This window comes from Spinacia oleracea, chromosome 3 (genome assembly GCF_020520425.1).
Source record: "Spinacia oleracea cultivar Varoflay chromosome 3, BTI_SOV_V1, whole genome shotgun sequence".
Classification (NCBI taxonomy): Eukaryota; Viridiplantae; Streptophyta; class Magnoliopsida; order Caryophyllales; family Amaranthaceae; genus Spinacia; species Spinacia oleracea.
Window position 1 is genome coordinate 157348146 of NC_079489.1, and position 286070 is coordinate 157634215.

The window sequence follows — 286070 nt, forward strand, 5'->3', positions numbered from 1 at the left end:
CTTTTTAGTAATAATAATTATTATTATTTGATAAAAGTTATTTCTCAAAAGCACTCATAATGAATAAATTTAAGCATGTAACACTTTAAAAAATTATCCATTACTCCATCCGTATTTATTTAAGGGATACACTTGGTCGGGCACGGGTATTATGAAGAAGCATTTAATGAAATAAAATAATAAAACAAGTGGGTTGGGTAGATATTTTAATAAGTAACAAGTAGGGACCATGTCACTTTGGGGGGTAAGAGATGGGGTGGGTTTCTGAAATTATTTGTTTAATAGGATGGTGGATCATAGGGTAAATTAGATGTATTATTTAATTAGATGGTGGGGTTGATAAGTTACTAAATATGACAAGTAGGGGTGTAAACACGTCCAAAACCGGACCGGAACCGGTTGGACCAGTGGAACGGAATTTTCAGAATTCGCGGACCGAGGATCGGAAAATTCAGGTCCGGTCCGATTTTGGACCGGCTTGGACCGGTTTTTTTAATTTTTGCGATTTACAATCTTAAACTCAATTTGTTTTTACGATTTTATCTTTTTACGACCCATATTTCTCTTTAGGTATAGCATACTCCCTCCGTATTTTTTTAAGAGATACACTTGGTCGGGCACGGGTATTAAGAAGAATAATTGAATGAAATAAAATAATAAAGCAAGTAGGGTTGGATAAATATTTTAATAATTAAATATGTGGGGACCATGTCATTTTGGTGGGTGGAGGGTGGGGTGGGTTTATGAAAATATTTGTTTAATAGGATGGTGGGTGATATGGTATATTAGATGTATTATTTAATTAGATGGTGGAATTGATAAGTTACTAAAAATGGCAAGTGTATCTCTTAAATAAATACGGCCGGAAAAGGCAAGTGTATCTCTTAAAAAAATACGGAGGGAGTACATCACATCATAAGTTTAATTTAAAGGGGATAAAGGCCACTGATATACAAAAATTCTCAAAGTCTTTTTTTTTTGCGGGAGGAGATTAATGTATGTGGGCTATAAATTGGGCTATTCTATCTAAAATTTATATTTTTAATATTATATTCCGGGTTTTGACCGGACCGGACCGGAAAACCGGAATCGTGTATTTTCAAGGACCGAAGACCGGACCGGAATCTATTGGTCCGGTCCGGTCCAATTCCGGTCCGGTTCCGGTCCAGGTCCAATTTCCGTTCCGGACCGGACCGTGCACACCCCTAATGACAAGTGTATCTCTTAAATAAATACGACCGGAAAAAAGCAAGTGTGTCCCTTAAATAAATACGGAGGGAGTATAAATTATTTCATAATATAAAAATTTAATCAAAATATGTTACTCCGTGAAAGTTATTTAAAGTAGATAAAAGTTGCCCCAATGTACAATAAATTCAGGGTAAAAATTACTCTTTTTATATATTTTAATATGTTTTGATAACTTTAATTTAATGTTATAAAAACAATTGATGATAAATATTTTTTAAAGATTAGATGATTACCTTATTAGTGAATTAAAACATTTTAAACGGTTAAAATCGTTAAAATGATGGATAAAAATTTTAAAGGGTTAAAAGGTTACCTTATTGGTGATTTTAAAAATTGATAATGAATTAAATATTATTAGTAATTTTAAAAGAATAATTTTAATTTTTAAATTACATCATGATAACTTTTATATATAATGAGTTAATTTTTAAAATAATTTTAGTGGGACTTGCTAAAATGTCATTCAATTGTTATTAATGCCTAATTTCTGATTTGATACAATTTTGGAATAGCCGGTGTAGTAATTAGAGACCACTTAGGAAATAATATAGTTAGCCGAACCTTCAATCTTGGAAACTCCTCTCCACTTCTTGCTGAAGCAACAACTCTTCGTAATAGTCTTTTTTTAGCCATCGAAAAAAATATACGACATGTTTTCATTGAGGGTGATAATTTATTAATCATAAATATTTTACAGGGAAAAACTGAATGCCCGTGGAAGATACAGGTATTAATGAATGATATCAAGCAGCTTTTGAATAATTTTGATAGTATTTCTTCTCGCCACATGTACAGGGAAACCAATCGCGCAGCAGATTATGTTGTTGTTTTAGGTAATCGCATACAAACGCACCAAGAAATTGACCCATACATAGATAGTAAATTTTCTTATTTTATACCTTTAGATAAGTTAGGATATAGTCTTGAGAGAAGACTATCCTAACTTTTGTTGTATCTTTCTTTTCTTTTTTTTTAAAAAAACAGAAAAAATTTGATTTGATTTTGTTCGACTACAAGTTTGAAATCTAAATACATGCAAGGTTGTCAATTTAACTTATTCCTTTCGTTATCACATTAGTTTTTATATTTTTTTTCCGTCTTCATATTAGTTTTTACATTATAAGTTCACAATACATATGTAACACTTCAAAGTAGGAGTCTTCAAAATCTAACACAGACCGGAAAATATAGTGAAATTGGACTGGCTTTTGTCCGGACTAGACAAGTCCGTTTGACTTTGGTCATGTCTTCAATCATTTAAATTTTTATTTTTGGGTTACAGGTCCGGTCTAAATCCAGATTTTCTCGGTCCGGGCCGATTGATCTGGTGTAAATTAAATGAATCGTTATTCTTTAAAATTTTAACGCCCTAAAACCAAACGTGTTGTTTTCTATTGTTTTCTTACTCTTTAGTCTTCTAAGTCCATCTCTAATGCTTTCAAAATGGAGAATTAAAGTTTGTAAGATTCTCTAACTATAATTTTGTTGGGGAATAAATAACCTAGAAAATTGTATGAAGGCATATTCTATAATTTACGTCCAATCCGGTATGAACTCGTACAAAATCGGGGAAAACAAAAAACAAAAAAAGGCCCAAATTGAAAACGTTACTGTCCGTTCATCAATTCATATATTCTTGATTCTGGTTCCTATCCGGTCAGATTTTGGACCGGTAAACAGTCCTTAGGGCTCGTTCGATTTTTCATTTTCAGTACCAAAATACGAAAACCATAAAATACAATTTTCTAATTTTTTGTTGTATGACTATTTTTGCTTCATAATTCAATCTAAAACACCTGACTTTTAAAATCAAAAGCCAAAAGTTAGAATGTCGAACGAGCCATTAAAGTTATATGGAGTACGTTTTAAGTTTCATAATCGTTATTGCCAAAAATCATCAGATCGTCCTTATATCTAAAACTTCGTACAAAGAAAAAGTTTAGTTCCAATAAAGGTAGTTTTACCTCTTTTTTTACGGGAAAGTTGAGATACGATTATCAGGGGGGAAAGGGGGTACACAATGATAGGAATTTTTTTTGTCTACACACCGGGTAAACCACCCATCCACATCAGCTTTATTAATTATTTTTTTAATATTATATTAGTAGTGGGTTGTCTACCCAGTGAGTTGTCTACCCAGTGGGTAGATGTCCCACAATGACATGGGGTTAAAATCAAGAATGATATCTAGGTGGTATGATTTGGAACTTAATTCATGAGAATACGGTTATCAAATTGTTACGAACCCAGTTCAAAACACATTATCAATGTGATTACGAGTATTATTTTTGGATTCATGGATTATCTTCTCGTAGTTTAAATAAGGAGTAGAGTATTAATTTAAGTTGCATATTAATTTATTTTTTCTTTATTATAACGCCGGTGATTCACTAACAATGTATTAGCTAAGTCTACATGCAGAGGAGACGATAATTTTATTGATCTTGAGGAATAAAAATTATAGAATTGCAGCAAGGGGCCACTCTTCTTTGTGATTATTGACGCTACTGATTATAGTCTAAGACTTTCTCTTCTTTATAGCGGCCCTTGACTCAGGACACTACAATAACATATTATTTTTGCACTCCTACAACTGTCAAATCAGGTATGCGGATTGATTTTGGCTCGGGTCTATTCGGGTTTCGGTCATTGCAGGGCTAGTGAGGTCAATGCGGACCGAGTCAATTAATTTATACCTGATTTTCTTCGGATTGGGTCAGTTTTTGACATCTCTAAATACGCCCTATAAAAAGGGATCCCTTGAAGGACAACAATTAGTTCGATCAATCAATTTTCGAAGCAATAAAATCAATTAATCAAAAAATCAAAAACCAAAAAGGAATCAACAAAAATGCAGATGCTTTTAATTAGTCCAACATTATAAGTTAATTACAGGAAAGAAAGAGAGACACACTTTCATATAAAATATTATGAGATATAATTAAGTAAATACCAGTAATCCGTTGTAGTCTAGTTGGTCAGGATACTCGGCTCTCACCCGAGAGACCCGGGTTCAAGTCCCGGCAACGGAATTTTTTTACCAAGAAAGGAATACATTTTACAAGTCAGACGGTCGAGCCTCATCAGCTACGTTTACTTGGTCAACCTTTATTTTATCTGAACTTAACTGAATTTATTTTTCTGAAATAAGTGGAAATAAGGTGAACAAAACAGAGCATTACTTACAATTGTTAGTTTAAATTAGCATGTTTATCAAACAAAATAATGTCTTTATAGTTAAGATATGATTTCATATTTGATTTTGAGATTTGCATGTGTATGATAGGTCTCAGGTTCCAATGCTATGTCCCCACCCCCATTTGTAATTTGTTTTTATCGCCCCTTTATGGCTCATTCGTGCAAAAAAAAAAAAAAAAATCTTGACCTATTAGTTAAAATTGAGACATTTCTACACCCTGCGCATTATTAAGTATTGCACTTATTGTGAAACGGATAGAGTACTCTCATTATATTTGAGGTTTAACTTGAGATTCATTCGAGTTATTTATGTAGGGGAAATTGAAATCAATATTTCTGAAATGGTACCCACCTTTAACAAGTGAGACTATTTTCTTTTCATCTTATTCTTATTGATTATTATATCAGACGAGTAAAAGCAAACCATATTAAAAACAATAAAAAGAAAAGCACTCACAGAAAACATTCAAACGGTCAAACCGCTTCAGATCAGACAAGACCAAACCAAAAACTAAAAAACCCAGACCAAACAGGTGAAAAGAACAAAGCGTGAGTCGAGTTATTTATGTAACTTTGAGAATCGTATAGTTTAATGAGCAAACGCCTTTTAAATTGAGGGCGGCGAGCCCCATATCAGAGATGTACTTAGCAAATACATTTCACCCCACTAAACGACAAAATAGTGATAAGACAAGCATTAAAGCAGGTGCCATTTTTCAAAGAACAAATGCCTAAATAGGGATAAGACAAGCATTAAAGCAGGTGCCATTTTTCAAAAACAGATGCCATTTTTCAAAAACAGATGTCATTTTCCAAAAAAAATAATTCTGTCCTTTGACATTTGTCCTTAACCTATTTTATCGTTTAGTGGGGTTGTAAAAACATATCTGGGATAGATTTATACTTCCTCTTTTAAATTAGCCTCCCAAAAAACACAGAAATAAATTCACATTTATTACCTACACCGTAAAAAGTGATGGTTAGGTTGTAGTTGTACATCTATTAAATAAATTAGGTACACTTTTAGGAAGATCGAATGAAGAAGTAAGAAATCTAGCTAAATAGTCATGGCAAGTGATGGGAGTTCAGGTTGTCCTTGTTTCTTCAAACTCATACTTGAACTTCGACTTGATCTCCATAAATTGGTATTTTTCTTTTCCTTTTTTAATCCCTTCTTAATTATTTCGATTACATACTCCTTTTAATTTCGTACATGTATTAATTATTTGTGTTTAAATTTCGGTCATGTATAGATTTACTCTACCTGTTCCAGTTTAATTGTCGCATGATAACTTAACTCGATCACATCCAGTCCGAGTTTATTTACACTAGCAACATGACTATTGTGTACAGATACTTCATATTTTTGTAGTTTAAAAGCACTCTTTACTAGGAGATATATCTACGTTGAAATATTGTTAATTTAACCCTATTAAAAAATATTACTCTCTCCGTTTCTCTATGTTTTTCTTGTTTGAAATTTTGCAACTATTTAGAATTTGAGAGAAGTTATTACCAATATATAAGAAAGAAAAAACATAGTCTTGTGATGTTTTATTTGATTCGTCTCAATGAATTTTCATCATATTAAATTTTTATTTTATTTTTGTAATATTTACTAATATGAAATTAAAAATAATATGGGCAAAGACAATACATTAACAAATGCGCATAATTAAACAGGAAGATTAATAAGAAATGGAGAGTAACATATGGAAATGGTGGAGGGGTTGTTAAAACATAAAGTAATTTGTTCTTCTTTCTTAAAGTTAACTAGCTCTTGAGCCGTTAAAGAATTGGCGGTTACATAATGGTTATCGAGTACTTGTGATTTTAGTGGTAATGTAGCTAGAAGTGGAATAATACATATTAGAGGGTGAATAATATTTAGTGTGAAAATGTTGAATGAAAATATAAATTAAATGGCGAATATGTTGAATGAGTAAGTTGAAGGTGAGGATGCATTAGATCGAGCTTTTAAAAAAACATATTAGAAAACAACAAAAGCATAAATTGAAAATAAAAATAAAAATAATTGATGGATAAATGGAAGGAATGACACATGGCGCAACTAATCATACTTCGTCTATGGTTTTGCTTTTAAAATACTTCGTACTAGCCTACTAGGTGTATATATGTTCCTCAGCTTTCGATTGCAATCATAATTGTTTCGACTAATTAATGATTGTTCAATTCCTTAGGAAATTCCAAGGAAATTCATGAGAACTCATGGAAGTAATCTTTCAAATGTCATATACCTAAACATTCCATCCGGTAAAGTATGGGAATTCGACTTGGTCAGAGAAAATGGCAAGACTTTCTTGCAAAAGGGTTGGCCAGAATTTGTCAAGTTCTACTCATTGAATGATGGACATTGCTTATTGTTCAAGTATGAAGGGGAGTCTCGTTTCGACGTCGTAATTTTCGACACGAGCACTTCCGAGATCGAGTACCCGCTCGGTCCCAAAGCATGCCCAAAATTGACATCATGTGACATCATGTGATATCGTGGTTTGAATTGTTAACTAATATGTCAACTAAATTGGGATGGAGCTGAAAAAGTTACGTGAACATCCTTTTACAACTACTGGTCCCAAAGCATGTCGGGAATTGATATCATGTGATATCGACATATCGTAGTTTGAATTATTAATATGACAACTAAATTGGGATGGTAGGATTTATGTAACATCTTTTTTGAACTACCGGTATGTGTACTCCGTACTCCGTAGTAGTGAACTTAACTCAATAGGTTCTAATTAAGATTAGTATTATCATATTTGTGATGTTGTGATCCATCTTAATTTGCACTTCAAGAAAACCATGTCTTGTAATATGGTAATTGTAGTAGCAAATAAGTTAAGTTTAATTGTCATGCCTAGGAGATATGGTAATTGTAGTAGCAATTGCAATTATTTTCTCTCTTGTGGCGATGAGCCTTTTTCTAATATCATATCTCATAGTCGTGTGTGATATTTTTTGATATATGTCAAGATTATATTAAGAACATCAGATTTTATTGGTGATAGACTGATAGGACCCCCGCGGGACCCATATCCAATCAGGAATTACCAAAATATCCCGTAGAATAAAATTACCAAAATATCCCCAATAACAATCTCTAGTTAGGCCTTCTCCACAATTTCGGGGTCCAAACACCGACCTTTCAAAGGCTTAGGGATTTACACCCCTACAAATGCATTTATTTACTTTTGATGCCACCCCTCAGATCCCTATAAATGGTGATTCATCACATCATTATTAAGGCGCAATTTAGAAGGTGAACCATGGTGCACATAGAGCATGGTGCACCTTAAGAACATTAGTACATAATTAAAAGAACATCTGGTTACGTGAAAAGAACATGGACATATTTTTTTTTTTTTTTTTAATAAATTGTGATTTTTTATAACAAAAAAAGTAAAACATTATATTGCATGTTCTTTTGTCGTAATCTCATGTTCTTTTGTTTATGCACATGTGTTCTTTTGGTGCACGTGGTGCACCATGCTCTATGTGCACCATGGTCCATAGTCTACGGATTGTTATTAAGGTAATCAATTCTACTGACACAAACTTTCTCTCTGGCTATGTCCTTTCTTTAACTTGTAACACACGACTGACTTAAGCGCCGGAGATGATTTTCTCAGAAACACCCTTGAGGTAGCTCACTTTGTTGATTTTGTAGATCACGAGTCGCCCAAGGATATGATAAACCGTCGGTCTCTCACTCGTACGAGTTCTCTACTCATTTTATACTTAGATTTTTTTTCTTTTATGTAGAATCAATTGGCAGATATATCAAAAGAAAATAGAAAGAACTTCTAGGATCGAAGGGGTACGTAAATTTCAATTAAAACTTATTTATGCCCTTTGTTAAAAGTTTGCAAACAAGATCGAACCAGTCCAATCTAGATAGCAAATAAATGGAGTTCAAACAAAGATAATGAAAGCTAAACTAAAATATTGCGCAATTCAAATATGTTATTAAAATTAACAATTGAACTTAAATACTCCGATAGATAATACTCTTTAACTTATTTCTAACTTTATTGGTACATCAATTCTAATATTCCATCTCTTGATCCAAATCCTACGAATTAAACGGCGAATTTCGGCCAAAAGCTTACCAGAAAACGGAGGAAGTACAAGTTTACTAATAAACACGAGAAAATAATATCATACATAGTAATTTCAATTTACCCTACCAACTACGTATAACTAATACGGAGTAATTCATACCAAACCCCGACGGCCAGGTGGATGATCAACATTCATACCAAACCCTGACGGTCGAGTGGATGATCATCATTCGTACCTTTCCTTAAACATCCAACATCGATCCAGCACATTAAAAAAATAAAAATAAAAATAAAAATAAAAAACAAAGTTGAAAATAAAAATAAAGGAGAATCAAAAGTGACCAAACTGGTCTCGTATAAGCGAAACCCACCCACGAAATCCTATAAGACTATTTGGTTATTTATTATGAGTATTAAAGTCTTTTAAGGATATATAATTAACTGTGATTAAATAGAACACAACAGCTGGTTTGCCCGAGTGGTTAAGGGGGCAGTCTTAAGAACTGCTGCACATAAGTGCGCGTGGGTTCGAACCCCACAGCCAGCAATTTTTTAGTTTTTTTTTTGAAAACTTATCCACTTATTTTATTTCACCAAAATTCATTTTTCAAAAAAAAAAGCTCGTAATCCTTTTTTGTTAATTTTTTTTATTTGATTGCATGTGTTTAATTATACTTGTACTATTGATCTGAACCAATGTGTACTTGACAAAATGGTTATGACTAAGCATGAGAGCATGTATACGACAGGTCTTAGTTTCAAAATTCTCCTCCTGATTAATTCGCACCCAAAAAAAAAGGAGTGGTCTGAAATGTTAAAATTAGAGAGTAAATGAGGCAATAAACTTTCTTTATAGGTCCAAAGAAAGGACATTATGAGTGTATTATACAATCAATAACAGTAATCTGAACCAATGAGATCTTGGCCTTATGAGTTGTGACCTTGTGGGTAACACTGATCTTGATTAATACTGGCGGATCTTGAATTTTTTTTACAAAGGTGCCAGATTGCCAGTACATCGAAAAATTAAGCAATATAATATGCAATTATATACTCCCTCCGTCCCTTAATACTCGCACCGGTTTGACCGGTGCGGAGTTTAAGGCATTTGAATTGACTTATTAATTTAATACAAACTTTTAGGAAAGACGGTCTAACGGTTAGACCACTTTTATATACTGGAACAACTGATTAGTTAACCACTGAAACCAATTAGTTAATTAAGTCTAAAATTCAATTAGTTAAGCAACAAAACCAATTAGTTACGCAACCGAACTAATTAGTTAAGCACTAAACCAATTAGTTAAACAATGAAACTGATTAGTTAAGCAATGAGATCAATTAGTTAAAATTTTATGAGTTTAGTTAATAATAAGTTTGTTTACAAATAATAACTATTCGACTCATAATTTAAACTATTTGTCTTTATACCTTAACTATTTTGCTATTCAATTAGTTATGATTTTATTACTTTTAGTTATGTTTTACACTGGTTTAGTTAGTACCAAAAAAGTGGTCTAACCGTTAGACGGTCCTACACAAAAGTTTCTGTTAAAATAATGGGTGGTAGTTAGTGGGGTATTTTTTAATATAATTAGTGGGAAATGTGTAAAGGGGTGGGGAGGGGTGAGTGAGGAATGTGAATTTTTAAATGATTTTTTTTAGGGAGTAGGGGTGTAGGTGGGGTAGTTGATAAGTGTGAAAAATAATATAATATTGGTAAAGATTTCCATTTATAGAAGTGGTGCAAGTATTAAGGGACGCCCCGAAAAGAAAAGCGGTGCGAGTATTAAGGGACGGAGGGAGTACAAATTTAGGGGAGTAACTAAAAACGCGCTACGGATTTTTCCACCCAGGAGGTTAGTCCCATCCAACCCACAAGGAGGATACGCCACTGAGCCGGATAACATGTGGTCGGTTTTCTACTTTAGTAGTCGGTATAGTTTAAAAAACAATCGTTAAATTAACGACTACTAATTTGAGGGCGTAATTCTTTTTATTTTAACGACTACTCTAAAAACAGCCGGTATTTTATCAAGTTTACCGACTATTATTGTGGCAGCTGGTAAATTTAGTCAGAGAAACTCCGTTTTCTCGTTCGTACCACATGTCTAAATTCTCCTCCCGATTAATTCGCACCCAAAAAAAACACTATATATAATAATTTGTATCTTTAATGACAACCTAATTACGACGGGTCAGAAATCCTGTCGCAAAAGGCTTTTGCGACGGGGCAAACAACCAAACAATGAAGGGAATTACCGTCGCAAATGTCTTTTACGACGGGTTTACGCCGGGATTTCTATTAACGACGGCCCCCTTTTATGACGGGTTCGTGACAGGAAATCTCGTCGTTAATCAACGATTATTGGCCTTTCGCGACGGGATTTCCCATCGTTAATAGTACAATTTCTTGTAGTGAAAAAAGTGTAATCCGAAATGTTTAATTACGGAGTATTTGAAAAGTTTATACTTGTATTAATTACATGTAGGCCTGGTTATCGGGCGGGGCGGGTCAGGGTCGGTGCGGGTCAAAAGAGGGTCGGGTATTGAAAGGGTCATTTTTAGAGGGTCGATAATGGGCGGGTCAAAAGCGGGTCGCGGGTCAATAGCGGGTCATTATTGGGCGGGTCAATAAACGAGCAATGAAAAATGAAAAACAAAAGAGCCATGTGCAAGTACAAGTAAATACGAAGCTATGCATGTAATTTTTTGTATCATTACTATTTTTATTTTCAAAATAATTGTAGTATAAGTTTGACCCTATAATGACCCTGTCCAATAAAGGCCCTGTCCAATAAAGGCCCTGTCCAATAAAAGCCCTATTAACTTGACCCTAACCCTATATCCATTGGACTACCCTGTCCAATAACCAGGTCTAATTACATGGTATATATATGGTACGTACTACATTCTAGGGGAGTTTTAATTAATTAATGAGCTAATTAAAAAGGAGGGTAGGTAGTTTAGTATTCATTTATTTATTTGGCAATTTTGATTTTGTGTTCAACACTCTAAATTCTTGAATTCACTCTTCAATCTTCATGAGCATGGAAGGTGATAGGTTTTCTGCAGGATTGCTTCAATCTAGGTTCTTCAAGATCTTACTCAAACCTCGACTCGACCTCCAAATTTTCGTAATTCTTCTTATATCCCTAACTTATTTTAATTCATGCTTTATTAATTTGTTTTTATTAATTTGTTTTTTAATTCATGCTTTATTAATTTGTTTAATTTGAACAAGCTAAAATGTTGATCGATCATACATGCATGCAATTGTACTTTCACAATTAAGTATGGAGTACATTGTAAAATAAAGGGGACGTATGTTCTTTTAACTTGATTTTAGCAATTAAGTATGGAGTACATTGTAAATAAGGGGGACGTATGTTCTATTAACTTGATTTTCGTAACTCTTCTTATATCCCTGGCTTATTTTAATTCGTGCGTTATTAATTTGTTTTTTTCATTAATTTCTCGATCCTTTTATCATTTTAACAAGGTAAAATGATGATCGATCATACATGCATTCGATTATACTTTCATAATTAAGTATGGAGTACATTGTAAAATAAGGGGAAGTGTGTTCAATTAACTTGATTTTTGCTTATAACTAAACAATTAAATAAACAAATATGAACATATAACTTATTTAAGTTGTAGATTATACTTTATTTTCCCCTTTTTGAAGGAAAAGTAAGACACATATTTTATTACTTAAAGTTGTAAATTTTACCTTGCGTAGTCTTTATTAATTTTATTCCGAACTTATTGTAATTATTTAATTTGAATTGTTATGAACATAAATCAACTTTTTCTTTTATCACAAGAAAACAACTTATTTTTCCTAAAATAATAAGTGAATCAATTTCTACATTGCGCAATTATTATGATGTAAATACACCTTTGTTGGTAGTTGTTGTAGGGAAAAAAATCGGTGCTAAGGAGTTAAGGATAGTCACAGAGACGTTCATTGTGTAATTTTGGATTTATGTTATTTAATTACTAAAGTGGGGTTCAAAATAAAATAAAATCTCAAATTTGTATTCGTGTTTTTATCGAATTTAAACGGGTTGGAAAACTTGAACACTAACTCAATAATGTATATCAAATTGAGCTTTGATGATTTGAAGTTTATCATATACTTATATTTTTTATTTTATTTTTTGACAAGAAGTTTATCATATATTCATTTGTATTATTTACCATTTTTCAGGAAATTCCAAAGGAATTTATGAAAACCCATGGAGATGTTCTCCCTAATGTCATCTACCTACACATTCCAACTGGTAAAAAATGGCAATTTAATTTGGTAAGAGAAAATGGGAAGGCTTTTTTGCAAAAAGGTTGGCCAGAATTTGTAGAGTTTTACTCATTGTTCCATGGCCATTGCTTAATGTTCAAATATAGAGGAGATTCTCGTTTTGACGTCGTCATTTTCGACATGAGCGCTTCTGAGATCGATTATCCTCCATTCGGTCCCGAAACATGTAGGGAAAACCCTCCAAAAAGAAGGAAAACTTTTGATCTCACTAAACTTAGTACTTCAAAGAAAGGTATTCCGTACACGATTGTTATTATTTGTCCTTTTTCTGTTTCTTTTTTTCCATTTGAATAATTTGGATATTTTTTCATATTTACCATTTTTTTGGGGAAATGGCTAAAGCCACTAACTTTTATTATGAATCAAGTAAAAATCCGAAACAATTACATCATCTAAAATATTAGAACACCAATTTACCCACACCTGTGTAGAGAACTCCAGTGGACTAAGATAAACCATAGTATGGGCCACTAAATTGATATATCTCTAAAAATGTGAGTAAACTTAATATAACCAAACAAAAATAGATTGAGGTCATTTCTCTAGCCAATAATTCCTAGATGAGAAGTTGAGAACCATCACCATGCTTCCCATTGATTAGATTAACCACCTGTTGATTATCTCATTCTACCTCCACAATCCTTGCACTACTTTGTATAACCAGCATTTAGCACTTTATAAAATGTATTTTTTCTCCTTTTTCATTAGGTTTTTAATTAAAAATGTTACTCCCTCCGTCACTTTTTGTTCTTTACCTTTTTCTTTTTGGGTGTCCTGAAATGTTCTTTACATTTCCTTTTATATTATCACATAAGTGATTTAATATTCTATCAAAATTTGTGTCTAATTATTATTTTAACCAATTAATTAATTGAGTCATTTTATCTCTCACACTTTTCCAATGGTACATTAATTTTTTTTTTTCCCATTTTTCCAATATCAGAATTTTGATAAACGTGAAAACATTATAAATAAACGTATTTTGTCTTGTTTAAATAAAAAATATAGAGGAATCTCAATGCACATTAATTAGTCGTTAAAACGCGTGCAAAATGCCAAACGTAAAGAACAAAAATAGACGGAGGGAGTAGTTAAGTAGGGTCCACATGGACTGAAACTTGCAAGTTAGTAAATATTAAAACGGTCTATATATTAAGATGGTAAATATAAAATTATGTTTTAGTAGGTGATAAATACAAAACCTGAAACTTAAAAGATGGTAAGTGTCAAAATATCCTTATTATTTGTCATTATTTTTCCCTTTCATTCGAATAATTTCATATACTCATCTTTTATATACTTTTCCCATGTCTAGGCAAAGAAGGGATACAAACAATTGTGAATGATAAGCTTATAATAGCAAAAGGTAGTCGTTTAAGTCCCGAGGAAAATAAGAGTGTTCAAGCTTATGCTGACCAATGTGAAAATCCCTTATTTGCAATCAAGATGCAACCATCCTTTGTTGAGCACCATTATAGTGTGGTGAGTAATTGTTTTTAATTTTGAACTAGTGTGTAGCCCGGGCGTTGCCCCGGGTTTTGACTTTTATTCGGGTTTTTTTTTTATAATTATGTTCACGTAGAGATGGGGTCATCATCAAATTACGATGGTGACATAAGATTAGTGGCCGATCAACAACCTCCCAGATCTAAAACCCCACATCTAAAAATCTAAACAAATCCGCATCCTTTTCTTCAAAGTAATAATTGTACATTTATAAATTAAATAATCATTTCCTTTTTTGCATTCACTTTTATTCAATGTATTGTTTATTGTAAAAAGAATATATTTGTTTATATAGAAAGATATTACATAAGTTGTAGTTGGTTAAGATGGTAAGAAGTGTAACTTTTAACAAAGAGGTCTTGTGTTCGATCCTTGTTAGATGTTTTTTTGTTGTAATGACATGTCATGATGCTAATTAGTGGTGACGTGGCGTAATAAGGAGAGGTCTACGTGACACGTATACGTTTTTCAAAACGTCTTTTAATATATTAGTATAGATATATATCTCCACATTTTGTTTCACTATTGTCACATGGAATATTTATGGCCAACCTTCTTAGTATATTATGATACAACTTTTTGAAAAAACTAATTTATAGAGGTTTTTTTTTTAAGAAAAAAAAAACAACTACCTTAAAACTACTTCCTCCGTTTCTTTTTTTTTTTTGTTACATTTGGACTTTTGCACGTTTATTAACGTATAATAAAGATTCTTTTTCTTTTTTATTAAAAAATAAAGTCAAGTAAAACCTCAATCCACTAATCACTACAACAACCAATAAAATTGTTTTATTTATCAAAATGAACCAATAATGGAAAAACACAAAGATTGCTAACTTAACATTCTTGGGAAATTACAAAGATATTTAATGAGTTGAAAAAATTGGACCAATTAAAATTAAAAGATGACACAAAAAATGATAGTATAATAAGTTTATTAAAGGAAATATTCTCCCACGTAACAAACATTGTAAAACACCCTAAAAAGAATACGTAACATAAAAAGAAACGAAGGGAGTAGTACACTACCTTAAGTCCTTCACAAATTTCGTTAAGTTTATTTCTTGACATTTGAAGTGATTAAAGTGCCCCCTTATCAATTTTTCAACCCACTAAATTCATTTTCTTCTTTCAATTCTCACTAGCGGAAACTAAGTCCGTTATAAAGAAAAAGTTATACTTTTTCTGTTTCATAAATATCACACCATTCACACTTATCTTGTTTCTTTTACACTATTCACACAAGATGCACTACAAGAATATGTATCTTTAACGACAACCTATTTACGACGGGTCAAAAATTCCGTCGCAAAAGCCTTTTGCGACGGGGCTAACAACCAAACAAGGACGGGAATAACCGTCGCAAATGTCTTTTACCACGGGCTTACGACGGATTTACGACGGGATTCCTATTTACGACGGCCCCGTTTTATGACGGGTTCGCGACAGGAAATCCCGTCGTTAATCAACGATTATTGGCCTTTCGCGACGGGATTTCCCGTCGTTAATAGTACAATTTCTTGTAGTGATGTTTTGTCATCTTTTGTGACTCATAATTAAGAAAAATTATAGTCATGTGAGATATGATCTTGTTAGATTCGTGTCCATAATATATTTTCTAAATATCAACTTCTTATAGTTTTTAGTTATACATAACTCGAGATATTAAAAGTTAAAATATGTGTTGGAAAATATAAAGTCAATCATAACGCAATGTTTAAGGAACGAAGGAAGTATACCAAATTATTTTTTATTTTTTTTTAAAAAGACACAATAGTTTTTTCGAAAAAGTGCATCATATAAGGTAGTTCCGTTCCGCATTAAATTATAAATTAATTGATGAATACCATGTACTCCCTCCGTCCCTGAATCTTCGCTCCGCTTTTCTTATAAATTCTTGCAACGTTTCTATAAATGACATACTTTTTTTAATGTTATATTGTTTATCTCACTTAACTAAGTTCGCACTTGTATTAATTGATAAATACGATGTACTACTTATTTTGGTAAATTGAATAATTAACCAGACTATACCAAACGAATACGTAGAGAAATACTTGGATAAGGAACGACTTTTCAACCACGAGTTCAACCTCCAAACTGTTGATACCGGAAAAACTTGGCCGGTGAAGATGGTTGCTGATAAAAAAAATGTGAAATTGAGATCAGGATGGAAATGTTTTGTGTTATATAACAAGTTAAAAGTGGATGATGTATGTCTTTTCGAGTTGATCAACAAACACGAGTTTAGAGTACGGGTATTCGTATTTGGTGGTGTTAAAGATATGGGAAAAGCTGAAGCTAATGAAGCCAAAGGGGCGCCGACAAAAGTTAGTACTACTTTCATTTTAAAATGATATTTATACTTTTCGTTTTCGTCTGTTTCATAATGTTCTTTATACTTTTTTTTTGAGGGAATCATAATGTTCTTTATACTTTGTTTTATTCTAATTTTAACCATGAATATTTAATGTCTTACCTTTCTTACCCTAAATATTTACAATTTTCCACCAACTTTCACTTACTTTATTCATTTGTTTCTTACAACTTCCTTCTTTTTTTTACACATTTTTCTTACTTTATCTATATTTTAAGGAAGGTTTTTGAGTGGCCACAATAAAATGGTAGCCACCACAATGCATTAAATCTAAGCCCTTCATTATTGTTGACTTATCTGGACCATTGATTCTGTTGACTTTATATTACTAATAATTTATAGATAAAATAAAAATAATTAATAAAAAAATCTACTTTTTGTTCTCCACGTCAATTTATTTTAGTATTTTCTGTCTTCATCAGGTTTTTTTTCCTGGTAAAAACAAAAAAATAAAATAAAAAGTCATCTACTGTTCTTCCTAATTCGATTATGATACAATTAAATTTTTCTAATTTGATTCCAACGTTCAAACTTTATTTTTGGTATTTTATCTCTCTTCATCAATTTTTCGGTATGATTCTGCCAAGAACATTTAGAATGAAACCCAAGAATTTCAGAAATTTGTTCAAACGAACCCATCCAAATTTGTAATTCACAATTGTAACATCATTTTTTTCCTCCAATTTGATTCGCGCAAGACAATCAAGAATGGAGTTGAAGATTATCTCTAAGAAACAAAAATGGAGTTCAAGAGTTCCGTAAATTTTGTTCACTTTTTTAAAACTGTAATTGTAGATCGTGCATTTTATTTATTTTTATTTTGAAAAAGTTATTTTATTATAAAATTATTTATATTAAACTAAAAAGACAGCAAAATCAATGGTTTAGATTAGTCAATTTTATTTAATGGTTAAGATTTATTGTATTGTGGTGGCTCCCATTTTATTGTGGCTATTGCAAAATCATCCATATTTTAATTAGGTGATGATAAAGGTCACAAGTTGCGACAACATTTAGTTGCCACAATCTTACGTGTCGGAGTTTAATTGGTATATATATAGGCGTCACGTAGGGTATGTGTCATCAAAATATTTTTACTATAAACTATGTAAATAAGATAGTCGATATGTCGAAGGCAACAAATTAGAATATTAAGATTTTCATACCTGTTTTTGAAACATGTATGATAGGTTATATAAGTTAAATATTTTAGTTTCTAATTTAAATCACGACACATAAGCATGTCATGTGAAATGTGACATGGCTTAAAGATCGCATGTTCAACCAACTTTTCTGCTTTTGTTTAAAATATTTGTACAAATAATAATTGCAAACATCTTTATGAAAACAAAAGTAGTACTTATTAATAAAAAGGCTATTTAGATAATGCGACATATACGAAGTATACGACATTACAATATTAACACAATATTCTTATCGTAACAGGAGCAAACAAGTATGGATAACAAGGTTATATTAGCTCGAGGGTGTAGTTTTACTATCGAGGAAATCAAGAGGGTTCGTGCTTATGCGTCCCAATGTAAGAAGTCTAAGCATCCGTTGTTTGTAACGAAGATGCAACCATCCTTTGTTGAGTACCACTTTACATTGGTGAGTATTGTTTTTTGCAATTTGAATCTCCATTATATGTTTCTTAGAATTGGTCATATTGAGTCTAATCCGTTCGCCTGAAAAATAGCGGGTTTTGGGGAGAATTTTTAGACCTGTTTTGAAAGTCCGCACGATTTTTAAATTTTTTGGGTGGGTAGGGGAAACTCAAAAATGGAATTTTAGTTATAAAATTGGCTCGGCATGGAAATATCGCGAAAAGCCCGTTATTTTTGGTCCGAAACTCCGAAATAGCTGGTTTTGGGCAGATTAAATGAACTTGACGCAATTGAAAGTTTATGCACACGATGGGTGCTTGTAATATAAAAACGTAAACACAATAATACTTATTTGGTTAATTACATTTTGCTCTTTTTATTCTATTTTTTTTCTTAGTTTTAATATTTGGTGATTTTAGTAAATATCTTTTAAATTAATCAATTTATATTGTAATACGAAGTATACTTTTTTTTTTTGTGTGTGTTTAATTTATTTTTATTTTTCTAACTTTAGTAAGGGGTAAAATAGACGATCATTATTTATGTCGCCTCAGGTGTTCCGTCATATAATAGAGATATTATTATTATTATTATTATTATTATTATTATTATTATTATATTAGTTGTTGAAGTTCAAATTTGTGAATTTATTTATGCAGAGTATACCAAAGGAATTTGAAAAGAAATACTTGCACACAAAAAACGGACATTTGATCGGTTGGAAGTTCAGCCTCAAAACGAATACTGGTCGGAAAATTTGGCCAGTGACAATATCTAATACTTGTAACCAAACGAGGTTGAAAGCGGGTTGGAAAACGTTCGCAATAGATAACAAGTTGAAAGTGGATGATATATGTGCCTTTGAGTTGATCAACAAACAAGAGTTTCAAGTTGGCATACTTCGTGTTGGTAATGCTAAGGAAAATCGTCGAGAATCCGACAATTAGATTATCAAAACCGAATTGATGGATGGTTAGGGATGACACTGGGATCGGATAAGTAGTAGTTAGTTTCACATTTTGTTGTTACAATCCTAGCTATTTGAACTAGTATAAAAGTACGTTGAACATTGTAATTTTTTTTTTTTTTTTTTTTTTGCGCGAATCAGCCATGATTATTCTTACCGGCAAGTCTTCAAATATTACTTCGTACCTAAATTAAAATTGACAAAAGCAGGATATAATAGATAACAGTAATCTGAATCAATGAGGTCTTGACCTAGTAGGTAACACTGAATTTGGGGGAATGCCGCATATGTACGAGATGTGTCAGGTTCGAAATTCTCCCTCCCGCTTAATTCGCACACAAAAAAAGCAGTTATCTGAAATGTTAAATTTAGAGAGTAATCGACGCAATAAATTTTCTTTTATAGGTTCAAAGAAAGGAAGTCAAGAGAATATTAACTGAATTAAAATTGACACAAGGAGGAAACTTTTGTATAAGACCGCCTAATAGTTAGACTATTTTTTGGTACTAACTAAGCCAGTGTAAAAGTGTAAAACATAACTAAAAGTAATAAAATCATAACTAATTGAATAATAAAAAAGTTAATGTATAAAGAAAAATAGTTAAATTTATGAGTCGAATAATTATATTTGAACAAACTTATTATCCACTAAAACTCATAAAATCTTAACTAATTGATCTCATTGCTTAACTAATCAGTTTCATTGTTTAACTAATTGGTTCGGTGCTTAACTAATTGTTCGGTGCTTAACTAATTGGTTCGTTTGCATAACTAATTGGTTTCGTTGCTTAACTAATTGAATTTCAGACTTAACTAATTGATTTCAGTGTTTAACTAATTAGTTAAAGTGCATAACTAATTGGTTCTAGTGCATAAAAGTGGTCTAACCGTTAGACCGTCTTTCCTAAAAATTTGCATATATACAATCAATAACAATAATCCGAACAGTTTGAGATCTTAGCCTATTAGTTAAGACGACTGAGGCTAAATACCTGTGTACGATAAATTTCAGGTTCGAAATTCTCCTGAAAAGTAATCCGAAATGTTTTAATAAAAGAGTATTTAAAATCTTACATTAATTATATGGTATACTATATGGTACATACTCCATTCTAGGGGAGTGTTGATTTAATGAGAGAATTAATTAAAAGGAGGGTAGGTGGTTTAATTTAGTAGGCATTTATTTGGCAATTTTTATTCATTATTCTAACACTCATAAACTCTTAAATTCACTCTTCAAGTCTTCATGAACATGGAAGAAGGTGATGGGTTTTCTGCTAGATGGCCTCAAGCTAGCTTCTTCAAGTTCTTACTCCAACCTCGTTTCGACCTCCAATTTTTTGTAACTCTTTCTAATCCTAATCCTACCTTGTTAATTAATTTCTCTTCATGCTTTATTAATTAATTTGTTTAATTTATTTTCCCATTTCTTGGTCTTTTTGTCATTTCAACAAGCTAAAATGATTTTTTTTTTTTTGGATTTTTTTTGTTCATCCAATGAGTAAAATCCAAATAAAGAAAAGCAACTAAAATGACGATCATATCATATATGCATGCAATTGTAATTTCGCAAGTACGGAGTACATTATAAGGAGGAGGAGGTGTGTTCTATTAACTTGATTTTCGATTACATAATTAAACAAATATGAACCTATTAGATATCACACCTTATTATTATAACTTATTTTAATTGTAAAATATAAACTTTTTGTTGTTGAAGGAAACATAAGACGTTCACTTTTTTTTTTTGACATAGATAAGACGTTCATTTTATTGCTTCTATATAAGTGGTAAATTTTATTTGTGTATTAGTCTTTATTAAATTTATTCCGAACTTATTGTAATTATTTACTTTGAGTTGATATTAACATAAATAAACTTTTTTTTTTTTTAAGAAAGTAAATCTATTTTTGCATTGCGGAATTATGATGTTAATGCACCTTTGTTGGTAATTGTTGTATGGGAGAAAATCGGTGGTAAAGAATAAGGATAGTCATAGAGAAGGGCATTGTGTCATATGATTATGGTTTGGTGTAATTTTGGATTTATTTAACTAGAATGGGGTTTAAAATAAAATAAAATCTAAATTCAAAAGATAATTCTCATTATTGTGTCTCGTGTCAACATAGGCTTGAACCAGTCAAGATTAGGCCTATATGGCTATATGTCTTAATTAATGGTTGAAATAGTGAAATATGTTGTTTGCACAACTTCTTATACCAATGTGTTCAAGTAGAGTTGTTAAAAGTGTCGTGTCGGATCGTATTCTTGTTCATTTTTGTATTGAATATAAATGGGTTGGGAAATCTCAACACTAGTATAAATTAAATTGGCTTTAAATTATTGTGATACTAGGTTAGGTTCCGTGCAACGTACGGATGAGACTAAATGCATTTTGTTTGTTCTAAATAATTTATTTAAACGAAGTTTTTAATGATAAAATCATTTTTTATCAACGGATGTTGGAAAAATCAGAGAAAAATATTATTTTATTTGGATTGTAAAGTGATTAGTGCGATTTTAGGAGTTTAGCGTTTCGACAAAATTACTTAAGTTGGGAAAATATAAGAAAAAAACTTATTGGACAATTATTATATATCATTTTCTTTTAGAATTGAATAATATCCGTAACGTACTGTAACCATACCCGTACCCTCGATCTATCCAACTTTTTGGCTATGGTATTGATTTGATAACCATATCAGTTATAATACCCTATTTTCTACCAGGCTTTCAAGTTTATAAGTAATTTTGTTGGACCCACTTTTTAACACTTGTTTTACATAAAATAAAAATTAAATAATTATTTTTGTTTGGGTATGGTCGTATAATAACACATTTCACTGTAATTTGATTATTTATTTATTAACTATTGTAGGTTAAGTGTATAATGCATTTTTTTGAAAATTTTATATGAAAATTAAAAAAATATTTTGCAATTTTGATTTTACGGAGTTTCCGTAATAGCTTATTACGTATATTATAGAAACAACAATATCAAAAAAACTGGGATTTTTTTCCATTCCTAACATATATGTTATTCAAATCAGTAATAATATATATTTTTTTATCCTTGTCGTAATACATGACATCATAATTTATTTATTTCATATATAATTTATACTTCTATTATATTATATTAAGTAGAAGGAAAGAATAAGAAAAAAAAAAATCAAGAAATCAGATATTTTAAAAGATTCTTAAATTAAAAGGTTTTTTAAAAAAAGAAAAAAATACCAAGGACTCACCAGGACGTGACACATGTCATTCCTGGTGTGTCTTTTAGTATATAGTAATAGATAGATAGATAGATGGGGTTCAAAATAAAATTAAAATCTCAATTTAGTGTCAAAAAATAATTCTCGTTATGGGTTGTCTACATAAGCTTGAACCGGTCAAGGTTAGGCCTATATGTCTTAATGATTGAAATATGTTGTTTGTACAACTTTTTATACCAATATGTCCAAAAAGAGTTGGGTAAAAATGTCGTGTCAGATCAGGTCGTGTCCATATTCGTGTTGAATATATGGCGTTCTTAGCTTCTTATGATATGTAATACTTGCATATTTTTCAGGAAATTCCGAAGGGGTTTATGAAAACTCATGGAAATATTCTATCTAATGTCATCTGCCTAAACATTCCTCCAACTGGTAAAAAATGGAAATGTAATTTGGTAAGAGAAAATGGCAAGGCTTTTTTGCAAAAAGGTTGGGCAGAATTTGTGGAGTTTTACTCATTGTCCCATGGCCATTGCTTAATGTTCAAATATAGAGGAGATTCTCGTTTCGACGTTGTTATTTTCGACATGAGCGCTTCCGAGATCGAGTATCCTCCATTCGGTCCCGAAAAATATAGGGAAGAAAACCCTCCAGAAAGGAGGAAAAAAACTATTGATCTCACTACTAAACCTAGTACTACAAAGAAAGGTATATACTATGTACATGATTGTTATTATTTGTCATTTTCATATTTACCGTCTTTTTAAGTTTCAGTTTTTGTATTTACCGCTTTATAAAAATATTTTTTCACATTTACTACCTCAAATTTATGAAATGTTTTGTATTCACCACTTTTAACAGGTTCCATCCAATTTTCTGTCGGTGTGGGTCCCTTTAACTAACTTCTTTGAATTTCCCTTGATCTTACATTATGTTTTCTACGGAGTATTAAAAAAGTTAGTTAAGTAGTGCCCACATGGACTAAAAGTGGACGAAATTCATTAAGAGATGGTAAATATAAAACAATGTATAAAATCAAAGTGATAAATATGAAATTACATTTTATAAGGTGGTAAATACAAAAACCAGAAATATAAAAAGGCGTTAAATATTAAAAAAAAAAAATGAACTAAATTTGATATATTCATCTTTTAAATCTTTTATCTATTTTTTCCCGTGTCTAGGCAAAGAAGGGATACAAACAATTGTGAATGATAAGCTTATAATAGCAAAAGGTAGTCGTTTAAGTCCCGAGGAAAATAATAGAGTTCATGCTTATGCTTACCAATGTAAGAATCCCTTATTTGCAATCAAGATGCAACCGTCCTTTGTTGAGCACAATTATAGTCTGGTGAGTGACTGGTTTTAATTTTTGAATATCGATCTCCACATTTTGTTGCATGTATCTATAATTGATATGTACCACGTACTTAATTATTTCGGTGAACTGATTAACCAGGGTATACCGAAAGAATATGTAAAAAGGTACCTGAATAAGGAACGACCTTTTAACCACGCGTTCAACCTCCAAACCGATGACACCAGAAAAACTTGGGAGGTGGTAATTGTTGCTAATAGTACACATGTGAAGTTGAGAGAAGGATGGAAATGTTTTGCGTTAGATAACAAGTTAAACGTGGGTGATGTATGTGTCTTCGAGTTGATCAACAAACACGAGTTTAAAGTACGTGTTTTTGGTGTTGTTAATGACATGGGAAAAGTTGAAGCTGATGAAGTCAAAGGGGTGCTGACAAATGTTACTCAAGCTCGGGTATGTATTCTCATTTATTCTCAATAAGAAGGCTATTTAGGTAATTCAACATATCTAGGACCAGGGGTGTGCAAAAATTGGTCTGGTTCGAAAAATGGACCGGGCCGACCTAGATCGGACTGAACCGAAGGCAATCAGTCCGGTCTCCGGGTCGAGAAATAGCAATTTCCGGTCTTCAAATGGTCCAAACCGATCCGGTCCGGGTCCACTCCTATCATAATCGGTCCAATCTTCGAATCTTGAATTTTCAAATTTTCGATCTTTGTCCGGTCCGATCCGATCCGAATTTGGACTGATGAGCACCCCTATCTACTATCTAGGACATTATAATATTAACACAATATTCTTATCGTAACAGGTGCAAACAAGTATGGATGATAAGGTTATATTAGCTCGAGGGTGTAGTCTTACTCCCGAGGAAGACAAGAGGGTTCGTGCTTATGCATCCCAATGTAAGAAGTCTAAGAATCCGTTGTTTGTAACGAAGATGCAACCATCCTTTGTTGAGTACCACTTTAGAGTGGTAAGTGTTAGTTTTTGAAATTTGAATCTCCATTATTATATGTTGCTTAGTCCTGATCTTGAGTCCAGCCCACTGACCCGGCCCGCAAATAGAATGTTTTGGACAGAATTTAATGTTACCTCCGTTTTTAAATGATTGCCAAAATAGAAAAATTGTGTACTAGTAGGTGAATGTAATAAAATTTGAATAAGATAAGGTAGATGTGTAAAAAGGTGGGTGGGTGTATGTAAGAAAAAAAATATAAAGTAAAAATAAATGAGTGAAAAGTTGTAAATATTGTGGGTAAGAGGGGTATGATAGTAAATTTATGGCCAAAAATAGAATAACACACATTATGAAGAACATTATGAAGCAAACTAGAACAAAAAGTGTAAATATCATTTTGAAACGGAGGTAATACATGTTTTCGAACCCGGCTTGATTTAAAAAAAAAAAATAGGTGGATTTTGGATAGCTCGAAAATGGAATTTTAGTTATAAAATTGGTCTGGTCCAAAATAGCGGGTTTTGGACTGGAAAAATGGCCCGAAGTTTGGCCATGTTCGACATAATAGGCAGAATTTTCGGTCATGGTCCGGTCCGCCTTTTGATCAAATCTACATTATTAGTTGTTAAAGTTCAAGTTTGTGATTTTATTTTCGCAGAGTATACCGAAGGAGTTTGGAAAGAAATACTTGCACAAGAAAAATGGACATTTGATCGATCGAAAGTTCAGCCTCAAAACGAATACCGGCCGGAAAACTTGGCCAGTGACGATAGGTGGTATTGATCAGCGAGCGAGGTTGAAAGTAGGTTGGAAAAAGTTCGCAATAGAAAACAAGTTAAAAGTGGATGATATATGTGTCTTTGAGTTGATCAACAAACAGGAATTTCAAGTTGGTATACTCCGTGTTGGTAATGCTAAGGAAAATCGTCGAGAATCCGACAATCATATTATCAAAACCGAACTGATGAATAGCTAAGTAGTCGATGAAGAGAGAAGAGGGCGTCAAAATCGCAACCAGGCATGTATTATGAAATACATGCCATGGGCTTGTTTGTAATTTCCCAGCCATTTTGAAATTGTTGAATAGTCAACCCCGTTTGGCAACTTGGATCCCGTTACTGCCAATTTTGTAATATGAATACCATTTTAAAATATTTAGCACCATTTTTGTGATATTAATACCACTTTATAAAATTTAGTACAAAACGAGTACCATTTAAGGAAAATGAATTTCATTTAGAAAAAGTTTAGTACCATTTTTGTAATACCAATACCATTTTTCTAATGAATTGCCAACTCAGCAATGCCAAGTCAGCACCCCGTTTTACAAGTGTACAATACCGTTTTACATTTCCCCCCAAAAATATTTACCATTTAGATTTACCTTTTTATTTGGAGTTGGTATGTTTTTGCAAATGCATGCCTGGCATGTATTTGGACTTCCTCGAAGAGAGAATGTGAAGGAGGCTTTACTAATGACATGCTGCACCCATAGGTGTTGTTTTTGGCTGCTAATCAAAGTTTGTGGTGCTGGGTGCACCCAAGTCATATTTGGTGTTGTTTAAGCCAATTTCACCTAAGTTAATATTTCAACATGTAAAAAAAAATAAAAAATAAAAAAATTCAACAAACCGAAATTGATTTGATTTAGATGAACTCGACATTACTCGTACGGTCGTACTCGATCCAAAGAAACCGTTTGTCACCTCTAGCCGCTAACCTCAATTTTCATGTATGGGCGTGTTCGGCGGTAGCGTTTGAGGTAGCGGGGTAACGTTTTGACCGAGTCAAGACGCTACTTGTAAAATTTGTAAGTGTTTGGCGCGGTAGCGCTTTAGTTAGCGATAGAGGTAGCAGTTGAATAGGTTTTATCAAACGTTAAAATTAATAGCGTTTAAGGTAGCGGGTGACGTTTGATAAATATATATTAAAGTTTTAAATAATATTTCAGCTTTTATTTTATTTTATAATATCAACCACTACTTTTACAGAACACTCTTATTAGTTACCCGCCATTTTGACAGCTAACCATTACCCACTACTATTCACCGCTACCGGCTACTCCAACCAGTACACGCTACTCAACCGTTAACTACTACCCGCTACCGCTACTTTTGACGAACAGGGCCTATGTCGTCTTGAGATACGAAAGTACGAAAACGCCCCTGAGAGGTTGAGGAGGATAGAATTCCTCAATTTATCAGTGCTCGGTGGAAGAACGTTGAGAGCAAAAGGGGTCTGTAAAAATGACATCTGTGGTAGCGATTACTCTTTCACTACCGCCGGCAAAATACTCGCCGGAAAATACATCGACGTTTACTTCTGCCAAATTCGGCGCTTCATCCTCATTCTCCCACCGCTGTTCCCCTTTCTACCCTCTCTCCTTCCGCCGCCTTGCCATTCAACACACTGACGCCGTCGTCCGCCGTCGCTCCTCTTCTTCCTTTCGCTGTTTCTCCGGTAAGTCTATTTCCGTCATAATCCTTTTCAATCGTTCTTCAATGAATTCGTTAATTTCTTGTAGTTTGCGTCGATTTTGCTTTTTTTGTAACTATTATTCTGATTTCATGCTGAAATCCTTTGCCTGTTCTGTGATTTCTTGACTTTTGGCCCTTTAATTTAGTGAAAATCGATATGGATTGACCAATTTGGATGCCTCGTCTATCTTACAGTATGGTAGAACTGTTGTCAATTATCATTACTGTTCTGTGTTTTAACGGCCTACTGTTTGGTGTTGATTAGCCTAAGGAGTAAGGACATGGTTAAAAGTTGGAAATTCGAATTAATATGCACAAATTTCAACATTTGATTCTATTTTTGCTGATTTCAAGCTATGTACTTCAAAACATTCTGGTAGTTGGGGTTTGGGAATGGGTTATTGCCTACTTGGTGATCCTAATCGCGAATAACTGAACTGTTTTTAGCTAAATTTCCTTGGGAAATCAGAATTAATTTGATCAATGGCTACCTAAATCATGTTCTCCATGTATTCATAATGTATATGTATATCTTTATAGAAGAAGATAATGGGTTATGAGCCAATAAATTGTACAGGAGAGTAGATGGAATCCCTATTCACATGGGAGAACAGATAGAGGATAATTCCGACCATGAACGATTTCCCCTTGATTCTTGTCAAAAGATTTAGAGGAAAATTACACAAATTAAACTCTATGACAGCATTACTAATTGCTTATTATCTCCATGAGAAAGATCTTTATCCTCGAGGGTAAAAATTATCTGAGGGATCCCTTGGAATGCGGTAAATGTTGAGAATTAGAAGTCTATTTTTGAAGGGTTTGGTCCATGAACAAATCCCTAGTGATTCTACGGAAGTCGTGACAATACTCTTCTTTAGAATGTTATGGCTAAATTGTAGTGTATTCTACCATGAGATATTCCTGTCCTATACTATCAACTGTTGAGAAGGCTTCTGCAACAAGGATAAGATTATAGGATTAATGATAGTTGATTCTGTTGGGAATTAGTGATTGCTAACTTACCTCTCAATCTCACACTCTCTCACCTAAACCCTAAGTCTTTGAGATTACATTGAGGTTACATCTTTGCTCATTCTCTTACACATTTGCATAACCTTATTACAAGGTTTACATGAGTACATATAGTGTAAGATGACAAGATCTAAAGACAAAGAAACGATGAGGATTGAGCCACGTAGAAGTAGAAGCTCGAATTATAACTCCTCTCTTTATACCAATGTATAAAAAGGCTCAAGGCGCAACAAGGCGATTTGGAGTTCCCAGCACCTTAGGCGCGCCTCGTTGCGCCTCGGTGCGCCTCATTGAAGTGAGGCGCCCTAATAAAAAGTAAAAAAAAAAAGTGAAAAAATGGTCTGTGCCTTGGTAAGTGCGCCTTTTTTGCGCCTTTTTGCGCCTCAAAGTGCGTCTTTTTGCGCCTTGGTGCGCCTTTTTGCGCCTTAGGTGCGCCTCATCGAAATCGCCTCGCCTAGACAATAAAAGGCGCTGGCTCCAATCGCCTTGCGCCTCAGAGCCTAGGCGCGCCTTTTTATACACTGCTTTATACTAGCGCTCTCAAGCTAAAGTAGGTGGATCGGTGGATCCCACTCGTTCAAAGTTGCCGAAGAAGCGAAGCTGAGGCAATAAAGTTTCGTCCGAACGTTGAGTCAGTACCAGGAGTTTTTCTTGCTCAGGTTTGTCCGAACCAATCCCGGTTTGTCCGAACCAATGCCTTAGTCCTCCACCTTAGTTTTCCTTGAACCCATTCTCTACACTTTTCAAAACCCAACAGTAAGCATCATGCATGTTCTTCTAGTCTTTCTGATTTCATCTTTTAAGCCCGTGTTAAACCAACTGATTGCATAAGATTAAAAAAATTCTGTTATAATTATTAGCCTATCGAATTCTTCATGAATTGTCTCAGTTTTGCTTAAGATTCTTCATTCTGCTACTGGACCATTGATGTATTTGGGATCAGCTACCACCACGAGCTGAGAATCGAACGGCTTTGATACCAACCTTTTGGAAAAATTAACTGCCAATTTATCATGTTTAAGAAAGGAACATGTGTCAGTGGATAAGGGGACAGATGTCAGAGTGTCAGTGTCGTTGAGTTGATTACTTGCATGATATGAAGAAAAGAAGTGAAAGATATCAAGGAGAGGAATTAATACATTTCTCATTCATACGGCTGCAATGAGCCTACAAGCTTACATATAGAAAGCTAACCCCCGTACTGAGTAGTTTTCTCCTTAATTACTGCAGAAAATAATAAAGAAAAATAACATAAAGCAGTCTCCCAATCATGTGCTCCTGTAATGATCTAGCAGTTTTGACTGAAGTATAAGCTAGTAATACCCTGCTGTGTAATTTATGCAGCTATCTCCCCCGAATTGAAAACTACAATCGACAAAGTTGTGAGTTCACACAAAGTGATTCTGTTTATGAAGGGAACCAGGGATTTTCCTCAATGTGGATTTTCCAATACTGTTGTACAGATATTGAAGTCTCTCAATGTGCCTTTTGAAACTATCAACATTCTTGAAAATGAGTTTCTGCGTCAAGGGTTGAAGGAGTACTCAAGTTGGCCGACCTTTCCGCAGCTTTATATTGATGGTGAATTCTTTGGTGGCTGTGACATCACGATCGGTGAGTTTTTTTCTGGAACTCTTTAGAATCAGTTGACTTGTCTTCATTTTGTTGCTTTTCTGAATTAGCTTCATTATGACATAATGGCTTCATGTGAGTTGAAGTTTTTCTGTGATCTTAGCTGTAGTAGAAACAAAGCTTCACCCAACTCTGCTTCTTGTTGGATGAAAAGTTATTAGCACAATTGGAAGCTTAATTAACTGAAACTGTTACTACAACTTGACTACATGTTAGAATACTATGTGAAGGATTGTCTATTTCCTATTAATAGAATACTTTTGCCCTCAACATAACTCTTTCAGCTTCTTTCACAAGAATTTATACTAAAAGGTAGACTGGGACTAACTACATTTTAAAGTTGCAAGTCTTGGTAATTTAATCTACTAAAGTTAGACTAGGACTACCTTTTGAAGTAGTCACTAACAAATCCTTAGTTTTTTAGATTAATATCACTCCCTATGTCCCGTTGTATTTGGCCAAACGGCCAACTTCCGTAATTTGAAATGTCCCAAATAAAAAGGTGCTCCACTTTGATTCATTATAAACTTAGCTTCTCACATCTCATATCAAAAGGTCTATTTTGGTTGTTCAATGTTAGTTCATCTTATCAACTTCTTCCACTTCGACTGAATAAGATGTATGTTGATCTGTTGGTTAAATATCGCTCGTCAATAATACTTTTTAGTATTTCTTGAGAAGCGCCTGAGACTTGGATTAGCTTAGCTTCTGCTTGAATAAAGGTTACATTTTCTTATTTTGTAAATACAAGTTAGGAAATATTGTTGTGTTTGCCTATAAATACCTCTAGGCTGTAAAATTTTTGACTTATGCTTTGGACATATCTTGAACTTTTAAGAATTCCCTCTGTCCCTATTTGTTTTTGCCCCATATTCTATTTTGGTCAGTCCCTTAAAATTGCCCCGTTTCCTTATATTGTAACATTTCCCCACCATTTTACCCCACTTGCATAGACTCATAAAGTTGTAAAAGACAAAGATGCCCCCTCTTCCTTACACATTTTGGCCAAAGTCTAAATAAAGCACATTTTGTCTATGGAGCAAACAATTAGGGACATAGGAAGTATAGGGTAGGTAGTTTTACTTTCCAGCTCTGTAATTTACATTAGTTAGTGCTACTTAAGGTTCACTGACCTAAAGTATTGTTTTTTTGTTACTGCTTCTTAAAGTTCACCGATAAAAGTAAATTCGAGTTATGTTGTTGCTTTGAGCTCGTTTCTAGGTAAAGAAAACGCGTAAAAAACATAATGAAACTTTTGGTGAAAACCCCAGAAAACTAGAATCATTGTTGCGTTATATTTGTTGTTGATTGAAAATCTTTTCTGAATCCATGTTTTCCTTTTACAGAAGCGCTCAAAAGTGGGGAGTTGCAAGAAACGGTGGAGAAGGCTATGTGCTCGTGATGCGAAATGAACGATTTGTAAAGCCTTTTTCGATACAAATTTATAATTTGGTTGACTGATACACGTTAATAATTATCATCTGTTACATTTTTAGTTTTGTATTAGAAGCAGTAAATGTTTATAGTATTTGCAAGGATTCTAATTACATTTATGGACAGTACCAATGGTTTGTTATATAGAAGCCGGCCCTTTATTGGCTAAGAAACCCTTTAACAGTTTAACTGATGCATTTGCTTGCTCTACTGCTCTACTAGTACTATCCACTTATCAAGGCAAAACTACTTTTGTTAGGAACTATTTCTGATCATGTGCTCATATTACCATGTTTGTTAAGTCTTGAATATTTGAGGTAAGTTTTCGCAATTTAGGTGGTGGATGATGGTGCACAATGAGTATTAGGGGTGAGCAAAAAGTCAGGGTACCTTGAATCGGAACCAGAACCTGTTAGGAACAATGAGCATTAGGGGTTGTACCTTGGATGATGGTGCACAATGAGCATTAGGGGTTGTGCAGGTTCTGGTTCCGGTTCCGGATAATAAATGTGGGAACCTGTTGCAACAGTTACGGTTCTGGTTCTCAATTTTTTTGAAACGGGTACCCTATTGGGTACCCTTTACACACTAATTCTAACATGGAGTGCCAAAAAATAAGGTATCGGGCCATATAAAAATATTTTATATGCCCAAAATATAAAACAATCAAAGCTAATTTTTGGAAAACATAAATATAGAATTACAATTTAAGCCCAGACTATAAAACAATCAAAGCCCAAACCATAAAGTAGATCATTTTTCAATAAAATATTAATAATTTATTTTAAATTTTAAATTTACAGGGTACCCTGAATCGAAATCTGTTACGTACAACAGGTTCCGGTTCTCATTTTCAGGAATCTATTGCTACAAGTTCCTATTCCCATTTTAAAGAACTTGTTGCAACACGTTTCGGTTCCTGAAATTTTAAAAGGGTACTATGCTGTGCTCACCTCTAAAGAATATGGTGCATAAGTGCGTAGCTAAATGAACATTGCATAAAGTAAAAAGAACATGAATAACTGATCTACTATCTGTCTATCTTTATTTACATGAGACTATGAGGTGAATTTTCGGAATGCACCTAATAATTGATGGTAAAATCGCTTTGCTATATTCATTGTACAACCAAAATTTTTATTGCACGTACAACTGGTTTAGCATATGCATGATACTGATGAAATATGGGGGGATAATTCCTCCCTCAAAGACTGCTGCACACCATTGTCTGATTGGTGGCCTTCACTCACCTACTTTTGTCCTGTTGTGGTGAAGGCTAAATGTAAATAACACCTAGTTGTCCTAGGTAACAATCCCTAGGTTTTAGCAAGTATATATACCTTGTACATCATTGTAAACAATTAAGTTTTCTAAATCAAAAGAATCAGCCGCATAAAACACCATCACAAACTTCTCTTATTCATTGCTTGTTTGTAATATTAAAGAATCATAGAATTCTTCATGGTATCAGAGCAAGGTTGCTCATAATCAAGCAACTGATTGAGAATTACTGTGAGCAAGATCAAACCCTTCTAAGCCAAACACTTTTCCCTTATGTTCTTCTCTTTTTAATCAGCCAAAGTTTGAATCTTGGAACATTTCTGCAAGAATGTCTAAGATTACCTTAACTGATATGCAAGATCCTCTTTATTTGCACCCTTCTGATGGCCAACACTCGGTGGTGGTGGACAAACTCACTGGAGCCAACAACTATAGGGAATGGTGCAGATCCATGGAGGTTATTTTGGCCTCCAAGAGAAAACTGGGGTTTGTCACTGGCTTGACAAAGAAGGACACCACTGACAATGCCAAGAAGGAGCAGTGGAAAACTTGCAACAACATGGTGATAGCTTGGTTGACTGGCTCCATGACTCCTGAAGCCAAGAAATCTATGATGTTTCTGAACTCTACTAGTGAAATATGGAAGCAGTTAGGGAAGAGATACCTGCAGACAAGTGGAGCAAGAAAATACAGACTCAATAGAGAGGTGTATGAGATTAAGCAAAAAGGTCAACCTATATATATCTGAGTACTACACTCGGATTGGATCTCTGTGGGGAGAGATTGAGAGCCTAAACCTCTACCCTCCTATTACTGAAAATGACCCCTGAAGTCAATGCTTTTGTTCAAGCCTTGAACAAACAACAGGAAGAACAACACCTGTTTCAGTTCCTGAATGGACTGGATGAAGACTATGCTGCAACAAGAAGAATCCCAGAGAGAAACTCCCCTTGAGGTCAAAAGTGAGGGGGAGTCATCTGCTATGTATGGCAAGGGCCAAGAGAATGGTTGCACTGTGTGTGGAGGCAAAACTCACTCCTCTGAGAAGTGCTGGAAGGTCATTGGATACCCCAAGTGGCACCCCCAATACAAGAAACAACAAAGAGGAAAGGAGAAGGAAGGTGGAACTGGCCACAAGTGGAACCACAAAACTGGACAAGGTCACAAGATGGCTGCAAATGTCCAATCTGTGCAGGACAGTGGAGCCTTTACTGCAGAGAATTTGGAATAGTTGATCAAGCTCCTACCCTCAATGTCAATGAGCCATAAGAAACCAGTTATGACATAGATGAGGAAGTGGACACTAGCTTTGCAGGTATGATATCATGTTCTAATGCTTTTAGTATTCTGAAAGGTTGGATCATAGACTCAGGGGCATCAGATCACATGATTGGAGATCACAACATATTAGAACATGTTGTAAAAGTTCATGGGAGTCCAAAAATTAACTTACCCAATGGAAACACAGCTAGCATAACCCACATAGGGACAGTCACCCTAGGAAATGATCTAAAGTTGAAAAATGTATTGTGTGTGCCTGAGTTTAAACACAACCTGATCTCTATGGGGAAGTTAATACAAGATAATAAGTGTGAAGTTAAATTCCATGCTGAATTGTGTGAGATTCAGGACTGTGCAATACTGTATTGAAGGGAGTCACACCTTTTGAAAAATTATTTGGCAAGAAACCAGACTACTCAGTCATGAGAGTATTTGGGTGCTTGGCAATGGCTTATAATCCTAGTGTAGGAAAAGACAAATTTGCTGCAAGAGCAGTGCCTTGTGTGTTTCTAGGATACCCTACCACTCAGAAAGGTTACAAACTCCTAAACCTAAGCACTCAACAAAGCTTTGTCTCCAGGGATGTAAAGTTCCATGAGACATTGTTCCCCTACAACAAAAACACCTCATCTCTCCCTTACAGAGAACCTTTGCCCATACCTATGCCCACTGTGGATGATGTAGATGAATCTGAACAGGATGATAAAAGTGAAAGTACATCCAGTGCATCACCACCAAACTCACCTCAATTGACACCAAGTTCACCTGAACACTTACCTTCCCAAACACAAGCCCCTGTCATACCCCAAACCACTCCAGAAGCTCCAAGAAGGACATCTAGACCCAAGAAACCCCCTTCCTGGTTGATTGATTATGATCACAACATACCAGATTCCACCACAGACAGTGAAGCCAACTATGTAGCCAACCTGGTTTTTACCACAATGCAACCTCTATTTGCTAGTTTCCTTGCTGCACTCATTAGTGTGGATGATCCCATACAATTCAAAGAAGCAGTTAAACTGGAAAAGTGGAGAAAGGCCATGAATGAGGAGATAGAAGCCTTAGAAAGCAGTGGCATGTGGGAAATCACTAACCTTCCCCCAGGGAAGAAAGCCATAGGGAACAAATGGTTGTATAAAACCAAGAGAGACAGAGATGGAGCCTTGGACAGATACAAAGCTAGATTGGTGGTATTGGGATGCAAACATAAATATGGGGTAGATTATGGGGAGACATTTGCACCTGTGGCCAAAATGACCACAGTGAGAGCACTTCTAGTTGTGGCTGCAATGGGGAATTGGATAGTGGTTCAAATGGATGTCAAGAATGCATTCCTACATGGAGAATTAGAAGAAGAGGTCTACATGACTCTTCCTGCTAGATACACACGGTGGAACAGTAAGGTAACAGAGAAACCTCACACCAGAACAACACAAGTATACAAACTCAAAAAGTCTCTCTATGGGTTAAAACAAGCCCCTAGGCAGTGGTTTGCAAAACTCTCATTAGCTCTAAAACAATTCAGCTTTGTACTATCTAAAACTGATTATTCTTTGTTCACTCAAGTGGTGGGGAAGTCCTTTGTTGCTGTGTTTGTCTATGTTGATGACCTTCTTATAGCTGGAAATGATGAATCCCTAATACAACAAGTGAAAGAATTTCTCTCCTCTCAATTCCACATGAAGGACTTAGGTGCCTTGAGGTACTTTCTAGGAATTGAGGTAGACAGGAGCAATCAGGGATTTTTTCTGTCCCAAAGGAAGTATACACTGGATCTAATCAAGGAGTATGGCATGCAAAAAGCCAAACCTGTGAGGGTACCTATTGAGGCTCATCTCAAACTCACACCAGAATTGGGAGATGTACTTCACAACCCTACAGAATACCAAAGATTGATAGGGAGATTGATTTATCTCACCATCACTAGACCTGATATCTCCTATGCAGTCCACACACTGAGCCAATTCATGCACACACCCACAACCACTCACATGCAGGCTGCAAAAAGACTTCTGAGATACCTCAACTACTGCCCTGGTCAAGGAATATTGCTAACATCTCAATCTGCAGCCACCCTGACTGCTTACTCAGACAGTGATTGGGCTGGTTGTCCCATATCTAGGAAATCTACTACTGGTTTCTGTGTTCTGCTGGGATCCTCACCTGTCTCTTGGAAATCCAAAAAACAACAAGTGGTGGCAAGATCATCAGCTGAAGCTGAGTATAGAGCCATGGCTCTAGCTGCTTGTGAAGTCACTTGGTTATCTCAACTTCTGAAGGACCTAGGACTTAAACACTTAGGTCCTACTGTTCTCAAATGTGACAACAAAGCAGCCCTATCCATTGCTGCCAACCCAGTTCACCATGAGAGAACAAAACATGTTGAACTAGACTGCCATTTCATCAGAGAAAAGGTAGCTGATGGGTGCATCAGTACATCCTATGTTCCATCTAAAGACCAGGTTGCTGATCTGTTTACCAAACCTATGTCCATGGCTCAACATGATCACCTACTTCCTAAACTTGGAGTTCTTTCCTCCTACGACTCCAAGTTTGAGGGGGAGTGATGAAATATGGGGGGATAATTCCTCCCTCAAAGACTGCTGCACACCATTGTCTGATTGGTGGCCTTCACTCACCTACTTTTGTCCTGTTGTGGTGAAGGCTAAATGTAAATAACACCTAGTTGTCGTAGGTAATAATCCCTAGGTTTTAGCAAGTATATATACCTTGTACATCATTGTAAACAATTAAGTTTTCTGAATCAAAAGAATCAGCCGCATAAAACACCATCACAAACTTCTCTTATTCATTGCTTGTTTGGAATATTAAAGAATCATAGAATTCTTCAGATACAATTAAAATTAGTGTGCAATAAAAAGAGGGATCGTACCATCTCTTGTAATAATGGGGGTAGTAGAGGCAAATAAGTATTAGAGGTTATTTAGGATGTGTTTTATTCACCTGATTTTCACTTATTTTTTTTTAAATTTAACTTAACTTAACTTAACTTAGCTTATTACTCCGTAGAATTTATGAGAACGTAGTTTATGGTCAACCTTATTTTTCCGAACTTATCTTAACTGTACTTTTACAAATTCATTTTTTATGAAATAAATGAAAATAAGATGAATAAAACACGGCAGTAAACCATGTCAATGTCAGTATTAGTAATTTATGCCTTGGACATAGTTAAGTGAGTTAGCCCAGTATATTGATCAAGCCTATAATAACAGGGCTTTATGGTGGCATCGGCCAGCGACAATTGTGCTTTATGGTGGCATCGGAAAACGACAATGGGGCTTTATCACATATGTCGATGCAATATCTATACTAATATATTAAAAAACGTTGATAAGCAAGTTTATGTGCCACATGACACTCATACTAACCTCAATCCAACATTTCTTGCCATATACGGAGTACATTAATTTAAAAATGATAAATATGTGTTGTATAAGTCTCAAACCCGTAACCAAATAACTTACCACTTATCCAGATCAAACTGTATGTCATCATTTCATAACAAAATATAATAAATGACAATTTAATAAATGTTGAATTTATTTGAAATTGTTATTCATGTATTATCTTGGGGCATCTCCCGAGCCTGAATACTAATTTCAATCATTAAATATGGGTAAAACTATTCAGTAAAAAGTAGATATTGTAAATTTATACAATGGGACGATTATAACAATACTCCAAATCTCCAATTATACATACTCCGTAATTGATAGTCAAAATATATTAAGGAGTACTATATAAATATTAGACTTGATCAAAAGGCGGGCCGGGCCGAGGACATAAAAATTTGCCCACTATGTCTGGCGGGCCAGGCTCGGGCCAATTTTGTATGCCCAAAACCCGGTATTTCGGGCCAAAAATAACGGACTTTTCGGGCCAATTTCGGGCCGGGCCAAATTTATAACTAAAATTGTTGTTTTACGTTGCCCAAAGCCCGCAATTTTTAAAAAAAGTTCGGGCCGGAATCTTCTGCCCAAAACCTGATTATTTTCGGGCCGGGTCGGGCCAGCGGACCGAGCCCATGTTGATCTACTCTAATTTGAATATTGTCAAAAAAATCAAATTGTAAAAAAAAAACGAAGTAAGACTAAATTTCTATCCTCAGGTCAAGTGGTCAACGAGTGGCTCAAAAGTCTTGTTATCTGAAATTCCTGAAACTTCCTTCAAAAAAAAAAAAAAATTCCTGAAACTGAGCTTAAACCCTAAACCCTCTGCAACCAACAAATAACTAATTTTTTTGTCTGAAAATCCCCATTAATCCATCTCCGTTTCTTCTTATGCAATCATCCACAACAATCCCTTCAAATTCTCAATCTCTTCGATTCTCATGGAACCCTTCAATCCCCAGAACTTTTTCTCCCCAAATCCTCAATTCCAATCCCATTAGTAACAGTAGTAGTACTAGAGGAGGCAATCGGGTCATTCCATTCGGGTTCGGTTCGGGTCAATTCTCTTTCAAAGCATTATCTCTCTCCGATGATCAAAAACCCTTTATAAAAAAGGATCAATTTCTGTTTAAAACTGACCTCCCTGTTGTGATTAGGAGAAATGGGAGGGATTATAGGTATTTTTGGGATGGGGATTTTCTGGAGCTTGTTTGTGTTGAAGATGGGGACCCATTAACATTTGTTCAAAGTTTTGAAGAGTGTATTAGAAAGTTTGTGAGGGTGGTGAGAGATTTTTTCATACCAAAACAGGTTACTGAGAATTACATTGATTATGTCAAATGGAAGTTCTTGCATCGAGTCTTTAGTTCTTCCCTTCAAGTTCTTGCAACACAGGTAAAATTCTTTGGATTCCCATACAAAAAACTGTAATTTAATTTGAATTTTTGGGTGTTATTGTTAATCATGTGAAGCTAATTATAGGATTTGTTATCATAAAATATAGTGAATTGTGATAGGGTGTTGTTTGTATGACTTGCATTGTGATGAGTTACTTGGTGATTTGGTGAAATTAGGCGATGTTTCGGGCAATTGGAGTTGGGTATGCTCAGTCTCTTCCTTCGGCTGCGGCTATGAACTGGGTGCTCAAAGATGGACTTGGTAGACTGAGTAGGTGCATTTATACAGCTTGTGTAGGTTCTGCTTTTGATACGAATTTGAAGGTATGCCAAGTTTGTTAAACGTTCTTCAACTTGTTATTTGAGCATTAAGTTTGTCACCATTTGATAAGCTTCAATCATTATTTGTAGCTCTATTAATGGATTCTTATACCTATATGATGTGTGCAATTTGGATTATAAACCTGGGTGTGCAATGCTCATTTTGCCCCCGATGAACATTTGTTTAATACCTAATGAACATGGAGAATGATGTCAATATACGCGTACAAGTGAAACATTTTATTATATGTTCTTTGGATTTAACTATATGTTCATTTACTATATGTTCTTTGCGTATGAACGATATTTTTTTGAATTTGAACTATATGTTCATTTACTATATGTTCTTTGCGTATGAACGATATTTTTTTGAATTTGAACTATATGTTCATTTAAAAACAGGGTGCACAATGAGCATTGTGCATCCGGGTGCATAAATCACATTTTGTATGATGTGTGATTGAGAAAGGCAAAAAAGAGAGATTTGGTAATATGGTGGTCTGGCATGTGTGATACCGAAATCTTAATAAATAAATATTCTAAGTGAATGAAGTGTATTCTCTTTCACTTCCATCTGCAGATAATTTATTTATTGATCTTTTGACTGTTTTGTTGAAGAGAGTTAGGTTCGCGACTTCAGTTATGTTCAGCTTAAGTATTGGAGTCGAGTTGATGACCCCTGCGTTTCCACATTGCTTCCTGCTGCTTGCTTCTGTGGCCAACATTGCTAAACAGATAAGCCTAGCATGCTACTTGGCAACTGGTGTAAGGTTCTGCCCTTAACATATGCTTCACTTCATTCTGTCTTTGTTGGAATCAGTACTTCTTTTGAGCTTGATGATCAAGCCTTAGGCTTGATGTATGTATTGCTGCAATTGAAAGATTGCCCTTTAGATTTCAGCTCTAAATACAGGGGGGCGGGGACATAGACATTTAGCCTCTAGGTGCCCTTGGCTCAGCTTAATTACTGGGGTAGAAGTGCTGCTATTAACTAATCCCTCCGTCCCTAAAAGATTTCCCCAAGTGCTTCTGTTCACTTTATTAAGAATTGGGTATACTCAAAAGCAAATTGGTAGGTAGATTTGTCTTTTAGTTAGATTAAATAATAGTTTGTGAGGAGAGACATGTAGGGACCAAACAAAATAAGGTATGGGGCAAACAATGAGGGACATCTATTTATAGTGTATGGCGCAATCTTTGAGGGACGGAGGGAGTAACTAGCTACCTCCTCTTCCATGTCATTGGTCATGGGATCAAACCCTATGAAGGGGGGTTGATGAGTAAGTTGAAGTGTTATACTAGGGCTATCTGATGGGGCATTAATGAAATTTACTCTGACAAATGTTTAAGTGCTACTATTTCTCTAGGCATACTCATTTTATTCTAATTCATCCCATGGAAACATAATTCCATTTATTGCATTGCAGACGGCCGTACATCGGAGTTTTGCATTAGCTGATAACTTGGGTGAGGTTTCTGCAAAAGCCCAGGTTGGTTGTGATATGAGATAATGCCTTTTTATTTTATATATTTCCTAATTCATATGCTGATTTTGACTTATGGATTACAGATCCAAACTGTGTGTTTTGATAACTTGGGTCTTCTGTTGGCTGCTTCATTAAATATTATGTTCAAGAACAATGAAAGGTTTGATTCTCCATCTTAAAGATGTCAAATTTCTATCTGTTTGAAGAACTTTGACTTATAATTCTCTTCTGTGATTCACTAAAACTCAAAAAAGAAGCCCTTATTTCAATGAGTTCGGCCTCTATAAAGGTGCAAGCCCTTATCTCCTTCCCGACTAGGGATTTGTGTGACTCTATGTCCTAATCTTGTTGTGGAACATTTTGACTGCTCTTCAAACATGTGTATTCATCTGTTGTCTTCTAGGATAGGGTAACAAATGTGGCCAGCAAATCCGTCAAAATAGAAAGTGATGCTGAATTACGCATTTCTTCAGGACTTACAATTTTTCGTATTGTGACTTGTTTTGTTGTTTGTTGTGACTGCTTGATTCCTTTTTCATCATCTTTGTTCGTCTAGTTTAAATGTGAAGAACTTACAAGTTCTTTCTTCAATTTGTCACACACTCACACAAAAATATAGAAAAGAAGAAGCTTTCGATTAGCACCAAACAGTATGGATACAAATAGGCAGTAGCTTGAGGCTACAAATCTCCAAAAGAGTGACTTTAGGTCACAAGTCTTCACAATTCACTACGCATTTCCTACTTCTCTCTCTTCCTCTAATTCTATTTATAGTAACATTCTCTGCTGACTGCTCTACTGTCCTCTACTGTCCTTAGTCCTTACTGTTTGCTGTTGTGGCTGTTGTGTTGCTATTGTTGTTGGCTGCTCTTCTTGGGCCTCATTAGTTGGGTTCATTACATTAAAGTCCATGTATCTTTTGGTCCATTTTTTTTTTTCTTTCGAGATTCTACTTTGGCATATTGAGTCGTATTCTCAGTTCATATAGCATATCCTTTGTTTTTTCACTTTTTATTAATCTTTAATATCTCTCTCTTACCAAATTTAAGTGATGCTACTCAAGATTGCAAGCAGGTTTGCCATTTGTGGTATACCCAATATTCTCAGCAATTGACCTGTGTGGAATTTACCAATCACTGAAGCATGTGCATCTCCAGACTTTAACCAAGGTCGGTCTATGGCTCTGTCCCCCCCACCCCCACCCAACCCAACACAAGTTCTCGTTTGCTTTTATGCATGAAATTGGGTTTTCAGAATTCGTGGATCTTTTTTGAAGTATTAGTCATCATGGCATGTTGAGGAATGGGAGAAGTAAGTGTAAGGTGAGTCGGGCCAGGGGGTTGAGGAATGGGAGAAGTAAGTGCAAGGTGAGTCGGGCCAAGGGGTTGAGGAATGGGAGAAGTAAGTGTAAGGTGAGTCGGGCTAGGGGTTGAGGAATGGGAGAAGTAAGTGTAAGGTCAGTCGGGCCAAGGGGTAGAGGAATAGGAGAAGTAAGTGTAGGGGTGAGTCGGGCCTGAGGTTGAGGAATGGGAGAAGTGTAAGATGAGTCGGGCCAAGGGGTTGAGGAATGGGAGAAGTAGTGTAGGGTGAGTCGGGCTAGAGGGTTGAGGAATGGGAGAAGTGTAGGGTTAATCGGGCCAGGGGGTTGAGGAATGGGAGAAGTGTAGGGTAAATCGGTCCAGGGGGTCGAGGAATGGGAGAAGTAAGTTATAGGGTGACTTTAGAAACTTTGTTTTCTTGGAAGCAAGTTTTCATTTATCATTGTCAGAGTGGTAGGATCCAGTATACATACGGACATACCCTACGAGTACGCGTATTATTGTGGTTTCAGATAAATGACTTCCTCGCCTTTCGTAGGAGATAAAGAAAATGTCTAACTTGAGAATTATCTTTCAGGAAAGGCTTGAGCTGATTCTCGACATATGGATTCAGTGTGGACGTGTCCCAACACCAGCTGAAGTAAGCAAGCTAGAAGGAATTAATCTTCTGGAGAACGCTGGTGAATTTAATTCTTATTAGTTATTAGCCTCATTGGTTAAATTATAGCAAAAGACACAAAATACAGCGCAATTTGGATTATACAGGGTGCACAATGCTCACTAAGCACCCTAATGAACATTCATTTAGCACCTAAATACTTAATGAACATGGAGAATGATTTCAATGTATGCGTACAGATGAAATATTTAAATATATGTTCTTTGGATTTGAACTATATGTTCATTTACTATATTTTTTTGGGTATAAACTATGTGTTCTTTATATTTGAACTAAATGTTGAGTTAAAAACAGGGTGCACGGTGAGCATTGTGCACCCGGGTGCATAAACCACATTTATCAAAATATAACTACAAATGTCTAAAGTTCATGATGTTGAAACAGGAAGAAAGAAAGAAGATTGGCCAATTAGAATTGGTTGCTTGGATACCAAGAGACAGATACCTCGATTAACAATGTTGACAATGAATTCACTGAGCAGGGAGGACTTTTATTTCATTTGCTTAGAAACTTGTGGTGGACTAAGATCTGGAAAAGTGAGTTTGCATTAGGAGTTCTTCCTTCATTTTCATTTCTCATGTCGTCGTCCTAGATACTTTGACTTGTCTAACCTTTATTTTTTGTGATGCATTTTAGGAAGGAATTCTTCTTTCTCTAAGAGAAGGTGCAAGAACAGAGGATATCATTATGGGACTATTGCAGGTAAACCTTTTAAAGCTTTTTCTCTTCTCCCCATCCCTTCTTGACTAGTTCTAAAGGTGGCAGTGGGCTGTGCATATAAGCGGGCCAGTCGGCATAGAAAGAGGCCCATATGTGGGTTGTCTTGGCCACAATTTACAAAGACCATCATGGTACAAGTACTAAGAAAGGAAAATGCTTTACAGTAGAACATGGCCCGGCACAGCCTGGCACACTCGTCCTGTGGGACTAGCTTTTGGGATAGCCCACCCTGCATGATCAAGTAGACCGGTCAAACGGGTCGGTCGGGTTGGGGTGTAATAGATTACTTTCGGGTTCGGGTTAATTCGGATCGGTCAATTACGGGTTCGGTTTTGCAAATGCTTGTTCATGACCCATAACTTTTGGGTTCGGGTCAACACAATAGGTAGAGAGATTTTAAAATGCGTATGATATTTTAATTCATTTGCGTAATAAATAACCATTAACCATATATTAATAATATATCAAAATATACGCAACAAATTAACAAATTATCACACTTTTATATATAGTCACATGACTCACATTCAATCATAAAACGACGTATAATTCAAATCAAAATCATATTACACCTATTAATAATAACAACGTGTTTATTTTGCTTAGAGTTCCTCGTAATCTCATTTATTACCATAATCATACTGATTTTCAATTGGTCGTGTCAAAACGGGTTCAGTCGGGTTTTAACCCATTACTTCTTATGTTGTTCGGGTTCGGGTTCGGATAAAATCAGGTTACGAGTCAACACAATTTTGTTCAAGACCCAATACTTTCGGGTCAGTTTCGGGTTGAGTCGGTTTTTGATAGGTCTATGACCAAGGGTTGAGGAACTTGATCTTGTTTCTTATATGCTGTTTGCTATTGCAGGCATGCTACATTCGTCAAACTCTTCATTCAAACAGCAGCAAGTGGAAGAACATCATAGAAGATTGCATTATATCAGACTCAGATGCCATGAAGTGGTTCGAGTTGACTCAAGAAAGCAAGAGTTTTGCTCAGTCAAAGCTAATCACATTGAATGAACAGATGGTCAAATTAAGTTGGGCTACCAAGAATATTTTGTTAGGCACACAAGAACAAACTCGATATCATTTTTTTGTTGACAATAATGAGTTCTAGTATTTTATATATTTAATTAATTTTCCCAGGGGCTAGGGTTACGTGATTTGCTATGTATAAAGTAGACGTGATCAAATAGTGGCCCGGGCTGAGGCATAAAAAATCAGCCTGTTATGCCGGGCCAATTTTTTGTTCCCAAACCCGCTATTCAGGCCTTAAATAGCGGGGTTTTCGGGCCATTTTCGGGTTGGACCCAATTTATAACCAAAAAGTGTAGTTTTATGTTTCCCAAACCTGCCCAAAACATTTAAAATTTCGGGCAGGGCGGCTCGGAAACTAGGCTGGAAAATTCTGCACAAACCCGCAAAAGTTCGAGCCAGGCCGGTCTCATCTTGATTAGGTCTAGTACAAAGTAGTCTATTTGGGGGTAAATTTGTAAAACAGAGAAATTGCTTGCATGTTTCTGTATGTTCAGAAATCATATATGTACTTGTATTGTATACAAAGATATGCATCTCTACTCTACCAGAAAGGGTGCTTCAGGTTGTCTGCTTGGTTTTCTTACCTAATAAAAAAAATGTCATGGATTGCGCTTATGGCGTTATGGGTAACGAATTTCAAGTGCAAAGAGTTTTATTTTTATTTTCCGTTTTAGCGTAGCTCACATGTGTTTTCTTATTCCATTTATTATATATTACGGAGTGATACTTACTACATATTAAAATTGTCGAGGCTTGCCCTCCTTTTGCACCAGAAAAAAGAGATTAATTTTGCGATTTGTATTACTTTGTCATTTTTCTTATTCCATTCATAATAATATGGGATTAGTATTTTACTAAGTATAATAAAAATCTTGTACTCCCTCTGTTTCTTTTAAATGTCGCTTTTAGATTATCGATATAACTTCCACATTAAAATTGCTCATCAGTACTATGAAATTGTATGGAAACTATAAAAATATGCACAAGAAAATGTGAAATCAGAGTATTCACGAGAAAAATTTACGAGGAATAACATTTCCAAGAGAATTTCAACAATTACGATGCATTCGAATCCATGTTTTTAATTAATGATTTTAGTTAAAAGACAATGTAAACATCTCATTCTCCTCTCCCTAAATTAGCGTACAATTACTAAAACGACAATTCTTTTGAAACGGAGGGAGTACAACTCCGTTGATTTGGTTTAGAAACGTGTTTGAGGTTGAGGTAAAATGACAAGAAAGGTTTACATAGGAAGCAAAACTTGACTGAATCCAAAACTTTTAGATTAGTATTGTCTTTGAATTTGGTCAAAAATGTGAACCAAGAGTCACCTTTGTATAATTGTAAATGATCTCATTTTACACTTGAGATAAGTCCATCTTGGATAGAGCCAAAATTACCTCTTTACTCACTTGAAGCTTCTCTTATGAAAAGATCATCAAAAACCAAAATATAGACCATAATCTTCAATGCAATGAAGTCAAAACCAAAATATGGACCATAATCTTCAATGCAATGAAGTCAAAACCTTAGCTTTTGCTAAACTTACGACCAGACAGCCTTTCTGACTCATACAATATGTGATTTATAAGTCCCCTTGCCGCACTGCATAAAAACAGAAATAAACAATCAAAAGTCTGTGACCTGATTGTATAAATAAAGTAAATTTAGGGCATATTACAAGGAATATAACGCAAACTATACATGCCATATTTGGTATTTAGGATCATTTTACAAATATGTATACTTTAAGATGTTTAAATTGAATTCTCAGACATCACCCCAAAATCCAATATTAGAAGTAAATACAGGTACAGTATAACTGTGTAAGCAACATCAAGGGGTCTTATTTTAAGACTTTTCTCATATGCCATGTCAGCTTTCCACTAATATTTAATTAATTAAATTTTGTTAAGACTTCTTAAAACTCATTCAAATTTAGCTCTTCACCCCTCAAACTCATTTAAAACATCTCAAGTAATATAACATTTTATTTTATTTATTTATTTAACTCACATATTAAGTCTTAAGTTGAGTCTTAATTTTTCAAGACTCGATTTAAGACTTTGTTAAGACAAACCCACTTCAATGCTAAAAATTGATATATCTGATCTTAAGACTAGCTGAGTCATATGCCATGTCAGCAAAATTCAAGTCTTAAGACTTGGCACTGATGTTGCTCTAAGACTCGGTGATCAAATGTGCTGAAGTTCATCACAAAAGTGAGACACTTGAAAGTTTATTGTGTTGGTGCCAATGATTAGGAGAGGAAAACTGAAACTTACTCATCCTTTAACTTCTGAATCTTCTCTGGATCTGTCTCATGCATGTGACTTCTGAACTGTTGCCTCACCATGCCAACCACAAGTTCTGTGTTATAATTCTGCATATTCATGACAAAGTCCATACGTCAAATAACACATTCGCTATTTACCTTACTCATCATTTATGTAACAAAGGTCAAACACCTTAAAAGTCAAAAGAAAACAAGAGCAGCCTGAAATCCTGAAGGTCAAATGGCGAAACTTACTTATCCTTTAACTTCTGAGTATTCTATAACGGTTTATTTAAACTAAAGAAGTAGTCTAAAAGTCAAACTCTAATACGCATGCAATTATTATCATTATTTTTACACAAGTATATATCCTTCTCTACAACCGAAGTCGAGAAATATCAAATACCATAGACGTAGACAAGAGTGGCTAAAATATCCACAAAAGAATATGCATCAACAGCAGAAACGCTAAACACTAAACTGACAATGCTTACAGAAGAGTAGTCAAGGGGGGAAAAAAAGAACTAAAACAGTTGAACACTGATGTCCAGGTACATATCAAGTTTGTTAAATGAAAATCTCATAGCAATTAGCAAAGCCCAATTACATTAATGCCTCAAAATTCAAGTAGTCTAAAACGATATTAGTTACAAGCACAAGCTACTCGGTGACTGTTGATCAAGAAGCCTTTTTGACTTGGCTCTGCACTAAAAAAGGAATAGCTTAAACGTAATCTCTCATAAGAGAAGCTTCAAGTGTGTAAAGAGGTAATTTTGGTTTTAATTTATCCAAGATGGACTCATTTCAAGTGTAAAACGAGATCATTTACAATAATACAAAGGTGACTCTTGGTTCACATTTTTTGCCAAATTCAAAGACAATACCAATCTAAAAGTTTTGGATTCAGTCAAGTTTCGCTTCCTATGTAAATCTTTCTTGTCATTTTACCTCAACCTCAAACACGTTTCTAAACCAAATCAAACAGCAAAGACATTGCTCAACAACTGAGCTACTGCAATACTGACAAATAATTGAGCCACAATTTTGCTGGTCAACAAACAAAATTTCTAATTATCATTTTCTGAATGGGGATATAAAAGGGGATCCGAAGATAGAGGAGGGCTAAGCAGCAATTGCACCAACAAATTGAATGAAACGTGAGCCACATCCTATTTCCCTGCCACTGTTTCAAATTGCGTTAGAATAGCGGTGACGTCTTGGTACTGGATCCTCTTTTATGTTAGCATGAGCATGAATTAAACCATTTGAATGTCTTTTTTATTTGTAAGAGAACCTCCTACCTAAAGGCCAACGTCATGCATTACTTAAGCGTAATTTTTTTGCTGTGTCGTGTAAATTGGAGCGTATTCCGTAACATAGTAAGCAGAAAATTGGTGGCATTAGTTGCATTTTCGAATCTCCAATTTTTTTCCCAGGTTCCCTTTTGTACAAGACAGGTATAAAAACTGCTTTCTATTTTCAAAAAACCATGTACCTCATTATAGACAAATGCTAGCACAACTCTGTTTATAGCAACAAATTGGTGGAAGTTATAATATTTTCCAATTTCCTAATTTTTGGCATGAACTGAGCTTGTCTTATTATGACAACAATGTACAAGTATTTTATGAATGTCTCGCCTCGCAATCAATTACAAATCTTTTTACACCTCCACAAATTTCCTATTTTTAACCATGAATTGAGCTAGTCCAATAAGTAAGGTTGGCAAATATATACTTCAACAATTAAAATTAGGGATTTTTCATGAAATGCCCCTGAGGTTTGACTTAATGCACCAAATACCCCTAAACTTTTCAGAATGCACCAAATACCTCCGAGGTTTAAAATAATAACACAAAATGCCCTTAATGAGCATTTTCCGTCCATTCCGTTAAATCTCCGTTAGCGTGAATTTACTTTTTTGTCCTTACTCAACCATTTTCTCTACTAATCCTAATATTAACCCTTAATTATATTAATTAAACCAAAAAAATTAATTAACTATTATTATTAAAAAAAATCCAAAACTTTAGTTGGCTTTTCTTCTTCCCTTCACGCCATTAATCGTCATCATCTCCTTCTTTTTGTTCTTCTTCCACCATCATCATCCCCAATTAAAACCTATCATTTTGCCCTTGGTCGGTCCTTTCTCTCCCTCACCGTCACTTTCCTTCAATTCCTTCATCCCACCCGAATTAAAACCCACCATTTTCTCTCTCCTCAAGCTGCAACAATGGTGGATTTACAACTCATTACAATTATGGCTGGTAGTTGATCAGAAGGTAGACATTGAAGACGAAGACTAACACCGTTAAGATTATTGCGACGAGCAGCAATGCTAGATTGAAATCCCCTAATTAATTTTGTAATTTTTTTTTAAAAAAAAAGAAAACTCTTTCTTTTCCTTTTCTTTTCTACCTCTTCTTTACTTCCCCGCAGGAACCCACTAGCCCCATTAAACTCTCCTACCCAAATCTAGAAACAAGAACTTTAGAGAAGAAAGTGCAAAGGTATTGAAGATTTGAAGGCTCCATCGCATCCATGAACGATGTATCACTCTCAATTCTTGATTTTCTCTTTCTCTCTCATCTCATTCTGTTTTCTCTCCCCTCAATCTCCACTTTCTCTCCCTAAAGTCGGGGAAATCGAAGAAATTGAAGTAATTGGTGACAAAGTGAGATTTTGGGTTACATTGTGAATTGATTTTCTGGTTAAATTCTGATTTATATTTTGAAGAAATTGGGGATTGAAGATTTTTGGTAAATTACTTTGCCCCAGTGGTTTGTGTTGGGTGGTGATTGAAGAGGTGGTGTTCAGCTGGGAGATTAAAATGGTTGAACCCCGGAGATTGACTGAGAAGAATTAGAAAGGGTTTGAGGAGTTGGAGAAAGAAACTGACATCAGGGATTCAATAATTCAAGGCAGTAGATGTAGTTTGATCGGGAGAGGCATTGGGGGTGGGGATTTTAAAAAAAGCTCAAGGATTATGAAGGTGAAATAATGGGGTTAACAATGAAGATTGAAAAAGGAAAGAGAAAGAGACTGAGAAAGATAAAGGGAAAAAAGGGGGAATAAAAAAAATGTTAACAGAAAAGTTAACAGAATGGACGGAAAATGCTCATCAAGGGCATTTTGTGTTATTGTTTTAAACCTCGGGGGTATTTGGTGCATTCTGGAAAGTTTAGGGGTATTTGGTACATTAAGGCAAACCTCGGGGGCATTTCATGAAAAATCCCTTAAAATTACGCTCAAACTAAGACACATTAAGTTATTCAATGAGCAAATTAGCGAAAAACAGAGACGAACAACACACCTTACTGCCAATATATTTAGCCCGTCGGAGGCATTCACGATAAAGCTGTGAATACACAAACAACCAAAATAAATCAAAATCTACCGACTTCGTACCAATTTCCTTGAAAAATAAATAAAAAGCTTCATCGACCAATATTAAAGGTGAACGAAGAACAGATACTAACTCTGATGACATTGTTGGCGAGTTCTGGAGGTAATGCGGTTTGCAACGACGGCATTTTTGTGATTTTTGTAAAATTTGTATGAACTTCCCGCAAATTATTTCAATCTGAAATCAACAAAAAATTTCACGAGCTATAAATTGAATCGAATTACATAAAATTTGCTCAAAATTATAACAAGAAAAATAGAACTCTTCTTGATCAACAGTCACCGAGTAACTTGTGCTTGTAACTAATATCGTTTTAGACTACTTGAATTTTGAGGCATTAAAGTAATTGGGCTTTGCTAATTGCTATGAGATTTTAATTTAACAAACGTAATATGTACCTGGACACATCAGTGTTCAACTGTTTTACTTCTTTTTTCCCCCCTTCAGGTTGACTACTCTTCTGTTAGCATTGTCAGTTTAGTGTTTAGCGTTTCAGCTGTTGATGCATATTCTTTTGTGGATATTTTAGCCACTCTTGTCTACACCTATGGTATTTGATATTTCTCGACTTCGGTTGTAGAGAAGAATATATACTTGTGTAAAAATAAAGATAATAATTGCATGCGTGTTACAGTTTGACTTTTAGACTACTCCCTCCGTCCCGGAATACTCGACCCGGTTTGACCGGCACAGAGTTTAAGGGACTTGAATTGACTTATTTAATTTAATAGGTAGTAGTTGATAGTGGGGTATTATTTTAATGTAGTTAGTGGGAAATGTGTAAAGGGGTGGGGTTGGGGAAGAGTAGGGGTTGAATTTTTAATTATTTTTTGTATGGAGTAGGGGGTAGGTGGGTTAATAGGGGTGGAGTGAGAAATAATATAATATTGTTAGAATATTTCCATTTTTAGAAACAGGTCAAGTATTAAGGGACGGCCCGATAAGGAAAACAGGTCAAGTATTCCGGGACGGAGGGAGTACTTCTTTAGTTTAAATAAACCGTTATAGAATACTCAGGAGTTAAAGGATAAGTAAGTTTTGCCATTTGACCTTCAGGATTTCAGGTTGCTCTTGTTTTCTTTTGACTTTTAAGGTGTTTGACCTTTGTTACATAAATGACGAGTAAGGTAAATAGTGAATGTGTCATTTGACGTATAGACTTTGTCATGAATATGCAGAATTATAACACAGAACTTGTGGTTGGCATGGTGAGGCAACAGTCCATAAACCACATGCATGAGACAGATCCGGAGAAGATTCAGAAGTTAAAGGATGAGTAAGTTTCAGTTCTTCTCTCCTAATCATTTGCACCAACACAATAAACTTTTAGTATTTCACTTTTGTGATGAACTTCAGCACATTTGATCACCGAGTCTTATATTGTATGTCTGTACCTGTGATTACTTCTAATATGGGATTGTGGGGTGATGTCTGAGAATTCAATTTAAACATCTTAAAGTATACATATTAGTAAAATGAACCTAAATACCAAATATGGCATGTATAGTTTGCGTTATATTCCTTGTAATTTGCCCTAAATTTACTTTATTTATACAATCAGGTCACAGACTTTTGATTGTTTCTTTCTGTTTTTATGCAGTGCGGCAAGGGGACTTATAAATCACATATTGTATGAGTCAGAAAGGTTGTTTGGTTGTAAGTTTAGCAAAAGCTAAGGTTTTGACTTCATTGCATTGAATATTATGGTCCATATGTTGGTTTTGATGATCTTTCCATTAGTACGTTGTAATAACAGAATTTGGTCTGTTTACGGGTAAATTAGGTGTGTATTTTGGTGATATAATAGATTTTGGAAATGTATTGGACAATTGCAGTTGTTCTGAACCATAGTAGAAGAGTAGCCGGTTGAATAAGCTTTCAAGATTATGCTATGATGTGCCTTTCAACTTGGTGTTGTAGAAGTTTGAATAATTGGTGTAATTTAGATGAAATCTTTGGTGTCACCACTCTGGTGGAAATAATAAATCTATTGTTCTAAATTTTGGAAGTGATTTCAAAATGAGTATAGAGCAAAATAATGTTATCTGTACCCAAGTTTGGGTCTCTATCAGTTTCAACTCAGCGACCATGATTAACTCGTCTAGTACATTTGTAAACTTTTTTTGCTTTAGTGTCAATGGAACAAAACATGCTATTTGGTCTGACAAGCATGGTGGGTCTCTATCACTTTCAACTCGGCGACCATGATTAACTCGTCTACTACATTTGTGAACTTTTTTGCTTTAGTGTCAATGGAACAAAACATGCTATTTAGTCTGACAAGCATGGTGGCAACTGTGGTACCAGGACTGATCACGTAAATAGTCACATACCTCCATAGTTACCTTCTGATATAGCTTTTTGTTTAATTTAACAAAAATGCCACTTAGAGCCTTGTGATATTTCTCCATGATATAGTTTCAAACAATGTAAGTGAAACTATCTCGTATTATTCATGGCTTCCAAAATAATAACACCAAAAAGATATAAGGAATATAAGATGATGGTTATTTCAAAATTCATGTTACTTATAATATGGTTTAATTCTACTATGGTTGTGGAGATCAAGCTTGACTACCTTACACAATTCCTAATCTCAATTAGTGGATACTATGGTTCTATAACAGAAGGTGGCTCAGTGATTGTTCCATCACTTTTCTTGGAAACAAACATGAAAATATTTGGACCTTTTGGCATTGAACAAGGAGCTCCTTTCTCGTTGCCTGGTGAGATGTTAGTGGGTTTTCATGGATGGAGCAGCAAATACCTTGATTCAATTGGGGTTTATGTTAGTCTCACCACCAAACGGTCCAAACAAAACTTTAGGAGATACAAAGGGTATGGACGGAATTGTCATTTCTTTTTAGAAACGTTTTGGTAAAATATTTATTTTGGACCAACTCTTAAGTTTCACATATTCTTGACATTTTTTGTAATTTCTTCAATAGATGATCCGTACTACCCATGTTAGTAGAGTTCTTGGGATTAGCAAGAAATTCCTTTCATTTGGACCTTGGGGAGGGGATGGTGGAATGATATTCGATGATGGGAATTATACAGGGGTACGAGAAGTGGATTTAACGCGATCAGGAGGGTTGGTATCAATTCGAGTTTGTTATGAACAAAATGTGAATATGATTTGGGAGAACAAGCATGGTGGATCTGGAGGACTCAAGCATCATAAGGTTGTATTTCTTATATCTTTTTTTATTGATTCAATGATTTTTTTGAGCACTTTGCAGATTGTTTTCAACTATCCCTACGAAATGCTAACTCATATAACAGGATATTATGGACCCATGATCTTACGAGGACCTACAGTCCTTAAAACAATTACTTTCCACACCAACAAAAGGAGTTATGGACCATTTGGGGATCCACAGGCTGGGTTAGGGGTGCTTATGAGGTCACCGAACTCGCGAGCTACTCGAACCCGACTCGGTCAAAGCTCGAGCTTGACTATGAGTTTTCAAGTTCGAGTCGAGCTTAGCTAAACTCGATCTCGACTCGGCTCATTAGCATCCCTAGGCTGGGTTTAACAGCAAAAACGGATACTTTGTCCATTTCATCATCGGAGTCCATGTTCTCGAAAACATATCAATCCTCCCTCAGTCTTATACTGATCCTTATAACATGCCTATCCTAAAAGATTCTGAGGCATTATCTTGCTATGCAATATACTTGCTTGCTTCGAAAATCATATCATATAGTTATGTCCAATGTTACCTAATTCTCTAATTACCCCACAAACTGCGAACCGAAAAGGCGAATTATAACATGAAAATGGTACAATTTTGGTCTAACTTAGCAATGTAGGTTGCGAATTGTGATCCCGTACCCAGTCTCATACTAGCGAATCAGGTAACAGTGGTTATGTCATATTGTCATGCGCGTAACACTTTAACAGATTGTTTTTATAATAAAAATCATCTCATTGGTTCTTCATTCTGAATAATTATAGGTGGTTTGGACTTTGGGGAGTGCCGAGGCAACAAACATTCACCAAAAATCAAGCAATATTCAAAAAAATATTCCAACAAATATCAAGCAATAATCAACTGAATTCCAACCAAATTTTGGAACAAACATTCACCAAAATCAAGCAATATTCAAACAAATAATCGCACAAATATTCACCTAAATTCCAACAAAAAATCGAACAAACATTCATCTAAATTCCAACAAATTTTCGAAAAAAAAATCACCAAAAATTGAACAACTAAATCAATGAAAATTAAACAAACAAATGATGAATTAAACAAAAATTAAGAGTAAAACATCATTAGTACCTTTGTTGAAGTCGGGAAGGAGAATAGGAGAAGGAGACACCAAGAGATCGACACTCGGCAAACGGAGTGAGAGATTCCGGTACTTGAATCAGGTGATCCGTACGCCGGACGGTGACCGGAAAATGAGAGAGTGAGTAAGTGAGATCGGTGAGCAAGAATGAGAGAGATTCAGAGCTGAAGGAAATCGCTACAGTGGAAAATAAATTTGAGAAATTTCAAAACAATCCCTTGATGGGTGACATATCAAATGGCATTCTAGTGACTATAATGCACAAATATACAATCTAAAAATTGCAATGTATAGTTCATTTGATACATTTTAAAAAAAAGTTTAATATAAAAAGATATTGTATATGAAGTATTTAATATTTAAATTGTATATTTTGACAATTTATTTACAAAAATACCCTTGCTTTGCTCGTCAATCATGGAGATTGACTGGGCGGAGCTCAAATAAATTATAATGTGGCGTATTCTGGGAATTAATGCATCTTCCAACAATATTGAAGGAAATAGCTTCCTTTTGCACAGGAAAAAAGAGATTAATTTTGCGATTTGTACTACTTTGCTATTTTTTAAGTGATAATTCTAAGCAATGTCTTGACCTAGTGGAAAGGATTCCACATTTCCACCTTCCAACCAAAAGGTTTGGGGTTCGATCCCCACTAGGGGCACTTTAAAGATTGGTTCCCCTTATCATCCCCCGACTCTCAAAGTGTCTAGCCTGTTAACCCGGGCGGATTAACCTGTGTAGGGTTCTGACCCGGTAGGGCACTTCATTTTACCTTCAAAAAAAAACAATTAATTCAAGCGATAATACTAAATATGGGATTAGTATTGTGCGGAGTATAATACAAAGTCTTGTACTCCCTTGTTCATTTCTAATTGTCGTTTTAACTACCTTTTTCTTTTCCTTTTCCTTTTTAATTGTCGCATTTGTATTATCGATATAACTTCCACAATAAATTGCACGGAGTATAAAACTATTCAAGGAAAAGGTGAAATCACAGTATTTCCCTGAGAAAGTTACGAGGAATAACATCTCCAAGAGAATTTCAACAATTACAATGCATTGGAATCCATGTTTTTAAATTAATGATTTTAGTTATTAGACAAAGTAAACATCTCATTTTCCTTCCTTAAATTACCTTGCAATTACTAAAACGACAATTCTTTTGAAACGGATAAAGTACAGCTCCATTGATGAATTCTTTCGCAATAAAATAAAAAAACACAAAAAAGTTACAACAAAATGACTATTGTTCAGTGGAACCAAATAAGTTACACTAGAACCACTTTCTGCTTACATTTTATAGAGATTAATTAGTAGTAAAAAAAAATATATGGACATTGTCTGTTCATTCATACATTACAACCCTATTCAATTCTTGTATGTAATTTTCACTCAGCATATTTACATCAGCTAATCACTAAACAAATTGGGAAACAACAACACTAATCTTCTTTACAAAGAAATCATTTTCCAAACCTAAAATCAGATTTTTTTATTTTTTTATTAGTGAGATGAAAAGCTAGCCTCTGCTGTACTGTTGTAAATCGCGTACTCGCTCAAACTAAAATGATTATTTCTTTCATCTTCCCACTTTACAACCTCTCTTGCATACTTCAATGCAGCATCAACGCTTTCGGGCTCAAGGCCCGTCACAGATGACACGAACAGCTTCCGGCCCGTTAGTTCGAAGTAAAGTTTCTTGAACTTCAAAGCAATATAGTGAAAACCCAACTGCCCAAGTGAAGGGTTATGGTTGATGCTTCTGCTTCTGCTACTGCTGAAGCTTTTGCTGTTTTGGCTGATCACGGGTTGGAAATCTTCAAACCATTCGCATTCAGAAAGTGGGATTTGTTCGATCTTTTCATCGAATTTGTCGAATTTGTTCAGAATTAAATGGAAGTCCATTTGTTCAAAGGTTGGGTGAGTAACAATGGTTTCGAAGAGTTTTTTGTTCAGCAACATTTTGTTGTTTACAGGAGCAGTACTATCAGTGTTGTTGTAGGAGAACTGGTCATAGTCTGTTAGTGAAACACAGAATATTACTAGTCTTGCATCTTCTAACATTTCTAACCATTTGCAGTTTTCTGCAAAGCCTCTTGCTTGTACTCTGATTAGCTGGTACCTAGTTTCATAACCATAATTAAGAGAATCAAACATTGATAAAACACACACAATGATAACATGAAAGCAATCAGTAACAAAATCTGACAAACTGAAGGAGGAAATAGAAAGACTAAACCGATACGATAAATAGTTTAGGTTATGTTTTGTTCACCTTATTTCCACTTATTTCAGGAAAAATAAGTTCAGATAAGTTCAGTTAAGTTCAGATAAGATAAGTCAGGAAAAATAAGGGTTGACCAAGTATAATTTATAACTAAAATAAGTTCAAGAAAAATAAAGTGAAAATCAGGTGAATAAAACGCACTCTTAGTTGAATAATCTAGTAGACAGAGGGATTGTGGCATTATACTTGGAAGGCAAATTTTGCATCCACTCTTTTACATGTACTATGTGGGATACCGAACACGGCTACTTATCCCATGAGCTATGTGACCCGGACTCGGATACCCATGTCAGACTCGAGTATGTGTCTTAGTGTTCGGCAAGGCTATTATGTGAAAAGTTGCATGATTTTGGTCCAAACTGAAGTGTCGAAGTGTCCATACCCATGTCTGGGTGTCGGGTATTTGAGGTAAAATGAATAGTCCGGGTAACAGAGCCATGAGGTAACGTAAAATTGATACTAATCCTGGGAAAGTTTATCCGGGTAGTTACTATGTGAGCAATCCAGGGTAAAAATGGAGAAAAATACGTCAGTGGGTGAACATGACTTAGTACATACTCCCTCCGTCCCTAAAAGATTGTCCCAAATACTTTTGTGCACTTTATTAAGAATTGGTTGTATTCAAAAGTAAATGGTAGGTAAATTTTTCTTTTAGTTAGACTAAATAATGGTGTGTGAGGAAAGACATTGTGGGGACCACAAACCAAATAAGGTATGGAGCAAAGTAGCAAACAAATAGGGACGCCTATAAATAGGGACGACTATTTATAGTATATGGAGCAATCTTTTAGGGACGGAGGGAGTAGTTACTATTGGTTCCTCATTTCTCAATCAGATGCAATTATTAATTACCATTTTGGCAGTTGTCTCAATGACACCCTAAAGACAGAATTTTGACATGTGAATCTTTTTGGACAAGTCTCGGGATCATATTGCATTGCAAAATAAGTGAGTGGGGGAGAAGGATTATACGAACGGAAAAATGGGATGACATCTTGGGACGTATCATAGAACTTTTCTGTAAGAGTAGTAGTCAACTGGCAAAAGAACTTAGCAACTTCCAACTTCAACCCAAAACTAGCAACAGTTCGTTACTTATAATCCCCACCTCAAAACCTTGAATGTACATATGAGGGAACCTACCTCGGCAAAGAACCATGTAAGTCAGCAGAGTCAATGTCATCATCATCTGATTGCGGAAATGAGAACTCCACGCAAGCTAAGCCATTCGATGATGTCACTCCTTCAGCATAAAGGATATCCAAATCTGATGGCTGATAATCTGGTTGCAGGATATCAACAACCTAAAAGAAGAGACGTCACAACATTAGTTAGGATTTAAGCATAACATACAACTGGACTAAAAAATATTCAATGTAATTATTGGGATAAAGGGTTGGCCATCAATGTAACTATTGGGATAAAGGGTTGGCCATCTTTGTTAGACTGTAGAAGGATGGAAAAAACTTCTACTCCCTCCGTCCCATTTTATTCTTTACGTTTGGTATCATGTACGCGACTTAACAACTAGTTAATGTTGATAAAGATTCTTCATTTTTTTAATTTAAACAATGCAATTTACGTTTTACCGATAATGTTTTCACTTTTATCCAAAATATTACATTGGGAAAGTGTGAGAGATTTAATATATCTCAATGAGAAAGTGTGAAAGGTTTAGTGTCCCAATGATTTAATTAATTAAAATAATCACTTGCACGATTTTTGACAGAATATTAAGGACATTTTTGATACAATATAAAAGGAAAGATTCTAAATGTAAAGATTAAAATGGGACACTAGAAATGGAAAGCGTAAAGAATAAAAAGGGACGGAGGGAGTAACAGTTAACGTATTAATAAGCTACTCGTGCTTGTCCAATAAAAGGCTCTAAACAGTAACAACAGTTATTAGAAGCTAATCTCCCAGGATTTTCTTGCCTTTTTATACTCGGCTTCTCTATTGCACCGGCTAACCCAAATACGGTAGCAGGGACCGTCCAGTAACACTCTGAACTTATAAAACCTCCTCATTCAAAGGTAATCTTCACAACATAAAATTACCAATTACCAACAGTGCAATACAATTTCTCCAGCTCTCGTAAAATAATAGGTTAAGCCAAGTCAATTAGACAACTAGATGTAATTCATATTCTGGAGTTTACCTATTTACCAGCTAAATCAATGGAAAATCCATAGCATCGCTGGTAGAAAAAGGAGAAAGTTTTCATTCGTATCATATGCTTTGTACACCTGCACTCCTTCAATAACTCTTTCTATCAGCAAACTTTCTGGGAATACTAGGGAATGAAAAGGAGAATCAACAAGGGGGTTAGTCTATTGTTCTTTTCGCTGATGGTCAAAACAATGTTCAAAAGTCATGGAGGCAAGATGGTGACAGTGATATAAATTGAGATATTCATCCACAGCAGCAGGTTTGAGCAAGACCAGGGTTACTTGATTCGTGGTTCGCTTCGGTACAGGGTACAGATTCAGGTTCGTGATTCGCGGGTTGGCTGGTTTTAGGTTTGCAAGAGGGGTTTGGAACTTTTTTTCGGATTTTTTGAAAAATTATTCAAAATATCAGGTTTTATAAAGATTTTATTTTAATACTCAATAGTCAATACTCATATAACATGTATTTCCTTCTCAAATAAAAGCCCCAACATATTTTTTTTCTCTCGCCTTCCCTGGCCTTCAATCGCTAAAACTAGGGTTTCACATTCGGCACAACAATGCCACGATTTGGTTCGTGAACCACAACTAATTGGGTCACCGGAGAACCCGATTCAGTACGGGTGGACCGATTCGAGGTTCGCGGCGGGTACCCGCGGATCTGGGGTAACGCTTAGCAAGACGTATGAATATACTCCTACAAGTGTTATTTAAATCACAGAACAACATCACCACATAAACTTACCCGCTCCAAAAAATAACTAGCAACACCAGGTAACATTTCAAGTTCACTTCTTCGATTATATGTGACTTGAATGGCTGAAGTGCTCCACAATTCCTCAACCAACGGTGCATATTCACGAGTTGCAGCTGGAAAAATTGCTTCCAAGTTGCCAGATGCCATTGTTTTAAGAAGCCAATCAGAGAATTCTTTCAGCCTTGGGTTAATGGAATAGATAGCCGTCTCATCATCCCCTTGAATACTCCTCTCTGAAAAGCATAAGCCATTATTTAGCAAGTACTTACTAGTGAGGAAATAATCTCGTTTTTAATTAAAAGATACACTTTGACCTGCACGATATTTTAGGAGAGTGAGTTGAAGTTATTAAAATAAGATGAAAGTGGGATAGTAAGTGAATTATTTATTGTAGTAAAAAGAGGATGTGAGTAAATGTGGGGACCACAAGAATGAGAGAAATATTAATGTAATAATTGGAAGCGGGGACCATAACATGCCAAAAAAGGAAACTGTATCTTTTAATTAAATACAGGCGATTATAGAAAGTGTATCTTTTAATTAAATACGGAGGGAGTACTTGGACTTTAGATCCCCGCAAGTCCCTGATTCAACCTCCTCTACCAAATCAGAAAACAGACAGGGTGGAGGAAATATGTGGTCCATCACAGAAAACAATACCTTGATCAGAAGACTGCTCAATCAAGTTTGTCAAACTTTCTTCTTCAAAACGCTCCCGGCCTTCCAGGAGCATCCCAAGGTAACCATACACATTGCCCTGGATCATCAGCTTGATTTTCTCTCTCTCGTCCTCAGAAAAAGGTGAGGTTTTATAAAGAATTTTGGCCTGAAACAATTATAAAGAACAGTTAACAAGGAAAAATACTCTTACAAATCATAATACAGACAGAACTCAGAAGAGTAATCTTAAGTTTCATAAAACACCGGAAAATGGTGGAAAGTAAATTAAACAGATAGCTGATCAAAACGTGAGGGAATATATCTTATCACTCAGCATTCAGCAGTCACTCCCTCTTCCCCGCTCTCCCTGGCCCCCTTCACTCTCTCTCTCTACAAAAATCCAGAAAAGGAAGGTCCTTGTTATAAGATAAGAGTCTTCTATTTTTTGTGGAACAGAAGGATTATTAGATAAAACTTAACACTTATTTCATTGAATAACTCAATGGCACTTGACAGCCGAACCTGAATATATTATAAAAGTCAGATAGCCATCAAACTTTTTTGATAATACTGCAGTCCTCAGTTTTTTTAGGCTCATGCTATTGTTCCTAGCAGTGTTACCTAATCCTCATATCAGCCCACGAACCGCGAACCGAAAAAGCGAATTACAACATCAAAATGGTATACTTTTGGTCTAACTTAGCAAATTAGGTAGCGAATTGCGAACCCGTACCCAATCTCATACTAGCGAACCAGCGAGGTTCCTAGTATAGAGTACTTATATCGTCAGATCATTGTAATAGAATGCATAAACAGAAACTTAGAAACAAGGATGGAAAAGAGAATATAGGGAAAATGATGGTTGATTGTAAGTATCGCGAGTAAATCTTCAATTAGAGCATCGAATCCCAGCTTCAGGTGACTGGACAATCTCACTAAAAAGGTTAACGAAAGTAAAATAAAACTTTTCATCCAATTTCTCCTTGCTTTCCCTCTCACTCATCTCCTTTATATATAGCCATCTTACATCCTTTCCCTCTAACAAAGTCTCTACCCCCTTCACCAAGCTAACAATAACTAATTAATTTGCATTACCTAAACTCTTAAAGTTCCCCTTCCACTATAATTGATTCATTACACTCACTCATGGAGTCAGTTTGACAAGTCTCTACTTTTCTTATTTGCAAACATAGTGCATACTTAATAAAGACAGATAAGCTAGATAGGTGCAGTATTATGATTAAGGTTTTCAAAGTCAATAGTCAAAACCATTGAACAGATTATGCGATAAACAGAAAACCCACCGACTGATCTTCTGTATCCTTCTATAGTTCTATACTTCTATGTCTTCAAGTTATCTAGCTAGATGTGCATAAATTTTAATGCAACTGAATAACTGTTGGATGGAAAATTTTGCTCAGATTTATCCTTGTAATCTAACATCTTCCCTTGAATTAGGCTCCACTTAATTTTTGAAGGGGCAACATCCGAGAATAGAAACTTGCATACAAAGCACGAAAATAGCATGAGAAAGATGGCAGCTACTTGGTAAACCCTAAAATAGAACTGATGATAAAACTTTGGTGAAGTGACAAAAAGGGAAACCGTATTTCACTAAATTTACACCCTCGGCTCATTTCTTTCATTACTTAGACCTGAGACATTTATTAATATAACTAATCAGAACCCTCTAGATTTGAAGATTTTGCAATACATGTATTCTGAGCAACAATTTCCTCGGCTACAAACTGAACATTTAAATATAGATTTTATAAGCAAGATAGAAGCACAATTCGTGGCAAACAAATACCTGCTTAAATATTGTACTAGTCCCTGCACCGTTATTTCCTACCAAAAGAAGCTTCTGGAGTGTTCTCTCCATGTAATCAGGAATTGGTCTGTCAACATCATATCGCACTTCTTCTGCGCAAAGATTCTTAGATCTTGAGGGAACAGGCAGTGACAGGAAAGCACAAACCAGGTTCATTCCAGCCTAAAAAAGGGGGAAATATATTAATAACAGTAAAATGGTAAATTGCAAAAACTAAGAAGATAACAATAACATACACAAGATGTCCTTATACCTTGCCCCAGATGTAGCCTTTGGTATTCTTTTGTCCCTCTTCTTGGTATGAACCATCATCATTCACCCAAAAGTGTGGATTACCAGCACACTGGACTCCTGCCATCTGCAATTTTCCACAAATTTCACTAAAAAAATTATTTTATCTATGTTAACTGGCTGTGACTAGATATTAACAGCAATAAATTTACTAAACCTGCAGCATCCGAAGCTCCGGTTTCGTAATTTCTCGACCATTTATGAAAACATGGGTGTTTCCGTTACTAGCATCTGGTTTAATGGGATCCCCGACATTCAGATGCGGACTAATAATCTGCAAAGGTTTTTCTCCTTCCTGCAAATTGCATAGCGCATAACAACTCACGGATAAGAAAAAGATGAGAGAGTCCACTACAAAATAAACATTTTTTAGAGACGAGGAATTCCGTCCCTAAATAGTCCAAATCCGTCTCAAAATGATGATTAGAGACAAATTTGAGACGGAAATAGGCCGTCTCTATAGAGGGTGTCTCAAAAAAAATTGAGACGGTATTTTGGCAAATCCATTACAAATTTGAGACGGAATTTTCGAAATTCCATATACAATTTCATCTCAATTTTAATTTAGAGATGAAATTAATAATTTGTCTCTAATAATGCATAATTTTGTAGTGGTCGTAGAAAATAAAACACAACCAACCGTAAGACAAAAATATTCACCTTTCCCCAAAGACCGGATACTTTGTCATACCAATAGTTTCCTGGTTTGATGTTCTTAGGCGGGTTCGAACACGTCTGTAACAACAACAGCTCTTCATGACATAGAGGCTTTCCATTTACACATATGTACTCGGGTGGAAGCTGATTCACATCACAAAGCTTCTCAGCCTTCAATATTTGTTGAATCTCCAAATCATTTAGCAGTCTTTTGAGTAACTTGGTGCATTTTCCCAAACTCTCTCTTTTGGACTCATCAATGGAATATCCAATACATGCAACACATTTCCTTCCTTCTGGCATTGACCCCATAGCCTTGAGAACACAATTGCTACAATACTTTGCATTGCAAACAACACAAGCCTCTTTTTCCGTGAATCGGTTTCCTTTTAGACACCGATAGCACGCACCCTTCTTGGATTTAGGTAAAGGTTCCTTCTTCAGTCTAACTCTTACAGCCTCACGGTAAGCAAACTCCTCATCAACATCATCATCGTCATATGAGTCAGAATCACGAAAAGTTACAGCACCCCTTTTGATGACATCATTAGTATGTGGCATGCTTTTGCATTCCCCGGTCCTAAAAGAGGAAAGTGAGGAAGACAGATACTCCTGAGAAGGAACAGAAGCCAAGGAAGCCTCTGAAACTGCTGAAAGTTCTCTCAATTTCTCAAAACTCTCACAAGATTCCGATATGCATGAACGTGAACTTCCACCTCTACCTACCAAATCACGCGAATGTTCATGGCTAATCGAAGAAGAAGCCAACTCCTCTGAGCTATTTATCAAACCTGACCAATCATCTAATGTGCCCGAGCTACAAACCCCATCACCAATCCCCATACAATCCTGTTCCTGACCAGTTTTGACCCTTTCTTCAAACGCAGCAACTGAAGTTGGCGAAAAGGTCACTTCTGTGGCTAATTCGACATCTCTGTCACCCTCACAGACACTCATAAGCCTCTCGAAATCTATCACCGAGGTCGGGGACACATTAGTAATACCAGACCCTACTTTACTTAGCTCTCTAGAAAACTTCTTGTTCATACCATCAGGAGCAAGAACAGGTTGGATGACGGGCAACGCGTTGTTCTTTTCTGGGAAATTCAATTGAGTAACAACAGAAGCAAGGGGTATACTCTCTACATTAATCGGAACCGCTTTAGGAATATCAAAACTCAAAGGAGGTCCATGATATTCCATAGCAAATGCATACTCCATAATACTATCATCTTCCATAACAGGACTAGATCCCACCTCCGGTGACATTTCCGGCGACATTTCACCTGAATCTACAAACCCTAAAACCCCAAATTGAAGCTCAATTTACAACATACATTCACTAGTACTATACCCCTAGCTTACTTCCATGCCCACCTCATAATTCCACAATTAAATCACCCCAGAAAACAAACCCTTATCATAATCAAGTAATTCCAACCCTAGTACAGTGTATCTGAATCACAACAAACAGCTAGACCTGGAAATTAAAGATGGGCAGAAACATACAAAATAAATCTCAAAATAATTAATAAAAAAATAATAATAAACCAAGGGCATAAAGATTAAAACTTTAACCATAAAAATTACTTAAAAAACCAAGAAAATAATTACAGGAGAATTAAAATGGGTACCTGGAAAAAGAGGAGAGAGAAAATAAGACAAACATTGAGAAGGCCAAAGAGGGTGTCTTGGAAGTGGAGTTGGTGGTGGTGTAGGGTTGTGTGGGGATGGAGAAGAGGGAAATGTGTTTGGGAAAATGTGGGAAACCCAAAAAAGATGAAAAAGACAGTATTTTTTTTATTTTTTTATTTTTAATTTTTTTGGGGGGCAGCAAAAAGAGGGAATATTAGGGGGGAACTAGGATGAACAGAACTACAGAAGATGGGGTTTTTATTTTTATTTTTTCACCCTCTTTTTTGTTTTTTTAATTAAATTAAAAAAAGAAAGGGAAAATGGGTTCCTCTCGTCTTGTTAGTTAAAAGATGATTGGAATCTTTCATCTTCACTTTTTTGATTTTTTGTTTGTTGTCCTGTTTTTGAAATTTTGGAGGTTTGCTAAGGTTGAAGATGATGGGAAAGAAGAAGGTGACGTGTCCACTGTCTAACATGTGAATCGGAAGTGGTGCTATTTTATTTTGTCTCTTTTATTGTTGTTGGGCTATTGTTATGGCCTATGGGAGGGGAGTTTCTATTTAATTATAAACTTGTATTTTTGTTAATTTTACCACTTAACTTTACTAAACTACCTAATCTGTATTCAATAATCTACTTTTTCTCCTAAATATATCTGAAAAATGAGGTATTGATGTAATTTACTACCTATCCACATGCATTCCTTATTCATACTCCGTATTCAATAACTTACATTTTCCCCTAAATAAATCTGAAAAATGGGGTACGAATGTAATTTACTATCTATCCGTTTGTGTTGCAAAAATTGGTGAATAGTAGATTGCAACTAAAACAAAACATAGAAATTAGAAAGTATGAGCAGCAATGGGGTCTTGGCGTAGTGGTAAAGGCTAAGTGTATGTGTACGATATGTTACAAATTTGAATCTCCTATTGTAATTTATAATGCTATTATGGTTCATTTGCACACCAAAAAGTATAGAAAGTTGATATGATTAAAATATTTATTGATATAATACTTTTTTTGTTTTTGTTATGTAATCGTAATGCTTTGAGCTTTATGCTATTCACATTTTATGGTTTGACTTGCACTTGAGGGAAGTATAGTCATTCAGGGTGTTATTAGATTTGCCTCAATGTATTTTTTAAAACTACCAACTTTTAAAAATATATAGGAGTAGCAATTTCGTAAGTAAATTGTATTCGGCATTTTATTTCAGTTAATAAAAGTTAGAACTGGTCATCATGGACCTGACTCAACCAAACAATGCTGAAAGTTTAAACATGAATTTTGGGCCTAGATTTTCTGAAATTTTGGGATTTGGGCATCCCGTAATTGTATACGTAGGTTAAAGTTTGGCCCAATTAAAAAAAAAAATGCTCTAACACAATCCAAATAGGGGATCTGGGTGAAAATTTTGGTCTACCACCTTGGCAGACAGTTTTCTAGGTATATCTAAGACCTTTTTTGTTTTGCTCATTTAGAGAATCAAAGCTTCCAAATTAGCAGTGAACAAAAAAATTACCTTGGTTGTACCTTGTCGGTTATATGGTTACAGCCATCTTAGCATGAGAATTTATAGGCAATGAAAATAAATCATAATATAGGTAATATGTGATCCGACCAACTAAAGTATATCATTATATAATAACTCATGACATTTATCCTTTCACATGTAGCTTATTTACAAAATGCATTATGCCTTCAAATTTCCCGGTATACATGGACATGTTATCTAATGACTTATGGTTTCATAGTCATGCATGAGCAAAAATATTACAATTGTTGGAAAAAAAAATTATGGAAGCTGATGTTGCCAAATTAGGATCACTAACGTGGACTAATCAGTAGTTGACACGTGCCACTCTTTTTGATATGTGTCTCCAATTACGTCTCGCGTGATTTTCATCCTATTAACATACTAAACTATTGTCCTGATTCAAGTTGGATTAATACTAAGATTACACGTGTTATAGAAGGGACCTATTTCCTCGCTTAACACTTGTCTCTATGTGCATCATAAGTATGCCTTCATAAAGCATTACTTATAGAATGTTGGTTTTCATTCTTTTGTAAGGTCTAATGCCTTAACTCATTCAAATACTACTTTCAAACATGAAAAGGTTACCCTTGGATGTGGCACATATCCCTCACTTAAAAGTTAGGCAATGATATGCCTCAAAATGAGGGTAAGATGTGACAATATCATGATTTTTTAGGACTATAAATACTCCTTTCACTACAAAAAAAGGGTATGTGCATGTTCCCATATAATTTATAATAGTATTCGTTATACCTTATCTCTACCTTTTCTCTTTAAAACACTTTCTTACGTAAGTATTAGATGAGGGTTTCCGATAGAAAATCTCTTGTTTTGCAGGGTCAAAGGCGGTTCGTTGTACCGGAAACTGACTATTGCACTAAAACCCTTCACATCAACCTCATGAAACCCCCCACAATAGAAGCCCCAACCTATATTTGTAGTGATAATATATATCTCTCGCGTGCAATATATAAGTCGGTACTTAAAAGTTACAAAGATGAATTCATATCATAAAGCTAACAAAACAACATGATGTCTATTTAGTAAATAAGTACATATTACAAATTTAAAACTAATTGAAACCAATAATACTTTTTAATACTCATACCAATAATAACTTAGACAAAACATTCATCATATTTTATATGCACTTATCCAATATCTAATTTCCAATATAACAGTTAAATGAGTAATGGACTGAAAAATCAAATTATCACAAAATTTTCATTTGATGCTAAGTCAACTTATGGTACACCAAATGCTAGTATAGTTCATAAACTATTAAAGAGAGACACAAAAATCACATCAAAGAGATAGTATATACATGCGTTTTACGCATAGTTAAAAGGATGAAAATTTTTGTTTCATATCTTTTTCACCCATCATCGAAAAGTAAATGATAGATCATTTTGTCGGGTGTTGTTCCTAGAGTAGGAGACAACTTGACTTGGGACATCTTCTGATATTCTCCAAATCTTAATTGACTTATCCAAACTTCCACTATATAAAACCCACCTTGAATCAAATATTGATGTTGTTTCTCCACTCGCCACAACTGCTAGGCACTTAACTGGGCCATTATGCCCCGTTAAAACTGATAGGCAAATATGATCATCAATATTCATGTCATCGTTAGTAACCCTTCTCCATACGCAAATATTCATATCCGCAGATCCACTAAATACCATGCTCCCTGCAGTAGCTAAGCATAACACTGCAAGCTTATGCCCATTCAGGGTACCACATGGGAAATCAAAGTTTTGTTTTTCCCAATAGTTCACTTGACCATTCGATGAACCACAATATAAAATTGTGGATGTTGGATTAATCGCTAAAGCTGTTACAGCACATTCTTGTTTTAACAAAGATTGTGAAAAAAAATGCTTAGTTCCCTTTCCTTGCACCTCACGGCGCCAAACTTTAATTGTACCATCAGCCGATCCTGTAAAGACAAGCCCGCCAAACCCAGAAACAACCGCATTTACAGCATCATCATGAGCCGGAATAGATTCTAAACACTTGAAGTTTGATGTACGCCACACTTTGACAGTCTTGTCCCATGAAGCAGAGTATAAATAGTTGCGGTCTTCACTTAAGCTAAGTGATGATATGGCATCATAATGTCGTATCCATAATGCATTACGATGTCTTCCCATCTCTATATAATTACTTGGTTTGAAAGACTTTTTCATGCATGACTTAAATGTTGGTAACGTTCCAACCCTTTTGTGGACACTTGGGTTTTTGGAAGACATTTTCCAAACTCGAATTTTTCCATCTTGGTGGCCGGTAAATATCTTATCTTCTGATATTACAATTGATTTGACAAGACCACTATTTGATTTGAACCCGGAATATTCTCTTTGGTTTCTCCAAACACGTATGTTCTTACTATCAGTTCCTGTATATAATAAATCTCCTGATGTTGCCAAGGAATAAATATGTCCTTCTTCTCGTATTAAAGAACCCATCAAACAATTGTAAGCACCTCCATTATTTGATACACCATCTTCGAACAAGGGGGTTGACAACGCCATATGGGCTGACCAAGGGGATTTGGAATACGGTGAGGTGCAACCGGTGTTATCTGATGGTGAAGAGCTTGTGGAATCCATGTTGCTTGAACGTGTTTCATATTGATGATGATCGAAGCTATTATCTTTGTTCAGGTGTGGTTGTTGTTGTGAACTATCCGACCTTAAAAACATTGTACAGACTTTGATAAAACTAACTAAAATTTAGCTGTATATATGAAGGGGATGCATTTGAAACGGTAAAAAAAAAAGGCAAGTTAACGCATAAAGGTTGCTTTATTATATATGAATCATATCGTGGAAGGAAATGGAAGAATCAAAGAGTAAAGTATGCGAATATAATCATAAGTAGTGGTAAAATTTGTCAAGACACTTTGTTTATAGTGGTTTTTGCCGTAACATGCTTGCGATGTATATAAATGAACAACAAGATAAGTAAAAAAATACAATGTTTAAGATTTTGTTAATAAATATTGTAAACTTGTAAGAGAATAGATAATGACAAAAGGTAACTAGCATCCATGAAAAAACACATGATTATTGGATGTTTTTTCGGAAAATGCTCCAATTATTAGGTACTTAGTGTAGAAATAAGATTAACCACAACATAATGTTAGTTTCATTTACCTAGAATTTTTCTCAACCTCATTTATTTTAGAATATAAGAAAAGATGCATTGTCACAAGCATGTCATTAAAGTAAGATTGACAACCCATGTCAAAATATTAAAAAATATAAAGGTTTAAATTACCCATTTTTTTGCTATTTTTATAGATTACTTATTCAACATCTATATAAAGAATGAATACGCGTACGATGAAATGTTAGAAAATTGAATGGTAAAAGTACTTATATTGGCGCTATATTCCAAATGGATTAGTTGTTAGCATTAAAAAACTTTAAAAATGTCCCCGTGAGGATTTCTTGTTAGCATTTACCAAATTCCCTTTTTATATGGAAAATAATTATTTCATAATTTTTAATCTTAGTTATATGTTTCAGATTTTTGTGTTGAGTACTTTTAATTTAATGGTTTTTTGTATAAACTAATGAATATAGAGAAAGTCACACGTGCAAATTTTACATTATTTATATGTTTACGGTAACTTGTCGAAACAATCTTTAAAATTTACATTCAACCACCTTGTATTAATATGTGTGTAGAGTCACCTTTAAAAAAAAAAACTAAGATGAACGGGTGTAGCTTAGCGACCTCCTCATTTCTCCACCTCATCACCATTATCAAGGACTCGCATGAGGAAAGATGAGTTAAAATAGAAAGCTCTCACCAAGTCAGGTCAGAGGGATAAAGAGCTAGTGTATCTATGCAAAGGACAAGAGAAGAAAAGAAGTGGAGTAATTAGGGTCCCGATTATGGCACGGATCGTGCAACCCTTTGTACCCCTTATGCCGGCAACGACTTTGGAGAGCATTGACACAGATCGTGCAAAGTTGGCACGTATCATGCAACTCACTTGCATGGTGAGCAGCATGGACCATGCAGCTTATGCTCTGCCACCATACGCAAATTAAAGCAACACGCCTCGCCCACACGGACCGTGCATACCTATTGGGAACCATGCATACTTGACGGTTACCCCCACTTCTTTGGCACATGTTCCCCCTTAATTATTTAAATAGAAAGTTACCCTAAAGCTAACTTGTGTAGAGTGTAGTTATAATTTCTTAACTTAATATCTTTACTGTTGTCATTTATTGCTTACTCTATATTTTCTGAATGTGTAGTTCATAATTTGAGGTTGAGTTTCTTTACCCAATTTGGTATGTTATTGGTGTTCATCCTCAAGTTCATCTTTTAGTTTGAATTTCTTTACCCAAAATAGAAAGTTGCGTTTTCATGTATGTTTTTCTTAGGTTTTCTAGGTTTAAGCAGTACTACCATATACGAGTAGTTCCCTTAGGCCTAAGGGTTGGGTGACCCCTAGTAGAATTATGGCATGAAAACTCCTCCCGTTACTTGTATGTAACTAGTTGTTGGACTGTGCGCTAGCGCGCACAGTCCCCCAAGGTATTGTAAAAATATTATGTAAAATATGAGCACTTACAAATTTTTGATAAATGCTAGAAATCTGGTAAATGTTACGCTAAAGTTGGATTAACATATATATAATAGTAAATACACAACCATAAATGGTACGTTATGTTTTCTATACTTGTTCAATTTTGTAATGAATAATACAAATTAAATCGCCAGATCATTGCATATTGGTATGAGATCTTACGCTTTGGTCATCTGGATAATAGTTTAAAAGCACTTGGACTCAAAATATATTTACTAAGATCATCCATCTTTTTTAAAAATAAAGTAATTGCACCAAAAAGTATTTTTTAAGATAAAGGATGATTACCCTCCCAAAATACAATGCCCATCATAGGCTAAAAAACAAGCCAATACCAATTACATAACACTGATATAGGCAAGAAATAAAAACATAATATTGCATCTTCCACCCAACCACAACACCTAATCTTTGCTGACTTGAATACAAGACTTTTCCTCGAATCAGATCGCAAGCAGACGCTAAACACTCAGAAGCTGCTTCTTTGAATACATATGCCTACATTTTGAGAAAACACCAAAGTCTTTCAACTCTGCTCAATCAAACAATAGCAAGGAACGACTTTGAAAGTCCTAACTCTGAAAAAAATCGCAAATTACACTAAAAAATAACTGCTACAATTGAACCGAACTTTTACAGCAACAACAAACCGGCAATGGAACCTCATCAGATTAGATACATAAATACAACATGAAGTTTTTGATGAACTGGGAAAATAAAAGAAAACCAACACTGGCCATATGCCATTCAACCAACACTGATGAGACTACAACAGGTCTGCAGACCCTCGGAAACTACTGCAACACTATTTCTCAAACCAACAACACAAACTACCAACCTGCTGCCATTATATATTTATTTTTGAGACCAGCAAACCAGAATACATCAGCATCCTTTCAAGAAAGTTTATGACTAAAAGATATCAACGTTTAAAATCCTTAGTTCTATTGAAATTTCTTTTGTTTTTTTGTTGAAAAATGTGCTATTGGAATTTCTAATTTAGCCACTAAGAGCCTTAGTTCTTCTTCAACACCTATTACAACACATGCAACAATTTTGGAACTCAGAGCCTCGGTTCTTCTAATTTTGGAAAAATCACGGGTAATCCAGGCCAATATATTTAAATCTTCAAATAGGAATTGAATACAAAATCCAAATTTAGTTTTCTTTTACCTTGTCTTGAGTTCAAACTTCAAATATGTATAAACTGATCAATATGCAATCCTTTATATTCTAATGAAATACACGTAACTAACCAAAACAATGATCTGAACTAAAAAAAAAAAGGAAAAACTATTTAACATTTTCCTTTGTAGTGAGAAATTTTCTTCCTCATATGAACCCTGGGAAGATAGTCTTGGATTCTTAAACTTCCAATGCAGTATCTTACTCCTCTATATCCCTCAAAATAAATTTTACTCTATATCTTGTGTTACAAGAAATAGCAAAAATCAATCAAATATGAGGGAAATAGAAGAGATGCTGTAAAGAAGCGAATTAAAATGTACACTTTTCTCACCTGGAGAATAGTTCGGTTTCCCGCCTTCTTCCCATCTTAAGTAGATTGAATCGATACAGGATCATTTGGGATTTTCTTTTCAGATTTTGAAGGGGGTTGTTCTTTAACTTCACTTGCATTACTTCATTTTCTTAACCTTTCTTGAAGTTCCTGCGTAGAAGAACCTCTGGCTATCTCATCCAATAATTCAGCACAAGTTGTTTCATATTCCACATATAAGACAGATAGTAGTTATATGGTTAACTTTTAGGAATCAACAAAAAAAATGCAAAACTCAGATAAATTAAAAGATCGTATTTGGTAAAGAAGAACACCATCAAGAATTCATCATTTTCTCAAAGGTCAATTTTACTTCACACCACCACCCAACATGGATCCCCCAACATCGAGGATCTGAGGAATTTCATTCGTAAGTGCACAAGAAAAAAAAAAATTACACCAGACAGGGGGAAGACAAATGCACTCTTACTTCCCCATATATATGGATTTCACTGTATGATACTATGATAGTGATTTTGGGCTCGAGCATCCCTACACTTATGATGTGCAAATTCATGGAATATGGGATTTTGATCAATTTAAAGTCAAAAATTAAGTATTGATCCTAGTTTTGTTAATTTTTTTGATGAGAGACATCAAGAAGCATTCATCAAAGCACACTAACCATGTTGCCACCTTTATAATGAGATCACACAAGTGATTGTGGTGCTAATGTCGCTATATTCTTGAAAAAATATCATGCAAATGGAAAGAACGAAAAGAAGGCAGAAGGTTGAGGCATATTACAAAAAAGGTCAACCTACTCTCAATCCCCACAACATGATGATCTATATCCCATAAAAATTCTACATGCTTCACATATAAATATAAACTTCTTACCTTTTCCCGCACAGGGGTATACATTTGTTTACCTTTCTTTCCCATCCGAGATAAGCTTAAACCTGCACAAGATCTTCAGGAACCTTGAGCTTGCTCATGTTTCCTATGAAACTTTACATGAACGTTTTGCCCATTATTTTTAAACCTACCAATGTGACAATAGATTTTGAGAAACATATATCAGAAGAGTTTATTGGTTATATAATGAAACTATTATATACACTCGATAAAATAAACAGAAAAATTAATAGACATAGAGACAACAATGTTAACTCACCATATATTCGGGGCTTCATTTTAAATAAGGAACTCATCAGCTTCATTACTGGATCATCAATCTCTATTGTCAAGGAAGAACCAAAACCTGACTGTAAAAACACAAAGTCACAAATATACATTAGGATCATACGTAACATAAGACACAATGAAAGAGCAGTTTCAGATTGACCCAAAGCAACTCTGTATCATATAAAAGGGATATGTTAAATGAAATGGCTAGCATTTTTCTATAATGCACCAAACTTACCGAAAAAACTAACGTGCAAAAAGAAACAAGGAAAAGCAGATGAACCTGATGTGACCACGTAAGCTTTGTGATGATACTTTTATAGTCAGACTAAAGAAGCTATGTGAAGTCTAACAGGGAGTAATGTTACCTATATAACAAGTGAAACATCGGGATAATCAACTCCATGCGCTGACACATCAGACGTGACAAGAACAACACCCTATGACTTGCAAAACTCATCTGAACTCTGGTCCAGTTACTACGTGGTTTCCTATATATAGTGAAAAAAAACAAATGATCAAAATAAAAACAGAGAGTTATGGTGTACAGGTGAATGCAAAAGCCCAACCTATTTCATTTGGCACGGAGAAAGATTGCAGCTCTTTCTCAATCAAGTCAGCCATGGATTTCACATAACCTTCTCGTTGTTTGATATTGATGGCCTGATGGGTACTCGTGATTTTGCTCTATATTGCAGGGAAAAATAAACTTTTTACATTGAAAAATAACATTGATAATTAGAGAAAATTCTAATGATAAAACAGAAATGGATAACAAACAATCTAGAAAGAGAGAAAGTCTGAACTAAGACCTACTATATCAATACAATTTTGTCTAGTAAGTATGACAAAATCTAAATTTATCTCTAAAAGGGAGCTGCAACTTAAAATCTCCACAAAATAACAGTGTTCTTTGCCGCGAAAATGTCGGAGGTGTACATTGTCAACCAATGATGACAAAAGGTCATGCACAATCTATAAATAAAATATAAAAAAGGAAAACTTCCAAACCATGAAAACATTAAGCTAAGAGGAAGTAAGGTGAACACGACCAACTCACCAAGCTTTTCACTAATATAAATATTTAATGGTTTTGGCATTATACATACTTTACTTCAACAATATGATGTGAAATTGATGCAAAATAGCATAGTAAAGCTTATAGACAAATTGAATGAAACCCATTAGAAAAGATACTCAAATCGACAAAATCAACAAAATCATCCATCAAAATTCAACGAAAATGCATAAAAAGCTAATAAAACAAGAAAAAACCCACTTCACAAAACCAACAAATTCAGACCCCAAAACAACAAAACAACATTTAATCATACCAAATTAGGCAAATCGTTGAAATTTCCATCAAACAACATAAACCCATTTCAACAGAAAAAAAATGAAATGTGGTGCTCAAAACTTAGGACCTTTTTCGTCCATGGCAACTCAAATGTCTCACTATGAACAATTTCAATAGGTTGTGACTCTTGTGATACAACAGGAAGGGTGGTAGATGCAAAACAAACAGTAAGAAATAGGGGTTTTGAAGGTCCATAGCTAACAAAAATACAATCAGATGTAAGAAGAAGAAGAAGAAGAAGAAGAAGAAGAAGAAGAAGTTACCTTATGTGGAGTTCCCTCCTGTGAGATGAGATGGTGAGGAGTAAACCCTAATAAAAAATACACTAAAACCCCCCAAAAAAATAACATTTAAATACATAGACCTAGAAAATTCTAAAAATTTATAAATTGAGGGAAGATAAGAAGAAAAATACCTGAAATTTCTTTGAAGTCGAACGATTAAGCTTGTATAGGATTTAACAGATTATCATAATTGCCGAAGAGGAGAGATAGAGACCTAGAGTTCAAAAATGGAATTGAAGGGGGAGAATGCAAGCGTGAGATCCAGGTTGCCAACGAGATTTGGTGATGTCGGAGGACATTGAAAGGAGAGAGAAAAATCAAGAGGGTGGAGGAGAGATGAGAGCTAGGGATTGAATCGAAGGTGGAGGAAAATCTCAGAGAAAGAGATTCATGAAGAAAGTAACCAGGGTGCAAGGAGATTTCCGTCCACGCACTGTTTATAAGAATAAGACAAAAAAAAATTAAGGCATAAAATGGGGATACAATGGGAAAATCACTATTGTAGGAATAGTAACCAATGTTTGTGCCTTTATAAGTGTTAAGATTAAGATATTGGTGTATGGTAGCCTTTACTAGTTATTTTGATGTTATGTCCTTACCTGAGATGGGTTTATGAACGTGTTAGATGGATTTAGGTTGGTCTTGCTTGTTTGCTTCCTTGTACCATACCTCAGGGAAAAGTGTGATACATGGGCTATAGTTAAATTGTTCTCCGAGATAGGTATTGAGCATAGAGCCGTTGACATCCAAAACGCTTCATTTAACACGGAAAATCACTTGTTCTTTGTGTTGACCCTAGGAGAGTGGCTATAGTGTGTGTTAAGTTCCACTTCTATTTATCTTTGTGTCGTTGACAGGCTAAAGTTGTATCGCCTAATAAAAAATAAGCCTAAGTCCACTAACAAGATAGTAAGGGAAGTAGGGATCAGATCCACACGGAAACATGCGTTCTTTCTATTATTAAATCTAAGGTCTAGACTACTGGGAACAAGATTCTAGTTGGTTTGGATATTAAACTACGACGATAATAAAGCGGAAGAATTCAGATATTAAAAGTTCTAGGGCATAGGTGACAGGCTAAATCTCACTCCTATCAAAGATAAACCTAACGTTCACCAACTAAAAATATAGCAAGGGAAGTAGGGATCGTATCCACAGGGAAACAATGTTCTTTCTACTACTAATCAACAAGTCTAGACTATTGGTAACAAGGAAATAGGTTTGGTTTGTAAATTAAAACTAAGGCAATAATTAAATCGGAAAATAACAGTATTAAGAGAATCTAGGGTAATGGTCCACCACAAATGCAGACTAGGATTGGACAACGGACCACAACAATCAATCAATAATCATAACTAGGAAAACATGCATCTCTCGAATCTTATGAATTCCGTAGGAAAAGCTAGCAACTCTCGCTATGTACTAGAAACAATCCCTATCTAATAGCCACAAATCAAGAACATCAGATTTATACATCTCGGCGCAATAATCTAAGATTCATCAAACTCAATCAAAATAGTCCGCCCGAACATTAATGACGAACAATCAAAACAAGCTATAGAAATCATAATCAAAAATCAATCATTTAATCCAATCCAATCTCAATCATACATTCATGGATCCCCTAAACCCTAGAATAATAAACTACTCACACATGCTAAACATAAAACAAATAATTGAATTGATAATAATGAAAACATAATTCTAAGAAATTAACAAAACAATTAAGATAATTGGAATTAATTAATAAAGTTGAGAATGAAACAATACATAAATGAAGAACAAGGGAAGAACTAAAAGGTTCGAACTTTGAATTCAATATAAAAGTAAGTAATTGCAATATTTGAGAGAATAAAATAAGATAAGTGTTTAAACTAAGAAAATTAGATGCTGAAAATAAGATGACTACTAAAAATATAAGGCTTAGTATTTATAGTTTGCCCAAAATACAAACGAAAATCGGAAATAAAAATCGCGAAAAAACGCTGGAGGTTGGCGTCGCCCGATCGGGCATTCTGCTCGATAAACAGGTCGATCAGGCGAATTTCCTTCCGATCACCCGATCGGGAAGATGAGAATTGCTCCATACAACCTTCAGGATGGCCGCCCGATTGGCACCGGGCGAAGCCCGCCCGATCGGACACGCGTTGAAACTGGCAATTATCTTTTTCTTCGCCCGATTTTCACATTTCGCCCTCCAATCATAGGGCAATTAGCAAAATGCATCGTCCTTCACTCATAGCACCAAGTCTAACTCTCGGGGCTCGAACATAGACATCATGGGCTCCCAAGGGTCGACCATAATCACCCCGAACCTACTCGGGAACCGTGTAGTGGCCTATATCATCGCGAAACGAGCCTAAAAAGGCTAATTTCTCATCAAAATTTCCTGAAACTCAAAGCACACTTACAACACACATTAGTACTAAAATTGGCTCCTAAGAGCTCATTTGACGCAGAAAAGTACTAAGGGACGGGGGTAAAAACTCTATATAAAATACACATATCAATGGGTTCACCAATGAACAACAATCCAGGATGATAAACAATCAATAATAATCAATAAAGAAGTTAATTAGACTAGCATGCTCTCTCGAATCGATACTAATCATAGACTTAGAATTAACGGGCTCTCGCTACGTATTAATTCCAATTCTACCTATTGAAACAAGCCTAAACATCAAATTGCATATCTCGAACCTTAACTTGTTATTGCTAGACTAATAGACCTGCACAAATCCAATTGCATAGTAAATGGAAGCAATCAATAGGAATTAACAGCTAATACCAATAATCAACAATAATTAATCATCCCTTCATATTGGTTCATGGATTCCTAAAAACCCTAGAATGGAACTACTCACACATGATTGAAATAACTAAGACAATATTAATCAATGAAAACATAATTAGAACAAAATAATAAAGCAAAGTAAGAAATAATACCTAAGGAATTGAACAATGAATAATGAAAGCTTGAATTTTTGATTGAAAATAAAACTAAGTGTTTTGCAACAATTGAGAGAATAAACTAAGTAATGAGGATAAACTAAGTGTTTAAAACTAAGGAATAAGATCTTTGAAACAAATAACTAAGGGCTATATTCATAGTCTCGCCCAAAACAAAACGAAAAGCCGGAAATAATTAAGTAAAAACTCGCCCCTGGTTGTCGTTGCCCGATCAGGCAAGCTCTCGCCCGATCGGGCATCCTGCTCGTAAATAGGTCGATCGGGCAGCCATTCGCCCGATCGGGCGCGCGTACAAACTGCACGATCCCCTATCTTCAAAACGCCATATCTCCTTCGTTATTCGTCGAAATTAGGCGAGTGACCACTTGTTGGAAATCTATTGAAGTCTAGAATCCAACCCAAATGCATGGAATTACTTCATTTGAAGTTGTATAACTTGAGTTATGATTAAAATAGTGGACTGCAATTATTTTTCTACTTCTTTCGTTATTTGCTTTGCTTCAAAACTCTTCAAACTCAATGTTTGTGCTCTCGAAAGCACATAATCTATTGTATTGATTTAAATGAGTAGGAAATGCACATAAATATGCAAATTCCTACAATGATGAACCTGAAACTATAAACACACTACAAGGAGCACATTAGTACTAAAAATCACTCCAAAGAGCTCATTTGAGATCAAAAAGTACTAAGGGACGGGGGTAAAAACACTATAAAATATGAACATATCAGTCGTTGTGGCCATCGAGAATCTAGGTAGAAAATAAGAAAAACAACTTTTGATTAATTACCGTGACCTTCTGGTGGGAATGGTTTGTGCTAGTGCACAATAACTCATATATTAGTAAGTAAATCACGTGTTCATGTATGAGTGGAGAAAGAGAAACTTTCATTTTCTATAGATATACTACGTGGAATCCCTCTTTCCTTGACCTGTCTCCTAGAATATATTAATTACAACGTTCGTGCGATTAGTGACAAGTTGAGCGAACAACCCCCATATTTAATCCAACAATTGTTTATTTGAAGTGAATTATACTAGTAGTTGCATGTTTGTATCTAGTATAGAAAACATTTGATTCCCGAGAGTTTGACCCTTTACTTACCCCTTATTTATTACTCCGTATAGTGTAATAAGATTGAGTCAAGTGGAATTACCTTTTCAAGTTTTTTCTCTCGATGTGTGTTGCCCTTCTTTAGTTTGTAATGTTTTCCTTGTTTAGGATCTTTGCCCCTCTTTCTCACCAAATGAAAATAAATAAATAAAATCAAGTTCTTGCATGGGTGCATGACATTATGACATACCAAGCGAACTTTCCTTCTAAAAAGTACTCCGTATATTGTACAGAAGTATTTGATCGCGGTCAATGAAATAATAAATTCTACTCCGTAATTAGATTCTTGTTTAATCAATCTTTGTTATATATGTTGTTAATTGCATATTAAATTATGATTGAGTTGTAAACCGGAAGACACAGAAACAATCATACATGAAAAAAATGGTTTCTTTATGGAAAATATGATATTATGGAACAAGGTGATGTTAGCTTTGACATAAAAACAACGGAAATTTCATGAAATGCCCTCGAGTTTTTCCATAATTCACCAAACGCCCATCAAGTTTCAATAATTCATAAAATACCCCTCACAATTCGTACAAATACCCAACATACCCTTACTAATAACGGACCGTTAGTCTGCCGTTAGCCAAGTTTTCAATTCACCCAAATGCCCCTATTCTGAAACTTATTTCACCAAATGCCCCTATTGTGAAACTTATTTCACCAAATGCCCCAAACTTAACTATAGCTATTTTGATGTTTCAGCGACTAGTTTTTGTGTTTGAAAGGTAGCTGTTGGTCACGGTTGGCTATAAAAGCCCCTTTGCTGAATGGTTCTTGTAAGTTAGATGTTATTTTGATTTGCTTTGCTAATTTCATAAGATTTTTGTCATGAGTTTTCTTTCAAAATCATCATCTACACCCAATGAGTCCACATATATTAGAGTACCTACCAAATTTTGTTATTGTGCTAGGAAATTTGTCATTCGAAGCTCTGATACAACACTCAATCCACAAAGGTTGTACTACAAGTGTGATCCTTGAAACAATCTGAGATGGTGAAAGGGAGTAGTTGAGCAAAAAAACAAGGGGCAACAACACGAAGGACAATGCGGGGGAAGCTTAGACGAAGGAGAAAGCATTGAAAACAGGCGAAACAGTAAGATGCAAGAAGAATTGAAGCAAATGAAGAAGAAGCTAAAACAACAACAAAAAGTAGTCAAAGTTGTAATACAAATTGGGATATTGATGTTTGTAATTTTACTGTTTGTAATCATGAAGTAAACACAAGTAATGAGAAATAAATTCACATTTCATAAATAATTGATGTTGCATAATCTGCACAAAATACCAAACTGGGAAGCATTTCTGTTTTTAGCTTCACTTACAAAACATCTTTGCACCAACTACATTTAATGTTATTTTGTACTCAATGAATATGTGCAAGATCAAAACAGATGTGCAAAAAACTACCCCAAAATGTTAGGTACCCTAAAATATGTGGACTCATTGGGTGTGGAAGATGATTTTGAAAGAAAACTCATGACACAAATCTTATGAAATTAGCAAAGTAAAGTAAAATAACATCTAAAATACAAGAACCATTCAGCAAAGGGGTTTTTATAGCCAACCATGACCAAGAACCACTTTTCAAACACAAAAACTAGCCGCCGGAACATCAGAATAGCTATATTTAAATTTGGGGCATTTGGTGAAATAAGTTTCCTAATAGGGGCATTTGGTGAAATAAGTTTCAGAATAGGGGCATTTGGGTGAATTGGAAACTTGGCTAACGGCGGACTAACGGCCCGTTATTCGTAAGGGTATGTTGGGTATTTGTACGAATTGTGAGGGGTATTTTATGAATTATTGAAACTTGATGGGCGTTTGGTGAATTATGGCAAAACTCGAGGGCATTTCATGAAATTTCCGTAAAAACAAATTATAAGTTGCTTTTAAAAAACAACTACCTCATATCAAGATTTTTTCTTCAAAAACACTACCTTATATCTAGTTTTTTCTTCTTCTAAACCACTACCTTGTACATATTTTGTCCATTATTCCGTTTGTGGGACCCACCTCTATTGACTTTTCGCCTAACTTTTGATATAAAATGACAAAAATGCACCCCTAGTACATACTACACCATTACAACTAACACCATTAACATCAAAACCAAATTCTTCTTTCTTATACCATTAATTTCTTACCTAAAAGATTTTGCCAATTGTCCCTCTAGCTTTACATTCTCTGCTAGCAACCTTGCTTCGTTTTTTTTGTCATTTCATATCAAAAGTTCGGAGAAAGTTAATTTAAGCAGGTCCCATAAACGTAATAATGGACGAAATTTGTATAAGACAATGTTTCAGAAGAATAAAAGTTGATATAAGGTAGTTGTTTTGGAAAAGAGTGTCATAATAAGTAATTTCCAAAAAAAAAAGAACTCAGATTATTTTAAAACTTAGTAGTTTTTTCCTTTAAAAGTGATGAGTTTTCCCTTCAAGACCATCGTAAAATATAGCTAGAGCATTTAAAAGATCTTACATTTTTCTTGGTTCAACTCAAATTTCTAAAGAGAATAAGAGAAAAGAAGAGTGGCAAATGGGTTTTACGGAAGAATAAGGTGAACGAAAAATCAATAAGGAATAAAACCGGACGCCATGAGGTCGGGATGTGAATTGGAAGAAATGAGTTGCGTGGTTGTGGTTGTATCAAGGGTAGAGAACGAGGGAGGAAAAGAAAGGGGGAAGGCAAGGAACGTATTGATCATTAGTAGCACCTCAATCTTGTAATCATGTATACCTATTTCTATAGGTGTACCCAAATGTTAATTTTCCTCATTTGATCAATATATTTTTCTCATTTTGATAATTTAAAATAAGCAAAAATAAGAATCTCTAAGCACACAAACTCTCGTTTCTCGATGTAATCATACACAACAAGATACTCCGAAATAAAAATCAGGTTTTCAACCTGGATCGAAAAATTATGATTTTAGCGTCTATTTGTTTGAACTTATTATAACTTATTTTAACTAGAAAAAGTAAGTTTAGATAAGTTAATATAAGTTCAGATAAGTTTTTTGGTAATACGACGAGGAGCTCCCACCACCTTCAGCGAGTGAACTGATCTCCTGCGAGAGTATGCATGTGTACCCTGGTGGAAGTATCCTTCACAACTGAGTTTTTCCATAGTCAAGGCTCGATCTCGAGACCATGGTTAAAGAGAAATAGACCCTTAATCACTCACGCCAACTCCAGTTGATTTCAGATAAGTTCAATTCAACAATTTTTTTCCAGACAATTTGCACATAGAAAATAAGTTATCGTCAATAAAACAAATTCATACTCCATATGTTCAGATAAATTAATTTAAGTCAGATTCATTTGAACCAAGCATAACCATTAACTCGTACCGGGCCTAGCAAAAGACAATTCTGTATGGACCGAAGGCAAGCCCGAAATTTACCTATCCGGCCCGCTTACCCGGTTTTCAATTCACAAAACGACAAAATCAATCCTCGTGTTAAAATATCGGGGCAAAACATGACAAAGGTGGTGGTCGTACGCCAAGTGGCTCCGGATTCTACCCAGAAAATACTCTCTTTTCCAACTTCCAGGGATTGAACCACTGGATAATTTCTGCTCAATTTTATCCCCTTCAATGGCGGGAACAAGATCACACACCTAAAATCAACAACCGACAACAAATCAAACTTCATCAATTTTCCTATCAAAGATGTTCTTCAGTGGCGTAATTCAAAGAAAATTGACCTCTCTACTACGACAATGGCTTGCGCAACCGCCAGAATTGGAGGTCAAATTAGGGTTCTTCCGCTCGGTTATCGTTGCGAAGGACCTGAAATTCGACACCTCCGCGTTGAACAACCTAATCGACGGCGGTGGCGGAGCGGAGTTCAGCGTGTTGTTCAGAGGCGTAACGATCGACGAGGTCATCGTTCGAGTTGCGCATTGGTCTGCTCCTGCGTTCACTGTCGAATTTAATGGAGTAGATGTTACTCTATTTCTCGAGTGCGTATTTTCTCTCTCCTCCCTACCGTTTCTGTTCATTCCATTTTTGTTTGTGTATTTTCGGTTGATGAATTTTTGTTTTTCTTTGATTAACGAAGGAAATGTATAGCTAAAAGAGTGGAACAACCAGTTGATGATTACTTAGAGGAGAGAAAGAGGAAGATTCTTGCTGAAATTGATCCTTCTGTAAGTTTTGTTGATTTTCTAATGTCATTGTTTATTACTTCGTTTTAGGCTTATCCAAAAGTTTCTCTGAGGTGTTAGTTGTTACTGTATACTTGCATTACTATTGAGAATGAAAACTCATTAGTGAACGCCACTGAACGGGTGTTAGGGCTCTGTTCACCTCATTTCCGCTTATTGCATGAAAAACAATCCACTTATTCCATGAAAAACAAGTTCAGTAAAGGTCAGATTACAACTTAAATAAGCTTTGATAAGTTCAGATAAATTTAGGAAAAATAAATAAAAATCATGTGAATAAAATGCACCTTTAGGTGTATTCTCTTCGGACTTATATGACCTTATTCAAACAAGTTTCTGGTCCTATAAGTTTATATAAGTTTTAATAATGTCCTACTCCGTATAAGTTAAATAAGGTCCCGTAAGGTCTTATAAGTTAAATAATGTCCCATAAGGTCTTATAAGTTTAACAAGGTCCTATTTTAAGTTCAATAGGTCCTATAAGTTCCAATAAGGTCTATCATGTTCTAATAAGTTCCAATGAATAGAGTAGGTAATATTATGGTTATTAGTACCATTGTTATATATTTGACTATTACTTACGTTGTTATATTAAATAAATCATATTTATATTTTTATATAAAAGTAATTTATGGACCATGGTTACTAATTTACGGTTAATAATTATCAATGATATGTAAGTATAAATCATATTTATAATGTTCTTTTAAAAATAAAGTATTATTTGTACGGAGTAATAATTTATAGTTAGTTATTAATAATAACATAAAAATGTAATTACTAATATAAGAAGTAAGTAATAATTGCTACGTACTTTATTAATTTATAGTTATTAATATTTGCAATTAACTATTATAAATATTTTAATGGATACAAGTTTAGAAATAATCTAATAAACTATAAATAAGGTTCAATAAGTTAAATAAGGTCCAATAAGTTAAACAGGTGCCTATAAGGTGCTATAAGTTCAATTCACATAAGTTCAGTTAATTTCAGGTCCTATCACACTTAGGAATTTGGTTGCTTCGATGGTGACTTACATATTCAGTGTTGTTAGTTTTGAGAGAATATTGGAATTGGGTTTGGGGTGCTCATGAAGTAGGAAGAGTTGCTAGTTGGTTACTAAAATATAGTCATGGAAACTGATGGGAGGCTTTAAGCCCTCAAGCTCGTAGGTTGGTTATTTTCTCCCCTCTTTTTCTGTATGGGGAAACTCATATGCAAATATCAGTCCATCTCACATGTCAACATGTGAGTTGCCCTAATATCTTTTCAGCAAGTCAAGAGTCTCATACTCTCACCAACTTGTGCTTGCTATAATTAAATGTTTAGAATCTTAAAGAGCCACAGTTTTAGAGAATGGTACTGTGTATTTCCCCATTCTTAGTGTTGGAGTGTTGGCAGCTGAATTATATACTATGTCTCTCTTCTTTTTTGTCATTAATTGATATGAAATTGGAGTTATTATACATCTTTTTCCTGGGTTAATCCAAGGCAAATCGCAGGGGAGCACGTTGCATGAGAATATGAAGAACATGATAATAACTGCTTCTTGGAAAAGCCAACTTAAGGATTCCATAACAAATCTTTTGTTGATGAATTGCTGTTTACGTCTGCGTGATGCAAGAATACGGGTGGAATATCCTGTTTCAGACGACACATTTTCATGGTTATACTATTCAAGCGAACTTAATGCACAACCTTCACATAGGAATCTGGGGTGTCTTTTGGGTGGGTTTATTAGTTTAATATTTTTACCTTTAAGAGAAACTTCTTTCATTGTCAAAGCCTCTAAGATGGAATTAGGAGCTGAGAAGAAAGGTCAAAATAGCTGTATCCTCTCTTGTGTAAATCCTTATTTTGGCATTGGAATGAAAGATCTTCATCTTGTAAACTCTTTTCTTTCTGTTCCAGAAATGGACTTTTCATTTTCTCCTACCCGAATTCAAATGATTGGTGCATTTAACAACCTACTTAACATAGAATGTAAACATGTTAGAAGCGGAAGACTGCTCTGGGGAATAGCCAGGTCGAAATTTCGCCGTTCCTTGCTGCCTCCTGGATTTATGTTTTATAGCGCGGTCCTTATTGCAGTACTTTGGCTACGCCTAGTCGAGGATTATCTCTCTTTTCTTTTGTTAGTTGGATACTCTGAACATGGGGTGAAGATGCCGAATAGACGTAGCTTTCCCCGGCTAGCTGAGAAGCAAATGAAGACAATATCGCAAATAATTGAGAAGGAACTTCCAGCTGAAGCCATAGCTAGTGCGAGGCGGGTTGCTCGTTGTAAAGCAGCCTTGAAAGTATCTCATGCCGGAAATAATGCTGCGTCATCTGTGAGCAGTGGTTACAACAGCTTCTGGGGTATCATCTTGCCGCTGGCTTTCATATGGCACTCAATATTGAAAGTACTTGAAATCATCATGTCTGTTTTCCGCCAGCATAAGAAATCTCCAAAAGTTGGCCAATTCAGTATGAAATCTGAAGTTGATGATCCAAGGAGTTGCTTCCATGTCAGCCTTGGGAAGATATCCGCTGTAGTTTCTTCTATAGATGCTACTAGTCCTCCTGTTATTAAAAATTCAAACCGGAGGAAAAAAACTTCATACACTGATGTATCTCCGTTCTTTTTGTTAGTAAAAGGAATTCTCTTTATCTATGAAGAGGGAATTTCTGAGCAGTATATTTCCTTCACTCTGGGATATCTTGAAGTTACTTCTGCACCTGGTCTCCATGATTTAGAAAACGAAGCTACACCAAAAAATGCTGGGGATGCTCTTAGAGGACGCTTGAAAGAGAGACATGATGGTTCAGAAATCATTGTTTTGGGGGAACCTGCTCTAACATGTTGCCATTCAGAAGAAGGGGAGATTGATCATGGAGATGTTCCCATTTTAGAACAAATATCAGAGGAGATGGAGCTGATTTGGAAAAAAATACAGTTAAATTTTGAAGAGTGTGAGGGTGACTATGACGGAAATCCATGGGCTATTTGCGCCTTTCACACATTCTGGGTGTATCCAGGCCTTAGATGTCCAGATTCTGGGTTCTCAAAATGCATCCTAATGACAGGGAAGTTAAATATTACATTAGGATATGCATCAGTATTATCTATTGCCACCCTCAGAGAGCAAATGCATAATGCTCTTTGCCAGAGTGGTGGTCTCGAGAGTGCCGCAGTTCAATTGCATTCCTTGAGTACTTCTGAGGAATTACAGGAAAATCATTGTTCTGGTGGGTTGAAGTCCAGTATAAAGGCAATGAATACGAGGATTCTAAAATTGCTTCCTGACAAACATGTCGAAGTGAAAGCTGTAATTGCTGGTCCTCGAGTCCAGTTATCTCTGAGAAAGGAGGAGCTATCTAGTAGCAATTCAGAGCCGAATGGTACGAATGGGGTTAATCTTACAATAGATGTCCACGACATTGAATTTTCTGTTTGGCCAACTTCAAAGTCTGGAGTTTTGCCACGGGAGGAATCTCAGAGACCAGGTAACTTTGAATCAGAGTTTTTCAAGTTAGAGAAACCTGTGGTGGAGGGGTTTTCTGGATCAGTCAACATAGAGTATGCTTCAAAAGGACAGATTACACACTTCTATTTTCTAAGACTCGGTGGTTTAAGTTTGTACTTTGAGGATTTGATGGATAATCATCTGATGCAAGTTCTATTGTTGAAGCCAATGACAGTTAAATTATCATCATTGAGGTTGGGGCTTTTCTCCTCAACTGTTCTTTCATTTTTTCCATGCCTTAAAATCTGTGTAATACTCCCTCGATGTCACTGTTTTATATTAGCATATGATATCACTATTTGACGAAGAAATAATCACCTTTCTTGCATATGAACTAAATTTTGGAAGTGCATGTCTTGGTTTTTGAATGTCAAAGTTGGTATTCTCTCATATTTTTAAGGTGTAAAATTAGCTCATTATCCATGCATGGAGCAATGCAGGTTTGAAGGGTTTCTTTAAGTGAAACTGTGAAATTACTTGATCAATGCTGTAACTAGTATTTCTTTTTTTCGTGCTGCTAAATAAATGGCAGTTATTATATGATCTGTGTGATCAGAAGTAAAGATTATATTTTTTTGACAATCATCAGAAGTAAAGACTATAATTTCTTCTGTTCTAAAGTAAGCTGATGAGCATTAATACAATTATCTTTTATCAATTTGTATATTGTCATAGGAGGAAGTATATTTTTCCCATAAAAATAAAACAAAAAAGTTATATGTTTACCTGGGTTTGCAATCATTAAGTCAGCAATCAGAAATCTGGTAGTTGTTCTACCCCAGTAGGAGAAAATCTTTTAGGACACTTGTCTTGATTATGTCATAATGAAGAGTCATGGAAGCATCAGTGATTATATAATATGATATCAGATTCGTCTACATTCAAATAGTATATGGCTAGATGATCTGGCATTTTATCTGAATAGATTATATTCTTTGGGACGTTTAAATTGGTATTTAGATGGCACAACATGCACGTATACACTTGCGGATTTTTTTAACGAAACTGGGTAGAAAATTGTTCCTTTACTCATTTCACGAAACATAATGTACCGCGTTTCAATTAACACGGGTGGAGGATGTCATGATTATTTTTGGCTTGTCTTGGCAGTTTCTGCACTTCCACTCGTATTGACATTAACTGTTATTTTTTTGGGTGAAAACATTAATAATTATGCTGATACAATTTATGCTTATGATCATAATGCTGTTATATCCTAGTTCAAACACATAGTTGCTTTTAGGGTGAAGGTGAATTTACTATATTTTTACGTCATTGATAACTTCAGCTTCCCTCCTCCTGTGCTGAAATGCCCGTCTCACTTTTCCATATAAAGTTTTTGTGCCATTTTGCCGTTATACTGATGTATGATGTGTATATTTCAGGGATCATCTATACTCATTTGCAAGATCTGATATTGCATCTTCGTTGTCCTTACATTATGCGATGTTGGGAGTGACTGGTTCTTTTTATATGGATGAATTGTCTGTGATTTTCCAGGTAATCCCTTTGTTTTATCACCCGGTTATAGATATGTGCTATTGGTCTAGCGGACACGATAGTCTTCTGCCTTTCTCTTTTTAGTCTTCTTTTACTACAAGTTTGACTTCAATGCGATTATAAGTGTATTGTTCCACTCTTGTGGAAACTAAAATGTTTTTTTTTTCTTTAACTATGCTCTGTACTATGGACCTATAGAGATTTTCCAAATTTTGGCAGGTAGTTGAAAGATTCTTTTCTGCAGCATCAACATCCGCCCCTGGAAGCTCTGGCCTACGTGCAGTCCAAAATCATCCGTTTATTGAAAATCGATTTCCACAGATAGAACCCATGAATGAGGAAATGCTGATTGGAGTTAACAAGGAGACAAGTTTGAGCTTTGAAAGTGCTTTCTGTTTTGTTAGAGCCAGTTTTGAACTTTCCCCATTTGATGTTATCCTTCATAACTCCCGTAACAGAACTGACAGAAGAAGTTCCATGCTCTTTGATGCTGACAATATTCAGAACATGGGCTTGGCAGAATTGCCCAAAAGTGGAATTTGGCTTTCAATTCAGAAGACATGTATAGATGTCTCTGTTGGGGAAGCCAAGGCTGAGGCAAATGCTAGTTTCCATGAAATCCGAGCTGTTGTTTTCAAATACAAAATTCAGAATGGAAATGTTGATATATCTGAAGTTGAGAATGAAGTTATACATTCTGTTGATTACATGCATGAAGTTTCACTTTCCAGTTGCACATTTAATGTATCTCTGGATTGCTTGAATGATTCAGGAGTACGGAGTGGAGCTGGTAGTGAAACATCTAGTAGCAGTGGCCTACGTAGTTCTTCTCCAATGATTATTGATAGTTTGATTTTGAAGCAGATTCAAGATGAAGGTTCCGTGTCCAATGTATCAGCTCCAACGCCAAGTTCTATGCTGCTAATAAACATCATTATTGATAAGTTTTTCATAGGAGCATGTTCAATTAAGAATGGACTTTCTAGGCTTCATCCGGAAGATAAACTTTATCTATCACTATCTGTTGGAGGAGACTTTCAGAGTATTATCTTTGGAATTCAGGTTTGAATCTTGTGATTACAATTATATTCACATCTTAGTTTGATGTCTACCTTTTATTCTGAATGTCTGTGACATAGTCATTGTTCTTCTCTTTTGAAGCTTGCTCACAATTCAAAATATGTTGACTGTAGTCGTTCACCGGTTCACCCTATCTTGATCAACATTGCTTTAGAGAATTATAAACTAGTTTCTAGTCAAATCAGTCCATCCTAAAGTCGTAGACCTGTTTTCGTCCATTCTCTTGTTGTGTTCACTATTCACTATTTGTCTTGTGAAGTCTTAAGTAAGGAACACTCTTCTCTTTCTCTAATGAGGAGATCTGTTTGAAGGATTTTGCCAAATTATAAGCAGAGTTGAGTCTTTTTTTTTTCTAAAATAAAATAAAAAATGCAGTGGGTAAGTCTCTCTCTCGAAAGTAGCATTACAATTCTGTAGCTTGGAAAAGATCCAATTTAGATATAGCTTCTTGATATATATATTTCTGCGAGTGAGGAGGGTGATTGTGTGTTGCACGAAGGACCTTGACTTTTTAGTCATGACTCATGAGGGTTCCAACTATAGTTCTCAGACACGTTAAATAGTTTGATCCTTTGACTATATTTCAGGATGAAAAACTAGAAATGGATGCTATGTCTGATCATATCCTTCTATATTGTCTGGATGTCTGACATGGCTAATAAGGAATTGTGAACCTATGCAACCTTTTCAGTCATATCATTTTTAACTTTATTCTCGTATGATATATGTGGATTCGAAATGAAGAGATGGTTTGAGTTTTATTGAGTGCTTGGTGTTCTGCTCTTGTTACGGTCTTTTATAATTTTATTTCGGATATAAAGGTAGTAATCTGAGAGAATCATGTTCTATGTTTTAAGGGTTGCTACACTCCGCACTAAATTCTTTAACCTACACAAACCTGGCGAAAATTATGGTGTATAAGAGTATTATGTGAAGGTCGAAACTTTGGTTGGACAATCAGAATATCAGATGAATGTTTATGTGCAGGGATGCCTTGAGAGGTATTCTTTCTGATATTAGTTTCCAATCTATCCCTGATAAGTTGGTGCAGAAGCTGTGCATATTTCAGCAGACATCCCAACCTTGGTAGTAGTCTTACCTTGAAGTTATATGTAGGTTACTTAAGATATCCATTTCCTGTTCCTTCATCAAGTTCTTCCTAATTCAGTTTTTCATGTTGTCTGAGATCCAGTACGAATTTGTTTTACATTTACTGTCATCAATCTGTATGCGAATGTCCTTAGTTTGTTTTTTTGTGCTTAAATATTGAATCTCTGATGTCAAGAGTTCTTAACAGGGTGGTTGTATTTTCATCGAAACGACAGTTATGGCGAAGTTTGCGGGCTGTGTCACTTCATATCTTCAATTCATTAGGAGTCTCATTATGCATTACCCACGTAAAAAGTCCACGGAGACAGCTGAAGGTGTCTCATATGGGTTGGGTAGAGAGCATATCGAGGAGTCTGCTCAAACAATAACTTCCCAAACTTCTTTTGCCAAGCAAGAACTCTTGGAGGCATTTAGTGTTAAGGTGTCACAATTATCGTTTGTACTACTGATGACTGATGGAACTAGTATGTGATATATTCCTATGTATTCTTGTTTCACCTGGTACAATGTTCTTCTTTTTTGGGGTAAAAAGACTAAAAGCGAAATAGCTTATAAACTTATCACTTATGGAGTGATTTTGATGTTTTCTTCCAGGAGTGGTCAAGGAAATCATAGTTAGGGTTGATTCGAACTTGAAACTGTGGTTGGAGAACAGAAAGAAGAAGTTCTCATTTAATCTTTCTCATCTGGGTATCCTTTCTCTGATCCTTAGCGAGGCCATGTGGCAATCAGAAGAAAACATTCAAATGCCATGGTTTTCTTCTGCAGGATCAAGCGATGATTCCTTGTGGTTCAATAATGAAGATTCTACTGTGCCTGTTTCGCACAGTGAGAAGACATCTGTGTTGTCTGAAGATGCAAGTTTCTCAAGTCCACTCGCTTCTGTGAATAGCTCTTTTGCTAATGGTTCTGCATCTCCAGCTGTCCAATCAAGTGAAAGATATGGAAATTATATCTTGGAGAAATTGGCAACTTCTATATCAGCTGAAAGACCTATCTTAGGGGATGGCAGTGGTCTAAATTGTCCAACTCAGGGATGGGTTGGCCAAGGTTCTGTTTCAGGTTTAAATCTGATGATATCTCTGTCGGAGATACAGGTGAAATTCATACCTTTTTGCCCGGTTTCTTTAATTCAATTGATGCACTGAATCTGTGATATGTTATAACAATATTCAATCTCCAAGTTTCCCATTTACTTATAATTGTTATTAGCCTCTTACTTTGTTACATTATACTTTAAATGTATGGCTTCCAATTGACATGGTTTACCGTACAGATGCTTCTGGATACTGTTGAGTCCTTGTCTGAGGTTTCTGGGAATGGTGCTACTACTGATGTAGAAGAAAGGAGTGGGATGACAAGGTACCAGAAACCTGAGATAGAATTGGAAGCAGCACTTCCTGATGGTAATTAGCACAAGTGGTAGCATTTCTTGTTATGTTGAACAGATCGCTATTTGAGGATGTTTGGACCAAATATGCTGTTGTATTTTGTTTAGGTGCTATTGTCGCAATCCAAGATGTCCACCAACACTTGTTCGTAACTGTTGAAAGTGCGGAAAATAAATATAAATTAGGTGGTGCAGTTCACTATTCTCTTGCTGGCAAAAGGGCTCTTTTTAGGGTAAGAATGTCAATACTATGTTCTCATTTGGTTCTTGAATTCTGGTTTGGTTTAAATTTCTGTTTTTGGCATTTATGATTTCTGAATCTTCTGCTGGAGTACCATGTTACTGTAGACGTCTGATCCAAGAAGGACATTGGTGGCTGTAAAGACCTTATTTTAACTATTTAACCCCTCATAGCTTTTTGGGCCCTTTTGATGACTTGGCTATTTTATGCATCATTCATTTTATCATTTTTATCCTGAGTGAGTAGAGACTGCTGAATGAGATCCCAGTCCCACTATCCCTAGATTTGTAACGCAGATATCTACACCCTTGGCCCGGCCAGATCCTGTTGCACATCATCTTCGTAGTTCGTATGGCCTGACCAAATAAAGTGATTCAGAACTCAGAAGCGAACAGCTGAAACTTTGTCCTGTCACCATCAAGGCCATATTGCCAAACCTAATTAGTCAAATTCAATGCCACTGAAAGAAAGAAGCCTCATCGTTCTGTTGTGAAGCTAAGCAACCAACCCACTCTATCGTACTTCTGGAAAAAAAATGAAATCCAGAAAAAAGTTGAAATTTAAAGTAATTCATCTGCTTCGTTATGTACTTTATTTACATTATATTGTTAAAATTTATGAATTGATGTATGCCTATTGTGCAAGATTTTTTTTTCCAGATAGATCCTAGTATGATCTTTATCAAATTTTGGCTGTTCAAGTCAACAGTTACCAGTTGAATAGAAAAGCTCAAAATATTGTAGGTGAAGAAAACATATGCTGGATAACTGTGTGTCTGGGGTGAATTACTATGGCTACAATTAGGAATCGTCATCAATCAGGTTTATTTCATCCTGTCCAAGCTTGTCTGAAACCTGAGGAATGAACCTATCAAAATAATATAAAACTAATGCACAGAGGCTGAGAGTGCTGTTATAACACAGAGTTTTTGTTACTGTCAGAAAACTATAACAAATCCAACTGTCTGTTTCCCTAGTCAGAGGAATTGAGGATGATTAATCTTGAGCTTCATTCTTCTTGTGGTTCGCAAAAACGGTGAGTTAGACATGAGGAGAGTACACAATAGAAATCGCTGAATTCTGGAGAAGCAGTGGACACTTAAAGCTAACATATTTTTGTTTTATATTTCGTATTAAAGAGATAAGGATTGGGACAAATATGAAGCCCTTGATTTTTGTATTGGATTCTTAGATGAAGGAATATGACTTTTTGGGACATGTAACCAGGTTAAATGGCATAAGCGAGGATATTGGAAATTTTCAGCATCGTGGTTCTCCTTGATGTCACTGTATGCTAAGAGTGATTCGGGGGTACCATTGCGTCTAAATTATTCAGGATCATCTGGTTTTGTTGACATCTCCAGCAATGATGACACTGCAGGTTCACTTTGGAAGATTGCTTCTTGTAAGCATGAAAATTATGAGGATGATGTTGATCTGGAACCTTTAAATCACACGTGGCAAAATACTTTTTATCTTATCAATAAGAAGAGTGATTGTGGTGCTGCTTTTGTTCATGGTGCTATGGAGTTTGTGAAAAAGCCTGGAAATCCATTCAAGTTCAAAACTTTTCATGGCCTTTCGGTGGTTCCTGATTTAAGGATGACTGAAACCCAACTACCTGAAGCGCAAGGCCTTTTGTTATCTGATGGTCAAGATATTTCTGAAGAAGCTGGGATGGTCCCTTGCATTAGTTTGGCAATTGAGAAAGTATCCTTGATCATTGTGCATGAGCTGTCAGATCCCAGGGACAAATTGCCTCTGCTTCAAGGGTCTATGGATGGTAATGAACTCATTATTCAGATACTTCCTCAGAAAACCAGAGTGATGAGCACATTAACTACTATGCTTTACTATTTTGATTCGCATAGTGTCAAGTGGTGAGTGTTTTTAAATATTCCTTTTTGGGATAGGAGATTACTGTTTTATCTTCAGTTTTCACTCATGCTTTTCCCTGTTACATTCTCCAAACCGCAGGAGAGAATTTGTTCAGCCAATTGAAACATGTATATACTGGCGTTCAACAACCCCTTCGCAGGGTACAGGAGTATCAAATCATTGCACGCTTTCTCGTCTTTATTTTAGAATACAGGAGGTTAGGAAGATGAATAACAAACTATAAAATGAGTGCTCAGAGTCTGTAAATCAAAAAGCGTATCTCTCACATTTCTTTTTCTGATGTTTTGCATTCACAGCTGGATTTATCATTAACGGAGATTTTATTGGACATGCTACTGTTTGTGGTTGGAAAGCTGGATTTGGCTGGTCCATTCTCTGTTAAAAATACTGCTGCATCGGTCAACTGCTGCAAGGTTTTCTCTCCTTCCTTAGGTTCTCAGAGAAAGTAAGTTAGAATATGCATGCATGTAGATTAAGGTTTTAATTAGTTTCATTATGTTTGCAGGTGGAAAATCAATTGGTTCTGGACCTCCTTTGCCATTTCCACAATAACCAATCTGCGAGAGTGGGCAGGAAGCAGTCAGCTTTCATTTCCTTGAGGTATCTTCGTGTCTGATTCTCTGTCCACTATTAGATTCCTTTTTTGGGTACATTTCTGTTATTCAAATGTCTTATAGTAAGGAACCTCCATGGATTATTATCCACATCTTTTCAAACTTTTAGTTTTGACTTTTGAGGATGCTGCTTTTGGAGTTGGATTCAACTCAAAGGCAGTGTTTGTCTCTTGGACCCATATTCAAAAGGGGGCTGTATGCATTCCTGTACATGCTTCTTGACTTCTTGCCCAAAATTATGAAAGATTCTACATAAACTAGATTTTTGTAGTAAATGTAGGAAAAGTTTGACAATGGATGCTGATTGGAGAAAAACCATTTCATATTACCAATAGCATGATTTTATCTTTCCCTCAAGTCCACCTTGCTCGTGACCTATCGTGTTAGAATCCAACCTTCATTTACTTGTATTTTTTCTTATCTAAGGCTTCTAGGACTTTCTAATAGTTTTCTAGGCTTTAGATTAAATTATTATGTTATTGTCAATCCAATGTTCACTGGTAATTTTTAGCTTATTCAATATACACCTCTTTAGGGAGTAAGCACCAATACTCCCTACCCCAAAAGTTGACTTGCTTTGTTACTTCCATTCTGTATGCCTATATAGATATTGTGCTAGCGCTTGTTATAAAGCTTCCCTAACTCAACTTTAGTTTAAAAAAGCGCGCCTTGGCGCAAGGCTCACCTAGGCTCAGCCTTCTGCGCTTTGAGCCCTTTGAGCTCTCCAGGCTCACTGATGTCTTTTATTTACATTTTTTTTCTTTTTTAATGATATAAACACACCCCATGTGACCTATCAACGGCCATATCTCTACAACCTTAGCTTTTAGGGTAGTGGAAGTAGCAATATGAGTTAATTTTCATTATTCCAGCTTGTAATTACCATGGAAGGTTCTAATTCTGACACTCCATCGACGGGATCACGCAATGCTTATGAATCGACAAGAAAATATGGCACTCCAATACAAATATGTTGTTTTGAGTATAAATTTTGTTAATTTTTTTCTATACCGAATTTTAAGGTTTATTAGAAAATTATGTGCACCTTGTATCCAAAAAGCGCGCGCCTGAGCCTTACGCCTTGCGCCTAGGCTCCATGACCCTTATGCGCCTTGCGCCTTTTTAAACTAAGAACTCAACAAAATTTCCCAAAACAAATACATTGTTATCGGCCCCGCTTGTGCCTGCTGTGCGCACACAAGTGCCCCGATCGACCCTGGACCCTCGCTCTTGTCGCCAATAGGAAAGAGTGCCCGTTGTGAATCAAGCACCCGCTTGTGCCCCACGAGCCTTGAGATACACTTTCCGAACAAGGCTTGCGCCCTTTCCGCCCCTTTGGCAAGAGCGCGCCGCATGATACGGTGTCAAAACACTCGGACATTGACACATCGTCACTGCAGCTTTTGTTCATTCTGGTATTCTTTAGTAGATTACTAGATATCCATTCTGTCCTCTCTCTTTGGTCTTTGTTTTCCTTCTGTCTTTTGTCTGTATATGTACACCTCTACTTACGAGTAACGATTAATCTACTTACGATTAATTGAAAGAGTTTTCGTGGTTTGTTACTGGTGAGGTGAGTGGTGACCCTGCTCTAAAACTTTCTAGTACAAGAATGAATTTGTTGATATGTTGTGCTAGTCTAGTATCTGCATTCTGCAAGAAAGTGATAGTGCCTTTTATCAACGACAAAGCTCTGTCTCTAATGGAGTACTGATGTCCTCCTTTTTATGTTCACTGTTTCTGTATTTCTTCACATGCTTATTCCCCACCCCCCTCTCAATGCTTTATTTTGCAAAAGAACTTACGGATTTGATATACGTTTAAGGCACCAAGAGGAGCCTCCGGAATTATCCTATGCAACAATTTTGCTTGAAAATCCTGGAATATCTTCAACTTCTTCAATTCATGTACCTCTTTCCGGAACTCAGAGTTTTGCTTGGCGAACACGTATCACATCACAACAAAGTAAGATGTTTGACTTGTGAGTTGTAACTAGTAGTTTAAGCTTTTACTATTGATGTGATGGTTGCTTCATGCAATAGGTAGCCTGAATCCTCGCCGTTTTCATGCAATAGGAACAATCACACGACTTAGCGAGCTCTAAAATACAAGAAATAGTTATATTAACTATGTTTGAAGCATCAGTTTCTTTAGCGAGTTCTCTGTATCCCATGCCATTTTCACACAAAAACAAGGCTTTAGCCTCTTCCACCTCAGCTTCACCACACCCCCGCCCCTCATAGTTGAACTCACCATCTTGTTTTAGTCCAGGCCTCCACTGTATGCATGATGTTTAAGATGATTAGACACTTAACATGGACCCAAGATCTATCCTCTGAAAATGTATTATGACCAAGGAACATGCTTTGATCAGGATGGGACAATGGTTAAACCTAAAAGACCTTGGTATGGTTGTTTACAGAAAGTCTACTGATTTTCTACACTATGGGGATATCTGGATATGGCATGGTCCGCATGGATGGAGGCATGCTGATTGCTGAGGTTCTCTTAGTGGGAGTCTGGGATAGAATAGCTTCAATAATAAGCCACAAAAGGCATTTTCTTGTGTTATGTCACTATAGCTTATGATTTCTTTATTTGCTTGGCTTTTGATCTGCACAGATTCACGAACCTGTCCAGGGCCATTCATTGTTTTTGACATTTCAAAGAATGCTGAGGTATATATAGTGGCATTGTTAAATTTAATTCGAGGTTGCACACAGATCCGTGCGTTCACCCTTTAATTCATCGTGCTTTTTGTGACTGCCTTGGCAATTTACAGGAAGGTTTATCACTTAATGTGTCTCCTTTATTAAGAATTCATAACATTACTGGATTTCCAGTGGAGTTGCGTATTCAAAGGCCTGAATCAGGGGAAGCTGAATCTGCATCAGTGCTACTGAGAGAGGGGGACACTTTTGATGACTGCAAGGCAGCATTTGATGCTATTAGTTTGTCTGGTGGGCCAAAGAAGGCACTGCTGTCTTTGGGTCTTGGTATGCTTATGCTACGCTTTGCTGTCCTTCAACTGATAATTTTGTTCTTCAATTCGATCTCTTGCCCATCTCAATTTTCCTCTATTTTAATGCTTCTTTTAAACTAGGTGTTCATCAGCACCACGTTTAGTTTTCACAGTTCTCTTTGGTACATTACGTGACATGTTAGAAATTTCTATGAATGAAGCAGTTCTAATTTACATTTGGCTTGAAGAATAAATGTAAACAGCAGTTGGCTTTTCAATATTGAAGAAATTAAGTAAGTGCCTCAGTGGTCTATGATATGGAGGTTGACAATCCATAGGAAACAGAATTACATGGGAAATACAACTTCCTAGTACGGAGTAGATATTATGGAGTACTTCCTATGTTCAACCAAATGACTAGTTAATAGATACAACGATAATGAAGGGTATAGAAGGGAAAATATTATCCAATGGTATACACCCAGAAATCGGGGAATATCACCCGGTACCCTTGTACTTTGAGCTAAGTCACAAGATAACCGGGTGTTTCGAGTAGGTACCCCTGAGCTAAGAATAAAACAAGAAGTCTACTTGCACAGTTGACCGCTACCCTCTCCAGGCTTCATAAATGGCTAAAAGGAGAGAGTCCCAAAAACTTAGCATCTAAGGAAGAAGTGAATTGAACTCCAGTTCAGGGGTCTCTTGTGAATGTATGTAGGTAGAATGTGAATTACCTTCATGTATAAGGGTATCCAGTTTAAATTTACTAGAATCTTTTGCCAACATATTCGGACATCTCAAAAAGGAATCAAGCAAACATATGCAGAAAGAAGTATTTAATTCTACCTAAAGAAAAGAAATCAATATCATGGATAGTGCAAGTGATTTACTTAAATAATACCTGACACATCTCTTTATGAGAACAGTCTTGAACATTGCAATCATTTGCATTTACTTTAAAATCGTATAAGCAAGCAAGAGTTTGTTCGAATATCCTCAAGAAGGGTTCATACATGGAATTGCTCCACTGTAAAATATGGACTCTGTAAAGTGTTAATGCATTGATGTGAAGATTTGTCATTCTTTTCATCATGTTTGATATTCAGGGAATATGCATCCTTCCCAACTTGTTGGGAGCCTTTGCTACTTTGCTTTTCTGTGTCCATGCTCTTGATAAGCTTCTTGGTGTGCAAGAAATTTTCCTGTGCTTTACCTTGAATATGTATACAAAAATTTAGCAACCAGCTTATGTTCTTCAGCTGTTCCTCTGCTTAACATGAGAAATGGTAAAGCCTGCTTCGTTGACTTTTTTACCCCCTTCTGTGCATGAATTTTATGGATGCCCTCTCTATCTATCATGCACACCAGTAAGCCTGGATAATGCCATGGATAGAACTCAATGATCTTCTGTAAGCCTCGTTAGTACATTGGTCATATGTCTGGCATTGAAGAGGTTGAAATTGTATATGATTTTTAAGAACAATTGCATCAGGTAGTCAAGAATGGCTCTGTCAAAGTTACTTGCATGACAATATAAGTGCTAGTTCCTAATAGAGACATGTAACACACCCAGTCAACTAGAAAGACTTGAACACTTGATCAGCTTTGTTTTTGGTGATTGAGCTGACAATGTTAAGAGTCTATCTTGTACTCCCTCCGTCCCGGAATACTTGACCTGTTTTCCTTATCGGGCCGTCCCTTAATACTTGACCTGTTTCTAAAAATGGAAATATTCTAACAATATTATATTATTTCTTACTCCACCCCTATTAACCCACCTACCCCCTACTCCATATAAAAAATAATTAAAAATTCAACCTCTACTCTCCCCCAACCCCACCTCTTAACCCACCTCCCACTAACTACATTAAAATAATACCCCACTATCAACTACTACCTATTAAATTAAATAAGTCAATTCAAGTCCCTTAAACTCTGTGCCGGTCAAACCGGGTCGAGTATTCCGGAACGGAGGGAGTATGAGGAAAGACATTGGCATTGTGGCACCTCATTGTCAAGAAATGCGTATGCCTGGATGAACTTCTGGGTAAGGTTATGAAAGGTTTTATTTATTGCATCAGAATTCTTGTTGGTGTCTGTAAGCATTGATTTCATCTCACTGATCAAAAGATTAGATACTGATCACATGACCAAGCTTCCAAGAAATGACTTTGGCATAGTATATGGAGATCATGGCTGCAAAGTGCAAACCTGAAGTAGGACGAGAAGGTAGGATGTGTTATGTGAGAAACTAGAGGGTCATGAAAACTTAAGGATGAAAAAGGAAAGAAAATACTTTTTACTCTTTCCTCGGTCCTGAAAGAAAGTTTATCTATGAGAACAACTCAGTACTTCGTCGAATTATATACTGTTCCGATATACTTTAAGGTCTAATTTTGTGTGAGGTAGATGGGGCATGTTCTGTGAGAAACTATTGTCAGGATTATTTAAGGATGAAAAAGGAAAGAAAATTGAAAGTTACCCTATGAGAGACAATTGGCACTTGTTGTATTATATACGATTTCCATATACTAATAATGATATACATGTGAGGATATGCTTTGTCTAATTTCGTGTGAGGTAAAAGGGTTGTTATGAATTAGGGAGATCGCTCGGGAATTGAAGCATTTGCAAGAAGTAGATGGCAGTAGGCAGTAGCTTTCCGGGAAAAAAACATTATTTGTGGAAAAACGTGGTATAAATGCCATATAACTTGAGTAATGGATGCTAAACTATGTTGAATCTGCTTCGTACGTTCATACTTTCTGTGAGAAATAGGAACCGAGCTATAACCTGCCTTTGGCTGTCATTCTTTGACAACTAAATTGACATCTTCTGTCTATGATTTGCAGGTAACTTCGTCTTCTCATTTCGACCGGAGATAAAGGAGGAAAATGGTTCTAGTAAATCTTATTCAGTTGAATGGTCTGAAAACCTGAAAGGGGAAAAGGCCGTTCGTCTATCAGGTGTCATTGATAAATTAAGTTACAAAGTTCGAAAAGCTTTGTCTGCCGAGTCTTGGAAGTATTCCTTTAGCGCCATTGGTTGTTCAGTGAGATCAGGAGATACTCACGTGGCTCAAATGCATTTCTTGGTTCAGAGTGTTGCAAGAGATGTACCTATTATGCAGCCTAATGATCGCCGTAAAAGTAAGAATTCATCAATTGCTTTGCAGGAGCAAAAGGAGATTTTTCTTCTTCCAACAGTGCGAGTATCAAATTTACTGGAGACAGATATTGATGTGCTTCTAACTGAAACAGGTACCTTTTTTTATCCCGATTGAATGTGTCTTGTATGTATGTTTCCTAATCTCATTCGTCCTTGTGCAGAAATTTCTCCAATTGGTGGCTTAAAGAACATTAACCAGGCAACTATTCATTGTGGGTCCACTGTCGATCTCTTTGCTAATCCTGCTGTTATATTCTTCCACATTAAATTAGCTATGTTTAGCTCTAGCTGTAAGCCTGTGAACTGCAGTCAATGGCTCAAGAAGTTAAATAAGAAGAAGGATGGTATTCAATGTCTAGATATTGATTTGGAATTTTGTGGCGGAATGTTCTTTGCTTGCTTAAGATTGGCTCGTGGGAACAGGGGCATGCTTGAGGTAATGATTTCATACGAATTTTACTGCAGATGGAGACGTATGATAATTTCTAGAGTCTATGGTTAGCTGAAGAAGTACTTCGTATTACTTTACTCTCAGTTTTCTGGCCATTAAAAGATGAAAATGTTTGTGATGCAGGCCATTGTTTTTACACAGTACACATTGAGAAATGACACTGATTTTCTTCTGTTCTGTGCTGCACCACATCTAAAACCGCTATCTAGGTGCTCACTATACCTTAATTATAATATAGAACCAACCAAGTTGTTTTCTTATCTCTTGTGTTTTCTTGACATAGATGTTGTTTCTTATTGTATGCAGGGATGAAGCTCAGAAGCATGCCGTCACTACTCCTCCACAATTTGGGACTCTTTTGCCTCCAAAATCAATCAGATCTTGGTTCATGAAGTAAGACATCCTGATAATGTATAAATTACTTTTCTCCCACTGTCGCTCGCTCCTCTTAAAGAGAAGATCTGGAAAATGAAAAGAAACAAAGAACCCTGACATGTATTCTGCCTGTCAGAGAAAATAAGTTGTGGATGAAGTTATTGGACGACGAATTGCCTAAGTCAATCTTGGACTTGGATGCCTTATCAGGATTTGCAGAGATAAAATTTACGAAACAACAAGGATCAGGAATTAAATATATGGTCAAGTTGGGGATCTCTTTGGGGCCATTAACTAGTACAATAGAAGTACCGGCACGCATAATCTCTGTTGTTCCTCGATATATTATATCCAATGATTCAGATGAGCAGATCTTTGTCAGACAATGTCTTTTAGAGGTTTGCTCTTGATCATTTGCAGATTTTCTAATATATATGTTTTCCAGTTTCATAATAGGTTGAAACTTTTAACCACTCATTTCATTGTACTCTTATTGAAGGATGATTTTGGGGAGACGATTAGTATCAGCAGTAAACAGAAAACATCATTTTTCTTCAGGGTTGGATCCCGTGATAAACAGGATGTCAGTGTTTTTAACAAGCTGCTGCAGAAGCACAAGGTTTCGGATGACGACGCATCAATTTTTGTACAGTTTAGTCCGAATGAAACTGTGTGGGGATGGTCAGGTCCAATATGTGTGGCTTCACTTGGATGTTTTTTCCTAAAATTCAGAAGACATCTTGAATCTCCTACTAATCAGCTGGATCTGGTCACAAGGGAAAATGACATTACTTGTGAATATGCAGCTGTTCATGTGGTTGAGGAGGGTTCCACCTTTGCCTTGCATTTTCATAAACCACCAGATACTGGTCTGCCTTATCGAATTGAGAATCATCTTCATGATGCTTCTATTACTTATTATCAAAAGGTTTTGTCCCACCTACACTAAATAGAATGTAGAGTGCTATCAATTTGTAAAGGAAATTCATATTATTTAACATTGTTGTGTTCTCCTCTGATTTCAGGATACATTTCAGTCGGAAACTCTTGCATCTGGGGCTAGTGTAAGTTATATTTGGGATAACTTGACTCGACCACACAAACTCATGGTCAAAATTAATGGTAATTTCCACCCTCCTTGAGTGTAGTAGCAATCTGGTAATGGTAGAACTTGAACATAAATATTTAGGGAAGCGGAGCGAACCTTGAACCTCTTGTTGCAAAACAAGATAACTTCGTTATGTGTATTTATGTGAACAGTAATTCTTTTAATTACAAATCAAATTCTTTTTTAATGGGGCTGCATCCTTTTGGGGGAAGGGATTCCTGCCTCTGAAAATTTAGATAAATATATCATGATAATTATGACATTTCTTGCTTGCGCTTTCTTAGGTACTCAAATGTTACGTGAAATCAGCTTAGATAAACTGCGTCCATGGAAATCCTTTTTTCGTGTTCGGAAACAGAGAGAGCTGGCTTCTCGTTTACCACTAGACACCAGGGTTTCTAACAGAAGGGGAACAAATCTTGCTCAGGTGAATGGTACTGATGTAGAAAATGCGGGGTATGAAGTGTATGTTGATGGTCCCACTCGTGTTTTGCGAATTTCTAACTCATCTGGCAGACGCAAAGCTGATTGTAAGTATCAGTCATGCAAGAAGATTCAGTTGAGAATCTCTTATTTTGCCATTCGCTTACTTGAACCCTGCAAGCAGGTGAGTCAAAGAATACAACAAATAATTGTTATTAAAGATTATCATGGTTTATGTAATATCTTTTGTGATGCTTACTACTTAGATATAGTACATGCATATGGTGAGGGTATATACACACTATTTTACTTTTCCCCACCACTTTCCTCTTTGCTTATATATTTTAATATTTGTCAAAAAAAAAAAAAATCAACTTGCTGACTATTGTGAGGTCTCTCTAAACAAAGATATAAAGTCATTTATCAAACGTCTTTTGTAGAGGCAGCAGTCGCCGCAATGTGTCTTGTGTGATGTGTAGCACCATGGACATAGTGTATGCTGTCACATAACTGTGTCCCTGGATAATTAACTTGTAATGGATGCATCAGTTTGTCTGCAGAAGTAGTGTTTACATAATACAATTTTTCTCCCCATCTTGCAAGTCTCCTAAAATTTTAAACTCAATAATAGGACCAGCAGGAGGATGTGGATCCCTATGAACTGTCAAATTACGCACCATTTCTTATCTTGAGGCTAGAGAACATAAGTACTGATTCCATCATCATTGATCAACGAAAATACAACCAAATTAGGGTACTGGTGAGTTCATATTTTCTCCCTTATCTGATGCTTTTATACTTATTATCTCTGAGGCTCAGATTTTCCCCCAACTGCTAGTTCCTGGAACCCTTTAGTTTATGAAAGGTGAATTGAGGATTAGATTTTTTTTCCAACTATTAGTGACGTGTTATATAATCCATATCAACTACTTGTTGCAGTCTATGCATTTAGATGAAAAATGGGTTGGTGCTCCCTTTGCGGCTATGCTCAGAAGACATCTGACATCCAACAGTGTCACAGATGAACCTATTCTCTTTGTTGCCTTTGTCTTATTTCCTACCACCTCGAGTATCAGACATGTCAGATACTCATCTATTATTCTGCAGGTAAGAATGGACGCTCTTGGTTTACATGCTAGTCTGTTGTTGCTCTTTTGAGTACTAATATTGTTAGTGAGTAGCAGACCTTGTTATCTATTGATGCTTATAATTTATTGATGCATGCATTAATGACAAGTATAGATCTAATTATTCCTTTAAAACAGCCAATTGATCTAAACCTTGACGAGGAGACATTGATGAAAATTGTTCCATTTTGGAGAACATCTCTCAGCACCAATACTGAGAGTCAACAATACTACTTTGATCATTTTGAGATCCACCCAGTTATGGTCAGTAGGGTTTCTTTGCTTTTCCAAATGAATTGATCTTAATTATACCTGCTATTTGAATCCGGAACTTACTTATTCTAATGTTATTTAGATCACTGCAAGCTTTCTCCCAGAGGACTCATACTCAAGTTACAGCTCAGGACAAGAGGCACTGAGATCTCTGTTACATAGCGTCATTAAGGTAAAAGACTGATTTCATTCTGGGCTGATTGATTGGTCCATTGTACTTGGTTTGTGATCTATCTTGATCTCTCATGTTTGTCTCTTCATCTGATTTTGTGCAATCAATAGATCCCGGCCATTAAGAATCTAGAGGTAGAACTCAATGGTATCTTTGTTACTCATGCTTTAGTTACAACTCGTGAGCTGCTAGTAAGATGTGCGCGACACTATTCATGGTAAGTTTTTCTGTTTTGATGCATCCTTCTTCTGCATTTCCTTGGAGTCTCTTCTTCTTGTTAGTTTCTTATTCTTGTTTGAAACTCTGACTTTTAGGTATGGCATGCGAGCTATCTATATTGCAAAGGGAAGCCCACTGCTCCCACCAACTTTCGCATCTGCTTTTGATGATCTGGCATCCTCCTCTCTGGATGTTTTCTTTGATCCTTCCAGCAGCTTGTTTAATGTTCAAGGCCTCACCCTAGGTAACACAGTTTCATCCGTTTCCCCCTCATTTAGTAGACCTGTAGATGCATCGCTACTGCTCAGTCCATTATATGGTATAAGCTAGAATGCTAGATGCACAAGGAATGGAAAATCGTTGTTTGACAATTAAATCACAGGGTTATTATTCGCGACTGGAAATCCATTCTGAAAATAACAAAGAGGACCCCTTGAGATAATTAAATGAACAGACACACACGGACTTGTGCGGACCTTGTTATTGTTATTGTTATTACTCTTACGGACTTGTGCATCCTCCTCTCTGGATGTTTTCTTTGATCCTTCCAGCAGCTTGTTTAATGTTCAAGGTCTCACCCTAGGTAACACAGTTTCATCCGTTTCCCCCTCATTTAGTAGACCTGTAGATGCATCGCTACTGCTCAGTCCATTATATGGTATAAGCTAGAATGCTAGATGCACAAGGAATGGAAAATCGTTGTTCGACAATTAAATCACAGGGTTATTACTCGCGACTGGAAATCCATTCTGAAAATAACAAAGAGGACCCCTTGAGATAATTAAATGAACTGACACACACGGACTTGTGTGGACCTTGTTATTGTTATTGTTATTACTCTTAGGCTTTGTTCTCTTCACCTTATTTTCACTTATTTAAAGTCTAATAAGATAATATAAGATAAGTTCAGATAAGATAAGATAAAGGTCAATAAGTTTGACACCTTTTTATAACTTTCAATAATATAAGGGGTAATAAGATAAGGTAACTTCAGGGACAATAAGATAAGGTAAGATAAGATAATATAAGTGAAGTTCAGGTGAAGAGAACGGTACCGTTGTCTAAATGAGGACTAAGGCCACTTGATTGGAAATCCATGCCAAAAATAATTTGAGAGGACCCCTAGAGGTATGTTAAGGTTGCAGTCATTTCTAGACTTTGTTATTGTATATTTTTTGTTTCCCAAAACAGCTTCATATTTGTCATTATTAAATTCCAAAAATTTCTCCTTATTGTCTGACACTCTTTGTATTCCTCTTGAGTGAGAGTGGTACCTTCTTGTCCACAAAACAATTGCTATGCTCATGCGATAATAAAAATGATCAATGTCTTTATCACCTTTTGCCCTGAATCATCCAATTAGGTACCTGAAACCACAATTTTTTTAATATAGCCACAAATCATAATAGCAAGTCTAAGGCTTTCGTCTTTTTACTGAATAATTTTACCTTGCAAAGTTTTACTTAAATCAGTAGAAAACGATATTAATTTTCTTATACCATAAGCAACACGATGTTATTACCAAACTATGTTACCAACAACAATATTTGTGTATGTTTATTGCATATCATTTTATACTTACTTCTGCTTGAAATGCACACAGTGATTTTTACACTAGTAACGTAACATAATTGAGCAACAATTGAAAGACATACTTCTTCCGTTTTTAGAACCCGTATATATTTACAGATGCTTTTGGCACGTTATTAAGAAGCCTGAATTTTGTATATACTCAGTATTTTCCTTCAATGCTCATGTGACGGGTATAAGAGTTGGGCTGGACCGGAGTGGATCTTAAGTATGGGCATTTTGATAAATTAACCCAAAAAACTTGCACGGACAATGTACAAGTTTACTAAAAAAGGAAGTGTGAAGTTTATTTTTGAAACAATCTAAAAAGAAATGTGTATAGTTTATCACGGGACGGAGGGATTTCTTTATGGTGAATTTGATGATTTTTCTAGGGTATGGAGTATGGACTTAATATCAGCTTCTATCCCTCACCCCCTTCCCAACAATGTTTTTGCTGATCCATTAGCTCCTGAGACAGGTACGTTTAAGTTTGTCAGAAAATGTATCGAAGATAAAGGCTTCTATGGAACAAAGCGGTACTTTGGCGATCTTAGCAAAACTGTAAGTCTGCCGTCTTTCACCTTCCACTATGACCTTGTGACTTTATTTTCTCATCACACGGGGGTTTGTTTCGCAGTTGAAAAATACAGGATCCAATATACTTTTTGCTGCAGTGACAGAGGTATCAGACTCTGTACTCAAGGGTGCAGAAAGCAGTGGTTTCAATGGCATGGTATTTTTAGTCTTATCGTTTGCATTTTTCTACTTCAATTCGTCCTTTATTGGGCTAAAATATATACAACCAACTTATACTACCTGACCTGTGCCTTCACTGTATGAAATAGGTGACAGGTTTTCATCATGGAATACTAAGGTTAGCCATGGAGCCATCACTACTGGGAACAGCGTTCTTGGAAGGAGGACCTGATAGAAGAATCAAGCTTGATCGAAGTCCTGGAATCGATGAGGTAAATCTCAGTCTGTAGAATTTTGATGACAAAAAATGTCCTTGGCCTCCTTATTTAAGTTCCATGCCTATGAAAGTATGAATTTGACCTAAAGTACCGGACCTTTATCACTTATCAGGACAAAAGACAAATAAGGTGTAAGAGTATCTGGATTTTTGTTTATGCTAGTTCTTCATGCATTAAATTGCAAAAGCAGGCCACGGATTTTTCCAAGATCAAAGCTTTTTTCTACATAGGTCACTGACATTAGCTTTGTTTTGCAGTTATACGTTGAAGGATATCTGCAAGCTATGCTGGATACGCTATATCTGCAAGAATATTTGAGGGTTAGAGTCATAGACGATCAGGTAAGTCTGTTTGACTAGTATTTGATGGCTTTTACTCTTGATTGAATTGTTGACAACCTATTATAATATGAACAGAACAATTGAGAGGGAAGATATAGTTAGATGCGATATATGAAGTCCAAGTATTTTGAATTTGCTTGAGTAGTTCACTGGATACTTGAGTTCAGTGATGTAAATATTTAGATGAATGATCCTGAAATATTTGTTAAGACAGCATATTCCAATAAAATCAAACGACTAACTCCTCCTATCTAAGCTTATTAACTTCTATAATCTACCAAAAACAGTATTCGGTTTTTTGTCAATCTCAACTTTAAGGTTGTCTGTATTTGATCTCCCTTACGCTGCCTACGTGGAGTGCATGCTGGGTTATATGCTCGTTGTCATTTCTGTATACTGTTGATGTTTGCATGAAAACACAAATAGAACAAAGAATGTATTGTACATCCAGTTCATATTTCATAATGTGGCAAATAGAAAATATTTCGTGGATTTTGACAATTTAGTTATCCTATCATTCAGTTAATAAGTTAGGTTCGGGAAACAATGATTTAGGTGTTTTAGTTCTGATTGAACTAAATGATTCTATTCTGAGATATGTTTGCAATTCTTGGCAGGTTATTCTTAAAAATTTACCCCCAAACAGTTCACTTATTGATGAGATCATGGATAGGGTGAAAGACTTCCTTGTTAGCAAGGCTTTGTTGAAGGGAGACTTTTCAACCAGTTCCCGCCCTCTAAGACACCTTCGAGGAGATAATGTAAGCGTATCTCTGTATCTCTTTTCTCGAGTTTTTCTTATTTGAAAGTATGCAGAAGTCAAATAATTTATTTTCTTTGAGTCAACTGATAATTAATACTTCGGACTGAGTATGAAACCTGTCTATGATACATTGATACTACTTTTTCTGATTTCCCCCAAGAATGCCCTTCTTAAGTGGGTTTTAAGTACTACTATGAAAGTCATTTGCTACTTTATAATGGCTCCTACATCAAGATATTGAATTACTCCGTATTTCTTTTCTCTGGACTATTTACAGAAAATAAATTATAGATCAATATTGGCGGAACCAGAAATTATACATAGGGGACCCCAAAACTTAACATATAATTTTATAACAATGACGAACAAAAATAAAATTAAAAAACCAAGAATAAAGTGATGGAGCTAAGATTCGAACCTTGTTCCTCCAACAACCTCTAACTTTTAAGGTAAAATAACCATTTGAGTTGTACTCCCTCCGTCCCCTTTGTGGTTTGCCCCATTTTCCGTTTTGGATGTCCTTTTGAGGTTGCATCATACCCTTAAATGGTAAGTTTCCCACTTGTTCTCTTTCTATCTCTCTCTTCATGGGACCACTTTGCTATCTTATGTGCATTATAGTACACCCAATTCTTAATAAAGTAAAATTTCTTCCATGGAGCAATAGAAAAAGGGACGGAGGGAGCATTAGACATGTGCTTTTGTAGTGCATATTCAATTTTTAAACATATCAGTGCCTTGCCCCCCTAATTCGGTAATTCCGCCCCTGTAAATATTTGAAAATAAAAAACACTATGTTTATGCAGGAATGGAGAATTGGGCCGATTGTGCTAACCCTGTGTGAGCATCTCTTTGTGAGTTTTGCTATCCGTACACTGAGAAAGCAATCAGATAAAGCCATGGGAAACCTTAAGTGGAAGGGAAAATTGTTGCGTACTCCAAAAGATAGCGAATCAAGTAGTAGCTCCGCTGGTGACACAGCCGCCTCTATCGAACCACCTAAGGGGGGTAAGTTTGTCTGGAAATGGAGAATCGGAAAGTTTGCGTTGTCAGCAGTGGTGGCTTACGTTGACGGACGATTGTGTCGCTGTATACCAAATCCTGTTGCTAGAAGGATCGTAAGTGGTTTTCTACTGAGCTTCCTTGATAACAACAACTCTAAATGATTGGTAAAAAAACTTGCAAAGTCGTATTTGGAGATACTTTCGGGGGTCAAGTCTTGCTCGTTTTTGTCCCGGTTATGCTTGAGGGTCGAGGGATAGGTTTATACATAGTTCAGTTTTGGTTTCCCTTGAGTAGCATGCAAATGAATTAGTCCATTGAGATGTATAGGGAGTAGACCTGATCAAACAGTGGGCTTGACCGGGTTCGGGGTGGGTCATGACCAAAAAATTGCCACTGTGTCGGGTTGGGCCAATCTTCGGGCTGAATTTTCTGCCCAACCCTACTATTTAAGGACAAAAATTACGGGGTTTTCTTGCCATTTTGAGCCAGGTTAATTTTGTAACTAAAATTTCAATTTTGAGTTGTCTAAAACCCACGCAATTTTTTTAAAAGTTGGGCCGGACCTGTAAAAGGGCCTACATTCTTCTCAAAACACAATATTTTTCTGGTCGGGCCAGTGTGTCGGGCTCAAGATGATCAGGTTTAATAGGGCGTAACGCTTTTTTGTTGTAAATTCTTTTTGTCTTCTCGCCAGTCTGGTATTTCACTTGTGTTCAGAATTCTCTTCTGTTTATGTGAATGATTTGTTCTAGCTCCCAAATCATTAAAGTAAATAGTCCCTCCGTTCCTAGAAGATATCCAGTGTTTGGAATGTCTCGATCAAATTGCCAAACCTTCGAAGAAATAAATCGTGTATGATTTTCTAAGATTTATATCTTTGTTATGTTTTAATATGTACTTCTAATTAAAGATGTATATCTTCAAAGATAACCATGCCAGGATGGTCAATTGCCCAAAAATTTCCTATTTCATGGAGTAATTTACTAATTTATGTAGTCTTGAACAACTCTGGTTTAAAGGAAAGCTTATTTTGTATTGATAGTTACAACAAAAATACTCGGCAGTGTAACATCTTATATAAATATTGTAATTTTATATTATTAAGAATATGAACATTAAGTATTTTAAAATAATATTTGGCATACATATATAAACATTACTCGGTTTAAAATTTGTGGACTGGAGACCAACCAAAAAAAATCCAGTGCGTTCTGAGCTTAGATCGAATTGGAGTGAAATTAAAGAGTATGTATCTCCAAACAATTTTTGAGGTTTATTTCCAAAATAATAAAGTTAGAGCATCTTCTAAACTCTAATTATCCATTTTTAAGGAGTGGAGATAGATGTAGAAAAGAAAACTAAAGAGTAAGAGGGAAAAAAAAAACACATGATTTAATGCTGTGTAGAAAAGTAATGATTTAAATTTAAATCGAGTCGCTGGAATCACTCATACCTGTCCGGTTTGGAGGTGCTATATCGGTATTGGTCTATTTTACGATTAGGAACGGATTTTGAACACCGCAGAATGGTATGGCATAGATAAGTATGAGTTATTAATAAGTTTAGTTAAGTTCAGATAATATAAGTCTAGAAAAATAGATGAAAATCATATGAATATAACGCACCTTAAATGTGCCTTTGCCACACTTTACTACTAGCCACTATGGGTGTCAAATCGGGTCATCGATTGGTTACGGGTCGGAAACCAGTTTAGGTATAATCGGATAATGTAGTTATACGGGGTTATTGTGCTTATGCGGATTGAGTGAATTTTATTTTTCGGGTCACTTCGATTTTTGTCAGAAATCGGTTAAGTCGGGTCAGTTTTTGACATCCTTAATAGTAACCACTAGCCAAGTAGGGAGTAAAAAAATATTAATATGTATTTTTATATTTATCCAACCCACCAATTGCCTACCCTTATCAGTTATCCCAATTGCCACCCTTTTTAGATAAAGCTAAAGAGGAAGTGAGATTGGCGTTGCCGCAAGTGATTGATGGTATAGTTTAGCTTCCTGATATTTAGCAAAACCAGCTACCATTTCGCTTTCGAAAACACCCTGCAATTTGTACGGACTAATAAATATCTATGCTATCCGTCTCTTAATGTTTGCTCTATTCTAAAACTATGAATTCTCATGACCGGTTGCAGAATAATGAATTATCATTAACCTACAAGGAATAATATAGTTATATAAAGTTTTGTTATATTTGATTTAATTTGTAATTAGCTTATGAGCCCGTTCAATGAACGGAAGCGATTTTTTAAAGTGCTGATTTTGTTGAGGGATTCTGATTTCAGTGGATTGGAAGTTGAAAAAAATATACAACCTTAGATGGTGGCTTAATATCGAGTGTCAATGAGGGAGATGGGGTGGAAGAAGTTAGATGAATTAAATGGTGAATTGATTTTGAATGAGGAAGATGAATTGGAATGTTAAAGCTGTAAAATAATTTGTAAAACAAACAACAAAAGAAAAATTGAAGAAAAATAACAAATTAATGGAGGAAAGATAGAATAACACATCTCATCTAATAAACCATAGTCTTCCTTTTTAAATACTAGATATTGATTTTAAAATATCAACCTTTTAGAATTTTTATGCGTGTAAAATTGAATACTCCGTATATTTATGTGTTTAGAGTCACGTCTTAACCACCATGAAAAGTTCAATAGAGAAAACAATCCGGGACGGATGGAGTACATATTTACTTACAAAAACTTATTCTATGAATATGACGGTCTTATGTATAAGACCAATCTCTTGGCAAATAGTTGTATTTTCTAATAAGACAATTACACATTGTGATCAAATAGTTTATTTCAAGTAATTATAGTATACAATCAAATAGTTTTTATTTTATTTTGGAAGAGAGACACAAAGTGCTAGGCAACAACTGGTATATACGGGATTCGATCTCAGGTCTTGGGTATTACCCCTCAAGATTTTACCAACTAAGCTAGTTGACATCCACACAACCAAATACTTTATGATCAAATAATTATATTTTCAAATAGTTATACTTTGTTGTTACTCTCTCCGTATTTTATTAGGGATCACACGTTGATCGGCACGTGTACTAAGAAAATGGAAGTTGAATCTAATAAAAATAATAAAACAAGTGGGGATAGGATAAATATTTTAATCAAAGAAATGGAATAGGGCCATAATATTTTGGAATAGTAGGGGTGAGGCGGTAAGTCTATTGAAACAATTATTTAATAGATTGGTAGTCCCTAAAGAAAATTAGATATATTAAATAATTAAGAGGGTTAGAAAAGTTACTAAAAATGGACATATAAACCCCCAAAAAGACGGCCGAAAGTAGTATACATAACCCCTAAAAAACTACTAAGAAAGTATATTTTTTTAATAACGACCTCGACAATCTTATGCATATAACGGTCTCATAACATGACGGTCTCACAAGAAATATACTCCACTTTACTACCCCCGGATTTACAACCTCCTCAATCCTACCCACGGTTGCACACAAAACCACAGGCACTTCCTTTACTCAGCCTACCATATAAAAACACACATCTCCCCTTTCTTTCTCTCAACAAACATTTCTCCAAACTAAAACCTTACAACAACAACAACAACAACAACAACAACATTGTTTTATATCTCAATCAAAAACCTCGAATCTTTTTCTATGTCTATTCAAGAGCAGCACTTAATCATGGAGTCTGAAACCCGAAACTCGAAGTTTAATAATGAGGAGAAAGATAAAGATGAGGTTAATGTAGCAGAAAGCAAACCCTCGATATCTACACAGCTCTACCTCAGGTCGTCGTCGTCATCGAAACCGCTCGACAAAGAAGTCGTGCTCGGTCGAATCCAGCGTCGGAAATGCATGAACAAGGTGAAGAACACCTTACACTCCTTGCTAAGCTTGAATGGTTCAACAACAACTTCAACTGCATCCATAACTCAGGATCAGATGTGGGTTGACCTTGGAGATGCCTTTTCTTGCCCCTGATTTCTATTTTAAGCTGCTGGTGTTAAACTTTCAAGGTTTCTGGTTTAAATTAGTTGAGTTCTTCAGATAAATTTGTACATTGTTATAGCTTATAGCTAAAGATGGTTGTGGTCGGGAAAGCCGGAAAGCCCGAGCGTAAAAAGCACCGCCGGGCACGAGCACAAAGTTGTGGGCCGTGCCTGGACCGTATTTTTTGGGAAAAAACACGACAAGGCACTGTACGATCCGGGTCAATGGGTCGGTTTCAGGTTTGGTTTCGGGTTGATTTCGGGTAGTGTCAAAAATATCATAAACATTGTAAAACTTATGTTACAACAAAATATGATAAATAGGTCAAATCGGGTCGGTTTCAGGTTATTCGGGTTCATTCAGGTCAATTATCGAATAGGCTCAGGTATTGTCAGCCCTTACACGCTAAATTTAGTCAAATTAGGCTTAGACACGACTTACCCCGGCACTAGGCCCGTGGGCCTGCGTCCAATTTTACTAAATTTTAGGCAAGGCACGATGAAGAGAGGGCTTGGCATGGGCCAGACGCCGCCACAGCCATCTTTACTTAATGCTACCCATCATAGAGAAAGTTTCCTACCCAGAAAGTTTTTAGCAGGAAATAGAACAAAATTTGCCGATTTTGATGTGTTTCTTTCCATTTCTGCTCTATTATTTAATGTATCAGCAACAGAAATGTTGCTTATTTTAAACCATCTTCATATTGTCACTTTCTTTATACACAAAACGACTCGACTGTCACCTAGAAGTAGCCAATCTTTGCCCCTTTAGTATCTGGAAAGACAAATTTTCATCTGGGCTCTCTCTATCCTGCAAATCTGTATCATCCAACTGCAATCTAAAAAATAATGTGAAACTCGTACAGTTGATCGAACTTGCAACAATCATTTTAGTGTGACATGATTACTCCTTCCGTTCTTGAATGTTTCCATATTGAGTTGTTTTTATTTGTTAGTCTCTTCTAAAATCTTTCCTTATTTGTCCAATATTTATCCACATTATACCCTGATAAATATCCAAATGACTCATTTGTTTACTCACAAGTAACTTTTTCCCCATTATACCCACTAATTATTTATCTTTCCTACCCACATGAGTTAAATTTTATTGAGATTCATGTAACAAGTGTACTTAATTTAGATTGTCTTAGATTCTAAAAGAGACTGACATTCAAGAACGGAGAGAGTAGTCCTATTTGATGCACGATTTCAGCTCATTCAAAAATGCTTTTGGCATTCAATGGAATCGAACATGGAAACACAAGTCATGCAAATGAAGCTTTTTCCAACTACCCTTTCATCTAGTTTACCTAATTTAGCAAGAAGAGCGCGTTCTCTTGACTCGTAACTCAATTGAGAGTAGACATGATCATCATGAGCCCGGCCCGCTAGCCCAGCCCGAAAATAGTAGGTTTTGGGCAGAATTTTTAGGTCTGATTTTTCGAGGCCTACCCAAATTTTTAATTTTTTTGGATGGGTTTTGGACAACTAAAAATTGCAATTTTAGTTCTAAAATTGGCCCGGCCAGAAAGCACGCTATTTTGGGCCCGAAACAGCGGGTTTTGTGCAGAAATTTCCGGCCTGAAGTTTGGCCGCCCCTGACATAGTGGTCAGAATTTTTAAGGCATGGCACGGCCCGAACCCGTCCGGCAATTTGATCAGGTCTAATTGAGAGGTAATCATAAATCAATTATAATCAAATGACGGGATAGAACTACAAACTCGTTCAATTTTTCACCTCTCAGTTTACGCGCTATGAGCCTATGAAGCAAACAACAAAATCAGAGAATAACATCTTTACTTGAGTAAGCCAGAAGAAGAGAGGAGCCGCAAAGCTTGCTTAGAATTGTTCAGCACCGCATTAGACCTTGGAACCTGCATTTTCCTTTTCTTCAAAAACTCCAATGAGTTCTGAACACAATGTGGAGGTGGTAACTCCTTCAGAATAACAGTTTCGACCCTGGATTTGTAAATCACAAAAAAGAGAATAGTAAGATTGTAGTCCAAATCCAGGACCAAGTATTCATAGATAGAATACAAAGTAGTGACGTACTCCCTCCGTTCCTAAATAAGTGTCCATATTGAGGGAATTCATGGTGATTAAGAAAAATGAAAAGTGTATAAGAAAAATAATGATTGTGAGTGTTTTTTGGGGAAAGTACAAATAAAAGTGATGTGGGGATGAAAAAGTGGGAAAAATGTACAATCTGTAGAAAAACAATCATAGTTTATGAAAAAGTGGGAAAAATTGTATGTCTAAAAATAGAAAATGAACATTTATTAGGGAACGCTATAAATAGAAATAGGACACTTATTTAGGAACGGGATGGAGTACTGATTTTCAGAGTATCTTCTCCAACTACTTTGGTACTGTAAGCCCCAAAATGGAGGGCGGTAAATAGAATTAACGTAAGTAACTAAGTAAGTCTATTAGCATGCAAAGCTCGTCAGTGCCCTATGAAAGGCTCTCAAGCTTTGCCAAGATAGACGAACTTTCAAATAAAGTGTTAATTAGAAGCACCCCGTACCCTGAAAATTTGGCCCTTTTCTTCTTCGGTTTTAGTTTTTTCTCCTCCTTTTCATCCTCGGAATCTGACAAGAAAACTTGCCTGCAAATTTCACCAGTAATCACAGCCCAATTAGACAGTCCCACAATGAATATTACAAAAACTCATAGACTGAATGAATGCGTTTACAAACACAATGAAGAGAAGGTTGAAGAACATACTTTTCACGAGCAGCAAGCAAGTTGACAACGTCAGATGGAAGCATCCCTGTATTCACTTTGGATTGCTTACTTTCATCATCTTCCACGTCATCTTCAACCATTTCAACATCACCATCAGGTACTTCATCTTTTGACTTCTGTCTTGGAGTTAGCCTTGCAGCCAATTTCTTTCTACGTTCTTTCCCTTCACGACGAACCCTAAACAAAAGACAAAATTCAAATCACAAATATCAAACAAAGTACAAAACTAACAAAACTAACACCGGGAAAGAAAGCACAAATTTAGCTGAACACATAAAGAGTAACAATCCACTATCTCTATTTCCACTTCCCACATACTTGCAACACTGATTTTTAGCATAACACACAGAAAAGCTGTAGAACACTAAACCACGATCAACTGTTCAATCCAGAGTCTTCACAAGTAAACAAACTATCTCCATTTCCACATCCCACATTCTTGCAACACTAATTTTATAGCTTAACACATAAAAACAGTAGAGCACTAAACCACAATCGACACGCGTCTAGCATTAACACATCACGACTTCGGTTACAAGAATATGAAACTTTGATTGACAAGCTCAAAAAACACTAGAGCTGAGCACATTCGATATATAGCTAGACTTAACACCTCGTGAATCGGTCACAAACACGCAACTTCGATTGGCAAGTGCATAAAACACTACGCTAGAGCAGTGTCGGTTCCAGGAAATTTTCGTTACGGGGTTCAAAATTTTCAAACATGACACAACTTAGTCAATTAATATCATAAATATAATCAAAATCAAATACCTTTGTCCTATTTTCCAACTATAATCATATGGCTAGAGTTAACACCTCATGATTTGGTTTCAGAGAACAACACAACTTCCATTGGCAAACGCATAAAACACTAGAGCACTAAATCACAATCGATAAATAGCTAGAATTAACACCTCATGATTCGGTCACAAAGAGCACGCAACTTCTATTGGCAAGCGCATAAAGCACTACACTAGAGCACTTAATCGCAGTCAACATATAGCAGCGCATAAAACACAGAGCACTAAATCACAGTTGACATATAGCTAGAATTAACACCTCATGATTTGGTTTCGAGAACAACACAACTTCAATTGGCAAGCGCATAAAACACTACACTAGAGCACTTAATCACAGTCGACATATAGCTAGAATTAACACCTCATAATTGGGTTTCACACACAACTTCCATTGGCAAGCACATTCGGAAAGAACACCAACGGCGAAAGCACTCTACTAGAACACTGAGCACTAAATCACAGTTGACATATAGCTAGAATCAACACCTCAAGATTTGGTTTCAGAGAACAACACAACTTCAATTGGCAAGCGCATAAAACACAACACTATAGCACTAAATCACAGTCCACAACTCAAAATAAAGCTAGAATTAACACCTCGTGATTTGGCTTCAGAGAACAAGCTGAACAACATAATTTCGATAAATAGCTACAATTAATCCCGTGAACAACACAACTTCAATTGGCAAGCTCATACAACAATAGAGCACTAAACTATCATTGATACTTAATACAGTGCTTTTAATTTAGATAATAAGCAACTTTGATAAACAAGCTCGTAAAAGTTCAAATCACAGAGATATCATATCAACTTCAACATCCCAACCTTAAAAAATCACTACACAAAAGAAGAAGAAAAATCCAATATTCAGACCTGGATTTACTAAGTTGTAGAGCCTTGCGAATCTCTTCATCTTGTTGAATTCCCTGCATATCAAAAAAATAAATCAAACAGTCAAGAATCAATATCAATTTTGTGAATGACGACGTGAGAAGAGAGAAGAAGAGATGGAGGTAAAGGGAGACCTGTAGAGCGGTGACTTCTTCGGGAGCATCAGAGTCGTCGTCTTCTCTACCAGACATGGCTGGAAAAATTGAGCTCAAATTGGAATTTTCCGATTTTGCAGGGTTTAGGGTTTTCGATTGGAGGTAGAAGATGGCGACTGTTTAGAACGACGTCGTATAAGCCGTGAAATTTCTGCCTGAATAGTGAAATTCGATTTGTGATGTTTGGGCTACTTTGCTGCTGTTTGGGCTTTAAATGATATATGGATGGGTTTAGAAGATTGGGCTCACGTTATCCTAAATTCCTAATGCATGATTGTACTATTTGTACATTTGTACTGATTTGGAAAACTAAGAAAACAAACATAACGAACAAGCCCTTATATATCTTAGAAAACCCTTATTTTAAGATGATTTTAACTGAGTGGCTAAGGCTTTGTTTTCGGGGTGATTCATATGAACTGAACTGAACTGAAATAAAAAAAAATTGAAGTGAATTAGAACTAAACTGGAACGAACTGGATGAGTTAAACTGAATAATGGATAACCAACACGGAATTACGTTCAAAAGAAATTGGTAGACCTGATCAAAAGGTAGGGCCAAACTCCGATCCGATTTTTTTTGCCAAAATCGGTTATTTTCGGCCAAGATAGTGGGTTTTTTGGTCAGTTCGGACAGGATCGATTTTATAACTCAAATTCTAATTTTGAGTTGACCAGAGCACGCAAGAAGAAATTTTAAAATAGGGCGGGGTCGGACTGGGCTGGGCCCCAAAACGGGCCTGAAAATTTGCCCAAAACCCGTTATTTATCATGGTTGGTCAACGATTTGGGTTCAGGGGATTGGGTCTGGAAAATCGCTAAGGCTATATTCTTTTCACCTCATTCTTATTGCTTACTTATTGTTAAAATCATGAAGTATTAGATTAGATAAGACATGAAAAATCCAGACTATATCAAACTAGAAAAAAAAAAAAAACAAACCGTACCAAAAAAAAAAAAGCAAAGAACACTCATAAAATATTCAGACCATTAGCAGACCGGAACAAACCAAAAAAATCATGACTAGAACAGACCAAATCAAATTATACAAAAAGTAGGAAAAGTTAGACAAAATCAGACCAGATGAAGAGAAAAAAAAAACATACAGTCTTCCAAATGCTAGGGCTGACAAAAATTAAAGTGACCCGGAAAAAAAAAATCACATATTCAATCCGCGTAAGTCACAATGACACCGCACAACTACATTATCCTATTATACCATAACCGATTATACTCGATTCGTAACCGACCGATAACCCGATTTGACAACCTCGACCAAATCCAAACAAAATAAGATTAAGCAAAGTAAGTGTCCAAATTACTTGCACGGGCCACAGCCCAACTCTAAACATTTTAGGTTAATAAGACTTATTCCAAACTATTTATGCACATTTAAGACGTTTTAGGTGATATTCCTAGATATTAAATTATTAATGATACATTAATAAATTTAATATCACCATTAATCCCGCGTCCTCACTCTGCGTCAAACATACGGTCTCACTTTTCTTTCTTTTTCTCTCCTCTCTACTTCCTCTTCCAATCATCCTCACCATTTTTGCCCTTTCCCATTTTCCTCAAAAGAAATAAAAAACCAATCACCAAATTACAGAAAATTCTCAGTTTCTCAATTTATGCAAAAAAAAAAAAAATTGTAGTTGCATCAGCATGAAACAGCAGCCATTAATTTAATCGCAATTAATACACTCACAGAAATTTCAATGGAGCAGTATTAAATGTTACAGTTGGTCATCTCGACAGCTTTTCATATGCTTTTATTACTCACCCAGAATTCAATTATTACTCCAAATTTCTCTGAATAACACAAAATTTTTAAGAACACGAAAAAGAAGGAGATTATGAAGAAGAAGAAGATGCTGATTTATGGGATGATTTATAGACTGTCATTTTTTCTGGGTTTTATGTTATCGTTAACAGAAGCAATTTCAACTACCAATTGCAGCAGATCATGCCACGGGAATTCAGTGAATTTCCCTTTCGGATTCTCCGAAAATTGCGAGTTTCGATTGGATTGCAAATCCGACGGTAGAATGGAATTCAAGGGTTTTCACATCAGAAACCTAACCTGGAATTCAATCCTACTCAATCTCATACCCAATTGCAGCCGCCCGATTAGTCAAATCCGGCAACTATTCGGTAGAAACTTTGCGTTGACTGCGCAAAACGGGTTGCTGTTACAGAACTGCAGTACGCCGTTAAACGGGTGTATAATTCCGGCGAGCTTGGTAGAGAGTAGGTTTACGAGGTGTGATGGGAGGAGAGAGAATATGAGCTGTTATGCGACGGAAAATCCTACTGTAGGTGGTGGAATTTTGAGGTATGAGGATGTTAATAATACTGGGTGTAAGTTCCTGTTTTCGTCGATTGTTGTCGACGATTTCGACACCGGAAATGGTGTTTCCGACGCCGGAGGTGGTGTTTCCGACGCTTTTCTGGAGTTTCAGACGGTTCAAGTTGGTTGGTGGCTGCCTGGCACGTGCCTGTGTGATCGGAATGCTAATTGTAGTAATGTTGGAGCTGCCGGTTACCGGTGCCGGTGTAATCAAGGTTTTTCCGGTGATGGGTTCGTCAACGGCGAGGGTTGTCACAACGGTTATTCTCTTTCTTCATTTTGATATTTTATTTGCATTTTAATTAAACTTATCTTATTAGTGTGAATATAACCCGTCTCATTGAATTTAATTTATTTTGTCTGAACTCATATCATCTGAATTTTTTTATTTTATTTGAATTTTTTTTATCTTATCCTTATTTGTGCTTTATTTATGCGTGAAAATGTATGAAAAAATTTATTATTTTGTCTGAAATAAGTCAAAATAAATCGAGCAGAACATAGCCAACTAACCCGTGAACTTATCTTATGTTTTGAAATAAGTGAAAATAAAGTGAATATCGATTTATTTTGTCTGAACTTATATTATCTGAACTTATTTTATCTGATAAAACTTTATGTTGTCTGAAACAAACTTATTTATGTGTAAAAATGTACGAAAAAAACTTATTTTATCTGAATTCATATTAACTGAACTTATTTTGTCTGAAATAAGTCAAAATAAGTCGAGCAGAGCAGAACAGAACCAACTAACCCAAGTTAGTGAAGTTGGTCGAGCCCCATCACTAGGATGAATTAGGCAGACCTCAATCAAGACTTTAGTTTCTCATTTGTTCATTTGAAGCCAATCCAAATAAGCAAAGAAATAGCATTTGGTTGTATTTTGTTTTACGTGAATGTTTATGAGCAGCCAAATTGCTATTGTCATGAGAATGAAATTGGACAAAAATTGACTAAGATTAGTTTAATAAAAGGAGGATTTTGCGCCTACCTAATAGGATACTCCGTATGATATTAGATGCACATAACATATAGTAGTAGTATAAGGATTAAGGAGTTGTGAATTGAAAAGTTTGTTTGATGGAGATTTCTACGAAGTTGATGGCTTACTAAAGGCACATGGACCAGGTTTGGTGGGTAGTTGTTATAATTGATTAATAAGTACAAGTATTTAGTTGGTCATTGACCATAAACCAAATGATTTATTTTATTTTCATTTTTTGAATAGTCAAATAGAGGCATGAGTGTTCAAAAATGTGGGGATTTCATGTGCATTTATCCTTGACTTTAACTCAAAGATAAGAAATCATTGTGATATTTTTTTTTATTTTATGTGTCGTGTGCTACTCATAAACCTCAAACGACTTTTTTGTCCTATGTATTATAGTCTTCTTCAAGAACAAATGAGAAAAAGATAAGAAAGATTTAATCAAGGGGCCGTTTGGTTCGTGTAGGATAAAAGGGGAATGGATATGGAATAACAAACCCTAGTTTACGGAGTCATTTGATGCAGATGTGTGCTGAATATCTGTTGTATTTTCTTGTGTAGTAAAAAAAAATCTTGGTTAATCAAATTTGGTCATTAATTGGTCCTCTGATTCTAAACATATACTTCCCTGTTCTTATTTTTATTATTGCTAACGTTTTGACTTTTTTTTTACTTTCATTCACTAATTTTGACAATTTATTCAGTAAATTTTAACAAAACTAATGCTATTATGTTATTGGATGAGTCTCAAACTCTCAATGTATATTATCAATATATCATTTTTTTTATAACATCTACCCATTCGAAAGGTAGGCACACGTGAGAGTTCAAATGTTGCAATTGTAGCTTAACCTTTCTATACCGTTTCGACACAGATGTAACACATTATTGATTTTAACGTAATGCTAGTTTTGGGAAACTGATTTTGGCACGCACATTATTGATTTTGGTACACCACCATGTGAGCAGAGGCGAGGTGACTCTTGCAGTTGTCTTACTGAATAAGGAAGAATTTTGCATACTGTTTCATGTGGGGATGGAAATCGTTTTATGTGAACATAAGCTAGTATAAGGGGTTGGTCTAATCGAAATTGGAAAGGACATAATAGGAAAGAAACTCAATCCAGTTTAAAGAGAAAAGGGTAGTTATGTGATTCATGGGACTCGAGCCAGCAAGTTAACATGAACAAACTGGTTACTGGATATGATTTCTCTTACTACACGCTCTGCAGGCGGTTCCTTATGAAGGTTCATGTTAGCCGAACCCAATCATTTTGGGACTAAGGCTTGGTTGTTGTTGTGACAAGATACTTGAAATTTTCTATGTAATACATTATGTCATTATTCAGTTTCATGGCATTTCCTAACATTCATTTTAATTCACTTGTAAAATCATATTTTATGCTATTACTCAGTTGGTCATTTTTTTGATGCTGGGTTTATACCTTCTAAATATTAGCCTTGATGAATTGGCATCATTGTTTTTCCTTTACTTGCATGGAATTTGATTAAAGTTTATGAGTCTGTTGGCTACTTTCTGTTATTTTGAATGTTCAATTGGATGTGTTTTCTGACCTTATTTTCTTCGGCATTTGTTCACAGTTTCAGCTGCAGCTGCTATTGGTCCCGTCTCTAAGCAAAATGGAGGGGCTAAAATTCCAGTTCTTATTGGAGGTAAGTCCATCAACACATTAGCATGTACATAGTCTATGCTACATTGCTACCATGTTTCCTTTCTCTTTCTTTTCTCTCTATCCAGCTTCAATGACAGTGAATACTTTAAAATTCTTGAGCGTCTGAAACAATCTTGATCTTAATTGGACATACGCTATTTTAGCTCCTAAATACAGCAGAAACTGGTGAAAAAGCAAATGCTTTCTTTGACATATTTATGATTGATGCCAATATCCACACTTCTCTTTGACAGATTATGGCCAAACTTGAACTTAATTGTACACATTAATTTATGCCAGATTGTTCTATTATAGTCACTTTGCTGAATTGGTATTCATGGTGACAATTTATTCCAACATCTTTTGGTACATAAAACTCACACAATATAGGCGCACACACACATACCTCCAGCTGTTGGGAAATCCTCTATTCATTACTCTGTTTTAATGTTGAGCTTGTTTTCATTCAATCTGATATTTAAAAGTTACAAGTTACCAGTAGCAAAGGGGATCAGGTGGAGGATTGTTATCTGATTCCGCCCTTGAATTCAATCGTATTTGAACAATGTTAATTTGCTACAGATCATGCCCCCCTTTCCTTTCAGAATTGGAGTAGTTCTTTGCTAGTTTGATGCTACTGCTGATTACTAAGTCTTGAACAGTATTGATCTGTAGGCATCAACTAAAGCCCTGTTCTTTTGAGCTGAACTAAAATTTACTAAATTGAACTGAACTGAACTGAACTGTCAAATAAGTCCTGAAACTGCAATTAAGCAAAAAAGAACAGGGCCTAATGGTATTGATCCCCTAATTATGAAACATATAATGAGATATGAGAGTATCATGTACAACTGAATTTCTGAAACTGTTTCCATTTGTTAACATGTTTTTAAATATTGAAAAACTTGCAGGCATAATTGCAGGTGCTGTTTCTATGACAATCCTAGCTACTATTTGCTACTTCTGCCGGCGTCGCTCTGCTCATCTGAAAAGCCGTACAAGTGCAAGACGTCTTCTTTCCGATGCCAACGGCAACACCCCTGTTCCTTTGTATCCTTACAGGGAGATCGAAAGAGCTACAAACGGTTTTTCTGATAAACAAAGGTTAGGAACCGGTGCATATGGTACTGTTTATGCAGGAAGGCTTCACAACAACGACTACGTAGCTATAAAAAAACTCAAACATCGAGATACTGATAGTACAGAGCAAGTCATGAACGAAATCAAGCTCCTTTCTTCTGTTAGTCATCCGAACCTTGTCCGTCTTCTTGGTTGCTGTATAGAAGATGGCGAACAGATCCTCGTGTATGAATACATGGCGAATGGAACACTTTCCGAACATCTACAACGAGAGAGAGAAAGTGGGAAAGCCCTTCCTTGGACTGTACGGCTCACCATTGCATCAGAAACAGCACAAGCAATTTCCTACCTTCATTCTGCAATTCATCCTCCAATTTACCACAGAGACATAAAATCAAGCAACATACTCTTGGATTTCGACTATAAATCAAAAGTAGCAGATTTCGGGCTTTCTAGACTCGGGTTGATGGAACTATCACATATCTCAACCGCCCCACAAGGGACCCCGGGTTATGTTGACCCGCAATACCATCAGAACTTCCATCTTTCTGATAAAAGTGATGTTTACAGTTTCGGGGTAGTTTTAATTGAGATTATAACCGCGATGAAAGTGGTGGATTTTAACCGGCCTCATACCGAGATCAATTTGGCTGCTCTTGCTGTTGATAGGATAGGAAAAGGACGGATCGATGAGATGATTGATCCGTATCTTGAGCTGCACAGGGATGCTTGGACTCTTGCATCAGTTCATAAAGTAGCAGAACTTGCTTTTAGATGTTTAGCTTATCATAGAGATATGAGGCCTTCTATGATGGAAGTTTCTCATGAACTTGAACAAATTAGGCAAAGTGGGTGGAATTCTCAAGAGGAAAATATGTTTATGGCTTCATCAACAGTTGCATCTTCTTGTTCTTCGCCGTTTAATGGCAGTGATAGATCGTTTGGTGGTTTGTCGATGAAGAAGGTGATGGGAAGTCAGAGAGTTGTTGTTCCACAGAAGGGGATCGATCATCTTGCTTCGTTGGAGGAAGGGAAAGATTGTTCCCCTGTTTCGGTTCATGATCCTTGGTTTAGTGAACAAAGCTCACCTTCAACAAACAGCTTGTTGGGTCATGTAATTCAGTAACTTTGTAATTAGACCTGGTTATTGGGCAGGTCGGGTCAGGGTCGGAAGCGAAACCTGGTAATGAAGGGGTCAATTTTAGCGGGTCAAAGTGGATTACCGGTCAATAAGAGCAATAAGCCCTATTAACTTGACTCAAACCCTATATCCATTGGGCTATCAATCTATCATGTCCAATAACCAGGTTTACTCGTAATCTGTTCTCTTATCGTCGTATAATGTGCATAATCTGGTGTTTTGCTGCATGTTTTGGCAGTCTATTGCTTTTTTTTTTCCTGCTTATTGTCCACGCAAGGTGGTGGTACATAATGTAGAACTGGAAAATGAATCAATTGAAACAAAATTGTACTCGTATATGTCTAAGGAACCATCTATTTGCGCCCCTTTGTTTTTGGTCTTTAACTTTCTTTTTTTGTACTGAATTTCATATTTGATTTTTCCTAAACTGTAAGGCAGAACTCAGAAGACTATACTATAAGGCAGAACTCAGAAGACTATCATCATACTGAATAAGTTGTTTATTATTACAAACTTTTACATAAAGCGGTCTTACAAAAAAGATTACCTTTGTATCATATAAGTTACGCAATGAAATCAATTAGTTAAGCACTGGAACTAATTAGTTAAGCACTATAACTAATTAGTTAAACACTAAAACTAATTAGTTAAACACTAAAAATAATTAGTTAAGCAATGAAATTAATTAGTTAAACAATTAAAGTGGTCTTTCCGGTGAGGCGGTCTTACACAAAAGTGGTCGATTTATCATTGGCGGGTGAAACTGGTAGTACACCGAAAATTGTTGATTGAATTTGGAGTTAGTTTGTTATCTGACTCCTAACTTCACCACTTTTAATCTGCCATCTGAACATAGTGATTCCAACGGTTTTGCAAAATCTGTCCGTTAAAAAGGTGGTTGGGTGTGTTTCACAATTCTTCTTGAAATCATTATGGTGAGTTTATCCTTCAGACTCATCCCCAAACTTCAGACTCTGCCACATCAGATTTTCACTACCTTTTACTTGTTTTTTCGTTATTCAGAATCACACAAAACTCTCTATTTATACGCATTATCCACATCCTAAAAACATAATTAAGTAGGATAAAGTGCATTGATTTGGCATGATTTTATTTAGTTGGAGTAAAAAGTGGAGTATTCAGTGAGTTTTGTATTTTCAAACTCACTCGCAGACTTTAGTAGTCTTTTACTGTATTATCCAAGAGTTTAGATATATTCACCTCTATCAAAATCTTCAACTTAAGTGTTGTTTATGTTAGTGTTTGTATGAAAACCAAGTTTTTGAATTTTGATCAGTTTGATCTGTTTTTACAGGCAGGGATCAACTCTGAAACGACCCAGAAAGTGTAACCAAATCTTTTCATGCAGAAAACCCTCGTATATTATATTTGTAGCACCAAAAACAAATCTCATATAAACTGTAGCATTACATAATTTCAACTAAAACATTGATACAAAAATTCAGGATTTTTGAGGCTGAGAACTCAAAATGCCATTTACAACAGAAGTACCAATAACAACCCCTAAAAACTCAGCTCCACCCACAAACCCAGCTTGAGTTAACCCACTAAAACTCGCACTCTCAGCTGCATTCTCAATCCCCTGCTCAGCCGCAGCAACCCCCTTCTCCGCCGATTCGATCCCTGACTCGACCGAGTCAAGCCCCTTCTCCACCGATTCGAACCCTTCCTTCACTAGCTCCGCCGCCTGCTCCTCCGCCTTCTCCAGCTTCTTTCGCAGCCCGAACAATGGGATGTCCTTGGCATTGGCGGGTGAAGATGATGATGGTAAGTTGAGTGCTGTTGTCAGGATTGTTGTTGCTGTGAAGATGAGGTGGCCTCTCCGGTTAGTTGATGATGATGGTAAGTGTGCGGAAGCAGCGGCGGTGGCACGCGGTGGTCGTGTGGTGGTGGAGAGGGTGTTGCGGCGGACTTGCTGGTCAGGTAGGAATGATGAGGCTGTGGACGCCATGGTTGGATGGTTGATGGTTGATGGTTGCTGGTTGCTGGTTTCTGCTGCCTTTTTCTGGTGGAATTGTGTAATGAGTTTGGTGGGGAAAGTGGAAACTGAATTGGAAGGACAATGAATTTGTGGTTTACCATCAACTCAACACCAAGTTGAGGATATTATTTTGTGTCCATGTCTTGTTGTAAAGTTTTTGTCCCAAGATTTTTCACAAAAAAAATAATTCCTTTAATTTTTTTTATTTTATATGAGCTTAAACAAACAACCCAAGTTAAAGCAAGAAAAATAAAATAAACTAAAATATGCCCCTTGGCTAGGTCATGTGCATCCTCTGGCGATCAACCTTGTGTATGCTACAAAAACTAAGCATACCTTGGCTGAGCTGCGTATCTCAACATGTCAAATCGGATCAACGGATCGGGTTTGGGTCGGACTCATCGGATTCGAATTGAAACGGATCGGATTAGAACGGATTAATTTGGTTAACGGGTCGGATCGGATCGGATTGAAAACTTAACGGACCGGATCGGGTCGGATTATTTATTCACGGGTTCATATCGGATCGGGTTGTAAACGGTCGGATTGTAGTCGGTTTGGGTCGGATCGGATCAGATTGGAATATGACGGATTGTTAACGGGTTTAGTCGGACTATAACGGGTTCGGGTTCATGTCGGTCGGGTTCATGTCGGATCGTTTTCATATCGGATCGGATTCGTATCGGATTGGATTCATATCGGATCGGTTTAATCGGTAACAGACTAAAACGGGTCGGATTGAAACAAATTTAGCCTGGTTACATTGGATTCAGTTTTAAATTGGTTCGGGTAATTACTGGATCGAGTTATTCGGTAGCGGGTTGAAATTTTGGTCGGGTCCATCCGGTTCCAAATTATATATTATAATATCGAAAACTTAAATAGGGGACGAATACGATAACTAACTTTTAAAAGTAATAAGAATTTAAGATCAGTAATATAAGTTATTGAGTATATTGTATAACTTGGTTTAATACTACCTCCATTCCTGAAAGTTCTTACGTCTTGGAATATGTGTACAAAGTATGAAAACTTTGACCGTACATTCTTACTATTATATACATCAAAATGTTATCATGTAAGATCTTATTATATTGGTCTCGATATATATTTTCAGAATATTAAGTTTTTATAATTTTTTCATATACGAAATTGGATATCTTATGGATTGATGATGATAACCATATGTACGGCTAGGGGTGTGCACAGGTCCAAAACCGGACCGGACCGGAACCGGTTGGACCGGTAGAACGGAATTTTCAGAATTCGCGGACCGAGGACCGGACCGGAAAGAATCCGGTCTGGACCGGAACCGGACCGGAAAATTCAGGTCCGGTCCGGTTTTGGACCGGCTTGGACCGGTTTTTTTAATTTTTGCGATTTACACTCTTAAACTCAATTTGTTTTTACGATTTTATCTTTTTACGACCTATATTTCTCATTAAGTATAGCATACATCACATCATAAGCTTAATTTAAAGGGGATAAAGGCCAATGATATATAAAAAATTCTCAAAGTCTTTTTTTTTGCGGGAGGAGATTAATTTATGTGGGCTATAAATTGAGCTCTTCTATCTAAAATTTATATTTTTATAATTATATTCCGGGTCACCGGTCCGGACCGAAAAATTCCGGGTTTTGACCGGACCGGATCGGAAAACCGGAATCGTGTATTTTCAAGGACCGAGGACCGGACCGGAATCTATTGGTCCGGTCCGGTCCGGTCCAATTCCGGTCCGGTTCCGGTCCAATTTCCGGTCCGGACCGGACCGTGCACACCCCTATGTACGGCTATATCATCATCGTATGGATTGATGATGATAACCATATGTCACGGATTAAAAACGGATCGGATTAAACGGGTCACGGATTAAAAACGGATCGGATTAAACGGGTCACGGGTTGAAACGGGGCGGATTAAACGGGTCACGGATTTAAAACGGATCGGATTAATCGGGTCATGGGTTGAAACGGGTCGGATTAAACGGGTCACGGATTAAAAACGGATCGGATTAAACGGATATTCCTCGGGTTGGAACGGATTCGGATTGAAACGGATCGGATCATAAACGGGTTTCGGATCGCTTTGGATCGGATTAAATGGTTTCGGATTGTCACGGATCGGACTGCTAACGGATTCAGATCTTAATCGGATCAATAGTAACGGGTTGGGTCGGATTCGGGTTGAATATAATCGGATCGGATCGGATTTGATTTCGGATTTTAACTCACGGGTTCTAAACGGTTCGGATTCTAAACGGTCGGACAAACCCATCGGGTTCACTGGGTCGGATTGAGAATTGACACCCCCCCTATTTGTGAGTATGTGAAGATAGTAACCTTATCGAATCTTGCCTTCTTGGCCCACTAAAGCCCAAAAGGACAAGCTAAGGCTTTGGAGTGTAAAGTTGAGGTCGTTGAATCCGAAGATGCCACCCCCCCAAGATTATATTACCATATTGTTGTTGTTCCTCCCAATACCATCACATACTTGTATTAAGAGTGACAGAATTCCAAGATCCATCGACTAGGATTGTTGCCATTAAAACTTCTTTTTTGTTCTCAGTAAGAAGTACCCTGCAGAAACCTGACGGATACGTCGGCTGCACCTCTAGAGGATGAGGAAGGCCTAAAGTATGAGTAGTTGTAGTGTAAATGGAATGTTGTTCTAGACCTTCCTTAACAGTAGTCATAACCGTAAAAAAGGTAGTCGTGCCATTCCTAAATAACTCATTTCTGGTTTGGAATCACAAAGATCGGTCAGAATGAATCATGTTATTCCTGGCTATCCAAAGGGACAATATTGTACTAGAGAAATAGGTCAGATCACCCGAGTACTCCGTACTATTCTTCCCATCCTGAATGTGAAATTGACGGATATAAAAAAGAAACCAATCCTTTACCGGAGATTAGAATAAGCAAACAAAAAGAATACAGGAATTAATGAGGGGGATGGGTAAAAAAGGTAAAGTTTAGATAAAATGCTAAAAATAATACAGAGTAACTCATTTATAATCATATGTATATATGATATTCAATTATTCGGTCGATTCGATTATCCTTATTCCGGTTCTCGATTATCTATTCCGGTTCAGTAACTCGTAATTTTCATTCGAATTTTTCAAATATTTAAAAAGCTTGAACCCAAATCCTATTATTTCGATTTGATTAACCACATTATTGATTCGGTTATTTCGATTTTCGGGTGCGGTTTCGGTTTACCAAATTTTTTTTCAGATTAAAAGGAAAACAAAAACAAAGACAAATAATGCGCGCTGATTAAAAGTTATTTCCCGTTCGTTCACTTTTCCGCTACAACACAACCAAAGGGTTTTGCATTTCCCCCCAACTTTCTCTCTCATCTCACTCTTTAATTTCCGAGCTCCAACTTCCATGGCAGAAGCTTCAAACCCTAATTCCGCAGCAAAAATGGTGGAAGATGCAGCAAATTCAAACCCTAATCAATCAGAAATGACAAACGAGGGGACAATCCAGTCAAATGCGTTAGGGGAGCACTCTGAATCCTCACTCAAAAACCCTGAAACCTCCGAAATTTCTGCTGTTGATGACCATGAGAAGACTCTGGAGTTCGCCGACGAGCTGATGGAGAAAGGAAGCTTGGCGTTTAAAGAAGGCGATTATCCCGACGCTGCCGAAATTTTTAGCCGTGCCCTAGAAATCAGGTTAGGGTTTTGATTCTCACTCTCTTTTTGAATTCAATTTTACTTGGAATGTGTTTGGTAATTATTTGTATTTTTAGGTGATTTAACTTATTGTCGAGGTTTTAGATTGATTTATTGATGATTGATAGAGTTGCATGCTTCGAATTTAGGGTTTTAGCGAATTTGGGAATTGTTCTGGATTGAAGCAAGTAGAAAGCTTCGAATTTAGGGTTTTAGCGAATTCGGGAATTGTTATGGATTGAAGCAAGTAGAAAACTACTAATGATTTTAGACAATATTTTGGATCAATTGTTTGTGGATGACTGCCCCAATGCTCCTTATGTTGCACATTTAATTCCAGAAAAAACATTTGCGTTTCGCTCTCAGTTATTTTAAAAAAAATATACCAGTATCATCTTTTGTTGCAGATTATAAAGCTGCTTAATATTTAAGATAAGATAAGTTCAATTAAGGCTGCCGAAGTTGAATTCACGACTATGATGAGCTAAAATGGGAGTTACTTTCGGGTGAATAGCACGTCCTCTTATTGTTGTTTTTAATGTTGGTTCAGTGTTTTGGCTTCTACATTTTGATATGTCATGTATCATGTATGTCTAGTTTGCCAGGCGGTGGCAGTCCTAGGAAACACTAGAAGAAGCATACAGAAAGGCAAATCCCCTCTCTTTAAAATACCCAGAAAGTTTTTTTTCCATGTAAATTAGTTTCCTAGGAAGTGTTAAGTGTTGTTTGGTTGAACATGGGAAGTAGGATTTCCCATGAGAAATTGGTACACTTTGTGGGAAGTAGAAATTACTAGGAAGTGCAATTTCCCATGAATTTGTCAACCAAACAACTTCACTCCTATCCAATTCCCGGGAAGTTGCATTTCCCATGGTTTTAGATGTCAACCAATCATGCGCTTACTTTGTGGCTTGGAACAGTTCCTGGAATATCCTTCATATCTAACTTTGGACACCAAGCAAAAACGAACTTTAAATTTCTGTAAGGTAGTTTTTTTGGGATCACGAATTTGATTCGAATTCCATACAACAACAACAACAACGACAAAGCCTTAGTCCCAAAATGATTTGGGGTCCGTTAACATGAATCGTCGTAGGAGATCGTCATTGTCACCAATCAAACCAGAAAGGAGCAGGAATTAAAAAGAAAAAAGTAAGGAAGAGAAGGTGGAATTAATGAAAGTAAGATAAGAGAAAAATAAATATATATATATATATATATATTATAGAAGAAATATTGTAAGAGATAATAAAAAATAAGTAAAGTTTAAAATAAATGAATAAGTAAAATAAGTACATTTCAAAATAGCATGTAAAAATAAAAAATTCAAAAGAATTTTAAAAATAAAATAAAAATAAGAATAAAAAATAAATTAAAAAATAGAAAGAAACAGAAACATGAAAGCTGTATAAGTCAAATGAAGTCATCAATATATTCTCTCCCTCCACGCTGTCCTATCGAACGCCATATTTTCCTCAATCCCAATAAAGCTCATATCGTGCTCAATCACCTTCCTCCAAGTTTTCTTAGGTCTTCCCCTACCCCTTGCAATCCTATCATTTTGCCACCCTTCTATCCTCCTAACCGGGGCATCACTTGATCTTCTGCTTACATGTCCAAACCATCTTAAACGTTTTTCCATCATCTTAAAGTGCAACCCCTACTTTCTTCCTAATAATCTCATTCCTCAAACGATCCTTTCTTGTATGCCCACACATCCAACGTAACATGCGCATCTCCGTCACATTCATCTCGTGCACGTGACAATGTTTCACTGCCCAACATTCCGTGCCGTATAACAAAGCCGGTTGAATTGCCGTGCGGTAAAATTTTCCCTTCAGTCTTTGGGGCATGCCTGAATCACATAGGAACCCTGTGGCACCTTTCCACTTCAACCAACCTGCTTTGATTCTATGGGCTACATTGCCATCCAATTCTCCATCCTTTTGGATAAGAGATCCTAAATAACGGAACATTTCAGAGCCTTGGACAATTTTCCCATATAAGGTAATCCCCCTGTCTCTCTATCTTGGACTCCACTAAACTTACACTCTATATATTCCGTCTTGTTTCTACTCAGCCTAAAACCCCGAGATTCCAAAGTTTGTCTAATCAATACCGAATAATTTGTGTGGTAAAAACTAGGAATTCTGGATGCAAAATTTCATATTCATTGTGTTGTTTGGGATTTCAATTCTAAAACAGAAAAGTTGCAATTAAAACGTTTCCCTTCTCTCACCTCCGCTCCTATCCCGCCACCAATTTCTTTGCCACTGCCACCTTTTCTCTCCATCCTGTGTCACAACTGCTAACTATCGGAAGGCTGACATTGTCTCTAATGTTTCACAATCATTTTTTTTCTTCCAATATCCAAATGTCAAGATTCTACCTGTATATATATAGGAATGGAGATCAAAGGAGTTGAAATACCATCAATTGAGATAGGTATTGAAATTCTTTGGTCTGGGCTGGTTTGTCAAATGGTATGGAATTGGGCTAAAGACAAATGCAAATATTTGTAATTCACAAACAGGCCGTTCTAGCATTTGAATGAAATGTTATTTTCCAAACAGACCATTGCACCATACCTAGCTAAACCTAGCAAAATAGACCCGGCCCGAAATGGACCCGACCAGAATTCCAAATGTCGTTCTAGCATTTGGTCTGAAATGTTATTTTCCAAATAGACCATAAACTAATTGCACCATACCTAGCTAGACCTAGCAAAATAGACCCGGTCGATATGGACTTGACCAGAATTGACTGAACTACAAATATTTTGCTTAACCATTTCTCATGTTTCTTTTAGCTCTTATGACTTCCCTCATCTCTAACATGACATTATTTTGGATTTTAGTGGGACAATTTTTCTGAATTTCCATATGATTGAAGATTGCAGGTTTTTAACCTCCTAGATCCTGCGAACAACGGGATAGATGTTTGTTGTTTTTATTCTGGAATCAGCCTATCTATAGACAAGCTTTTAGTTGAATTTAAGCTCTTCTTAGATACCAAGTTTAGGTGATATAGCACGGCATCAGGGCATTAGGTTGCTTTTCTGCAACTCCTAAGCTGCATGGGTTAAGGGTGTTCTGTATTCATATCATTTGATTTCCCCCCCTTACATTCAAATGTGTTTAGTATGACCATCCTTGTTCTGCAGGGTTGCTCATTATGGTGAGCTTGCACCTGAATGCGTTAAATTGTACTACAAATTCGGCCTTGCATTGTTGTACAAAGCACAAGAGGAGGCTGATCCATTGGGATCTATGCCAAAGAAAGATGCTGAATCCCGTGAAGGTTCTGTTAAGGTTGAATCTGCAAAGAACAATCTCGAGGGTGAATCATCCATAGCTTCTGTGTCAAGTACTGCTGAGCAGTGTGCGAGTTCAAGTCAGCAGCAAGGAACCAATGATGGTACTTTATCAGACTTTTGTGTTAATTAATTTATATAATACCTAACAAAGACGATTAGAACTTAGTTTTCAACTGGATTTGGGGCAAAGACAATTTTAAACTGTGTTTTGACGCCATTGAATTGACATAGATAGATATCACAGGTTCATGTTTGGCTTGACTAGGTTGAGCATTTTTCTTGAGGAACGCATGTAATGTTGATCTGGTAAAATACCAGACAACTGCACCGGCCAGACTTTTGAATATAAGTATGCAAATATGGTCATGAGTTGGGCCGGGCCCATGCCAGGCCCTCTTTGCATCGTGCCGTGCAGGGCTGAAAAGTTCAAAATATGGCCCAGGCCCACAGGCTATCATGCCGGGCCTGACTGGCGTGCCTAAACCTAAATTTAGAGTGTTTTGTCGTGCTTTTTCCAAAAAAAATGCCCACAACTTCGTGCCTGGCTGGCTTTTTTCGTGATGGGTTGGGCCTCGGGCCGGCCCAGCTCACAGCCATCTTTATACATATGTTCAGGAACATTATGCACTGTATATTTTCTCGCACTTCTCATGTCAATATTACATTAATGGACTTTTTTTTATGAGATAGTTCCAACAGAAGAGGGAGATGAAGACGGGGAAAGCGATACAGATGAAGTTAATGAAGCCGAGGAAGATGAATCTGACTTGGACCTGGCATGGAAAATGCTTGATCTTGCTAGGGCAATATCAGAAAAGCAGTCAAAGCAGACGATAGACATGGTAGATATATTGGCAGCTCTTGCTGAAGTTTCCCTTGAAAGAGGTATCATATAATAATTTCTTTCAAGTGGCTACGGATCACCTCATTGTCTAGTAGTAATCGTTTACTCTAATTATTTGACTGCCATTCAAGTTTCTTAGCTGTTCTATTCTCTTGCTGTTACTCGATTTCACTAAATCTGGTTTGACATTTTGGTTGCTCTTTGCAGAGGATATTGAGACATCGCTCAGTGATTATCAGAAAGCACTTACCATGTTGGAGGGTTTGGTTGAACCTGATAATCGCTATATAGCTGAGTTGTATCCTTCAAGCTTTCTGAAATTCTTTAATGGTTAAACTTTAAATTGTGTACCTCTTCGCTTCCTTTCCATGAAGTAGAAGATGGCCTTCCCGTTGTCGTCCCGTTATCGCTTTTGGCTCAATTGGAAACCTCTCTGCAGTTGCAGGGTTGAGTACCCGACCCCCCTTACCCCGCTTCTTGCGGGAGCCTCTTTGAGGCAATGGGGTAATGATAATGATAATGATAATGATAATGATGACCCTGGTTTGGGACCCTGTTTATTGGCTCTTGAGTTGGCTTTCCCTGCATAGTGCTTGCAAGGCATTTTCTTTTTATACTTTGTGAAACTCTGTTAACCAATCCCATGCATAGCGTAATTAGGACATCCACAATCCACATGGTCTCAAAGGAACATCATTCTATAATCTTTGCACAAGGTTTTACAGACTAGTTAATAGTCTTCTTGGTAGCTTTTTGTTTGCCTAAAGTCCCGAGTAAGACTCCAGTGTAAAATGATTTTTCAAGGGAAAACACAATTTCAAACTAGTTTTCCTTTGGTTCTTTAAAAGAAAATGGGAGAAGATGGTGAAGAAGGGAGAGGAAGGTGAGGAGGAAAGGTGGAAAAGTGGTTTCCCTCCCTTTCAAATGGAAAAGGTTTATCCACCTTTAAGGGAGTTATAGAAAATTGTTTTCATCCCTTTACAAACCAAACAACGAAAAATGATTGAAAAGGGGAACATCGTTTCCCATGAAAACGTTTTACACCCTATCAAACGGAGCTTAAATGTATTTTTTTCCCGCAAAGACAACGAACTTATATTAGTGGTCGGAGCCTAAATGTTAAATGGGGGTACCTATTGAGTTCTTGGATCCCAAGATAACTTTTATAGAAATTAGATTCTATTTCATTGCTTTGCTACTTTGTAACCTTGACAATAGATATCAGAAATTTCCGCATCTGCCTTTGTCTAGAGGTTGGCTCCAGGTCTGAAGAAGCTATTCCGTATTGCCAGAAGGCTATAACTGTTTGTAAATCAAGGATTTTGCGCTTGTTGGATGAACTGGACAGCACACCAGTGTCAACAACCGCGCCTCAGTCTTCTGTTGCTGATAAACAAGCAGAGATTCAAACATTGAAGAGTCTCTCCAGTGAGCTGGAAAAGAAGGTAAGTCCCCCCTATCCCCCTCTCTCTCACTCTCATACACACACGGACATTAGAGCTGATTAACATAAGCCCGACCCGGCCTGAAAAGTAACGGATTTGGCAGAATTGTAGGACTGGTTTCCGGGCCCGGCCTGAATTTTTTAATTTTTTTACGGGTTTTGGGCAACGTAAAACTACAGTTTTAGATATAAATTTTGCTCGACCCGAAAAGCCTGCTATTTGGCCCGGCCCTGCCTGACATAATGGGTAGATTTGAAGGGCACAACCCAGCCCGTACCCGACACTGCTCGCTTTTTTAGCAGGTTTAACGAACATGTATAAACACACAAATGTAAACTCACACACCCTTCCCCAACACAACCGCGGCCCGGCACGACATAATGGGTAGATTTTAAGGCTGTGGCCCGGCCCGCCTTTTGACCAGGTCTAACGAACATTTATAAAACACAAATTGCACACTCACTGACTCACACTCGCACACCCTTCTCCAACACAACTGCCATCACCTTTTTCCTGTTCTAGGACTGTTATGACTAACAATGCTTCTGTCACCAGCTTGAAGATCTGCAACTATTGGTATCCAACCCAACATCTATCCTCTCCGATATCCTGTGTTTGGCAGCAACGAAAGCAAGGGCCAATGAGCAGGCTTCAGCTTCAGCAGCAGCAAGTTCTTCACGTATTGGTGTTGCCGCCACAAGCAATGGTGGAGATTTCGATTCTCCCACCGTATCCAGTGCTCACACCAGTGGAACCACCATCACCAGAGAAGTAACAGATCTTGGTGTTGTGGGCAGAGGAGTAAAGCGTGTCAACATGAGTTCTGCGAATGTAGTAGAATCATGCTCCAGCAAAAGACCTGCCATTGATTCTAAACCTGATACAGGCGATAACAAAGGTGCTTGAAAAACAACTTCAGATATTCTTACAAATGAATGTTTTACCCATTTCAAGTCTGATTCAGCCGAATATTATTATTTTTCCCATCGTATTTTTATGCATGTATTACTTGGATAAATAGCTTTGATTTTCTGAGTTCTGGTTATTTATGCAGGTGATAACAAAGGTGCTTGAAAACAACTTCAGATTATTCTTACAAATGAACATTAGCCATTGTTTCAAGTCTGATTCAGCCGAATATTATTATTTTATGCATGTATTACTTGGATAGGTAGTTTTGCTTTTCTGAGGTCTGGTTATTTATGTTGTACGATTTTTACCTACTGGGTTTTTTTTTTGTTATGGTAAATCCTGGTTTCAGTTGTTGGTTGACATAATTTCTTGTGTAGTTGTGCTCATGGAACTTATGGTTTCGGAACCTGCTCTTTTCATTATCATTTACCTTATGGATAACATCTTACCTTAAAAATCTCATTAATCCAGAAAATGAGTTTATTCTGTTGGGGATTGCATTTTTCTTGGTTTTTCCCCCGTATATAGGGACAAACCTTTTCTCTCTTAAATATCCAGGCCCGTTAGTCCTGGATAAGACCGGCCCGAAAAACCTTCTCTCTTAAATATCTAGGCCCATTAGTCTGGGACAAGACCGGCCCGTTTTATATAGCAGGTATAGATAACTAGTCAAAGCTTGTGAGAGAGGACTTTGTTTCCATTTTAAGCCTGTTGGACCCAACCCATATCCTGTCAAAACACGCAAATGATCACCTCTAAGTCTATATTGCGCCCTTGGTCGGATTTTTACACGTATGATTTAAGTTAGTGATCAGTGATCAAGTTTCCATGAAAAATTGTACATCGTACATAATCAACATACTTTTTTTTGAGGGAACATAATCAACATACCTTGGTGGAAGTCACTAGGTCAAACCTCATTAGCTGTAAAGTATTGGGAATGACTCAAATGTAAACCTGCGTAACTGAGTTCTTTAACCCGAGAGGCTGAAATAGCTATTGGTTCATCATGGTCATTTTTCTTACGTACTACTATAAAGAATTGTGAAGAACACATTACTTATATAGTTATATATATTGACAAAGTTACAAGAAAACAAAACCAGCATAGTTATAAAGTGTTAAGATCCAAGAAACATGATACATATAATTGACTTTTAGATGACTTTTAGACAAAATAATCATTTTCAGGAAATCGACTAAGTAGAGATGATTGGCTACTACGGAATACGGAGTATTAGTCACGGACCTCATGGTTAGCAGTTAATTATTTCAAGTTTTGGCTTCTCATTAATTGACTTTTGCAGTTTGTCCAATGATTAGGTGAATAATTAATAATAACAGATTATTAAACTCGAAATTTCATGTTCTTCGATTGTGTTAAATTCTTTAATCATAATCATCAACATATTCTTTTTGAGCTAAATATAGGTGAACTTGAACTAATTTTAGACCTAGTAATATTGGTTGAGGATAAAAGTTACTCTCGTGACCTTACTCAAGGAGAAAAGTGATCATGACCGAGAATAAAAATAACCTTATCCAGTAGTTATCCTACTCGGTCTCAAGTCACCACCGACCAGAAACAAAAGTGAACATGTTTAGATAAAAAAATGATTGAGGTCAAAGATGTAAGTGACTTTAAGGGAAAAAAGGTAAAGAGCTCGATTACTCATTCAATCCCACCACTAAATTGGTAATGTAAATCCATTTAGCATAAAAAAAAAAAAATTGCTAAAATCTAAGATATTTAAGAACAAAAGTTTGTCTTTTATAACAAAAATTTAATAGAATGCTCACTAGTTAGAACTCTTAGATGGGAAAGAGAATTTGTTGTTTCTTTTTAAAACCTAATTGTACCCACATACACGATTATATGAGCTAACAAATAAAAACTCATCGGTTAATCGAGTGTAGTAGGTACCCTGGTTAAAGTGGCCCGGAATCTTACTTTCTTTGGTAATTGGTGTTAGGTTATGACAAATACAAAACATATATTTTATGAGGAAAAACCATAAAGCCAGGAATCGAAATTAATTACCACATAATAATTAGCAAAATTTAGGATGCGTACATTCGACCAGAAACAAAAGTGAACATGTTTAGATTAAAAAAATGATTGAGGTCAAAGATGTAAGTGACTTTAAAGGAAAAAAAAGAAAGTAAAGAGCTCAATAACTCATTCAATTCGTCATTAAATTAAGGTAATGTAAATCCATTTAGAATAAAAAAACATTATTGCTAAAATCTAAAATATTTAAGTACAAAAGTTTGTCTTGTATAACAAAAATAAATAGAATGCTCACTAGTTAGAACTCTTAGATGGGGAAAGAGAGTTTGTTGTTTCTTTTCAAAACCTAATTGTACCCACATACACAATTATATTAGCTAACAAATGAAACTCATCGGTTAATCGATTATAGTAGGTACCCTGGTTAAATTGTCCGGATCCTCACTTACTTCCGTAGAATTGAAGAAACCAAGTTGTTAGGCTTTGTTCTCTTGATCAGGTCTGATCTGATTTTCTAGTTTCTAGTCTGATATTAATGTTTTATTTGAGTGATTTTCTTTTTCAGATCTTATCTGATTTTTCTGATCTGATCTAATACACAGTTACTTCCATTGTACTTGTGATCAGTTGATTTTCATGTTAAACCTCCTATAATGAATAAATATGTAACTTTGTAAGTGGTCTGAATTATCCCAAGTATGTACACCATAGAATGAGATTTAAGGAGGGGGACAAAATCAGATTGGTATGTGGACTGAAAAAATTCAAATATCGACATTGCAGTTACAATCGGCACATTTAAGAAAGAAATAAATGCGAAATGGCACTCAAGTACTCAACATTACAGTACCTATTTATTTATTTAAGACAGAGGGCACTTGCTAAGGGTAGATACAATCATACAATCGTATTAATTATTACTGTATACTGCAATGTCAGGTTGTTCATGGTTTAATTAGGGGGATAATGTTTAATAGAGCTAACGGTCCTTAAGGGTATTTTAGTTTATTTCATACACTTTGTAGATATTTGATGAATTTTCTAAAAATTCGAAGTTTTTTTTTTTTTTTGTGTGTGCGAATGAGTCACAAGGGCAATATAAATTACAAATGGGGGCGGGGGATTCGAACCTGAGACCTATTGCACACAGGCCCTCAGTCTTAACCACTATGCCAAGACATCATTGAAAAACTGTTTTACATTTAACTTTGTTTATTCAAATCGTTCCGAGTTTATGTACTACATCCGTTTCATAAAGATCTTTACGGTTACTATTTTCACAAATACTAAAAAAAATTGAAAAATTTGTAATTATTAATCCAACCTTTGCCCGGTTTTCTTTAATTAAGCCTACCTATGCGATATTTCTAAATAATCCAACCTTTTTTTCACCCATCTTTATTTTTCATTAATTAATTCATTGCTTGAAAGCTTTCCATACACTCTATTAATCATGTGGGTCTAAATATTGAGCTAAATGATTTACATAGCCAACAATTATAGTACGTCTTTAGGGTTATGATGAGGAGTACTTCACAATTAATTTTGAATCATTTCATTAGTAGCATAAGTACTTCAAGTGCGGCATGAGACAATAATTCCTTGTTATCCTTGAATGTCACTCAAGCTACGTTCTATTCACCTTTTCTGAATTTATTTTAGGTATAAATTGTACTTATCGATCCATATTTTCTCTAAACTAATCTTATTTGAATTTATCTTAACTTAACTTGACTTATTTTTTCCTGAAATAAAGGGAAATAAGGTGAACAGAACAAAGCCTCATGTACACTATTACTATTATTCTTATTATTCTTATTACTATGATTACTATTGCCTATCACTATTGAAGATTTTTCTTGTATTGTGTTCAGTTAGAATTTATAACTAACCTTATGCATAAACTACGTGCATATATTTCTTAAAGTGCATTTGAGCTACAATCGGACACATAACTATATATAAGAGTGAAGCATAAAATAAGGGGAGTACATGAGTAGAATAAATCGATTTTGAATGGCGTATTATTTTTTATTCACATACTCAATTTGGTGTTCAGATTTGTTTTTTTTTTTTGACATCGGCTAAAACTTACAGGAAACGAAAAAAGAACAAAATAAAAACCAATCTAATCTGGCTCCAAAGGATGTTGGGCCACACGAATTCCCAGTTTAATTGCTGCTTGCGCTAAGTTATGAGCATGTTGAACTTGATCTCGATCAACCTTGCAAATGAAGCATCTGCTGAAATTCTTACCTTTATCGCGAATGCTCGAAAGAGTCCATTCCTGTTGATAGTCTGGTGTCCCAGAATTCTGCAGGTTTGTAACTAAAGTAGCAGAATCTGTAAAAATACAAATTGAGTCAATAGAAAGTGAAATAGCCCAATCCATTCCTTTTAAACAGGCCTTTGCTTCTGCATGCGCCGCCGAGCTTGCCATACCCCAATCATTGCCTTCCTTTTCTCCATTCAGTGCAATTGTAGTTGATGACAAAACCCAGCCCATTCCAGTTCGATGACTATTTTTCTGCCATGCTGCATCAACTTGTAGTCGATATGTAATTGAGCCCTCATTACTTTGACCAATGTCAATGTTGAGAAATCCCGGAGGATAAGTAGAACAATGTTGTTGCGGTGACGGTAAATCCATGCTTGATATCTGAGTACCGGTAAAAACTCTGTATTGAGTCATTACGTCTTCTACCTGAGCTAAAACCGCATGTACTGTAAATCCATGCTTGAGTCATTACGTCTTCTACCTGTGTTCAGATTTGTTGTCGTAAGTTAAAAATACGTTCTAATTAATTTGATTAATTTAGGAACTACTCTGAACTAACTTTCTATAGACTCTTATGTTGTCAAAGTTTAATTATTTTTTTTAATTTTCTTTTAACAATAACCATGAACTTAATTTTATTTTAACAATAAACATGAATTGAACTTGATTTCATACATTTTGAAATGATCTTATACTTAGAATCTAGGATTTTGTTCATTCAAATTAAAGAACTTGAGTTTCTTTTGGGTGGGGTTGTGATGTCTTAGAAGTATTTTTTTAGAGAGGATGTTCCCTAATACTCAGCTCCTTTAATAAACTTGAACCATCATTGATTAATTAAGAGCTTAATCCCAAGACAATTTAATTTGAATCTGTTCTGTTAAAGCACTACTCGATCTAAAGTCTGAAACTCATTTACCCAAAAAGAAAAAGAAAGATCCTTTAAAAAAAAAAAAAAAAAACTTGAGATCCAGTTTCACTTTTTAGTAGAAAAATCTCCTCATATTTTCTACTTTCACTAGAACCCCATAATCAGTCTATCATGATAAACCGATAACAAAGAGTGATGGATAGCTCTGTTGGTTAGAGTTTTCATCTCGATTTCAGGTGATCTTGTGATCGATTCTCATCCTCCTTGTGGCTCATTCGCACCAAAAATAAATAAATTGATAAACCGATAATATCATATAAATATTTTTTATTTGTATTTATTGTAATTTTCTAAGTACAATCGGTCATATAGTGAATATGCCTGTATTTTAAAAGCATCGTAATATTAGTATTGAAGTTTTTCTAGTTCTAAATAGTGTAACTAGAAATGACAAGCTAGTGTGTCGTGTTCAGATCGTATAAAAACCTCAACAATATCAAAGTTTTCATAGTTGTAAATAGTTTAACTAGAAATGGCAAGAGTGTCGTGTTCACGTCAAATAAAAATATAAAAAAGATGTAAACACATCAACAATAAATGACGCGTTTGCATGTTCACGTCAAATGACAACTGGTTGAAAAATCTCAGCAATAACCGACTTATTTAACCAAACATATCGTGGAAATTTCATGCCGAAAAATCCTTGAGAGTAGCCTTTTTTTTTCCATATTTGATTCATATCGTGTTGTCGTATCGTATTGCGGAGTATATCAGATTTTTTACATCTTTAAATAAAGATTTTCCTTTTACAAGCAATTTTTAAAAAATAGTTTGGACAAATGAGATATTTTTTTCATAAAAATAAATAAATATAGTTTGAAGTAATTCTAAAAACAGTGGAATATTCAAATTTAGAAAACTATTGTTGGACACTTGGACCCCATTTAGCCTTTAATATGGAAAAATAAAAATAAAAATTTAACCAAAATCCTTGTCCCATTATTGGATTCCATTACCACTTTTCTTCTTCTCCTTTCTCCACTTCTACTCATTCACCACTTCCGCCCACTCTTTCCTTTCCCCTTCTCCAATCTCCAATCTCCAATCTCCCATGCTTTTCTATAGATCGATCAAAAACACTATAATTACCATTTGAAATTTCTAAGAAAGAAGCTTATTAGAAGAAGAAAAAAAGTGTTGAAAAGAAAGGAGAAGATCGAAAATGGCAGCTGAGAAATCAGGTACTTCTACACCTTCTAAAGGTCAAGCATGGTTTTGCACTACTGGTTTACCAAGTGACATCATCGTTGAAGTTGACAACATGACCTTCCATCTTCATAAGGTAACGAACTGTTCTTTCATTCTATCAACTCGTTTTTCAATTCGTTTTTTATTTATTTTTAATTTGTTGATTTTATTGTGTTTCAGTTTCCATTAATGTCGAAGAGCAAGAAACTACACGACCTCATAAGAGAGCAAGAAGAAACCAAAAATTTACCAACAAACAAAAGAAGACAAGATACGCAAAACGACGACGTTGAATCTAAATCAGAAGAAGACGACGAAGAGGAAGACGAAAACTTACTTGAACAAGTGCAGTGCCACGTGTCACTCTCAGATTTCCCCGGTGGCTCAGAAATATTTGAAACCGCCGCGAAATTCTGTTACGGCGTTAAAATCGATCTCACCGCCGCAAAAGTGGCTCCGCTGCGGTGCGCCGGCGAAGTTCTGGAAATGACGGAGGAATACTCAGAAGACAATCTCATTTCCAAAACGGAGAGGTATTTCGCAAACACCGTTCTCAAAAACATCAAGGATTCCGTCAAAACGTTGAAATCATGCGAGAAGTTACCGCCGTTGTCGGAAAACCTAGGTATTGTTGACCGATGCATCGACGCTATTTCGTCGAAAGCGTCGCTTTATGACCCGACATTGTTCGGTTGGCCAGTAAACGACGTCGTCGAAGAATCTAGAAAGAAGAAGAAGAAGAATGCGGCGGCGCCGCCGTCGAAGGTGAGTGACGCTTGGGTTGAAGATCTTGCTCAACTGAGTTCGCACCTCTTCAACCGAGTTATATCAACGATGAGGATGAAAGAGGTTAATCCTGAAGTTATTGAGAGCTGCTTGATTCACTACGCTAAGCGGTGTTTTCCGGGAATAAGCCGCTCGAATCGTAAACCGACGGCGACAGCGCCGTCGATGATGGCGTCGGAAGCGGAACAGAGGCAGTTGTTGGAGACGATCATCTCGAACCTTCCGCCGGAAAACCACACTCGATCACCGCAGGCGGCGGCGACGAGTTTTCTCTTCGGATTACTGCGAACTGCCAACATTCTCAACGCTTCGGAAACCTGTAAATCAGCTCTCGAGAAAAAAATCGGAGCTCAATTAAACCAAGCAACACTAGATGATTTGTTGATTCCGAGTTACTCATATTTAACTGAAACTTTGTATGATGTTGATTGTATTGAAAGGATTTTAAGCCATTTTTTGGCGAATCACGAAGAGAGAGAAATTGAAGGTGAAGGTGATCATCAAACCCTAGGTAATGTCAGAACTCCGGCGATTATGCACGTCGGAAAACTCATTGATGGCTACTTGTCGGAAATTGCTTCTGATGCCAATTTGAAGCCGGGAAAGTTCATTCAATTAGCTCTTTCTCCACCGGAAAAGGCACGATTGTACGACGATGGTGTTTATAGAGCCGTCGATGTCTATCTCAAGGTATAAACTACCACATTATGATTCTCCATTGTTTTTTTCTAGTGCTCTGTTCTCTACCTCTAAGCTGGTCTTATCTGATTTTTCTAGTTTATATTATAGTGTGATTTTACGTGGTTTAGTATGATATGATTTTTTAGTTTTTGTTAGATTTTTCCTTGTTTGATCTGAATTTGTCGGCTTTGGTCTGATCTGATTTATGTATTTTTCGTGAGTGTTTTTTTTTCCTTTTTTTGTTATGATTTGATCTGATTCTTCCTGGTATGGTTAGCATTTTCTTATTTGATACCTTCCCTGTTTTCTAATACTCACAACGTTTAAGCTTTTTACATTATTTAACGTAGTTTGTTAGATTATCTATTTTCAAAATATTAATTTTTTTTTTATAATTTTTACTTAAAGAGAATGATAATATTAACAATCAAATTTATGTATTGGCATGTGTGAATTAACAACACCGCGAGTTAAAACGAACATAGAAAGTATGATTTTAACAAAAACAAGTACGGAGTAATAATTAATAAAAACAAGGTGAGGAGAACATATTACTACCTCCAGTCGATAATATTTTTTACGCTTACTATCTGTAAGGATTCATATGCAATATTTAACCGCTAATGTATCCAACTCTGTATGAGAAAAAATTATAAAAAGTTCATATTTTGAAAATACATACTGTAACGAAATCAATCTAATAAAATCTTAACATTTTGATGTATATAATATAGTGATAACTTACTGTCAAAATTTTCATACTTTTTCCAAGGCGTAAAGAACTTTCCGGAAGGGATGTAATATATATATGATTTTAATTTGATTATTTACTTGTGTTCGTTTGTTGAATAATTAGGCACATCCATGGTTATCCGAAGAGGAAAGAGACAAAGTAAGCGGAGTAATGGACTGCCAAAAACTAACACTCGAAGCATGCACACACGCAGCCCAAAACGAACGCCTCCCACTCCGAGCAGTAGTTCAAGTACTCTTCTTCGAGCAGCTCCAACTCCGCCACGCCATCGCCGGAACCCTCATCACAGCCGACATCGCACCGAGCGAGTCCACTCCTCCCTCCCTCCTCGGCCACGACGAGGAGGAAGAGAGAGACAGGGGCGGCGGTGGCGGTAGCGGAGGAGGAGGCGGCGGGACGTGGAAGGAGGCAATAAAGGAGAACCAAGTGTTGAGGTTAGATATGGATAGTATGAGAACAAGAGTTTATGAGTTGGAAAGAGAATGTTCGAGTATGAAGAAAGTAATTGAGAAGTTTGATAAAGATAAAGTGAAAGTGGGTGTGGTTAATTCTCCAAAAAGATGGAGGAGTACGATGTCACGTAAGTTTGGGTGTAAGTTTAAGACACAAGTTTGTGATTCACATGAGTCAACGGTTGTGGAGACTAGGAAAGGGAGACATAATAATAATAGTCAAAGATGATTGTGAATGGTATAAAAATAGAGGTGGCAAATTGGTAATGTGGTATATTTCATTTGTATGATTTGTAATTTTTTGTTTGTTTATCAATCTAGAAAGGAGAATGTTACTACTAGTACTTTAGTAGTAGTATCATTTGGCATGGTGTTTCTCAAATTTTGTTTATAGTTCAGAATTTATTTATTTTTAATTTTTTAGAAGGTAAAATGAAGTGTCATGTCATTCTGTTAAGCTGGATTCTGCACGGTTTTACCTGGCTCGGGTTTGCAGACTAGACACTTTGAGACTAGGGGATGGTAAAGGGAACCCTCCCTCAAAGTGTTTATTAAAGATAGTATATCAAGGAGATCTTAACTATAGACTTGGAATATATTAATTGATTGATTACAGTCAATCAAAATAACTTAATTAATTTACCATAGTATATCAAGGAGATGATCCTTAATAGTGCCCATAGTGGGGATAAAATTAACCCCAAACCTTTTTGTTTGAATGTGCAATCATTTTCACTAGGCCAAAACATATTTGTTAGAGTGTATATATAGTGAATAGTTTAAATATCGATATACAAATAGTCAAAAGCCTTTCTTTTGATATGTGGGATATTAAACATATTTATAGAAAAGCAAACAGAGTAACACACTGGATTGCGAATGTAGGTCACTTTATATACAATAGAATGTATATAGATACTTGTAGTAGCCACATTTACTTCTGCTCTCTGTAGTGATTACTTGGGACTGACCATTAAACAGATGGGCTCCTAATACATTATTCTACTTACTTTCAAGAAAAAAAAAGGTCACGAATACATCGTTGTACGTGAATTGTTATAAAACCGCAAGCTAAATATTTTAAGGGTATAGAAAGGGTACGAGAATCTCCACCTTTCAAAAAGGTTAAAATGCCAATAGTGAAGATTGGATGTTGGGAGTATTGTATTAATACGAGTTTAGTGAGTGGCTTTAATTTATTGCGCCAAATAATTTATAAGTGAAGTTGGCAAACACCAAAAAAATGAGTCTTTTGAGGTGGGAGGGTGGAGTTGGAGAGAGGGACCGCAAGAAGCCAAGATGTCTAGGGGAGTGGGCAACGGTATGATGTAGTGGGGGGGATAGTTGAGGAATTATACTTTATTTCTGCGAATGATTTGGAGAGTGGGGGACTGGGTTTGTTGTCTGGTCTAGCTGGAACCAAAGGTTGATGGTTATTGTTCCGGGTATGAAACAAGTAGTGTAAAATGAGACTAATTTGTTTACGGAGAGAAAATATAAGAGTTAACGGTAAGAGGTCGGACCTATTAGAGATTGAGTAAGGCATCCTCTAAATACTTTGTAAGAGATAGAGTATTTTTTGGGGGGTTTTGATATATAACTCTTATTAAGAGTAGGTGATGTGTTTGACCTCGGATATAACTGCACACGAGTAAGTCACGGGCTTCAGGGATGTTCTGAGAAAAGGCCCTACAATGCCTAAATAAGGTGGTGGATTAATAATTTATGTGTGAAGGATAATAAATGAACATATCTTGGAGTTCGATCAACACAAAGAGGCATATTTATAGTGTTGGAAGACAAACCAATTGCTCGTTAGTTCAGTGGTGATTGAGACTGGACTTGGTAGAGATGACTACTTATTCGACCCCCCACAACAACAATCGGGAGGAGACTGAAACTTATCTACCCAGAACTCGCCCCGAATTCGAATTAGCCCTAACGGGTGAACCAGGTGTGGTAACACCAAAAATAGTGTTTGGTGACCAAGGCAAAAGGGCTTTGTCATAATGGGCTATGAGCCGCTTAAAGGAGTTGATCTCTTTTTTTTGAATGTAAAAATTAGTTCATTAGTCATACGACATTTACAATAGAAATCAAAACTAACAAATACAAAACAATTTGGATCAAACAAAATTCTAATCCGGCAAAACAACGATCGTTGTAGATGAGATCTGACAATGATGAATACCCTATTTCACATCGTTGTTTGATACAGCCTTCAACGAGGGGGTCTTTCGATCTGTTGTAGCTTTGGTATTGAATTAAATCTGATTCAATTGATTGTAGAAGTAAGAATGACATCCGTGTAACCCCGCACAAATCTTCATCAATAAATCAACTTTTCCTGCGAAATTAAAAACATGGCCCCAAACTCTCACAAGTAGAGAGATAAAACCCAATAAATGGATACAGATAACCCAATAAATGGGTAAAAAAGCTCTCCAATAGGGAGAGAATGGAGTTTTTATTCCGAACATGAAATCAAAAGCTATGAAAAACAAGAAAAAGGGGCTTACCATCAACCTAATAGTTGGTGGTAGCCCCTAGAAAATTAGGGTTTTGAAAGAGAAGGAGTTGATCTCTTTAAGCAAACAGTATTTAGAAATCTTGATGAGTTTTGTTGTGAGCAAATCGAATTGAGAGTCAATTGAACACCCAAACGGTTCAGACCAGTAGAGTGAGTGACAGAATGGGCGCATTGAAGTGGTTGTACTGTTGTAGTAGTGAAGTTGCCTAACTGATACGAAAGGGCATGCACAAGTACTTAATTGGTGTGCACATGTTGGATGCAACTACGTTTTAGATCTTACATTGCCACCTTGCCGGCTAAGTTAATCTAGTTGTAGCGTGTAAATTGGATTACTTTCTTTGTTTTAGATCAAAATTAATTAGATTACTAATTAGTACTTTATATTGAAATTTGAGTTCAAAGATAAGTTCTTTGGAGGCTTGGAGCATATTTTTGTACTTCAAAACTTGTTCATTAGAGCCTTTGAGCATATCATATGGAGGAACATTAGAGGCATGCATGGAGCATGAAAATCAATTTGTAAAGCAATTTAATTGTTGTGCGTGCCTCGAGTTTATAGTAACTTTATTGTACATCAACTCCTCATGTATGATACGTAGTATTAATTTTCGATAAACATTGATAAAGTAGTCCTGATCAAAGATAAAAGTACCCTGCTTAAGGCTCCGTTTGGTAGGGCGTAAAACGTTTTCATGGAAAACGATTTTCCCCTTTTCAATCATTTTACGTTGTTTGGTTGGATAAGGGATGTAAAACAATTTTTCATGACTCACTCAAAGGTGGAAAACCCTTTTCCATTTGAAAGGGAGGGAAACCACTTTTCCTTATTTCCTCCTTACCTCCCTCTCCTTTCTTCCCCTCAATCTTCACCATTTTCTCCCATTTTCCTTTAAGTTACCAAACAAAGGAAAACTAGTTTGGAATTGTGTTTTCCCTTGAAAAATGTTTTCCATGGAAAATCATTTTACAATGAAAACGTTTTACGCCCTACCAAACGGAGCCTAATTAATAATAAAAAAATCCTACGTACTCAAAGGAAAAATTTGATGATGATCATGGTAACTTTAATTATTTAGAGTCTTTGTTGATCAATGATCGAGTAAAATAAAATGATCATGAGAAAAGATAAAAAGTGACATGTGCTTAGGGTGAAACTTAATTACTCATTCTAGTACGTCTTTTCAATATGTAAACGTAAACTCAAATGTTTAAGTACTTTGTGTTTGTAAAGTATTCCCTACATTTTTTTTAAGTGCATAACTTTTTATTTAGAAACTTTTTTTTTTAATCATTACTCCGTATTTATAATTTTTCTCTACTACTCCACGGTCAATTATTATATTATTTATCTCTCTCGTGGTCCCTACTCAGCCCCACATACTCACACCGGCATCACTACAAGAAATTGTACCATTAACGACGAGAAATCTCGTCGCGAAAGGTCAATAATCGTTAATTAACGACGGAGTTTCCTGACGCGAACCCGTCATAAAAGAGGGCCGTCGTTAATAGAAAATCTCGTCGTTAATCCGTCGTAAAAGACATTTGCGACGGTTGTTTCCGTCTTTGTTTGGTTGTTATCCCCGTCGCAAAAGGCTTTTACGACGGGATTTTTGACCCGTCATATTTAAGTTGTCGTTAAAGATACAAATTCTTGTAGTGTAGCTTGTTACTAGAAATCTAGAACATATAATCCTTTCACGATCATCTTCCTACCATAAAATAATTCATCAATTGTCTTCATTTACATAGTACTTGTATTAATCCATTTAATTCAAGTCAAGTCCCTACAATTTTATGTTAAACAAGTTAATACACTTAAATAAAAACAAAGGTGTTCCGGTAGGATTTGGGAACGGTTGGAGATGTCTTGCTGGTTGAGTGCTGCTGTTATCCTGATGATATCCTGCGCAGATAACAAAGATGAACTAGCCTCGAGGGTGATTCGAGGATCCCCCCTCCGATGCTAAAGTCAGGTATGATGAGTGATAAGTATTTTGGTTTTAGTGGAAATGATTGTGTTTGCGTACCTTTTGTCATAAATGAAGCCCATATATATAGGCGCGGGTCGGGCGTACGGACAAATGGGTCCTACCCGATTGATAGCGACCCGTTGACTTCTTGGTTTGGTCACGTGCCTCCTCCCTACCGGTTTGTAAGAGATGCTGGTAGGGAATAATAACTGCCGTTAAGGATTATTTGCCTTTATCCTTACAGTTTGGTGATGCTACCAGCCAGCTGGTAGCATACCCGTACAACTAGCCCCCTCAGAGTGAGCATATCTGTCTTGACTGATGTGCTTGCTCTGAAAATAGTGCTCTCCATACAACTAGCCCCCTCAGACTGCGCGCTTTCCGCGAAATGCTGGTGTGTTTATGTGTTAAGTGCTGATTAGCTTTCTCGTAGTGAATACCACCTGTAATTTCGCTGAAACTAAGCAGATAGGGTGTCCTGCTCCCTCTTACCGATATGCTCCTTTGGGGATGCTTGGACGCTGACTGGTCCCCTTGAGATTTTGGATGCTGACTAGTCCCCTTGAGGTTTTGGATGCTGACTAGCCCCCTTGAGGTTTTGGATGCTGACTAGTCCCCTTGAGGTTTTGGATGTTGACTAGCCCCCTTGAGGTTTTGGATGCTGACTAGTCCCCTTGAGGTTTTGGATGCTGACTAGCCCCCTTGAGGTTTTTGGAATTTTTTAGGAAGTATTTTGAATTTGTACCGCTTAAATTTATTCCACGTGTGATGCATCTGCGTGCTATGCGACGCGTGTCGCTTTATCATTTTATTTCAATGGCTGAGATTTGCTCTGTCCTTTCAACTGCCTTTACCTGTCAAATCGCCCGTTTTCCTCGATTTTTGACTATTTAACTTTCTTTTCTTAAAACGTCAAAACACTTTCGCTCTTTTCTTCAAACTTTTCTCTCTCTTTCTCAAATCTTCTCCTTTGTTCCTGCGAGTTATTTTTTCGGCGCTGTTTCTGTTGCTGACTGTGGTGCTTGCGGAAGTGTTGTACCTCGGTTCTGGGCTGCTAAATTTCCGTTGTGCGAGAAGGTATAGTCTTTTTTGTTTTTGTTTCTTCCTTCGTATAGGTTTATATTTGGGTGTAATGTCGGGTGAGCGAGATAGTGATAATGTGTTGAGTGGGGCTGGGTATGACGATGCTGACCCTGCGTCTACCTCTGAGGATGTCAATTTTGAGGATGATGATAAACCGTCTGCCTCTGACTATTTTGAGCCGTCTTACGAGGATGCTGCGAAGGAATTACAGGCTCATATGCGCAAACAGGTACGAGCCGACATTCGTCATGATTTGAATTTAGTAGATAACTGCGAAACAATCCCGGCAGTGGATGCTCCCTCTATTGCCCTTGAGTACGAACTTCGATCATGGACGCAATTTATGGACCCTGCTGGTAAAGGATATGGTGACTATGGCACTAACTTTGGCAATGTTGTTGTGTCTTTTAACCAGGATGCCGTCAGGGGTGCCCATCTAGAGGACGTGGCTGGTGGGAGCCGTCAGATGGATGAAGGGGAGGTTAGCAGTCGTGCTAACGATGTTGCGGGGTCCGATAACTCCGCCGGTAGTGGTGGGGGAGATGATGAGGATGTAGGGGATTCAATTTTGGAGTCTGATGATGATATTGGCCGGTTGTGGGATGATGGTGAAGACGTGACCTCTCTGTGTGAGCAGGTTTTGAGAGAAGGGGATCTGGATGTGGAACCAGATTCCGATACGGAGGAGATGAGCTACAGGGTTGAGAGTCCTCCTCCTGCTGGTAGTGCCGTTTACAAAGATAAAATAATCAAATCTTTCCGTGATAGGGCTATCAAAGACGACCATCCGCGCTGGGCCAAAGAGTATTTGAAACTGCCCAAAGGGTACCGTCTCGTGATTCCTGCTGAGGGGAGTGTGATTTTGGATTGTCCTCCTGATCATATCGGCGTGTATGCCCATCATCTAGATTTCGGCCTCCGATTTCCTCTTCATCCTTTTATAGAGAAGGTATTCCGGGCTTGGAATGTATGTTTGGCGCAGGTAACGCCTCAGGTAGTGAGGAATGTTGTGGCTTTTACCTGGCTGCTATCTTTTAAACAATGGCCCCAAACCATTAACCTGTTTAGGCGGCTGATTTGGTTGAAAAAGTACAAGAAGAAGTCTGGATGGTGGTCTTTTTACACCAAGGCAAGCAAAATGACAGTCAACCCCAAGCTGTCTAGCTGTAAAGATTGGGAAAAGAAGTTCTACTGGTTGAGAGTGCCTTCTGATTTCCCCATTCGGACTCGCTTTCATCTCCCCCGTCCTCATATGAACCATTACCCCATTCGGGAGTTGGGTTTCAGGGAGAAAAGGGCCCACCAGTTTGTGTCCTGTTTGCATGTTGACACCGGTTTGCAGAAGTCTGTGACCGTTCCTAAGTACTGGTTGCCTCCTGCTAAGTATATTTTGGGAAATGGGCCGCTGTCTGCAGTTGGCTTGTGCCACACCCATACTCTTGGTATGGTCGTGGGGCTGATAGCTATATCCCCCTCTTATATTGTTTAAGTATGCTTTTCTTGTTTTGTACGCATTGTTGTTTGTCTGTGTTTAAATCTTTTGTTTGTTTTTTCTTACCAGGTCTGCATACTCTCAACTTTGCTATTCTCGGTTTGGGCAAAGACGGTCGTCCTACTACCAACAACCCTCCCAATCCGAAAGGTGTGTTTTCTACTCTGTCGACCTACGCAACCCAAGCCAACAAAAAGCGTGGTTCGACTCGGGAGGAGGTTGCGAGTGAGTCTCCTGCTAAGAAGACAAAAAGATTAAGCTCCATACCAGCTCCCAAACCACTTTCCATCCGTGCACCCACTGGAGTTGTTTTCAAAACGACTCATACTGCTCCCGACAACCCTGCTCCAAAACCTGTCTTCAAGACCGTCCATACTGCTCCTGACATGGCTGGTGGTTTTAAAAGTTTGGATTGCGGTCGTGGTGCTGCACTTACTGGCAGGCGTCCTCGCGATCGTAACCAACCCTTCACTCGGGTGAATCGGTCTCGAGTGGACGGTACTACACAGCCTGCCCCTGACAAGTCTCAGCAGAAGTCTCCTGAGAAGGGTATTGAATCAGCTGCCGATGCGAACGTCGCAGGCCAAGGGGTGATGCTGTTGAGAATGTTGAGCCGATAGCCCAACCAGACTTGATGGTTGTGGATCTTATGACTCCAACCCGCCAGAATCAGGAGCAAGAGGTTAATGATACTGATGTTGCTGGTATGGGCCAGAAGACTCCTCCTCTCATGCCTCCTACTCTTCATACCTCTTCTGGGTATGTTCGCCCTAGCCAGAGCGCTGGTACCAGCTCTGGTCTGAACATGGGTGTCTTCGTCCGTCCTGGAGAGTGGATTGAGAAGACTCCGATTTGCTTAACTCCCAGGAAGATGAAGTACTTTGAGGTTCCTCCTGGTGAGCCTGACGAATCCTGGAACCCTAAAATTGATCTTCTTCGTGGTGAGTCGATACTCACCGATGACTGCAAAGGAGGTGGTTGCATGGGTTGGAGGGCTTTGAAGGATCTGGCTACTCCTCGCGACAATCCTGCTGCTGAGATTGACGCGCCGGCTGCCCAACATATGAATGACTTGCTCAAGGTATGAAGTCGGTGCTACTTTTATGGTATGCTTTTTGTATATATATATATATTTGCTCAAGGTATGCATTCGGTGTTGTTTTTGACGAATTGTCTTTTGTAGGCCTGCAACTCTGCAGTGGAGCTTGTGAAGCTGTACCTCTGCTACCAGGAGCAGAATGAAGACCTTCAGAAAAGGCAGGCTGAGCTGGAGAAGCAGGTGAATGACGCCAAGCAAGATCTGGACCAAAAAACTTCTGAGCTGAAAAGGGTGAAGCAACGCAACCAAGAGTTGGAGAATGTTGCGAACAAACTGGAGGCAGAGGAGACCAAAAACAAAGAGCTGTCTGAGAAGTTGCTGGAGGCGGATGAGAAGGCCAAAGCTGCTTACAAGACCGGTGCTCGGGATGGTGCCTTGCGATTTTCTCGGTCCCAGACCTATAGTAAGCGTATCACGGATAGTCATAACGGTGGCTGGTTTGCTGCCCACCGTTGTGGCGTTCATGGTATTGGCCTTACCAAGGAGGACTGTGAGGATATTGAGTATGCTTTCCTGGTGGAGGAAAAGCACAGGGTACCAACCGGTTGGGAGTCACAGATCATTCCGGAGGAGATCATTCAGAATGCTGATCCCTTGACTCTCCCTCCCATTGAGCTGAAGGAAGAAGACTACCTGGATCCTGCCCTGCTGTCTTCCAGTACCAACCAGACGGATCATCAACAAGTTTGAAGGTGCGGGCAGTCATCACCGGTATCATCCTGTGGTTCATCTGGCGTTGCTGCTTTTAAAGATTAGTTTATTTTTTTAGACGCACTTTTGGTATCAGCTGTTTGTGGCACTTTTTGCCCTGGGATATTTTATGCTTGTTTTTGTAAACTTTACCTTGTGCCATTTTTGATCAGCTAACAAATGTCAGTTTTGGTGTTGGCTGTCGAATTTGCTTTATTCAGATGGTGTTGCTCTTATGCTTATGATATTGTGTTGTTTATTTTATTTTTCTATTTTATGCTTGCCCTCATTTATGCAATTGTGCTGTTTGAATCTGGTACTTTACTCCGAGTCAGCAAGCTGATAGTAGCCTTGCTGACTTACTTTAAGGGTTTGATTCGTATCACCCCGAGTCAGCAAGCTGATAGTAGCCTTGCTGACCTACTTTAAAGGTTTGAATCACGATTTTTGATTATACATTACCCCGAGTCAGCAAGCTGATAGTAGCCTTGCACTACTACAAATCCCGCTAATTCTCGACAATAGCTGCTCGACGCCGAAGGTACAGCGTTGGTGAAATTTTTGGTCCGCGTATTTTCTCGACACGGTTTGTCGTCTTCTCTAAAAGTGGACACAGAAAGGCGTCGAGTACTTGGCACATGCTGGGCACGTGGTAGACTAATATTCTGCTTCAAAAAATTTGGGGGAAAAACACCCACTCCCTCCCCGTGTAACTGAACCCTAGCCTCCCACTAATCAACTTCTCTCTCATTCAATTCATATTCTCGAAAAATCACAGATCTATCAACTGATTTCAACCAGAGATCGAGGACTCTTTGGTTTCTATTCGGGTTTTCCTACGTTTCAAGGTTACCTTGCTGATGTAACTTGTAATTTTGTGTATTCCGCTGTTAATTTGCGATATCAATTTTGTTTTATATCTTCGTTTTTATTCCTTCCTCTTCGTAGATCTATTGTTCAATTCTAGAGATTTTAATTCATTATTTGGCAAGATTGGTTTCGTTTTTTATTCGGGTAATTTATTGGTTTGTTTATAACTATTTTGTTACTAGATTGAAGATTTGGAAGATAGCTCGGGAAATCGTTAACCGTGTTTGGTTGTAGGTAATGAAATTTATTATTAAATATTCGAGTTTGATTCAGATTTGTGTATTTATAGTTTATCTGGTCAATGGCTCCTGATGATATCAAGGAGAAGGCCAACAAAGAAGGCAAGACTTCAGTCATTGATGTCACTCAGTTCGTTTTTTTAAGGTTTTTGGTAAGGGTGTTCTGCCTAATTCTCATCCTGTTGTTATTTAGGGTAAGTTTATTTCTAAAATTGTTGAAGAGAAGATCAAGGCCAGTGTTCTTTACTTTTAGTTATTACCCAGTACAATTTTGGTTATATATTTGTGTTAGGAGGAACATTTATATTCTTTTTGATCTAGATCCGGGATTTGAGAACGCTTTTGTTGTTCTTAATTCATTCGATTAAATGATATGAAATAGTTTTCAATAAATTTGGTTTTTATATTTATGTTAAATCAGATATTTGGGATGTTTAGATATTTGATTGGATGATGCTTTATGGTCTCTTAATTTTGCTTTGAATCTTCATTGGGTGTCCTAAAACAGTAACATATGGGCATTATTTGCAGCAATTTGTTGTCTTGAGACTCAACTGAGATTGAATTGAAGCTTTAATGGAACGCAATTACCTGTCTCCATGTATTTTGTCAATGATTATGGGTTCATTTATTGGTTTAATGAAATGAATTTCATAGTTTGACCATATTTGGCTTAAATTTTATGGCCATTAGCACCACATGATTCCCAATAGGACAAGTACGGTAATATTCTACAGTAATTGATTTAATTAAGCTGCCTGGGTTTAACAATTGTTTGATATTCTCTGTATGATGTTACTGAATTTGCAAATATGAGAAGGGTCTCTTTCGTTTCAGTTTTTCAGTATGTGTACCGATTTATTCAATTATTATTACTGGCTTATTTCAGATTTATATTTTTCCATCTTTAGGGTTTTATCTGAGGATTTCACTACAACAAAACACGCTAATTCTCGACGACATGAGCTCGACGCGATACGTACAACGTTGGGGAAAATTTTGGTCTGTCCTCAAGCCTTTTAACTGATTCGAATAATTCCTCCATATATCATAACATGGTTTGATTCTTTAACTCCCCAGACAAAAAGCAACCTCATGCTCGCATTTCCTTATTTCATCTGATATTGTTCTCTTCAATCATAGTTGTAGGTTCAATCTGCAAGTAGCCTCGCAGTTTGTTTCGAGTCATGTTTTATTCAGTTCCAATTTATGACATGTCACTTGTCAATGGCCAGAGGGATTGCCTCTGTTCCAGGCCTGCCAGCTATGGAGATGACCAAGCGGCTCAACATCATGAACTTGCTCTTCCCACAAGGGATTGAATGAATACACCAAAAATCAAGGTAATTAGTTTTGATTCCATTTCTTTTACATTTTCACAAAAATATATTTAAAAATTGATTCCTTCTGATAATATCAAGGCATGATATTTTCTAATGTAGTGCTAATCACTCTTGCATATATTTTTTTGTTCTACTTGTATCTTGAAATAAAATCAGGAAAATTCGACAGCCAGTGTACCAAGGCCTAACCCTCAAGGTCTTATCATGCGTACCATCAGGACAACAAATTCTGATCCAATGATAACCCTCAAGATTCTTATGAGGCATTGAGAGAGCATTGACTAATGCGATTAATTTTATGATACTAGATCTTGGATGTAATTGAGTTTGATAAGTTGTTGAGTTGAGTTCCTTTGTAATAAAAATAAAAACATTGATTAACATCTGAATGCAAAAAAAAAAATCTTTATTAATTCATAATTTCCTGCTTTTTTAAGGAAATTTTTTGCAGCATCACTCTAGCTTGTGTCTTTTGTAAATTGTGTTCAGAGGCTGCAAGATGGGATTGTGTGCTTCAAGAGTAAGTTTATGCGAATCCCTTTTAACACTATTTTGAACAACTCTCAATGGATGGATTTTGTTATCATTATGTTTAATGCCTTATCTAACCATCTTTGAACTAAACCCCTCTCCTCAATTTATCTGAATCCCTTTATTAATACTGTTTTGAACAACTCTCAATGTACGCTTTCATGTTTATATTCAACTCTAGTTTGTAACTGAAGTAGTATGCTAATGTTATGCTGTCTTTGTTACTAAGGTGCTCAGATCATCAGGACCTGATCTGTTCTGGTGAGTTGTGTTCATTATGTTCTGAAATTATAGTTTATATAGTGTGTGCGTCTTTCTCATGTACTTGGTTGAGCTAGCTAGTTTAATGACCAAGTGATCTTTGAACAACATCTCCTAGTTCTATAGGTCTATTCCTCGTATTCTACTTATTTGATTAATTTTTCTTAATTTATTTGTTAAAGTCGGTTTGAATATGAGTGCATAAACTATCAGAGTGGTGGGAAAGAATTTCGAAACTCCTAAAATCAATCTCACATATCCGGTTCTAACAGCTTTGCAAACCATCAAGCTTATTATGTATGAATCATGAACTTAGCCCTATAAATTACACTACGATATGTATTATAAAATTGGATGAAAGAGTATAAATGGACTCACAATGCTTTCTTTTACTCATAGATTTTGTGTTTGTTAAATATATGCATCTTATCTTGTCAGATTTTCTATAGTACTTTTTACATTGCTACCCATGTATAGGAAGACAAGCATAGAGAAAAAATGAATTTATTAGCCCATTGGATAAAATCTCATACGGGTAAGGACGAAACCTTTCTGTTGTGGTATGAGTCCAAACTTAGTCGCCTTATTAAGCTATTTTTTGGTGAAAAAGATAGGTGTGATTGATACCACTCTTAGCTTGAGGGGGGTGTAGATCTAGTCCATAACTCTGTCAATAAAAGCAGGACCTCGTAATAAGTTTAATCTGTAAGCTAGCCTGGAAATGAAGTCTTCTGATAACTTTTTGGTGTTCTCTTCTTTATTGTATAAGCAAATAGTACTATAGAATGGTTCTGCAAATTCATGAAGTTCTAAAGTTAAAACGATGGGATAATAATATGCTATGCAATACAAGATGTATGCTAAATTATAACTTTTAATATGCTATGCAATACAAGATGTATGCTAAATTATAACTTTTTATTTCATTGAAAAAAAAAAGTGGTATTCTACCGCAATGGTTACCAAACTCCACAAAACCTGAACAACCACTTTTATTTATCATATACATGTCTGGTTGTTGATTCTTGTTTTTGTTATGGATGCATTGTATTGGAGTTGTTATTGTAGCTTAAAACTAAGTGCTGCACCAAATACGAGTTCTGCTCTTCCACTTTTATTCCTTGTCAAAATTTACAGGTTCTGCTCTACCTGATCTGCTTGTGCTATTTTCGAAATAGTTTATAAGCATTGGAATAAAATAGATGATATCATGCTGCCATTTTTATTAATTGTTACTATTCCTTTTAGGTTGTTACTGTAATCTACGGAAATTGACAAGAGAGAAACGAATGACTGCCATAAAGCTAAGGTTGCTAGAAAGGACATCGAGTTGGGATCCTATATTTATTCGACGCCCTGTTGCTGCTCCATCATTGATCATGTATTTTTTTAGATAATGTTTTTGCTGAGTATTAGGTTTTTATATGTGAGGGATTTTTTGATGTATGTATACCTTTGTAATTGATATTTGTATATTCTTATTTTTGGAAATAAAACATGTTGCTGCTAGCTTGTTATGACAGTGTTTGTTTATTTTATATTAAAATCGTCTATGATCAACCTTTTTTGGTATAGTATGTTAGTTCAGCCAAATAACAACGGTTGAAAGAATTCTCGACGACCAAAGGCGTCGCAAAAATAAAGATTTTTATTTTGAGCGTGGCGGGTAAGTGGGATTCTAGACACTGTATAAAATTTCTAGTCGCATAAAGGCGTCGAGAATCACGACGCTGGGAAAAAGGACAGGACCCTAAAAACCGTCGAGATTATTGACGCAGAAAAGCGTCGAGAATTCTCGACTAACTTTTTGACGACGCTTTCTGTAAGCGACGAGGAGCAATTTCTCGACGCCTTAAGGCGTCGATAAATGGCCGAAAAAGCGACTTTAAAGTACGCGATTTGTAGTAGTGTTGCTGACCTACTTTAAGGGTTTGATTCGTATCACCCCGAGTCAGCAAGCTGATAGTAGCCTTGCTGACCTACTTTAAGGGTTTGAATCACGATTTTTTGATTATACATTACCCCGAGTCAGCAAGCTGATAGTAGCCTTGCTGACCTACTTTAAGGGTTTGAATCACGATTTTTTGATTATACATTACCCCGAGTCAGCAAGCTGATAGTAGCCTTGCTGACCTACTTTAAGGGTTTGATTCTTCTGCTTTGAATTCCTCGACTTTCTTTCATTTCATGGACCATAACAGGCCTGGCTCAATCGGCCTTTTTGGGTTAGTGACTACACATAAAACTTTCTAAGGACGCTGGCGTTCCATGAATTTTTTAGTGTTGTTCCACCCATATCCATCAGCCTAAAAGCTCCTGGTACGATTTCTTCCCATATCTGATAAGGCCCCTCCCAGTTTGGGGTTAACTTCCCTTGGACCTTTGCCTTGCCTGTAGCTGCAGTTCTGCGGAGCACCAGGTCTCCTACCTCAAGCTGTCCCTCATAGTTGTATGGGAACATGATCCTTCTTGGCCGATTGTACTGCCTGATTTCAAATCCTACCGGGTGATATTAGCATCAGCTCATCACTCCTGATATACTCATTTGCTTTTCTCAAGGCCTCCCCCAGCGAGGTAAATGACTTTCTTCCCAGGTACCTTTTGAACTCGCATTCCTGCATCCCTCTCAACAGAGCCAAGACGGCTATTTCTTGCTGTAAATCTGGTATTGTGATGGATTCGTTGTTAAAACGAGTAAGGTATTCTCTCAGCGGCTCCTTCGGCCTTTGTGAGATTGACATCAGCTCTCCAGATGTTTTCTTTCGTTCAACCTTGCTAATGAACCGCCTCACAAAGTCTTCTTGGATCTGCCGAAAACTGAATATCGATCCGGCCGGCAACTTCTTATACCAATCGGCTGCCACCCCTGATAATGTGGTTTGGAACACTTTGCACCACATGGCATCTGAGTCAGAATACAGCATCATGTGTTGTTCGAAAGCGGTGGAGTGATTTTCGGGGTCTGTGGTTCCGTTGTATTTGCACGTCGGCATCTTTACTTTCTCCATAGGTTGCTCCAGTATACCCCTGCAGAGTGGGGAGTCTTTGGGGTGTATGGTTCGCCTCATCGGCTCCTGATGAGGTAGATATCCTTCATATCTATTCCAACCTGGTTGTGGAGACTATACGATGTACTCTTCGTGATACGGTGTCGATTCCCTACCAGCAGGAAACGACCCTTCTTGCTCTGACACCGACTCCCGGCGTCTAGTGGACCTTTCTCTGCGCCGAGAGCTATGCCTTTTTCTTCTACCCGGATTTTCACTCTGTACAAGTATTGGTTCAGGTTGTGCTGGCAGTACCACTTCATGCTCTAGGGTTTCGTAGAGATTTCTAACCGGCATCACACCCGGGCGATTGCCGGTAACCACGATCTGATTTCCCTCTGTCCTCCTTGAGGACAGTTCAGCCATTGCTTTCATGACGGCCGACGCCGTCAGCAGCTGTTGTGGTGTGAACCTTTGGGACAACGCCGAGAGGTTGCTCTGAATCTGTGGGGGTGATGGGGAATCCTGTGCCCTTTCTTCCATGGACGTTTCGTCCTCTATGATCACGTCGTTCGGGTCTTCAAAACCTGGGGGGGCAATGCTTATCTGTGACTTGAGTGTTTTTGGGGGAGGATCGGTAAGTGGTGTGACTTGGCTGGTTGAGACAGGTAAGAGAGAAGGTTTGACTGCGGGTTGTGCTACTGATGTTGGTGTGATCACTGCTGATTGTGGGAGATTGTTGTTTTTTCTAGGTTTTTTGTTGTTGGTATCCATGATGGCTGATTTACTTGACAAGGTTGGGAAGTCCCCTCCTTCTAGCGCCAATTGTTCCGGTAGGATTTGGGAACGGTTGGAGATGTCTTGCTGGTTGAGTGCTGCTGTTATCCTGATGATATCCTGCGCAGATAACAAAGATGAACTAGCCTCGAGGGTGATTCGAGGATCCCCCCTCCGATGCTAAAGTCAGGTATGATGAGTGATAAGTATTTTGGTTTTAGTGGAAATAATTGTGTTTGCGTACCTTTTGTCATAAATGAAGCCCATATATATAGGCGCGGGTCGGGCGTACGGACAAATGGGTCCTACCCGATTGATAGCGACCCGTTGACTTCTTGGTTTAGTCACGTGCCTCCTCCCTACCGGTTTGTAAGAGATGCTGGTAGGGAATAATAACTGCCGTTAAGGATTATTTGCCTTTATCCTTACAGTTTGGCGATGCTACCAGCCAGCTGGTAGCATACCCGTACAAAAGGAATAATTATTATTAGCTTAGACCCTCCTCTATATATTTACACTTTTGGTAGTTGCATGTCTTTTCATTTTTATGAATGACAATTCATCCAACTACTCGCTATTTATAACTTCATCCATCACTGCCCAATAGGGCCCCACTTTAATTAGGGTTCCGACCGGTTGGTGACTTGGTGTAGCTCTAGTAAATACGATGAGTTCGTACTCAACGTTTGTTATGTCAAGATTTTGTGAAAAAAAAAATTAAAAAAAAATGTTATTGCGGAGTAACAATACTCAAACATGTGATTCTATTTTTATTTAGAGGTGATCAAAATTCGGATCGGGTTTTAACACAAAAAATTATACCCAAATCCATAAATTTGGTGCTGATCGAAACAGGCTTTTCCGGACCGAGCTCGGATTTTGATCTAAAAATACATATTTTATGCTACCTAAACCCGTACTTTTCAGGCCGGGTAGGGTTGGGCCAGCGGGCCGGGATATATGATCAGGTCTATCTTCATTAATAAAACGAGGACTAATTTTCACATCATATGTTAAAGTCTTTAATCAATCGAATAATTAACTCGTTCCTTAATTTGCTTCTATTTAGTTATGAGTTATTCCGTAATGAGTTATCAATGAATTACTTAAAGACATCTACAAAAACATATACTCATAGGGATGGCAGTGGGTAATGGACCCGACCCGGATCCGTGGATCCAGATCCGTTTTCAACGGATCTGGATCCTCAATTTTTGGACCCGACGGATCCGGGTAGGATATGGATCCTTGGTTTTAAAAACGGATCTGGATCGGGTCCTAAGTCATTACCCGGATCCAGATCCGTTTACCCGTTTTTATAAAAAAAATATATAAAAATATAAAAGTAAAGACTTAAGACTTGTAGTATTATTGAAGTTTTTGAACTTTTAGTATTATTTATGTTGGATTTGTTAAATTTTATTTTAGTAAATGCTTGTATGGAAAAATAGCTTTGTTATTGAAGTTTTATTAAACTATGTTTTAAGGTTAAAATGAAAATTAGTTTCGTTTGATGAAAAAATAAGTTAGGATCCGTTTTGGACCCGGATCCGTAGGATCCGTCGGATCTGGATCTGAATCCTCAATTTAATTACCCAGCGGATCCGGGTAGGATCTGGATCCTTGCCTAAAAAACGGGTCTGGATCTGGATCCTAGAGAATCCGGTCCAGATCCTACCCGTTGCCATCCCTATATACTCAATACGTGGTACTAGGTTAAATGTAATTATGCGTGTAGTATGTAATACTCCATATCGATTATCATGAGGGGTGAACATAACAGAGTACTCATTAAAATTTTCAGAAATCGAAACAGGATACCACGTCAATTCCTAACAGATTTCGATTCTAATTCAGGATATCTTAACTTTTTGCTCACCATAATCACCGGTCTCCTTAAATCTAACATCTTTCGGTACAACCTATAATAATTTTCCTCTAGTGTTTAAGCAATTATGCTCATAATGATGAAGATGATGATCCAAAAGTGAAGACCTTAGCTTTTTCAACGTGAGGAAATTGGATAATTATTAGTCAAATCATGAAATAATCAAGTAATAATTAATCTCCGGCCATTGACAACTTAATCAAGTGTGATGATGACACACCATGACCCATAATTTTCTTCTCAATCATGTGTGAAAAAGTTTTCTTCGATTTAGATCCAATGGAAAAGACGTTCTAAAAAGGTTAAAACATGGTTTATTTTTATTTTTATTGGGGGTAGGTGGTAAATAGATTAAAGATGGATCATGCATAATCTGCTAGACTGCTACTCTTTTGTTTTGACTAATAGTATTTTTGCCACCAATTTGGTCCTACCGGATCCGCAACCTATTAAGGATATGGTTCTCAATTTTTCGGAACGTGTATCCTATTGGTTATCCTGTACACACCAATTATAATACTCCCTCCGTCCCGGAATACTTGACCTATTTTTCTTATCGGGTCGTCCCTTAATACTTGACCTGTTTCTAAAAATGGAAATATTCTAGCAATATTATATTATTTCTCACTCCACCCCTATTAACCCACCTACCCCCTACTCCATACAAAAAATAATTAAAAATTCAACCCCTACTCTCCCCAACCCCACCTCTTAACCCACCTCCCACTAACTACATTAAAATAATACCCCGCTATCAATTACTACCTATTAAATTAAATAAGTCAATTCAAGTCCCTTAAACTCTGTGCCGGTCAAACCGGGTCGAGTATTCCGGGACGGATGGAGTATGAAGTAATGAAAATAAAGAATCAGGCCATATGAAAATGTTTCGTATGCCCAAAATATAAAATAATCGAAGGTAATTTTTGAAAATATAAATACGAGTTACAATTCAAGCCCAAACTATAAAACAATCAAAGCCCAAACCTTAAAATGGATTACTTATGAATGATCCTTAAACACGATCCAACAGGTTCCGGTCCTCATTTTCAGGAACCTGTAGTGTTTGCAACATGTTCCGATTCCCGTTTTCAGGAACATGTTGCAACAGGTTCCGATTCCTGAAATTTTGACATGGTACCATGTATTGCTCACCCCTAGTTAAGACGGAAAGTTTGTGTGTAATAAAGTCACATGTTGAATTCCCAACCGCCCCTGTTTTTAATTTTTGTCTTTGTGACTCATTCGTATCAGAACACAAATAGTATGTCTGGCCACAATAATCATGTTGCCAAAAAAAAAAGTATTTCTGCCCACAAGAATCATGTTCATATGCTAACTTTGTTCCTTGAATATGTACTCACTTCTTTTGTACACACTTATTTGCGGAGAAAAAATAAAGGAAATTTAAAATATTAATGCATCACTAAAATAAGATTGTAGCCCACATATGAGCTTAGGGAACATGTATTAGATAGAATATACCAATTCAAAATATAACAAAATATGAGATTAAAAATAAAATTATTAGAATTGGAGGGGGGAATTTGAAAAGGAATTAAATGCAAAAAGGGAAGTTAGTAGTTTTATACTATGCGACATTTACTTGGTTGAAGTTTGTATGCCAGTAAAGATGGTTGTGATCGGTCGGGCCTAGCTTCAGGTCGAACCTACGTGGCCATGAACATGAATGGGTCCGGTTCATGTCAAGCCCACTTGTAACATACTAACTGCCGAACAGGGTCGAAAATTTCAAAAATAGGGCCCAGACACAAGGGTCTGGCCAATCCGTCATGTCTAAGTCTAATTTTACGAAATTCAGCGTGGTTTGTTATGTCAGGTCTTGTCATTCTTTTTTCCAAAAAAAAATGCGGCACAAGCCGAGCCTACAGGCCAAAACTTCGTGCCTTTGCCAGACCGTGCTTTTTTCTTGTTCGTGCCTAGTCGGAATGTTCCTCGGGCCAGGCCATCCCATAACCATCTTTAAATGATGGTATCTGAGACCTGAGATCACATATCCCTCCTCAACATTGTCCTCTCTCTACCAAAAAAACCCAACCATAAGCTAACTATTGTTTCAGAAAAATCTCTACACAAGTAAACAACATTCATTCTGGGCCTTCCATAAAAAGAAAGTTGGGCCAAGTTGGGCCCAAGACATAAATGGGCTCATAAACAAATAAGAGTCATATATCTCATCCCGCTTGTTAAGGTTCCTTCAGCCTATTTATTAGGATCAAGTAATTCTCGCGGCTATTTTAAGTTTGAAAACGTTACTTCTTGTTCTTCAATCTTTCTATATATTTTCCCCTAATATTCCACACAAACCCGATCACGGACCGGAAAAATGGGTAGACGAATGGATTATTTGGCGATGAAAACCGAGCAATTAGCCGCGGCCAATTTGATCGATTCCGATATCAACGAGCTGAAGATCGCCGTGATGGCGCTCGTTCATGATACTACTACGCTCGGCGGTCAATCGGGATTCGGAACTCATTTTCTCCAATGGCTCGCCTCATTTTCTGCTATGTGAGTTTTCTTTATTACTCGCGCCTCATTTTTTTTTCGGGGAAAAACAATATCATTAATAATCAGTCATACGACATCTATAAAGATTTGCATCAATTTGAAACCTAACGCCAAAAGACTATATCACATATTGGATCAATAAATTCCTTAATGTAAAAGTTGATCAAGAAAGTGATACCGCCAATCTATAATAACCAGTCAGACGACATCTACAAAGATATGCATCAATATGAAATTTTATACCTAACATCCATAGACTAGATCACATTCATGTCATTTTTATTGATAAACTCCTTCATGTAAAACATGATCAAGCGAGTGATACCGCCAATCAATCAACATTTGAACATTAATTGAATCTGAAAGATTATAATATGAACCTATTACTTATAGTTAGTGTCGGTCCCGACATTTATTAAGGCCCTAAGTAAAAAAGACAGATATATGGGCCCCAATATATATCGAGTTATATATAAGCATTTAAGGTTTCAAAACCTATTTGACAAATAATTTCATTACAAAAGTACGCATGATTATATTTTACAGTAAATTATGTTACTTAGTAGAATTAAGATTTTCTTTCAACCCATTTTATGAGTTTTGTTGTAAGAAAAAGGTGCCATATTTGTTTTTCATGCATCGGTTTCACGAAGAGTAAGAATATGAACGTAGATTGGGCAAGAAAAATATGACAAGCTAACTTTTACACCATATGTAACAAATTTCTTAATTTTTGTTGTGTGAATTGTATATCCCCATTCAATTGCTTCTTGTGCATGTATATACTTATACTTAAATTGTTACTACGAGACTGAGTTGTAAGAGCATTATAAGTTACCAAATAGAAGAGAAGGGAGTTAAACCTGTCTTTACCACTAGACTAAAACCTAATTGATTTTCGCGATTTACTTAATTATGTATATTGGATAGTGATGAAACTTTAAACATTCTCAATGTTGATGCAGTTACTTGTTAATCCTTGATCGAACACATTGGAGAAGCAACATGCTTACTTCACTTTTAGTACCATACATTTTCCTAAGTCTCCCATCTGGCCCCTTTCACCTTTTAAGGTTAATAATCTTTACCTTCTCTTTTCTTTTTACATTACATTTCAGTATTTTACCTTCTCTACATGGAAGCACAATATGTAATTTTATGTACACTATTTTATTTTGACATAGAGGTGAGGTTGGGAAATGGATTGCTTTTGTCTCGGTTGTGCTAAGGTTATTCTTCCACCGCAGTTTCCCAGGTAACGTCTTTTTAACCTCGTCACGACAGTGATAAATGATGGAAAAAATAAATAAATCTAAGTGTTATCAGACAATTCTATGACTATAAGTCTATAACTGTAATTAAAGTAAAGACGCTGATATCACTTTAAACACATGTCATTTCATTTTTTTTTAATCATTTTTTTGGCTTTCCAAGTATTAAGATCGATAAAATATTTCTTTTAAAAATGAAATGGTGACTATCCATTTTCCAAAATATAGCAATGACTAACCAATGTCCCCAAAAGCCCTCTTTCATGTGAGTTGTGTGGTTACAAAATCAATCAATTTACATTACTTATTTAAAAGAAAATTGTGTTATGTTTCTTCCTTTGAGTCGTGTATTGCATGAGTACTCCGTACTAACCAGTGGCGGAGCTAAGTAGGTGCAAGGGGGTCCACCGACCCCCCAAAGAAAAATTGGAAAAAAATAACTTATAGATGTACGTTTTTGATTGTAATATGAATATTTATTCATTGTAGGACGATACATTTTTTTTAGTAATATATTGTGTGTTGTGGAAAATCACCAGACACAACACAGTAATAATCCTAGGAACGCAACTGTCGACACCCCGAAAAAAAAATCCTGGCTCCGCCACTGGTACTAACCTACAGTAGTAAAATAACATCATATTGTCCATGATTAGGGATGGAAATGGATGGGATTTGGGTCGGGTGGAGCGTCACCCGCATCCATCACCCGCTTTCATCCGCTCCACCCGGTCCATCCGTCACCCGCTTTACTCATCACCCGCATTCCGTCCATCCATCACCCACGGGTGAACCGGGTGGTTCGGGTGATATTCGGGTGAAAACTATTAACCACTACACATTCACCACCTAAGAATATGCATAATAATTAACTAAAAAAAAAATCTTATATACCTATATTTACTACCGAAACGTATAAATGTTTCTCATCATGCATAACTTGTAACCCAAAAAAATTTAACAAACACTAACTTTAATAAATAATGGATTTACTAACATCTTTATATATTTAAAACAAAAATAAAAAATAATATATATAAAACAAATGGGTGATGGATCGGGTGATAAATGGGTGGTGGGTCGGGTGATGGATGAAAAAACATCACCCGCATCCATCACCCGCTTCACCCATCACCCGGTTTTTATCCATTTAATTCGGGTTTTCATCCGTTTAATTAGAGCGGGTGACCGGGTTATTGGATCATCCACTGGATATTTCCATCCCTATCCATGATATTGAAACCTCATCTAAATTTGGTATTTTTCTTAGTAAATATATGCATCTTCCCCCGACACTATACCTAATCATCTATAGTCTGACCCGATGGCCCGACTCAAAAAAGTATGGGTTTGAGCAACATAAAATACGCATTTTAGACTAAAGTCTAAGCCCGACCCAAAAAAACCCATTTCGAACCAAAAATCTTGCTCCAAATATATGAGTTTGTGCGTGATTTTTGGTATTAAAGCCCGACCCAGTCCGAATTTTAATCACCTCTTACCCAATTCCGTTATCAATTGACGCCATTTATGACCAGCTACCAAACAGACTGTTACTCTTCGAAACATTAATGAGATTACTAACAATCAAAACATGTGAAAAATATGCAGAATGGTTGGAAATGCCAGTATGTTTGATACTATTATTGGTGGTAGCTCCAGAAATGCTTGCAATATCAATGAAAGAGAGTTGGATGGGAGTTGTAGTTGTGTTAATCATAGGATGTTACCTTCTACAAGAGCATATTAGGGCAACTGGTGGTTTAAGGAATTCTTTCACACAAAGACATGGGATTTCCAACACAATTGGGCTTCTTCTCTTGTTGGCTTACCCAATTTGGTCTTTATTCATTTATATGCTCTAGATTTTGTTTAATAAAGAGAAAGAATTAAGTGCATTTTTGTATTTGTAATCTAGTTTAATTTCTTCGAATAATATTAGCTTTATTACAACATTGATAAATCTATTTTCATAATTACAATTCCAATTGATTAAGGCCCTATTTTTTTTAATTGAATATTACTTCATTCGTTTCAAAAAGATCTTTACAGTTACTATTTGCACGAACTTCAATGTAATATTTAACTACTAATATATCCAATTTCATATGTGAAAAAATTATAAAAATTTGATATTCTGAAAATACATAGCGAGACAAATCTGACAAAATCTTACATGTAACATTTTGATGTATACTCCCTCCGTCCCGGAATACTTGGCCTGTTTTCCTTATCGGGTCGTCCCTTAATACTTGACCCGTTTCTAAAAATGGAAATATTCTAACAATATTATATTATTTCTCACTCCACCCCTATTAACCCACCTACCCCTACTCCATACAAAAAATAATTAAAAATTCAACCCCTACTCTCCCCCTACCCCCACCTCCCACTAACTACATTAAAATAATACCCCACTATCAACTACTCCCTCCGTCCCGGAATACTTGACCTGTTTTCCTTATCGGACCGTCCCTTAATACTGACCTGTTTCTAAAAATGGAAATATTTTAACAATATTATATTATTTCTCACTCCACCCTTATTAACCCACCTACCCCTGCTCCATACAAAAAATAATTAAAATTCAAACCCTACTCTCCCCCTACCCCACCTCTTAACCCACCTCCCACTAACTAGATTAAAATAATACCCCACTATCAAAGTTTTTATACTTTACACACATTTTTCAAAGCATAATTTTTTTTAAGAAACGGAGGTAGTAGTACTTTTCGATTTAGTAAAATTAAGTTCAAAAGAACAGGACATAACACGAGTAATAGGCATTTTGGAAGGACATATACATATAGGTCTTGACTCGAATCAAACCCGTGTCAAAAAGAAGTCGCGTGTCCTCTCTGTTCTATAAATCTATAATAGATACTTCTTTGAAAATTTCGTGTATATGGATATCACTCTACCAGACACACTTTGCATAAGTTAAACAATCAATTACAGGGTACGAAGGGTAGTTTATTTTTAATGTCACCTCAAATGTTCCTTTATAAATTGGTTTGTCATTAAATTTGTCAATACAAGTTTACTCCCTCCGTGCCGGAATACTTGACCTGTTTTCCTTATCGGGCCGTTCCTTAATACTTGACCTATTTCTAAAAATGGAAATATTCTAACAATATTATATTATTTCTCACTCCACCCCTATTAACCTACCTACCCCTACTCCATACAAAAAATAATTAAAAATTCAACCCCTACTCTCCCCATCCCCACCCATTCACACATTTCCCACTAACTACATTAAAATAATACCCCACTATCAACTACTACCTATTAAATTAAATAAGTCAATTCAAGTCCCTTAAAGTCTGTGCCGGTCAAACCGGGTCGAGTATTCCGGGACGGAGGGAGTATATTTTTAACGGTCACCTCAAAAATTCCTTTATAAATTGGTTTGTCTCTAGTTTATATTTTTAAGGTCACCTCAAAAATTCATTTATCATACCTTTATAAATTGGTTTGTCAATTAGTTTGTCCATACCAATAAAGCAAAAAGTTAGTCATTTTAGTAGAAATTAATAGTGTTAGTAGAACAATAACATAATAAATTTACATCAATAGAAGTAGTTTACATCCAATAGTCAAGCCCCTTGTAGTGAAATAGTAGGACCTAAAATATGATGGACCACACTACCACAGTAGTACATATTAAGAAACCATTATTGCTTTCAAGCTCATCTCATGATAGGAAAATGATTAAATGCATTGTTAATGGCATAACAAAAGGCAAAAAAAAACAATTTAATTTTGAAATTCAGGTGAGAAAAAACAGGTAAATTGGAGAAAAATGCAGCTCAAAAGTGCTTGAAAAATAATCATGAATGGTATAATACCATTCTCATGTACTCAATGAGAGTGTCATTGATTTATCATCATAGCTGCTTTTACTTCCCTTTCAAGCTAACTCAAAACATTGAGTTTCACAAAAAAACAAACCCAGGAATTAATTCAAAAATATTGGATGAAATTAAAATCAAGATAACTGGAATTAAGATGTGGATTTCTCTCAGACAAATGCCTCGTTTTGTCGTCATGATTTTTATGAATGGATCGGACTCGTCATCTGTTTTGTATCATCACCGAGAAATCAACCAATTTTTCCAGAAAGTTAAAATCAACTGATTGCGAAATCAAATTCAAGAGATTTGCGAAATTAAAACAGATTCGTAACCAGAAAACGCAGGTGAAATTAAACGACGACGAAAGCAGAAACAACAACAATGAACAACACGTTTTCCAGAAATATAAATTCAAGAGATTCTGTGATTAAAACCGATTTGTAAGAAGCAAAATCAGGTGAAATTCAACAACAGCAACAACAAATACAGCAGCAGCTGCAGAAACAACAACAATGGACAACAGGTTTTCCAGAAATATAAATTAAAGAGATTCTGAGATTAAAACCGATTTGTAAAAGGCAAAAACAAGTGAAACTCAACAACAGCAATAGCAGCAACAGCAGCAAAAGCAAGCAGCAAAAGCAAGCAGCAACAATGGCGGCGAAAGAGAGGAGAAGAGGAAGAAGATAGAGAAAGAGATGAGTGAGAAAAGGAAAAGGAAAAGGAAAAGGAAGAAGATGATGTAATTATAGTTAAAGCGGGTTAATATAGTTGCGGGAATGTGGTGGTGGTGGGAAAATTAGGGTTGTTAAAAGGATGTGATTTTAGGGTTGAAAGTCAAAACAAATCATCATTTGGTCTAATGTTCAGCCCAGGCCCATTTTCCACTCATTCGGGCTTTTTTTTTCTTGATTATTCATTTATTCCAATCAACTCACCCCCATCTAATTATGATTTTAACATGGGATTAGGGAAATTTAGGTATATAATGTCATCATTTTTGTTTCTTTTTGTTGAATAATGATGAAAAAGGAGGGGAGAGAGTTTGGTTGATGGATGTTTTTGGTGGTGGTGCCCTTCATTTTTAGGGTGTTGATTACACTTGAAAAACACTCCACTCCACTCCACATTATAGCAAACATTAATGGTCTGTACCAATTGCATGTTGGTTCATTAGTGATTAAGACCGAACTTAGCAGGGCGGACCGCGTGTTCGATCCCCCGCAACAACACCTGGAATAGGACTTAAACGTATCCGGTCAAAACTCGCCCCGAATCCATATTAGCCCTAAGGGTGAATCGGTTGGTAACACCCAAAATAACACTAATGGTCTTTTTGGTAACAGGCAATAAATGGTCTTAATGAAAATGGAATTCCCATAGTAATGCTAGTTTCCTGGAAATTGTCATTTTTTATCTTCATAAACTTTCATTACCATTTATGAATGCAAATTGGATATGAAAACAAATTTATGAAGAAAAACACAAAGTTTAAGACAAATTTTTATTAACATTGACAGTATAGTGTGACTTTTCTTGCCAAATAACACTAAGATATATTTCCATCCCACCATTGATTGCCAACAACCAAACGGGTTAAGGGTTTTCGACTTTAACTGACTTTGTCTCAAATTATATGGATTCTAAATGTATATGAACTTATATTTTATTGTAACCGGATTTTTTGTAACTATTTATGAAATCGTTTTGTTCGAAATAACTAGGTTGATGATCGTTTATTTGACTAGTTAATAAAGTTGGTTTGTACATAATCATACTAAATTTACTTTATGCAGTTGTTAATGTGACTAGACCATTGTTTGATTTGGCAAATAATAGAAATGAAATTGAATTGACTCGATTCAAATAGCTCGAATCCAAATTCAAATGACTCAATCATCGCATTTCAAACTAAGTTCACCCTTGATAACTTTCAATGGTACTAATTTCACAAGAGTTAATAAGAATTCGCTAAATCACATATAGCTATATGCTGGTTAAAAAATAAGTTATTTTAAAGTACGTCAGTTCCCTGCTTCAATATTTATTTTTGCTTTTTATGAGAGGATTAATTCTTTCATATACTTCATACTTTAGTGTCAACTAAGATCTTTACTCTACTTTGTCATCAATTGTGTCACAAAAAATATAAAAAAAATCACTACTAAATTAAAACAAAATTACTTTGCAAAGTCCACAAAGAAAAGTCATATGTAGCCAGAAGCCTAATTCTACAACACAATATACACATCCAGTCCAAAAATGACAACTTGTTAATTGGCACAGTTAAATCCATTGCAAATTGAAGCCCAGATAATCAAACCCAGAATCAAAAATAGTATTCCCAGAACAATTAATTTTGTTTTTGCATTCTGGTACCACATCTTCCTTCTTATCTCTACTGCTCTTCTTCTGTATTCAAGAGACTGAAACACAATAAAAATGAATTCAGGTTCGTACATTATGAAACAGAGATAGTACAACTTTTATCGAATATTAAAAGTTAGAAATGAAAGAGAAAAAAGAACATTAAGAAACGGAGATAGTACAACTTTTTTCGAATATTAAAAGTTTAGGAATGAATTACCGAGTCGTGTAGCGCCTCAGCCTTGTCTACAACAAAGCTTATATGTTCTCCTCTCTCAATAACCTAGAATACGAGCCGTACCGAAAAAAGAGTTAAATTTAACAACAATCATCCGATCCATCGTTTTGCATTTGTTAGGGAAATGATTTTGGCACACCAAAATTTGATTTAGGCACACCAAAAAAAGACAATAAGACACAGTTTTCCGTGCTTTACTCACAATGGGTGTGCCATAATCAAATTTATTGATGTGCCAAAATCAGTTTCCCATTTGTTACATATTTTCCTTTGACCACGTCTCTGTTTCTTTACGTACCTTGTTTACGTTGTCAGATATGATAACTTGGACCTCAGAAATTTGAGCTTTTACTTTTGCAATTTTGTCAATCTCTTCAGCATGATCAACAACCCATTGCATATGCTGCTTCATAATAGGCCTGTTCATCATTAACACGCGGTTTTTACACTAATCAACTACTTAAAACAGATCATACTAGCAAAAGTGGTACTGATCAAGGAACCAAACAAAGGAAAACCCGACTTCACATAATAAAATTCAGCTCAAATTATTTATCTGCAATCTGCATACTCAACATAATCTAATTGAGTATTTAAATGTTCTGTTTTAGCAAGAAGCTTAAAACATACCCGAATTTCTTACTAAGACTTCTATCAGTGGCTGCATCCCCTTCACCATGACCATATCTTTTCTTGAAATCTTGTCTGATACGGTCGAGGAACTCGAATAAGATCTGTTGTGTTCCAACAGATTCTCTGGATATAACACAGTAAACTGCACATTTAGGAAACAGTACAACGTAAGCATAACAAGACACAGTATAATCTAGGAAATTTTGGTATTTATTACCTTAAAAATACACCACTTTTGTATCAACTCCTTATAATTTTTTTTATTGTAATTTACTACCTTAAATACGTTTTATATATCTTTTAATCCGTTTCTTTTGACATAATTTTAAAAGCACAGTCTCTATGGATATCCTTACACATAAAGGAGGAGAATGAGCTTCGAATCATTTAATACGATTAAGAAACGAAAGAGATATCCTACTTTTAAAATGATAAAACCGTAAAGGGGTAGTGATTCCAAAAGCAAAACATACTTTAGGTAGTATAAATAACAATAATTTTTTCATAAGATGGTAAATAAAAAAATGGTGTATTTTCAAGGTAATAAATACCAAAAAACCCTATAATCTAAAACTAATAAAGCAAGTGGGAGAGGGAGTAATAAACAAATAGAAAAAAGACGATGGAAAAGTATTTTAATCAAAGTAGGAAGGGAGCTTATTGTAGTGGTCGTCCCTAACAGGAAATTAGATATATTAAATAATTAGAAGGTGGTGTAGAAAAGTTACTAAAAATAAAAGTGTGACTCCTAATAAAATACAGCTTGAAATGGTAAGTGTAACTCCTAAAAAATTAATGATGGAGTATAATGACTACCATATGGTCCATATCCATCTTCGACTAGGAAGTTGAAAGTGTGACCATCATGTTTCATGGTGAACTTCTTGTGAGGATCAGAAGGAAGATTCTGAATCCATTGAGCAGCAATGCTTGGCAGGTTGCTGGGTTTGGTGTTGTGCTCGGCCAATATGACCGTTCCTCGAGCTACAAAACTGTATATAATCCATTCTTGACCCATATATATCTTCAAGTGACAAGTAACAGAGCTCTGAATTAAATATGTTGCACAAAATTAATAAGGAAATCCGCTTAATTTTGGCTTCCTTCTTCACCTGTTAAGGTTTTTTAAAGCTGAAATTTCATGGTGAAATTGTATAAGTTATTATGTTTGAAGAATTCAGATGTTTGAAATTGTCTCATTCTTCAAAAATCATCAGCGTTGGATTAAGAAGACCTTTTCATTTCCTTATTAAAAAAGGTGGTAAAACTATTTAGTTTTATTGACTAAGCTTGATGAACCTTCCTGCCAAATATCTTGGTCATCTTGATTCTTGACCAAGGAACATCAGTATGTCATTTAGTTATTCCTATTTTACTCTGTAAAGCTTAGAAGGCTCGTTTTTTTATATATTACAGTCTAGTTATCTACAAATTTATAATTACACATGGAGTACAATACATATTGTAATGTGGATGTAAATTTACCAAAAAGAAATGCTTAAAAGTTACCCCGATATAAGTAAATATTATTTATTTTTTAAAAGTCTGTCAAAATCTTTTGTACTCCATACTACTTTATTTTCGAACAATTCTTTGTTAGTCAAATATTTTATAAAAAGATGGTCAAATTATAATTTTAAAATATCCGTACGTGCACGGGACTTAATCCAGTACCTTTATAATATGGACTAATCTTTGATGAACCTTCCAATATGAACACGAGTTGACAATGACTGATTTCCAACCTGAGAGAAAGTTCTAAGGATTGGAACTCCATATTCTTTTCAAATATCCTTCACCTTATCACATTATTTATTCAAAAAATTGACTTCATTTTAAAACCTACATTTACATTGACTTACCTCATTACTGGTTAATATCTATTTATCCAAATCATATACACCAATAATAAAAGCTATCATATTTCCCCTGTAAAGAAGCTCTCTTGTACACAGTTTTACAGGGCAGAAAAGGAAGCATTCATGCAACCCTATAAGGTAAATCCTCAGGGAAGTTGCAACCTTAGACCGTAAACTCTCAATTCACACTGCCTCGGTAAGTTCCCTGGATATATTGTTAGGCACTCTTTCCTTTAGTTCATAGACAATACAAGTCAAATTTTGCATAGAACAGCAAACAAGAAGCTACAAGATCATGTGAACTTATGTGGCTAGAAAACGGTTCCAAATCTTATGCAGTTGTTGAACATGTATTGCATTTGGAACCACCCTAATATTTCATGGTTTTTATTTTCTACAGATTAAAACTTTAGGCAAAGGCAAAATGAAGAACAACATCATGAGTATATGGACCTATCATCCATTAACAAACAAACATTTTTCTTCTAACAATCAAACCAGTATGAGTATTACTTCAATTCACTATAATAAGATCGCAAAAAGTCAAAATTAAACAAATCAGACAGCTAGATTAACCAAGATTCTAACTTTTCTGGCAAAGAATTCCCAGCAGAAATACAAAATTCTGATACAATTGAGGAAATGAAACCAGGGATGCAAAATTCCTATTACTAACCAATTTTCCATAACTCGCTCAAAGGTGGAAAAACTTTTCCATTTGAAAGGGAAGGAAACCACTTTTCCACCTTTGCTCCTTACCACCCTCTCCCTTCTTACCCTCAATTTTCACAATCTTCTCCCATTTTCTTTTAAGGAACCAAACAAAGGAAAAATAGTTGGGAATTGTGTGTTCCCTTGGAAAATGTTTTCCATGAAAAATCATTTTGTATTGAAAACGTTTTACACCAAACCAAAAGGAGCCTAAGTAGTTTACTGCATGAATTACAGAAATAGATTTACTTATCTGTTCTGAGTAAACAAGGGACTCTATGTACACCATAATCCCTTTGGAACTGCAGAGTGCCCTGACAATGAATAACGCACCATCTTGTTCCAAATCAGGTGCAGTAGCTATGCTGCATATGATTCATGAATACAATTGGGAAAGTTTCAAAGAGTCTAGTGCTCACACTGCTCAATTTGTTATGTTACAAGATTGATTTTTGTTGAATGATGACAAGTAAATATTACTCAAGTTCTTATACCCACATGAATTAAATGGATTTTATTATTGATCATGTGTATGTATTTTACAGTTTTACAGTATATCGTATAAATTTTACAGCCTTTTTTCTCATCAAACTGACAAAAAATGTGACTGCTTAAGAAAACAAGCTAATGCTGATCGAACTCATAAAAGATTAATCTATGATAAGAGTTAGAGCAAGATTTACCTCAAAGTTAAAGGATCTAGAATTTGTTTGCCTTCACCAGGGAAACATGGCAAAGTTCTTCCATGGATAACTTTTGACCCGTACCGACCCTGACCCGACCCGACCCAACCCGCAACGTTCTGTCTTGAGTCCAACAAGAACAACAAAAATCTGAGGGTGCTCCACTATAGTTCCATAATGCCAAAATCCTGCACCATTTGACTTACATAATGAGGTAAACGAATCCTTCAAATCTCACTTGATCCAATCATATCATTAAAATTCTGTTGCATTGCCAAATTGAAGAAGAGAATAAGAACATGAGAAATTTGAACAAAAAGAACAAGAACACTTCACCAACTGTACAGCTATCAGGTGGTTTCTTAGGTTCAAAGGCCTAGAACCCGATGTGAACATTGAATCCTAGAATGCTCGGCTTGAGCAACACAGCATTTTTGTGTATATGAACAAATGACGATTTAGCTCATTTTGTTACAATCTTAAAAGACAATTCTTATACTCCCAAGGTGAGATTACCAAAAGTTATCCATCTTGTTATCATGTTCTGAAGAAGTCAGTCTCAAATTTGTGAATTTATATTATAGAAAATCTCTTGTCCTGCATCATATCTAAACCAGATCGACCAACGACTGCTTGGTCACTTGATAGTTAGGAACATACTTCTTCAATCTAATCTGCTTAAAACAACATAAACATCCTGCAATCAAATGATAAAATTTCGAAACCAAATATGCACCGAAAGTTTCAGAAACCTAAACAAGTGTAACTGTGTAGGGCCAGGAAAGAGCAAAAATGAAAAACAACCAGTGGAAGATAGTTCCTACATCAGAAACCTTGAGATGGATGAATAATGCATCATATTAATATTCTGTTGTTTCAAAAGCCCACAATATAGATTCATACAAATGTCTCAATGGTTGCAGTTTTGAAATCAATAGCTGTTTGTTTAATTCTACAGGACTAGCTCAAGGGTGAACCTACTTTCATGATATTTACAGATGCTAGCCAATATAAGATCTCTATGTGGCAGTGTGGCACTAACCTAAGATTAATCTAAGATCTATGTTTGAAGCACATCTAGCTTTTAGTCTTTGTGACTCCCTATGAAATTAAATAAAATCCACAAAAAGGCTTCCACATCTTATAGAATGTCTAGAGACCTGAGCAATAACAAGAAAATCCAGGCTAAAGTTTGTTGTCAATACCAGATCAGAATGACACAGGCTGTTCCGGAATCAGAATACTATGAGTGCACATATGATGGTTTTACCTTCAGTTTTGCCTGATGAACTATGTTAATATCTATAAATTGAACTATACTGGAGTTACCATTGAATACATTGCCTAAAATCCTCGAACTTGATTGAATCTCTTTCTCCCCTGTAATATCTGTCCATTTTGAGCAGCATTTTCATTTCATCAGTTGTGCCTGCAATGCTTATCAGCAACAGGAATCAAGTTTCCCAGACGCTAGACAGCATTATAACTGTGTATCAAACTGCATGACTAACATGGTACCACCACAGATAGATTGCATCCTCATTTCATACACCAAATACTTTTCTTTGCTCACCAAAAGTCTCGACAAGAACATAAACCTTCCTTGAAATGGTGAAATCTCAAGGAATCTCTAACAATTATCTGTATGCCAACAACCTTGGCTGTGAATTTAATGAAATTATGACAGTCGCCACATATTCTCAAATTCTTGAACACGCGAATTGAAGATTCCCCGTTCAAGTTCAGTAACCCAAAAGCAACTGCTAGCTTCTCGCTATGATTGCACAAGACTTCCTCTTTCTCTTCTTGATCCAGATCTTGCAGAACAAAATCAGTATTTGGAAAATACCCGGCCAATCTTACCTTATATCTGATATCATTTAAGAATTTGGTTATCTCATCACTCTGTTCATTACTCTTATCACCAACTGCAAATGTGTAAACTTTGTTCTTGACCTGAATCCAACTACAACCGGGTGGTTTTGACATCCCCTTTTCTTCCATTATCTTCCTATATTTAGAAGCTTCCCCCCACAGTTTACCAGCAACAAATATGTTAGACAATAAAACATAGTTTCCAGGATTATCAGGTTCAATCTCAAACAGATTCTTTGCAGCAATTCGTGCCAAATCAACATTCTTATACACTCTACAACCACCAAGTAAAGCACCCCATGCACCAGCAGTAGCTTTCATGGGCATTTTCTGAATATGTTCATAAGCCTCTTCGAGTTGACCAGCACGACTAAGTAAATCAACTAAACTAGAATAATGATCTGCATCGGGTTCAATGAAGTAATCTCTCATCGAATGAAAAACTTGAATACCTTCATCAACAAGCCTTGAGTGACTACAACCAGAAAGAACTCCTGTAAAGGTAACAGAATTTGGTTTAACACCAGAAATTATCATATTCTTGAAGAGCAACAAAGCTTCATCCCCTTTCCCATGCATGGAGTTTGAAATAATCATGGTATTCCAAGCTATAGCATCTTTTCTAGGCATCATATTGAATATTTGACTCGAAATCTCAAGCTCACCACATTTAGCATACATATACACCAAGGCTGTTGTAGTTGTCATGTCAGAAAAAGTCTTATTCCTGAATATGTATGCATGAATCTCTTTTCCTTTCCTTAAACTCTCTAAATTCGAGCATGCAGGTAAAACGCTAGTTATGGTAATGTGATTCGGTTTAAGCCCTTTAATTTGCATTTGGATAAGCAATTCAAGAGCTTGTGTGTTCTCTCCATTTTGAACACACCCACCAATCGCGGTATTCCATGAATCATAGTTCAATGTCACTTCTTGTGTTCTCATTTCATCAAATAGGCTAAGAGCCATTTCGGACTCCCCATTCAAGAAATAAGCTGATAGGATAACATTCCAAGAGACGATGTCACGTACAAGCATATGATCAAATACCAACTGTGCCTCTTTCAAACACGAGCAGCTTGCATACATGTCAACAAGTGCACTAGTAACAAATGCATTTTCTCCAACCCCATCTTTCACAACATACCCATGAATCTGTCTACCTGAATTGGAAAAGTATATATCAATAACTGTTAATAACATGACATTTTCGTAAATAAATCGGTAGAAAAACTAAAAAAAGGTGGAAATAAAAAATGAAACGAAAAAAAATGAATAAAATATGAGGCTAACAGAATATTATTTGAAGTTAACATGATAATATGTGAGCTTAAAATGAATAAAAATTGAAGTTAAATGTGTATATATCTTGGAAGTCTATTTATTTACGATTTTTCCTTTTGATGTATAATATTCATCAATAACAGTTATTGATTTGGAATAACCCACCTGAATTCAACCACTTAAATGAATAAACATTGAAGTTAAATGTATATCTTGAAAGTCTATTTATGTACGATTTTGCCAAGTGATTTATACTATTCAATCAATAACAGTTATTGATTTGGAATCACCCACCTGAATTGAACCACTTCAATTCAGAACAAGCAGGAAGAATCGAAGACACGGTCACAGCATTCGGCCTCAATCCATTCAACCCCATTTCACGAAATGTCACCAAACCCTCCCTAAAAAACCCAGAATTTACATAGCTTGATAACAATGAGGTCCAAGAAATAACATCCTTGAATGGCAACCCATCAAAAACAGATTGAGCACCTTCACAGAACTTGCATTTCCCATACATATTAATCAAAGCATTCCCCACATTAAGATCAGATACAAATCGATATGTAACTGCATCTTCATGAATCTCTTTCGCTTTTGTAAGATCAGCAAATGCAGCACAAGCTTTGATAACTGATAGAAGGAGTATCCTATCAGGAGGAAGATGAATGTCGTTCTTCTTCCTGAATAGAGAATACAGATTGATTGCTTCGTTTGGAAGACCTTGCTTTGTGTATGCAGAAATCAAGTTTGTCCAAGAATGTAGATTTGGTTCAGGAATTTTGTCGAACAGTTGGCGTGCACGAGTTAAATCGCCCGAGTTTAGAATGGGTTTAAGGAGGTTTTCTCCGAGTTGGGGTGAGATGTTACTGGGTAACTTGAAACGCATGGTTTGATTCCAGATATTGAGGTAGCAGATCGAGTAGCAGATGGTTATGGCGGGCGTATAATTTGAAAAACGGTTTTAGCTCTTAACTGAAATTAACGACTTTACCTAAAGTGAATAAGCGAGGGAGTACTTTCTAATACTTCTTCCGTTCCACAATAGATGCCATCATTTCTCATTGCACGTATGTCAATGCGCTTATTTAAACATTAATACCTCTAAAAGCGTGTAAATAAAAATTATAAAAAGTTGATATTTGAAATCTTTGCATTAATACGAATTTAACAGGATCTCACTTGACTATATTTTTTCTTATGGAGTACACAACAGTGAAAGAAATGTTGTTAAAATTGATTGATGAATAGTGCGCAAATGAGAAATGATACATCTATTGTGGAACGGAGGAAGTACTTCGTTAGGGTTACATCGACACAGAGTATGCATCTACAGCTCCTTATATAAGAAATAATAATCGTGTTTTAAATGAGTATATTTACCCAAAAAGAAATCTGGTAAAAGGTACTCCCTCTGTTTCTTTTTGTTTGTTACGTATTCCTATTAGAGTGTTTCACAATGTTTATTACGTGAGAGAATCTTTCCTTTTATAAACTTATTATACTATCATTTTTTGTGCCAACTTTTAATTTTAATTGGTCTAATTTTTTCAACTCATTAAATTTATTTATAATTTCCCAAGTATGTTAAGTTAGCAATTTTTGTGTTTTTCCATTATTGGTTCATTTTGATAAATAAAACAATCTTATTGGTTGTTGTAGTGATTAGTGGATTGATGTTTTACTTTGATTTATTTTTTAATAAAAAAGGAAAAGAATCTTTATTGTATGTTAATAAGCGTGCAAAAGTCCAAACGTAACAAACAAAAAGAAACGGAGGGAGTATTAGAGCATCTTTAATGGTTAGCTAATATCATCGTAGCTTGGTATGCCACATCAATTTTTCAAGCAACAACACACATCAATTTTTCAAGCAACAACATTTTCTAGCAACAACATGCTCCAATGGTTAGCAAGTAGCTTGAATTTTGTTTTAACTTCTTTTTTTAATTTTTTTATGCTATTCTTACGTTTACTTTCCTAATAATTAGGGCAAAAAAAGCTTATTTTTTTCCCAAGCTAATTAGCTTGGTATAGCTAATTTGCTTTGTCTAGCTAGTTTAACAAAATTGCTCCAATGGTTAAGCTACTTGCTTGAAAGTTTTGGAAATTGCAAGCAAGTCCCTAAATGCAACCATTGGCGTTGCTCTTACGTGTTGTTTGATCTAGTTGTCTTAGTTATCTTTTATTAGTCAAGCCTTTCGGTAAATGTTCTCACTGCAATTAGGGGTGTGCAAAAATTGGTCGACCGGACCGACCTAGACCGGATCGGGTCAGACCGAGTCCAGTCTTCGGTCCGATCCGATCTAAAATCCGATTTTGGACCGAACCAATTTTTTCTTAATAAAATATAATATAAACTATTTAAAAATTTAATTTTCTCCTTTAATATGTTGTAAATATTACTCATATTGTGATATACGGAGTATTTAATTTTAGCTTCCAAAAATGGCCTTAAACAATTATTTTTATATATATATTTTTCTTTTTACCATAATTTTTAGAAAAAATAAAAAATATATAGAATTAGGTCTACAACCGGTCCAAACCGGTCCGGTCCGGGTTTTGGACCGATTTTTCCGGTCCGTTTCGGATCCGATCCAAGCATAATCGATCCGCTCTTCAAATCTTGAATTATCAAAATTTCGGTCTTCGATCCGATCCGAGTCGGTCCGAGTTTGGACCTATGAACAATTGAACACCCCTAACTGCGTCTGCAATGCGGTTATTTTTGTATATAAGAAGCCGTACATAAAACAAATTAATTAATGTAAACAATGGAGTATTAGTTTTTCAAAAATATTCAACAAAAAATGTGACAAATTCAACAAAGGCAAATTCTTATACGGCAAAAGAAGATATATTTGTTCTTATTCGTTAGACCAAGTTTTATTAAACAAAAAATATTGTTGATGAAGATAGAAATATACAGTAATTGTTTTGACCAAAATATCTTACATAAAATTAGTATTCAGGAATTAAAAAGTTTGTTATTCCGTATTTAATAAGAAAGAAACTACTAAAAGAATCACCCTTCTCACATAATGCCTCTAATATTGCAGCTATCACTTTTTGTGTTAGTTAGTCTTGTAACCATTAGGGCAAAGTCATAAATCAAAGAGACGCAACATTCAATATCAATCTATCTATCTATCTATTACTCCCTCCATTCCTTTATGTTGTTCCCATAAGGAATGTTGGGGGTTTTTTAAGAAAACTGAATCTTTATTTGTATTGGGATATGAATAATGATTGGGTGTAAGAATAATGATTATGTGTAAGAGATTATATATTTAAAATAAAGGAAGGAGAGAGAAAATATTAAAGAAATAAGATAAATAGGAGATATTTTATTATTAACAACAAAAAAAAAAACCAGTTTAATTCAAACCAAAAAAATCAAGAAAAATCAAACCAAAACATTCAACAAACAATCAATAATTCGACCAAATCAACAATCAAGATTTCGAACAAAAAAACCAAGATTAAATTTGAACAAAAAACCCAAATTAAATTCGAACAAAAAAATCAGATTTGAAATCAACAAATCAACAAACAAAACAAACAATCAAGAAAATTTGACATAAATAAACCCAAAATTTCGGTACAATGAACCCAGAAGTTCGACATAAATAAACCCAGATGAAAATTACACCCAAAATTCATCCCAAAATTCAACCCAGAAATTCTAGATTTATTCTTGACAAAATATAACCCAGAAATTTGACCAAAACAACCCAAAAAATCGAGAAAATCAACCCAAAATTTCGCCCAAATCAACCCAAAAATTCGAATTAATCAACCTAGAAATTCGACAAGCAATTCAACCAAAATTAACCCAGAAATTCGACAACAACCAGCCCAAAAATTCGACCAAAATCAACCCAAAAATCCAACTACAATCAACCCACAAAATTCGACCAAAATCAACCAAAAAAATTTGACAAAAATCCGACCACAATCAACCCAAAAAATCAACAAAATTCGACCAAAATCAACCAAAAAAATTCGACATAAATCAACCAAAAAACCCGACCAAAATCAACCCAAAAATTCAATAAAAATTAACCAAGAAATTCGTCAAAATATCGAAATCAACCATCTCAAAATTAATTCGAGAAAATTAAACCCAGACATTCGACTAAAAAACAGAAAATTAAACCTTGAAATTCGAGAAAATTATACCCAAAATCAACCACCAAATTTAACCCAAAAAATCAGCCAAAATAACGACCAAAATCAATCCAAATTTTCGACAAAAATCACCCAAAAATTCGACAAAAACACACACAAAAATAAATTAATACTCACTTGATCCTTAGTATCACTCACGATTTTGAGGATTTAGAGGTCAAATTCGGCCATGAAAACTCTAGATCTAGAGTTTTTATGGTCGAATTTCACGATCTAAAGCCATAATACATGCGGCGGAGGTTTGGTTGCAGTGGTGGCGGTGATCTCGTTTTTAGATCTGAAGAATGGAGAGTTATTTTGGAGGAGAGAGAGTGAAAAGTTGAGAGGAGGAGAGAAACGGATGAAGAGAGAATGAAGAGAGAGACTAAGAGATAAGAAAATGAAGAGAGAGTGAAGAGAGAGAGTAAGAAAATGAAGAGAGAGAGAGACATCCGAAAGAGGTGAGAGAGTGAAAGGGAGTGAAAGGGACGGGGAGTGGGTTTGGGTTATGGGGAGTGATTAAATAATTAAATAAGGTTGGTGGGGAAAAAGAGGGTGGAAAAAGGGTAGAATCTTAGGGTTTTTTGGTAAATAGTGGGAAATCTTAGGGTAAATTGGTAAAAAAATTATGGCCAAAAATAGTAAAGATTCAGTAGGGGAACAACAAAAAGAAACGCCAAAAAAGGAAATGGGAACAACAAAAAGGAATGGAGGGAGTACTATATACTAAAAGAGACACCAGGAATGACACGTGTTATCTCCTGGTGAATCCTTATTATTTTTCTTTTTTAAATTACTTTTTAAATATTTATAGATAAATTAATTTTTAATCAAAATTTTCAAATAAATGATAATAATAGAAAAAGTTAAAAACAAAAATACATGGAATATATCGAAAAGTAGAACAAATCAACCGTACAAAATAAAGTAGAATAAATTTCATTGATTACATCAATCTTTACAAAATCCTATGGAAAAGATAACATCAGATTTGAGACTAACTAACCCGAAAAAATAATACGGAGTAAGTTACAAAATCAAATTCCCTAAATAAACGGAGTATCTAAAATTTAGGAAACAAAAAACGATTTACATCATTTACTATATACGAAGTACTAAAGCAAACACCAGAAAATTTCCCGAGGTACACGTGTCACTTTCTTAGCAATTATTTTCCCGCCTAAACTTTTATATATATATTTTTTAGTTTAATAACGAAAGTTAATGGTGATTATAAAAGGTTATTGCACATAGATATTTAGTATCATTAATATTTAGATCCTTAGTATAGTATTATTAATATTTAATATTTAGCAAGGAAGTTGTGATAAGTCTTTAAATAAGGTTGTTGTACGGTTTTGATAATATCTCCTAGATATTAGGCATGCAGTAAAAAAACATCTAAATATCGTATCTAAAATTCACCTAGATATTAGGCATGCAGTTAAAGAATATCCTTATTATATGAAAATGTGTACAGTTAATATCATTTTAACAACTTTTTTTAATACTTTTAAAATAATCGACAAAATCTTATGATTTAAACAATTACGTATTTAAAATTTCTCCTTGATATTAGGCATAAAAAGATAGGTTGGTTATTTTACGTCTACACTATATAAATGATACACGTTTATCCACAAATTGTACTACACATTCGTTTCCGAACAATATTCATTCGCTGTAGAAATTCATGGCGTCAAAATTAACACCAATGTAGTATACAAAGAAGTATTCCAAAACTTGGCTTAGTAAGACACTCCTTTAAATTTCATCTATTTTAAGAACTATGTAATATTGTGTGTTCCACACTACATTGTTACATTGATCAACTTTTAATTTCACTCCGTATTTTTTCACGCTCTATTATTGTCTCAATTAAGAAACTTATAACCCATTTTTATTTTTTTGTAGGAAGTCTTCTATTTGCACTACTAGAGGCTAGAGAAATACAAAGATACTAATATTTGACAATAAGACATTTAGGTAATACTTTAATCAGCTTATCATCCATACATAAAAACAACTATTAACATAACAATCTCATATTTATACTTTTGATTAATGGCGAAATTGTATCTATTTAAGGCGAAACTATATCTATTGAATGATGGCGAAACTATGTGTATTGATTAATGGCGAAATTGTATCTATTTAAGGCGAAACTATATCTATTGAATGATGGCGAAACTATGTGTATTGATTAATGGCGAAACTAATTAAAGAACCATAAATTCTATAAACATTAATTAATGGCGAAACTAAAGAGAATCGTTAAAACATAAAATTGACTTCGTTGAAGTGATGGCTTGAAATAAATTGAAAAAATAACACCTAATTATAAATTGGAAATTAATTGACAGGGGCTTGAAATAAATTGGAAAAAATTATCACCTCATTGTAGCTAAATAAATTGGAAATCACATGCGTAGCATCTAATTCATTTTTAAAACTTTTAGGATCGAAATTAAATGAGGATTTACCTCTTAAGTTTGATCTTGAAATGTAATTGTAGGATTTTCCATTGTTCTGCTTGCGTACGCAAAATCATTGCCGAGTCTTCACAGAAATTAGTACAATTTACTTGGATTAGCCTCTTATGCTCCGGAATTTACACTTGGATTATTGATCTATAGGAATGGGGAAGATGATGAACGAAGAAGATGAAGTACAGGAAGAAGGAAGAATGAAGAAGAGCCTTTGTACATTTACATATGAGTTTGGCTTTTTTTTTATTAAAAGAAGAGTTTGCTTTTGGGTCATCATTTATACATTTGGATTTTTTTATTTTTTTTGCATCATTTGGCTTTTAGTTTTATTATTTGGCTATACAGTATCTTCTTTTTAATTCATAATTTCTTACCCAATTTTCAGGAATGTATCCTTTACTTTAAATAATGATCTCAATAAATTTCCAATACATGAACATATAAAAATAATAAATTAAAAGGAATTATAAACATCCGTGCATGGCACGGGTTCTGAACTAGTTAATACAGAAAATTTGGGTTTCTCACCTAACCAAAACTGTCTAACTTGATTTCTAACAGGAACTTGAAAATATAAACTTTCTTCAATTCCCCGGAGGCATGAATATACTACCTCCGTTTCGAAATAATAGGGACACTTTGACTTTTGATATTATTCACAAATTTCAATTTGACAATCATTTGTGATTTATGGGTAAGGAAAAATATAGTCGGGTAGGATCTCATTTGATTCGTCTCGATATATACTTTCAGAATATCAATTTTTTATAAATTTTACGAATACAAAATTGAAGATATTAGTGTCCGAACATTTACATTGGCAAGCGTGAAAAGGTAAACCGTTTCTATTATTTCGAAACGGAGGGAGTACTCCATAATTTAAATAATTTATTATTTATCCACTTACATTGTAAAAACAAAAGCTTTTGTGTAATTAAGACCGTCTAACGGGTTAGACCACTTTTTTTGATATTAACTAAACCAGTGTAAAACATAACTAAAAGTAATAAAATCATAACTAATTGAATAACAAAATATAAGGTATAAAAACAAATAGTTAAATTTATGAGTTAAATAGTTATTACTAGATTTTAGCCCGTGCGATGCACGGATTTTATTAAATTGTTAAGTTAAAATAAAAATCTTATACTTATATAATAGATTATATTAGTTTTTTTTATTATTATTATTTTGGATTGAATTTCATTTTAGATTTATTTTTTAATTATCAAAGTGTTTGATTTTGGATGAAGTTGTATGTGTAATATTAGTAATTAATTAGTAAAAATATCAACGTGACACCTAATTATTTATCTACGTAGCACTCGATTTTTTTAATTCAAAAATAATTTTGAAATTTTATTTTTCGTTGGCCAAAACCATTAGATTAAATTTCCTACGTGGCTCTCAAATATTGGATTAATGTTTGATTTTGTATAATTCAAAAATAATTTTGAAATCTTATTTTTTATTGGCCAAAACCATTAGATTTCCTACGTGGCGCTCTAATATTGGATTGCTGTTTGATTTTGGATTAAATTCTATTTTATATTAGTGTTTGATTTTGGATGAATTTATTTTAGATTTTTTTTTAATTATTTGAGTGTTTGATTTTGGATGGAGTTGTATATATTAGTAATTAGTTAATTAATCAATTAAAATATCCATGTGTCATCTAATTAATAATCTACGTGGCACTCGATTTTTTTAATTCAAAAATAAAATAGAAATCTTATTTTTCATTGGCCGAAACCATTAGTATTCCTAGGTGGCGCTCTAGTATTTCAGCAAATATGCCTCCTTTATATATATATAATATATTAGATTAGATTTTTGAACAAACTTAATATTAACTAAAGCTCATAAAATCTTAACTAATTGATCTAATTGCTTAACTAATCAGTTTCATTGTTTAACGAATTGGTTCAGTGCTTAACTAATCAGTTTCATTGTTTAACTAATTGGTTTAGTGCTTAACTAATCGATTTCATTAGGTGACAACAAAGTTGTCTAATCGTTAAATGGTCTTTCCAAAAAGTTTGCATTGTAAAAATTGGATAGAATAGAAAAGATTGCAACTAAAACCGAACAGATAAATTAATAAATTATAAAGTTTGTGAGTACCGTAAAGGAGTAAATAACATTGGTCGTATATATATGCTTGTAAAAACAACATTCATGAACAAGGAATCAGGAAGAAAGTCTCTCATGTATATTGCCTTTGCATGATTGCATCTCCTCCAACCAAAGATCATGACCAAAAGTAAGTGGATGACAAAAAGAATGGTTGATATCAACAATTTCATACTGTCCTTTGATTAATTTTTCATTTCTTTTTGCAAATTAGTAATTTTGTACACATTTTTTTTTCTTTATATTGTTTGGCTTCTTTATGGAAAATTTTAATTATGCTCTATAACTCTAGTATGCACTTTAGATGCTTAGTTTGAGGTTTAAAAGCTAATAAACAAATAAAAATAAAAAATGTAGATGTAGGCATGTAGCATTATATATAGAATCGCGATAATTCATATGAAGTATTTCGTAGGAAACTTTACACACCGATCACATGCATATATATTAGTCTATCTAAACAAAGTCTTAAAAAGTTTGAGAGTGATGCATACAAAGTATCAAATCAGAACATTCAATTCACTCAAAAAGTCTTCAACTCGACTTTCATAAAAAAAAAAAAAATGTAAATTAGTTTGTCCAAAAGTACATGTTAATACAAAATTACAAATCTAACAAAATGTCATTAATAATAATTTTTTAAAATTAGCTTATAAAAATGGTTTACAATACAGACTAAAGAGACACGACTAATTCAAGTCAGACTAGATTAGAACTTCTTATTTCAAGTGAATAGGACAAGTTTACAAAGTATTAGAGTTAAATCGCACATACATTAGTCGCCATTTTGTCTCCACCCACGCACCAAAAACAAAAAAGCAATTATATTGAGGTGGCTACTCTGCTGCATTATATTGGAATTATATCGGAAAGGCAACGGCCATTCAAGTAAAGATGGACGCGGGTCGGGTCAGGTCGTGCTTCGTGTCGAGCCCATGTGAATTGGGCTGGACGGGCCCAACCTACACCAAGCCTATTTATTTCATGCTAGGCTGGTCCAAAATTTTCAAAAAGGCGACATGTGCACAACCGAAGCCCACGTGCCCTTGTGTGACGAGTAGGGTCATGCCTCCATGCCTAACCGTAATATCACTTAATTTAACGTATTTTGTTGTATCATAAGGTGTCGTATCTGGTTGTACTTTCCCGTGCCTCGTGTCAAGCCGTGATTGTGTTGGCCGTGTTGTTCCTCGGCCCGGCCCGGCCCGGATGAGAGCCATCTTTAATTGCTTAAACTTGTTAAAACTCCCCTCAAACGCCAAAAAGTCAATATATTCCAAATAAAATTGAAAATGAATTCCATCTACAAATATGGTCATAGTCAATTAGTCATAGATATAAACCTTGACATCCACGTAGAAATGTAGAATCCCTCTCATTCCACACAATTGATTTCCACCGTGCTGACGATTGACGACTGACGAGTGGTGGGTGGGAAACTGTTATGCTCTTTTCAATTTATTTCTTTCCCTTTTTCCACAATAACACCAAAATTAATAAATTCTTTGCAATAAAAAAAGTATGAGGAATAAAATTAAGAAGAAAAGAGAGTCAAAATGTTAGAGGAAATGCCTGGATCGTTGGGCACAAGCGCAAGCTTAGCTCTTCGATTGGGTCAGACTTTGTTTTCATCCGCTTCCCTTTTCTTCATGTGCCTTGATGTTAATTTCTATGGCTACACTGCTTTCTGGTATGTTTTTTATTACTTCACTTTGTTGATTTTATCATGTTTTTTTTTGTTTTTTTTTGCAATTGGGATTTTGTCAGTATGCATGTGGTTTGCAATTGGGATTCTCTGGGGGTTTTTTCATTTAATTTAATTGAGTTGTGATTAAAGTTTTGATTTTGGTTTGGGGGAAGGGTGGAATTGTTTAGTTAGAGAAGATATTAGTGAGATAATTAGGGGTTTGGACTTTAATTAGAGAGAATTGGGTGATGACATGAACCATGTTGAGGGGCTTGGACCCAGCAATTGGGTGATGGTATGAACCATGTTGAGAAGTTTGGACCTTGATTAGGGAATTGGTTGATGGCATGAACCATGGTTGAGGGGTTTGGACCTGAGAATTGGGTAATGGCATGAACCATGATGAGGGGTTTGGACCTTGATTAGGGAATTGGTTGATGGCATGAACCATGGTTGAGGGGTTTGGACCTGAGAATTGGGTGATGGCATGAACCATGATGAGGGGTTTGGACCTTAATTAGAGAATTGGGTGATGGCATGAACCATGGTCGAGGGGTTTGGACCTGAGAATTGGGTGATGGCATGAACAATGGTCGAGGGGTTTGGACCTTAATTGGAGAATTGGTTGATGGAATGAACCATGGTCGAGGGGTTTGGACCTGAGAATTGGGTGATGGCATGAACCATGGTTGAGGGGTTTGGACCTTAATTAGAGAATTAGTTGATGGCATGAAACATGGTCGAGGGGTTTGGACTTGAGAATTGGGTGATGGTATGAACCATGTTGAGGAGTTTGGACCTTAATTAGAGAATTAGTTGATGGCATGAAACATGGTCGAGGGGTTTGGACTTGAGAATTGGGTGATGGTATGAACCATGTTGAGGAGTTTGGACCTTAATTAGAGAATTGGTTGATGGCATGAACCATGGTCGAGGGGTTTGGACCTGAGAATTTGGTGATGGCATGGACCATGTCGAGGGGTTTGGACCTTGATTAGAGAATTGGATGATGGCGTGAACCATAAAGGGTCCTTAATTAGAGAATTGGGTGATGGCATAAACCATGTCGAGGGGTTTGGTTCTTAGAGAATTGGGTGATGGCATAAACCATGTGACCATGTCGAGGGGTTTGGTCCTTAATTTAGAGAATTGGGTGATGGCATGAACCATGTTGAGGAGTTTGGTCCTTAATTAGATAATTGGGTGATGGCATAAACCATGTGACCATGTCGAGGGGTTTGGTCCGGAATTAATGAATTAGGTGATGCCATGAACCATGTCGAAGGGTTTGGTCCTTAATTAATGAATTAAGTGATGCCATGAACCATTTCGAAGGGTTTGATCCTTCATTAATGAATTAGGTAATGCCATGAACCATGTTGAAGGGTTTGGTCCTTAATTAATGAATTAAGTGATGCCATGAACCATGTCGAAGGGTTTGATCCTTCATTAATGAATTAGGTAATGTCATGAACCATGTTGAAGGGTTTGATACTTCATTAATGAATTAGGTAATGCCATGAACCACGTCGAGGGATTTGGTCCTTAATTAGAGAATTGGGTGATGGCACGAACCATGTCGGAGGGGTTTTGGTCCTTAATTAGGTGGTTAATTGATGTATTGAACTATTGATCAACTTTTTGATCATTCACATGCTGATACTGTCGGCTGTTGATTGATGTTTGTTATTGCGTTTGAGGTCAAATGTTACTGAGAGTAATCTTCCAGAGAAATTAGGGGTATATGGTGACAAGTACGTTAAAAACTGTAACTCACTGTACAAATCTCCAGCATAGTCCTTCAGCCTAGTGCATCCTTTCCCTTTGGCCGAACAGGCTGAACTTGATTCTCATGGTGAGCCTACTGGTTCTAGTGTACTAGACACCAATAGATGACTTGATTCTTCTACTTTACTAAGAATCAACGAAATTTGAATGAATTTGTTGTTATTACTGAACACCAGCTCAAGAAGCAACTTGATTCTTCTGCTTTATTAAGCATGAATTTGAATGAACTTTGTTCTTGTAATTGAACGTACACAAGATCAAGAAGAAACTATTATTAGTAGTCCAGTTATCTACTGGAGAGTTGGAGGCAGTCTGACTACTATTTGTGGGTAAATGAAGTAGGATTAAGAAGAGGATTTCTTTTGTCAAAAAAATATTTAAGAACAGTAATCAAGGAAAAAACAAGCTTATACATTTACGTCAAACTCGTTGCTTAGAACATACCCTGGTTGCTTGTATCTCCAGCTAAGAAATATCCCACAGAACGGCTTATTATTTTTCATTTTACATTGTAATATCTGTGTTTTGGTTACTTATAATGTTCGAGAATTTTCACGGGGATGTTAATTAAAAGAGATGAAGATAAAAATACAAGATAATATGACTTTAATGTTCCAACCATTATCATCAAAAGACAGCATCGTTGTCTTTTGTATTCTTGCTATGACTCTGAAGCTTATCATATTTGGAATTCAGTATACTGTCGGGATCAATTTCTAAGACTTGAACTTATGTTTACCAAGAAACCATTTCCATGTAATCTTGAAAATGCATGATAATATATTTCTTCCTTATGTTTGTGCAGCTTCTTAGTAACGGTAATGGGTTTGGTGATTCCATGGAGTTTGACATTGGGACTAGTTGATGGCTATTCCGTCTTTGTTAAACGCCCTACACGTCAACCCGGAGTAATGACCGTTATTGTTGTAGGAGATTGGGTACTTTCATCTACACTATCCCGATTAATTTATGATTCTTGAATCTTATGTTGCAATTGTGTTAATGGTATAGCTGATCAAAAGACGGGCTGGGACGGGTTCAAACCGGGTCGCGACATAAAAATTCAACCCATTATGTTGGGCCAGGCCAAGATACGGGAGTTTTTTGTGCCCTTACCCGTTAATTTGGGCCTAAAAATGCGGGGCTTTCCGGTCGGTTCAAATTTATAACTAAAAGTGTAGTTACATTGCCCCAAAGCCCGTCTAAATTTTACAATTTCGGACCGGGTCAGGCCCGAAAAATGGGCCTAAAAAATCTGTCCAAATCCGCAAATTTTCGGACTGAACTCATGTTGATCAGGTCTTGTTGGCACTTGGCAGACATTTTAATTTCTTCTAGAGGTGGTCAAAATTCGTGCCGGGTTTTAACACAAAAACTCATGCCCAAACCCGCAATTTTGGTGCGGGCTTTTTGGGCTGAAACGGGTTTTGGGGCTGAGTTCGGGCTTTGATCTAAAGATGCGTATTTGAGGTTGCCAAAACCTGTACTTTTTCGGGTCGGGCCGTAGATGATTAGGTCTAATTTCTTTCTTCCTTGTGCATTTACAGGTTTTGTCATTCCTTTCACTAGGAGCCGCTTGCTCAACCGCAAGCGTTGCACAAGTCATGATGGCGGAAATGGTTCCGCCATGCCCGGTGAAGATCTGCAGTAGATATTCTATTTCGGCTGCCATGGCTTTCTTGTCTTGGTTTCTGTCTTTTGCTTCTTCTCTCTTTAACTTGTGGATCCTTCCTAAATTATAGCTGGTTTTGTATACATATTCCTTATAGTAGATTTGCCTGGTTATATGGATAGTGAAAAAATGTTAAAAATAGGAGAGAAAAAAATAGAAGTTGGCTGCCAAAAGAAACAATGGTATTGGATGCATCACATGATTATGTCTTATATACTGTACAAACATGTAGATAAAATTAACAATTATTCTTATACTTCCATATTTTTTTAAAGTATTGTAATACTATTGTATTGTATTGGACTAAATCAAAATGGTTCTTACTACCGCTTTCTTTTCATGAATTAGAAGATGGTCGTCACGTTGTTGTCCCGTTATTGCTTTTGGGTTAATTGGAAACAATCTCTTTGCAATTGCAGGGGTAAGGTTGCGTACGTCTGACCCTCTTACCCCAATTCGTGCAGGAGCCTTTTTGAGACAACAGGGTAATGATAATGATAAGGATGAATACTATTGTATTATTCTCCTATAAGATCGTTTGATATTTACTTAACTGTCAGAACATGTCTAATACGGAGCAGTGTGCTAGTTAGGTAGAAGGTGAGTGATATGCAAAGTGGTCTGACTTTTTTTTTTTTAAGGACCATGTGGTTTGACACTTAATAAATTGTTAGGTGGTGTTTTGCAAGAATATGTATAATTCATGTGTGTGTTTTTGTTGTTGTTGGGTACATGTTAAATTTGTATATGAACTCACTCTAGTCTTGACTCCAGTTTTGAGGTTCTGTTCTCTTCATCTGGTTTGGTTTATTTAGTTTCTGGCCTATTTTTTCTAATTGATCTGATTTTAAGAAAACTATAGAAATTATTAAGCAATGAAGAAATAAAGTCTCAGTAAATGTAGGATGTTGGGCCTATGGGTGAATTTTGGCCCAAAAACTAGAGAAATGAGGTTTTTACCAAAAGAATTCCACAGAAGTGTCATAAGAAGTGCTGTTATCAGATTGGATATTCATCTGGCAATTTGGACTGGATCTGGTATTGCTGTTATAGATCGGATAAGATCATAAGATAATACAAGCTGTCAAGCTCTATTAAATCAACCAAGTGATCAGCTACCTCGGGGGTGTTCTCGAGAATTTTCACCAACGCTCAAGTCAGTTGCGTGTTGCAAGTGTGTGTGAGAGAGAGATCGAGTCTATGCAGAAAGAATTCAATACCTCAAAAGTTTTGTGACTATAAAGTATTTATAGGAATTCGTTGGACATCTTTTGTAAATATTTGCAATCGTAGGGGTATAATATCTGTGGGTCTTTGGAGGCCTGAGATTGGGCACCAAGTAAGCGTGTATAAGATTGGTTTGCTATTTGCTTCATCTTCCGATGTGTTACACAATATACACACCGTGATTGAAAAGCAAGTATTTAGCAACAAATCCAATGACGGTAGACCTGTCAAACGGGTCATTCGAGTCGGATTGTAAAAAATATATTAAGGGATTCAGGTTATAGGGTTCGGGTTTACAAATGTTTGTTCAAGACCCAGAATTTCCGGTTCACCTCGATCTAACGGGTTGAGAAATTTTAAACTCGTATTATAATTTCATTAATTTGGATGATAAACATACAAAATTTGGGCACAAATTAACAAAATTTCCTATACAAGTTTTTAATTAGTCAAATTTAACCATAAAATGAGTATAACTCAAATCAAATCATGTAACAACAACGTATTTAATGTGCTTAGAATTTCTCATAATCTCATTTATTAATATAAATACAATGATTTTCAATCGGTTGGGTCAAAAACAGGTTCAGTCGGGATTTGACCCATTACCTTTCCTCCTTTCGGATTGCTCAGGTTGGGATAAAATCGGGTTACAGGTCATAAAATCTTGTTCAGCTCTCAATATTTCCGGATCGGTTTCAAATCGGGTCAATTTTTAACAGGTCTAAATAACAGTGTTGGAAAGCAAGTCAAATTATGCTTTCGATTGAGCAGGGTAAATGCTGTACAAGGTGTTCGTAGTGGTCATTGACTCATTGGTGATCAATTATATCTCGAGCCCTTTGACTTGCAAGACAAACGTGTTCAATCATCTTTATCTTTGGAATGTAAAAATGAACTGTTTTGCATACGATTATACGAGTATTGTTTATGAACACATGGTAAATATATATAGTACTACCAAATAATTTTCATAATGTTGTTAAAATAAAATTATGAGTAGATTTTGAAGACAAAAAAAAAAAAAAAGATCTTCAAGTCAAAAGAAAATGATTTGAATAGAAAAAAGACATGATAGCTAGGGTTGTCTAATAATATACTTGTGTCATCGACCGCGCGGCGGTGGTGGCAAGAGGAACGAAGCTTCGTACGTGGGACGAATTAGATAATCGGTATTCACATATTCTTAATTATATCTGGTGTATTTCCCTGAAATAAGGAGACCTTAGAACCGTGTACCTTTCGTTATCAAAAAAAAAATTACATCTGGTATACGAATCGTGTACCTTTTAGTGATTTTTTTTATTTCTAATAAAAGTGTTCACTTTCAAAAATACTCATAATTTTATAAAGGTAACCACGTAAGTACGTTTTTTGGTTCTATTACGGGGAGTTCCCGCCGCCTTCAGTGAATTTGCATGGGTACCTCGATGTGTAGCATCCCTTCCAACGCGCTGAGGTTTTTTCCACACCCAAGGCTCGAACCCGAGATCTTGCTCCTTAACCACTCACGCCAAGTCGCCAACCCCAATTGGTTACCACGTAAGTACGTAACCCTTTAAAAAGTTTATCCATCAAAACATGTTAAAATTAATTCCCTTTAAAAAGTTTATCCATCAAAACATGTTAAAATTAATTACCAAAACGTTGATAAAATTAAATCAAGTTATCTGATCTATAATAAATTTATTGTACACCGAATGCGTGCAAGACCCGTTGATCAATATATATAAACAAATATAATTTATGAAATTGCAAAAAATGGTCAATTTATAGTGTAATAAAGAATAAACATTGCACTAAGACAAGTTGTTGATATTTGAAGAATGCATGATTGGCAAAGGGGAAGCACAATGTCCTACATTTAGAATAAAAAGCTCAAAGTAGTTGGCTTAATTGTTTTGATGTCTCATCAACCAGGCAGGAAAAGCCAGAAGAGAATATTAAAAAATCTAATTAAATATTATTGTGACTAATTATTATTTGCTAATTATAAGCTCACTTAGTTATCAACTTCCTTAATTACGTTGTCATTTGCAAGCTAGGAGTTTAACATAAATAACATGCATGCAGCTAAATACAAACATTATGTCGACGTACTCTGTCCATAGATCATTGTAATGACATTGATCATGTACGTATTACTTCCTTGGTTTCTGAATACTTGCAACAATTTGAGTTTTTCACTATTCATATATCAAATTTGATCAAAAATTTTAACCGATATATAAAAATCAAATGTTATTGTGTATGTTGTTGGATGAATCTTAATGTACATTTATCGAATGTCATTTTTTAAAAAATATTACACTACAAGAATTTGTATCTTTAATGACAATCTAATAACGACGGGTCAAAAATCCCGTCGCAAAAAGCTTTTGCTTTTTGCGACGGGGCTAACAACCAAAGAAAGACGGGATCGAACAACCGACGCAAATGTCTTTTATAACGGGTTAACGTCGGGATTTTCCATTAATGACGGACCCCTTTTATGACGGGTTCGCGATAGAAAATTCCGTCATTAATCAACGATTATTGACCTTTAGCGGCAGTTTTCCGTCGTTAATAGTACAATTTCTTGTAGTGTTACTGTGTTAGTAATACGGAGTAAACAATTACATATAATTACGGTTAAACTAGTGCTTTGATAAGTGTGTCAAACAACCTGTTGCAACTATGTACTCTATAGTACGTAAGTATATGTGGAGTATCTAACAAAATGAGAATTAATTCGGGATAGAGGAAATAATGAAATATGTATAGAATCACCCATGTTACTATGTTAGGATGATGAATCAATACAATGTACAAGGAGCTAATCGACATTATAGTACGTGTAATTAAACTGTAACAAAGATAATGTAGTGTATGTATTACATGCATCTCACTTGAAATTTTGTACTATTCATATGTTTTATACTGGTTTTGATTTGATTGTTTACTACAGAGAAATATATATAAGTATAAAAAATTTAAATGGTTATTATAAAATATTTTGTTGAATTAGTTACAATATACATGTATTTTCATTATTTCAACTTTTTACAATATTTACTACTCGATTATGTTACCGGTATTAGTGGTTAAAGTTACACATTGAAAAATGTGTTAATTAGAGTGTTGTATTTACTCATAAACGGAGGAATAAGATATAATCTCGTACATAATAACCAGTGGCGATTTTTAGTTATGGCTTAGGTGGGCCCACTCTCTAGACAGAATTCCATATTATATTGCTTAATTTTTCTATTGAAAGTTAAAAAACTGTTCAAATATCTTCCACTAATAACAACACCAAGGAGAAACAAAGCCAAGCAAATCCCCCATTGCCATGCATGAAAGTTGGTGCAAATAAGACCCTATAATCCTATATAGGACATGCACTTCCTAATAAAACTATATTATATACGAATTAACATGTAACAATATTCATAAAATAAGATCATAAAATAGATTGTGGTGACGAAAAGGAGATTATAGAATGGACAAATTAAGGAGAGGTGGTTTGTATTATATAAATAATAATATAATTATATACTTGTAATATGTGGCTTTGAATAGAGGCAACAAGGCTGAGGGTCTGAATTTTGTCGTAATGCATAACATTATTTACATGGAATTGTGGGTTTGTCGGGTTGTTGGGTTATTAATTCAAATATATTTGATGGGGGCCCACGAAAGTCCATATATAAATACGTGCCTACTTTCCGATGTTGCAACGAAGCTACTCCCTCCCTCAGTTCTGGAATACTCGACCCGATTTGACCGGCACAGAGTTTAAGAAACTTGAATTGACTTATTTAATTTAATAGGTAGTAGTAGATAGTGGGGTATTATTTTATTGTAATTAGTGGGAAATGTGTAAAGGGGTGGGGTTGGGGGAAAGTAGGGATTGAATTTTTAATTATTTTTTATATGGAGTAGGGGGTAGGTGGATTAATAGGGGTGGAGTGAGAAATAATATAATATTGTTAGAATATTTCCATTTTTAGAAACAGGTCAAGTATTAAGGGACGGCCCGATAAGGAAAACAGGTCAAGTATTCCGGGACGGAGGGAGTACTTTTCATGCCGCAACTAATTCCACCGCCGAGTAGTAAGTCTTGGACAATACTGTACAGTAGCTAGTCAGTTCCTTGTGTTTCACGTTATTTATTGCACAATACGACGTCCTTATTATGCGTCTTCTCTTTATTTTGGTAGCTAGCTAGCTAGTCAGCTGCCTATAAAGATGACCCATGGGATGGGTCGGCCCGATGCCCCGACCATATCATGGCCTAAAGATGGTCGTGTGTCGGGCCGGGTTACGAGCCGGGCCCATTGTAGGCCCGTGTTGTGTCGTGCCGGAGAGGGCCGGAAAGTTCAAAACAAGGCCCAGACTCGACCCGAGTCCATGAGCTTTCGCGTCAGGCCAGGTCGGCCTGTCGTGCCTAAATCTAATTTTACTAAATTTAGCGTGTTTATCGTGCCGGGTCGAGTCGTGTCGTGCCTTGTCGTGTTTTTTCCAAAAAAAATTAAGGCCCACGACTTTGTGCCCGTGTCGTGTTGGGCTTCGGGCTGCCCTGGCCCACAACCATCTTTAGCATGGCCCAATACGAAAAAAGAACTGCATGAGCATGAAGTTGTTGACTGAGGTTAAGGGTTAGGCTCGAGTCATATATTTTTGGAAAAAGCACGGTACGACATATAACGGAAAACGTTTAACTTGAGTGAAATTAAAAAGCACGACAATGTCGAACACGACAAAGCACGTTAAACTGAGTAAAATTAGGGTTAAATACTAGCTATGGTATGACACGACCCTGAACGTTCGATGATACCATATGAACTTGAATTGATAATGAATTAATTATATACACTTGGTACAACGCTAAATATAGTGTATTACAGGCCGATTTAATAAGTACATTTTGTAATAGCATGCTTATCGAGACATTTTTAGTGACTCGTTGCATTTGCGAGGAAGTCATTGGACGTTTGCAACCAATTCGTGGTATTATTTATCTTTCCTCTTTTCTTTGATTTTCTAGTTCCTCAATCCTCGAGGTTTCAAACAAATCCCTCAATGTGTACCAACTCCGTTGTAATCCGGTTAATCTTCTATAAGGTAATCAATAAATTGTCAATAAAAATGGCTTTTTCATGCTATCCGGCCTCTATATAAAGCGTTGTAAATAGAGGTGTGATAAATCCAAGGAAAATTTGCTTCTTCCAAGAAAAATCACATTTTTTAAAAGTTGATTTCCTTGGAAGAAGTGAAATTCTTCCTTGGATTTATCATTTTCCAGTCATGATAACAATTAAGGGTCGAAAAACGAAGAAACATGCTAACCTTTTGGCTTTTGGTGGCTTGTTATTAGCTTTCTTGTACGTATAACTTAGGGTGAGTTTATCCCTAGTCTTGAATGGAGTCTTGAGTTGAATCTCAAGCCTAAATCTATGAATAATGTGGTAAAAGACTACACTAAGTCTTGAAGTGAGTTTGAAAATCCAAGACTCACTCAAGACTCACTTAAGACTCCACTTTTTTTATTCCTCCAATCAAATCATGCCACATCATCAAACTTAATTTATCTTATTTCACCCAACTAAATTGTTGATGGTTTATGTATTATTTTGTTTCATTTGCCTTTAAGTTTATGTTCTAGATCTTTTGAATTTAATACTATGTTGTATTATTGTTTCAAATTTGTACGGAACATATGTCAATTTCGAAATTAACATTTTCTTTTCTTTTTTTCATTTTTTTCTCGAATTATAAATTACTTTGTTTTAGAGTCGATCAACATGGGCTTGGCCCGCTGGCCCGGCCTGACCCGATCCGAAAATTGCCGGGTGTTGGGCAGAAGGCCCGGCCCGGCCCCGCCCAATTAAAAAAAAAATATACGGCCTTTGGACATCGCAAAATGACAATTTTAGTTATAAATTTGGCCCGGTCCGAAATTGGCCCGAAAGCCCGCTATTTTTAGCCCGAAATAGCGGGTTTTGGGCATACAAAATTTGCCCGAAGCTTGGCCCAGCCCGCCCTGACATAATGGACAAATTTTTATGTTCTTGATCCGACCCACCTTTGATCGGATCTACTTTGTTTATATATAAGAAAAATAATTTCAATATTATTTGGGAAATGTACCAAAAAAAAGATATATACATAAAATATTTTAAGAGTTAGGTGAGTCTGAGGTGAGTCTGGGGATAATGTGTAAAAATAGGGTGAGTTTTGTGTGAGTCTGAATAATGAAAAAGTTAGTGAAAAACTGATGTGGCAGAGTCTGAAGATTGAAGGTGAGTCTGGGGATAAACTCACCCTAGTCTTGAAGGGAGTCTTGAGGTGAGTCTCAAACCTAAATCTTGGGATAATGTGGTAAAAGACTACACCAAGTCTTGAAGTGAGTTTGAAAATCCAAGACTCACTCAAGACTCACTTAAAACTCCACTTTTTTCTTCCTCCAATCAAATCATGCCACATCATCAAACTTAATTTAACTTATTTCACCCAACTAAATTATTAATGGTTTATGCATTATTTTGTTTCATTTGCCTTTAAATTTATGTTCTATATCTTTTGAATTTAATATGTTGTATTATTGTTTCTAATTTGTACGGTATATATGTCAATTTTGAAATAAACATTTTCTGTTTTATTTTTCATGTTTTTCTCGAATTATAAATTACTTTGTTTGTATATAAGAAAACATAATTTCAATATTATTTAGAAAATGTACCAAAAAAGAAGAAGATATATAACTAAAATATTATTTTAAAAGTAAGGTGAGTCTGAGGTGAGTATGAGGTGAGTTTGGGGATAATGTGTAAAAATAGGGTGAGTTTTGTGTGAGTCTGGATAATGAAAAAGTTAGTGGAAAGCTAATGTGGCAGAGTCTGAAGATTGGAGGTGAGTATGAGGATAAACTCACCCTTATATAAAGGGCTCTAAGATGGCGCAAAGGCTACACACACCCCGGAGATATGTGGGCCCTTACATACTTTATTCTTTGATTGGTTAGATGGCCTCTAATTGTCGTATATGTTTATTTTGTTTCAGTTGTATTTGTAATGTGTGAATTATATTTTATTTATGCAGATCCCAAATTCTTATATGAGACTGTCCTCACCATCAACTGATGGTGAGACCAGTTCACACTTGCGAATTTAGGTATGTTACTTCTATAGTTTAGACATGTTACTTTTTTTTTATAATTTTAGATGAGGTACTTTTTTTTAGTTTAGGTATGTTACTTCTATAGTTTATACATTTTACTTTTTTTATACGGATTAGTTTTAGGGGAGATACCTTCTTAGTTTAGGTATGTTACTTCTATAGTTTAGACATGTTACTTTTTTTTAATAATTTTAGAGGAGGTATTTTTTTTTAGTTTAGATATGTTATTTCTATAGTTCAGACATGTTACTTTTTTTTATATGGAGTAGTTTTAGGGGAGGTACTTTTTTTAGTTTAGGTATGTTACTTCTATAGTTTAGACATGTTACTTTTTTTATACGGATTAATTTTAGGGGAGGTACCTTTTTAGTTTATGTATTACTTCTATAGTTTAGACATGTTACTTTTTTTATATAATTTTAGAGGAGGTACTTTTTTAGTTTAGATATGTTACTTTTATAGTTAAGATCTGTTACTTTTTTTTTTATAGTTTTAGGGGAGCTACCCTATTGGTTTCGCGCTCGTCACACCATCAAGTTGATGGTGTGACTAGTCTCACAGGAGACGCGCTGTATGCAGATTAAGCATATGTCAACAAATTAAAAAATATCACATCATGTTTACAATTCTAACTTACCTATTTTATTTGATTTGATTAAGAAATTACACTCGACGGCTTTACCTTTATCTAAAGATCGAGTAGTGTCTATCTAAATTCTAAAACAAATATTAAAACATACAAGAGTACGAAGTAAAAGAAATGGGAATTGCGTTGAAGTCAAAGGTTTACTTATTTTAATTAAGTTTTAAACAACCCAAAAACGACATTTTTTAAATGCTAGAAAAATGTTTTTTTTTTCACTTTTGTAGTATTTCGTGTATATCTAATATTACAATGCATTGACTTTGTACATGCACATGCACGGACAGCACAATCGTAAGATAAGGTTGACACTAGCTTGAGAGATCTAAGATAACTTAAATTTACTGATTCAATCACAAATTAGGTTTTTTTTTTTCTATCTTATTTTTATTGCTAAATACGTACGCAGTAGATCATATCATATCATACCATATCAGACCGTGAAAAAAAAGACATTCACAAAAAAATATTTAAATCAGATCAGAGCAGACCAAAAATTAGAAAAATTAAAGCAAATCAGGTGAAGAAAATAAAGCCTTAGTTGGAAAGAATCCATTATGATCAACCAAGTCTATTCCCAAGTTGACGGAAATATATGACTAGTCTAAGTTCGTACGTAATTTCTACTCACAACACTATTAGTCTTTCACTTTGACTAGTTGCGCGCTTTGATCGCAATAGAAACTGTTAAGATCTGATCCACGTACGAAATAACCCAAGTACGTGTCTCACATTGATAAAAGATTTAATCATTTAACAACGTTAATGGGCTACTTGATCTCCTTATTGCCATATGATTTTAAGATGAAACCTCTTTAGGACTTGTGAAGTGGACCTTTTTTCCAACTAATTAACGAGTGCAATTCAGGCTCGTATTTGACAGAAGTCATTAAAATTTCGAAACTAGCTAATGGTACGTTAGAATATTACTATGTACATTGAAGTATTATGTAAGTAATCATTTTCGCTCTCAGGTAAATTCACATTTTGATTACATAAAAATAAAAATAAAAAGCATAAAATTTTCAAATACATTCACATTTTTAACATACAAATTTCGAGTACATTCACATTTTAAACATAAAAATTAAAATAAAAAGCATATATACATAAAATTATATATAGAAGTAATTTAATTTAATTTAATTATTACTTTTACAAAAAAAAAAAAAAAAAAATTATTTAAAATTTTGTGGCCGTGCCCACAAACTTAAGTCTAGTGTGCCCTTTCATGAAGTTATATATGCCCCTTGATGAGAAGTCATATTCTCATACTAGCTTATCCACCATATTTTACGTACATTTATCGATCGTTGCCATCAAATCATCTATGAGTTATAGCCACAAATCTCACAATTAAACCACTAGGCCACATGGGTTATACAAATCTCACAATTACTTATGCCCCATTTAATTTAATTAGTGTCCTTCATCCATTAATTACAAAAGTAATTACTTATAATGTCTCCCTTTAATCAAAGACATTCTTTACTTTCCATTTAAATCCAATTTTCAAAGGTTTTCTACTTTTGCTTTTCTATTTTTGGTTAAAGAAAAAAACTCAACTTTATCAATTGTCAATAATTATTATAAAGTTACTCACTCCATTGCCAATGGAGGAGATGAAAAGTGAGAGCTAAATGGAAGAATATAAAAAGGATGTTAGGATAAGATAATATTATATATACTAATAAAAGAAATTATATTAGTGTGATATCGTATTTGGGTGATGATAATGATCGCAAGTTGCGACAACATTAGTTGTCGCAATCTTACGTGTCGAAGTTTAATTTGTATATATAGGTGCCACATAGGCTATGCGTCATCAGAATATTTTTTTTACTATCAATGCAATGTTTTTGCTATGAAAATATGTAAATAAGATAGTCGATATAAAGAAGGAAACAAATTAGAATATTAAGATTTTCTTATCTTTTTTTGTGAAACATGTATAATAGGTTATATAAGTTAAATATTTTAGTTTTCAATTTAAATCATGATACATAAGCATGTCATATCATCATTGTGACACGGCTTAAAGATTGCATCACTACAAGAATTTGTATTTTTAACGACAACCTAATTACGACGGGTGAAAAATCCCGTCGCAAAAGCCTTTTGCGACGGGGCTAACAACCAAACAATGACGGGAATAACCGTCGCAAATGTCTTTTATGACGGGTTCGCGACAGGAAATCTCGTCGTTAATCAATGATTATTGGCCTTTCGCGACGGGATTTCCAGTCGTTAATAGTACAATTTCTTGTAGTGCATGTTGCGACCTTTATCATTGTCGTATTTTCTATAGAAAATATAATTTAGTGAATAATATATATCTTTAGGATCGGATATTATCCAGTAGTATCACAAAGTATTTCTATACAGTATATAAATACGCAAGTATTGATGAATAATATAGACAACTAGACAAGCAATTTAAACTCTTAACCAACCAACACAAAGTTAGTGGGGGAAAATCACAACGTCGAGCTCCATCAGCCGTGAAATAATTGAGAAGTAATTCAAGCGTAGACCTGAGTAACTGCGTTCATTAATCTGACATAGGTGTTGATTCAGTTGAATTTTTTTCTCACCTTATTACCTTTAAAAAAAACAAAAAGAAAACCCTTAACCTAAACTTGTGAGAGAACTTTCATTCAATAAATTAGTGTACGATTTTTTAAAATGGTTTTGTTGATAGAAAAGGAGGTGTATTCATGTATTTAGTTGGTGAGAAAAAGTGAAGATTCATGTTAGATCTTCGTACAAATTAAATGAGAATATTTCATTACATGATCACAAAAAACTTTAAAACAAAAGCAAATTTATAAGATAATATTATACTAATAAAAGAAAATATATAAGTGTGATATATTTAATTTCTATAGAAAATATTAATTTAGTGAATAATATATATCTTTAGGATATTATCCATTAGTATCTTATGGAAAGATTGTTTCCTATCTTATACGGAGTATTTCTGTATATTATATAAATACGCAAGTATTGATGAATAATATAGACAACTAAACAAGCGATTTAAACTCGATCTTAACCAACCAACACAAAGTTAGTGTGGAAATCACAACGTTGAACTCCATCAGTCGTGAAATGATCGGGGATTGATTCAAACGTAGACCTGAGTAACTGCGTTGACTAACCTGAGATAGGTGTTGGTTCAGTTGATCTTTTTTCTCACCTTATTACCTTTAAAAAAAAATAAAAATTAAACCCTTAACCTAAACTTGTGAGAGAACTTTCATTCAATAAATTAGTGTACGATTTTTTAAAATGGTTTTGTTGATAGAAAAGGAGATGTATATATTCATGTATTTAGTTGGTGAGAAAAAGTGAAGATTCATGTTAGATCTTCGTACAAAATGAGAATATTACATTATATAATCATAAAAAACAACTTTTAAAACAAAAGCAAATTTATTCTAACTGCCTACATTAATTATTTATTTAATTATGCCGTATATATTAGGCAAATTTGCCAAAAAGGACCTTTTATAACTCAAATTTTGCAAGAAAGGACCTTATATAATTTTTTTTGTGAAAACACACTTTAAAGTATTTTTTTTTGCGAGAAAGGACCTAAGGAAAGTTTCTAGCATTGACTGAGCTTTTCCGGCCATTAACTTGCACGTGAGCAGCACGTGTGGCTTACGTTAGCTAAAGACAATGATTTTCCCAACTCTTGAATTTTCAAACTTGATTTTATTTCGGTTTTTTTTTTTCAACTTTAGGTTTTAAACCTTAGAATTTTGGAGGAAAATTGGGTGTGATAAGCAAAATAATGCCACACGTGCTTCTCACGTGCAAGTCAATGGCCGGAAAAGCTCAGTCAATGCCGGAAATTTACTTTTGGTTGTCTTTCGCAAAAAAAAATTACATTAACGTGTGATTTCACAAAAAATAAATTATATAAGGTCCTTTCTCGCAAAAATATTTACATTAAGGTGTTATTTCACATAAAAAATTATATAAGGTCCTTTCTCGCAAAATTTGGGTTATAAAAGGTCCTTTTTAACAAATTTGCCTATATATTAATGTACTTTTTTCCCCTTTCTAATTTATAAAGGTGGCAATAGTATATGCAAAAATGTTTCCACTAGCCGTACAAAAACGTGATTTCATTACATTGAAGCTTCCTTGAGGCAAGAAAGGTAATCTCATATAATTACAAGTTTGACTCTATCACAAGTGCACAACTAATTTTAATGTAATAGATAAAATTTAATAAATGTAGCTTTCGTAAAATCATACTTTATATGATCTAATTATACTTTTTTGACTTTTTTTTCCATGCATTTGACACCACTTAGCAACTAAATTAGTGTATAGTTTTGAGAAACGCCCGTTGTTTAATTAAGAAGCGGCTAATGTAAGCGATTACGGGATATTATGTCGCTCTGTTCCTAAGTAATCGTCGCTTTATCAATTGTACAGTGGTTTACAGGGAGCAAAATGAGATGCTTACTTTGACTATGTTCTTTTGAGCCGAGTTGAACTGGACTGAATTGACTGAAAATTAATAATAAAAAAAAAAAAATAATAAGCTGAACTGAAATAAACCGAATGTTCATGAACTAAAAAACAAGGCATGAAACTGAAGTTAAGCCAAAAAATACAAGACCCTTGTCTCTTTTAACTAAAATAATTAATAAAAAATATGAATTTCAATCACAGTACTAATTGAAGTTCTTTAGAAATGTTATTCCTCAGTAAATTTCTCTTAGACATATTCTAATTTCATCTTTTCCTGTTAAAATTTTATAATTTTCACACAATTTCATAGTAACGATGTGGAACTCATGTAGAAGTTATAAAGGAACGGAAAAAGTTAGTTAAATCGACAATTAAAGAGAAACATAAGAATAATTAATGTCCAGTGTACTGAATAGGCAGCAAAGAATTATGAAGAAATAGACAGTTAACAACGACTACTCCCTCCGTCTCTTTTAATGTGAAAAGGAGAAAAATTTTAATGTCTCAATAGACAAATGTGAGAGACTAAATGACCTAATTAATCTAATTGGTTAAAATAATAACTGGACACAAATTTTGATAGAATATTAAAGCATTTATGTGATAATATAAAAGGAAATGTAAATAACATTTTGAAACACCAAAAAAGAAAAACGTAAAGGACAAAAAGAAACGGAGGTAGCAGTTAAATCAACATGAAATTAAAAAGAAATGTAGGAATAATTACACTACAAAAAATTATTCCATTAACGACGGAAAATCTCGTCTCTAAAGGCAAATAATAGTTGATTAATGACGGAATTTCTTGTCGCGAACCCATCATAAAAGGGGGCCGTCGTTAATGGAAAATCCCGTCGTAAAAGACATTTGCGACGGTTGTTCCCGTCTTTGTTTGGTTGTTAGCCCCGTCGCAAAAAGCTTTTGCGACGGGATTTTTGACCCGTCTTATCGTTAAAGATACAAATTCTAGTAGTGTTAATAACTAGTGTACTGAATCCGAAGCAAAGAATTAAGAAAAATTAAGACAGTTAACAACTAAATTAGTGTATAGTTTTAAGAAACGCCCGTTGTTTAAGAAGCGGATTATGCATGCCATTAGTAGTAGATTAGTATATTAATTAGGAAGCAAGGGAATTAAGAAGAAAATAGACAGTGAATTATAAGAGAGGATAATACAGCATAGTTGTGTTTAATTGTTTATTGAGTGTCGGGAAATAAGGTACAAAATTGTAATTACAACAGCTAATTTAAGACGTGATTTTATTTAGTTGGTAGTTTTAAAATAGTGTAAATAAATAAATATATTAATTAATTAATATTGGAGTATTAATTAATTTAATTATGGAGTAAGTGTAAGTCCCATGGGTTATGCAGCGTGTCTTGCGACCTATCTCACGTGAAAGTTTCTCCCCTTTTGGTTAGCCGTTAGCGTTACCAATCAGTTGCGGATCCAGAATTTTGAGATAGTGGGGTTACGGACCCCACTGAGGGCACCGTGGCTCCGCCACTGCTACCAATGGGCTATAACGCGTTAATTAGTTACATGTTGTAATACCATGAAATGAAACTCATATGGTGTTTAAAACTCATGCATTTCCTTTTAAAAAAAAAAAATAAAAAAAAAAATAAAAAAAATCATGCATTAAAACACTTGGAATGTGTAGAGACTAGCTAGAGTGTGAGTGTGTTTGGAAGCTTGTCATCTAGGGTACGTATTAATTTCAGGAATCATGCACTAGTTTCGAATTTCTATGCGTTTTGTTTTTTTCGAATGCGTTAATACTCCTTCTGTCTCATTTTACTTGTTTTTTTTATTGCGGATAACGTTATTATTAAAGAGGATAGAATATCTTATGTGATAGAATTATGTCATATTTTAACTATATATATGTGAAGTTTAAGATAGAAGTTTATATAACGTAGGAAATTTAACCTACAAAATGTAAATGCAGGATACAGAATAGTTTGTAATATAAATAAAGGTGTATGCAACGAATATGATAACACATGCAACAATAACCTTTAACAAACTTTTAGGAAAGAAGGCTTAACGATTAAACCAGTTTTTATGCACTGGAACTAATTAGTTATGCACCTTAACTGATTAGTTAACCATTGGAACCAATTAGTTAAGTCTGAAATTCAGTTAGTTAAGCAACGAAACCAATTACTTATGCAACCGAACCAATTAATTAAATTAACAATGAAACTGATTAGTTAAGGGCCAGCTCGGTATCGTTTTTTTTTTTTTTTTTTTTTTTTCAGTTTTCTGTTTTTTACAAAACTAAAAACTAAAATATTAAAACCACAAAAAGTGGTTTTCAGTTTTCAAAATTAACATGACTATTACAAGTATGATTAATTGTTCGTTAATGATTCAATACAAATCACATGCCTTATAAAACTAAAAAAACCAAAAACTGGGAACTGACAATGATACTGAACGAGCCCTAAGAAATGAGATCAATTAGTTAAGATTTTATGAATTTTAGTTAATAATAAGTTTGTTCACAAAAATAACTTTTTTTTTTTATGTAGTTCAAAAAAATAACTATTCGACTCATAAATATAACTATTTGTCTTTATACGTTAACTATTTTGTTATTCAATTAGTTATGATTTTATTACTTTAAGTTATGTTTTACACTAATTTAGTTACTACCAAAAAAATGTAGTCTAATCATTAGGCGGTCTTACACAAAAGCTTTAGATAAGCTTTACGCTTCAATAATATTTTACACCCTCCTGACTAATTTTTGTGAGACATTTTTTGTCAAAATGTGAAAAGTAATATGAGACGGAGTGAGTATAAATTATAATTGTGACAAGAAATTCGAAACTTGTAATCTGATGTACGCATGCTATCGGTATTAACAAAATGACCAATGTTATAACGGATGCAAAGAAAGATTAAATAATGTAATAAAGAATGCAGAGCTTTAACGTGGTTCCCTAACAATGTGTTAGCTACGCCCACAGGCAGATGATAGGAAAGTTTTATTGATCTTGAAGAGTACAGATTACATAATACTACTAGGTTATGACCTATAGAGTTTATATATTACTCTCTAGACAGATGCGAAAAATCCAAATTAATAGTATGCGAGATCCCCGTGCTGGAGCGTTGCAGTAAGAGAATTGACCGATTCAAGACATATTCTAACAATCAATACGTTAACGGTTTGTATTGGAACGTACAAAGGCTAGCTAGTGAGATCGAGTAGTGATAAACTATTCAACGATTACACGAATCAAAACCACACCTTTGTTTTCGGTTAATTATAGCTAAATGAATAAAGTCCAAAATACAAATTTTATTAGAATGTTCTACCTTCAAAACACCTTATCTTCTTAGTAACTTCTTTGTCACATCTTACTGTAATTACATACGTGTCCGTAAACGTTACCATCAATACAACTCAAATGATTCAAAAAACAAATTCCCAAATTTGAATTATGATGTATTCCCGATAACATCAAAAGTTCCAAATTTAAACTAACTAGTGATACTACGTGTTAATAAAAAATTTCGGTTGCAAGTGAGTTATATATTGTTATAAGGACGTAAAAAAAAAAAAAAAAATTGTAGATAAAGAACGCATGGATTTAACGTGATTCATTAAGAATGTGTTATTTACGTTCACGGGCAGAGGGGAGAAAGTTTTATTGGTCATGAGGAATACATATTACAGAATACAACTAGGTTATGATCTACAGAGTTTATATAGTACTCTCTAGACAATGCGGAAAAGCCCAGAAAATAGGCCTAAAACAGATAACTCTAGTCCAGAATAACAGATCCCGTGATGGGGCGTTGCAGTAAGGAGTTTGACCGATTCAAGGCATTATTCTAACATATGTAAGACATTATAAATTTCTAATAGAGCAAGGGCATTTGCACTCATGGCTAGGGTGGTAATTCGGATCAATGATCGGGTTTGTTTGTGCTGGTTGTGGCAAAAAGTATCAGAAATAAACTTTATATTAATACATAAGGTAACAAATGGGTCAAAACGGGTAGAATTCATGACATTCGTGTTCAAATCATGTATCTCTCAATAACTTGAGGTAATGAGGTCGGCTCGAGTCAAGTTAACAGATCCAATCAGACATTACCAGCTCTACTCATGACCATCCATACTACATGTGATTAAAATTTAGGTCATACCAGACTTAAATCGAAAAATTCATGCCCAAACTAATAAATCTGGTGCGGATTTTTCGTGCCAGGCTCAGGCTTCGGTCTAAAAATACATACTTTCTCCGTTACGAAAATATCGCACCATTTGTTTTTTACACTATTCACAGTACGACTTTGGCCATTTATTGTGATTCGTACGTTATGAAATTTTAGTCATGTGAGGTCATGTTAGATTCGTATCGATATATATTTTCTAAATATTAACTGTTTGTAATTTTTATTTGCACACCATTTGAGATATTAAGAGTCAAAGTAATGGTTAGAGACTTACAGAAGTAAAAGTCAACCATAATACGATACTTCCGCAAGGAATCAAGTATTTTAGATTGTCCACACTTTTCTGGACTAGGTCGGGTCGGATCAACGGGTTGGACTACAGTTAATCGGGCCTACACTACAAGAAAGCGCGTGATTACCAACCGATTTTACCGACCGCCTAAAAAGGAGTCAGTAAAAATAAATTTATCAACCGATAATGAAGCAGTCGCTAAATTTACCGACCGATTGAAAAGCTACCAACCGCCTTCGAAACGGTCGAAATATTACAGTTAATCGGGCCTAGCTAAACCATTCAAGGATCTCAATTTTATTTTATTTTATTTTAGTTTTTCACTAGCATGAATCAATACTACGTGGATATGGCTATAGACTCTATACTAATGTGTAACAAACTAAAAAATGTATAAAATATAAAAGTCTAGATAATTGTGCATGGTCCTAATTCAAGAAACAATCTTCAAATACAACCAAAATTTGTTGATTACATACACCCTGGCGTCAACTATTTTCCAGGTTGGCACTGTTCTACCCAAACGGGCCCACGGCCCTACCCCCTCCCCTCCTCCGTCCTTCCTACGTGTACTTTTCTCTCTCCTCCACCTTTCTCTCTCTATAAATACCCCCTCCTTCTTCCTCCCATCACCATTCATTCATCTTCAACGTCAAAAAAAAAGCTGAACAAATTCTTAAAACGCAGAAAAATTAAATTAAATTAAACTGAAAAATGGGTATCTGTTCATCATGTGAATCGACTTCAGTAGCAACGGCAAAGCTAATATTACCCGACGGAAGATTAGAGGAATTCTCATACCCAGTTAAAGCTTCGTATATTCTGTTAAAAGATCCGAATGTGTTTATCTGTAATTCAGAAGAGATGGATTTCGACGGCGTTGTTGCGGCGGTTCGTGCGGAGGAGGAGCTTCAGCCTGGGCAGCTTTACTTTGCTTTACCGTTGAAGAGACTTAGCCGTCCTCTTACGGCGGAGGAAATGGCGGCCTTAGCTGTGAAAGCGAACGCCGCCTTGTTGAAAAGCCGGGCCGGGGAGAAGAAGTGTGGGTGTAAGAAAAGAGGAGGGTTTTTCGGCGGCGGCGGCGGTGGTGGTGAGAAAGAGGAGAGGTCGTCTGCTAAGGTGGCGGATGTGGGGTCCGCCGCTGGCCGGAGAATGAGGAATATCGGAAATCAGAATCGGAGAAAGATGGTTGTGGGTAATTTAAGCGCAATTCCTGAGTAAAATGGGAATGTGATTTTAGAAACAAAATTAGGAGTAGTTTTGTGTATAATTAGAGATTTATTAGACCACAATTTTGTCCATTAATGGATTTAATATTAGTGATAATTATTACTCAAAATCTTTTGGATTTTTACTTTGTCCTATACCCTTTATTTTTCCTGAATTACGGGAATATTACTCCATGCATCTCATTTTACTTGCACCATTGACGATGCTCCATTGACGATTCTGAAGCGTTTTTAAAACGAAACAAACGAGACGGAGGGAGTATATTTTGTGCGAACGAGCCACAATTAACCTTATAAATTACTAACGCTGAAATTTAAAACATATAACGGCCGGCAAGGAGGGATTCGAACTTGTTACCCGTCATACGCAAACCATGAAATTTGAAACCTCATTAGTTAATTTAACCATTATTTGAAACCTCATTAGTATATTACAAGATTACTCTGATCTTACCATTTTACATGCTCCATTTTCACAAAAAAAATGAAATAAGTAAAATGAGACGGGTAGAGTATTAATTAATATTAGTAAATTGCTAAAATTGAAATTACAATTTAATTATATTTAAACATATTGTGATGGATTTAACATAAATTGTTTGCGTTCTTCTATCAACTTTTGTGAAGAGTCTTTAAATGGGATGGTTACGTGAATCTTCACTTTTATGATCTCATCACACCAAAATCATATCGTTCATGCATTAACTTGGGATTAATGTACGTGTTTCGCCAGACTGTAGAGGGGACCAAAAATTAAAGGATTCAACCCTAAATTAGCGCATTAAACTTGATTATAAAATTAATTGCTAATGATAGATGATATACCACTAGTGCATACGATTAGTATACAACTATATAATACATACTACTCTGAAATGAAAACAGGTCGTTTACCAGTTTACAGCTCTTTAATCCTTTACACTTAATTGGAGCACGTCAGACGAGAGAGTTCATCACTGCTATCCGCACTGGATACCTTAGTTATTCACTCCAAAAAAGATACGGAATAATCCATACATACTTCAGTAGTTTCAATGATACACTATGTGTAGCAAGTTCACATGTGAACGTGCAGGATACATGTTTAAGTCTCAGCATCTTCTTGTGTTTGAGAGTGAGGATTCCCTTATCATTTACAACCTGTTCTCAAGCGTAGAACTGCTTGACTTGAATGATTAACATATGATACGGAGTAGTTAGTTCCTGATTTTGTAGGTCATTCATATTTTTTTTTTAAATAAAGTGATATACTATGTACTATAATTATTGAAGATGATAATGCACGTTATCATAATTCTAACTTCTAATAATCAAGATTAAAATACAAGTAGCGTAGGTTGTATGGCCGGACCACGAAATATCCCCTGTCCCCCACAGCACACATCTTCTCGTCGGATCATGGAATATTTGACATGCATGTAATTAGATAAATTTCAAAACAATAGTGGACACATTATTTGACAAGTGACCTTAATAATTAAACTACCTAATTACTTTATTAATTAGTTAACACACCTAATTGTTTCTGGTAAGTAGTTAATTAAGATTGAAAGTTCACATGCAGTTGGTTGAAAACTCAGACTTTGACTAGCTTAAAAATGGTTGTGGGCAGGGCCGGCTCGAGGCCCGACCCAGAATGGGCATGGAAAAAGCACGTCGGACACGAGCACGAAATCGTGGGCAATTGGCCGAGTGTGGGCTGCAATTTTTTTGGAAAAAGCACGACAACACACGGCACGACAAAATACGCTAAATGTAGTAAAATTAGGTTTAGGCACGACGGCTTGATAACCAGTGGACCTAAGCCATGTTTGAACGTTTCAGTCCGGCCCGACCCGACACGATGCATAGTGGTATGGCTTGTGCCCAACCCATTTAGACCACGACCCGTGGGCTTGTCCCGAAGTCCGATCGACCCAACGCACAACCATTTTTATATTGACTACCGGCCTATATTTTTCATAGTTACTTTAGTTATTGAGTGAAGAGATAAATGGCGTAAATTGATTATCTTTATATAATTCTTCTTTCTCTTTTACTGAGTAGTGAATTGTTCATTTTAACTTTCAGCACTGCTTAATGCTTATACGTCTTATTTTGAGCATATTATGTTTTTATTCATTAATGCGAGTATAAAAGAAATTATATTAATTTATATTTCCAAAATATTGATTTTTTATAATTAATTAGCTTCTAAAATGTTTGTTGCTATACGTCAATATCATAATATTGAATTATTGACACTATCGACCCCCTGGACTCCTTGAGTCTCACCCCAATATTAGAACATAGTAACGTACTAGAACATATACCAATTCGTATGTTCAAAATATATATATATATATATATATATCAATTTTTTTTAATTTTTTTTTTTGACAAAGAGGACAAAGAAACAACAAAAACAAAACAAACGAACAAGAAATTAAAACGAAAGCGAAATTAAATGCCGACGCCTAGCTTGGCCTCCCAAAATATGAGCATCCTCCACCAGAGAACGAGGCACCTTATGAACAGCAAACGAAGACAGAGAGTCCAGCAAATTCCAAACTTCTGAAAAGGACCAGGACACGGAGATAGGACAAGGGATACGATGCTGCAACAGACGAACCAGGATAGCAGAATCCGTGTAAACTAAGAGAGAAGAAAAACCCCTACGATGCGCGGCACGGAGACCGAGCTCACAAGCTTTAACTTCGGCCTGGAGCGCCGAACCCAAAATACACGCCTGAGCACCACCCCCAATAGCAGAAAGAGTTACCATGTCCCTGAACACCCAAGCAACCCCAGCTCGATTACCAGGAGCAATCCAAGCCCCGTCAAAGACAAGACAGACATCAGGACGAGGCCTCCCCGGCCCCGTCAAGGCACCTGAGAAGACCAAAGGGTGGGAACGCGCGTGACGGAGAAGGCAAAGCAACCTGAGGAGAGCGAAGAGCAAGCCGGAAGTCACCAACATTCTTCAGCCGAGAAGACCATTGAGCAAACACCTCAGACAAGGCAGAAATGGAAAAAGCACCCCCCTAAAACGGATGTCATTCCGAACAACCCAACAAGACCAAAGTGCCACAATAAAAGAAACCAAAGCGTCCGACGTGCCAATACCGGAAAGCCTAGAAATAGTGGAAGAACAATCAGCTGGAAAGGTCCGAGAGCAGGAATCAACCCACTCAGCACCCCAAGGGAAGAAGGTCCACCAGTCGCGAGTAGACGGACAATCCCGGAACAAATGAGAAGCTGACTCCTCAGAGCGAAGACAGAAGCTACATTGAGGATCCAAGGGCATACCCCTGATGTGAAGAGTAGCAGCCACCGGTAAAGCATCGTGAATGAGCTTCCACATGAAAATTTTAAACCTGGGGATGATGTTGAGACCCCAAAACCACTTCCACCAAGAGGAAGGAACAGAAGACCGAGACAAACCCGAACAATAACCTTGATCAACGAGAGTAGCATAGGCTGATTTAACGGAGAAGATGCCGGAAGCTAAGGGGCAAACTTCCAATACACAAAATCATCCATCGGAACCAAAGGCCTTTCCAAAGCCAGGATAGAATTGGCCGTAGCATCATCAAAGAGCTGACGAATGATAGTTATATCCCACGCGAATGATAGTTATATCAATTTTGTTATCATAACGTTTAAAATGTTTGTTGCTATACGTCAGACACCGGCCATTCTTATGTCTCCAATAGTAGAACTATGTACCAATGACAAATTGAGAACTATTTAAGAGAAATATCAAACCACACACAAAATTGATAACTATTGGAGAGAAATATCAATAAACACAAACACACAAAAGTTAGAATAATTGAAGAGAATTATCGGATTTAAGAAAGATATAATCGTACAATTAACTACATCGTTAGTGTAAAGTAAATTGTAAAGAACTTTAAAAAATGGATTAAAACAGAATGTCTGGAGAAATTTCAGGAACAAAGATAGTACAACATTTGTTGCTATACGTCATACACCGACCACTCTATTGACGACTCTGTATGTACCAATGACACACACAAAATTTAGAACTATTGAAGAGAAATATCGATCAATAACCTCACAAACAAAAATGAGAATTATTGAAGAGAAATATCGATAAATAACCACAAACACAAAAGTTAGAATAATGGAAGAGAAATATCTGATTGAAAAAAGAGATAATAATACAACTAACTTGCTAATAAGTCGAGTACTAGAGTGTAAAAAACTTTCGCAAATGAATTAAAACATAAAACGTAAATAACATTCAGGAATAGATATAGTACAATTTATATACGTCAGACACCCTTGTATCCAAAACAGTAGAATTACGACTCTAACTTTCAAAAACGGGCTAAAACGAATTAAAACAGAAAATGTAAAGAACATTCAGGAATAGATGTAGTACAGTTGCTATACGCCAGACACCCTTGTATCCAAAACAGTAGAACTACGACTCTAACTTTCAAAAGCGGGCTAAAACGAATTTAAACAGAAAAAGTAAAGAACACTCAGGAATAGATGTAGTACAGTTGCTATACGCCAGACACCCTTGTATCCACAACCGTAGAAGTACGACTCTAACTTTCAAAACGGGCTAAAATGAATTAAAACAGAAAACGTAAAGAACATTCAGGAACAGATGTAGTACAGTTGCTATACGCCAGACACCCTTGTACCCACATCAGTAGATCTACGACTCTGTATCCACAAAATTTGTCCTTACTTTCTTGTTCTTCATCTTAACCTTGAAAACACCTAAATACAACACAAACTTCAAAAATTAATCCCACACACAAAATTGAGAACTTTTTTTTTTAACGCAAACCCAAGATTTATAATAAGCTATTCCGAAAGATCGGAGCAATGTTTAGGTACGAAAATGGGCTAATAACCAAAAACTTCCGGCCCAAAAGCTAATCTTAAGCCATCTACTATTCATACCAAAATATTTCCAAAAAACTTCACCTAATACCCTTAACCCATACAACATATAAAGGGAAAATATGTTGAACAAAATTGAAAACTACTCCCTCTGTCTCTTAATACTCGACCTGTTTTGACTTTTTGCACTATTCACATAATTCACTTTGACCCTGTTTTATTTCTAGTATATGAAAACAAATGTTAGTATGTAATATATTGTTGGCTTCATCTTGATATATATTTTCAAGATATTAATATTTTTATAAGTTTTTATAATATGTAGTTAAAGAAATTGGTGGTCAAAGTTGTGCATTTGCAAGCGTGTCCGGTCAAAACAGGTCGAGTATTAAGGGACGGAGGGAGTATTAAATAGAAATATCAATAACCACACATAGAAATTAGAATAATTGAAGAGAAATAACGGATTGAAGAAGAGATAATCATACAACTAGCTAGCTAGTTGAAGGAGTAACAAACAAAAGATTCGAAAGGATGATCATTGAGTTTGTTCCCCAGAATAGGAAAATAGGACAAACTATTAAAAAACGGGACCATTATATTATAATTAATGAGTACTACAAAGTTTGTTGTACTGAATCGTAATTCCAAAAGAATGCAAAATCTTGAAGTTGATGATGAATGACCAACGTACGATAATATATAGAGCTGTCAAGCCTTCTTCAACATGTTGATGAATCCCTTCTATTTTACGGAGGAAGTAAAAACGACATGCTGTAAAGTATTGGCAAATATATAACTTGACAATTTTTGTAAATATTGGTATAAAAATAGTATCTTCGAGGCTTGATCCAAGTTAACTTACCTCACATATATGTGTAACAAGCATCAAATATAATAATAGTAGAGGGAATAAAACACAATAATATTAATTTACAAGTAACAAGATACATGCATCAATAAAGGCACACAGATTCATGAAAGCTGTCTCATATAGAACACGTTGAACCTCAACAACGAAGAAATTCCATGTAACATACATGTAGCATGTACACTATAATAGATCATGGTCTCATGGACTGTAACGTATGGAGTACGGAGTAAATTTTCATATACTACGTACGTATTCAATCTAACATTTTCTCTTTTATGTTGTCCGTTGAAATATCTACATTACGAAGTATTTCATTACAAGAATTTGTATCTTTTATGACAACCTAATAATGACGGGTCAAAAATCCCGTCGCAAAAGCATTTTGCGACGGGCTATCAACCCAACAAAGACGGGAACAACCATCGCAAATGTTTTTTATGACGGGTTAACGACGAGATTTTTCATTAACGACGGCACCTTATTATGACGGGTTCGCAACAGGAAATCACGTTGTTAATCAACGATTACTGGCTTTTAGCAACGAGATTTCCCGTCGTTAATGGTACAATTTCTTGTAGTGTTTCTACCGGAATAAATATTTAAAAATAGCTCTTTACAGTAGTTCAATCAACTAGAATGAGGAATTGGATATACCACGATTTCATCACGTAGAAACCAAACTAGCCAGTCCACAATATAAAATTATTAATTCAATTCAGTCCAGTTCAGTTCAGTTCAGTTCAACCAAATGAAACTCAGAGGAACACGGTCATAAAAACCAAACTAACTATCAGTGCATTGATTATTTTTATTTGTATAATAATTTTTAAGGTAGTAAATACAATACGTTTGGTGATTTATTTGGAGTACTCCGTACATGTTTGATGTTTGCCAAAGTGAACCGTGATGCAAATTGCACAATGTTGAGAAAAAACATTTACAAATTTGAACGTCAAATCTACATAACTTTGCGTTGGCGTGAAGACAATGTGTCAAATGTCAAATGTCAATATCCTATCACTCTATCAAGAATTAGCTATAGCCATTACTCATTAGCCTACTAGTCAAGTTGGTCTATAACCTGACCCATTTTGGGCCCATTATAAAAGATACCATTACAAATGACCCAGGCCCACACAGACCCAACCAGACATCCATTCTATGTCATTTTGTGTTTACGATAAATCCAGGTAGTGGTTGTTAACTCCCGAGAAAGTATAAATCAATATCAGATATGTTTTTATAAAAATATATATCACCCTACTAAACGATAAAATAGGTTAAAGGTAAACGTTAAAGGACAAAATTGATTTTTTTGGTAATAACATTCGTTTTTGAAAAATGGCATCGGTTTTTTGAAAATGGCATCTGTTTTTGAAAAATGGCACATGTTTTAATGCTTATCTTATCCCTATTTTGTCGTTTAGGGGGGTGATATGTTTTTGTAAAAACATACTTCTGATATGGGGCCACCGCCCTCGTTAACTCTTAACTCATCCTTCTGATTGATATACTATGTCCGTTTCAAAATGACTTTTACACCTTCGTTTTAATCCATTCCATAATATTATTTACATTGCGTTGTATAATTTTTTGGAAATAAAACTTTATTATCATACCCTTACACACAAGTCGACAACATTTATAAATTTTCACTCAATTTCTCTTACTTTATTTATATTTTATTATATTCACCCATCTTTTTACACACAATTAAGCTCCGATTGGTTTGGTGTAAAACGTTTTTAGTGCAAAATGAATTTTTAAGGGAAAACAAAAATTACAAACTAGTTTTCCTTTGTTTGGTTCCTTAAAAGAAAACGGGAAAAGATCGTAAGGATTCAGGGGAGGAAGGGAGAGGGAGGAAAGGAGGAAATGAGGAAATGAGAAAAAGTAGTTTCCCTTACTTTCAAATGGAAAAGCTTTTTTCACCATTGAAAGAGTTATAGAAAATTGTTTTTCATCCATTGTCAAACCAAACAACGTAAGATGATTGAAAATGCGAAAAATTGTTTTTCATGGAAACGTTTTACACCTTACCAAACGAAACCTTACTCTCTTGTCTAATATTTGTACAGATAGTAACTATAAAGATCATTAAGAGAAACAGATATAGTAGGAGATATACCGAAAAAGTCATATCATATGAGTAAGAATTAAATCAACAAAGCATAGAAGTATCAAGTATGATTATGGTCATAAAATACGTTGTCTGATTTGCTTCATGAAAGCTTCCAATATCTATAACAAAACCTAAAACCACACTACTATTTGAGTGAAAGGGCGCCATCAAAATTCAACTTAAAATGACTAGGAGAGAGAAGTTACCAAAATATCTCTTTGTTTGAGATATTTTTTTTCAAATTAGGATAATCTTAGTTGGGGGAATAGATGGGCCTGGGCCTGGGCCTAGCCTATACACTAGTTCTACCTTCAAAGGTTGTACTCATGAACTTGGTCCGGATGTAGCTCATGTTGTTTCGGTTCAATACACAAATAATGCTTATGCCTTTATTTTAGACCCGATCATGTCGGGCCGAGACGGGCTTTAGTAGAAAATTATGGCATGTTTCGAGCACAAGCATCGGTACAGGCCCAATTTTGAGTCGAAACTTTAACTTTAATATTTGCTATTTCGGGCATAAATGTGGGCTTTTAAACCATTTAGGGCCGGGCTAAAATTGTAACTAAAGCTACAATTTTATGTTGCGGGCCGAGTTATAAAAAGGATCCACTTAAAGGAGGGGCGAGTCAAAACAGGCCATCGTTTCATTTGAGTGAATCTAATCGTTGCACATAAGTAAGTGGATGACAAATGGTTTAGTTGGTCAATTCTAGATGGGTACTGGGCCTTAGACGAGGCTGGGCAAAGAAGCAGTTGATCACATATAAATCTGATGAGATTCCATCCTAAAACCGATTGATGATATGTAGAGTAGGCAACTAATATTATGTACTAGTAAATCTCTCGCTATGTCTTCAATGTGGACAATTAGCCTAATAGACTAATACTCACATGTAAATATGGTTGTGGGTCGGGCCTGACCAGCACCAAGCCTACTATGCATCGGACTGGGCCGAAAAGTTCAAATCAATGCCCAAACCCAAGCCCATCGTGTCGGGCCGGGCAGGGCCTGACTTCGTGCTTAACCTAATTTTACAGTGTGCTTTGTCGTGTCGTGCTTTTCCAAAAAAATATGTGGCACAAACCCTGTCCACGACCCACAACTTCTTGCTCGTTTCGAGCCGGGTCAGGTCGGGACTCGGGCCGACCTACAACCATCTTTAATCACATGTCGATGTTACTCTACATTATAATTCCTAAACACTTATGGGTTTTATTTTAATGGCAACCACTCCACTTTCACTAATTAAACCATTTTCTGCACCATCAAACCATCCATAATAACCGGCTCTAGATTCAATCCATCCTTCTAATCTCCACATCATTCTCAAGACTCACAGTTAACTCATTCATTATTCTTGAAATCTATAATGGGTGGATGTTCATCATCTCAAAAGAACCCGGATCCTGAAAACTCAAGTAAACTACCAACTTCAAAGGTAATCAAGGTGATCCATTTGGGTGGTCGGGTGAAAGAGTTTGACCCGGCAATTTGTGCGGATCAGATACTATCTTGTAATCCGGGTTGCTTCCTCTGCAGCTCCGACTCCATGTTTATCGGTTCATGCCCGGAAAATGTGGGTGGACCCGAAGAGCTTCAACCGGGTTATTTGTATTTCCTTTTGTCAAACTCTGTGGCAAACAAGGCCTTATCACTTCATGATTTGTGTGAGCTTGCTATTAAGGCTACTACTAATTGTAATGATAATAATCTTTCTGTTAATCATGTTAAACATGTACTTTCTTTTAGGGATTATGCTGTTGTTTGATTCTTGTTTAGCTTAATTCATGTATTAAGCTTAATTAGGATGATGCTAATGTATATATTATCATTACACAAATAGGAATATTTATGTGTTTGAAACAATTTCAAGCTAATAGCTAGATCCGACCATTGTTGTATTCAATTCTCATGTGCATTGAGATTGGTTATCTTCATCAAGGTTGTACTGGACCTGTTCAAATGACGGGGCAGACAAAAACAAAAAATTACCTCAATATGTCGGACGTACAGGCCAGGTCAAGAAGTGATCCTTCTGTGGCCTCAAACCTGCTCTTTTGGCCCAAAAACAGTAGTTTTGTGCCATTTGGGGGTCAGGCTAAAATTTATGACAAAAATGTCAAAACTTTTAAAAATGTTGAAACCACCCTATAAATTTTTAAAACCGGATCAAGCCGTGATTGGTCTAAAAAATGGTTCCTAAAATTCTGCTCAAACCCGCCATTTATAAAGTCTTTTGCACAGACTTGCACATGATCAAATCTAGCCATCTAGGTGATATAGTAGGTAAGAAAAGGAACTCTACAAAACCAACGTCTATCTCAAGTTAGTCAGCCCAGTTACGCAGGTCGATACTTAAGCCACTCCTAAACATAACGCGGATAATAAGGCTTGATGCTTGACCTTATGACATACAAATCACGAGGTGAGTTCTCCATCAATTCCATCAATATTTGTTCACAAATCCATTCTCAAGGAAGTTTTAGATATGTTTCCATCTTTTTAAGTATTTGATAGTTATATTTTAAAATCAGAGATAACTAGAATTAAAACACAATCATTGATTAGAAGGTGCACCCGGTTGTATACAACTCTATATGAAATCAGATTTAAATCACATTTTTTCGATTTAAAAACATATTTATGTTGTTTAAAGCACAGTTTTACAATTTAAAAGCACATACATTTTTTTTCCAGATAAATTCTTATGCCAGTACAAGTTATCTGGTAGTAATAATGTATAATATCCTTGGATCCACGAATGTAGTTGTATTGATTACATTAATATTATAATAATAATAAAGACCAATATTATCTCAAATAGTTGAAAGATAATCCAACTCCCAGAAATGGATTCAAACAATCAAAGTCGTCGTGCAACTAGATGAAACATAAACTAAAAAACCCAACCTAGATTAGCTGCCATGTTTATCCACCAATTCTGCTAGGATTTGTGTTTTTTTTAGTTTTCTCTCCAACTTTTTACGTGTTACACTTTGATCATCCCCTAAATTTATAAGTTTGAGTTAGATTTATTAAAATATATGAAGTGTGAGTTAATTCTTCATTACTCTGTATAAAAAATTTATCAAAAGGCGAGTTGGGTTGGGTTCAGTCGGGCCACAGTAAACAAAATTTGTCCATATAGTCGGATCGGGTCAATCTGAACCTGTTCAAGATAACATGCTTTTTAGGTTATTTTAAGACGGGTCATTTTATAACTAATTTCAATGTTTAGTTGGTCACCCATCTAAAAAGTTGCAAAATTGGGCCTGATCATACCACCCTGGAAAACGAGTTAAAAAACTGCCCAAAACCTGTTGTTTTTTCGCCCACCTGAGGTTAAAGATGGTTGTGGGCTGGGCCGACACGAAAAAAAGCATGGCCCAACAAAAGCACGAAGCTGTGGGGTCACATTTTTTGGAAAAAACACGACAAGACACGATACGACTTGACGCAGCACAACAAAAGCACGATAAATTTAGAAAAATAGGCTTAGACACGACGGTCTTACCAGACGCAAAATTGGCCTTGATTGCGCCTGACCCGTTTAGATCCCCGGCCCAGCCCAAACCGGCCAATGACCATCTTTATCTGAGGTCAAGATGATTATCAATCATCTATCAATGATACGAAAATCCTTGGAACAGAGCATTGACATTTGAGTATTTGACCAACCGACTAGTTTCACTAACGTTACATGCACGTGATGCCAGACACAAATCTTGGACACTCCCACGTGATAACTCCCATATCCAAATATCCTCGAGTTTTTCTTCACCATTAATAACATCTCGTGCAATTGCAAATCTACCCCTTACAGTAGCGGATCCAGAAATTTGAGATAGTGGGGTCACTATTTAAAAATTGATGAAACTTTCACTAAAATTATTTATTTTTAAAAAAAAAAATTGAAATTTTAAGGCAAATTTGTTAAGAAGGACCTTTTATAACCCAAATTTTGCGAGAAAGGACCTTATATAATTTTTTTTGTGAAAACATACCTTAATGTAAATTTTTTTGCGAGAAAGGACCTTATATAATTTTTTTTTTGTGAAATCACACCTTAATGTAATTTTTTTTTGCGAAAGACAACCAAAAATAAATTTCCAGCATTGACTGAGCTTTTTCGGCCATTGACTTGCACGTGAGAAGCACGCGTGGCTTTATTTTGCTAATCACACCCAATTTTCCTCCAAAATTCTAAGCTTTAAAACCTAAAGTTGAAAAAAAAATCGAAATAAAATCAAGCTTGAAAATTCAAGACTCGGGAAAATCAATGTCTTTAGCCAACGTAAGCCACACGTGCTGCTCACGTGCAAGTCAATGGCCGGAAAAGCTAAATCAATGCCGGAAACTTCCCTTAGGTCCTTTCTCGCAAAAAAAATTACTTTAAGGTTTGTTCTCACAAAAAAAAATTATATAAGGTCCTTTCTCGCAAAATTTGAGTTATAAAAGGTCATTTTTGGCAAATTTGCCAAATTTTAACTACAAAAATTTTTTTTAAAAAAAATCAAGTGGGGTCAAGGACCCCACTGAGGACACCGTGGCTCCGCCACTGACCCCTTAGTTCACACTCTACTCTCTCCCAACAAACCAAGGACAAAACCGTAAATATTATCAGAACAATAATGCAACATGGAGCCCTCCCTCCATCTCTTTTTATTTGTCTCATTTATCCTTTTTTTATATCTATGAAGATACTCCAAGAAACAAAAATACTGATAGGAATTACTACCTTCGTTCCATAATGATGTTCCATTTTCTTTTTTCACGTTTGTCAACGCACGTTTTGTATCGTGTTTATCTATAGTTACATAATATTAAAAATTATAATTTTTTGATATTCTTAAAGTGTTCATGGAGACGAATCAAACAAGATCCGACATGAATATGAATATGTTTTTTCTTGTATATTGTACATAATATAGAAGATTCTCTTCTGTTGTGATTAGTATCAAAAACCTCAATTGGAACATAATTGTGGAACAGATGGAGTATAACTTTACTCTAACGTAAAATACGTTTGGTTTTACCACGCAAAATATTTACTCTCACGTAAATATGTTGGTTTTACTATCCACTTTTATCTTTTATATTTCCACACAACACAATTTTAATAAAACATACTTTATCCGTTTGGTTTAATTCGCAATGTTGGTTATTTTCATGCAGGTCAATACACAACTTTGATCATTAACATATTTAATTCTCTTTAAACAAAAATTATAAAAAGATATATATATATATATATATATATATATATATATATATATATATATATATATATATATATTGAGATGAATTTAATAAGATTCTACTTGACTATATTTTATCATAAATATAAATTATTAATAATAGTCGAATTAAAATATACTCCCTCCGTCTCTTTTTGTTCTTTACATTTTCCTTTTTGGGTGTCCCAAAATGTTCTTTACATTTCCTTTTATATTATCACATAAATGATTCAATATTCTATCAAAATTTGTGTCAAATTATTATATTAACCAATTAAATCAATTGGGTCATTTAATCCATCACACATTTCCATAGGGACATTAATTTTTTCTCATTTTTCCAATATCAGAATTTTGATAAGAGTGAAAACATTATAAATAAACGTAATTTTTCTCGTTTACATAGAAAATTTAGAAGAATCTCAATGCACATTTATTTATCGTTAAAACGCGTGCAAAATACCAAATGTAAAAAACAAAAAGAGTCGGAGGGAGTAAATAGTATAAAAATTTCAAATTGAGAGTTAAAAAAAACGGATAAATTATTTAGTGGTGGAAAAAATAATATAGGATGGAGGGAGTATTAATGTAGCAATATTGACCGCCTTTTCCTTTTGCATTAGTTTCATCCCACAAAAAAATTAAAAACACAATGACCATTCTCATAACTGCTTTACTCTCTCTCCTATTCTTCTCATCAGCCACCGCCCAAGCACCGCCGTCACCACCACCACAACTGACTGTCCAAGCCCAAGAATTCTTAGATGCGCACAACCAAGCCAGAGCCCAAGTAGGAGTCGGGCCTTTAAAATGGAGCCCGATTCTAGCAAACGCGTCGGCCCGTTTAGTGATGTACCAAAGAGTGAAGAACAACTGCCAGTTCGCGGATCTGAGCAGTAACAAGATCAAGTATGGGGCCAATCAACTATGGGCCCAAGGCGGGTCACCGGTGGGCCCGAAAACGGTGGTGGATGCTTGGGTGGCGGAGAAGAAATACTACCACCACGAGAATAACTCGTGTGAGACGAACCGACAGTGTGGGGTGTACACGCAGATAGTGTGGAAGAAGTCGGTGGAATTGGGGTGTTCTCAAACTAGTTGTGTTAAAAATGGGACGAGTTTGATTGTTTGTTTTTATAATCCACCTGGAAATATTGTTGGTGAAAGCCCTTACTAGGAAGTATTATATGTGTAACAACATAATTTCATGTTTGTGGCAATATTGTACTAATGTTTTTGTAAAATGATGAAGAACTTTAATAAAAAGGTATGTTATTTTGAGTTGGAGTGTAAAATTAAGCAAATGGGGTGTAAAATATTATTGTGGTAAAAGTTTTGTATTTTCAACTATGCTAAGGTATTTTTATAGAATTATAGCGTAGGTAAGGAAAATAATTATTGTACCGAGTAATATCTTATGAGATTGTCTTATGTTTACAAACGTTGGTATCAGCAATTTAAAACATTAATGTATGATCACAAAATGTAACTATTAGAATAGAAATTATAACATTTAATTAAAATGTATAACTATTTGATAAATTAATTAATATATAATTAATACTCCATCCGAATCTAAATGTTTTTCCCATTTTTCTTTGGCACACATGCCATTGCACATTTTACATACTCCGTAGTAAATATCTCTAGTTACATGTTATTAAATATTATAAAATTTTCATATTGTTAAAGTACTCGTTGAGACGAATCAAACAAAACCACACATGACTATTTTTTTCTTATATATTGAACGTAATTCATAAGATTCTCTTCCATTGTAAATAGTGTCAAGATTCTAATGGGAAAAACATTTAGATTCGGAGGGAGTAGAACATAACTCTTTGATCCCAATACTTAACTATTTGATTAAAAAATACGCCTATTCGATACTATGTACTTCGTATAACTAAAACAACTTCGGATAAATTTAAAATCTTAGATAATATATATTCATGAAAATATATGAAAATCAGATGAATAGAAGGATTACAAGGAAGTGTCAGTTTTCAAATCCAAGTGTAGTCTCATACTTCCATATAGCATGGAGGATTGGAGGCACTCTATTTCATTAATTTGTCCGGCTTGTAAATTATCTAGTATGATGATATAATATATATAGTTAATCTAAGTCAAATTCAGTTAGTGTATGTTGATGTTGAATCTCAATTATGGTGAATTCCTTTTGTATTTTTAGAAGAGGTTTGTATTCCTCTCTATAAACTGTCCTATGGCATGTCTTGAAATTTTGTTTTATCACTTAATTTTTTTCCCAAAGTAATTGGGCTTTAATGTGTACTCATGTCTAGAATTAATTAGGGCCACATAAGTTCTTAAAGGACTAGTTATTTTGGGCCTTATTAGTGGACCGGCCTGGTTAATTGATAGGGCAACCCAATGGGATAGTATTAGGGTCAAGTAAAAAGGTCTTCTATTGAACAAATCTCTTATTTCATTAATACGGTCTTTATCGGATATGGTCAATATAAGATCGAAGTGACAATTCAATAATTATTGATATTAAACTAGTTTTGTACTCTGTATTCACTTTTGCTCACATATGACTCTCCAATTTCTCGTTCATTAATTAGCCCGCCTATTATCAATCCGTTATTAACTCGTGAAGTCGTGATCCCATTGACCCACCCAATAAAAACCTCTTTTGAAGGTTATCTACTTATCTTTCATGACCTAACCCGCCAAATAATCAGGTTTACTTACATAGTGATAACTAATAAGGAGGCCGACTCATTAAAGTAGTTATATGATTGTCTATAGCTAGGTCTAGTCTAGTGTGGCCTGGTTAATTTATTTCCTTAGGTGATGTTTGGTTGACATGAAATATCATGGGAAGTATAACTTCCTAGGAATTGGAAGATCTGTAGGATTGTTTGGTTGACAAAAACATAATAAATCACATTTCCTAGGCAGTTCCAATTCATATAAAATGGAAGAAGTTGCTTACCTAGGTTTTCCTACGTAAGTATCACTTATTTCCTAGAAAATGCTTATATATGGGAAAAACTTCTTCCTAAAAAAATCTACTTGCCACGATCAACCAAACGACAACTTAGTTTGGACCAGCTTTTAAATACCCTCACCTTTATAATAAGAGTCTCAAAACACTAACAACCCAAGATAAATAAATGGACTGCCCGTTGGGCTTTGCTCAACGTTTAGATCATGGGCTTACGTATCTTAAATTTGGGTCAATTTCAGAGATCCCCTTGTATTTGGGCCTTACTAGCATATCTAATACTTGTACGAAGTAGAAACTCCCTCTTCCCTTATTTTTGGTTTTGTTCGTTGATTTTGGTTGTGCCATGAAAGTGGTACAATATACCGATAATGTATTGGCCCTGTGAAAGATACGGTTTAGGTTCGAATCCCCCACCTTCCATATGTGACCCCACTTACTCTATACTGGATCCGCCAATGTATCTTATGTTAAGAGTGAAACCGATCGATATTGTATTTCGGCAAGTTGGTTTCAATTGTACCCCGTTGATAAATATTTTGAAAGGCGATTAAGGGTGTGTTCAATTCACCTGATTTTCACTTATTTTTTCTGAACTTATCTTATCTGAACTTATTTGAACTTAACTGAACTTATTAAAACTTATTTTAGTTATAAGTTGTACTTGGCCAACCTTTTTTTTCCTGAACTTATCTTACCTGAACTTAACTGAACTTATCTGAACTTATTTTTCCTGAAATAAGTGGAAATAAGGTGAACAGAACATGACCTAACATATAATGATATAATATAACGTAAATGAACCTTTTAACCGATTGATTTAAGGATGAAATTCAGCTTAGGTTGAACACGGTCAAACCCTCCTACCCAAACTTAGGCTCTGTTTGACTTAAGTGAATTTGATTGAAATTTAGTTTTCTGAACTTATATGAAGTTATCTAAACTTATTTTTACTGAAAGTGACTTATACGCATATTAAGTTGTCTGAAAAAGGTAAATTTTGCTAAACTTTATGAACTTAACCTATCTAAACTTATGTAAATAAGTCTAAATTAGTAAGTTAGAAACAAAAGGACCCTTAATAATGTCATGTAAAACAATTTGTGATCAGTTGTATACAACCAACAATCAGCTTTTGGTGATCATATATGCATTATTATCCAATATTATATATTCCATTTGAAGACAATTAATTGATTTATATGGAGTAACAGACAAAGATGCTACATATTCGTAATCACTTAATTAACATATTTATTAATTGAATTGAATTGAAGGATGAGATATTGAGCACATGTGCAAGTTGGACATGACAAGCTAACTCCAATAAACTAGCCAAGGAATTGAATGCCTTATAATATAGCTAAGCATAATTTGATATTAAATTCCAAAACATAATTTGATATTAAAATATTCCAAAACATAATTTGATATTAAAATATTCCAAAACATAATTTGATATTAAAATATTCCAAATAACCTTATAATGTATGGTCTTAATTTGGAATAAAGACATCTTGGATAGTCGGACTAATCGAGGTAAAGTAGAGGGTGATAAATGAGAAGCAAAGAATTATGGAACGTTCCATTCATTTTTATTATTAAGGGTTCATGTCTATTGTTCAACTACAAACACACACTAACATGCTTTTATTCCCACTAGTTGTAAGGTATAAAAAAAATATTTTGTAGAATTGTTTCGTAAAGACATTGATAAATTTATGGCGAACGCTAGGAAAACAAACTTAAAGCTCGTTTTGCTCGTAATTGATGATATGCTATTATAAATACGTTTACAAGAGGTGTCATCGATATTTTAACATTCCACATGCAACATTAAGCTCTCCAAAATTGTTATTATAGCATTCTACATGGAACATTAGCAGCGTGCTTAGGTCGAAAATGGAAGGGGGAGCATTTTAGAGAAAAGCAAAGATAAAAGGAAGGGTGAAAATAGACATTACACTATTGATAAGAATAAGACAAAATAAATCAACGAAGGAAATTGGGAGTATGTAGGTAATTGTACTATTGGGTGAATAGTAATGAAAGTTCATGGCTTTATAAATGTTAGGATGAACTATTTCATATAAACATGCAGCTATCCCGTTCCATAAAGATATTCCATTTTTCATATTTTCCGTTTTTAAGTATATAAATTTGACTGTTATTGTATTTTACAACCCCAACAACTATTTTTATTGAACAGTCATAAACCTGTTATCCGCTATTCTAACTAGGTGTGAGCGCAACATGTATCCGTTAAATTTTCAGGAACAAGAACATGTTACCTAATGTTTCTTGAAAATGAGAACCGAAACCGAAACATAATAGATACCGGTTCAGAGCACCTGTTACATTTGGGCTTTGATTGTTTTTGTAATTTGGGCTATAATTTTTGTTACGCGTTTAGATTTTCCAAAAAACGACCTTGAATTGTTTTATGCTTCGGGCTAATGTACCATTTTTATTTGGTTCCTGTTCAAGATTCCGCGCTACTTTGGAATCGGCGTTAACAGAGTGTTGGGTACCGTTCAATAAAATTGAGAACAAGAACCAAAACCCACTGCACAAGATTCTCAATTTTGTTACCCATGACGAAAACCTGAACAACATATTCCAGTTCCGGAACCACATGTTCCTTACAGAGTAGTTACATGTTTCGATTTAGATTAAGGGTACCCTGATTTCTTTGTTCACCTAACTTTAGCAGCTACCCGCTACTTAATTAACCCACTAAAAATTACTCTGCCGCTAATTTTACCGAACAGGACCACAATAGTGCAGTACTATAGCTAGTTAGTGGAGGCGTGGAGGTTTAGTGTGGTTTTGCATATTGTCATATGGCCAAAACTTAGTTGAAACTCAAAGCTTTTGCTTTATGCTAATTAATAATGACGCATTATTGCTAATTTTCTGACAATTAGAATAGAAACAGGAATTGAATCACCTTTGAGTACGTTGTTGTTTTCTCCTGCTTCGTGCTAATAATGTGCTAATTGCTTTTCCTACTTTAAAATGATTCAAACGGCAAGTGATTACCACAGAGAATAAAGATCCACCAAGTCACTAACTATTTATACTTTCCTTGATCCCTAATTATTGTGTTAATTATCACCTTAATTGATTAATTAGTGTACTTCCCTCCTCCGACAAAAATAAGTATTTTTTTATAAGGGGATCGATATCAACCATCCTATTTAATTATTGTTTAACGTCTTGGACTGAAATTGAAACCCGTCTATATCAGGGTAAGTGGTATTGGGTCGTGAGCTGGGCTCCAACCACATTTTTTTGGAATAGCACGACAAACCCTTAAAATTGAGTGCAATTAGTCGTAGACGCAAACCTGAACCCATATAGGACATGTGGGCTGGATTTGGGGAATGTCTTTTAAAATTTTAAACAAGGTACAACCCGACACGAAACAAGGGGGCTTGGCGTGGTGTGGGATTGCGCAACTCAGGCATGTACGTAAAAAAGATGACATGACACGAGAACGAAGTCGAGGGTCGGGCTCCTACCGCGTTTTTTTGGAAAAGCATGACAAAAAACACGTTAAATTGAGGGAAACTAGTCTATGGTGAAAAACTTGGCCCAACCCGGTATGGGGATGTGAGTCGGGCTTGGGCCGTGAAAGGGTCGCCTTTTGAAAATTTGGACACGCCCCAACCCGACACGAAACAAGTGGGTTTGGTGTGGTCCGTGTCTGCCCGACACATGAACGGAAAAATCACGGTCGGACACAAGCACGATGTCATGGATCGTGGCCTGGTCTCGGACCGCAATTTTGGAAAAATCAAGACAAAACACGTTAAATTGAGTGAAATTCGATGGCCCGACCAGGCATGGGACACGTGGACGTGGGGTCGAAACTATACCGTCTTTTTAAAAAGTTCGGGTACAATACATCTCGACACGAAACAAGTAGATTTGGCGTAGTCTGGGTCCGTACTGGCACAAGACACGTGGACTTCACAAGAATTAGTATGGCCCGTCCTGGCCCACAACCCTACCCGACCCAGCTAGGTGTAATTGGGACGAAACAACTTTGTCTAATTCACAAGTCAACTTATGCATGGTTACAATACAATCATGATTTTTATTTGGTAGATCAAAGAATATAATTGTGTTAGAATAATAAAAACAGTACTCCACTTTCCCCTATAAGAAAGAAGGGACCATAAGTCCAAGATCTAGTAATGCAACCTTTGTGGAGTAGTAATCAAATAAGATGAGGACCCTATTAAAAGAGTAAAAGCAATATTAATTACTTTGATGCAAAATGATTAATATTTATATGGAATTTATCCTCACTAAATCTACACCTCTACTTTTTAATCGATCACTTTAGGAATTTTCTATTCCTTGGTATTATTTCTGAAATTTGTTTTTACAACTCCTTTTCCTATAAAAGCAATCCCTTTATGCAAAAGTAGTGGAATAATAAAATTCGATCGAATACACTTTTAGTTGTCGTTTCTTATAACCTTAATGTCATGAGTTTGATATTTTATTTGATCAAGACTTCTTCAGTAGAGGGTTTCCTTAATTTGTTAATTTGTTAAGGATGTGTTTGACTGGTAGCGTTTGAGATAGCATATAACGATTTGACCTAGTGACGACTCTATTATGGTAGCGTTGAAACTTTTCTCAAACGTTTAATATATTAGTGTTTAAAGGTAGCGGGTAACGTTTTATTTATTTATAATAAAGTTTTAACAAATGTATATAACTTTTACTCCCTCCATCTCCTTAATACTCGACTTGTTTTGACCGGACACACTTGCCAATGCACAACTTGGACCACCAATTTCTTTAACTACATATTATAAAAAACTTATAAAAATATTAATATTTTGAAAATAAATATTAAGATGAAGGCAACAATATATTATAATTAACATTTATTTTCATATATTAGAAATAAAATAGGGTCAAAGTGAATTATGTGAATAGTGCAAAATGTCAAAACAGGTCGAGTATTAAGGAGATGGAGGGAGTATTTTATTTGTCAATCTCAACTCCTACTTTTACCGGGCAATGACACAATCAACCATTACATTGACAACTAACCGGTATTCGCTACTAATTCAACGATATCCATTATACTGATAGTTACCTGCTACTCAACTGTTAAAAGTTATCCGCTAGCGCTATTTTTGCCGAATAGAGTGTAGGACGATGAAGCTGGAACTTACCGAATATACTTTGTTTTTTCACAAATTCTTATTTACAAGGGTTGTACAATAAATATTGTACATCGGAGTAAAAGTTAATTCAAAGTACTTAAAAGTTAAGTTTATATATGTAAAAGTTATCTATTTTTTAGTGAATTTTTTTTTTCCATTTTAATAAAACTTATTTATTCAAAATCACTGAAAATTATAAAATTATTCATTTAATCCTTTAAAATGTTTATCTATTAACTTTTTTTTTGTTACTAATATAAAAGTTAATCGAAACTAGGTTAAAGTTACAAAAAAATGAGTAAAAGTTATCTTGGTGTACAATAAATTTATTATACACCTTGTGCGCGCAAGACCTTTTGTTGTTTTTTTTGCACTATCCATATTAATTTTTACACTTACTATTTCTCACTCTCAGTATAAAAAAATAAATTATTTAATTAATTTTCATACGGAATAGGGTCTATTTCCCCCCTAATATAAAATATGAAATTCATTAGTTAAAAATTAAAATGTAACATACGTAGTATATGGTGCCGACCAAATTATCAATAGAAATAATAGTGAATTTTGGGTACCATGAATGTGGGAAATTAGGATTTTCTACATAAAATAAATAAAAAAGTCAACGGGAGCAAACTAATAGAGTAATAGTACCCGAACGTGGGAGCCAGTTGAGCAGAAGGGTCCATGTTGTACATGATTACCGACTATTTTTTCAGTCTCTTTTTATTCTTTACGTATTTTATTTGAACAGAAGTATTATTTTTATGTTTAGTACGGAGTAATTTTCTTTTACTTCGTATCTGGTACGGAGTAACGTAAATGTCCATAATATTTTGTCAAAATTCGTCTTAAAAGATTATTTATTATCAATTAAATTTACTGGGGAATTAAATTTTTCATTTGAGAATTAAATCCGTCTCACTTTCTCAATGTTAGATTTTTTTAAAAAAAAGTGAAAATATTATTAATAAACGTAATTTGTATTGTTTAAATAAAAAAAACAAAAAAAATTGTATGCATATTAATTATTTGTTAAATCGACCGCGTGCATGATAACAACCGTAAAGATTAAAATGGAACGAATTGAGTACGTTGTTAAATTTTGGTTTTATTTGAGTGCAGGTGTGCATGATCAATATTTAATATTGGAGTTGTATTTTTGGAAACGGGCCAAAACGATAAATAGGGCAAACAAAAAGTATCGACGAAATACTCTATTTTGTGGATAATTTTGTTTTCTTTTTCCATGCAACTATGCAACAGTCTTAACTTCGTATTATCTTCTTTTATATGTTGAAGTACTATGTTTTGTACAATTTTTTGTATATATTAATTGACTAATATATATAGCCACTAGGGAGAAATTGGGAAAGGGCGGCTAATGGATTGGTCGTTGTATATCTGTATATTGCATAACAATATTGGAAATATGAAACATTATTGTAGTAATTTGGATTATTGCAATAATGCAATTAGATGTAAGCTAACTCCTAAAAACTAAATCAAAGATTATAAATGTTGTTGGAACAAATTATTGCGAGGAATTTTGGATATTTGAATTGGAATCTACTCCTAAAATTAAAATTACGCGTTGATTGGTTTGTAATTAAATAAATTCTTATTTACAAGGGGTGTACAGTAAAAGTTAACTTAAAATGCTTAAAAGTTAAGATTATGTATGTAAAAGTTATCTATTTTTAATGATAATTTTTTTTTTTATTTTAGTAAAACTTATTTCTTCAAAATAACTAATAATTTATAAAATTAATCATCTAACCCTTTAAAATGTTTATCTATCAACTTTTTTTTTTACTAATATAAAGTTAATCAAAACTAGGTTAATTTTTTTTTAAAAAAAGGGTAAAAGTTATCTTGTTGTACAATAAATTTATGATACACCTTGTGCGCGCAAGACCTTTTGTTGGCTTGAAGGTTACATATTACCAGTTTTATATTTCTTTCGTTTCACTATAGATGTATCATATTGAATTTATGCACTATAATTATATTAACTTTGACCATCAATTTCTTTAATTATGTATTAGTAAAAAAAATTAGATATTTGAATATAAATACATTGAGATTAATCAAACAACAATCAGAAAATACAAAATTTGTCAGTACATATATATCAATGATGAACGTGGTAAAAGTTAGCAAATAAATAATGTGAAAAGTCAAATTGATCCACCTATTGTGAAACAGAGAGGATGTATATATCTACACTATATAGTGGCAAAGCTAAATTAGATCATGGATGTTCCATTAACACCTCAAATAATAACAAAAACATACTACTAAGGGTCTATCTTGTTCGACTTATTTTGACTTACTTCAGGCAAAATACGTTCAAATAAGTTCAGTTAAGTTCAGATAATATAAGTTCAACAAAAATAAGTTGTTTTTTTTGACATTTTCACATACAAATAAGTTTATTTTAGACAAAATAAGTTTTTTTTCCAGATAAAATGAGTTCAGTTAAGTTCAGATAAGTTCAGATAATATAAATTCAGCCAAAATAAGTCCAATAGAACGGAGCCTAAAAACTTGTTATTCTTGACCGTTTTACCCCAAATGTAAAATTTTGGCTCCGTCACTAAACATAGTGCATAGTGCATAGTTGTGGTGGATTTAGCAAATCAAGAAGTAGAATGATATAGTCAGAGATAATTAAATTAAATATGTCGTAGAAAACGGTAGTTAGAACTCAGAGAAGATGGAGAGGTCAGATTGCATGGCGGACAATGGAGCATTGCAACCAACCACCGACAATTGTGGTGGGGCTACTGGCGGAACTGGTGGTGGAATTGGTGGTGGAATTGGTGGCCAGAAAAGGCGTGGGTAACTGTTACATACACCCATCTGGCCATCTTGGCTCTCTTGGGTTTTAATGGATTTGTCCCCTATTTATTTCAACCCCATATTTAATTTAAACTCTACTAAACGGGCCATAAGTTGTTTATTCCATAGCAAACTCTTCTCATCAATGTAATTTTTATTTCAAATTATTACAAAATTAAATTAAATATGGAGTAATTTTTTTTTTTTTTTTTTTTTCTAATTTTGAGGTGCGAATGAGCCACAAATGTAATACAAATTACAAATAAGGTTGGGAGGATTTAAGTTTATTATGTTTGGAGTACGAATTTTAAGATGTATCGTTATTTAGCATACTACAAAATATATGTATGTACATTTGGGTTTACCTAGCTAGAGAGTAAGTCGGTGTACGTTGGAGAGTAATTGGATATACCAAACCAAACAAGACTTGACCTAATGGTAAAGGGTTGAGGTTATGGGATCAAATCTCATTAGGGGCTCGTTGGAGGTGATGATTTCCCCTATAATCCTCCTTACTTCCAATGAGTCTGACCTGCAAAGCTGACTGAAAATACCAGTGCAGTAGGATTTTTCATCTTACCTTCAAAAAAAAAATGGATATGCCAATGGTAAATTCATGTTCTTTATTAATTTACTACGTATTTCATAATTCAAACGTCAAATTTTCCTTCGTGCAGATCATTAAGGGTTGGATATGCCACTTAAAGACTACTAATACATACGACCGCTTAATGGACCTAATTAATAAGGTATTGACTTAGTGGTTAACATTGAGAATCTACGCTTGACTGCTGAGCCACTCTCAGACATTTCACAACTGATGGCCGGGCTCAACCCTATTACCTTCAAGTCAAAAGCTGAGTTCTACACCAACTCTCTCAACTTGTATTAGTAACGTATAATAGATTAATATATAGATAAAAGAATAGAAGAATAAAATTATCCAATACTCCTTCCGTCTTAATTATATACTTAAGGAAAACAATCATTATCTATGTTTTTTTTTTTTTTTTGACGGGATGTTACAAATGATATCATCATGCATCTAAAGACATAAAGATGACATGTCCCATTATTTCATTTTGTTATTTTGTTACATTTTGTTATTTTGTTATATTTTGCTATATTTTGTATAACAAAACAAATAGTGTTGACAAAGTATTCCCTATATCACATTCACATGCTACTACTATGATTTAGATGAGGGGTCAAATAATGTAATATGGACGAAAGGGTCATATACTCATATAATTTTGATAGAATATGGCCTACATAGAATATGTGTTAGGGGTTTTGGATTGGACATGAGAGCTTTCTATTCCTCCCCACCCTGAAACTGAAAAGATAGGGAGAAAATACCATGTTTTATTTTGGTTTTATCTCAAGTGGGGACAACTATTTCAACTCAATTCTCAAACATCGATATCCATGACCATTGTCAATTTAGTTCAAACGAGTTCAAATACTTTTGGATGATAAGGGTATTTCTACTCACCTGATTTTCACATTTTTCTTCTTTTAAAATATAAACATTACTTCATCTATTCCGTAATACTCGTAACGTCTTGACTTGACACGTTTGTTAATGCACAACTTTGACTATTAATATCTTTAATTATATATTATAAAACCTTATAAAATATTAATATTTTGAAAATATATATCAAGATAAAGCCAACAATATATTATATGATAACACTTGTTTTCATATACTATATATAAATAAAATAGGGTCAAAGTGAATTATGTGAATAGTGCAAAAAGTCAAACCGTTGCGAGTATTCCGAGACGGAGGGAGTAACTGAACTTTTCTGAATTTATTTAAATGTAATTTGTATTTGGGTAAAACTTAATTATTTTCTCTAAACTTATCTGAACTTTTTCCCTTTTTTTGAAATAAGTAGAACTAAGGTTAACAGAACATGACCTAAGTACTGTCAAGGCAAGCATGCTTAATGAGTACGGAGTACTGCGCATGCTTGATTTGACAATATATGTTTTTTTACCAATATATAATAATATCTCTTTCGTTCCGTAAATATCGCACCATTTTCTTTTTTACACTATTGTCACTACAACTTTGGTCATTTTTTGTGATTCATACGTGAGAAAACTGTAGTCATGTAGGGTCATGTTAGATTCGTATCGATATATATATATATATATATATTCTAACAATTTTTTTTATAATTTGTACTTACACAGGATTTGAGATATAAACAATCAAAGTAATGTGTAAGATGAGTGAAAGTCAACCATTATACGATGATTATGAAACGGAGGAAGTATATGTATTTCGTAAATATTACTCTACTCCAGTACTCCTTTCATCTAGTTTTAGTACGTTTACATCTTTAAGAGATATTTTAGTGTTTGATTGCCAAATATCTTTCAACTCTAAATTGTTTCGTAGCACAATAATTTAGTCTAAGTATTGTTGACTCATTCTAAGTAACCTTCATCAAGTTACTCAATTCTTTCTGATGCATAATATATTCATACTCCATTGTTGATATTATGTTGTTAATGTTAGTCGATACATTTTGCAAATTAAACACGAAGTATTGATCAAGCAAAAGGTCTTGCGCGCACAAGGTGTACAATAAATTTATTGTACACCAAGATAACTTTTATGAAGTTTTTTTGTAACTTTAACCTATTTTTTTGTAACTTTAATATTATAAAATTAAAAAGTTGATAGATAAATATTTTAAAGGGTTAAATGATTAATTTATACATTATTAGTGATTTTGAAGAAATAAATTTTATTCAAATGAAAAAATTTATCATTAAAAAATAGATAACTTTTACATATATAAATGTAACTTTTAAGCATTTTGAGTCAACTTTTACTCCGGTGTACAATATTTATTGTACACCCATTATAAATAAGAATTTGTGTTGATCAAGATCAGCCTGTTTAGTGACATCACAAAATAGGTAAGAATTTGTATCTTTAACGACAACCTAATTACGACGGGTTAAAAATTTCGTCACGAAAGTCTTTTGTAACGGGGCTAACAACCAAACAAAGACGGGAACAACCGGCACAAATGTCTTTATGATGGGTTAACGACGGGATTTTCCATTAACGACGGCCCATTTTTATGACGGGTTTGCGACAGGAAATCCCGTCATTAATCAACGATTATTGGACTTTCGCGACGGGATTTCCCGTCGTTAATTGTACAATTTCTTGTAGTGTTACACTACACCAATTTTTTCCCTTAAAATAATCATATAATAACAAAGATTATACAAAAGTACTCCTATTAAATTTATCTATAAAGACCCATAATAATAATTATTATTTATTATAATATTACAAAGTCAGAAGATATGGGAGAGTATATGTCATTAAGTGAATTTGTTGAAACCCACATATATATTGTCCACATGCATGTGACTGATGCATGTGAATTATTTCACAATGAAAAATAAATAAATTAAGAACAAAGAATATAATCACTTTATAAAAGAGTTACTTCTTCTTCCCTTAAAAAAAAAAAAAAAAGTTAGTACTTCTACTCACCAAAAACTCGAACGTTAATGTGTTTTTTTTTGTAAGATAAACTGTCTTATTAGACTAAAACTGTATAAGATTAACTTAACATGCATGTATTAGCTTGCTAAACAATCTGAGGAAGGGGGTGGAGAACCTGATTCAATTTCACCCCCAAAAGAGTTTATATAGTACTGTCTAGATAGATGCGGAAAAATCCAAAATCTAGATAACCCTAGATTTCCGTGTTGGGCGTTGCAATAAGGAGCTTAACCGATTCAAGGCATATTCTAACAAGTTAAATCAAATCTTATTTGACAACCTTCATTTATCAAATCATCCATAAACATTACACCTATAACTTTACCAACTAAGCTAATTAACATCTAACCATCCACTTACATCGCGCAATTAACCATAATAACAATATACTACAAGAATTTGTATCTTTAATGACAACCTAATAACGACGGGTCAAAAATCCCGCCGCAAAATCCTTTTGCGACAGAGATAACAACCAAACAAAGACGGGAACAACCGTCGCAAATGTCTTTTACGTCGGGAATAACCGTCGCAAATGTTTTTTACGACGCGAACAACCGTCACAAATGTCTTTTACGACGGGTTAACGACGAGATTTTTCATTAACGACGGGCCCCTTTTATGACGAGTTCGCGACAGAGAAACCCGTCGTTAATCAACGATTATTGTCTTTAACGACGGGATTTTCCGTTATTAATGATACAATTTCTTCACTACAAGAATTTGTATCTTTAACGACAACCTAATTACGACGGGTAAAAAACTCCGCCGCAAAAGCCTTTTGTGCCGGGGCTAACAACCAAACAAAGACGGGAATAACCGTCGCAAATGCCTTTTATGACGGGTTAACGATGAAATTTTCCACTAACGACGGCCCCCTTTTCATGACGGGTTCGCGACAGGAAATCCCGTCATTAATCAACCATTATTAGCTTTTAGCGACGGAATTTCCCATCGTTAATGGTACAACTTTTTGTAGTGGTTCCAGTGATAATAATAATGGAGAATATACAATAATAATCTTGTACTAGCAAAGAAAGGTGGGAGGAAAGAAGGGGGATATCACATACATGATACATTTGACTTTCCAGATTGGAAGTTGTATTAAACAATTTTTTTTTATTATTAAAATAAGGGTTATTAGAAGTGTATTAAAAAGAATATTAAAAAATTTAAAAGGAGGCAATTCCACTTTTTCGATTGATTTAAAGACACGAGAGGTTCACCCTTAACACCTAGTCACATCATTTGCTAACCCAAACTCATTACTTAATACTTCCAATCCCCCTTCTTTGTTTTCTCTCTATTATCCCACCATCAACAATTTACTTCCTCATTTCTCTTAACACTCTCATTTTTCCAAACAATTTTAATAAAATTCTGCTCGACCCACCTTTTGATCAGGTCTACATTTTAATTTATGTTGTTCGTCTTTCATTTTTAATGCTCGTTTCGTTCTACTTTTTGTGTTCATTCATCTAATATACGTATTTCTTCGATTTTCGATTTGATTTTACAATCTGATTTTGGTCCACCCTTACTCTCAAGATTATTACGACGTAGAAATACGTTAATAAAAACCCTTCAAATTATGTAAATTTAAGCTCCTTTTCTCTATCCGATCTCAAACAAAAAAAAACCAAAAAAAACTGTTATGATTATGTCTATCTAGCTTGTTTTAAGTCCGTTTTCTTTTTATTTTCATTGTTGTTCGAGGTGGCTATTATTCATACAAAGCCTTAGAAACCAACTTAAAAAAAACCATCAAATTATGTAAGTCTAAATTCAACAATTTTTCTCATTTTCCTTTATCCCAACAAAGAAAAAAAAAACTTTAGTTATTTAAGCAAAAAAACAAAAAAAAAACCAAAAAAAGAGAGTTATGAACCCAGTGCCAGAGCCACCGGCGGAAGTGGCGGTGTCGGTGCCTCCGACACCGGAGGGAACACCGGCGCCTCTGTTCCCGAGTCGACGAGTTGACTCACTATCGTACGAAAGATCATCGATGCCAAGGTGCAACTGCTTTCCGGATGGCCCGTTTGGGCTCGGGTCGGGTCCTGCCTGCTTCACTGACTTCAAAGCTCCTGATGTCACCCTCACCCGAAAGGTAAACTGACTGACTAAACTCCCATATATGGTCCCCATTTTAACGGCTTCAATTCTCTTTCATTAATTATTTTTTGGAAATTTTTTGTAGTTTATTTAATTAATTAATTAATTAATTTAAGAATTTATCGTAGTAGTAATTGCTTGCATTTTTGTTTTTGGGGTCAAAGTTGCTTAAATTTATTTTGTTGGAATTTTTAGTAATTTTGTCAAACAAGAAGTCCAACACCAAGAAAATCATTTAGGTTAGCAAATTGCAATGTTCTTATATATATATATATATATATATATATATATATATATATATATATATATATATATATAATAGTCTAGCTAGCTAATTAAAAGAATTACTCTAACTATTTTGAGTACTATATATATAATTATCTTAGAGTGCGTTCTATTCATTATGCTTTTTATTAAAATTCTTTATAGTCATAAATTGTACTATTTGAATAACTTTTATTTTCTCGTATTTACGTATTTTCGTTTCTAAAATATTCAAATTAAAGTGAAAATAAGCTGAACAGAAAATGACATTAGTCGTAACAAAAACAAATAATTCAGCTAAAAATTATATAGATAGTAAATCAATAATGTTACACAACTAGAAGATGACTTGATAACAAACTATTTTAAATTTTACATTATTTCTTTTGTCGAGTACACTCTATCTTGAAATAATGTAGTCGTAATTAGATGCATGAGTCACCAATTTGAATAAGACAGAAAAAATTGTTCTTTATTCACAATTTAAAATTAATAAATTTAGGCACTTTTTTTGTTTAAACTTAAAGTTTTATTATATTTTAATAAGATAAGATTGTATCACGATTAAGAAAGTTGCATGACGGTTTAATATCATTTTAATAGTACAATATTCTTCTCAATTGTCACAACTCGATCACAAGCTAAGGAGTACGGAGTATATGCAAAATGCAATAGGGTAGTAAGAAAAGAAAGTAAAAAGTGATACCCTCTCATTTCTTAATGTTCTTTCGATTTAGAATCTTGCAATTATTTAAAATTTGGGAAAATCTATTAAATTATGTCAGATATATATAAAATAAATATAATTACGTATGGTCTCACTGGGTCAATGAGTGTTTTAAGAAAATCATATTTTTTAAATATATTTTTACTAATTAAAGATAATAATAATTAATGATGTGCATTTAAAAATATACACCGTCAAAACATGAAGATCAGTAAAAGTACAGAGGTCTCTTTTTGTTCTTCCTGTTTGAAATCTTTTTGTCAGTAAAAAAAAAAAAATCAAAACAGGAAGAATAAATAGAGACACATGGATTATCACCTTTTTTCCTTTTAATTATTTTGATGTAGATAATATTTTTTGTTTTGTTGTTGTCATGTTGATTACTAGTGGTAAAGAAAAGAAAGTGGTAAGAACAATTTTTTTTGGAATTGTGCCTGTTATGTTATAGTGACAACAGTGTTATGTCCTTGTTTTAATTACAATTTGGTCATCTTTGACATCAGATTCAAGAGTTCCAATAATTTAACTAAAGTATCGTCACCCGATTTTTTCGGGTTGTGTATCAAAAAGGGACGGAGGGAGTAGCTATCGCATGAACTCTGAATTATTTATATAAGGAGAAATTTAAAGGATAAATAAATATATAGTACGGTGATAAAGACCCCCAATAATAATTCTAAATATAGTACGGAATAGTGGGAATATGACAGAATGTTCGTCCTATATAAAAGGATAATACTACAATATAAATTGTCAAAAATACCGACGTACGTAGTACTTCCTCCGTTTCACAATAGATGCATCGTTTTTCATTTGCGCACTATTTATCAATCAACTTTGACAATCATTTTTTCACTGTTGTGTAAGAAAAAATAAAGTCAAGTGAGATCTTGTTAAATTCGTATTAATGCAAGGATTCCAAATATCAACTTTTTATAATTTTTATTTATACGCATTTAGAGATATTAATGTTCAAAGAAGCGTATTGACATACGTGCAAATAGAAATAATGCATCCTTTGTGAAACGGAAGAAGTATTTATTTACAATAGAAAGGGCGCGTTAATTAATCAAACATACTGATTGAGTTTCTACATTTATCGTTCTATTGTGGGTGTGTTTGGTTATGAGAGGTTTGGAGAAAACAGAGCTTTTGAGGTGAATTAAAAATTTGACCATATTTTAAACATTTAACTAGGTTTTGGGCCCGGGCGATGCCCCCGGTTACCACATTAATGACATTCACATTTACTTATATATATATATTTTTGTAATGATAACATGAACACATGTAATAGTTTAGTGGTAAAGGCTTTATTGTTTAACATAAGGTCAAGGGTTCAAACCTTATGCAAATCATGTTTGATATTTTTTTTAAAATGTATATGAAAATTACATTGAGCAAACCAGCCATAAGAAGAGCGCCACGTGTCACATAAACTTTCTTTTAAACGCCTTTTAATATATAGTATAGATGGGAGTTTTTTTTGGTTAGGAGAGGTTTGGAAGAGTGTTTTAAGATAAAAAAAAAAGCTCAATATATGAGCTTTTTGCATTAGAGGATTGAAGAAATAAGCGTAAAACGACAAATTCGATCTAATATTGTACTCTCTGCATACTTTAATGACGAATGTCCTTTCCTTAATCGGCCGTACTTTAATAATGGATTCATTAACTACTCCAATAGCTAGTTAATTCATATTACTAATTTCCAAACATGACTTTTAATTTACTGAGGGTCAAGAAAATTTGGATCCATATTAGTCGTAATATTCATTTAAGCTAACGTAATGTTGTTGTATTTTTCCCTTTTTTTCTTTTGGTAATGGGATAATTTATTTAAGGACTTTTTAAGTAGCGTGACGTAACGTGGCTACATGTACATGCAACTTTATGGCGGCTTTCTAGGGTTCATAAAACTAATTTAAAGTACTTTGTACTCTAAATTATTGAGAGAAAAAGAAAATAAAATAAAAAACAAAATAAATAATTTTGAAGTAAACCAATGTGTGGCACATGCAACCCATTACTGCTAAAGATATGCATGATCAATTGATCACATACATCATGATTCATGAAGTTTCATTGTAGCTTCTCCAGTCAGGCTTCATTTTCTCACTTTAATCTGGTTTGATTTTTCTAGAATCTTGTACGATTTGTGTTGTATGGTTTTTTTAATTTCTGGTTTGGTCTGATTTTTTTTGATTTTATTATGGTAATTTTTCTAGTGTCTGGTTTGGTTTGAGCTGGTCTGAATTTTTTGATCTCGTCTTAATATTTTTTGTGAGTGATTTTTGCTTTTAGTCTATTGGTCTGATCTGGTCTGGTGTTGTCTGAAATTTTGTTTTATCTAGTCTCATTTAAGAAAAAGGTAATAAACAATAAGGATAAGGTGAAGAGAATATAACGTTATTCTTGATGTCAATTTTTTTTGTGATTTTAGATGATTATGCATTATTATACTACCTCCGTTCCACAATACACGCAATATTTCTTTTTCCGCGTATTCCAACATGCTTATTTGGACATTAATATCTCTAAATGGATATAAGTAAAAGTTATAAAAAGTTAATATTTGAAATCATGGCATTGATACAAATTTAACAAGATTTCACTTAACTATGTTTTTTTCTTACATAATGGTGAAAGAAAGATTGTCAAGCTTTATTGATGAATAGTGACCACATGAGAAATGATGCATGTATTGTGAAACGGAGGTAGTACTCTGTATAAATTAACCCGCATATCTTACATCAACATTTTTTTTTGTTGGTGCTAAGATCTCACATAAGCCCCCCTCTTATGGGTTCCCTCAAAAAGATATCACATAAGGCCCGTCTTAGACAACTCGGGCCTTGCGTAAGATATTGATTTTTATTTTTCAGTTTTCTGTTGTTTACAAAACTAAAAACCAAAATACGAAACTACATATTCCAGTTTTCTATTGTCAATTTTTCAGAATCAACGTGATTACTATAAATAAGATTAACTTTTCGTTCATTATTCAATCTAAATCATATCACTTACAAAATTAAAAAATATCAAAAACGGGAAACTGTGAGTGATATAATCAACCAGTCCATTAATTTTTTTTTTTTTTTTGGTGTTAGCACCCGGTTCACCCTTAGGGCTAATCCGGTTTCAGGGCGAGTTCTGGGTGGATAGATTCCAGTCCCCTCCCAATTGTTATTGCGGGGGATCGAACACGAGTTCTCCCTACCAAGTTCAGCCACAATCACCACTAAACCAACAGGCAATTGGTAGTCCAGTCCATTAAAATTATGGTGATGACTTTGTAATCTTAACTGTTGATATCTAGTATACATGTAGTACTCGTATATTTTATGTGTTTGCGTAAAAAGGGCTTGAATCTGTTGCTAATTTGTGTAAATTAATTAAAAACAGCTACTAGCAGAGTTCGTAGGCACATTCATCCTAATCTTCGCAGCAACAGCAGGTCCAATCGTAAACCAGAAATACAACGGTGCAGAATCCCTAATAGGAAACGCAGCTTGTGCAGGATTAGCAGTAATGATCATTATCCTTTCAACAGGCCACATTTCAGGAGCTCATTTAAACCCGTCTCTCACAATTGCATTCGCAGCACTTCGACATTTTCCATGGGTTCAAGTTCCTGCTTATATAGCTGCCCAGATTGCGGCCTCTATACTCGCATCGTTGGCACTTAAGGGTGTTTTCCACCCGTACATGTCGGGTGGTGTTACGGTTCCTTCTGTGGGGGTTGGACAGGCGTTTGCGTTGGAGTTTCTGATTACGTTTAATCTTATGTTTGTTGTTACTGCGGTTGCTACAGATACTCGTGCGGTAAGTTTTTCATACTACTGCTGGTACATTTTTGCTTTGCATACATAAGTTTTTCACATTGCATAATTTATCTCTTTATTAATCTAGCTACACTGGTTTGTCATAGGACTACATACTAGCTAGACCTGATCAATATGAGCCCGACCCGATCCGAAATGGACCAAAAAACCTGACATTTTGGGGCCGAAATAGGGGGGTTGGGCACAAAAGACCGGCCCGACATACGAGCTGATTTTTATGTCTCGACCTGGCCCGCCATTTGATCAGGTCTAAGCCCATCCTACTGGTCCTGTCTGACCCAACCCAAAAAACATCGAATTTTGGCAGAATTTTTAGGCCCGCTCTTCGGGCCCAAATTGACCCCTCTCAATTAAAAAAAATTGTAGATGGGCCCGAAAATGGCCCAAAACCCTCTTTTAATGGACCAAAATAGCGGGTTTTGGGTAGAAAAATTGACCCGGAGTATAGTGTGGCCCGACCCCAACATAATGGGCAGAAGCTTTTTGCCATGGTCCAACCCGCCTTTTGATCACGTCTACTACATAATACATACCTTAAGCCTCTGGACTTTTTTTTTTTTTTTTTTTGCGAAATGAGCCACAAGAGCAATGCAAACTACAAATGGGGTGGGGGAATTGAACTTGTGACCTAGAGTACACAAACCCTCAGTCTTAACTAGGCCAAGACATCATTGTTTCTCTAGACACAGCTAGTGGTGAGATGTTATGGCTCATTTCATGTTGCATATAGGAATGTACGAAGTAACTGTGTAAGGCTTCAATCTCTTTGCCTCAAAAAGCATTATCTGAACTTAGACATACTTATCTGAACTTATTTTGTCCGTGCACTGAACTATATCCCTTGTGCAAACACAGTTGAATTTATTGGAACTGGTCTGTAACTTAGTTTTTTATTATCTCTTACAATATTTCTTACAATATTTCTTCTATAATATATATACATTTTTTCCCTTTCTTACTTTCATTAATTCCACTTTCTCTTTCTTGTTTTTCTTATTACTTCTTGCTCCTTTTTTGTTTGATTGGTGACAATGACGATAATCTACGACGATTCATGTTAGCCGATCCCAAATCATTTTGGGACTAAGGCTTTGTTGTTGTTGTTGTTGTTGTTGGTCTGTAACTTAGTCTAATGTTCACATACTCGCATGAGTTTAAGTCTAATGTAAGGAAATCTTATAATTGGTTATGTGTTACATTGTAACAGGTTGGAGAATTAGCAGGTATAGCAGTTGGAGCCACAGTTATGCTCAACATTCTTGTTGCAGGGTAAGTCCATATATCTTGTGTAAACATCAATTTTTCTGTATGAAAAAACAATATACAGATTACAGAAAACTGCATACAGAATAACTAAAAACATGGTTTTCTGAAATTTTGTTAAAACTAAAATATAATTCTGTTTTTGTTTGATTGGTGCATGCAGTCCATCAAGTGGCGCGTCTATGAACCCGGTGAGGACACTCGGGCCAGCAGTCGCGGCAGGGAACTATAAGGCCGTGTGGATATACTTGGTTGCACCGACACTTGGAGCTCTCGGAGGAGCGGCTATCTACAAGCTAGTGCAGCTTCAGGAACACGAGGTTGAGCCACCACGCCCTACGAGAAGCTTTCGTCGTTAGGCTAAAATGGGCTCGGGCTCGGGCTCGGGCTTGGACTCGGGATTCATCATGTGTTAATACTATTAAAGGAAACTTTCAGGAAAAAAATAAGGCATAGACTAATATATGGTGCCATGAAACTTTACATATTTTGTTGAGGCTTTTATATATGTGCTTCTTTGATGTGATTGTGAATTTATATATACTTAGTGTGGCTTGGCTTGTAACTTTGGTGTTTTTATATTTATGACATTATAAGAAAATGATGATATATATGAACTTCTATTATAGTACATGTAGACCTGTCAAACGGGTCGGTCGGGTCGGGTTGTAAAGAATTACTTTCGGGTTCGGGTTGAATCGGGTCGGTCACTTTCGGGTTCGGGTTTGCAAATGCTTGTTCAAGACCCAGAACTTTCGGGTTCGGGTTGACCCAACGGGTTGAGAGATTTTAAAACGCGCATTATATTTTCATTAATTTAGGTTATAAATATACAAAATATTGGGACAAATTAACAAATTTTCCTACGAAAGTTTATATTTAGTCAAATTCAACCATAAAATGTCGTATAATTCAAATTAAAATCATATTACACACAAAAATAGTAAAAACAACGTGTCTATTATGCTTAAATTTTCTCATAATCTCATTTATTACTATAAATACAATGATTTTCAATCGGTCGGGTCCAAAACGGGTTCGGTCGGGTTTTGACCCATTCATTTTCGGGTTGCTCGGGTTCGGATAAAATCGGGTTACGGGTCATAAAATCTTGTTCAGGACCCAGTATTTTCGGGTCGGGTTCGGATCGGTTTTCGGGTCGGGTCGATTTTTGACAGCTCTAAGTACATGGTTTGATTTCTTTCGGTCTCGGTTTAATTTTGTAACAGTTAGGCAACTAACAAGGGGCGAAATGTTCATTAACGCTAGAATCTAACTAGAAATTAATTAGTTGTCTAGCGTTCACTTTTCAGTAAATGTACAATCTAGAAAAGGTTAAAGAATGGCAATACCATAATCTACCACAAAAAAAGTACCAACGTAAGTTGTTGGAGTTTGTAAGGAGCTCACAAAGTCAAGGCCCATCAATTGTGATGTGCTTGATAGTGGCTGGAGTGGTTAATTGCGTAGTTGAGTTCGCTAACCTGGGATAGGTGTTATTTCAATTAGATCATTATTCTTACACACTGAAAAATTCTACCACTGAAAGAAAGACTAGTTCCTACGACTCCACGAGTGATGAGTACAACCCACGAAAAATGAAAACGGCTACATGTACACTATTGACCAGTTTCAATAGTGATATACCCTTACATATGATTGATCCAAGTCGGGAAAATATTTGGTTAAAGGGTCAAACTGCAAGAAAAGAGGGGGGGGGGGGGGGGGGGGGGGGAATTGTGGTGCCATGAAACTTTCAAGCTTGATAGACTCTATTTGACCAAGGATGACACAAACTTTAATAACAAAAATACTCGTGTTCTTTAAACGTAAAGTAATGATTTTTTACATATACATTTGTGTTCTCTTGCTACATCAGGCTTATTGTGCATACTTGTTTACCATCAGGCTTATTTAATAACAAAAATACTCGTGTTCTTTAAACGTAAAGTAATGCTTTTTTACATATACATTTGTGTTCTCTTGCTACATCAGGCTTATTGTGCATACTTGTTTACCATCAGGCTTATTTAATAACAAAAATACTCGTGTTCTTTAAACGTAAAGTAATGCTTTTTTACATATACACTTGTGTTCTCTTGCTACATCAGGCTTATTGTGCATACTTGTTTACCATCAGGCTTATTGTGCATACTTGGTGTATTAATAACAAAAATACTCGTGTTCTTTAAACGTAAAGTAATGCTTTTTTACATATACACTTATGTTCTCTTGCTACATCAAGTTTATTGTGCATCCTTGTTCACCATCTAAAATACGAACCGTCTAAATTGCGCTCTTTTTGTTTTCGCTCCTCAGTAAAGGTACAAATCTAGAAAAGGGTAAAATAGGGAAGTACCATAATCAACCACAAAGAGAAGACACTAATTCCCACGAGTGATGAGTACAATGAACCCACGAGAAAGTAATTAAAAGTAAATGGTGGTAAGTAAGTGCTTCCTTTGCTGTCTGATTGACGACAAATGATGAAGTAGTAAGTGTAACAGTAATTCACTACTGTAATTAGTTGACAAACTGTAAAGATGTAAAGTCAACTATAGTTTTGTTCCTTTTCTTTCTGAGTTGGGTATAAGGGGGCCCTAATTGGTTGGTATGAATATATGGTGATCAATAATTCTGGCAAATACTTGTGCTTCGTTCTATTCGACTTATTTTGTCTGAACTTATATTATCTGAACTTATCTGAATTTATTTTATCTGAAATAAGTCAAAATAAGTCAAACAGAACATAACTTTGGTGGGAATTTCGCCTTGTGACGACTTTAAGGTCATGGGTTCGATTCCCACCAGCTGCGATTCTTGGGTGTGGAGGATTCTCTTACTGTCCCTCTTACCTCTTAGATCCTGACCTACGTAGCTGACTAGTAAATCTGTAAAAGGTGTCAGTGTAGAAAATTTTGAGTATATACACTATGGAATATGGATTTCTCAGAGTGGATCCGTGAACGGGAAAACATCACACATGGACTCGTGGCCTAAGCAAACCGGACTGCAATCGTTAGGCTAATTGTTAATTACTAGGGTTGTTAAAAATTGACCCGATCCAAACGATTTCTGATAAGGGTAAAGGACAAGATTTAAGCAAAGGAATCGCGCCAAACAACACATAAGGGCAAAAACGTAAACTTCTGCTAACGGGGACTAACGGACGTTAAGGTCAAGTGCATTTTATGAACTGTACGGAAAAATAGGGGTATATTGTGTGATTTGAAATACGCAGGTGCATTTGGTGCGTTTCGTGAAACCTCATGGGCATTTCATGAAAAAAATCGTATTAATTACTAGGGTTGTCAAAAACTTACCCGATCCAAACGATTTTCTAAATAAATCGAAATGAGCCGGGAAAAAAAATCACAACTTTTAATCCGCATGAACATAATGACCCTACACAAAACATTATCCGACTATACCCGACCGTAACCGACCGATAACCCGTTTTTACAACCCTAGTTATTACCCATGGGCTATGGCCCATGGGGTGAAACAGTTGAAGTGGCCGAACACGCTGGACGGTCTAGCATGTCCGTCCAGCATGTCTATGTAGACTTGACATAGGAGCTAATTAATCAATGAGTTAGCATTTGTTTGGTAGCTAATCCTCGTCAAATCAAGTGAGCATCAATACAAGTATCAATCAATCTTGTTCCATGACCTGTTAAATCAGTCCATGCTCAATCTTTGTCTAATTGTCTTGCTAGAAATGTCAATTTGTCAATATAAAACACACAAATTTCGTACTGTATTATTCCATTTTGCCTCTATTATAACAGAATATCAGAAGCAAGAAAGATTATAAAGAACACAGAGATTTAACGTAATTTATTAACAATTTGTTAGCGACGTTCACAGGCGAGAACCTGGAGTGTTGCTGTAATGGGAATTGACAGATTCAAGGCATATTCTAACAGCCTCGGATATAGAGTAAAAATTAACAACACGCTAATTTGATTTCCAATTCCATTAATTAAATAGATAAATACCACTACATTTATACAAATGGACTGAAATCCTCTGTTCTGTACTTCCCTAATACTAACCTCTAACAATCTCCTTTTCTTTTTGTACAATAACCATTTCTATTACTCTAAGAACAACAGAAATAACAAGATAAATTTCTCCTACCCAAGAACCAAAAAATAATTTTAATAATAATATACGCGAAATTAACTAGGGTTAATCGGTCTAGATCATCACTTCACTGATTCCTTCGATATCAAGTAACGAAAGGTGAAATTGTGAGGCATCCATTCGATGATGCTCTTTCGAGATTTTACTGATTGACATTTCTTAAGAGTCTTTTTCAGTGTATCGGGTAAAGATTGTTGGATCATTTCGATGATACCGGCTGAGCACAAACCGGTGTCTTTGGCGTATGACTCGACTACCTTTGGCAAGATTACCTTCTGGTCCTTCCGAACACCGAAAGTGGCCCGGATGTACTCGTCTTTTGCAGATTCTAGCTCTTGCAACACTCTTTTCGGGGTGTATACTCGAAGCTGCATCAATAAAACAATAGGTAAATATTTTCAGAATATTGAAATACCTTTGAATGAGCTCCTAGCGAAAACCAACAGCCAATTCCTAAAGATGGCTTTGGGCCGGGCCATGGGACAGGCCCGGCCCACAACAAGCCCACTTGTAACGTGCTGGGACGGGTTGGATATTTCAAAAATGTGGCCCAGAACCACGTGCCGGGTCGGACCGTTGTGCCTAAGCTTAATTTTACTCAATTTAGCTTGGCTTGCCGTGCTTTTCCAATAAAATGCAGGCCACGACTTCGTGCTCGTGTCGGGCCGGGCTTTTTCGTGCCTGTCCCGTTGTGCCTAAGCCTAATGTTACTCATTTTAGCTTGGGTTGCCATGCTTTTCCAATAAAATGCAGCCCACGACTTTGTGCTCGTATCGGGCCGGGCTTTTTTCGTGCTAGTGTCGGGCTTTTTCGTGCCCGTCCAGGCCCAGTGCCATATAGGGCTGCTTCTTTGAAAAATATTGCTAACATGGACAGTTGAGATAAGATGGTTTTAGAAAAGTTATGTACCGCGGGATCAGAGTGGCTTCCCGAGCAAAGGGAAAAATGTAGAAGGGGTTCTGGATGTTCGAGTGCATAGGCCTGACGGTTATCTCCTGCTTTGAATTTTGTTCTCGGGGAAAGTAACATCCGTAACCACTGCAAAATCACAAAAACAAAGGAGAATGTACATCAATTTTCTGCTAGATTAGTCCAGACTACATCTGATTGTTACAAAGATTATACATGCTGACATTGCTGTGGTATAAGTTGAATAACAAAGGATTTAAAAGTATAAGGAACCATGAACGCGCTTGTAAAACACGAGATCATTGTAAAGGATACCCAACCAATTTACAACCCGAACCATCTATCCAAAATTTGGCACCTAGATAAGATGAATGCTCCTATAGGTTTTGGCCGGGAAGTTGATGGCAGGGTCAGCCTATGATACTTGGACAGGCAGACAAGTATCCATATGCACAGCCCGGCCTGTAATACTTGGCATGGGCCGGGAAGCCCGGCCAGGCACAGAACCATCTTTATCAGGATGCTAAGTTGCTAACCTTATCAGGATGCTAAATTGAGTAAAATTAGTCTAAAACAATTTGTCAGCATATCCCTTAACCTTCTCTCGTAGCATAGAATTGGGGATGTAAAAGCAAAGTATCCATAAGCACAGCCCGGCATGTGATACTTGGCATGGACTGGGCCCGTTTAGGCCCAGCTCGGCCCGGTTCACAACCATCTTTATCATCAGGATGCTAACCTGATTTTCACTATCTTCAAGTTTCAGTCTAAAACAATTTGTCAGCATATCCCTCAACCTTCCCTTGTAGCATAGAATTGGGGATGTAAAAGCAATGTCACTCGTAATCTCAACAACTCAATACATAACTGATAATTAGCTCAAACAATGAGGTTTCAGTGATCTGAATATACAACGTGCAAAAAACAGAACAAAATGAACGAACCTGCCCTGGACGAGACATTCTGCATCCCAGGATAGAACTCTGAATGGTGTCAGCGCTTATTGTATGACCGCCAACATTGTAAGCAGCCTGCATTTATATACAAGAGAAAAATGAATCCAAAATCTCACAGCTTCTCGATTTAAAAAGAGCTCATATTCAGTATTCACCATCTTTTTACCTTCAATAGTAAGATGACTCTCTTCACATTATTCTGTGGAATGCCATACGCCAGAAACGCCTATAAAGAAGAACAAAAATGTCACACATAGTACAGTGGAAAGTTTTGAAGAAAGTGAATAAAGTATACGGAAGGTGATCATTACATGCATCACCAAAGCATTGTGAACATTAATCCAAAATGCAAGCTTCTCCTCGTATTTCAATTTCTTCGGATCTACTTCTTGTAATTGGCAAATGAGTGACCTTGAATGAGGAAAACATAGTCAAGTTTGTAAGATTTTGTTGCAGCTCAAAAAAATATGTAAAAATTTGTGCTACAAAATTCTCTTCTTCGTAATGTCCCTTGCCCTGCCCCCCGGCATTTGCAAAGGGTAGCAATTGGGTCGGGCCGGCCCGAGGCACGACCCGACCCGGCATAGGCACGAAGTCGTGGGACGTGGGTCGGGCCTGGACCACATTTTATTTTTGGAAAAAGCACAACAAGACACGCTAAATTGAGTAAATTTAGGCCGAGGCACGACGGCCCGACACGACCAGACACGAAGGCATGTGGGCCTGGGCCGCATTTGTGAAATTTTCGGTCCGACCTGGCACGTTACTTGCGGGCTTAGCGTGGGTCGGGCCCTTTCAAGCCAATGGCATGTGGGGTGGCCCAAAGCCCGACCCGACTCAAAGCCATATTTAGGTAGCATATCATTGAGCCTTACGTAAAATTCTGCAACATATGTTCCACATCTCCCAATTTCTGACTCTCTCTATATATACACGAGACTTCCACCATAGTGCTGTAAGGACCGCTAAACTCCTTAAGCCCCTCCACGTTAAACGGATTATCCAAACGCGCATCAAAAGATGAATCTTTCCCGTAAGACGGACTCCATGCGTCGCATTGATATTGAGGAGATAACACACCCATTGAGGATGACGAGGAATTGGGTGATAAGAGACCATTGTTTTCTGCAGGGGGTTCGCCTAGCTTGTAAAATATGGCTGCCATGCATTTCACCATGTCTTCTGAAATCCTGTTAGGTGTTTCTGGAATGTGGTCTGAAATACGAGTGCCAAGATGCTCTGCAAGACTTATGACATTTGATGCTGCATACTGCACAGAGAAACATATCGTGTTGTTACGCACAAATTACTGATCAAGGTTCTTTAAATAGTTCAATATCTGATATTCGGAGGACGACAGAGCAAAATTCTACAAGTAAAATGTTTTCCATCTTTACGGAAAAAATCAACTTATTATCTCCAGGGAAGTATGTTCTGGTTGAAAATAGGATTTTTGTCATTTAACACCTTAAAAAATCAGTTTCTGTAATTTAACACCTTAATTTTTTTATTATAGTTAAACACCTTAAAAACAAAACAAGAAAAAATTAGAAATCGACACCACTTAACATTTTCCCTTAGGAAAATCGTTCGTAGCTTGATTAATCGACACCAATAAGCAATTAATGGCTAAATACTCTTAATTTACACTTGATTACTCTTTTTACACCCTTGATTGGTTGCAAGTTAAGAAATTAATTTCAATATCAGAATTTCAAAGGGAATTTTTTTTTGAGAAATTGTAACTAGGAAGAGTGGAATTAACGGTGGAGGATGAGAAGATCGAAGACATGGAAGAGGAAACATAAGTAACCGTGCCCACCAACGTTTTTCCTAACGGAAAACGTTAAGTGGTGTCGATTTCTAATTTTTTTTTGTTCTTTAAGGTGTTTAAATACAATAAAAATTAAGTAAGGTCTTAAATTACAAAGCTTGTTTTTTTAAGGCGTTAAATGACAAAAAATCCTTCACAATATTAAGGAAAAAATTAGACACAAACTCAAATGGCCGAAAGAATTACCTCAGACATGGACAAGGGCTGAGAATGGCATGCGCGCAAAGCTTTAGCCACAGAGTCCGGAGAAGCCCTAGTTGGGAGCGCTGTACGGTGTGACAAAGACGAGTGGCAACGATGAACGTTAGCATCAAACGTCTTGCTTTCACCGGATTCTTTGATTGTGTTAGTAAGCACCCTAGGAACAGATTGAAATCCTGATTGTTGTTCAACCTTTGTTGCAGTTTCAGCTGCATCTTCGTCTACAAAAAGCCGGCGTGGGGTCACCAACGGAGGAGGGGACTTAAGTCTCTGATCCTTAATAGTTGGAGATATTGAAGATATTCTCTGATTCTTTATAGTTGGAGAAGTTGATGATGGTTGTTGATCTTTAGCATTTGGAGATATGGTGGATACCTGTTGATCAAAGGCTTTTCTGTACAATGATAGAAGGTATTGCTCCAAATATCCAACTTCCAATTCCAGTACCGCGATTTCCTTTATCAGTTCTGTTGGAGGCTGAAACCAAGTAATAGGCGGAAAGTCAAGAAAACTTGGACAAAACAACATGGTTTGTTCGATATCACTGTCAATTTCGAGTTTTTGGACTTTAAGTCATAAACTTATATTGAATCATGAACCAAAAAGTAGTCATACTTATAGTAAATTAGTAATCATGTGGTTTTGAAAACTGACAACAAAAAACTGGAAATCACTTTTTGTGGTTTTCATATTTTGGTTTTTTAGTTTTACAAAAAACAGAAAAATGGAAACAAAAAACAACACAACACATTCTTATAAGACCATACAGGCATACAGCACCTACCTTTGGGACTATTTCATACAAGTTCAGTTAAGTTCAGATAATATACGTTCGGAAAAAATAAGTTTTTCTTGACATTTTAACACACAAATAAGTTTATTTCGGTCAAAATAAGTTTTTATCAGATAAAATAAGTTCATATAAATTCAGATAATATAAGTTCAGACAAACTAAGTCTAACAGAACAGGGTCTTAGATTGAATCACGAGCTAAATTACAGTCATACCTATATTTAGTCATGTTGATTTTGAAAACTGACAACAAAAAACTGTTTTGTGGTTTCCATTTTTTTGTTTTTAGTTTTCTAAAAAAACAAAAAACTGGAAATAAAAAACAACACCGAGAAAACATTCTTATAAAATCATACAGCACCTACCTTTGGGACTGTAAAAGGTTCATTTGTCTCGTAAGAAGACGGACCAGAACCTAATGCTTTTTCTAAAGCACGACGAACAGAAAATTGGCTCTGCAATCTGTTCTCGAGTTGCTGAATCTACAAACGGTGCCAAAACAGAAACTCAGTAATCGGCTATCTGATAGAAAAGGAACCACAAAGCAAAAAGTTTTAGCACATATACAATGAAATTACTTCTAACCTCTTGTTTCAGTGAATTCTGAGTTTCAATCCTTGGAGATTGTTGTTTCTTAGTCTTGATAGAGTCTTTAAATCGTCCTACGTCCTGTTTAACCAATCAAATCGAAGCATCAGAATCAAATCAGAAGTTAAACAACACAGTAAATTTCCTCAAACCAGTCAATGAGTCTAGAGAAATTTCAGTAGCTAATTTCTGAAAGGGGAAAAAGAAAAGGCGGAATTTACACCCGGAAAAAGAAATTTCCACTTTATACAAGTATTGACATTTTGAACATCAAAAGCAAACCATATCCAAAGTTACATGTGTGGAATTATGGAAAAAGTTGGAATAAAAATAATAACATGAAAGAAAGGCATAAAGTGCACATAATTAATTATCATTGTAAATTCATAATCCATGATAAAGGATTCTAACTAAGATTCAGAAAGGGGTATTACACCAAACTTCTTTTTTTTGGTTAAAGGAAATACGGAAAGGATCAGAAAATCGAAGTGGAAAGAAGAGAAACCAAAGAAAAAAGGGAGTCTTACCAACTTTAGACGAGGCGACTCTTCAACGGAATCACCATTTTCAACTCTTCTTTTATCCGGAAAGCTGACAATCAGAAAGTTGAAGAACACAAAACTTTACACATTGGATTATATACATTAACTACATTTTAATTCCAGATAATTAAACTCTTTACTAGTATTAAGAATTCAACTCATGTCACAAACACAACATACAAGATATTCCCCTCCTCACTTCATTCAATTCCTTTTAAAAGTCAAAAAACTAAAATGGATAAAGCTAAAGATTAAAGATTAAAGATAACTACTTTGTAATACACCCTTTACATTGTTTTTTTCATACACCATTACAAAATTATTAGAGGCCAACAAAAAAAAATCAAACAAAATTTACAATAATTTCCAGACTAGGTGCTCAAATTCTGTGTTCGGAAGCAGTGTTACCTAATTCTCTGATTAACCCACGAAGCACAAACCGAAAAAGCGAATAATAACATAAAAATTGTACAATTTTGGTCTGAATAAGAAAATTAGGTAGCGAATTGTGAACCCGTACCCAATCTCGCACTATCAGTGAAAATCTGAAACTACATACCTGCTTTTCCAACACCTCATCTCTCTAAACTTTGATTCTTACACAGTAATTAGCAAAAACCTACTTTTTGGGGCTTTGAATTCCATTTTTTTTTTCAGGAACATTAAAAATGAATTTATGAGCAATTAAATGGGGACCAAAAAGGGTAGCAAAAACAAATTAATTAGGGTATGTTTAGATAATGAAATTTCATGGGGTCATGAAAGACAACTAGTACTCAAATTTAATGAGTTTTTTCTTACCATCCCAAAACTTGTCTTTGTCTTAAATCCTTACACTAACTTCATTGTCATTAACCACTTAATCATTGTCAGATCTCTTCCGCAACGATCGTGGTTTTGCCGAATTAGAATTTCGTTTAATCAAAATTGTTTTGGAGTATTTGTTAATTTTTTTATTAATGAATTAATTTTACCCAAAGAAAATTTCTTTACACTAATTTCAGTGTCATTACTCACTTACAACAACAAAATCTTTACAACAACAACAATGCCAAAATCTTGGAACGAATATCATCTCCCTCAATTGCCTTCTATCAGAGATTGTAAATCCAGAAATTTACAGAAACTGGAAGAAAAAAAAATTGCAAAAATGAAGATTTCCAGCTTACCTCTTTGAACGTTTGTGTCTTGAAATCAGTTTAAGTGCCAACATTTGCGCATCTCCATTATCTTCCAAACCCATCTCTGGAAAAAAAAACCAAAATTTGGTCATAAAAAAAACTGGAATTTGGTCAAAAATAAACATTGGGAAAAAGAAGAAGAAGAAAGAAAAAAACAGAAACAGTAACCAACCTAAGTGAGAAAATCAGAAATGACCCAGACCCACCACCATAAATGGGCAAAAACCCACTAAAATCAAGCTCTTGAGAATCTCAGAAACATTCAACTTGTCTCCATTTAATTACAAACAAAACTCCATTAAAAGCAAATCATTTGATTTCATGAAGAAAAACAAAAATTCTGAGAATGAAGAAGTTAAGCAGAGAAAGAGTGAGGGGGTAATAATAAATACAGGTGCAAGACTTTTGGTACTAAATAAAATAAAGAAAGATTATCCCTTTTGACCAAATATAGTGTTCTTTCTTCTCTAATGAATGGAGAGAGTTTACCAAATCCTGTAAACTTTTTGCAAATACTTCCCCTTTTTGCATCAAAGATGGTGAAGCAGTTTTCTAATTTTTTATTGTTTTGTTTTAGTACACTATTCATTATTGCTATTACCAATGGTAAGAAATGTCAAAGGATCAAAAAGGGGTTAGTTTTACTTAATTGGAATTTGGAAGAGGGTAAGGGTAGATGACAAATTAGGGAGGAAATTAACATTTGGGATCTTTGCAAAAAGAGTTATTAAAGTATTGTTGCGACTTACCTCCTTCACAATACTCAGTACCCGAGCAAAAGATATTACGGTATTAGGTGTGGGTTGGGTTGGGTTGGGTTGGATTGTGTTTCGGGTTAAACCTACGGGCCTTGAGTCTGAAAAGGCCTGGCCCACATCAACCCCACTTGTAACGTATTGGGCAAGTCAAAATTTACAAAAATGCGGCTCGGGCACGGCAAAAGTCCACGTGTCCTCGGGTTGGGTCGGACCGTCTTTCTAAGTCAAATTTTACTCAATTTGATGGGTTCTGTCGTAATTTTTCCACGCACGAAATGTGGCTCAGGCAAGGCCCATAACTTCATGCTCATATCGGGAGATGGTTTTTCGTGCTCGTATCAGGCCTTGCCTTTTCCATGTTGTCCGTGTTGTGCCTCATGTCAACCCCGCCTAGTGTCATCTTTAATTATACTTATGAAGTACATTATGAAGAGAACGATTATGGTATACACAAGAAACACAAAATTAACTCGTTCAAGTCAATAATGCTCGAATACCAATATTCCTTAACAAGCTTAGTTTGATAATGTTATTACTTAGTTCGACTCGGCTCAGCTCATTTACATCCCTAATAATTGTACTTCCTATTAGTTAAGGAATTTATAACAATATTACATGTCATACAATACTACTAATGTTTTAAACTAATATTTATCAGTTTCAATTTGATTAATTGTGTTAAAGTATGTATTAGTTTAGTGAAAATAAGTTAATCAAGTTAGGAAAAACAAAAGGGTATGAGAAGAATAGAAAAGAGGGCACATTCTAATTTCTTGAAATGTTGTTGGGAAGCAAGTGGGAGTTGGTGACCGTCGCTGAGCTGTGTGTCGTTTTCTTGCTTGAATGTTTTCTTGCAATTTGTATTGTCTTTGTAAGATGCTAACGTACTCTTTGTATTTGGCTATTAGTTATCTTATGTTATGTTATGTACCTTCCATACTTATCTAGCTAACCTAGTACTTTTGTATTGGACTACTATTTATAGTTTCTGGTTATATATATAACATAAATTTGTTCTATTTTTAACTGGGATTTTAGTTATTTATGTTTTTGGAACATAGCTAATTCTAGAAACTATATGAGATTATAAGAAAATCTGTAAAATAAAGTCATTTAAAATAGGAAAATTTGGTAATATTAATTCAATATTTGGTCGATTTTCTTTTATTAGTTCACTTTTACTATCCAATGACTTTTATTGGGATTAAGTGACCAGTAACTGGTGAAAAAGTCAACGAGATGGTGATGAATTGATGATGATGGCTGAATATATCGAGGGAGAAGAAAAATAGAGTATTGTCATGTAGGGACGTATTACCGCCTACAACAGGTTTACGAACCTATTGGGTCCAATAAAAGTTGTTGGGTAGTAAAGATTGGATTATTAAAAAAATATGTCGTAGATGACCTTAATAAAAGAAAATCGGCCAAAAGATTGGATTAATATTACCAAAATTTCCTTTAAAGTACTCGCTTCGCAAATTGTAGGCTTTTAAAACAAAATTGCAAATCTATACTATATATTAAAAGGCGTTTCCAAAGAAGTTTATGTGCCACGTGGCGCTCTGCTTGTGATTATTTCATTTCACGTAAACTTCATATATTTAAAAATGTAGCATGTATAAGATTCGAACCCACGACCTCACGTTTACCATCGAGCTATAACACATTGCATGTTATCATTGTAAAAAAATATACTAATAAATATACTCCCTCCGTCCCAGATTAGTTGTTACACTTACCTTTGCACAAAGTTTTAGGTGATAAGTGGTTGTTTGGTTATCAATTGTTATTTTATTGAAAAAGTAGATGTGATAAAAGTTAGTGGGGTATTTTTTTAATTGAATGAGAGAGGGTGTAGGGACCAAAAGAAATTTAGTGGGAAGAGAGAGACAATATAATAATTGTGGGGTCATTCCTAATTTAGAAGTGTAACAACTAATCTGGGACGGCCGAAAAAAGAAAGTGTAACAATTAATCTGGGACGGATGGAGTAATAAAAAGGAACTGATTAATAATATTTTCAAATACGAAGTAAGAATAATATAAATGTTACTAATGCATTAACCCGGGGCATCGCCCGGGCCTAAAAACTAGTTACAACTTAAAAAGTGTTAGTTAGTTGATAATTGACACCAAATAATATCCATTTTCCGACCAATTAAGTCTGGAAATAACGTAATGTTCCTTTCTGTTTGCTATGTTAACTATATAGAGTTAAGTTCAGGTAAAATGTAAAAAAAAGGAACGTGGTAAAATCCCTAACGGTAACGAAATGCAAAATTATAGTGCAGTGCTTCTCGTATTTAAAAAAAGAAAGTGATGTTACTTTCGGATTTGATTTAGCGAAAAATGGGTATGATTTAGGTTGTAATTTGCAAAGTAGATACTTTAAATGAATGCATTTGACAAATTTACCTAGATTATATTATGAATATAGAAGAAATCACTAGTACAAAAAGGTCTATTTGCATCCCTATTATTGCGTCGCTCATTTTAATGAGTGACGCAGAAGTAGTAATTTCGGTAAAAAAATATGATTTGCGTCGCTGATTTATAAACTTGTGACGCAAAATACTAAATAAGAGGGATTTTAGTCATCTGCGTCGTAGAATAACGAACGTGCGACGCAGCTTAGCCTTAATGTGCGACGCAGCTTTACTATTGTGCGACGCAATCCCATTTACTCCATATAACTCTTTAATTTCGATATCACCGAGGAGTTATAGATCTACAATTTCCTCCTCTCCTCTCTTTCTCTTTCTCTCTCATCCTCTTCTTCTCCATTGCCGCATGAAATTAAACTCCAACTTTTCTTTGTTTCAACAAATCAGTTGTGCTTTTCCCTTCTAAATATTCTCTCACCAACCCATCCCAATATTTCAGTTTTCTATGAAAAATTAACCTTTTCAAAAATGGTAGGAAGAGGCGAAACCCTAGGTTCGGCGTTGGGAAGAAGGCGACATCTCAATGCATTTTGGCTGGCTTGCGTTTATCGGCGGGTCGACTTGTTCGAGTTTTGAAAGCTGGGATGGAGCTCCGGTTTACCTCGCCACCGTTAATGGGCCTAGGTATTGTTTCTGAGATGTTTTCTTTCTAATTACCGTCATTTCCATGTTCTATTCATTTCCCAATTGAACATATGCTCAATCGAGTTTTGATGAATCCAGTGTTTATATTGTTTTGACGGGGACTCCGTTATATTGTTTTGAATGACCATTTTTATATTGTTTTGATGAATCTAGGGTTTAATTGTGTTAGTAAGTTTGTGAATTCGAGTTTTATTTTGCGATTAAGTGAACTTTAATTTGAGGATTTTGATTTGAGATGTGTGTTGTTTGTTATTGATTATGTCGAATCTTGGGTCTCCAGCAAATTATGAGATGGTCTCTAACTTATTCAAACTTCAAATTCTTTTTGTTTGTTGAGATTTTATTCTCTTGGAGAGCTGCTTTCCTCTCGAAAGAAGGTGAGTTGTATTATTTGATTATTCTGATCATTAATACATCATATCTGGTTACTGTTCTATTTCCTCTTTGCTTTTCTCTATTTTTCTCTGGGATTGTGTTAATTCTTAGCATATTACTTTGAATTTAATTTTGAAGAACAATATATCATTATGTTGTGGATTACTTTGGCCCTTTTGCAGCGGTCCACGATTTTGTTTATTGACCCCTTTATCAGAATTTTGTGGATTGGATATTGCAATTTTGCACTAAGCCATGGCTGCAGGATTCAAGAATTTGCATGCTATATATTTTAGATTGTTAGGGAAGTTTGTGTGCATTAGCTCTCGCTGATTTGTATGTTAGTTTGTCTCGAACAACCAAATTTCAAAACTGGATTGTTAATATTCAATTTCCCCCTCTCTGTACCATGAACTTCCTCCTTTCATCGTTAGTTTTCGTTTTAACGTGAAAGAACATGACAGTATTCGATGATGCCTCCTTGTAATGCTTAACCATGTTTCATGCCCTTTTGAAACTGGCTTGGATGCAGTTCTGTTTCTCTGCTTTCTGGGAGTATTTTTTTCTTCCTTCGTTTTGTTCTGAAATGTCGCTTCAGTCATCGGATATTATGTTTGGTCAACTTTTGTAGAAAAATTTTTTGTGCACCCTCACGTGAGAATGTGATAGCTTCATTGTTTGATAAATGTCTAATAACAAAATCTTCAAGCAAAAAAGCAAAAAGCAAAGGGAGAAAGTAAACACATGTTAAGCATTGAAGGTTTGCATGAAAAATGCAATCTTGGCCTCTTAGGTTAGAAGACTTAGAACACACATGACATAGCTACGAGTTTGAGATTGTTACGTACTGCATGGTATTTACTTGCTTGGTAATTGGTATGATTGATCAAATCTCAGTTTTCATGGTGAGTGTAAACTTATGCTAGCTCATGTCTTGTGTGAAATGTGGTGATAGACAGGTCTGGATTTTTCTGTTTAGTGTTTACCCAAGATATTCCACGAATAAGGTTCAGAATGCATGTGTAGATTGTTTGACCAGTTTGTCATTTCAAGGTGATATATATAATAATCTTAAAAGAATACCATAGCTTTAGATTAAAACTTGAGCTGATAATCACTAAATCATGGTATTTGTAGGAGGAGGATTTGCTATTGATCATTGTAGATACGAATTGCCAGTATTGATCATTGTAGATGCTGCAAAGAGATTATCTTCTTATTGCTGTTGGTCTTTGTGTTATATTCATGACCATAGAAGTTATTGGTTGGATCAAAGCCAACAGTCTTTCCATTCTAACCGACGTTGCTCATCTTGCTTCCTGCTTGTTGCTCCATTCTGCTTGTTGCTTTCCCAAGGAAGAGGGAAGCTTGATTTTTTTTTTTTTAAAGTTAGGTTTCTAAAAACAAAACGTCTTGTTAATGGGAAATGTGTTAGTATTTCCCATTTTTCACAAGGATTTGGTTTTCTTTGGCATAATGAAGCTTATGAGCAGATATGGTTTTAATAAAGAATGTTATACTGATGCTCATCGCACTAGACCTTGGAAGTTTATTTCTCAGTTATAACCTCTTTTCGCTCTTGATTGGATTTTAACAGGTTTCAGCCCAAACTGAGTAAGGGCTTTGTTATTAGCGGATTCTGCTGGTTTTCTTTTTTGTGTTGCTGTCATTTTGGTTCTGTCTGCAGCGTGGTGGTATTGGTTTTTTGAGTCTATGTTCTGGTTGGTGATGGTTGTGATAGTATGCTAGAAGCTTCTGAGTTTCTTATGTTGCTGGTGCTGACTGCTGAGTGGTCGTTGCTTGCCTAGAGAAGGTTTTAGAGGAGTCTCGTTTTGCGAATAAGTTTGTGCTACCATATAAGGAAGTCCATGAAGACTCCAGTAACACTTTTTTTGGGATGGGTCCTTGCATGGATTTCCCCTATAGAATATTATAACCGTAAGGTCTAGATGTTGGTGCTCCGGTATATATTTCCGGCTTCGATACCATATTTTTGTTCTTTTGATAATTTCTGTAACTTTTAACATTCTAGAATTTTGTTTAAATTGAATGTCACCATATTTGCATTTTGTGTTTTGGTAGTATTAAAAGCTGCTTATTTTATTTAATCTGTAGATTAAATAAAATCAGCAGCAATTTTTTTTAAATATCCAAAAAGTCATTTGCCACGCACATTAAGCTATTGTGCGTGGCAAATGACTTAATTTTTTGGCGCTCAAATTGTCATTTGCGTCGCACATTAAGCTATTGTGCGTGGCAAATGACTTTTTTTTTGGCGCCTGAAAGTCATTTGCCACGCACTTTAAGCTAATGTGCGTGGCAAATGACTTTTCAGCATGGTGCCTGAAAAGTCATTTGCCACGCACATTTGCTTAATGTGCGACGCAAATAAGGGTCATTTGCGTCGCACAAATGTGCGACGCAAATGACTTTTAGTCATTTGCGTCGAGAGCTTTTGCCACGCACAATGTGCGACGCAAATGCACTTAAATGTGCGATGCAAATGACCCTTTTTGTACTAGTGAATAGAGTTGATGAATACTTGACTTTTTGTATTTTACCAAAAACTTATTGGGTTGACAACTTAAGACGTTGAGATAGTTTTTTTTCTTAGTGATGAATTTGATTCTTCCTAACAAGAACCAAGTTTTAAATCACTTTTGTCTTTAAAATTCTGAAAGAAAGGAAAGAATTGAAGAAGCAAAAGTGGAGTAGGAAGTATAATACATTAGGTCTATATAATTGCCAATTAATAAATATCATAAGGCATTAGGATTGTAAATATTCAATTTATAATTTTGACGCTATTTACAATTGATGAGAATCTCCTAAATTATTTTCAACACATAAGAAAAAAAAACATATTCACGTGTGGGCTTGTTTGATTCATGTCAACAAATATTTTAATAATATCAAAATTTTATAATTTTTTGTTAATGTATAATTAGAGATATACTTTATGATACATAATGTGCATTGACAAACGTAAAAAGTATAAATTGGAACATCATTGTGGAACAGATGGAGTTTTTAAATCTCACAAACATAAAAGAGTAACTTGTATACGATGACCATTACATGATCATTACAAATAGTGCTATCGGTGCACATAGGACAAGTTGTAACACTTACTCGGGCTCGTACGATCTCCCACATTTTTACTTGAATACCAATTATTTATTATATTCTTCCATGAAATTATGATTGGATTCTTTCCATGGAATTTTCTTTATCGTATTAATATAATTTTGCGAAGTGATAACATATAAAAAGTCATAGTAAGGCAGTGACTAAATTCTTTCCATGACTTGCTCAACTTTATTTATTTATATTATTTATTTATTGAGGGGAAAATTAAGCTAGTTCATTAATCTTGAGACATGCAAATTGTTCATGATTCATACGAGGTGATCTCTGCAGGAGTGTATGGTAGTGATATACCTAAAGTTGTTCAATACCATAAAGAACTACTTGCTCAATTGGATGACTTATTCGTGGATAGAAAGAGAGCGTCACGTGACACGTGAACTCTTATAAAAACGCTTTTTACTATGTTAATTACTCTGTAATATAGATAAATCCAATCTATAAAACTAGTATACAATTAAATGAAAGTGAATCACCTTTTTATTCACATCCGTGAGTTTAGAAGAGGAAAGTAACACATATTTATATACACTTATTTTTGTACTACAAAGTAAAGAGTGGTGTTAGTTAAGTTAGGATACCATTTATGTCGTTGACTTTAGTTAGCTTTTTTTAACCTGAATTGTCAAAGTGTCTAATCCCCAAGGATATCTATAGTTGTTTTTGTCCCTCATCTTACTTTATCTAATGAGTTGAATTACTTGACCTTGATTAATTATTCGTGTTTCATTAATTCGTACCAATGGAACTACTAAACTACTCACCCTGTTTCTAAATATTTGCAACGTTTTAGTTTGCACGATTATAAATTATGGAATGCTCTACTAAAGCACATGTAAAGATTGTACTGGCCCCGCGGCGCGGCCTGACCCAACACGAAAAAGCATGACACAACAGAACACGGAAAAGCATGATCGGATCAGAATACGATTATACGAAGTCATGGGCCGTGGACTTGGCTCGAATCGGTTTTTTTTTTGGAAAAAACATGATAAGGCCCGATACAACACGACCGGACACCACCACATGACAAAGTACGTTAAACTATGTGAAATTAGGCTTAAGCACGAAGAGACAGCCCTGTCCGGCACATGGGTTTGGGTCGTGTCTGGACCGACTTTTTTTTTATTTGTGGCCCGACTCAACCCGACATAAAACGAGTGGGCTTGACGTGGACCAGACCCATACAGGCCCAAAATACGTGGGTTCAGCATGAAGCACGACCCGACCCACCACCATCTTTATGCACATGATGACCGTAAGTATATACTCCATGTCTCCCAGCGTTTCTGAATATTCTACTTATTTTTGTCCCGCAAACTTCAATACACATTTTCCCTACAATTTTTAATTTTCTTTAATTTCGTTTTAAGTTTATTTACAACGAGACATGAATATTACAACTTCCATCACATTGTACCTACATTTTGTTTTTGTTTTTGAGGGGACATTGTACCTACATGACTAAATGTTTCTTGTCCACAATTCCATTGTGCAAATTATTTCGAATAACCCTACACGTTCTCTATTTCTCCCCATACAACGTACATGATGAGGAAATTCAAATACGTCCATCCAAAGTTAACACAACACCGAATATAATACGTAGTACGTAGAATGCAATAATTATTATTGAAAGGTTAACATCTAAAAACAACTAAAAACAAAATTGAATAAGACTCAACATTTAGATTTAGATTTATAAATTACTAGAATGCAAGACATGAGTCCTCCTTAGTCTTTATCAACATGCATATATACATGGTGACCTCAAAAGGGCCGAAAGAAAAGTGACATTGGATGCTTGTAATTTGTAATCAAGTTTTGTGGGGTTTTCTTTTGTCTAAATGTGATTTTAATTTACCTCTTTTTATTATTTTTATCTTGATTGTTAAAATAAAAAGAAAATAAAAAAGGGGGGAAAAAGTAGATGCCCAAATTGTCCTTGAGTTGTAAGTAGAGTAACGTTTGTCATAGAATCCTTTGGAATAAACAATTTTATTTTAATGTTGTAAGTAAAACAAAAGTAACAAGGGTGTGTTTGTCTTTTCGTCACTATCCTTTTTTTTTTCTTTTTTTTTGTCGTCATGTTTTGCGGGGGATTATAAAAGCTTCTTTTTTGTTGTTTTATTTATCAATGTGTGTGCACCCTAAGTTCCTTTTTTTTGGTGCTTAAATTACTTGCATTTATAAATAGTAATCCCACCATTTTTTTTTCTTTACGTTTTTCTTTTCTAGTGTCTCAAAATATTCTTTACATTTTCTTTTATACTTTCAAATAAATGCTTTAGTATTCTATCAAAATTTGTGTCTAATTATTATTTTAACCAATTAAATTTATTGGGTCATTTAATCTCGCACACCATTAATATTTTTCCCCCTCATTTTAGCAATATTAGAATTTTGATAAAATTAAAAACATTACAAATAAATATAATTTGCCTTGTATATAAAAAAATAGAGGAATATCAATACACATTAATTAATCGTTAAAACGCGTGCAAATTAAAATATCAATCGTAAAGAACAAAAAGAGACGGAGGAAGTATTAGTTTTGTATTGAGAATCTTGATACTAATTCAACCCATTTTATTAAACTTGTATTTTCATGTTAATCTGTTTAATAAGATTATATTGCACTTATCGGGAACTTTTGGGTAAGACCGCCTTACCGCAAAGACCACTTTGATTGTTTAACTAATTGGTTTCATTGCTTAACTCATTAGTTGTAATGCTTTGTTTCATTGTTTAACTAATTGATTTCAGTGCTTGACTAATTAATTCTAATGCTTTATTAATTAGTTTCATTGTTTAACTAATTGGTTTCAGTGCTTAACTAGTTAGTTTCAGTGTTAATCTAATTGATTTTATTGCTTAACTTATATGACACCAAGGTTGTCTCGTATAAGACCGCCTTATATAAAAATTTATAAAAAATAAATTATGGGCTCAGAAAAATAAACATAGAAAAGAAAGAACAATGAAAACTCACCTTGTAATCGAGGAAATTTTATGTAACCCTCGAAATGTGCACCTTGTAATGAAGATGTGCGTGTGTTTTTTTTGTTGGTTTTGTTTTTTTTTTGGACAAGAAGAAGATGTGTGTGTTTGTTAAAGCTACAAAAGCAGATTGTGCAATTGACTGCAAAGTATCCACCACATGATGTAATAATGTTATGGCAATTATGTTGGGCTCCATTATTGCAAAATAATATTTAGGGTCTTCTGAAATACATTGTTATGGTGGTTTAATTAATCTACGAAAACGAAAGTATTGTAAAGACGTTTGTTATGAGGGATAAGGATAAAATGGAAGGATATAGATAGAGATTTATTGAGTGAATAATACTCCCCCCCGTTTATTCTTATTCTTTACGTTTGATATTTTGCACGTTTTTTTAATGACTAATTAATGTGCATTGAGATTTCTCTATGTTTTCACTTTTATCAAATTTCTGATATTGGAAAAATGAGAAAATTTTAATGTCCCATTGAAAAAGTGTGAGAGATTAAATGACCTAAAGAATTTAATTGGTAAAAATAATTATTGACACAAATTTTGATAGAATATTAAAGCATTTATGTGATAATATACAGAGTAAAAGGAAATGTAAAGAATATGTTAAAGACACCCAAAAAGGAAAACGTAAATAACAAAAAGAGATATAGAGTAATAAAATACGGAGTTAACATTTTTCCATGTTTTGGTATGAGTAAAAATAAAATTGAAATAAAACGATAAATTATTAAATACCCTTACTAAAATTTACATATATGGTTTATGCACCCGGGTGCACAATGCTCACTGTGCACCCTGTTTTTTAATGAACATATAATTCAAATACAAAGAACATATTGTTCATACCCAAAGAACATATAGCCAATGAACATATAGTTTAAATCCATAGAACATGTAGTTTAAACATATTACTAGTACATGTACATTGAAATCGTTCTCCATGTTCATTAGATTTTCAATAAATGTTCAACAGGGTGCACAATGAACACTGTGCACCCGGGTGTATAATTCAAATTGCGCTAAAATTTTCCAACATTTCCTTTCTCTCCCATTTTCATTAAGGGTAATTGTGTCTTTTTAAACCCATGCATGTTCTTATTCCTCCCTAAGTATTGAATTGGTGGGATAAGAGGGAGCCCCCTCTAATCTTCATCCCATTAACACAAACACTAGGGTTTCAATAATTCTAACCCTCTTATCCCTAACCCTCTAAACAAACACTTTCTGTAAATTATTGGTAATTTAACGGGGGGTTTTCCGTTTAGATTATTAAAGATTTTACTCGTATTAGGGATGATAGTTGGGTACACTTTTAAGAATTTCACGCACTATGCGGCTATGCGCCTTATCCATTCTAGTTGAAATAGATATGAATATAACTTTGACGAGTACGCAGTAAAATCAAGAGAATAAAACACACCGAGTATGGATCCTACTACATGTACACCTAGTATACAAGGTATTTTGTACGCCATGTTTTCTTATTGGTTGAAATGGCATATTTATTGTCTTTCATTTTCATTTTTTAGCGGGTTTGATAATATGTCAACAAATTAATGGTAAATCTTGTACGCTAGATGTACATGTAGCCTTTTTCCACCGAGTACACAAATACATAAGGTTCGAAGTTTTGGATTTATCCGGTGCAAGTTAAAAAAGGTCGAGGAAGTGAGCAACCCAAAGCAAAAGTCCAAATAATAAAAGAAATGGATCTTCTAAAATATGGTTTTTGTGGGAGTCAGATTGTGTGGTTTTCAATGCTTCCTGTTTGAAAGAATCCAAATCTTGATCCATTTTTCAGTAATTATACAATTATAATTATAATTTATAATTGTAATTTCAAAGAGTGGAGCAAATGAAACGTTCATCTTGTTTGTTTGTTTGTTTTCAATAAAAAATGTTATGATTTCCCATCGGTATCATCTTGCTCTGTTTTCTTGATCACAGAGTTTATTTGAAATAATTACTCATAAGCTAATAAGCTCATTGTTAATTCGTTAAACTTCAAAATTTGAGCAGGACAAATCGTTGCTATAACGCGACACAAATTGGTAATATTCTTAGTTTAATTTATTATATCGATGGCAAATTGGTTTAAACTAAATTTTTTAGTATTATGAGTAGTACGGAGTACTCCGTAGTCCGTACTATGTTCAAACTAATTTGAATCGCGGAAATTTTTAACGAAGAATCGTTTAATTCAAAAAAAAATTTGGATGGGAAATTCACCTTTTATAGCAACTAGAGTTTTTATCCCTTGCGATTTCCGCGATTCATGGGGCATGGCTCGGCCAGGGCCACATTTTTTTGGAAAAGCTTGACAAGACACGTTAAATTGAGTGAAATTGATACCAAATGGGGTTGACGTGAGTGGTTAAAGTTCTCTTGATCCTTAACCAAGGTCTCGAGTTCGAGCCTTGTGTATGGAAAAAACCTAAGCTGAGAGGAATGTTGTCCATCGAGGTACCCACGCGAATTCCCGCTGGAGTTTCGTCCACTCGCCGAAGGCGGTGGGTACTACTCGTAGTAGAACCAAAAAATAAATTGAGTGAAATTAGGCTTAGGTACGACAGCCCTGCCTACCCAACACGAGGGCACGTGGTTTGGGCCATAGCTGGGTCGCATATTTGAAAATTTTGGCCGGCAAGTAACAAGCGCCTTTATATGGACCAGGCCCATTCAGGCCCAAGGCATTTCAGCTCAGCCCAAACCCAGCCCAACCCACTTCTATCTGTTAGTTGCAAGTTTGCAACCAGTAAAAACAGTAATGAACTAAGTTGCAACCAGTAAAAAACAGTTGTTTTAATAAATAAAAATAATTTCAGATCAGTAAAAACAAAAACCAGATAATATAAAATTTACAGTTCCTTTCTCAACATAAAGATAAAACCATAAACACCATAATATTCCCCAAATCAAGATCCTTGAACCAATTAACCAGGATCACCACCTCCTCTGTTTATTCAGCTTCCTTCTACCATTTTTGGTTCAAATGATTTTTTCTATAGAAACCTTCACATCACCTCAATCTAGAAACTTAGAAAGTGAACAGGTAAACAATAAACCACCAATACACTAATAAGACAGCAACTGTTCTGTTTTCATACTGTCAATGACTGTTCTAACCTCTTTACTAAATCATGTCTGCATCAATTTTCAGTTCGCTAAAAAATGGTGGCTTATCTTATCTTGATAACATTCAAGATCCATCTTAATTTTTATGGGATGCGGCCGAGAAATTCCAGCCTTAGAAGCAGATGACAGCTAAAAATTAGTTGATTCCTCAAATGTCAAGAAGACTGTCGGGTTCTAAAGAGGTTCAAGGCTAGATTGGTGATACGAGAACCACCAATTACGTTTAGGTTGTTTGATGGTTTGTTAGTAAGAAGGCATAGGGTGCAGCTTGTAGTTCATTCACCTTTTTCAGATGTTGCTGCATAAATCGTTCCTGGACTGACATTATACTCCCAAAAGAAATAACAAAGTTCCTGAGCTGAAATAAGATCAGCAGATATGGATTAACACAATCTATAACATTTAGATGAATTCAGACACCAGCACTCCAATAATCCAACATATAACATATACATAGCAATGGCCAGAGGAATTATGGGCACAGCGATCTGCCCTGTAATCTCTACGTTTTTTCTGCTCCTCCAGAAACTGAACCTCAAAGGATTGCTACTTAATTCACATATCTTTTGATTCAATAGCTCAGTAAAGATGGTTGTGGGTCGGGCCGGGTTGGGGCTTCAAGCCAAGCCCACTGGCTGTGGGCCTAACGGGCCCATCCCACTCTGCATGGATCAGGCCCATGGGCTGTCGTGCCGGAACAAAAAGTTTAAACCATGGATCAGGCCCATGGGCTGTCGTGCCGGACCAGCCCGTCGTGCCTAAGCCTAATTTTAGTAAATTTAGTGTGCTTTGTTGTGCCGGGTCGAGTCGTGTCGTGCCTTTTCGGGCTTTTTTCAAAAAAAATGCTGCCCAGATCTAGGCCCGGCCCACGACTTCATGCTCGTGCCGGATCGGGTCGGGCCTCGGCCCGGCCCACAGCCATCTTTAACCTCATGCATTTGCTAAACTAAACTGCATAATGTTCTAAGATATTATGAACCGATGTGACGATGTCTCTATATTAGAGGACTTTATGTATGGTGTCTGCAGACGTCGCAGCTTGTAACTCTGCTTCAGTTCTCTGAATAAAACATGACACTGTCAAGACTCTCTTTCTTTATCTAGAGTGTAGAGTCTATGGTGCTCTTCCCTCAATCCTACCAACTGGTTTGCTTATTCTCTTTTTGCTTACTTGATCCAATTTTGGACTGTGTAATGGTTGTTTGGAGCAGTTTTCTACTAATTGTTGTAATGAGACTCCGTCTGGTAGGTGAAAACGAGTTATCCCCTTTTCAATCATTTACGTTGTTTGGTTTGGCAAGGGATAGAAAACAATTTCCCATAACTCCCTCATCATCATTATCATCATTATCATCACCCAATTGTCTCAAAGAGGCTCCCACAAGAAGCGGGGTAAGGGGGGTCGTACATACGCAACCTTACCCCTGCAATTGCAGAGAGGTTGTTTCCAATTGACCCAAAAGCGATAGCGGGACAAGGAGACGACCATCTTCTACTCCATAACTCCCTAAAAGGTGGAAAAACCTTTTGCATTTGAAAGGGAGGGAAACCACTTTTCCTCCTTACCTCCCTCTCCTTTCTTCCCTCAATCTTCACCATCTTCTCCCATTTTCTTTCAAGGAACCAAACAAAGGAAAACTAGTTTCGAATTGTGTTTTCCCTTGGAAATTCATTTAACTCTAAGTACTCAACAGTCAACACCATGGCATTAAGAGAAGGTGTTTCTCCTTAATCCACAGGTCAGACATCTGCTACAACTCCAAGGTGGTGCTTTTCATAGAAGGCACAAGTATAGATCAGGGGGAAAAGGGGCTCATGAATGAGTGGGACTAATCTTGAACCATACAACACTCACTAAATTCTATAGTTCATTCCAGAAATTGGGACTAATCTTGACTAAGATACTATCAGTTGGGTCAGATCTACCCCCTTTATGGAAGCACGTACTGAAGTGGAAACAAATCATGTTTCACATCATGAGCTTAATCAACCCGCTTGAGGTCAAAATCTAAGGTTTTGTTGTGTTCACCTTATTTCCACTTATTTCAGGAAAAATAAGTTCAGATAAGACAAGTTCAGGAAAAATAAGAGTTGGTCAAGTACCATTTATAACTAACGTAAGTTCTAATAAGTTCAGATAAGATAAATTCAAGAAAAATAAGTGAAAATCAGGTGAATAGAACGCGGCCTGAATTCATAGCAAACATCTTACCATACGGGTAACATCATCTTTGACCAGACACTTCATCTCAGAAAACCATACACGAGTTACCAAACGAGTTTACCAAATATATCTTGCATAAAAACTGTGCCAGGTAAAGTATTAACACTTTATTTGATAATTGTCATGAAGATTGGGAAGCATTCTACAATTACAAAAACCAAACCAACATACAACCAAGCTACATTAATTAGGTCACACCACTCCCCCAAGTCAAAACTCGTGGTCAATCGGAACGAGCCAAAAAAGGTTCCTAATCGCTTCTCAAATACTCCGTATTCAAGTAAGTTTCATGCAGAACTCAGGGTCATACTCTTCTTGTGTATTTTCAGCTAGCACACAAACCTCAACTTACTACTTTTCTTGCACACTCAAAATCAGCATTCTATTATGCGGAGTAAAATATAACAAATGACCAATCAGCCATACCTCCAAAGCTCCAAATTAATATCTAATGCACTGCAGCCAAAATTCCTTTTTGATTACTCCTTCCTGTTCAACACATTCAAATTGGAATTAGTCATTGAAGAATTAGCACATAACTAAAAAGTAATTCAATACAACTTATACAAGATCATACGAATTTCACAAAGACTTTTTTCTATTATATTAGTGATATAATCAGAATATCATTATCACACATCTTTGGTATCATTCTGGTTGTGCTTACATTACCCCTCCGTGTAAATTTTTACTTATTTCGATAAAATTATTGCACACCTCATGTTTGAAGTCCAGAGTGATATTTAATATAAACACAAGACAGGATTTATAAAACGGGTCTGAATATATGAGAAGCAAGACTTATGAGTTCCCAAAAGATATTAGATTAGTATAGAATAACTACCAAAGTAAAGCAACAAAATTTATCAACTTTCCAACTAAAGTAAGGTTCATGTTGACTAAAGGCTGAAACTTTAAGCATACCAAGTGGGGAGATCTCTAATACAGAACTTAACATAAAGAAAAACACTCTCAAGATCCTTGCAGCTTATATAGAAGTTGAGAATTCCCACATCAGTTCCACATCATTATTCAAAATGCTAATAGTTGGGTGTTCTAATTCTTCCTATAGTTTGCAGGGAAAATAATCTTTTGGCGATATGAGTTCATATTTAGCAGCAACATTAATCTAACAAGATATCAACAAAAATCTTGAGTCATTAAAAGAAAACTCTAACCTTAAACCAGGTCCTCTTGAGATTGTCAATTGTCATTTACTACGCCTTTTAGCTGAATTTTCAACATTAGCTTTCTCTGATTCAATATTTGGAACCCCCAAAGGCTTCTGTTTCTTCATCTCGTGGAGCATTTCCTTCAGCACAAGCTTATCTCCTTTCGTAAGTCCAGTCACACCCGACCCCTCGGGATCCTGCAAATGCATATTGTTCACGGGATTCAACAACTCCAAGCTGGACTTGAACATCCTATCTTTCCTCAGAAAAACACTCTTGGAATCGAACCAAGCTGCCCAACCCTCCCTCAGCGGTGAACCACGGGAATCCAACTTTAACAGAAGTGCATCCTCAATGTTGTTAGCTTTTAGCACCTTCCTTCTCACCTCCTCATCTACAGGCACATCATCTGAACCAAATGCAACCTAGTCAAACAAATCTTTTCGTTTTAATCAGAGAGATTAACATATAAAAATTAAATAGTAAGAGAAATCTAACAAAACCAACGGAATTGGAAAGAAAAATACAAAAAATTAGAACCCCTTCCCCAAATAGATAGGGATGGTCGAAAAGAATACGGTAACTTTTGGGTAAGACCGCCTTACCGAAAATACCGCTTTGATTGCTTAACTAGTTGGTTCAATTGCTTAACTAATTGATTCCATTGCTTAACTAATTAGTTCCATTGCTTAACTATTTGGTTCCAGTGCTTAACTAATTGTTCCATTGCTTAACTAATTGGTTCTATTGCTTAACTTATATGACACCAAGAGAGTCTTTTATGTAAGACCGCCTTACATAAAAGTTTGTAAAAAGAATAAGGGTTTGGGCGGAGGGGCTTTAAGATCCACTAATAACATGTCTAGCATATATTCTATAGTCTGAAATTCATCACAAAAATGGTAAAATTAATAGAAAAGAACTAAGAGGAAAAGAACCAACCTTGCTCAGCTTTTCATCATCGGAAGCAAGCCCAACATCAAACATCGTAGCATGAGCCTCCCACTGGTCAAACTCATCGATGGATTTCCCATCAAACACACGGCGAATAACATGAGACACGTGATCGAAGTAGTAACCAGAAGATCCAGTAGAAAAAACTTTAGAATGCTCATTCTCCTCCCCTTCAGATTCTAGACCCCTTAGGATCTCCTCCTCATTGGAAACCTTGGAGTCATCATCAATGATGTCAAGCTCATCAATGCGGTCATCGGACAAAGTGGCTCTTAGTAGGTCAGGATCAGAATCTTCAAGTAGTGGATCCTCAACAATGAAAGGATCGTCAAAGACAGAAACTCCATCCTGTAGTAAAGAGCCTCTCCGGTTTGAGGTGAGGCGGCTGTAAAGAAGAGAGACTGAAAGGAGGAGAAGCAGGGCTGCGGCAACTGCACAGAATTGCACCCCGTAACAGTTACGGCGTCTTGTACGGAGTGTTGACCCGGGCATCTGTAAAAAAAGAAAGATAAATAGAATTACAACCAACTTCCTAAGCTTAGATCCTCAACCCAGTCAGTCAAGATAAGACTAAAGACAAAACAAATTTCCAGTGACTGGGGTACAAAAGTTCCACAATACTAGCACAATAGGTGCAACCTTAATTTTGCTCATTCGTGGAGTGTTTTACTACCTTTAACTCTCTAAGAAATATGATTATTCACCGTTAGTCAGTAATGTGGGTTGGCTTGGATTACTTAGTGTCGCTGGCCTCTCTCTCAAAACTTCTCTTTCCCTTCGCAATTCTCTTTCTGTACGCGCAATACTAGCAAATTTGATTATCTTAATCTAATTCCAAAAAACACATAATTTGCAAACTAAACCTACTTTCAAAGTGATCGATGATGAACGCAAGGAGCTCAAAGGGCATGTAAGCTGCTAAATTTCCAATGGCCAAGGTACAAAAGTTCCACAATACTAGCACATTAGCTTAATCTAATTCCAAAAAACACATAATTCGCAAACTATACCTACTTTCAAAGTCATTGATGATGAACTGAAGGAGCTCAAAGGGCATGTTAAGCTGCTAAATTTTGGCTTCGGTGTAGTAAATCAACTTGTTTGTATACATGGAAAACTATTTACGAAATAAGTATTGCATGTAGATTATGTAATTAATTGCAAATTTACAATTGGGTGGAAGGATTTTCATGGGATATGATAAAGCAGATAAGTAATTTAAGGTCTCTCGACATTATATACGTTCTTGGATTTTTATGGGCTAATGCAAGGCAACAACAGAGAAACTCCATTAAGTGATTAAGTTCTTCTGTTACATAGAAAATCAAAGGACATTATCATGTTGCTCAATAATGTACAATAGTTTGAGAATTAAGTAACGATACAAAGTACCAATATATGTGCATTGTATTCCCTTTCAGGGGAAGAACCGAAGATCTAACTGATTACTCTTTAGCCATTCTTGTTCCTTATTTGATTTGAAAAGGTTGAAAGTTTGTTTTGCTACTTGAGGAATTGAAAGGGTGCTATTTGAACCAAGCAATACATTTATATCCCCTAAAGAAAATTGTACAAGTACCTAACATGAGAAAAGAGAGAAAAGTACCTCTTATAAAACTCAAACAACTAGCTTCTCCGAGAAAGTCTTGATCAGTGTGATCGATAACACAATGAAGTGCCTACACTGCACTAATACGAAAACATAAATTATCGATCAAGATCTCGTGTTCTGAGAATTTGAAGTTAGCAATATTATTCAACATGGTGAAAAACAAGTTCCAAGTTACACCATTAACCGAACCAATTAGATTTCTATCTTCAGTTTACTCTCCATTAACAAACAAACATGTTGCTTCTAACAATCTAACCAGTATTACTTAAACCATTCACTATAATAAGATCCAGATATATAATGTGTCCCATAAAGTCAAAAGTTAAGCAAATCAGACAGTTAGATTAACTTTTCTGGCAAAGAATTCCCAACAGAAATACAAAATTCTGGTACAATTGAGGAAAATGAAACCAGGGATGCAAAATTCCAATTACTAAACCAATCAATTCCACATTTTGTTAATTTTAAAAGAAGTACATTTACAAATTAAATGAGAATTGAACATGAAAAAAAGTTGGGAATCTAAGAAGAATCAAGAACAAAAATTAAAATTTGTGCTTTTAATAACTAAATTTGAGCAATAAAAGTGTTAAACAAACAATTAAGTCGAACAATGTCGCTAATTTTGAAAAGAAACTAAAAATGCAGCAGATCATTAGCGGAAGATAAAGAGAGAAAAAGCTCAGTTACCCAGCAACTCAAAAAACAATGGCGGACAACATCTACGCCACCGTCATCGTGATCTCAAATTCCAGAAACTTGTACTGATGCTTCTTTGCAAATTTTACAGTGAAGAAGACGAATTTATTGGCCAGTTTTTTTATTTTCAGACAATCAAATTGGGGCATCAACCGGCAAAACTTGAAGAAATTAATTATGGGGTTTTACCTTTCCCTTGCAATATTATATGGCGTACCTTTGGTTTAGACATGATCAACAGGCGGGCCGGGCCACGACATAAAAACCAGCCTATTATGTTGGGCCGGGCCAAGTTTCGAGCCGGTTTGTGCCCAACTCCTCTAATTTGGGCCTAAAAATATTGGCCTTTTCGAGCCATGTCACATTTATAACTAAAGGGGTGGTTTTTAAGCAATCGTTAACTGCTGTACCCGGGTACAGCCAGCTCTGGCTGTACCCCCTAAAACGACGCGCTCATATTGTTTGTTCATTTTTGTCGACAGTTTGTTCTTTTTTATTGTACCGTTTGTTCATTCTTATTGTACTGTTTGTTTTTTCTTGTTGTACTGTTTGTTCTTTCTTGTTGTTTTTTAAATTCATCATCAAATTTTCATAATTGTTGTATTTTTTGTTCTTTCTTCTGGGATTTTATGTTCTTTTTTATATTGTTTGTTCTTTCTTGTTTATTTGTTTGTTTATAATAATCATATGGTTAATGTTCATAATTAAACTCTTCATTAATCTTTTTATTCTTTCTTTTTGTATTGCTTGTTCTTTCTTGTTGTACTGTTTGTTCTTTCTTGTTATTTTTAAAATTCATTCATCAAAGTTATTGTTGTATTGTTTGTTCTTTCATGTTGGCTTTAAAATTCATCATAAAATTGTTCATAATTGTTGTATTGTTTGTTCTTTTTTCTGGAATTTTATGTTCTTTTTTATATTGTTTGTTCTTTTTTGTTGAATTATTTGTTCTTTTTTGTTTATTTGTTTGTTCACAATAAATATATGGTTAATGTTCATAATGAAATTGTTCACTTCATTAATCTTTTATGTTTTTACAAGCGCCTATATTGTTTATTTCCAAATAAATGTTCATTTCCAAAATAGTAAATGTTCATTCCAAATAAATGTTCATTTCCGAAATAGTAAATGTTCATTTCGGAAATAGTAAATGTTCATTTTTGTAGTTTATTTCCAAATAAATAAATAAATGTTCATTTCCAAAATAGTAAATGTTCATTCCAAATAAATAAATAAATGTTCATTTCCGAAATAGTAAATGTTCATTTTTGTACCAGTATTTGTTCTTTCTTGTTGTATTGTTTGTTCTTTCATGTTGGCTTTAAAATTCATCATAAAAGTGTTCATAATTGTTGTATTGGTTGTTCTTTTTTCTGAAATTTTATGTTCTTTTTTATATTGTTTGTTCTTTTTTGTTGTTATTTGTTTTTTCTTGTTTATTTGTTTGTTCACAATAAATATATGGTTAATGTTCATAATGAGTTCACTTCATTGGTCTTTTTATGTTTTTACAAGCGCCTATATTGTTTATTTCCAAATAAATAAATAGATGTTCATTTCCAAAATAGTAAATGTTCATTCCAAATAAATAAATAAATGTTCATTTCCGAAATAGTAAATGTTCATTTTTGTAGTTTATTTCCAAATAAATAAATAAATGTTCATTTTCAAAATAGTAAATGTTCATTCCAAATAAATAAATAAATGTTCATTTCCGGAATAGTAAATGTTCATTTTTGTACCAGTATATTAATGTTCATTTTAAACAACACAAAACGACATCGTTTTGGATAGGGGTACAGCCAGCTTTGGCTATACCCGGGTATAGCCAAAAATTTGCGGTTTTTAAGTTGTTTAAATTCTGACAAAAAATTTAAAATTTCGGACCGGGCCTATAAATTCTGGCCAAAATTGCAGCTTTTCGGGCCCGGTTCATGTTGAGCAGGTCTACTTTGGTTTGAGAGAAAATCGGTTCGCGTCAATTTTGAATCGGATTATCGTGATGTTTGCCTGTTTGGCCATTTGGGTGTTTCAAAAAAAAAAAAATGATTAGGAAATAAGATTAGGCGGACTGCCTAGAACATCATCTGTAATGAAATACGCTGTAATACCCCGAATTCTTAAACTTGATTAATTATGCTTAATTATTTTTATTTAGCTTAAAATCGTTTTAAATCAAAAATTCGAACTTCATTTTAATTAACGAAGCTTTATTTCGCTTGAATTTTTAATATTGCTACACGATTTATTTTCCAGTTTATAATTTAATTTCATATTTACGAGCTTAAACCCCTTTGTAAATTTTAATTATTTTCGGATTTCTTTTAATAAAAACGTTCTTATTTTATTCGAAAAATAAATTTATTTTATTAGCACTTTATAAAAGAATCATTTTAGAAATCAATATTACTCAAAGCCATTGTTCCATTTTCATTTTTAGCAAAGCAAATTCTGAATATTGTCCATTATGTCTTATTTACCAAAATGCCCTTGTTCACCAAAGAAACCAAAAATCACTTTCTCTTTTCCCCTCCTTCTTCTTCACGCATCTTTTGCCATGAACTTCCAAGTTCACTTTCCAACTGTCATCACCATATTTCATATCAAATTGAGTCATCAATCTCATGACACTAATCTGAATTCTAATGCCTTAGTCACCATATTCCTGATTTCTCTTGACAATTGTCATCCAATTGAGCTTCAATGGAGCTCATCACTTATGTCATTCAACCCCATTAATCCCTATAAATAGATGTTCAATTAGACTGAAATTTCAAGCAAAAACAACCATCAAATTAGTTTCAATCTTAAATTTTGATTTTAGTTTCTAAATTACCTCTTAAATTAAACTCAAAAACCACCCCAACCACCACCAACTCTCGGTGCCACTTCCACCACCTCGTCTCACCTCCGGCTGTTTCAGTCGACCACCACCACTGCAACTCCCTCCATTTCCTTCGACCAGAACCGGGCCGCACTCCCCTGCCTTTATTTTTCCTCCTGATGTACCACCGTGCCACACCACCACTCACCGGCCACCCTCACCGTCTTTTCTCCTTCGCTCTCCTCCGCGCAAACTGCGCGCAACCACATGACCACCCCTGACTTCGCGGTTTGCTGCACCCTGCCTCCCTCCCCACACGACTTCCCTGTTCCTTCGCCGGATTGCACAACCTCAGCGCCGCCATGCTGGCGTTACCGCCGGCTTTCTGCCGCCGCCCAAGCCGCACAGACCCGCCTCCTAATCTCCTTCTTTTCTCCTCCCCCGTCGTGCTTGCTCCTCTGCTTTTCTTTTCTTGGCCTTGCGCCCTTGCCTGCTTCACGTTCCAGGAACTAAGTTCCATTTTGGAACTTTGGGCTCCTTCCAAAATCTAAATTCTGGCCCAAGTTTTTGTTAGGTGAGCCTTATGCCCTTATTTCATTTTCAGATTTTACCTATTTGTTTTCATACAATATTAATGTTTTATGAAAGAAATTTTAGTTAAGCACTTTAACCTTTGTTATAATATTATGAATTTTAATAATTATATATATATATATATATATATATATATATATATATATATATATATATATATATATATATATATATATATATATATATATATATATATATATATATAAATGTATTTTGACATAAATCTAATTTAATAATATTTTTATTAAATTATGGAATTATGTTTTAAAATCATTATTTATAAACTTATTATTTATAAAAATATCGATTTTAGATTACTTATCATTTTAATAACTAATTCAATAATTTGATACCTTGAAAGAAATCGAACTCGGAACTCAGGAAGGACGATCCATCAGACAGGGAGTATAAAAACTACGGTTGAGGTAACGGTTATTGCT

At 35.5% G+C, this 286070-nt stretch overlaps 27 protein-coding genes, 2 long non-coding RNA genes and 3 other non-coding genes across 43 annotated transcripts; 21 read left to right on the top strand and 11 right to left on the bottom strand.

Annotated features, from left to right (window-relative positions):
* Nucleotides 1-4210: 4210 nt before the first annotated feature.
* Nucleotides 4211-4283, top strand: TRNAE-CUC (transfer RNA glutamic acid (anticodon CUC)). The gene has a single exon. It is a non-coding gene; the product is annotated as a tRNA-Glu (tRNA).
* A 1153-nt stretch (nt 4284-5436) lies between these two features.
* LOC110787467 (B3 domain-containing protein At1g49475) lies at nt 5437-7402 on the top strand. Its single transcript, XM_021992089.2, has 2 exons — nt 5437-5594; nt 6651-7402. The coding sequence occupies exons 1-2, from the start codon at nt 5517-5519 to the stop codon at nt 6951-6953; spliced, it is 381 nt and encodes a 126-aa protein (XP_021847781.1). The 5' UTR covers nt 5437-5516; the 3' UTR covers nt 6954-7402.
* Nucleotides 7403-8995: 1593 nt separating this feature from the next.
* TRNAL-UAA (transfer RNA leucine (anticodon UAA)) lies at nt 8996-9078 on the top strand. Its single transcript has one exon. It is a non-coding gene; the product is annotated as a tRNA-Leu (tRNA).
* A 2503-nt stretch (nt 9079-11581) lies between these two features.
* Nucleotides 11582-19292, top strand: LOC130470207 (B3 domain-containing transcription factor VRN1-like). The gene is made up of 6 exons (XM_056839851.1): nt 11582-11668; nt 12748-13087; nt 14171-14337; nt 16389-16691; nt 18185-18349; nt 19005-19292. The coding sequence occupies exons 1-6, from the start codon at nt 11582-11584 to the stop codon at nt 19290-19292; spliced, it is 1350 nt and encodes a 449-aa protein (XP_056695829.1).
* Nucleotides 19293-20503: 1211 nt separating this feature from the next.
* LOC110787474 (B3 domain-containing protein LOC_Os12g40080) lies at nt 20504-25988 on the top strand. The gene is made up of 6 exons (XM_056841062.1): nt 20504-20654; nt 22887-23238; nt 23715-23881; nt 23990-24301; nt 24660-24824; nt 25468-25988. The coding sequence occupies exons 1-6, from the start codon at nt 20559-20561 to the stop codon at nt 25783-25785; spliced, it is 1410 nt and encodes a 469-aa protein (XP_056697040.1). The 5' UTR covers nt 20504-20558; the 3' UTR covers nt 25786-25988.
* A 1016-nt stretch (nt 25989-27004) lies between these two features.
* LOC110787483 (monothiol glutaredoxin-S7, chloroplastic) lies at nt 27005-31560 on the top strand. The gene is made up of 3 exons (XM_021992106.2): nt 27005-27269; nt 29666-29935; nt 31300-31560. The coding sequence occupies exons 1-3, from the start codon at nt 27056-27058 to the stop codon at nt 31353-31355; spliced, it is 540 nt and encodes a 179-aa protein (XP_021847798.1). The 5' UTR covers nt 27005-27055; the 3' UTR covers nt 31356-31560.
* A 6561-nt stretch (nt 31561-38121) lies between these two features.
* On the top strand, nt 38122-44435 carry LOC110787484 (protein root UVB sensitive 4-like). Of its 2 annotated transcripts, none has more exons than XM_021992107.2 (10): nt 38122-38760; nt 38940-39086; nt 39702-39848; nt 40511-40573; nt 40654-40730; nt 41634-41739; nt 42467-42569; nt 42935-43104; nt 43205-43270; nt 44156-44435. In XM_021992107.2, exons 1-10 carry the CDS (start codon nt 38257-38259, stop codon nt 44405-44407), a joined length of 1635 nt encoding a protein of 544 aa, XP_021847799.1. In that variant the 5' UTR covers nt 38122-38256; the 3' UTR covers nt 44408-44435. The 2 variants fall into 2 exon arrangements, with proteins under 2 accessions (XP_021847799.1, XP_021847800.1); XM_021992108.2 differs by having other exon boundaries at nt 38123-38760; nt 42953-43104.
* Nucleotides 44436-45592: 1157 nt separating this feature from the next.
* Nucleotides 45593-54571, bottom strand: LOC110787468 (uncharacterized). Its single transcript, XM_021992090.2, has 5 exons — nt 54302-54571; nt 50086-50189; nt 49920-49964; nt 46617-46714; nt 45593-45936 (listed from the first exon to the last, which is right to left on the bottom strand). The coding sequence occupies exons 2-5, from the start codon at nt 50137-50139 to the stop codon at nt 45861-45863; spliced, it is 273 nt and encodes a 90-aa protein (XP_021847782.1). The 5' UTR covers nt 50140-50189; nt 54302-54571; the 3' UTR covers nt 45593-45860.
* Nucleotides 52564-53506, top strand: LOC110787475 (jacalin-related lectin 3-like). Its single transcript, XM_021992098.2, has 3 exons — nt 52564-52800; nt 52961-53197; nt 53255-53506. Exons 1-3 carry the CDS (start codon nt 52564-52566, stop codon nt 53504-53506), a joined length of 726 nt encoding a protein of 241 aa, XP_021847790.2.
* A 972-nt stretch (nt 54572-55543) lies between the features above and the next one.
* LOC110787485 (extra-large guanine nucleotide-binding protein 1) lies at nt 55544-64995 on the bottom strand. Its single transcript, XM_021992109.2, has 9 exons — nt 64603-64995; nt 62972-64448; nt 62469-62606; nt 62274-62378; nt 62000-62182; nt 60190-60355; nt 59518-59762; nt 57745-57905; nt 55544-56436 (listed from the first exon to the last, which is right to left on the bottom strand). Exons 2-9 carry the CDS (start codon nt 64247-64249, stop codon nt 55818-55820), a joined length of 2895 nt encoding a protein of 964 aa, XP_021847801.2. The 5' UTR covers nt 64250-64448; nt 64603-64995; the 3' UTR covers nt 55544-55817.
* Nucleotides 64996-67219: 2224 nt separating this feature from the next.
* On the bottom strand, nt 67220-69214 carry LOC110787476 (protein JINGUBANG-like). The gene has a single exon (XM_021992100.2). It carries the CDS (start codon nt 68852-68854, stop codon nt 67529-67531), a length of 1326 nt encoding a protein of 441 aa, XP_021847792.1. The 5' UTR covers nt 68855-69214; the 3' UTR covers nt 67220-67528.
* A 13455-nt stretch (nt 69215-82669) lies between these two features.
* LOC110787486 (uncharacterized) lies at nt 82670-110498 on the top strand. Of its 2 annotated transcripts, XM_056841063.1 has the most exons (36): nt 82670-83150; nt 83249-83336; nt 84860-87060; nt 88252-88366; nt 88586-89428; nt 90744-91020; nt 91151-91653; nt 91833-91962; nt 92055-92179; nt 93414-94066; nt 94164-94281; nt 94382-94498; nt 94591-94685; nt 96525-96664; nt 97322-97377; nt 97482-97695; nt 100514-100921; nt 100991-101265; nt 101404-101489; nt 101587-101673; nt 101792-102053; nt 102155-102583; nt 102681-102777; nt 103048-103370; nt 103818-103946; nt 104126-104293; nt 104452-104577; nt 104669-104758; nt 104869-104975; nt 105073-105221; nt 107028-107110; nt 107187-107282; nt 107395-107517; nt 107781-107864; nt 108482-108625; nt 109434-110498. In XM_056841063.1, exons 1-36 carry the CDS (start codon nt 82858-82860, stop codon nt 109791-109793), a joined length of 9594 nt encoding a protein of 3197 aa, XP_056697041.1. In that variant the 5' UTR covers nt 82670-82857; the 3' UTR covers nt 109794-110498. The 2 variants fall into 2 exon arrangements, with proteins under 2 accessions (XP_056697041.1, XP_021847803.1); XM_021992111.2 differs by lacking the exons at nt 104126-104293; nt 104452-104577; nt 104669-104758; ... (6 more) ...; nt 108482-108625; nt 109434-110498 and having other exon boundaries at nt 103048-103293.
* Nucleotides 110499-113131: 2633 nt separating this feature from the next.
* Nucleotides 113132-113754, top strand: LOC110787487 (uncharacterized). The gene has a single exon (XM_021992112.2). The coding sequence runs from the start codon at nt 113293-113295 to the stop codon at nt 113617-113619; it is 327 nt and encodes a 108-aa protein (XP_021847804.1). The 5' UTR covers nt 113132-113292; the 3' UTR covers nt 113620-113754.
* A 1541-nt stretch (nt 113755-115295) lies between these two features.
* On the bottom strand, nt 115296-118362 carry LOC110787488 (uncharacterized). Its single transcript, XM_021992113.2, has 5 exons — nt 118206-118362; nt 118054-118106; nt 116356-116553; nt 116156-116236; nt 115296-115587 (listed from the first exon to the last, which is right to left on the bottom strand). The coding sequence occupies exons 1-5, from the start codon at nt 118260-118262 to the stop codon at nt 115425-115427; spliced, it is 552 nt and encodes a 183-aa protein (XP_021847805.2). The 5' UTR covers nt 118263-118362; the 3' UTR covers nt 115296-115424.
* A 1319-nt stretch (nt 118363-119681) lies between these two features.
* Nucleotides 119682-125825, top strand: LOC110787489 (wall-associated receptor kinase-like 14). Its single transcript, XM_021992115.2, has 3 exons — nt 119682-120839; nt 123170-123241; nt 124152-125825. Exons 1-3 carry the CDS (start codon nt 120086-120088, stop codon nt 125444-125446), a joined length of 2121 nt encoding a protein of 706 aa, XP_021847807.2. The 5' UTR covers nt 119682-120085; the 3' UTR covers nt 125447-125825.
* A 994-nt stretch (nt 125826-126819) lies between these two features.
* Nucleotides 126820-127597, bottom strand: LOC110787469 (uncharacterized). The gene has a single exon (XM_021992091.2). It carries the CDS (start codon nt 127431-127433, stop codon nt 126924-126926), a length of 510 nt encoding a protein of 169 aa, XP_021847783.1. The 5' UTR covers nt 127434-127597; the 3' UTR covers nt 126820-126923.
* Nucleotides 127598-130738: 3141 nt separating this feature from the next.
* Nucleotides 130739-138123, top strand: LOC110787490 (NASP-related protein sim3). The gene is made up of 7 exons (XM_021992116.2): nt 130739-131146; nt 134310-134563; nt 135153-135347; nt 135514-135604; nt 136532-136751; nt 137307-137649; nt 137806-138123. Exons 1-7 carry the CDS (start codon nt 130857-130859, stop codon nt 137823-137825), a joined length of 1413 nt encoding a protein of 470 aa, XP_021847808.1. The 5' UTR covers nt 130739-130856; the 3' UTR covers nt 137826-138123.
* A 5679-nt stretch (nt 138124-143802) lies between these two features.
* LOC110787491 (BTB/POZ domain-containing protein At5g66560) lies at nt 143803-147177 on the top strand. The gene is made up of 3 exons (XM_021992117.2): nt 143803-144165; nt 144252-145547; nt 146395-147177. The coding sequence occupies exons 1-3, from the start codon at nt 144046-144048 to the stop codon at nt 146971-146973; spliced, it is 1995 nt and encodes a 664-aa protein (XP_021847809.2). The 5' UTR covers nt 143803-144045; the 3' UTR covers nt 146974-147177.
* Nucleotides 147178-151525: 4348 nt separating this feature from the next.
* On the top strand, nt 151526-155881 carry LOC130470599 (uncharacterized). Its single transcript, XM_056841065.1, has 3 exons — nt 151526-152327; nt 153895-154906; nt 155009-155881. Exons 2-3 carry the CDS (start codon nt 154460-154462, stop codon nt 155612-155614), a joined length of 1053 nt encoding a protein of 350 aa, XP_056697043.1. The 5' UTR covers nt 151526-152327; nt 153895-154459; the 3' UTR covers nt 155615-155881.
* A 364-nt stretch (nt 155882-156245) lies between these two features.
* LOC130470600 (uncharacterized) lies at nt 156246-160380 on the top strand. 8 transcript variants are annotated; one of them, XR_008931311.1, is made up of 8 exons: nt 156264-156462; nt 156667-156718; nt 157635-157725; nt 157959-158066; nt 158223-158408; nt 158504-158586; nt 158827-158858; nt 160107-160380. It is a non-coding gene; the product is annotated as an uncharacterized lncRNA (long non-coding RNA). The 8 variants fall into 8 exon arrangements; XR_008931314.1 differs by having other exon boundaries at nt 158835-158858; XR_008931309.1 differs by having other exon boundaries at nt 156253-156462; nt 158504-158858.
* A 6433-nt stretch (nt 160381-166813) lies between these two features.
* On the top strand, nt 166814-170268 carry LOC110787470 (cold-regulated 413 plasma membrane protein 2-like). Its single transcript, XM_021992092.2, has 4 exons — nt 166814-167042; nt 168008-168115; nt 168227-168297; nt 169925-170268. Exons 1-4 carry the CDS (start codon nt 166858-166860, stop codon nt 170176-170178), a joined length of 618 nt encoding a protein of 205 aa, XP_021847784.1. The 5' UTR covers nt 166814-166857; the 3' UTR covers nt 170179-170268.
* Nucleotides 170269-172332: 2064 nt separating this feature from the next.
* LOC130471245 (small nucleolar RNA SNOR75) lies at nt 172333-172416 on the bottom strand. The gene has a single exon (XR_008931904.1). It is a non-coding gene; the product is annotated as a small nucleolar RNA SNOR75 (small nucleolar RNA).
* A 181-nt stretch (nt 172417-172597) lies between these two features.
* On the bottom strand, nt 172598-176426 carry LOC110787493 (vesicle-associated membrane protein 724). The gene is made up of 7 exons (XM_056839852.1): nt 176225-176426; nt 175406-175550; nt 175074-175194; nt 174758-174820; nt 174494-174582; nt 174355-174401; nt 172598-172665 (listed from the first exon to the last, which is right to left on the bottom strand). The coding sequence occupies exons 1-7, from the start codon at nt 176424-176426 to the stop codon at nt 172598-172600; spliced, it is 735 nt and encodes a 244-aa protein (XP_056695830.1).
* A 3582-nt stretch (nt 176427-180008) lies between these two features.
* On the bottom strand, nt 180009-183341 carry LOC110787492 (pentatricopeptide repeat-containing protein At1g20230). Its single transcript, XM_021992118.2, has 2 exons — nt 182115-183341; nt 180009-181699 (listed from the first exon to the last, which is right to left on the bottom strand). The coding sequence occupies exons 1-2, from the start codon at nt 182710-182712 to the stop codon at nt 180231-180233; spliced, it is 2067 nt and encodes a 688-aa protein (XP_021847810.1). The 5' UTR covers nt 182713-183341; the 3' UTR covers nt 180009-180230.
* Nucleotides 183342-184279: 938 nt separating this feature from the next.
* On the bottom strand, nt 184280-188906 carry LOC130470601 (uncharacterized). Its single transcript, XR_008931316.1, has 2 exons — nt 188480-188906; nt 184280-184537 (listed from the first exon to the last, which is right to left on the bottom strand). It is a non-coding gene; the product is annotated as an uncharacterized lncRNA (long non-coding RNA).
* A 3072-nt stretch (nt 188907-191978) lies between these two features.
* On the top strand, nt 191979-196109 carry LOC110787494 (CASP-like protein 5C1). Its single transcript, XM_021992120.2, has 3 exons — nt 191979-192308; nt 194899-195031; nt 195641-196109. The coding sequence occupies exons 1-3, from the start codon at nt 192175-192177 to the stop codon at nt 195833-195835; spliced, it is 462 nt and encodes a 153-aa protein (XP_021847812.1). The 5' UTR covers nt 191979-192174; the 3' UTR covers nt 195836-196109.
* Nucleotides 196110-214394: 18285 nt separating this feature from the next.
* Nucleotides 214395-215125, top strand: LOC110780294 (uncharacterized). The gene has a single exon (XM_021984716.2). It carries the CDS (start codon nt 214492-214494, stop codon nt 214996-214998), a length of 507 nt encoding a protein of 168 aa, XP_021840408.1. The 5' UTR covers nt 214395-214491; the 3' UTR covers nt 214999-215125.
* A 9116-nt stretch (nt 215126-224241) lies between these two features.
* On the top strand, nt 224242-224640 carry LOC110787478 (uncharacterized). The gene has a single exon (XM_021992102.1). It carries the CDS (start codon nt 224242-224244, stop codon nt 224638-224640), a length of 399 nt encoding a protein of 132 aa, XP_021847794.1.
* Nucleotides 224641-228696: 4056 nt separating this feature from the next.
* Nucleotides 228697-229390, top strand: LOC130470226 (STS14 protein). The gene has a single exon (XM_056839885.1). The coding sequence runs from the start codon at nt 228762-228764 to the stop codon at nt 229284-229286; it is 525 nt and encodes a 174-aa protein (XP_056695863.1). The 5' UTR covers nt 228697-228761; the 3' UTR covers nt 229287-229390.
* Nucleotides 229391-243890: 14500 nt separating this feature from the next.
* On the top strand, nt 243891-251504 carry LOC110787495 (probable aquaporin NIP5-1). Its single transcript, XM_021992121.2, has 4 exons — nt 243891-244770; nt 249171-249590; nt 250818-250879; nt 251037-251504. The coding sequence occupies exons 1-4, from the start codon at nt 244546-244548 to the stop codon at nt 251230-251232; spliced, it is 903 nt and encodes a 300-aa protein (XP_021847813.1). The 5' UTR covers nt 243891-244545; the 3' UTR covers nt 251233-251504.
* Nucleotides 251505-254837: 3333 nt separating this feature from the next.
* On the bottom strand, nt 254838-262596 carry LOC110787496 (uncharacterized). 2 transcript variants are annotated; one of them, XM_021992122.2, is made up of 12 exons: nt 262198-262596; nt 262014-262089; nt 260830-260893; nt 260300-260383; nt 260080-260196; nt 258908-259399; nt 257763-258157; nt 257199-257298; nt 257054-257113; nt 256876-256962; nt 255932-256060; nt 254838-255390 (listed from the first exon to the last, which is right to left on the bottom strand). In XM_021992122.2, the coding sequence occupies exons 2-12, from the start codon at nt 262085-262087 to the stop codon at nt 255085-255087; spliced, it is 1908 nt and encodes a 635-aa protein (XP_021847814.1). In that variant the 5' UTR covers nt 262088-262089; nt 262198-262596; the 3' UTR covers nt 254838-255084. The 2 variants fall into 2 exon arrangements, with proteins under 2 accessions (XP_021847814.1, XP_021847815.1); XM_021992123.2 differs by lacking the exons at nt 262014-262089; nt 262198-262596 and adding an exon at nt 261404-261438.
* A 15248-nt stretch (nt 262597-277844) lies between these two features.
* Nucleotides 277845-282404, bottom strand: LOC110787497 (uncharacterized protein At4g19900). 2 transcript variants are annotated; one of them, XM_021992124.2, is made up of 5 exons: nt 282204-282404; nt 281508-281585; nt 279890-280393; nt 278954-279372; nt 277845-278264 (listed from the first exon to the last, which is right to left on the bottom strand). In XM_021992124.2, exons 3-4 carry the CDS (start codon nt 280391-280393, stop codon nt 278986-278988), a joined length of 891 nt encoding a protein of 296 aa, XP_021847816.1. In that variant the 5' UTR covers nt 281508-281585; nt 282204-282404; the 3' UTR covers nt 277845-278264; nt 278954-278985. The 2 variants fall into 2 exon arrangements, with proteins under 2 accessions (XP_021847816.1, XP_021847817.1); XM_021992125.2 differs by having other exon boundaries at nt 281508-281590.
* Between the last annotated feature and the right edge of the window lie 3666 nt (nt 282405-286070).

What these genes read in the sequence shown, in the direction of transcription:
- LOC110787467 (XM_021992089.2), top strand. Translation starts at nt 5,517, where the DNA reads ATGGCAAGTGATGGGAGTTCAGGTTGTCCTTGTTTCTTCAAACTCATA. An exon ending in GACTTGATCTCCATAAATTG is followed by an intron (nt 5,595 to 6,650) that starts GTATTTTTCTTT and finishes TCAATTCCTTAG; the next exon opens with GAAATTCCAAGGAAATTCAT.
- LOC130470207 (XM_056839851.1), top strand. Translation starts at nt 11,582, where the DNA reads ATGGAAGGTGATAGGTTTTCTGCAGGATTGCTTCAATCTAGGTTCTTC. An exon ending in GACTCGACCTCCAAATTTTC is followed by an intron (nt 11,669 to 12,747) that starts GTAATTCTTCTT and finishes ACCATTTTTCAG; the next exon opens with GAAATTCCAAAGGAATTTAT. An exon ending in CCAAAGGGGCGCCGACAAAA is followed by an intron (nt 16,692 to 18,184) that starts GTTAGTACTACT and finishes TTATCGTAACAG; the next exon opens with GAGCAAACAAGTATGGATAA.
- LOC110787474 (XM_056841062.1), top strand. Translation starts at nt 20,559, where the DNA reads ATGAACATGGAAGAAGGTGATGGGTTTTCTGCTAGATGGCCTCAAGCT. An exon ending in GTTTCGACCTCCAATTTTTT is followed by an intron (nt 20,655 to 22,886) that starts GTAACTCTTTCT and finishes CATATTTTTCAG; the next exon opens with GAAATTCCGAAGGGGTTTAT. An exon ending in CAAATGTTACTCAAGCTCGG is followed by an intron (nt 24,302 to 24,659) that starts GTATGTATTCTC and finishes TTATCGTAACAG; the next exon opens with GTGCAAACAAGTATGGATGA.
- LOC110787483 (XM_021992106.2), top strand. Translation starts at nt 27,056, where the DNA reads ATGACATCTGTGGTAGCGATTACTCTTTCACTACCGCCGGCAAAATAC. An exon ending in TTCCTTTCGCTGTTTCTCCG is followed by an intron (nt 27,270 to 29,665) that starts GTAAGTCTATTT and finishes TAATTTATGCAG; the next exon opens with CTATCTCCCCCGAATTGAAA. An exon ending in TGGCTGTGACATCACGATCG is followed by an intron (nt 29,936 to 31,299) that starts GTGAGTTTTTTT and finishes TTCCTTTTACAG; the next exon opens with AAGCGCTCAAAAGTGGGGAG.
- LOC110787484 (XM_021992107.2), top strand. Translation starts at nt 38,257, where the DNA reads ATGCAATCATCCACAACAATCCCTTCAAATTCTCAATCTCTTCGATTC. An exon ending in TAATCTTCTGGAGAACGCTG is followed by an intron (nt 42,570 to 42,934) that starts GTGAATTTAATT and finishes AAATGTCTAAAG; the next exon opens with TTCATGATGTTGAAACAGGA. An exon ending in GTGGACTAAGATCTGGAAAA is followed by an intron (nt 43,105 to 43,204) that starts GTGAGTTTGCAT and finishes GATGCATTTTAG; the next exon opens with GAAGGAATTCTTCTTTCTCT.
- LOC110787468 (XM_021992090.2), bottom strand. Translation starts at nt 50,139, where the DNA reads ATGCCGTCGTTGCAAACCGCATTACCTCCAGAACTCGCCAACAATGTC. An exon ending in TCGCCAACAATGTCATCAGA is followed by an intron (nt 49,965 to 50,085) that starts GTTAGTATCTGT and finishes GTGTATTCACAG; the next exon opens with CTTTATCGTGAATGCCTCCG. An exon ending in ATTCAGAAGTTAAAGGATGA is followed by an intron (nt 45,937 to 46,616) that starts GTAAGTTTCAGT and finishes GTTTTTATGCAG; the next exon opens with TGCGGCAAGGGGACTTATAA.
- LOC110787475 (XM_021992098.2), top strand. Translation starts at nt 52,564, where the DNA reads ATGGTTGTGGAGATCAAGCTTGACTACCTTACACAATTCCTAATCTCA. An exon ending in TTGATTCAATTGGGGTTTAT is followed by an intron (nt 52,801 to 52,960) that starts GTTAGTCTCACC and finishes TTTCTTCAATAG; the next exon opens with ATGATCCGTACTACCCATGT. An exon ending in GAGGACTCAAGCATCATAAG is followed by an intron (nt 53,198 to 53,254) that starts GTTGTATTTCTT and finishes AGCACTTTGCAG; the next exon opens with ATTGTTTTCAACTATCCCTA.
- LOC110787485 (XM_021992109.2), bottom strand. Translation starts at nt 64,249, where the DNA reads ATGTCGCCGGAAATGTCACCGGAGGTGGGATCTAGTCCTGTTATGGAA. An exon ending in CGGAGCTTCGGATGCTGCAG is followed by an intron (nt 62,379 to 62,468) that starts GTTTAGTAAATT and finishes GGAAAATTGCAG; the next exon opens with ATGGCAGGAGTCCAGTGTGC. An exon ending in AAGGCTACATCTGGGGCAAG is followed by an intron (nt 62,183 to 62,273) that starts GTATAAGGACAT and finishes CCCCTTTTTTAG; the next exon opens with GCTGGAATGAACCTGGTTTG.
- LOC110787476 (XM_021992100.2), bottom strand. Translation starts at nt 68,854, where the DNA reads ATGTTTTTAAGGTCGGATAGTTCACAACAACAACCACACCTGAACAAA.
- LOC110787486 (XM_056841063.1), top strand. Translation starts at nt 82,858, where the DNA reads ATGTTCTTCAGTGGCGTAATTCAAAGAAAATTGACCTCTCTACTACGA. An exon ending in CATCTAAAACCGCTATCTAG is followed by an intron (nt 101,490 to 101,586) that starts GTGCTCACTATA and finishes TATTGTATGCAG; the next exon opens with GGATGAAGCTCAGAAGCATG. An exon ending in GACACCTTCGAGGAGATAAT is followed by an intron (nt 108,626 to 109,433) that starts GTAAGCGTATCT and finishes ATGTTTATGCAG; the next exon opens with GAATGGAGAATTGGGCCGAT.
- LOC110787487 (XM_021992112.2), top strand. Translation starts at nt 113,293, where the DNA reads ATGTCTATTCAAGAGCAGCACTTAATCATGGAGTCTGAAACCCGAAAC.
- LOC110787488 (XM_021992113.2), bottom strand. Translation starts at nt 118,262, where the DNA reads ATGTCTGGTAGAGAAGACGACGACTCTGATGCTCCCGAAGAAGTCACC. An exon ending in AAGAAGTCACCGCTCTACAG is followed by an intron (nt 118,107 to 118,205) that starts GTCTCCCTTTAC and finishes TTTGATATGCAG; the next exon opens with GGAATTCAACAAGATGAAGA. An exon ending in CTACAACTTAGTAAATCCAG is followed by an intron (nt 116,554 to 118,053) that starts GTCTGAATATTG and finishes TCTTTTGTTTAG; the next exon opens with GGTTCGTCGTGAAGGGAAAG.
- LOC110787489 (XM_021992115.2), top strand. Translation starts at nt 120,086, where the DNA reads ATGAAGAAGAAGAAGATGCTGATTTATGGGATGATTTATAGACTGTCA. An exon ending in CGGCGAGGGTTGTCACAACG is followed by an intron (nt 120,840 to 123,169) that starts GTTATTCTCTTT and finishes ATTTGTTCACAG; the next exon opens with TTTCAGCTGCAGCTGCTATT. An exon ending in AATTCCAGTTCTTATTGGAG is followed by an intron (nt 123,242 to 124,151) that starts GTAAGTCCATCA and finishes AAAAACTTGCAG; the next exon opens with GCATAATTGCAGGTGCTGTT.
- LOC110787469 (XM_021992091.2), bottom strand. Translation starts at nt 127,433, where the DNA reads ATGGCGTCCACAGCCTCATCATTCCTACCTGACCAGCAAGTCCGCCGC.
- LOC110787490 (XM_021992116.2), top strand. Translation starts at nt 130,857, where the DNA reads ATGGCAGAAGCTTCAAACCCTAATTCCGCAGCAAAAATGGTGGAAGAT. An exon ending in AATCGCTATATAGCTGAGTT is followed by an intron (nt 135,605 to 136,531) that starts GTATCCTTCAAG and finishes AATAGATATCAG; the next exon opens with AAATTTCCGCATCTGCCTTT. An exon ending in CCAGTGAGCTGGAAAAGAAG is followed by an intron (nt 136,752 to 137,306) that starts GTAAGTCCCCCC and finishes TTCTGTCACCAG; the next exon opens with CTTGAAGATCTGCAACTATT.
- LOC110787491 (XM_021992117.2), top strand. Translation starts at nt 144,046, where the DNA reads ATGGCAGCTGAGAAATCAGGTACTTCTACACCTTCTAAAGGTCAAGCA. An exon ending in TGACCTTCCATCTTCATAAG is followed by an intron (nt 144,166 to 144,251) that starts GTAACGAACTGT and finishes ATTGTGTTTCAG; the next exon opens with TTTCCATTAATGTCGAAGAG. An exon ending in CCGTCGATGTCTATCTCAAG is followed by an intron (nt 145,548 to 146,394) that starts GTATAAACTACC and finishes TTGAATAATTAG; the next exon opens with GCACATCCATGGTTATCCGA.
- LOC130470599 (XM_056841065.1), top strand. Translation starts at nt 154,460, where the DNA reads ATGGTTGTGGATCTTATGACTCCAACCCGCCAGAATCAGGAGCAAGAG. An exon ending in ATATGAATGACTTGCTCAAG is followed by an intron (nt 154,907 to 155,008) that starts GTATGAAGTCGG and finishes TGTCTTTTGTAG; the next exon opens with GCCTGCAACTCTGCAGTGGA.
- LOC110787470 (XM_021992092.2), top strand. Translation starts at nt 166,858, where the DNA reads ATGGGTAGACGAATGGATTATTTGGCGATGAAAACCGAGCAATTAGCC. An exon ending in GGCCCCTTTCACCTTTTAAG is followed by an intron (nt 168,116 to 168,226) that starts GTTAATAATCTT and finishes ATTTTGACATAG; the next exon opens with AGGTGAGGTTGGGAAATGGA. An exon ending in CTTCCACCGCAGTTTCCCAG is followed by an intron (nt 168,298 to 169,924) that starts GTAACGTCTTTT and finishes AAAAATATGCAG; the next exon opens with AATGGTTGGAAATGCCAGTA.
- LOC110787493 (XM_056839852.1), bottom strand. Translation starts at nt 176,426, where the DNA reads ATGGGTCAAGAATGGATTATATACAGTTTTGTAGCTCGAGGAACGGTC. An exon ending in AGATGGATATGGACCATATG is followed by an intron (nt 175,551 to 176,224) that starts GTAGTCATTATA and finishes CTAAATGTGCAG; the next exon opens with TTTACTGTGTTATATCCAGA. An exon ending in AGTCTTAGTAAGAAATTCGG is followed by an intron (nt 175,195 to 175,405) that starts GTATGTTTTAAG and finishes AATGATGAACAG; the next exon opens with GCCTATTATGAAGCAGCATA.
- LOC110787492 (XM_021992118.2), bottom strand. Translation starts at nt 182,712, where the DNA reads ATGCGTTTCAAGTTACCCAGTAACATCTCACCCCAACTCGGAGAAAAC. An exon ending in ATTGAAGTGGTTCAATTCAG is followed by an intron (nt 181,700 to 182,114) that starts GTGGGTGATTCC and finishes TTTCCAATTCAG; the next exon opens with GTAGACAGATTCATGGGTAT.
- LOC110787494 (XM_021992120.2), top strand. Translation starts at nt 192,175, where the DNA reads ATGTTAGAGGAAATGCCTGGATCGTTGGGCACAAGCGCAAGCTTAGCT. An exon ending in TATGGCTACACTGCTTTCTG is followed by an intron (nt 192,309 to 194,898) that starts GTATGTTTTTTA and finishes ATGTTTGTGCAG; the next exon opens with CTTCTTAGTAACGGTAATGG. An exon ending in TTATTGTTGTAGGAGATTGG is followed by an intron (nt 195,032 to 195,640) that starts GTACTTTCATCT and finishes GTGCATTTACAG; the next exon opens with GTTTTGTCATTCCTTTCACT.
- LOC110780294 (XM_021984716.2), top strand. Translation starts at nt 214,492, where the DNA reads ATGGGTATCTGTTCATCATGTGAATCGACTTCAGTAGCAACGGCAAAG.
- LOC110787478 (XM_021992102.1), top strand. Translation starts at nt 224,242, where the DNA reads ATGGGTGGATGTTCATCATCTCAAAAGAACCCGGATCCTGAAAACTCA.
- LOC130470226 (XM_056839885.1), top strand. Translation starts at nt 228,762, where the DNA reads ATGACCATTCTCATAACTGCTTTACTCTCTCTCCTATTCTTCTCATCA.
- LOC110787495 (XM_021992121.2), top strand. Translation starts at nt 244,546, where the DNA reads ATGAACCCAGTGCCAGAGCCACCGGCGGAAGTGGCGGTGTCGGTGCCT. An exon ending in ATGTCACCCTCACCCGAAAG is followed by an intron (nt 244,771 to 249,170) that starts GTAAACTGACTG and finishes AATTAAAAACAG; the next exon opens with CTACTAGCAGAGTTCGTAGG. An exon ending in CTCAACATTCTTGTTGCAGG is followed by an intron (nt 250,880 to 251,036) that starts GTAAGTCCATAT and finishes TGGTGCATGCAG; the next exon opens with TCCATCAAGTGGCGCGTCTA.
- LOC110787496 (XM_021992122.2), bottom strand. Translation starts at nt 262,087, where the DNA reads ATGGGTTTGGAAGATAATGGAGATGCGCAAATGTTGGCACTTAAACTG. An exon ending in AACCTTTTACAGTCCCAAAG is followed by an intron (nt 259,400 to 260,079) that starts GTAGGTGCTGTA and finishes ACTTGGTTTCAG; the next exon opens with CCTCCAACAGAACTGATAAA. An exon ending in GAAGCCACTCTGATCCCGCG is followed by an intron (nt 255,391 to 255,931) that starts GTACATAACTTT and finishes TTATTGATGCAG; the next exon opens with CTTCGAGTATACACCCCGAA.
- LOC110787497 (XM_021992124.2), bottom strand. Translation starts at nt 280,393, where the DNA reads ATGCCCGGGTCAACACTCCGTACAAGACGCCGTAACTGTTACGGGGTG. An exon ending in ATGATGAAAAGCTGAGCAAG is followed by an intron (nt 279,373 to 279,889) that starts GTTGGTTCTTTT and finishes TTGTTTGACTAG; the next exon opens with GTTGCATTTGGTTCAGATGA.